General features: G+C 40.4%; 25 protein-coding genes and 1 long non-coding RNA gene across 51 annotated transcripts in view; 12 read left to right on the top strand and 14 right to left on the bottom strand.

Moving 5' to 3' along the window:
- The first annotated feature begins 3,026 nt into the window (after positions 1-3,026).
- tbx21 (T-box transcription factor 21) lies at positions 3,027-17,481 on the top strand. Its single transcript, XM_044013520.1, has 6 exons — positions 3,027-3,871; positions 12,320-12,474; positions 13,400-13,521; positions 14,016-14,174; positions 14,842-14,903; positions 15,264-17,481. Exons 1-6 carry the CDS (start codon positions 3,324-3,326, stop codon positions 16,072-16,074), a joined length of 1,857 nt encoding a protein of 618 aa, XP_043869455.1. The 5' UTR covers positions 3,027-3,323; the 3' UTR covers positions 16,075-17,481.
- A 997-nt stretch (positions 17,482-18,478) lies between these two features.
- On the bottom strand, positions 18,479-30,906 carry osbpl7 (oxysterol binding protein-like 7). Its single transcript, XM_044013519.1, has 22 exons — positions 30,045-30,906; positions 27,091-27,306; positions 26,713-26,856; positions 26,582-26,635; positions 26,382-26,495; positions 26,150-26,302; positions 25,933-26,056; positions 25,614-25,732; positions 25,418-25,507; positions 25,123-25,273; positions 24,702-24,808; positions 24,423-24,591; positions 24,153-24,299; positions 23,918-24,054; positions 22,853-22,990; positions 22,527-22,590; positions 22,348-22,426; positions 21,519-21,663; positions 21,278-21,428; positions 20,952-21,078; positions 20,471-20,593; positions 18,479-20,161 (listed from the first exon to the last, which is right to left on the bottom strand). The coding sequence occupies exons 2-22, from the start codon at positions 27,220-27,222 to the stop codon at positions 20,053-20,055; spliced, it is 2,577 nt and encodes an 858-aa protein (XP_043869454.1). The 5' UTR covers positions 27,223-27,306; positions 30,045-30,906; the 3' UTR covers positions 18,479-20,052.
- Positions 30,907-30,977: 71 nt separating this feature from the next.
- mrpl10 (mitochondrial ribosomal protein L10) lies at positions 30,978-33,788 on the bottom strand. 2 transcript variants are annotated; one of them, XM_044013522.1, is made up of 5 exons: positions 33,727-33,788; positions 33,335-33,504; positions 32,599-32,763; positions 32,063-32,207; positions 30,978-31,520 (listed from the first exon to the last, which is right to left on the bottom strand). In XM_044013522.1, exons 1-5 carry the CDS (start codon positions 33,764-33,766, stop codon positions 31,282-31,284), a joined length of 759 nt encoding a protein of 252 aa, XP_043869457.1. In that variant the 5' UTR covers positions 33,767-33,788; the 3' UTR covers positions 30,978-31,281. The 2 variants fall into 2 exon arrangements, with proteins under 2 accessions (XP_043869457.1, XP_043869456.1); XM_044013521.1 differs by having other exon boundaries at positions 32,599-32,766.
- Positions 33,789-34,269: 481 nt separating this feature from the next.
- Positions 34,270-38,691, top strand: pnpo (pyridoxamine 5'-phosphate oxidase). The gene is made up of 7 exons (XM_044014331.1): positions 34,270-34,614; positions 35,091-35,215; positions 35,305-35,404; positions 36,444-36,497; positions 36,586-36,714; positions 36,806-36,876; positions 37,393-38,691. Exons 1-7 carry the CDS (start codon positions 34,321-34,323, stop codon positions 37,556-37,558), a joined length of 939 nt encoding a protein of 312 aa, XP_043870266.1. The 5' UTR covers positions 34,270-34,320; the 3' UTR covers positions 37,559-38,691.
- A 422-nt stretch (positions 38,692-39,113) lies between these two features.
- prr15lb (proline rich 15 like b) lies at positions 39,114-43,893 on the bottom strand. The gene is made up of 2 exons (XM_044014332.1): positions 43,712-43,893; positions 39,114-40,137 (listed from the first exon to the last, which is right to left on the bottom strand). Exon 2 carries the CDS (start codon positions 40,120-40,122, stop codon positions 39,787-39,789), a length of 336 nt encoding a protein of 111 aa, XP_043870267.1. The 5' UTR covers positions 40,123-40,137; positions 43,712-43,893; the 3' UTR covers positions 39,114-39,786.
- A 966-nt stretch (positions 43,894-44,859) lies between these two features.
- On the top strand, positions 44,860-51,169 carry cdk5rap3 (CDK5 regulatory subunit associated protein 3). Its single transcript, XM_044013083.1, has 14 exons — positions 44,860-45,025; positions 45,277-45,322; positions 45,775-45,906; positions 46,576-46,676; positions 46,843-46,891; positions 47,119-47,297; positions 47,735-47,871; positions 48,126-48,270; positions 48,708-48,809; positions 49,359-49,440; positions 49,540-49,628; positions 50,253-50,458; positions 50,645-50,816; positions 51,029-51,169. The coding sequence occupies exons 1-14, from the start codon at positions 45,020-45,022 to the stop codon at positions 51,092-51,094; spliced, it is 1,512 nt and encodes a 503-aa protein (XP_043869018.1). The 5' UTR covers positions 44,860-45,019; the 3' UTR covers positions 51,095-51,169.
- Positions 51,170-51,845: 676 nt separating this feature from the next.
- nfe2l1b (nuclear factor, erythroid 2-like 1b) lies at positions 51,846-61,665 on the top strand. 3 transcript variants are annotated; one of them, XM_044013644.1, is made up of 6 exons: positions 51,846-52,047; positions 53,031-53,851; positions 54,767-54,988; positions 57,711-57,800; positions 57,933-58,091; positions 58,276-61,665. In XM_044013644.1, exons 2-6 carry the CDS (start codon positions 53,294-53,296, stop codon positions 59,656-59,658), a joined length of 2,412 nt encoding a protein of 803 aa, XP_043869579.1. In that variant the 5' UTR covers positions 51,846-52,047; positions 53,031-53,293; the 3' UTR covers positions 59,659-61,665. The 3 variants fall into 3 exon arrangements, with proteins under 3 accessions (XP_043869579.1, XP_043869581.1, XP_043869580.1); XM_044013645.1 differs by lacking the exon at positions 51,846-52,047 and adding an exon at positions 52,416-52,928; XM_044013646.1 differs by lacking the exon at positions 57,711-57,800.
- A 259-nt stretch (positions 61,666-61,924) lies between these two features.
- cbx1b (chromobox homolog 1b (HP1 beta homolog Drosophila)) lies at positions 61,925-66,915 on the bottom strand. 5 transcript variants are annotated; one of them, XM_044013648.1, is made up of 6 exons: positions 66,727-66,859; positions 65,501-65,582; positions 65,051-65,207; positions 64,702-64,855; positions 63,292-63,386; positions 61,925-62,595 (listed from the first exon to the last, which is right to left on the bottom strand). In XM_044013648.1, exons 2-6 carry the CDS (start codon positions 65,553-65,555, stop codon positions 62,454-62,456), a joined length of 603 nt encoding a protein of 200 aa, XP_043869583.1. In that variant the 5' UTR covers positions 65,556-65,582; positions 66,727-66,859; the 3' UTR covers positions 61,925-62,453. The 5 variants fall into 5 exon arrangements, with proteins under 5 accessions (XP_043869583.1, XP_043869584.1, XP_043869586.1 ...); XM_044013649.1 differs by having other exon boundaries at positions 66,742-66,805; XM_044013651.1 differs by lacking the exon at positions 65,501-65,582 and having other exon boundaries at positions 66,727-66,915.
- Positions 66,916-67,909: 994 nt separating this feature from the next.
- Positions 67,910-76,850, top strand: snx11 (sorting nexin 11). Its single transcript, XM_044014119.1, has 7 exons — positions 67,910-68,078; positions 69,289-69,325; positions 69,568-69,654; positions 71,884-71,984; positions 72,097-72,192; positions 72,288-72,518; positions 73,475-76,850. The coding sequence occupies exons 2-7, from the start codon at positions 69,305-69,307 to the stop codon at positions 74,607-74,609; spliced, it is 1,671 nt and encodes a 556-aa protein (XP_043870054.1). The 5' UTR covers positions 67,910-68,078; positions 69,289-69,304; the 3' UTR covers positions 74,610-76,850.
- On the bottom strand, positions 76,773-106,074 carry skap1 (src kinase associated phosphoprotein 1). The gene is made up of 13 exons (XM_044014120.1): positions 105,777-106,074; positions 105,112-105,217; positions 104,541-104,566; positions 104,213-104,329; positions 91,450-91,530; positions 91,206-91,289; positions 90,993-91,117; positions 90,106-90,169; positions 88,222-88,407; positions 85,985-86,038; positions 85,772-85,881; positions 77,793-77,895; positions 76,773-77,446 (listed from the first exon to the last, which is right to left on the bottom strand). Exons 1-12 carry the CDS (start codon positions 105,814-105,816, stop codon positions 77,803-77,805), a joined length of 1,086 nt encoding a protein of 361 aa, XP_043870055.1. The 5' UTR covers positions 105,817-106,074; the 3' UTR covers positions 76,773-77,446; positions 77,793-77,802.
- An 8,914-nt stretch (positions 106,075-114,988) lies between these two features.
- On the bottom strand, positions 114,989-116,640 carry hoxb1b (homeobox B1b). Its single transcript, XM_044014574.1, has 2 exons — positions 116,066-116,640; positions 114,989-115,773 (listed from the first exon to the last, which is right to left on the bottom strand). The coding sequence occupies exons 1-2, from the start codon at positions 116,622-116,624 to the stop codon at positions 115,463-115,465; spliced, it is 870 nt and encodes a 289-aa protein (XP_043870509.1). The 5' UTR covers positions 116,625-116,640; the 3' UTR covers positions 114,989-115,462.
- A 1,353-nt stretch (positions 116,641-117,993) lies between these two features.
- LOC122759623 (homeobox protein Hox-A3-like) lies at positions 117,994-124,520 on the bottom strand. Its single transcript, XM_044014575.1, has 3 exons — positions 124,404-124,520; positions 119,281-119,659; positions 117,994-118,550 (listed from the first exon to the last, which is right to left on the bottom strand). Exons 2-3 carry the CDS (start codon positions 119,531-119,533, stop codon positions 117,994-117,996), a joined length of 810 nt encoding a protein of 269 aa, XP_043870510.1. The 5' UTR covers positions 119,534-119,659; positions 124,404-124,520.
- A 2,059-nt stretch (positions 124,521-126,579) lies between these two features.
- On the top strand, positions 126,580-138,988 carry LOC122759626. 2 transcript variants are annotated; one of them, XR_006358281.1, is made up of 5 exons: positions 126,580-126,643; positions 127,151-127,298; positions 128,317-128,389; positions 134,549-134,694; positions 138,924-138,988. It is a non-coding gene; the product is annotated as an uncharacterized LOC122759626 (long non-coding RNA). The 2 variants fall into 2 exon arrangements; XR_006358282.1 differs by lacking the exon at positions 138,924-138,988 and adding an exon at positions 135,883-136,160.
- On the bottom strand, positions 128,615-131,138 carry hoxb5b (homeobox B5b). The gene is made up of 2 exons (XM_044014573.1): positions 130,237-131,138; positions 128,615-129,644 (listed from the first exon to the last, which is right to left on the bottom strand). The coding sequence occupies exons 1-2, from the start codon at positions 130,856-130,858 to the stop codon at positions 129,397-129,399; spliced, it is 870 nt and encodes a 289-aa protein (XP_043870508.1). The 5' UTR covers positions 130,859-131,138; the 3' UTR covers positions 128,615-129,396.
- hoxb6b (homeobox B6b) lies at positions 131,508-136,920 on the bottom strand. Of its 3 annotated transcripts, XM_044014576.1 has the most exons (4): positions 136,173-136,920; positions 133,325-133,721; positions 132,410-132,442; positions 131,508-132,319 (listed from the first exon to the last, which is right to left on the bottom strand). In XM_044014576.1, exons 1-4 carry the CDS (start codon positions 136,275-136,277, stop codon positions 132,063-132,065), a joined length of 792 nt encoding a protein of 263 aa, XP_043870511.1. In that variant the 5' UTR covers positions 136,278-136,920; the 3' UTR covers positions 131,508-132,062. The 3 variants fall into 3 exon arrangements, with proteins under 3 accessions (XP_043870511.1, XP_043870512.1, XP_043870514.1); XM_044014577.1 differs by lacking the exon at positions 132,410-132,442; XM_044014579.1 differs by lacking the exons at positions 132,410-132,442; positions 136,173-136,920 and having other exon boundaries at positions 133,325-134,550.
- ttll6 (tubulin tyrosine ligase-like family, member 6) lies at positions 138,583-155,694 on the bottom strand. 2 transcript variants are annotated; one of them, XM_044014569.1, is made up of 18 exons: positions 155,556-155,694; positions 154,110-154,339; positions 152,170-152,298; positions 149,524-149,679; positions 149,236-149,273; positions 146,833-146,951; positions 146,265-146,395; positions 146,019-146,175; positions 145,780-145,923; positions 145,150-145,235; positions 144,832-145,057; positions 142,703-142,881; positions 142,432-142,620; positions 141,341-141,503; positions 140,740-141,018; positions 140,530-140,640; positions 139,776-139,896; positions 138,583-139,164 (listed from the first exon to the last, which is right to left on the bottom strand). In XM_044014569.1, exons 4-18 carry the CDS (start codon positions 149,676-149,678, stop codon positions 138,920-138,922), a joined length of 2,343 nt encoding a protein of 780 aa, XP_043870504.1. In that variant the 5' UTR covers position 149,679; positions 152,170-152,298; positions 154,110-154,339; positions 155,556-155,694; the 3' UTR covers positions 138,583-138,919. The 2 variants fall into 2 exon arrangements, with proteins under 2 accessions (XP_043870504.1, XP_043870506.1); XM_044014571.1 differs by lacking the exons at positions 152,170-152,298; positions 154,110-154,339; positions 155,556-155,694 and having other exon boundaries at positions 149,236-149,276; positions 149,524-149,591.
- Positions 155,086-163,187, top strand: calcoco2 (calcium binding and coiled-coil domain 2). Its single transcript, XM_044014572.1, has 15 exons — positions 155,086-155,165; positions 155,620-155,796; positions 156,894-156,996; positions 157,677-157,837; positions 158,467-158,592; positions 158,699-158,824; positions 158,913-159,017; positions 159,108-159,217; positions 159,310-159,379; positions 159,747-159,914; positions 160,002-160,190; positions 160,789-160,905; positions 160,976-161,159; positions 161,556-161,581; positions 162,031-163,187. The coding sequence occupies exons 2-15, from the start codon at positions 155,626-155,628 to the stop codon at positions 162,190-162,192; spliced, it is 1,818 nt and encodes a 605-aa protein (XP_043870507.1). The 5' UTR covers positions 155,086-155,165; positions 155,620-155,625; the 3' UTR covers positions 162,193-163,187.
- An 88-nt stretch (positions 163,188-163,275) lies between these two features.
- Positions 163,276-165,800, bottom strand: snf8 (SNF8 subunit of ESCRT-II). Of its 2 annotated transcripts, XM_044014581.1 has the most exons (9): positions 165,543-165,800; positions 165,422-165,473; positions 165,292-165,342; positions 164,844-164,982; positions 164,649-164,753; positions 164,481-164,553; positions 164,194-164,335; positions 163,845-163,919; positions 163,276-163,717 (listed from the first exon to the last, which is right to left on the bottom strand). In XM_044014581.1, the coding sequence occupies exons 2-9, from the start codon at positions 165,470-165,472 to the stop codon at positions 163,580-163,582; spliced, it is 774 nt and encodes a 257-aa protein (XP_043870516.1). In that variant the 5' UTR covers position 165,473; positions 165,543-165,800; the 3' UTR covers positions 163,276-163,579. The 2 variants fall into 2 exon arrangements, with proteins under 2 accessions (XP_043870516.1, XP_043870515.1); XM_044014580.1 differs by having other exon boundaries at positions 165,422-165,800.
- A 1,122-nt stretch (positions 165,801-166,922) lies between these two features.
- msl1b (MSL complex subunit 1b) lies at positions 166,923-170,635 on the top strand. 4 transcript variants are annotated; one of them, XM_044014062.1, is made up of 9 exons: positions 166,923-167,007; positions 167,511-168,223; positions 168,324-168,523; positions 168,600-168,961; positions 169,061-169,125; positions 169,238-169,305; positions 169,549-169,673; positions 169,791-169,863; positions 170,429-170,635. In XM_044014062.1, exons 2-9 carry the CDS (start codon positions 167,603-167,605, stop codon positions 170,517-170,519), a joined length of 1,605 nt encoding a protein of 534 aa, XP_043869997.1. In that variant the 5' UTR covers positions 166,923-167,007; positions 167,511-167,602; the 3' UTR covers positions 170,520-170,635. The 4 variants fall into 4 exon arrangements, with proteins under 4 accessions (XP_043869997.1, XP_043870000.1, XP_043869999.1 ...); XM_044014065.1 differs by having other exon boundaries at positions 168,600-168,919; XM_044014064.1 differs by having other exon boundaries at positions 166,943-166,986.
- Positions 170,636-172,646: 2,011 nt separating this feature from the next.
- On the bottom strand, positions 172,647-176,697 carry chmp2a (charged multivesicular body protein 2A). Its single transcript, XM_044014066.1, has 6 exons — positions 176,568-176,697; positions 175,408-175,575; positions 175,142-175,321; positions 174,913-175,043; positions 174,206-174,267; positions 172,647-174,067 (listed from the first exon to the last, which is right to left on the bottom strand). The coding sequence occupies exons 2-6, from the start codon at positions 175,573-175,575 to the stop codon at positions 173,946-173,948; spliced, it is 663 nt and encodes a 220-aa protein (XP_043870001.1). The 5' UTR covers positions 176,568-176,697; the 3' UTR covers positions 172,647-173,945.
- Positions 176,698-177,590: 893 nt separating this feature from the next.
- Positions 177,591-179,343, top strand: mrm1 (mitochondrial rRNA methyltransferase 1 homolog (S. cerevisiae)). Its single transcript, XM_044014140.1, has one exon. The coding sequence runs from the start codon at positions 177,786-177,788 to the stop codon at positions 178,926-178,928; it is 1,143 nt and encodes a 380-aa protein (XP_043870075.1). The 5' UTR covers positions 177,591-177,785; the 3' UTR covers positions 178,929-179,343.
- Positions 179,344-180,545: 1,202 nt separating this feature from the next.
- On the top strand, positions 180,546-194,816 carry fbrs (fibrosin). 4 transcript variants are annotated; one of them, XM_044013842.1, is made up of 18 exons: positions 180,546-182,283; positions 183,361-183,492; positions 183,814-183,840; positions 183,968-183,997; positions 184,266-184,314; positions 185,274-185,625; positions 185,753-185,985; positions 186,471-186,715; positions 186,831-186,875; positions 187,006-187,104; positions 187,348-187,431; positions 187,643-187,681; positions 188,049-188,120; positions 188,244-188,397; positions 188,685-188,765; positions 188,925-189,008; positions 191,123-191,327; positions 191,805-194,816. In XM_044013842.1, the coding sequence occupies exons 1-18, from the start codon at positions 181,981-181,983 to the stop codon at positions 193,402-193,404; spliced, it is 3,834 nt and encodes a 1,277-aa protein (XP_043869777.1). In that variant the 5' UTR covers positions 180,546-181,980; the 3' UTR covers positions 193,405-194,816. The 4 variants fall into 4 exon arrangements, with proteins under 4 accessions (XP_043869777.1, XP_043869778.1, XP_043869779.1 ...); XM_044013843.1 differs by having other exon boundaries at positions 187,363-187,431; XM_044013844.1 differs by lacking the exon at positions 187,643-187,681.
- A 1,261-nt stretch (positions 194,817-196,077) lies between these two features.
- On the top strand, positions 196,078-223,408 carry LOC122758915 (Snf2-related CREBBP activator protein). Of its 2 annotated transcripts, none has more exons than XM_044013311.1 (33): positions 196,078-196,309; positions 198,345-198,421; positions 198,736-201,887; positions 202,896-203,150; positions 204,242-204,427; positions 204,606-204,746; positions 204,842-205,034; positions 205,757-205,926; positions 206,243-206,330; positions 206,469-206,558; positions 206,981-207,154; positions 207,281-207,516; positions 207,725-207,902; positions 208,003-208,139; positions 208,248-208,417; positions 208,847-209,176; positions 209,327-209,513; positions 209,637-209,806; positions 210,369-210,520; positions 210,701-210,913; positions 211,009-211,173; positions 211,276-211,422; positions 211,833-212,162; positions 213,061-213,224; positions 213,337-213,650; positions 213,758-213,960; positions 214,089-214,258; positions 214,431-214,627; positions 214,861-214,975; positions 215,414-215,539; positions 215,875-216,051; positions 216,773-216,856; positions 217,100-223,408. In XM_044013311.1, the coding sequence occupies exons 3-33, from the start codon at positions 198,975-198,977 to the stop codon at positions 221,942-221,944; spliced, it is 13,020 nt and encodes a 4,339-aa protein (XP_043869246.1). In that variant the 5' UTR covers positions 196,078-196,309; positions 198,345-198,421; positions 198,736-198,974; the 3' UTR covers positions 221,945-223,408. The 2 variants fall into 2 exon arrangements, with proteins under 2 accessions (XP_043869246.1, XP_043869247.1); XM_044013312.1 differs by having other exon boundaries at positions 211,833-211,892.
- A 1,025-nt stretch (positions 223,409-224,433) lies between these two features.
- LOC122759530 (syntaxin-4-like) lies at positions 224,434-228,360 on the bottom strand. The gene is made up of 10 exons (XM_044014456.1): positions 228,331-228,360; positions 227,190-227,312; positions 226,888-226,987; positions 226,385-226,459; positions 226,226-226,296; positions 225,910-226,018; positions 225,324-225,388; positions 225,002-225,139; positions 224,807-224,917; positions 224,434-224,514 (listed from the first exon to the last, which is right to left on the bottom strand). Exons 1-10 carry the CDS (start codon positions 228,358-228,360, stop codon positions 224,434-224,436), a joined length of 903 nt encoding a protein of 300 aa, XP_043870391.1.
- Positions 228,361-230,497: 2,137 nt separating this feature from the next.
- LOC122759631 (syntaxin-4-like) lies at positions 230,498-235,558 on the bottom strand. The gene is made up of 10 exons (XM_044014589.1): positions 235,344-235,558; positions 234,041-234,145; positions 233,336-233,435; positions 233,025-233,099; positions 232,878-232,948; positions 232,632-232,740; positions 232,216-232,289; positions 231,702-231,839; positions 231,501-231,611; positions 230,498-230,709 (listed from the first exon to the last, which is right to left on the bottom strand). The coding sequence occupies exons 1-10, from the start codon at positions 235,371-235,373 to the stop codon at positions 230,629-230,631; spliced, it is 894 nt and encodes a 297-aa protein (XP_043870524.1). The 5' UTR covers positions 235,374-235,558; the 3' UTR covers positions 230,498-230,628.
- Positions 235,559-237,188: 1,630 nt separating this feature from the next.
- Positions 237,189-279,887, top strand: part of LOC122759200 (rho GTPase-activating protein 44-like) — a 57,340-nt gene continuing 14,641 nt past the window's right edge. For all 7 annotated transcript variants that reach the window (XM_044013860.1, XM_044013861.1, XM_044013863.1 and 4 more), the window contains exons 1-13: positions 237,189-237,471; positions 269,087-269,126; positions 269,597-269,716; positions 270,964-271,040; positions 271,648-271,759; positions 272,247-272,323; positions 273,275-273,392; positions 274,191-274,259; positions 274,349-274,430; positions 275,238-275,365; positions 275,835-275,946; positions 278,073-278,154; positions 278,304-278,384. In XM_044013860.1, the coding sequence (XP_043869795.1) occupies positions 237,419-237,471; positions 269,087-269,126; positions 269,597-269,716; positions 270,964-271,040; positions 271,648-271,759; positions 272,247-272,323; positions 273,275-273,392; positions 274,191-274,259; positions 274,349-274,430; positions 275,238-275,365; positions 275,835-275,946; positions 278,073-278,154; positions 278,304-278,384 (1,151 nt within the window). In that variant the 5' untranslated portion in view covers positions 237,189-237,418. The remainder of the gene's footprint in view (positions 237,472-269,086; positions 269,127-269,596; positions 269,717-270,963; positions 271,041-271,647; positions 271,760-272,246; positions 272,324-273,274; positions 273,393-274,190; positions 274,260-274,348; positions 274,431-275,237; positions 275,366-275,834; positions 275,947-278,072; positions 278,155-278,303; positions 278,385-279,887) is intronic.

Raw genomic sequence — 279,887 nt, forward strand, 5'->3', positions numbered from 1 at the left:
GGGACCCAACACAAAACACACTGCTGTAAAAAAATGGCTGTCAGGTAAATATACAGTATAAGGATGTCCCCAAAGGAAAATGAGAATCTTTGCAATAACAAGTCTAATTCTCACTAATTTTTCTACCTCTGCATGTGTGGCCTCTACCAACTCTTGAGGGAAACATCTGGCCCTGCTTTCCTGTGTTCCCCAGCTGCTCTTAAGCTACCGTGTTTCTGTTTGATGCTGAGTGCATTGTGACGGTGATAGGTTCATTACTACATTATGCCTCTCACATTGTCACATTATCTGAAAGGTGCTGCTGGAGCAGGTTTCTGACACTATTCAATCATCTGACAAACACTCTTAAGCATACTGAGGCCTTCAGTGACAGCCAGGAATGCGGAGCGACATTAATTACTCGCTGAATCAAACTGGGCTCATTTTCAGATCTCGGTTATTTGTAGTTTACAATATCTGGCGTCACCCCTTTGCAGCAAATATCATGTCATTTAATTGAGTGGTCTGGTGACACCGTTAATGAAGACATGTGAAGACTGCTGATGTGTCCGTCTACCACGTCTAAATCTGTCAGCCGCACACAAGCCAACCACACTTGTTTTATTACATTCTTTTATAACCATAAAGGTTTTTACATCAGTGTCCAGTTGCAGAGCTGGGATCTCTCCTCACCGCTCATGTTTACAAGTGGGAGAGATAAAATTATTTAGCCCACTATTTATAATCCCCACTCACCCAGATTGACATAAACAGGCAACAGACAGCGTTTTTAATGTTTCACATGCCTTTTTTGTTCAGAATAACTGCAAAATTTGGCTTCATGCCTGTGCACACGAGCGCTAAATGATTTAAGAGAGAACATGAACGCTGATTGTGCTTCTCATCCTTTATCTATAGGGGAAAGGGCTGGCTCTTCAAAATTACACAAGACTTTACAGAATTTAAAATCAGAAATAAAATTGAATGATATAAATTAATTTAAAGGGCCACTTTTTTTTTCTTTCTTTTTTTTTACTAATTTCCAGAGATAAATGTGTCACATGATCATCAGACAGTAGATCTGAGATACATGTCTCATTCCCAAAACAACAGAGGAAGTTGGGATTGAAAAAAGTAAATAAAATTGACAAGAAAATTGACGTCCAACTCACTTCCTTCTAAGAAAATGAAAGCCCCACACTGCTCTTCACTGTGTTTCTGTCCATTATAACAAAAAACAGGTCAAATTTATTCCAACTGTGTAATAGAATGTGAATTAAACAAACACAGCTGCATCTTAATGTGGGAAAAAATGGGTGAAACGGCCCATTTAAGAACATTTATTCGGTTTTGTATTTTACTGCCAATTGTTCTATATTATAGAAGCAATTTTTCCAGTGTCAGTGCTTGTGTGTCTGTAGATCTGTGGGTTGCTTTTCAAATTAATTACATACAAGTGCTGGGTTTTTTTCTGCTACTATGTTCCTGTAAAATGTGTGGCATTTGTGTCCAGCAACTGTCACCAGTTATAAATCTAGTAGCTTACATGGGAATGCATGTAAATGATGTCGCCATACATGAAAAGGTTGATTGAACAATTTGTTTTCTAGATTTTACAACGTTCACAACCTGAGGCTCAAACCACAAGCCCGGAGATGGGGGTCAGAGGTGAGGTGGGATGAGGTGAATATGCCTGACTGGCCATCGTGTCCATGGTGTCGTTCACGCTGTGGCCCTCTCGCCTCACTGTGTCAACACTGATGACTTCAGAGTGTGCCCTTGTGAGCTCACCTTGCTAGAAGAGACACAGGAAGTGTGGTTAGAGCAGTGACAGTGTCGGGGGGGTAACTGTGTCATACCTGCACTCGGGGTGGGGAAGGACTGTGTGTCGTATGAATGTGTGTGTATTCACATGCACATGCAGCTGCTAATACCGCAGGGTTTATCTCTTTCATCTGTGTTTATGAAGCAGATCCTCTGTCCGGGGCTGGAATCAACTGTTCTTAACCACTCTGTTTTTCAGACTTATTTGGGCCAATTGATTAGGGATTGGTTATAACAATAACTACTAACTAAACTTAAAACATTTCTTCTGACTAGGACTGAAACTTAGCCACGCATCTACTTCTTCAAAAAACAAGCAGGTCGGAAATGTAATTCACTCCACAACTTTAAACCTGATGCCTTATAGGAAAAATGTCTTATGTGAGACTTTGTCCACTCCAGTGTTTAGAGCTTGGGGGAAAAGAACTTTAACAAATTTAGATAAAGATAGTATTTACTGCCGTGGAGGTTCAAAACATTTATAAATGGCACCCTTTGGATTTGCTTGATATACACAAACTGTGTTTACATGTTTAACAAACAACAGTAATTCACCCAAATTCAACTTGTGAAATGGTTTGTTTCAAATCTCACTCTCTATGACAGAGACTCAGAAATGTTTCATTTGTTTGGGACAAATTATAATGAATCAAGTTTAAACATTTTAAGCTCCCCAAAGTATTACACGGTCAGCCACGAGGAGAGGGGGAATAACAGTCAGTTACTCATATCAATCTTCACTTCAATTTCACTATCAATTTAAATATCAAAACAAAAAACTGCACTTCTACAGCAAATTAATTTATGGTGTTTGGATGAAATGACACAGGGCTGTAGCTCAGTTTTCTACAAATTATTTTAATCCTCATCTATATCGTTTTATGATATTAAAAAAAACTAACTCACAATAAAAGGTTATATTTCATTTACAGATTAATGAAAGTGCACAACATCTATCAACTTTGTGATGGGGTAAAATTCCCTTTAATTATGTATTAATTTATTTTAAAATAGACTTTCCTTTCTTTTAAATGCATGTCTTTCAAAGGACAGTGTGTGTGTGTGTGTGTATGTGTGTGTGTTTGTGTGTGTGCGCGCGCGTGTGCGTGTTACAGTGGGAGGCTCTTTCCTATCTGGAGCCTATCACGTATCGCCTCTGCATCAGACACACCTCCATAATGTGAACACTTACTAAATGTATATAGCATAGGTTAGAAAAGGGAGTCTGTGTCAATGTTAGTGACTCAACTCGTCAAAACAGACAGAACCGTCATTTTCTCGGGTAATAAAAAAAAAAGTTTGAAGATGAATAGTCGTATTTTTGAAACATGGCTCTGAACGACCAAGACAACACAGTTTAAAGTTTGAGGTATGACAGAGAGCTGTGCGTCCTGAGAGAGCAGAACACTCCAGGCTGCGTTGTTTTTAGTTCTTTTTTTTTTACTGTGTATGTTTTATTATTAATACACGCAAGACAGAAGACTTATGACATTGCGCACAGACCGGGAGCGGGGTTGCAAATGGGCGGCATAGGTGGCAACCTCTACCTCAGCATGTTGAATGGGGCTGAAACGCAAACTTTCGGAAAGAGCACCGACATCAGCAGTCACCTCCACCGCGGCAGCAAGGATCTAGCCGAGTTTAAAATGGGGATTCAGGACGCCAGATTTTACTACCCGGACTCTGTTCAAAGCGGGCAGGACGCTCTGGCTCTGCAGTATCACTCGGAGCAGGCGGTGGGAGGGTACGCAGCGCAGCCCGCCAGGTTTTACGCACAGACCATCAGCAGCTGCCCGTATGGCATGGTGCGCTCACCGCCGAGAAGCGGTGCCGGGCAGGGTTACATCCCGACGGCGGGGGAAGGATTTCCTGCGGCCAGTAAAGACGTGTATTCTCCGTCCCCGGAGAATTACACTGCGACCTTTCAGCACAGTTACCAGCGGCCGCCTCTCTACCCGTTACCTGGGCTACAGGTGAGCGGGAAGACCCAGGCTCTGCTCAATAACTACCCGCTGTGGGCCAAGTTCCACAAGCTGCAAACTGAGATGATTATCACCAAACAGGGGAGGTAAGTTCTGACAGACAACTCCTGGATGTCTCACTCGTTTGTTTACACTGCACTTTGTTCACTCTTGACGTCACTTTTGTTTATTTCAAAGACAGAAAAACATCTGGATTTTCTCACACTAATTTACTCACTGTCAATTACAAAGTTATTTCTAAACGAATTTTCGTCATGTTGCACTGAGGTGAGCGCGGTCAGGTCAGAAAACTCGTTAAAAGTCCGTACTTTGCGCAAAGTTGTTTAGTCATGATTATAATGCATTTGGAAATTTACGAGGAACTCAATTAACTACATTGTTCCGTAATTGCAATTGTATGTCTCAACAGAAGCGTATTCATATAAGTTATTAATGATACCACCAATAATTCATTTAAATCGTTCCGTAAAAAAAATAATAATATTATAACAAATGTGTTAAATAAATTAGAGAAAATTGACATCTGAAAGGTACTGATCCCCTGGATTTAACACAACTGGTATTAACCCGCAAAAGGGACGATAATCAATTAGATTACAGTGTTTTTATTTTTCCCCCCTCAGAGATGAATGACCTTTAGGACCAGAAGGTCCTTCGTTAAATCAGCTGTTAAATGCGCAGTTCTCCAGCCACTTACATATTTTTAGAAACAAAATAAGGAAACTAAATGAAATATAACAAGAAAAAATGTGTCCCATGATTTATCTTTAAAAAGTTTTGTTTTGTTTTTTTTTTAAAGAAGGGGTGATAAAGTGAGGAAAACAACTTTAAAATATAACTAAATAAATAACTGTGTCTTGCGCATATTCTTGATGTGGCAACTTTATTTTATTGTTTTTGCTTTATTATGCTCATAATGATGAGCATAATTAAAACATTAATATGTAAGTGTCACCATATAATACAGACAGTATATGAGCGCAGCGCGCGCAGCTCCTGACCCGAGACACCGCTGCGGGCCGGGTCCCTCTCCTCCTCCTCCTCCGGTGGGTCAGCGAGCATTTGGACGCGGCCGTCATGTCGATGAGGATTAATCCACTAATAGGCGAGGCTTGTGTCTGACAGAAGGTTTCAGGCCTTGTGTTTCTCATGGAACGGAAACAAGTGCACAGTCACATCAGAGGACACTGATATATGTCCAATGATTTGGCACCAAGTGCAATTTCAAAGTTAAAGTTGATGGAGAATTTTTGGGGTTTTTTGGGGGGTTTTGTTTTTTTTTATTAAACATGTACATGTCCTTTTAAAAGCTGGAAATAATCAGTTTTATTCTCAATTTCTTATTATCACATTTGAAATTTCCAGCATTGTTTCTTCATGGTTGACTTTCACTACATACCTGTCAGTACTGTTGTGTGTGTGTGTGTGTGTGTGTGGCCTGTACCTGTTAAATACTTGTATTTATAATTTCCATTAACACATTAACACGCACATGCTTGACTTTTCTGCACACTCTCTTTAAGACAAACTCACAGTAATAACAGGAACGGTGAGATGGTTGCAGAGGTGTTATCCTTTCACATGCAACAAAAAAGCTAATTTTTTTTTGTTGCACGAAAACCACAAACCTCACATATCACAAACATTTCAAATCATTCCGATGAAAGAGTTCTCTCTTTCTTCCTTTTTTAATCCATAGATCCCTCTCTGACAAGCACAACTGAAAGTATCATAAATAATAAATAAATAAATAATGTTGAAGGTGCCCTAAGACTTTTTGCAATGCAGAAAAAAAAAAATCCTGCAAGATTTTTGGAGTAGTTCAGAAAAGGAAGAGTACAGAAGAAAAGAAAAAGATGGTTTTCAATATCAGAGGCGATAGTCTTCTTAAATTTTCATCTTGGTTTCAGGCAGCCACAGTAATTTTGCAGTGTTTTTTTGCAGAGGAGTCTTTGGATGTGCAATGTTAATCAAAACTTTGGTTTCTGTACAGGTGAGAGAAAGTGTAGAGTGAAGTAGAGAGAGAAGGGTCAAACACCACTGAGCCTTTAGATGGCCACGCTGAGAAGGTGAGGCATCTTTGAAGTTCAGGAAGTAAGAGACTAGATTCTCTCTTCCTCTGCTTTCTTCAGCCTGACACTGGGTGTGCAGCCTGACAGATCTCTCAGAAGTTTTGCTCTTGTACCACAACTGGGCTTTGAAATCTGGAGACATTTTCATGGTCTACAGCAAAGGGGGTCGAATTCATCTGCACTTTTCTTGAGCTAAATTCAGATCACCACACCCTTGCGTTTTCTTCGAAACACACCGTTCTGGGATTTTCTGATGTAATAAAAATTTACGTGACTAAAAGTGAAAAAGACAAAGTGAAACTTTATTTCCTCATTAATTTGTTTGACCATTGAGCTGATCCTACACCTGGGGCTTTGACTTTAGAAATGAGTCAAGGGCACAGACTTTTCCCTGCAGTGGTATTTTCCCTAAAAGCAGGGGGCTTTCTTCTTTTGGCAATATTTGTTGAATATTAATTTGTTTAAAAAAAAAAAAAGGATTATTAGATAATCAGCCTGACATGTTGCCTGTAGTCGAGCAGCATTTTTAAAACTTTTTGAGAGATTCAAAAAAATAAATGATCATGTCAATACGCGTGTATTTGACTGTAGAGGAGGTGCTCGAGTGACAGTCATCACACGACCAGCGTTCAGGGAAACAATGCAGAGTTTAAACTTCAGAGTCAGAGGAATCATGCTCATCTGCTCTCTCTGCTCCACTGAGTCCAAACTGTGATTGGACTCTCGTGTCTGCTTGTTTTTCAGAGAGGGAAGAATCCCTTGATTTATTTTAGGCTGAAGGACACATTTCATTATTGCATCACAAAATGAGGGCTGCTAACATATATTCTTTCTCATGTAACCAAAATGAAATGTGTTCAATTTCAATGGACTGCAGCTGCCAATGTATCTGCACATACAATTACTGAATAATCAAGTCTCTTTCCAAAGTAGGCATACTTTTGAAATCACTTTACACCACCAAGGAAATTAGAGTGGGTGTCCTGTCTGTGAAGAATGGCTGCAGACATTTCAGCACACTGTTGTCAAACTCATTAGTAATCATCATCATCATCATCATTGTCGTCACTCGCACTGTTTACATTGTTTTCAGGGATGTGTGGAGCCAGCGTGCTCGACTTATCTTTCTTTCTCCTTCTGAAAGCAGAAGTGGGACTATTTCAAGGTTTTGACAGACTGGCTTTTCACTTCCTGTTCAGCTGTTTATGTGTGCATGTGCGACTCTTTTCACAGAAAGGCATCGAGTGCCAATATTTTCTGATCGCAACACAATTATTGTTTCCTCTCACCACATTAAAACCCCCGAGTGGTAAAAGGCGTATTCCTAATGCGCATTGTTGTTTTTCACTGGCGGTTTTTCGAAAGGGTTGATAAAATCTCGAGGTTGAGTTTAATGCAAAGCCATGTTTTCTTACAACAAAAAACAAGGCAACAAATCTCATGAAAAAAACACCAAAACTAAACTCACAATGATCTCATTAACAAGTATTTTGTGTGTGTGATGTATCTTATTGCTCAGAAATCTTCTCCTGGTCCCTAAAGTCACATCAAATTTTGATGAATCCAGATTAGAAAATAGTCTCTACTCTATTTTGAATACTTTTTAAATGAATACATGTAGTTGAGAACCATTTAAAATATTAATATTTGAAACAGACACGCTCTTGAGGAGAAACAGTTGAGCTGTTTTAAAGCTCCAGTGTGTAACTTCTGTCGCCTCGTGTCAGTTCCCATCCAGACTTATGCTTCCAACTTCCCTCATCACATGTGATGTCCAACACGTCACTCTGTGTCACCACAGACACAAAACCGAATCACCGCTATACTGAGAAACACGGCGAGAGCCGTGTGGAGCCGATGAGCTTCGTCAGCATTACGGGAACTCATTTGACAACGTTTTGAATGACACAGACATTTGTTTATGTGGAAAAATGTACACCCTATAGCTCGGAGCATGAAATCAGCAGTACATAAATTATATTTCAGCAGCTAACGTTGCTGAAAACCCCTCTGAAAAAAGCCAATGCTGAAGCGAGAGTGTCTAAGTGTTAAGGGGAGCTCGTTCGTGTCCAGCAGCAGCTGTAGACTGGCATGTTTTCATCATAGATGATGAAGCGTACACGCGGGTGACAAAGACTGGACCTGAACTGCTGTCTGGATGAATCAGCCGGTGCGCTCATGTAGAAAAGTCCACTCCATGGTGAACGTGCAGCTTCTGTCCTCCTCTCAAGCCTTGCATCCCCAGGACAAACCACTCACCTCTTCCTTCACTCTACCCTCTGCTCTTTCCGTCTACCTTCTTCTAACCTCAACCTCCCCCTTGCCCATCTTTCTCTCCCCAACATCCACACAGTTAATTTTGATTTGTTTTAAATGTCACCACCACTGGAACGTCTCGGTATTACTGGCCGGTTCACCACACTCGTGGTATTTTGTCTGAAGATATACCCCCGTTATGAGTATTTGTGCATGTACACCTGGTGACGGGGGCACCAGCCGTTTGTCATCATTGTCAGGTTTCCAGTGAATCAGAGTGGCACAGTGGCAGGTTGGTTAGGGAGCCTGTCTGCACGCTGCAACACAAGCGGTTTGATTCCCACCAGTGTTCGTGTATCTGCTTTTAAAACAAGCTGCAACAAACAACAGCACGACATGCAACAGACAGAGCTGTCCTCTTTGATGTTGTCATGAAAAATAAAATAAATACGTGTCGCGCTGTTGTCAGGAAGCAGTAAAGCTACTGTACCGCGCTGCCTCGACCACACTGACAATACCTGCACGCTGTTCTGTGTTTTTCAGCTTCTCTCTATGAACTTTGTACATGAAGCCTAAACACGCCCACACATGCAAATAACCCCTGTGTTGTGTTTTCTATGGTTTCCCTCAAATTGTCAACTACTGATTTCCTATAAAGGGCTCCAGTATAAGTGAAGTAACAATGTCAGTAAAGCAAAAAAAAAGAACTACTCGTCTACTTTCCAGATCCCTCTCACGCTGTGTAGGATTAAGCCATTGCTGAGCAGCCGAGTTTCTGTTTTCACTCGTATTCAACGGTGCAGTGGAAGAAGAGCCCCGTCACCTGTTCTCTGCGAGCCACTAAAGAGCTGCAGCCACGATTGTGTTTCACAGGGAATTATGATTGATTGTTAAACTGGACTCACCATGTAGCCAGAAAGACCCAACTGGGACCGTTCAGTGGAGGGTTTTGTCTTACCACTGAGGGGTAAAGGAGGATGAGAGAGAGAGTAGGCCTGTGTGCGTGTGTGTGTGTGTGTGTGTGTGCTCAGCTCACAAGCATAAAGAGCCATTATTCAAAGACACAAACCACAACGTACAGTATTTGTGAATGTGACTGTGTTTTCATACAAGTTAGTGGAAATTCTGACTCGAAGATGACGCTCAAGAATATTCAAATCAATGACACAAATAGCACCGCGTTAAGTCTGATATTGTGATGTCAAAGATCCACAATGGTTTTTAATTCATGTGTTTTAACAGCTGCCAGTATATCATTATAATATACAGTGAATGTCTCATGATTAAAAGGCAGTTGAGTACTAGGGCCAGTATTTCAATAAATATATAGATCAAAATGTACATTTTCTTAGGGGTCATAGGGCAGAGTAGTTGGCCTGCAGCAAAGAGACCCAGATTTGCGACCCGGTCCGAATGAGGGCCTTTCTGCGTGGTGCTTGCATGTTCTCCGGGTTCTCCGGTTTCCTCCCACAGTGCAGAGGTTAATTGGACACTCGTAGGTGTGATGAACTGGCGAACTTGGCGACCCTGTATCGGCTGGGATTAGCTCCAGCTCCCTCCGACTCTCAGGTGGAGATAAAGCGGTAGACAGTGACATACTTTTATTCTATATTAATGTCACAAAGGTTTAGCATACATGTATATGCATTGTTCAAACACACTTTGAGATGTAACGCACACTTTCCATGCATGTTTTGCCTCAGATTCATGATATGTTTGTCACGTCATGGCCATTAAGAAGTTTAACTCAATCTTTAATTGACAATTAATTGTGATAACTATTGATATTGACTTTTCATTGTGATCATGTTTTTGGCCATTTTGCCCAGTCCTACTAAGCAGTTAAAAAGAAAAAGAGTATAAGTGATAAAATGCACTGTAGTTTCCACAGGTCTCTCTTACAGAGGGGGAAAGAACGCATTAGGGAACAATTACAAGCTGCAGTTTAATGCACATTTGGTGCTGCAAGACACTGGTTATAGACAATAAATCGCATTTCTTGAATGACAACAAGACAGATACAGAAAATGACCTTAAATTTGAATTGGTCTTTAAAAAGGTCACAGTAACTTTTCAATTAAATCACGAGTTATGTGATGAAAACCTATGTTTAGTTTTTAATACCAACATTACAGACACATGCAGTACCAAAAAGCTTTAATTCTACACTGACAGAAATGAAGTCTTTATTGTCATTATACAAAACGTACAACAACATTTATACACAGTCCCATTGAGTGCAAACAGAGCAGTCTAACTATCTTACCAAAACATAATAAAACGAACTACTAAACCTTAAAAATATTTAAAAAGTGTATATACATTAGGAGAGTATGTGAAAAAGGATTCATGTCCAAATGTAGCTACAGAAACTCACACATGTAGAGTGAGGCAGCGTGCACATGATAACACACACACACACACACACACTCTTCTCCTCTTGAACGAGGACAGGCTCTGCTGCAGATGACCCACCAGTCTGCTGACAGAAGCCTGGCACACACGCGTGTTTTTGCACCACTAAATGACCACACTGCCTCAGGGAGAACACCCTGAATTAAAATTAGACGAGTTTCCATCCGACATAACAATGTTTGCAGTTTCTCTAAACCTAGCGCCACTAACATACGTTTTCTGAAAATGCTTTATCAGATCATTATGTGTTTTAAAGTTAGAACTGCATGTTTTTTTGTATTCACAGGTGCGATCTTATCGAATTGGTTCAAAAACAGTTTCAGGGTTAGGGTTAATTACCTAGATGTGATGGTTAAGATAAGGGAGAAATGGTGAGGGTATGCATTATGTCTATAAGTGTCCTCACTAAGAATGCTATGCAGTAATGTATGTGTGTGTGTGTGTGTGTTTTGCTCCATAGCCTCGGGTGCTGTTAGCCAGTGTAAAGCAGCTGGGTCTCATGTTGAACACATTGCCCTGATTTATCAGACACAATGCTTTATTATGATTCAAAGAAATAAACAGACATGTGCAATTCTATTATTCATTTTCCTGCAGAGCGTTTTTAGATGAGTCCGTTGACATAGAGAAGAAACTGCAGTCAGCAACCGCTTAGCTTTGCATAGAGAAAGGAAGCAACGGGGGGGGAAAAACCATGTACCTCAATCTTTCGCACATAAACTCTCAACAACAGAATAGTAAAAGATGTTTATCAGTGAGCGTGTTATTTCAATACTTTGATGCAGATGTTTTTGAGTTATTGTGGTCTGATCTTCTGACTTTTAATCAGCTATTTTTCTTTTATTTGTCATTAGCTGAGATGATCGCAAGCAGATAAATAAAGTGAAAAAGTGACTGACTTGCCCAAAAAAACATACAAATATTAATTTGGTGGTTTACTGTTCATTACATGGGAACTGAGGTAGTACTACACATGCTACTGGATATCTAAATTCATAAATATACCACTATATCATATCAGAAGTGTCTTTTTGTCAAAGTATTGTAGTGATTTTGTTGTTTCTCTTGGTTTAAGCCATCCTTTCCTGCTCCTTCACTGGGTTGCGGTGTCCAGGGAAAACCCTGACCTCCTGGTTACCCCCCTCTAACTGAAGCCTGCCGTGATCAAAAGACATTCAACATGTAAAGCTCCTATAATCAGGAGCAGCTTCTGGGGCATCATTTATTAACAGCAGCATTAAATATTTACCTATACCCTCCCCTGGCACCAGCATGCATTACCCTGATTCTTCAAGTAATGAGGTCTGACCATGGAGCCACGTCCCTGTCTTACAACACATGTCATTGTCCCTTAAATATCACTTATTATATCTTCAATCACAGCAGAGTCATTAATTGCACAAATGAGGACGACCTACGCAAAGGGAATTAAATGATTTAGAGCTTTGTGTCACTGTCTCTGCTTTGCCTTCAATTGGCAGTGTTTGTCAAATGTGGATTTCAGTCATTTTTCCAAGGTTCAAAGCAGCAAAAAATGTACGTGTTCATGAATAATATTTTATATGCAGCTCGTCCAAGTCCTTAATTTCTTTAATTTCTATACACAAGCATTCAATTCCAAAGAGAAGTGATGTCAAACCTAGTCATGTTAATTACTGTCAACCTTATATTTTTGTCGGTAACATAATTACCTAAATGGTAAATTTATAATACATGTATTAAAATGTATAAATAAATATCCAAAATCAGGAATCAAATGTTGTTGTTTTTTCCCTTTGTGTGTTTATTCAGGAGGATGTTCCCCTTTCTGAGCTTCAACATCAGCGCTTTGGAGCCCTCTGCCCACTATAACGTCTATGTGGATGTGGTTCTGGCCGATCAGCACCACTGGAGGTACCAGGGTGGCAAGTGGGTCCAGTGTGGGAAAGCAGAGGGAAACATGCCAGGTACCTTTTTACCTTTTGCCTTTTCTTCACAATATTTCATTACAATAATCAATTAATCAAAGCTTCAAAACTCCTTGTCTGTTGTGTCTGGAAGTGTCTTTTTTTTTAAAAAGCGACGTAATTAGCCACATAATTCTTCTTCCCAGCATTGTTTAGTTGCATTAATACAAACAGTTGACATATATTGGATTTGACCGATTTTACTCCACACCTACAGTTCCGTATGAAATGTGGTTCTCTTTCTAGCCACGTCTCATACTAGCTTCCTCCCGTCATTCGTTCATCGTGTCTTCTTCACACCTCAGATAAAAACGTAAACAAACTGCAGCAAGTCAACCAAGACAAGATTGTTGTGTGCGACCCGTGATAGACGAAACCACAAATATATCAATGAGAGATACTGCAAGGTGTTGTCACACATGCTACAGGTGTTAGGGAAAGGTAACCTCTGATGTGCAACAGCTGGGGAAACTGTGGTGAAACAGCTTCAGTCAATTAGATTTAATTGTGCACTTGTGTGGTGTGATCATCAAGGGTTAGCGGGTCACTGTGGTAATGCTGTGAGATAGAGCTGCAATTGTATTGAGATAGTGCAGAGATTGTGTAAAAAGGAGACAACACTCATAATGTATAATAAATAATATTTGATATGACAATAATATATGACAAACTACTTACATAGCCAGTATGATATATAATTGCAGTTAGATAGCTCAAACAACAAGTTTTATTTCTCATATAAAAGATTGCTAATTAATGATATACAGTATATCTGCTTGATGAAGTAAGATAAAGTAAAACAATAATGATGCTTCTTTTTTTTTTAGATGTAAAGGAATGTTGTACAAATAAGTAGTGAGTACACAATGAAGGAGTGATAGTTGTAAGTGTAAGTGGGGCTCATGGTTTACTTTTGTCCCTGCAGGGAACAGGATGTACATGCATCCCGACTCTCCCAATACCGGAGCCCACTGGATGAGGCAAGAGGTGTCGTTTAGCAAACTGAAGCTCACCAACAACAAGGGCAGCACCAACAATGTGGCACAGGTACAGTCATTTGCCCTGTTCTATGTCCCTTTAGTCTCTTTTCTTTTCTTGTCTTTAACCTTTATTTAACCTGGTAAAAAAATTGGAAAACATTGGAACACTCTTCCAAGGGTGATCTGGCCCAAGAGGTCAGCAGCATGTCACAATAAATATCAGATTAGATACAGGAGATAATAATACAAACAATCATTTCTAATGTCTCCATCAGGATGTGAGTTTGCTGATTTTAGCAAATGAAACCAGTTTGTTCTTGTTCTTTTTTTAGTATGTACTTAGTTCCAGAATTATAGAAAAGACAAGACGTGTTTATTTTCTTCATCATGCTTTTACTGAGTCAGTTAAATGTGAAAATAAATGCTCTGAGATGTCGATAGTATATTTACAGCCTCCTTTACAATTCCACTCTGTCGTGCTATTGTCCTCGATAAAGAAACAACCGTAAACCCAACTGTCCGTTCTCCTGGTCTTTGTGTCCATCTCTCCATCCCCTCCAGATGATCGTGCTCCAGTCACTCCACAAGTACCAGCCGCGCCTCCACATTGTGGAGGTGAAGGAGGACGGCTCTGAGGATCCTTTTCTCTCAGCCAAAGCTCAGACCTTCGTCTTCCCAGAGACTCAGTTCATCGCCGTCACTGCCTATCAGAACGCAGACGTAAGTCACCTCTATCACACGGACGAAGGGGAGAGAACAAACGTTTAAAGTTATATCACTGCATTTCATTTATTTTGCTGCATCAATTACTTCATTCATTCATTGCAAGAACCACCAATTTTTTGGCACACCATAACACCATGACGACACCTTTCACGCTCCTTATAAAAGCATCTTAATAAGGTTTAGAGTTGAATGATTTATGTCAAAGGCCATGTTTCAGATGGTTTATGCATGCATGCATGCATGTATCAAAAATGCATGCATGTTCATTACCATTCCCACAACTGCACTGGGTTACTGTAGAGTGGCTAAGTTTATCTGAGAGTCACCTCACCCCAGCTGACCTGAGTACTGTAGCTCACCCCACCCCCCCCCACACACACACACACGCATACACACACAGAGTAACAGCTGTTCTAATACATTGTGTAAGAGTCTGCATTAGCCAAGGAAGGACACACACACTGGTTTGTATTATGTTTCTATCATCACAACATGCTTATATGTGCAGTATGCCCACTCTGTTCTAGCAAAAACAGGAGAAAACCTCCACATGAACAATAAGCCAGTGGCCTCCTCTCTTTCTGCACTTGTTTCACACTAACTCCTTCTCTTTTTCCTGTGTCTCCTTTCTTTCATTGCCCTCCTCCTATTCCCTGCACAGATCACTCAGCTGAAAATAGACCATAACCCTTTCGCTAAAGGTTTCCGTGACAATTATGACACGTGAGTACTCGCTTTTTTTTTTCTTTCTTTCTTTTTTTAAAGATGTTTGCAAAGAGAAAACGATGCTTACAGTGAATTATCTCCTTTCTGAAAGTGTAAAGAACATGCAACCCTTTGCATTCATTCACCATTTATAGAGAGACTGGATCGCTGCATGCTGGTGATTAAATGTCCTGAGTGCTCATCACCCTTTTAATACTGGTATAGCTGCAATAATTGCTCTGCTCAAGCATGCTGCAATGAAAGGGTGTGAGATGTTTGATAGATAGTTTGAGGTTTGGACAGGAAATAACACCTTTTTTTTTTTTTACTCTTCTTCTCACACACTCTTCGTGTCCCCTCCTCCTTCCTCCTACCTAGGCTGTACGCTCCTCCTGACTCTGATCGCCTCACCCCCTCTCCAACAGAGAGCCAGCAGCTGCTGTCAGGGAGCTGCTTCCCCCAAGGCTACCTCTCTGAGCAGTACATGCCCCAGAGCCGCTTCTTCAGTCGTGAGCCTATTAGCGTGGGCCAGCAGCACAAAGACCCGTCTTCCAGCCCCAGTCCCCACAGCCGCTGGTACCTGCCGCCTCAGCAGGGTGTGGCACCCAACCGGCTTGACTTCAGTTCCTCATACGAAGGGGACTTCTCTGGAAACAGTTTCTACAAGCCTTTCCCCTTGCAGGCGTCTGCTCACCATGCCCTCAGCTACTACCCTGACCATCCTTTTGCATCTCCCAGCGTGTCCGTATCAGGAACCACCTCAGCAGGCTGGAGCACCAGTCGGCCTGCCCCTCAGTACCTCAATCACCCAAGTAAGCCTGGCCCCAGTCTGGGCTGGTTTAGGCCCATATCATCTTCCTCATCCTCCTCATCTTCCTCCATGTCGCCTGGCAATCCCAGGCTGAACCCTCCCTCGCTCCTCGAACCCCTGCAGCTGCCCGTGTTGCAGGACAAACCCAAAGACACTGTGGGAGTAGTCGTGGAGGAGCCGTGGCTCGACGCTCCCTCTGCGAAATCAGCAGACTCTACAGACTCGGGCCTGTTTGAGGGCGTTGTAGGGGACAACAAGAAGAGAAGAGTGTCGCCCTATACATCCAGCACTGAAAACTCCCCTCCGCCACACAGTGCAGATGTCAGTGAGAAGGACAGCAACAGCAATGCAGACTACTATGGCTATTACACCCACTGAAGACCTCACAAAGCACAACGTTCGCTGCAGTCTCTCCCAGCGTCTTCCTACACCGCCGTCACGGCTCTGAATCGGTCTGTACTGTCAAGTCCAGGTGCTGCAGACAAATACCAAAGCCACATAACACAACATCGACTGTCACATCACTGGAGGTCACACAGCGTGGCCAGCCTCTCTGTAAAGTCTCCTTTCAAAGTGTCAAATGAGGGCTGCAAGTGATAAGGAGGAACTTTTCGAGGTTACACTCTCAAACTTAGTGTGGAACAGGAGTGGATGTGACTGGCACTCTGCCCTTAAGTCACATAAATACCAAACAGACACACAGTGCAGACCTTTGACTTAAACCTTTGAAACATCTAGAGATTTATTTAAAAAAGAAAAAAAAAAAAGGATCTGCATATCTGGTTGCTGACAGTTGCCTGCGGGGATTGTCTGTTCTTCCTGCATCAAATACTCTCTCTGTCTCCTTTGCGCTGTCTTGTCTCAGTCTGTCTTTTCCCTCCTCACCCACAGCGATTCACACATACTTCAGATACGCTCACGTTCACTGTGTGGGCAGAAATTACCTTTATCCCACAGGCCTCACTCTTCTGATTCCACCCATGTCGTTTACTGCAGCTCCCACTAGTGGCGACAGTGGAGTGTTGCAGGCTGACAGTGTCTGAGTGAGCTAATGTGAGCGGGTTAAGAGAGATTAGAAGTAAGGCTGCTAATCTGTCACAGCCCTTGTGAGGACAATCTTGTGTGTGTGTGTGCTGCTGTTCAGTCAATCGGGAAACACAGCAGAGATAGCAAGTCAAGCACAATCCTTAATATGAGGTTTTCTAACCAGAGGTGAGAGTTTACATTAACAGCAGACACACTGCCCACCTGGGATTTTTTATGGTAAAAAAAAAAAATGAAATGATGGTTATTGCAAATGCACTTACATCCTAGCACTGTATATCTACAACACAGAGACAGGTAACATTGAAGTGAAGGTCGATGTCTCTGTTGCTGATGATCCTGATGATCACTGGGTCGAGCTCACTAGCAGATGTTTACAGAGGGGCACGGGGGAATTGTGATGATTATAATTATTGTATAACACTGGCTGTGTGATACTTCATGGACAAACTTATTCAGAATATGATTATTGTTAAGAAAAGAGACAATAGGGTGACTGGAGTGTGAAACTTGGGAAGCAAAGTTAACCCATCTTTGTTCAAAGGTTCCTGACTATCTTTAGATTCAGGCACAGCAAATTTCATTGTATTTTATGTACAATGGTAATAAAAGTTATTCTATTATAAAAAAAAATTTCCTTTCCTCCACTGTCAAAGCACTGTTAGTGAAAACTTCACAGACTGGTTGGTATTTTTATTATCAGTATCTCACTGTTTTTCTTTATTTATTATATATAGTTTGTATTATTTATTTTTGCAGCCCATGCAAGTTTAAATCCCAGGTAAAAAAAAAGAAATATATAAAGAAAGCTCAGGAAGCGCAATGGCAAAGGTCTGACAGTGATGTTAAATAAACCCTGTTTTGGTTGAATTGAATGAGAAAATAACTACAGTAGTTCAACAAATGTTTTCGCCATTACAGAGGGGATGTTATCAAGTTCATTGGGGTTGGAATCATCAAAAATAAAAAATAAAAAAATGTAGCTTTAGTCTCATGCAAAAACAAAAGAGTAGGACAGATGTGAGTGTGTGTTGCTGCATCTTCACCACAGAGAGCTTGCACACAGAATGAGCAGACAAGTCTTGAAAGTGGGTTATTCAGAGCAGCCACAAAAACCTGCAAGTAAACAGACAAGACGCTGTCACCTTCAGACCAACACAAGCAGGAAGCACAAAGTGACCAGACAGGCACTGAATCTCCCTCCCCTAGTCTGCCGGTCTTTCATGTGGTGACACTGGTTGACAGAGGCCCAGCTTTCGCTCCCTGTGACAGAAATGAAGAGTGAGGCTGCAGTCGGCGCTGATCACAGATCTGCTCCTCGCTCCTCTCAAAGAGCGCTAATGACCTGAGACAACACTGTAGGTGACAGAGTCACTCAAAGAAGACAGAGCGGAGTTACTCAAGGTGTGTATGCTCCAGAGGAGATTACAGTGGCGTAGCTTGACATTTTTTGGCAAGGAAAGACCAGCTTAGCTTTGCGTAAGTCATGGAAACAGGGAGACAACCTGAGTCCACCAGACTGGCTGAAAGATTCTGGCAGGAGGACATTTATAAAAGCACAAATAGTCATTTTTGCACTGTATGAAACAAAATAGACGTGATGTGTCAATCAGTAAATTTGTAGAGGTGCTGGCAGACCATTTTTTTGAAAACATTCAGAGTCAGGCTAGACTTTAAGGACCAGGGTAAACTTTGTTGATTTTTAAACATTGTGACTATTTTACAGAAATACAGGGTCTTCAGACACAACATATTTAATCAACAAATGAAAGTATACTTACATACAAACCAGCAATTACACTTACGTTATGACAATAGTTCACAAAATATGTATCGGGCACCTTTACAGATTTTGCTTTTAGTATGTAGTAGATATTTTCAGACGGGTGTGGGGTTGTTTTATAGTGATTATTTCTGTAAATTTAAAAAAAAGAAAGAAAGAAAGAAAGATTCTGGCTACTGTTTGCCTTATTTCTTGTGTTATTTAAACTGCTCCTTTCTCAGCAAAGCTAATTTTATACGAGTGTATAAAGACTGAGATTTGCATCAGTCTTGCTGGAAGTTAAAGACAATCAAAAAGATGCACTTGGTCTTAAAGAGTGATGTTGATGCACACAGGACTGTCATTTAATTAATTAAATTAAAATTTGAATTGTACGCTGGAAACAGAACAGACATATTATTATGATCAAGTGATGGAAAAAAAACGTGTTTTCTGTATAATTTTGTACTATTTAATGTTTATATTGAGAACAAGGTGATGATTCCACTCTTGTTTCAAGTGCAATTAATAGAAAACAACATGTTTGATCATTGCCTTCAAAAACAACGAACACGGGCCAGTGGATGATTTCAATTACTTGTTCTGTAGTTTGCTGCATGCTCGTCTCCTCAGTGACCCTGCACCTGCACGAGTGCATGAAATCATACATAAAACAGCAGCAGAAGAAAAAAGAAATAAAGCTTTGACACACCTCAGGAACGACCTGGGACTGATTATGAGCCAGTGGGCCCCTGGGCACAGATGAGAAAAGGGCCCCGAGCCCTTCAGCCTGGTAGGCCTGTTCACTAATCCATCCTTGAGAACGACCCCTGCTGGATAACTCAGCTAGTGCAATTAACTCCAGCAAAACCACAAATCCGTTATTAAACATTTGATACCTCCATTTCCCTTCCCATCTGTGTTTCCCTAAACACACATTTCCATGAGAGAGAAGCTAAGACTGTGTGTGTGTGGAAGCTGTGTTTCCAGAGATTTTACTGTATAATATAGAAATAGAGGCGTGAAGAAGGGTCAAGAAACAAGCATGTTATTTGTGTGTGTGTGTGTTCCATGTGCACTGTTTCTGTCAAGGGAGCAATTATCCTCCTTTGACTCTTTCGATGAGAGCTTATAAATAGCAATGCAGAAATAAATAATGGATGAAGGTTTTTGAAGGGGGAACTGTTATTTATTAAAGGTGGCTTAATTGTGTCATGTACTGTTGTTTTTTTTTTTTTATTCATGAAATTAAAGCTTACACATGACAAAACGCAACATTTTGGTGCCTCATTTTCCCAAAGTAGGAAGAGTCATTGTTGCATTGTAAGCTGGAGGACGTGTTTTTATTTTAATGTTTACTTACAACATGCTAATTGTTATGTTTCAGAAAAAAAATGTATTCATTTCAACATAAGTATATGAATGCTGAGTGAATTTGTCTAAAAAAAAAAAACAGCACAATCTCCACTCAGAGCAGTTCATATATGCTGTTCAAATATCCTCCACAGATATTCTTTAGTGTCTGCTGTCACTTTGCACTCCAACCATCATCACCACAGAGTAATGTTGTCCATATTAACAAAGCCTGGATCCTCTCGGAGCTTCCAGTAAGAGCCGTTTGTCAACCACACGTCCCGTCCACACAAATCTTTGGCTTTCCTGAAAGAGAATTAAGAAAAACTATTATTACACAATTTTCTGTGATTCACTGTTTGCACAGGAACAGAAAGAGGATAATCTACCACCTAAGAAATGTAAGTATTTTGAGGAATATGTATAATAATTACCATTATTATTGTTATTATTATCATTATGAAGACACTGTAAAGTTGTGTTTTTATGGCCTTTGTTGTTAATAAGAACCTTTATTTGGCATTTGTTGTGACAAAACACTTTCAATGGGTATTTTATGACATAATTATAAAATCCATCTTTCATGTAATCTATCAACAGGAACTGGAAACTTACTTGAAAAAGTGTGGAACATGTTCTTCGCCCCTTTTAGCGAGCGCTTTTCTACGATCCCTCTGTATGTCTTCTATCTCGTCTTTCTTTCTGTCCGCTTCATTCACTTGACCCTCCTCCAACAGTCTGCAGAAACCCCGTGAAACAAAGAATTTAATCAAAGGAAAAGGCAAGGACAGGTATTTATTTTATATATAATTCCATAACAATTTGCTAAAAGGAAAAATCACTTCAAAATCACTTTGAACAGAAGCATTTTCAATCTAGATCTAAAAACTGCAGTGGGCAGTGTCTATTATGTGACCATAAAGTAGCTTGTTCAAGCAATGTACTGCATAATAACTTACTCCTGCTTCTCCTTCTTTAGATATTACATTTGTTATAACAAGCAGACCACTCTACGTCGGTCTCAGAGGTGTTGGAGGGCTGTACTGCATAATAAATTAGAACATTATTTTGCACTGGCATCTTCAGCTCTGCTCACCTTTGGTCTGGGCGCAGACGGCTGTCTGTAGGGGGCAGTAGAGGCTCCAGGTCAGGGGTGAGTTCGTTCAGCTCCATTGCTAAGGTGGAGAAGCCATAATACAGCAGGTGATCCTTTGGCTGGGGATCTGTGGGGTGACAAAGGCTTTTCAAGTGAGCTGCTGCACACACGTGTCTGGATTTATATAGATTAGCAGTTTTGGCAAAAAGGAGTCTGTCAGCCTAAGCGTATCCACAATAAAGAGTCGGAACAAGAAGTTGTATAAACAAAAAAGGGATAAGAATGTAAACAATTATCTGGTCTCATTAAAGTCAACCCTCACTCACTGGGCTTCCAGACACATTTTGGAGTCGGCAGAGTGTCACAGAAGATGCCTTCATGCCACAGACCGCCAAATCGGTGAATGACACTCCCACTCTGATCCAGCACCATGCCCTGCACCTCGTTCTTGTTTGTGTCCGAGCCCCAATAACGGGACTAGAATAAAACAAAGCTTTGTTAGGAAAAACTCTAGATGCTACTAGATGCTATTTAAATGTTACAGAAATGTGCAAAAGTTGAATTCACCTTGACAAAGGTGATCTTGCACGTGCACACGCTACTGTTAAGATTTTTGATGGTGACCTCTCCGTAATGCTCCAGATAGCGCTGCTGACTGAGGACATTATGGATGCAGGTCACCACTTTGTTCCACTCATAGTGGTCACCATACCTGAGGAAACCAGTTTAGTTTTAGAAAGTGCAGAGATAAAGTCTTCAGGGAAGCAGATTTCGGGCAAACATTCTCTGATTCCAGCCTCCGAGAGGAGAGAGTCTGTGTTTTACATTATCGAAAAATTGTTGGTCAGCCAAAAAAGTCACTGAAAGATTTGGATTTTGTGAAATCAAAAAAAAAACATTTTACAACATTTGAACCCTGTAAACAACAAGTCTCAACAAACAAATGATTAGCGTCAGTCAGCAGTTATGCTATTGTTTGACATAAATGGAAAATAATCATTAAGATGTTACCTTGAATCTGTAATTCCATTATTTACATGGATTTTTCAGGACGAACATGGAAACAGCTTCATTGTACATTAGTTTGTATATCACATCATTACAAACACCAGGGCAAGTACAGCGGCAGAAGCAACATATGGACAGATGGTTGAAAGTTTGTCTTGTCTCTGCTTTGTGCGGCTGACTGATGGTGATAACGATCACATTTATAGAACTTGTGTCAGGTCTCATTGCTCCCAACAGATTTCTAATGAAAGGACACGCCATTATTTCACAAAAAATATGACTCTCAGTTACACATAATGGTTAGCGCCTCGCCTCATCTACCACAGACACTGCAATCAATTTGCAAACACAGCCCTAAGCCTGGTGAGAATAAATTAAAATTGTTTACCTTGGAAGAGTCACGTTCACCATTCCGGTTGGCAGAATCTCCAATGACTTCCCCCAGAATTTATTTTTCCATCTCTGGTCTGTTGACAAATGTAAACAAGTGGGCGATGGCAATATTTAATACATACATGTTCAGTGGCAGCTTTTAAAAAAACGGATTTTTGGTTTTATGATTCTCACCTTGCCAGAAAGAGAAGTTCTCTGATTCTGCATGGCATGCAGAGATGGGCGGATGGTGGCAGACCTGGTGCGGAGGACAAGTTCAATCTACTTTCGATCAAGTTCTCATGCTGGATAAGATACTTCATTATTATAATGAAATAATTATATAATAATTACATTGCAGCTTAATGTCTGTCGTTTGTTTTAATAACATGATCAGAGATTTGACGGATCATCTTAATTTACTGAGCCGAGCTTCTGCCAGCTAATTGGCCATCTCATTTTCCCAGTTTGAATAGATCTGTTCTGTTGTTAAAGGTTTAAAGGTTTCTTTCTTTGGATACCTGCTCGCTGATGAAGCGGAACCCTCGATCTTCTCTGATACACTCGTAGGTTTCCCCGAGCACCGGGTTAAAGGGCTTATAGCGGTTTCTGAACGTTGCAGTGGAATATCCAGAGATGGCAAAGGCAGCAATGTAAACCTGCAATAGATAGAAACAATTATTTGCATGCTATTCATTATCTGTAAGTAGCCATCCACTAATTTAATATCTCCCATTGAAAGCATCAAAAAACAGAAACCAAAACCTGCGCACTGTTGAGATGACTGAAGTTGCTGGACTTACACTTAATGAATGCAATAAACTAAGAAAAAAATCAAAACAAAGACAAAATGTTCCAGTGTCACTTTTCCTACCCCCACCAAAGAAAACAAAATTGCCTTGTCTCGGTGCACCCCATACTTCACCAACTGATTAAGGAGTGATGCTTTGACAATGGAGGAGTTTATTTAAAAAACAAGTTTCACCTAATACTATGACAAGTATCAAACGATGCACTGAAAGGTCTTTTCATCAAGAGTGATTTCTCAGAATAATGGAGACACAAACCAACAGAAGCAAAACAAACAGGCGCATTGGACAATGTCATTTGTGAACGCATCTGACGTGGGTGTCCAGTGAAAATTATTTTTTTGTGCACACGTTTAAAAATGCTGCTCACTTGTACCAATTAATGATGACATATAGAAGGAGAAGAACTTTATTGTCATTGCGGTACAATTAATTTTGTTCAGTAGTTTACTGAGACCAGCAATAAACAATAAGAACAAAAAGGACTCAAATGCAATAAGATACAATACAATGCTACAAAATAGAGCATAGATGGAGAACAATAAACAGTGCGATGTAAACATTCTGACATTGGTTGTTGCACAAACATCAAGTTTAACAGTCCTGAGTGTAAAGTGATTCTGTGCATTTGCAGCAGCTGGGGGAAGGGCTGTGGACGAAGATGGTAGGGGCGTGGGCTTACTATATTGTTTTATCACACAACAGCAAATGTGACTCTGTTGTCACTGTTTGTTTCCCATCTATCCTACAAAGCAGCGTGTGTTTGGGCAGGCTCACCATCCTCTGATAGGGGTCTGGTGTGTTGCTGGCAGTGTCCAGCAGCTCGCTGTACTCCAGCTCCTCACACAGTCTCTGCAGCAGGTTCACAGGCTCGTTGAGAGCAGCAGGCATGGACACTCGAGCCAAGTCTTTACCTGAGGACGAAAAAGAAATACAAATACGTATATATGTATACTGTCATCATTTCTGTGTGAAAGCACAGAAGGGTGATCTAATCTGTCGAGGTGCTTGCCTATGTTATTGTAGAGGATAGCCATGAGGCCCACGTGGCTGTTGTCGGGACAGTGAGCAGGTAATGTGGTTCGACGCCCAGTGCTCTTGGGAACGACACTGTTTGGGGTCTTGGAAATGCTGGCGCGGTACTTGCGAGTGGCTGATGCTGTAATGTTAGTGAAAGGAATCAACTATTAATCATTTATAATTGTCAAAGTGCAGTGGCCCCTAAACACTGTTGACCACATCTATTTTCATATGTGTCGTCAAGTTAACTACATGTTCCCACCATGTCCCTCCTCTGGCTCCGAGTTGGTTGTGCTTCCATCGCTGAGTCCCGATTCTTCAGACACCTCAGAGGAGCTACCACAGACGACGTCGTCGCTGGCATCAAAGTACTCTGCACCCGAGTCGGCCACCGAAGGAGGCCTGAGGGATGAATGCTGCTCTGCTGAAGGCTAATGAGTGTGGAAAAGAAAGAAGAATGAAACGCAGAAAACAAGCGTTTAAAAACCACACAGGGACAGGTACGAGAGGATCTGGATGAACGCTGTGACATGAATCTCACCTCAGTTAACGTGTTGGACTGGTGGATGGTGTTAGATTCCCAGACTTCTTGTATTTTCTGCCTCTCCTGGGACAGAGTCTCGTGAACTGATTTCAGGGATGCAAGCACTGAAGGGTCACACAGAGAAGAGTTGGTGTGAATACATTCGCAGCAGAAAACATCCTTTACCACAGGATGTGTATGATCATTTTTTTATTTTTTTATCAGTCTTAGGAGTCCAGGGTGCCTGAAGCTGTAATGTTAGTGAAAACAAAATACTTTGTACATGTATATTTAAAGACACAGGTGTGTAGGACAGTGGCGAGAGGATTTAAACAGCAGACAGGTTTGGATATCCTTATCTTTAGTCCCACATTTCTCCATTGGCTTTCACCCTGATCACATGGTAATACTGCGTACGCTGCATGGATTTTTCTCTGACCTCGTAACGATGTGGAACAGATGTCCTGCTGGATTTTCTTGCACTCGGGTGATGTGACGGTGGGAGGGGACAACTGAGAGTAGACGTAGTCCGGGATGGAGGGCACTGATGCGCCGAGGTGAGATGAACTGCTCAGGTGACTGGAGGACAGCTGTGATATGAAAAGAGGATTATTTTACTCAATTTTCTCTAGATAAGAATCATTTCATTGTTATACTGTGTTCTGGTGGACTGATATCTAAATAAATACAATGCAATGCAAATAGTGATTAAGGAAGTTACAGCTCATTCTTACAATTCCCAAGGCCTCTACTGTAGACAGTGTGCGAGAGTGGCCCCACAACTTCCCTGACTTTGCCTTCTTTGGCTTCTCAAGTGAAAGATTCTGTAATAAAAATAGAGGATATATTAAAGCAATATATGTATATAATGATACACATATTTACATTACATTACATTTACAAAGGGAGCCATGTCCCTCCACTGTCTACCTGCATGCTGATGATCCGCTGCAGGTCTCCATTTGTGAAAGCCTGGCCCACCTCCAGCGCCTGCAGCCTCTGAATTAAGCGGTTTAGCTCAGACAAGTCCAAATGGCATCGGTTCAATTCTGCAAGAAACATTCAGAGGCATCGCTAGATTTCATTTGATTTCAGGAACTAAGGGGTCAGACAACATTTATGTGGACATGCTCACATTTTGGAGAGAAAAGATTAAGGAGGTCTGGCAATCTCACTCCTCTCTATATAATATAATACCATTTAATACTAAATAATAGTTGGTTATGACATATAAACATATTAGAACTACCATGAACACAGTTGTCTGGGTCGTGACTCTGCTGCAGCCAGGCAGAAACTTTTCTGTTGACAGCCGTGTTAGCCGAGGGCAGCGCTCCTGACGCCTGGGCCAAATCAATCACACCTGTGGAGCTCTGATGACGTCATACATACAGGGACACAGGAGTTAATGCATCACTGACTTTAGATTCACTTGTACAACTGCTTGTTGTTGATGTGACATTCACCAGATCTCCATTTCTCTGAGCTGGTCCAACGGCAGCGCTGTGAGACAAAGTCTGGATGAAGCCGCTGTGAACTTGCGCTGCCTCGTTCTTCTTGAACAGGCGGTGGGCTTGTAGTTTGGTCATCCAGATGTAGAAGAGCTCATGACTCTTTGCCTTGGTGAGAGAAACAAGTCATGGTGTACAGAGTATGTTTGACTTCATCCTCTGAAACGTGTTTGAGAACTACATTTACCTTCATATGATAGAGAATGTCCCCCGCATCCAGGTCAATGCGGTTTGATTTTTTATTTACTGACATTACCGCAAGACTAACATCAAGGGAGCCCTGGACCCGCCCCCTGGAGACCTTAGGAATAAGATAAAAAGATTAGTTTTATCCTTACAAAATCTATATGGCGAAAACTCATGTTATTAAATGTAATGTTGACTCACGTCCTGTTGGTTTTTGGAGTAACGCAAAATCCCAGCTTCCAAGACAAAGTATCTCTGAGGAAGAGATCATTAAAGGCTGTTCAATTTTCTTTATTTTCATGTCAAGGTGAAAGCCTGAATGGATTTCTCACCTTGTGCCAACCTTTCAGTGGCCACTTCCTCCTCTTGAGAAGATATCCTTCACAGACACCCGGGGTGGTCATATCCTGAGGATGGTCACCTCCCATGTGCATTTCTACAGGAAGGTCATCAATGACTTCCCAATCTTTGATCATCTACAGCATGAACAGGAAAGAATACCTGAGGTTACTTAATAACATTACATTTTAACACTTTTTGGGAATCAATCAATAGAAAATAATCAGCAAAAGTTATATTTGTTGTATTTTTTAAGCTGCACATAGTTACTTTCTCTATTCCCAGATTATTGTCACAGTAATACAGACTGCATTACAGTAACATAGAAATTCAAAAATACTATACTCGTCAAACATGTGGACAAACGTCACCTGTCTGGAGTGGCGAGATGACACTGTGCTGCTGCTCCGAGAGTGGGACGCTTTGTTCCACGTCGGCGACGACTTCTCCAGGCCACTCGCCAGCGACAGGCTGCGGTTGAGTTGAGAAGCGTATGAATCCATCTCCAGGAGCAGATCTCACACTTCTGTCCCTGTAGAGCCTGGCTGGTTGTCGAGAGAGATCCACTCTAATCCACCGAGACACCACTGTGAGGTCAGGATTAGTTAATTACTGAAGCCGAGAGTAGAATATAAATCGAAACACACATCGACCATAGCGGTGTAGAGCTGCACTGATTACCTGATCAGTCAACTGTCCTGATAATAACTTTATTTGGATAATACGAGGCATTTAAAGAAATCACCCATGTCTATGATGAAATATAACAAGCATTCCAACTATTTTCTGGTGTTTTACTGGCAAACTCTTATTTTATAAATCAAGAAGAGGAACATAACTGGCAGATTAACCACTATAAAATTGTTAGCTGGAGCCATTACTGCAGTGCAGAAAAATGTGAGGATGTCAAAGGCAGGGCAGCGATTATAATGTTATTTCACATTTCACAGGGATTTTCATTCCCAAATAAATATGACCATAATTCAATATCATAATTATTGCCTCTTGATCTTAGATTAGCAAATTAATCACTCAAAACTCACTGGACAACATCCCCACATTCAATCTCAAATGTCATATACAAAGTGAAATATACAACTACAATGTGTCCTTGCATGAACTATTATGCATATTTTTAATGACCCTGAAAGTGATGAAGAGAATCAAGAGAGCAGGGGAAGAAGAGACAGGACTCTTTCTAATCCAGTAATCCAGAGCTGAGCTCTCTGTTCAAGAGTGTGTTGCCATGAATGCTTCATGTATACACGTGGATACTCTAGATCATTCTGAATCTTAAATTCCCAGTTTTTTCCACATTACTGTACATGGGTGAATCACATCTTAGAGTGCACATTACCTGTGTAACAAAGGTAAACACAAGAGAAAAGATGTGACCTTTAACCCTTTAGAAGATGAGTGAGACACAGTATTACTCTTTCGCGGCATGCTCCAGTCACACAAATACTGTCATTGTGTGAATTTAGCTGATATATCAGCTAAATTCTTTACCTGACCTCTAAAATGAAATGAATATTATGTGTGAGTCAATATCAGCTATTTCTGAAAAGTATTACTTATCTGTATATAAATAAATATCATAAATAAATAAAAATTACTCACTCGAAATGATAATAGCTAATTGGATCCATATTTAATCACACTGGTGGAAATCAATGTTGTTGCAGATGAAATAGATTAATAACTGAATAGAAATATATTAAGAATTAGTGCAACGACTTCTACAAAGTGTCATAATATTTGGGCAAATTCCAAACTCTACTTTGAACTTACCGCTACATTAACTATCAGGGGGAAGATGCTATTATCATGAGTATCTTCATCACTTAGGACACTATGAGTTGGGCACATGAAGGTATAATGTCTATGTGACACCACGGCCAAGCAGAGGATTACTAACCTCAGCTTAATTGGTTTTTCAAGGGATGCTTTTAGCACCTTGTCACTCGGATAAAGAGGCAATGCAGGCAGAGAGAAGAACTGACTCATACATAAAAAGTTAACAGTAGGCAATTGAAAATGTTGTTTCTATGATGTGATACTGTCAACACTTTACTTTTTACTTGCAAAATAAAAAAGTAAAAAAAAAAATCTCACAAGGTTTGATAGCGGTAACAATATAATTATGACAATATTACAATCTTGAAAAACATAACAATAAAGCTTTGGATCAAATTCATCTTTAACTTGTGTTTATTGTGGCTTTTGTTTCATTGTGGCAATTATACTCAAAATACTCACCCTGTAATCGCACCAGATTATTAACACAATATCTACAAAACAGCAAATATCTACTTTTTCAAAGCATGACAGATGTGAAAAATCACATTTGAATGGCAGAAATCATTATTTCGTGAGCAATAACGTCAGTTATTAATTATTGGTTTTCAAAATAGTTGCATATTAGTTTATATTGACTAACAAAAGTAATTATTGCACCAATTCTGAGGTTTCTTTTCTTTCCTTTGTTAATTTTTTTCTTTGCTGAATGAACATGCTATGCAGTTGAGACCACATCATTCAGCAGAAACAAATGTAGTTCATCTCACAGGATGCTGAATCAGTGGCACATTTGATCTAAACTGATATGTGTATAAAGCTGGACAGAAACAGTCAGGCTTGCCATTATGTAAGATCAGGGAAACTGACCTCAGTGATGAGAGCATGTGGTGGAAACAGGATGAAGGGATTTGCAGGTTTCTGATCTTGTGTGTACCCTTGGATGAAAATAAATAATATTCTGCATGTAAATTGTTTTTTTGTGTGCGTGTGTGTGTACGTAATCCCACTGAGTGCGATTAAAGTTCCCTTTCCATAAGGCTTTATGTTTTTCAGAGTTAAAGCCTCTGAAATACTAGATGCAAACAAGATGTTTTGGGGTTCTTTTGTTATTTTAATGGTATAAAAATAACTGTTCCATTGAAACTAAAACATAGTCCTGATGATTAATCAGAAAGCAGATATTCCTCATACCTGACACAGAACAAGTGACATCACAAGCTCATTATACTCATAGATGCCAACAAATCAAGTCAGTTGACCCGGATGTACAACAGTTAATAATAATAATCTTTCTTTTATGTTTTACTGCAGCCAGTAAGATCTGATACATTTCTATGAATGAGTGTGGAACATTTCTAGCTCTACTTTTACAACAAATAATTTAATCAAGTGACTCTGTTTGTGTGCAGAGAAGTGTCGATAAATTCACCAAAACTGTTTTTTATTTGAACAATATTGCGTTCAAACAAAAAAAACCCGATTTACTTAACTAATCTAATGCGTAAAAATCATAAAGAACTCTTACCTGAAATCCACCCGCGTCTTTCATTATCTGGCGCAGTCCTGCGAGTCTGTTGGATCTATAAAAAGTCCAGTTAGATGGTCGAAATGCCATGGAAAGTCACCACGTCCACAAACAAAACGTTTTCCCATCGATAATAGATATCTAAAAAAAACTGCAATCAAATTGGAAGACGGTCTACATGTTTCATTCGATACTAAATCGCGTTGACTACAATCTCATCGCGGGCCCTTCCCTCTCTGAACTCTAAATCTAAGAACTGACTGTGCGTCGCAGGCAGCGCGCGTCGTGCGCAATATGTGCTGGGCATTATCCGCATTAGGTGGAATTACAGCGAGTGTCTAGCAGAGAGATGTGGTGGAGGAAGGTAAACCTAACCGACCTACACTCACTGTCACTGCGCTTGTTAAGTCATGTTGGAATCAATTCTTATTTATCCATCATATTCCAATATAACGCCAGTATTTGGCCCTTCATTCGTTCAAAAATTATAGCATTTCCAGCCTTTTATTAAGACAACATTAGTCACATTTCCTTAGAGTTTAGAATAAAAACATGTTTTAAGAGTGTTTAAAATCCCTTAATTTGGAGAGCAGTGTGGTGATGAGAGGAATGCCTGAGTGATGTGTGCTTCACTCAGTAAAGCAAGCCCTAATAAACTAACTGACCCAGATTAACATGCTGTAATCTGCAGATTAACTATCAAGCTCTTGACCACTTGTGTTTATTTTGGTAGGAGTGGTTTTCATAATGCTACTTAAACCTTACACCTGTGGCAGCTGGCACTGTATACTGTGTTCTTGTATTGTAGGTAATATTTAATGTTTGACAATTTAAAAAAAGACATTTAAATGCTGACCCAGTTATCCAAGTGGAAATATTTTCCCAGCAAACCGGCAGTAGTTAATATGAAAATTGAAAACAATTCAGTCCAAATGAATTTAACATTATTTATTTATATCCCCTTAAATAAAGTCAGAGTGAGATGTTTGCGGTATGGTCCAATCAAGACGTCATCAGGAAGTTTAATTCCACTGAAACCTGCCATGTCCAAAGAATCTTCATTGCTCATAGAGCAGATGCACACAAGAAGATTTACAAATGTTTGCAATATTGTGCAGACTTTTTTCCCAGTCCCAAAAACTGCCCGGAACTTTGCTATCAAATTAAAATAAATGTTAAGGTGTTCATCCGAGTCTACAGTTCCTCACTGTTCTGAGGAAAGGAAAAGTCCCAAGCTCTATGTGGCCTTCTCCGCTGCAGGACCTGCCTCCATGCTGCTGTCGGGGCTCTGCTGCTTGATGTGCTGCTGTAGCAGAGCCGACAAGTGTGCTGGGTGATGCTGCAGCATGGAGGAAGTGTGGGATGTCAGCATCATTAGCCCACTGAGCAGCTGACCCTGGACAACAGTCATTGTTGGCAGTTTGGAGTAGTTCACAATCCCCTCTACACTTAGTAATGTGTTGTCTATACAGGCTCCTGTTGAGACAGAAGTGCCGCAGTTACATTATGTTGATGATAAAAGATTATGTATTTTGAAAGAGAAGAGAAAATAAAATGGAAGAACACAAGTCTGCTCATAACATTACAAACACTCTGCACTGAGAACCAGGTGTAAGGGATGTTGGATGAATGTATTCAACTGTTTTAATTAATATGAAACCTTACATACTAGGTTAGATTTTGAATTACTTTTTGAGATGTATTATAATATATTAAATACTGGATTTGCCAGTGGGATAACTGAAACTTTTTAACTTGCTGTTATGTTACTCATATCAGTCTGCAAACATACATAGAGCACATGGAATTGAATCAAACCTTTATATTGGTTTTGTTGCCATCAAAAAAATCACTTTGGATTGTTTCTTAACATATAGGTAAATCTCCCTTTCGTACGTTCTTGTGGTGATCAAGCATGTGCAAATGTATCTGAGCATGTATGTATGATTACATAAGAGACATTTGAATTATTCTATTTTACAATTTCTCGACACCTGCAGACAAATAAGATAACATACCCAGTAACGTCATCTGTGGGCTGGACCTCAGAGTCTTCAGCATCTCGCTGACCTTTGGCTCTTTACTAACAAACAGCACTGTTGGACCAATGAACAGAGGTGCCATGTTGCTGTAAATACTGCCTTTGAGGAAAGAAAGTGTCACCTGGAAAAGACCATGAATAAAGATCAGTTTCAGCTTTTAATTATCTTGACAGTGAACTTAGAAAACATTTTTTTATTACTATCAATATATTTATCAAAGATGATGCCTTGTTTTTAGATGTACAAGTTACTTGTGGAGACAGAATTAGTTGGACTATGGTGTCTATGGGGTACCTTAGGGTTCATAGTTAAAGAATTAAGCAAGCAAATTTCCTGCAGCTCTCTACTGTATTTATCTGATTAAGTAATTGAACAAGCAAAAAACAGACATAACTTCACAGTGAAGTACAAAAAAGGAAGGAAGAGATGCTGTTTGCATGGAGAGCTCACATCACAGTCAACACGTCTAGTGTTCTTAGGTAAAAACACAATTACAACAATTGCAGCAGTACCTGGTTGGGGAAGAATTTGACATTGATGCCATGTTTGTAAAGCCTGTTCTTGAGAATCATCATATCTTCAGCAGTGCTGGCGTTGTTCTGGGCCACAGCAATCATCTTAGACTCCTGAAACAAGTTCTTCAGATTCTTCTTCAAAAGTAACGTGAACGCAGTATCCTGCTGAAATAAATAAAAAAGATAATTAGTTTGTCATTTGATCTGTTGGGCATTCTGAGATTTTTTTAAGTAGTGTTTTTATTATTCATTATTCAGTTAATGTTGCTTTTCTATCATTTCTATCATGCAATATATATTTAAAATAACATCCATCCGCTCTGCTGTACAATGTACTGTATGCACTATCATATACTGCATATTTCCCTTACTGGCTCCCACTGTAAATACTTTGAATACTTTTTTACATATTCTTCTAACTTTTATCGAAGGTATTGGTGCACTGTTTTGTTGTTTCTTCTTCTATTCTTTTATCTCTTCGCTTGCACTACTAGAGCTGTCCTTTAATTTCCTTGTACACTGTATAATGACAATAAAAGTGATTCTGATTCTGATTTCAAACCAGTCTGGCTTTTCTTCTCTGACTTCTGACATCAACAAGGCATTTTCACGTATGAAAATACCAGCAGATCAGCAGTGGGATTGCTGGGTTAAGTCCAGAAAGGGCTGGGATGCCTCCTGTGCAAGATATAAAACACAAATTGCTCCCTTGGTGTGAGTGTGTGAATGTTACCTCCTGGGCTTGTTTGGTTTGGGACTCGTAGGCGCCTGGAGGGATGACCCTCACTGGAGGAATATACTCTGTAACAGCCATGAGCTTCTGTCTGAGTATGTGCATTGGTTTTCTGTGGCGAGTCACGGCCTTGGAGCCGTGGCGGACATGCTGAGCCAGGGGAAGCCATCCTGGAAGAAACCAAATCTGTTGAAACACCTGAACAGCTCTATACAAACAGCTCCTGATGACAGCCGCTAACATCGGCTAACTGAACCACACATAACACTTTTAACCATAGCATAGCTGAAAACAGGTCGTTCGGACAAAACGGACACAAAACAGTAACCTTTGTCCACTCCCCTGGACAAAAAGTGGACACAGTAATGAATGAAATATTGACGCTACACTACCCTGTTTCGGTAGTAATTTTAAACACAAGGTCGCCGCCATCTTGAACGGGAAACTGTTCTGATTCCGGAAATGACGGAAAGGGAAATTACGTTGAAACAAACGATGCGTTCAGGTTCACTTCGGGTGAAAGAAAATCAACTCAAAACAAACGTAGACGCTGATCCCATAATATAATAATTCGTGTTTCTTCTCGTGTGTTCGTACATTCGCTTGAGTTGAGTCACCAAGCAACTATATATGTAGATTAACCTACAATACAAACGTTTGGAAACACGTTTGTTGACGTTTTCTTCATGTTTATCTATATTGTAGGTCAATGCTTGAGAAACAACTTAAAACCATGAAATTTCACATTAATCTATTTACCACGTGTTTTATTGCATTACATTTGTTTATTTATTTATATAGTTTTAATTGTATGTATTTTTTTTATGTCTCCCATTCTGGATGTCGTAATAACCGAGGGGAACTGAACATAGCATGGCTCATTGAATTGAGACTTATCTATTCCGCTCACACTCTTGCTTTTACCCAAACACAAAGTCTAAACTTGAGGGGAATAAACATATTATTATATTATTATTAAAAAATCTATGCGAATATACTTGCTTAATTCTATATTTAGTTTGGTTACGAAACCAAACATTTGGTTTACGCAAGTGAACGTGCAGTGTTACGTCACGTTCTGGCTGACAAGTATGAGGCGCATACTCAATACGTATGTGGTCAGATATATCAATTTATTTCGGAGAGATCCTGCTGCTTGTATCTCCCGGACTATTGCTCAACGCTGCGTTTTAGCTCCGCGTTTCTGCAGGAGGTCTACGAGTGACAGCACAACAATGGACCTGAGTGACATGAGGAAGGGGTACAAGGGGCGCGAGGAGGTGAGAACATACTGTACAGTGTTTAAATCCAGTGACCTGTGCGTTTAACTGTAAGGTCATGATGATTTTGACCCGATGCTGTAAGGTTTATTTGTGTAACAATCTGACCAGACTATGAACTACAATTGCAGAAACAGCTGGTTGCATGTATTAGTATTGTTGTCATGATTCAGTGAATAAGGCACATTTTGTAATACTCACCCAGGTTGGGAAGCTATATGGTTTAAATTTGACAACATTGCAACAGCATTTTGGTGGTGGTCTGGAAACAGAAACCGGAAACAACAGACTTTAGATCTGTATCTTTTTTTAAAAAAATAAACTAAAAACAAATGCATTCATAAACATGGACACTAGTCTTGTTTCTCCTCAACATAGTTTTGGGCACCTTCCTATATCCACAGAAGAGCTGTTTGAAATGGGTAAACATTATTGGGGAATCAATAATGGCAATTATTGATTCTTTCTGTTCACAGTGCTTTGAAGAGGGTCATCTTGTGTCTTTGGACCCAATCGAGCAGTTTGGAAACTGGTTTGATAAAGCCACAAAGTGTCCTGAAATCGGAGAGGCCAATGCCATGTGTATCGCCACTGCCACAAAGTAACCAATGCCACAACCCAAGATGAGAAGTGCTGGATTTTCTTTCACAGTATTTCAATCTAATAAATGTCCAATTTCCACCTGTTCAGGGATGGACGTCCGTCTGCGCGCATGGTGCTCCTGAAAGGTTACAGCAGCGAAGGGTTCCGCTTCTTTACAAATTACAAGAGCAGAAAAGGCTCTGAACTGGTTTGTAACTTGAGGTTTTCTTTGACCTTGTTCAGACCTGGTATTAAACATCTGTACTGAGTGATTCGGTCACTGTGGACAACTCTTACCTTTTGGTCCTTGAATGCATCCTCACATCTGATCACAAAAACACATTCAGAGGTGGTTTGTGGATGCACATGTGGTCACAGGCGATGTATCTAGGACGCGCGATAATGCCAGTGGTGAACAGTCATATTTAATGATGTCCATATGTGATTGAATCTCCAAGGAAAGATGTTAATATCAGATCTGTGCAGGGCTTTTTTCTCTCTGACCATCTTATAATTACCTCTGCCACTCTCAGTGACCTAATGTCACCATAAAAGTTATTCTTGAGTCAGTTGTAAATATACTTAGTATGTTAGAAATCGGTATTTTAAACACGTTGACATGAAAAGGGCTTTTCTCAAACATGGTTTTGCATTATATTATTGTAATTAGTGTATTTTGGCACTGGAAATTTGGGAAAATGCATTTTTGTTTGAAAAGCACAAAAGTCCCCCTAATATTCATAGTGTATGTTGCAAGTGTTTCCTGCTTCCTCAGACTAAGTTACATTATGTCTGGATTGGAGCTGCAGTGACTAATTATGAGTTCTGCTTGTTGGCTTAGCATTGTTCAGACATCTTCTGGACCAAGTTGTTAATCAAGTAACAAAGAAAATAGGAGGTTAAACAATAATAATTAAAATAATTGTAACAGCTCTGTGTGGTTAGTCAACAGGGGGCTGGTTGTTAAAATGATCAGTGTTCCCTACTTCTGCTTCTCTTGTTCAAACAGTGGACTTTAAATTGTCTTCTCATTCTACACATTCACTTTCACACAATGAATAAAGTTTCACTGCCACATGTGCGAGTTATTGCATTGTGTGGAGCTTGGTATCATGTTGCGTAAGTTTAGTAACTGAGAAAAGGTCAACGACCATATCTTTTTTTGTTTATGCTGACGGGCTGCTGAAGCTGAGCTGATTTTAATTTTTCACTCTGACTTTTTTACTCAGCTGTACTTTTGTTCACAGGACAGTAATCCTTACGCTTCACTGGTCTTCTACTGGGAACCCCTAAACTTACAGGTACAGTAACTTCCTTGTTCCCATCAATTACTCAATACTTATTTGTTTGTTTGTTTTTCAAAGTAAAAGTGTTCATGTTGGTTTTCAGATTCGCATTGAGGGCAATGTGGAGCGGTTTCCCTTTCAAAGCTCTTGCGAATACTTCCATTCCCGACCAAAGAGCAGCCAGATTGGGGCTGTTGTAAGTCAACAAAGCACAACTATTCCAAACAGACAGGTAAGCAGCGCCACTATGTCCGGTTCTGTTACATATGTAATGCATACATACATTTTGATGGCTGGCTGATTCACTGGGCCTTCTCTCTTAGTATCTGCTGCAGAAAAATGCAGATTTGGAAGAGAAATACAAGGACGCAGAAGTGCCTATGCCTGACTATTGGTGAGCATCTCCTGTTCTGCCCAGACCAAGAATAGAAGGTTGCATGTTGGGATTATATTTGATATACTTAAAATATTAGAGCCGATTTGACATATTAATTCTCTGATATCAAGTGTTAATTATGAGAATCAGAGCTGCTGATGTGCAGAGCCACTACTATGCATACACACTTCGATGGTTGTATTTGTACTTTTTATTTCATGATGGTTCTCACACATAAGAAACAAGAGTTTGACCAAAGTTATAGTTAAGTTGAGTTCAGTAAAAAGGAGCCAACTGAAGTGAAATTGAAGTGCGAGACACATGTAGTAAAACGTAGTTATCGGTCTTGTAAATAAAATCAAGTACAACAGTGTAAAAGTAGCAGAAATCATTAAATCCATAATCATTGAGCAGCTATGAAGACATTTACCTACAGATAAAGGTCCAAACAAGGCATTAAATGAAGAAACACTGTCTCAACAACTTACATCAAATAACATATCTATCGGTCCTGTGCCATGCTTACTGAAACAGGGGCGGTTACGTTGTCAAGCCTTTCTCAATCGAGTTTTGGCAGGGCCAGACCAACAGACTTCACGACCGCATCCTGTTCACCAAACGGAAGGAGGGTGAGACTGAGCTGGGAGAGTTTCAGCACGCTGCCGCGGCTGACTGGGTGTATCAGCGACTGGCTCCATGAGAAGCAGCTCTGTCACACACACACACAGGGAAGCACAGAGACACACATCTATAATATGAATATGATCTGCTGTCTTTGTGTGAAAAATCACCATCTTTACCTCACATGACGTAAGTACTAATTTTTAGAGGATGTACCACCCACCTAACATTCAGTGTCGGTGGGTTCTGCTGTGTGTAGGATATGTTAGATGACTTTACGTTTACCATGTGACATTAAATGAAAAATATTGGACTTACACTAAATGCACTGGGTGACACATGAGAGCAAACTCCACATGCTTTAGTTAAATAATGATTGACAATATGTTGGTTATTTATTTAACATTATTGTTGTTGTTTTTGACCTTTTGGACCAGGAAACTGTCTATTTCTTCTGAAATCGCAGTCTGTCGCACCGGCACTCGGCAAACACTCGCGCAACTTTATCGTGTCCAGTTTTCAGTGTTGAGACCTTTTTGTAGGATTGTAATTTCCTAATAATCATCAAGACATTCAAGTGGAAGGAAATACAATCAGTTTTTCTCAAATTTAAAGTCAAACAAATACATGTTGTAGCCACTTTATTAGGTACAGTCGTGCAATCTAATGCAACGTTTTCTGCAGTAGTATTTTCTTAGCATTGAGATCACAGCGATGCACCGTGCTATACTTTTATGTCATGATTCTGACCCACTCTTAAACCTCTTAATATAATGTAAATCTGCTTCAATTACAACTTGAGTTTTGAGTAAAAGTTGCATTCATGTATTTTTAACACCTATAGAAATGAAACAGTATAAACTGTGTAGAGTTGGAATTCACGGCAAAGCGGTTTTATTGCAGTGCAATAGATTTGAGACGTGAAACTAATGATCAGCCAAACACTGTCTTAATTACTATTGCACAGTAAATTTCCTTCCAGACATTTTCTTATGACCATAATATAATTTCTAGGAAATGATGTGTCCAAATAAGTCATGTAGGCCTCACATATGACTACGATTGTATCTGTTTGTGACAATTGATCTAATTGCCTTTATATAATTAGATTAAAAGAGCTGTGATGTAAACTGAGCTAAATGTCAAGTGTACTATGTGTTGTGTACTTAATGAGAATGAGCTTGTTGTTTACCCATTAAAAACTTGAATTAATCCAGTTCTCTTTGGAACTCATTTTGTGGCCAGCAGATGTCAGCAGCACACTGGAACACTTGCGAAATATGAACATATCAAGGACAAACATAGTAGGACAGTTTCGAGTCTAAAGAAGAGATCAGCGGGCTGCCGCAGCCAGAGGACGACTAAAGCGTATTTGTGGTTACTGTGGACAAACAGAAGTTATACAAAATGTAGAAGCACGCCATATGGTATCAAGTGTCAGAGTCTGTTTACAATCACCATGTCAACAAAACCAGCCAGCACAGACTGTAACCTAAAAGACTGATGTCACCGAGAGTAAGACACTGTTACAATTTAAATGATTGATTTGCTATATGTGAAAAACACACTAGCTTCTCTTGAACACATTTAATAAAAACACAAACACATTTTCTTCTTAAGGATTCCAGAAAGGATCATATGAACAGTTTTTTATTTATTGATTTTAATTTAGAAGATCTAAAGTATTAACAATGTCTTTGAGGCAGCCATTACAATCAAGTTTCTATTTGCATTGTTCACAAAAAAATATAATAAAAATGTATTGTGCTTTGGTTGCACAACACACAGACATCTTCATTTGTGCACTGATTGAATACGAGATACAAAGGAAATGTCATTCAAAAGCTCCACATCCATAATATTTAAAAAATAATAATTAATTTACATTAGTGTTGCTTTTCAATCATGAAATATACTTGAGGTTAGACAGACTCTCTGTCCTTCAGTTAAGTTACATTATTTATAGATATAACGTTATTGCTTAGTGTTTAAAAAAACCAAAAAAACAACCTTTGATAAGTCAAATGTCCCTTTTACTTTGTTTAGGCTTCTCTCTTTTTTGGTGACTGTTTAATGCTTGTCTGCTGATATCAGTTGTTTGTATAGGTGTGATTCCATTGGTTACAGTGTTGACTTGGGCGTGGCGCTTGGTTACAAGTGTTTCTCCACCTTGCACATGCTCTGCAGCATGGTTGTGATTGCATGTGTTTCATCCTTCATCAAAGCTCTTTAGAAACGTGACACTGACGTATAACACGGTTGCGATGAGCATGTGCATGTAGGTGTGTATCTTTGGGAGCATGTGCACTATTTATCAGTCTTGTTTTTATGGTTCTCGTCACCGAGGGTATGCTCTCCAAACAGATTTGGGTTCTCAGCCAGCGTGGCGCGGACCTTCTTCTTCTCTTTGAAGCGACCAGAGTGAGAGACCTTGACGTGGCGTCCTTTGGTGGCCGATTTGTCCACAATCTTCTCCAGCCTGACATTGAACTGGCTGTCTATGTGGTCGGGAGGGGAATTATTGCTCGAGTGTTCTTTCTTCCCAGTGTTACTGCCATACTCAGCTGGGATCTCATACAAAACCTTAGGTTCAGACTTCTTCTTGCGTGAGAAGGTCAACTTCCACCAGCTTGGGTCAGCCATCGCACCAACAGAGACCTAACAGACACAGAGCACATGGACATATACTGTTATACAGTATATACATATATATATATATATATATATATATACATATATATATATATATATACCTAGCATGAATATTTCAGGGAACACAAAATACATGATAAATTCTGGCACAACAGTTGTGTTGAATCTTTTTTTAATTCGGGAGAGGAATCGCAGAAACAATAAAATTTACACTTGTACACAATTGCCTGTACATTGCCTTGCATATAGACACATACATGTACCGTATATATACAGCATTGAAAACCAGTATCTGGTCGCGATGCTGCTGCTGCCAACAGAGAAAGAAATGAAAAAAATTGAAATGAACATGAAATATTTGGCAGAGTTCTGAATTGGGATCCCAGACAAAGAAAACAATTGTTTGTGTTAATTGTGTTAAATATGTTCTATACGGTATGCGATATCAGGTTATTCAGCCACATGGACACTTTTTGTGTAATTTTGTTAAAATATTTGTCTGCAACAGCTGTTTAAGAAGTTTCCCTCTCAACTTGTAACTATATTATTCCATTTCATTTCAAATGCTGTGTCTTTGCAACATGCTGGGACAATAACGCAGGTTAAAGGGATGAAGCAGCCAATCTGAACAGCTGTGTAGGGGACTGGGAAACTCTATACATAATATGTCAGGCATGAGGGAACAATTGAAAATGCTCTTTAAATTTAGCTTTAAAACATTCATGATGTGTGCAGCATATCGTAGTGAAATTGGTCTTTTATTGTGGCATCATTCACTCATTGCTGATCAGCAGGTTGCCCTCATTCAAACAAACAAAAGGACACTGTGTGCACCAATCCCTGGAAAGCTGACTGCCACCATGCTAAAGGTGGCTTCTTGTCATGCATGGCACATCTCAATGATTGGGGGGGTGTAACCTAATGGGAGAGGACACCTGACACTCTCAGCTGATAAATTAATGAGCATCTGAACAGTATCGTCTGACTCTCCCATGTGATCTGATATGAAGTCAGACAAAAAGAGACCCTGACCGACGATGAAGAAGCACACTGTTGTCTTAACACTGCCCTTAAAGCTCAGAATCCAGTTGCATAATAATTGAGCAGAGTGAACGGATCTTTGAACTTTTATATGATTTCATCTGAAGCAATTCTCATCTGTTACTGCAAACTGCAATTACAGTTTATTACACCCAGCTGTTCTAATCTCAGTCATACTGCTAAAAATAAATTCCTCTCCAATTAATGATTGACTTTAATGATGGTGAATCATCAGACTTAGATAATTACATATATAAATAAATTTATATATTATATTTTTTGAGTTAAAAGGTCAATGTTAAAGCCTGAGTACTTTGCTCAAAACTATTTCTAAGCATCACGTTTTCCTATTTTGTCTGCAGTTTCCAAGCAGACCCAGACACGAATGATAGATAAGATTAGATAATAAACATCTCGGTTGCAATCATTTTTATGCAAAGATTTGATTGATCCTGATCCCCAGAAGTGTTTTTCTTATACAAAACATTCAATATTTTGATGTTTAGATTGTTGGTTGGCCTCACTGTGTATAAACTTAGTAAAAGCAGAAGAATCATTTAAAAAAGAATTACAGCACAGGCACAAACCATGTTACCTTAAAGCACTTCTGAATTAAGTTGTGAACCTTTGTTGTCCATCTTTGTACATCTATTCTCAAAGCCAAAAATATTTAACGAAACCCATTTTCAAATTATAATTAACAACATTGTCTGTAAATAAGTGACAGTGTGAAAGTTGAAAGTGTGGGGATTTAATCCACAGGTTGTTGTAGATTCTGCATGTGGTGGAAATAATACAGCAGCCACTTCCTGAATTACCTCTACTTTACTTCAGTTGTTCCATCTATTGCTACTTTGCTCCCCCACAGAATGAAATGTTTATTTTTTTACTCTTCATCATTTATTTAACAACTTTGCCTCCAGGTTTGACTTCAGTGTTTGGATAACTGCAGCTGATAAACCTAGTTTAACAAGTTTCACTGAGCCTCTGATTCCGGTTTAATGGGCGCTGACTCATTTTTATCATGAATCACCGACACATAAATAAAGAGTCCATGCCCTTTGCAAAAAAAAAAACAACAACTCGTCTTACTCTTATCTGCACCATGTGATGTTTGGCACCTCGCAAGTGCAACGGTGAGGAGAGAGACAGCGTAGGAGACAATTACCAAGATTTTTGACTGAATGCAAGAACAGGATTGGACCGGTAATGTTCAAAGTGTAATTTGAGAACAAGACGAGCTTTTGTTACATAAGAACCCTTTGGCTTTTTTCTTTCTGTCTTAATGTTACTTCTTGGCTGAGTAATTCACAGGTAACCCAGTCATCACACGCCACAGTGTTTATACCTGAATGATTTCCAGTCAAACTCAAAGTCAAATGTGTCACTCCATAATAAACATTTCCCAGCATTTGCATAGTATTGTGGACATTCCATCAAACTGCAGAATGAAGTATTACTGAGAAAACGTGAGCACCACTTTCACACAATGTAATGTGAAAGAAAAACACATGCCGCACAATATGATCGCATATTTCTTTTAGTGCGCCATGTTTGACTTAGATGTGACCTTTGATACAAAAAGCACTGTTGACACAAAGGAGGCCCTCCATAGATATCTTTAATAAGTTACCATGTATTATGTGATGTGTGGGTGAGCCGCTCCACAGAGTCTCAGAGATCACAGCAAGAAGGGAACACTGTGGCCACAATCGGAAATCACTAACCAGCTGCAGAGACCTTTCAGTGGTACAATGTTTGACCAGGAGAGGACAGGGTGGAGGAGGAGAGGGGGGGAGGGACTCCAAGGGCACCCTACACTGCCTTTATAATTGAGCTGAAGGTTCAGTACACTCTCAGGTTTCATCCTTTGTGCCAGCTTCGCCATTGGCCCATGATGGCAAAGTTGAATGAGTAACCAAAAATAACAACAGAATTATATTTTATAACAATGCTAATTCACATTGCTCCAAGCATAAGTGCTTCTTTTCTTTTTCTTTTTACAAAACCAGACAAACCTGTGACTCACAACCTTAATATTTTACAACTTCATTCATTATTCTAACTTATTCTCACCAGTCAAGCAATGACACCTGTTCATCATGTTGTAGCATATCCACAGCATTTCAGTTCACGGGATTCAGTTTCTGTGTGTTTTAGTTTCTGTGTATCAAAACACGTCAGTTTGCCTCCAAAATAAACAATGGAATATTTTGTAATTCAACTGACTAAACACTCAATGGTAAATCATTGAACAAAAACATTTAATTGCTTCTTGAAATACTTATTAATCATTTAGCAGATATTGTCACAGTTGTCATATCGTGTTACTGTGCGGGGACAGAAATATGTCCTGGTTTCATATGTAAAAAATTTTTGGAAAACACACATTGTGTTGAAATTACAATATCCCAAACAAATACTCTAAAAGATGCCAAAAGATGCTGGATCTATTTTGAAACCAATGTGGCATCTGTCACTGAGTTCATAAAACAAGAGACATAAAATAGCTGTTAAGTGGACAAAGTTGTTTGTCTACCTTGTTGACAGAGAGCTGGCCAAAGGAGTTTCTTTCAGATGTGATCCTACACCGTCATTCTTGCAAGTTCTACACTCCTCAGTCTCTTCTTTCCTCCTCAGGTGTTCATGAACAGGTGTAGCATCTCTTCCTCTATGCCTCTGCTCCCTGAACTTGTCGTTGCATACAGCATTCTAGTAGCACACACCCTTCTCCACACACTCACACACCTAAAGACCGCCCAGCTGATATGTTGCAACCACGTGATTTCAGAGAGACCTTTCTTCAGAATCAGCTTCATACAGGCCAGGTTCCTGGCAGTAATTTGAATTTGGAGGTTGAGCAGCTGAAAAAAAAAACAACTAAATAAATTGTCTTTGCCAATCTCACTTTGAAACCCAGCCTTCTTTTAATAGTCATTTTAGATTCATGTTATCTTTGAGCTTCCAGCCCCAAGTCTGTGTAATCACTTTTTGCTGGACAATGATGTCAGAGGGAGACAGCTGTAGACTTTGTAAGAACATCACAATTACATGAGAGTCCACAGCGTTTTGCATGAGTTCTGCAAAATCACAGACGCTTACTTTGCAAGTTTAGCATCCATTCAAATGATCTGGGATCCCTTGAGAGGCACTGCATCTGCTTCTGTTGGGGTTTATTGGCTGTGTTGAGCCACTTAACTATTGTTTATTTGGGGACGTAACAGATCTGAACATCTTTTCCAAAACCTACTGCCAGTATAGTGGACTGTAACAAAGTGAAAGTACACATTGCACTTGAACTTCACTTGAGTCGTTTCATTCTATGTTAGTTTGTAATATCCATGTATCAATCGATCTATTTCAATTCAATTTCAATTTAAAATTACTTTATTGGCATTGCCAAAATTGTGTAGTGACAAAAGATAAAGTGTGCAAAAAAATACAATTATAAATAAATATGTATATTTAGAGAACAATAAAATAATATCTATTTATCTATCTATCTATCTATCTATCTATTTGTTTGTCTGTCTGTCATGGGCTAAGCTTTAAAGAAACAACATCGCCCTCTCTCGACGAATTCTGTAATTGCATCACCCATATTGACCAATCAGCTTCGGCCTTTAGTAATCTGACTCACGATTGGTCACTGGCATTGACTACGTAACACTGCCTCCGTTTACTGGTTCCGCTTCTTGTAACGTGTCGTAAACACAGGAATCACTACGTCAAAATTAATGTCCGTATGTTGTTGGATATGCACTTTTTTAATGAATCTCGTTCAACATGAAATCATAAACTAAAAGAAGCACCTTTTTTCGTTTTTGCGTCACACGGTGAAGCGATAATGGAGGTAAGCTGGCTGATTGCGGTTTATTATCAACCTGTTAGCCAACGTTAGCTTGCTGTCACACGGTGAGGAGCCAAGTTAAATGAAAAATAAGTAGCACTTGTTCATGTGCGAAGTTAAATTATGTTTTCTGTCAAGCTCGTATGATGTAACAAGTTGTACAAGGATATAACGTTTATTTTAATGCACTTACTAGAGAACAAGGAATACATTGTAAGTCACTCATGATTTGTAATATGTTTTCTCTTCAACAGAACATTCAAAACCTTCCCATTGACATTCAGACCAGCAAGCTTCTGGGTGAGGCAAAAGACACAATGATGAAACGGACTGTTTGTTTTTATTTGACATCCAAAATATCAATAAATGTCTCTGATGTTTGACGTTGCATTACACAGCTGCCACATGGCTGGCTAATAGGGCAGCTGTATGAAGGTGTCCAGGTGTTCCTAATAAAGTGGTTAAACAAACAGATACAAATTAAGTGCAGAATAGATGATACACACTTTATAAAACCTTTCTTTTGGATTTTCTACAACAACAAACGTTAGTCATTCTTTAAATAGCAAAGTATCTCGCCATTAGCTAGGAGTTGGCAAATGTGTATTTTGTGCACATATAACTTTTGATTGAATTTTTGTAATATGTGTAACCACTAACATCAAATGCTATTCAAAAATTATTTGTAAAAAAATTAAATAAAAAAAAAAGCAGCACAATAACTCATGATGTATAAACTCCTGTGTCCACAGACTGGCTGCTGGATCGACGTCATTGTAATGTCAAGTGGCAAAATGCAGTGAAAACAATCCGAGAGAAGATCAATGCTGCCATCCAGGACATGCCAGAGAATAAGGAGATTACACAGCTTCTGTCTGGTTCCTGTAAGTCCCTCATGTCCATACTGTCATTATTCATAACTAATAGTTTATTTTTATCAAACAGAAATGAGCAGTTTTGAAGATATTTCCAGAACAACTGAAAAACACACAAATAACAATTTGTTCTATATCTTAAATCTTACACTTTCTTTTTTTTTAACTTTTTATTACATTTCTCATGTCACATAAAATATAGATGCTGTCTTATGTTTGCCATTACACTTATGTATAAAGCAGACATGCATTTGTCCAGGTCAAACTACAATTTAGGGAACACCATGAAAATCTTTTGCAAGACAACAGATAGAAAGAATAATTTTAACATATTGGTGACTCTTTGAGGATTTGAAATCAAGCATTTTGTATCGTTAAATGATCTTGCAAAATGATTTTTGTTTAAATATCATCCGACAAACACAAGCTTAGTATTTGCTGAGGTATTATCTGGAGCCAGGTCACTTTGTACTTTGTCTTGTAACAAAATAAGCATTTTTTCCCCTATGTGACTCATAGAAGACTAATTACATTCTAGACCAAGATACCTTTACTGCTGTGTAAGCATTACCCCTCAACTGTATTCATTCAAGATATTTTAATTATATATAAAAAATAAATTGATTGTGTAAACATATGCAAGTAATAATCCAATATTTTGTTTTGCTTCATTGATAGACATTCACTACTTTCACTGCTTGAGGATAGTTGAGTTACTGAAGGGAACAGAGGCTTCCTCCAAGAACATCTTTGGCAGATATTCATCTCAAAGGATGAAGGTGAGAGGTGGCAAACAAGCTTTTGTTGTCTGCCACAGCATGTCACTCCTAATTAGTTTCTTAAACAAAGTGGTCTGAAGAAAAATGTCATTAATGTTCTTCTGTTTTTAAAACTAAGCAATCTTAAGATCTGGATTAGAATTGTTGTTTGTTTTTGACTGTACAGGACTGGCAGGAGATTGTGACCCTTTATGAGGCAGATAATATCTACTTGGGTAAGTCAATATAATGTGAAAATAAAGGAAACCCAAATATGCCAACTTGTAAATACACTTTCTTTCTATTCCGTAGATTAGAAAACTCACACCTCTACAGTTGTTGTAGAGATCTACGCATTCTTTTTGCATAATGGTATTCGTCTAGTTGAACAAAGTAATTGAATGTACAGAATTATTTAATAACTTCTTTTTTCTTTTTTTTTTATGAATGTCTGTGTACACAGCGGAGGTGGCCAGCTTGCTGATTCGCAATGTGAGCTATGAAGGACCGGCTCTGAGGAAGCAGCTAGCCAGAGCCCAGCAGCTGCAGCAGGAGCTGAGCAGGCGGGAAGTCGAGTGCCAAAGCTCAGCTGCAGATCTGAGGGAACGATACTACGTTGCCTGCAAACAGTATGGCATCAAAGTAAGTAGATAAGCAAACATATTTACACTATCATATAAATATGTGGAAATGCATACACTGCAATATCATACATTTTAGTAGCTGAAATACACTATATGAAGAGTATTCGGCCACACCAGTATTGATTGAAACTGATTGAAACACCAGGTGTTTCAATCAGGCTTTGGGCCAAATCCATTATCAAGCATGCCAAGACATTTTGAACAATGCTTCCAACTTTGTGGCAGTTTGAAGAAGGCCCTTTTTTAAGTAAGTACTAAAAAGGACATGGTGCTGTTTTAGTTGCAAAAGGGGGACTTGCTCCATATTAAAGTATTGTATTTGGAAATGTTTAATATGTCATTGCAGTCCCGTGGTCAGGTGTCTGAATACTTTTGTCCATGTAGTGTATACGAGTCGCATGCTGAGTGGTAAGACTTAACTTTTTCTTCTGCCAGGGAGAAAATGTGGCCCGTGAGCTTCAGGCTCTGGTTAAAGATTTGCCTTCAGTTCTTGAGGAAGTTGGGAAGGACGCAGCAAAATTAGAAGAGCAAATCCAACTTTATATTGCTTTCACAAACTTTGTATGTAACTGGTGAGTATACAATTAAAAAGCCATCACCGTTTCTGTCTCTCTACAATTCTGTTTCCTTTATTTTATCTGGCTTGCACTGAGAGGTTCAGTATCGCATGAAATAAATGCTATTTTATTTAACAACCATTGATTGCAAATGTAATTCTTAGTGTAAATACATAAAGAAAAGTGTGTACACTGTAAAACCATGGGAATGTTTTTTTTCATTTCCTTCTGGGTTATTCATGTATTTTCACCTCCCCTGTTACTCGCAGGTCTGATCCAGTCTTGCCCGCTCTGACATTTACACAGAAGAGAGGAAACGCAACATTTTATGAGTGGAGAACAGGGAGTGTGCCCACTGTGGTTGAGAGGCCAGTTGTGGAGGATGCTTCTCCTGAGACACTCAATGAGGATACGGTTAGTTTTACTGTATATTAAGCATTAATTTGGGTCATAATTACAATTACATACTCTGTTAGAGCCAAGGTCATGAAGTTGACATTTTTGGTATGTTATTGATCCCTGTAGGGAAATTCCTCTGCATTTAACCCATCATCTTCTATTAGAGGATGAATTAGGAGCAGTGGGCAGCCACTGAGCAGGGCCCGGGGAGCAGTGGGTGTTGGGTACTGCTCAGTGGCTGCCCACTGCTTTTACCTTTTGCCCAGCCTTTTGACCTGGGAGGGATTCGAACTGGCAACTGGTTACATGCCCAGTTCCCTTTCCACTTGTCTATGGGCTGCCAAATGTTTGTAACCTATAAACTTATTGTTTTCTTACTTTATAAATTCTTCAATTTTATTTTATATTCATATTACTTTCATGTTTTTTGTTCTTTTTAAAACCTGCTTTAGATTGACTGGGGCGACTTTGGCAAAGGAGCAGATGCTGTGGATTCTGCCATCACTGTTGAGGATGGTATAGACTGGGGTATCAGTCTGGAGCCAAATTCTGAGGTATGAGATGCCTCTCTTTTTTAATATTATATACATTGTCATTGTTGACCTTTTATATTATTCAAATATTTATATGTAAACATGATGATAAATGAATTACATTTATTTACATTAATTACAAAAGAAGAAAAAAATAAATGTACATGATCGCAGAAAGTACACATTATTGTACAAAGTGCAGAGAGTGGTATTGAGTCCTTTGTTGATTATGTGGGGGTGGGAGGGGCAGTGGTTTGTGGCTGTTAAGTAGTCTTATGGTGTGGGGGTTGAAACTATCTTTCAGCCTTGATGTCCTACAGTTCACTCTCTTGTATCATCTGCCCGACGTCAGGAGTGTGAAGGGGTGGTGCTGGGGGTGTGTGGGGTGGGTCTTTGATGGTATTGTGGCCCTTCTGAGGATGGAGGGTAGGGTCAATTTTGTGATCCACTGTGCTGTTTTAATAGCTATCTGTAAGCGTAATATATTACAAGTAATATGTTTGGGTCTTTGTATGTCTGAAAAAATGTTAACTACTACCCAAATATGTTAATATCTGTCCCCCCCAACAGGACACTGGTGCAGGCACCATCGATTGGGGTGACAGTGAAGCTGTTCCCATAGAAATCGAAATTGTAGATGTGGGTACAGGCTGTGAGTATTTAAAAATCTGATCATTATGCCTCCAGTTAAACTTGTTCATGTTCAGCTGTTGAATTTCTGTTTGCTAAAGATGAGTGCATCACCTTGTAGGTCCTGAGGGTGTGGCAAGAGGAGAGGATGCTTTAAGTTTGCTGGAAAACTCTCAGTCCCGCAGTCAGTTCATTGATGAGCTCATGGAGGTACAAATGTATTTATTATTTTCAAATTCTCCTCTGAAATTAAGGTCATAGGCCCTGTTCAGACCTGTTTTTACGTCCACCCTGCGTCATCAAATCACATGTGGACAGCTCTGAGTAGAAGGGTAAACTCACCCAGTATTAACTGAGCATCTCTATGCCACTTGCCCAGCACCAAACATTATGCTGGATTCACACCAGATGCATGTGACTCAATGTCTGCATTGATAAGCGCCTCCTTTTCATTGTCAACTAGTTGTGGTTTTGTACAGTGAGCTGCACCAGATTCACAGCTAAAATAGAAAGTGAAAATTATTTCTCACAGTTTCAAGCCTATGTTCCTTTCAAGCCGCACGTTCCTGTTTAAAAGTAAAAGTTTATTGCAAAAAATGTGCTCCGCTTCATGTAGAAGAGTTCTGGCATTTAGTTGAGCTGGTCTGCACTGCTACAGTCACGTACTGCACATGCATCCAGTTTTAACCTGGCGTTAGACAAAATGTTTGTGACCTCCCGGTCAGAGATGGAGCATTTTTATTGTATTTTATTCTTGTGCTAGTATTTGAGTGAAGTGACAGATTAGTATATCTATCCCCAAAAAAGTGACAGTGGTTTTATATGTTGGTGTAGCTGGAAGTGTTCCTAACCCAGCGCATCAGTGAGATGGGAGAAGAGGGAGACGTGGTGTCTATTAGCCAGTTCCAGCTGGCTCCTTCTATCATCCAAGGCCAGACCCATGAGCACATCCAGAAGATGCTGGCTGAAGTGCAGGACCTTCTGGGCAGGCTCACCTCTCTCCGCATGCAGCATCTGTTTATGATCCAGGCCTCGCCTCGGTACGCTGCAGTCACTGATGTTCATGGCATCAAGTTTTAAACATTTGTCATTGTGCATAACTTCTAAGTTACTAAGTTACTTTAACAATGCAGAAATACAACATGCACAATTAGGGGAAAATCATTGCTTAACTACTCATTGTGATGTACTTTTTGTCATTATTTATATAAAATGTGTATTCTTAGGTATGTTGAACGTGTGTCAGAGGTGCTGAGACAGAAGCTGAAGCAGGCAGACATTTTGGTTCTGAAAGGTGCTACAATGGCTGAGAAGAGGCAGGAAGCCCTAGAGGAGCAGTCGAGACTGGAGCCTCGTGTCGACCTGCTGGCAGGGTGCACCCGAGAACTCCAAAAACTGGTATTGGATTACTGTTTAAATTTATGTTCACAGGATGAATCTTGCAGAGTTTAGCAAATGTGAGGAGGTAGACTTAGATTCTGCAAATGTCAGCCACAGTTAATTACATTTTGGGTAATAAGAGTTGAGGATCAGATGGAATCAATTATAATTAACACTGTATATGTTACATCCTTGCTATTATAGCTAACTGTGAACTTTGTTTTTTACAGATTGAAGCAGACATTTCAAAGCGATACCACAACAGGCCTGTCAATCTGATGGGCGTTAATATATAGTGAGTTTCTCAGACTCTCACAAGAAATATTTTGTCATGAGCTACAAGGAGAAATAAAAGTGGAATTTAATGTTGAGCCTTTGTGTTCCGTACATTTTCTTTAAATAAAATAGCATTTGACATTTTACAAATCATATAAAGCTTTTAAACAGAATGACATGGACATGGAGACAGGAGCAGAAATTGATAAATATCTTAAAAGACAAAAGAACAAACCAAAGATAACAGGAGCTGATGCAAGAAGTATAACCCAAAAAAAACAGTGATGGTGATGAGTCAGTGACCTCATCACCAACCTCCAATTACTTATACTGAATAAAAGCAAATATCAAAAACCACACATTGACTACAATCAACATGTTTTAGCAATGCATTCATTTTTATACTTCCATTATTTCCTAATAATTTCCTCAAGATTGTTTTAAAGACCCATGTAGCTTTAAAGTCACAGGCAAAACAAGAGTAAATGTGTATTTGTCCTTATCCTGGATAAGGATGTTGTATTCTGACCCACATAGTGGAATATGTGCTAAAAAATATAGGCACATTTGATGTTGATCAATGTACAGTGGAGACGACTTTCATGTACTTTTACTTCTGTGCATTCAGTGAACTTCAACAGACTGCATGAATTAGTTCGATTAAAATATATACATTAGAAAGTAACAGTAAATGGCCTTTATTGTTGATTTTAAAGGTGTATCCTGTATGTTGAGAACAGCTGATGAAAGCTTGCCACTAGAATATTCTACGCATGCCCAGTGTGGAAGCGTGTTTTGGTGTCAAGCGGCGCAGCTAGGCTAGCCGGGCCAGCTAGCAAATCTGCAAGTCACGGTGGGCCATTTGCTGAGGAAAGGCTGAATGTGACAGCATTGTGGAAGTTTTCATGAAACGGGGCTTTAATACAGATCGTAGCGGATTGCGGATTTGGGGGCATGAAGAGACAATCCATACGTAAGTATCAAATAAAGAGCTTTACAATTAACTAATGCATTACAAAACGAAGCATGTCACAGCAGTGAGTACTGGCATTGGTCAGCGTTTGCAGACCCAAGGGTTTATGAACAGGGTTTGTGTGTGAATGAGTGGAAGCGTGTGTTGTTTTAACTTACTTTTCAAAGTAGCTTTAATTGTTACGGTAGTTAGCCACAAGCAAGCTAATGGGGCTAGCGCTGTATAAATGCCTCGAGTTCCAATAGTAATTCAGTTTTCCGTGAGGTCCCACCCATGCTGTATTTCTATTCGCTGGCGCTTGCTGGAGTCATGTGTCATCATCGCGTTTGATGTTTGTGAATGGCTAAATTGACTGTCAGTCATCTCTTTACAACTTGTTGCCAGGGAGATTGTTTGATGCTAGTAGAGGTACCTGTCACTTTTTAGATTAAAACGAGATGCAAGTTTATTTGCCAATATGGCGACACGTCTTATCATTGATGGCAAGCCTACGATACGTGTGAAATGTCTGCAACCGGGTTCTCAAACACATAAAAGCCCTGGAGCTCACGGCGTAACCGATGGAGAGGAGGGAGGGACCGTGCTCGCCACCTTACGTTGTCGTCGATGCGTGTGCAAGCCAGCCCAGCGAGCTTTCTCGACTCCCTCATTCACCTTCAACAGCGCCCACAAGAAGTAGCCGTCCTGTCAAGGGTGGGAGATGCCTGCTCAAGCTGTGTGGTCGTCATGTCTACTCTGCTGATTTGCCAGTAATGAAACGGCATTGCGCTGGTGCGAGCCGACATCACTTGTCTATACTTGGGAGGATGGAGTGGTTGCAGTTGGCTAGCTAGTCCTGATTCTTCCCTAATTTTATCTTCACGTGCTTGATGCAGTTTTAGGTAGGAAAGACTTCCTGTGTGTGTCTGAAAGCTGCGTGATTGTTGTGTAGAAATGTCGTTTGCAGTTGAGCAATAAAAACTGTAATTTCTCACTTTTGCTAGGAGTGGGAGGATGAAATCCTGATGAAGAACACAGCTGTGAGCACTGACTGGACTCAGGCAGAAGTGGAAACCAAGCCTTGGAATCTTATTTGCATTTTAAACGTACAAAACCCTGGTGAACACCCTGTCCCCTTACTACTTTAACCCACTTTTTATGTTCATGTATCCTTCTTCCTCGTTAAGTACAGAAGTATTGACCCAAGGAACTTGGCCCCATTTTTGTTTTTTGTTTTTCCTTTCACCTTTTGTTCCTTTGTAAAGAAATGCTTTACCTGAAAAAGTACTTCACAGAGGGCCTGATTCAGTTCACCATCCTTCTGAGTCTGATCGGGGTGCGAGTGGACGTTGACAGCTATTTAAGCAATCAGTTTCCCCCACTGAGAGAGATCATCCTGGGCCCTAGCTCAGCCTACACCCAGACACAGTTTCACAACCTGCGCAACACGCTGGACGGCTATGGCATCCATCCAAAGAGTGTGGACCTGGACCATTTCTTCACCACTAGACGACTATTAAACCAGGTGCGTCAGCTGGATCGCCTTTCTGTGCCCAGTACTGAGCTCAATACCTGGCTTGTGCATCGTGACTCTGAGACAGTGGTGTCCGCCAGCAGCCAGTCCAGCCCCAGCATCACCCTGGACAATGGGGCCGGCCTAGAGGACGTAAACAACCCTGACGCTACCCCGGCCATGAGGGGAGGAAGTGGAGCACCTGAATCTACATACAACCTGAACACAGCGGACAGCAGCCTGGGTGCTGTGGCTTTGGAGGGCAACCAGGAGCAGGGAAGCAGGGATGGCAACGACGACCTCACAAAAGAGGTACTGCACCTGGGGAACATCTACCTCAAGGAGGAGGCTAAAACCTCCCTTTTTACATTTGCTCAAAGTTAATGTTGTCAAAGGTCATTTTAATATGTATACGTGTTAAAATAGACCCAACACTTTAGAAATTAATTGTTACTTGATAGGTCAGTTTTAATGGCCTGAATTGTGACAACTACTCCTTTTGGATAAACATCTTATTCAGACACGTCCAGGGTTGGCATTTGGTGTTCATTGAAGATACATTAGGAGATTAATTGATCGATTTTATTGTTTTCAGCATGTGCTTTCATCACAATTTTGGCCAAATCAGCATAAAAGACAAATTATAAACCCAAATCACATGTTGATGTCTTCCCTGGTCCACACCCCTGGTATCTGTGACAGATATTTTTAGTCGAACCACTTGAGTCACATTTACTACAGCTGTGATTCTGCCACATTTAAAGTTGTCATCTGAGTGCGATGTTTAAATTTACAGCAAGGAGACATTTTCCTTTATGTGCACTCTCAGAGCAGCAAGTATAGCTATTCTATTTTTTTTTTTATCTGTGCAGTAGTTTATTATGGTTGGTGATGATTCTTTTTATTTTAATTTTTTCTAACTTCATGGAAAAGCTCTATCAATAGCTCAGGGGTCACACTGATATATCTTTCTGATCACATGATAACCACCATGCTTAAATGTTTATGTCATGGTTGCATCATCTGACCATATTTCTGTTACATGATCTGCCTCGTTCTCATTACAAAATCACCCCTCAGATCATCAGATTAGATAGACCAACTAGTTTGAATTTCATTTACCCATTGTCACAATATGATTTTACATTGTCTATAAAGAATCTGGTTATTAAAGTAACATTTCTCTGTACAGGGCCATTTTTCAATGGTTGCTATGTGTTTTTCTAGGACATTGACTTGATTGACATCCTATGGCGACAGGACATTGACCTTGGTGCGGGAAGAGAAGTGTTCAACTACAGCAACCGTCAGAAAGAGAGTGAGGAGGAGAAGCCCAGCATACAGGAGAACAAAGACAGGAATGAGGAACAAGAGAGCTGGAGGAATGGAGTCAACCTACAAGGGCCTCAGCCAGTAGATGGGGAGACTGGAGAGAGTATTCCAGAGCAGGTTTGTAGACTGTGATCTTTTTAAATATCTGTATTTTATTGTTTGTTGTTTTGTACAGCACTTGGTAACTGAGCTTTAAAAACTGTTATTTAAATAAAGCATTTCTTACTGAGTTAATAGAATCTCATGTCCAGTGTTGTGTCCAGTGGAAGGTGGATGTATGTGCCTTGATACTTGATTAATGGCAGCTGGGAGCTGATGGCTGGTTCCAGGTCGTCTTCCGACTTTGTGACCCCACAAGAATCAGTGTTACTAAATTGTAATGATTAAAAGGGTGGCTAAGTGTTTAAAATTGGGTTTCAAATCATGTAAAAATCAGCAACAGTCTCTGCTTTGAAAAGCTTGGGTGTGTCCACTGGAAGAGCCAAACACACACACACACACACACACACACACACACACATATGCTTTAGTAGTATGCTTCATGCTCCAGAAGTAAACGCAGCGCTGGTTTAGCTACAGTCCTCTCTCTGTCTGCGTCTGTTAATTGAAAGGAGCCTTTTCTTTTTGTTCTTGTTCTGCATTTATTTTATTTTTTACAAATAGCACTGTTGCCTTGCAACAAAAAGACTCAGGTTTGCGATCTGAAGTTTCCATGTGTGGGTTCTCTCCACTTGGACTTATACTTAAAATATTCGTTAACTGAAATAAAATATAAAAACGGCCAACTGACTGAAAGTGTATTGTGTGTTTACGAAACTAAAACAAACTAAAATTGTAGCGTCGTCTTTGTAAATTTATTTCATACACAAACCTGTGGGTTCATATGAAGTGTATTTATTTTTTTCTCTGCTGGCAATTTTGTTGTATTTTCATTCATAATAAAATGTTTTAAATTTGTTTTTGTTTACAATGTTGGATATAAGGCTATGCAAGTGAATCAAACCTCTATTCTATGGGTTTATTGTTTTGTTTTTTTAATTTTGCTCATGTTTTTCCTCAGATTGAGACTCCTGGCTCACAAGCAGTGGGATTTGTCTCATGAGTGTTATTTAATATTATTTACGTTATGTTCGTGTATCTTAGTTTGTTGACTATTTGATTTTTGCCTGGCAAACTAACTGCATCCAACCTCAGCAGTATGATGTACGTTTTGAACTTGAAGCTAATTTCTTGTAGACTGTTATATTACGTTATAAAACTAAACAAAATGTAAGCATTTACAAAAACTAAAAACTAGCAAACCCGCTCTTAAAACCAATTAACAAGAACCAATTAGAGCTGCAACTAACAACTATTTTCATTATTGATTAATCTTTAGGTTATTTTCACGATTATTCGAGTAATCGCTTGGTCCATAAAATGTCAGAAAAAATGTTGATCAGTGTTTGTCAAACTGGGGAATAATGAGGTTCTCAAGTGATTCATGTTTAATGAATGAGTCTTTGTTATATGGAGCAAAATAACAAAAAAAATATTCACATTTAAGAAGCTAAAACAGTCAGAAATCCTGTTCTCATCATGAAAGTGTCAACCCTATTAATCGATTATCAAAATAATTAACGATTAATTTTAGTAATTGATTAATAATCATTAAAATTTCAGTTCTATAGAACTCATTTGAAAAAAACAAAAAGTCAAAACTAATGAAAAATCCCAAACTATTATGACCCTGGACCACAGTCCAAAAGGTGAATTCGGACACTGTAAATTGACTGAATGGTTGTTCATCTCTGGGCTGTTGACATGTCCAGTGTGAACCCTGCCGTTCACATGGATGCCAGAGATCCTCTGCATGTTTTTGCATCCAGCAAAGACGTGTTTTTGAGACGGTGATATTTTAGTTGTAGCTAGCAACGCAAAGGTAGTAGTTTAAAAGCAGGTGCATTTACTCACAAGTGTATCGCTGTTAAAAGGGCACTGAGGTTTTTTATTGGGAGGATTTATGCTCAGTGGCTACAGTGTGTCTGAGCAGAATGTTGTCGTAATATGTGAAGAGGAGAATCTCTGCGTTTGCTGTATGTGAACTTTGACATCCTCCACATAAAAACACAGGAATCTCTCAGACACCGAGCGATCCACATGCCGTACACATTATTTGATGTTTGTTGTCAAAATGCATCCTGTGAGTTATAGCAAATGTTTGCCTGTTTTTTTGGGTTTTTTTTAATAATACATGCTTTTTTTCACAAAACATTTTTGATAAATTCTAATGGTGATGTTTTAATTAATGATTTAACCAGGATTGTTTAGTCCAGGCCTGAAAGTGGAAAGGACATTTACAGGAAATATAGAACAAGGGTTCCCCAAAATAGCTCCTCTGTCTTTATAAGTGTATTGATGTAGTATAGCCATACGTGTAACATTATACACCTGTGGTATATGTTGTAGCTGCTCCTATATAAAAAGTTAAAGTATAATGTAAGTGACCACACAACATCTGTCCTCCCATTATGTTATTCTGTAACATCCTCTTTTTTATCACTTTTAACATACAGTGCAATCTTATACATACAGTCTTTTGAGGATGCTTTTATGTCTATTATAAAAAAAAAATACAAGCATGACTTAACTAGTGTGTTTTCAGAGCTGATTTCATATTGCCTTCCGTATGTCTGCATTATTTTGTAGGTTGTATTTAAAAAGAATAAAATACTGTCAGCACATAATATGGCTGCAAGTCATTGTAAAAATTCAGAGTGAACACAGTTCAATCTAGAAACAGCTACACCTTAAAATAACTAGTATAATATTAATACACAACATTTGTGCTTTTATTTAGCTCCCAGGTCTTGGCTCACAGACTTCACTGTCTCTACAAGAATGTTTGAGGCTACTGGAGGCCACCTTCCCATTTGGAGAAGAATCTGAGGTTAGAACGTAAAATTAGCCGTTTTACATTAAATGCAGGTATTGTGAAGGGTGACATTACTATAGTATTTATTGTGGGGGAAAACAACAGTGAAGTTATTAGTGTGTTTATTCACGTGAAGTTCTTCTTCAGTTTCCAGCCCCGGCTGTCACCAGAGAAATAGCGGTTTCCAGTGAAGAAGTTCCTTCTACATCTCAGGGCCTTCCTCTGGCACCATCACTGCCTGCAGCAGTGCCACAGTTGGACCTTGAGCAGCAGTGGCAAGACATAATGGCGATCATGGAGCTGCAAGTATGTGCCTTCGTTTTGAATTAAAATCTTAAAACAAAACAGAAATTATACAAACATTACCTCTGTTAAAGTCAAATAATTTGACCTAAATTCATAATTTACCTGTTGGAAGAATGAAATATAAAGATCATAATAATTTTACAATATGTGTAGATTTCACTAATCTACATCTTCCTGTTTGAAGGCAATGGAAGTGAACAACAGTTCGCTCTCCACCAACTCCACTAGTGATAGTGGGACAAGTGGGACAACTGAGTCAAGCCCATCGGGAAACTTTGGAATTCCTACACGCTCAATGCCAATAAACCAGGATGTCAGCCTTCACCAGGCCTCCCTCCCCAGCTGCAGCCAAGACTTTACCCAGATTTTCACCCCCCAGTTGGACTCTGTCAGCATCACGCCAAGAACCACCATGGTCAGACTGTCCTCCACCAACTCCACCAACATCAACTCCACATTTGGATCCACTAACTTGACTGGGATCTTGTTCCCGCCACACACAAACAGTTCCAGTAACAACGTCACATCCACACCTATTCTGCCTGATCCGTTTAGCACCTTGTTGGAAGAGTCCATGCTTGATGAAATTAGCTTGTTGGACCTTGCCATGGAGGAGGGCTTCAGCCAGGCCCAAGCTTCCCAGTTGGAAGAAGAGCTTGATTCAGATTCTGGTCTTTCCCTCGACTCTAGCCACAGCCCAGCCTCACCAAGCAGCTCCGAGACATCCTGCTCCTCTGCGGCTTCATCCTCCTCAACATCTGCAACTTTCTCAGAGGAAGGAGCCGTGGGATACAGCACTGACTCGGAGGTAGCCACCGTGGAGACAGAAGAAGGTGCTGTTGGTGGTCACCAGCCTGGGTACAGTAAACTCTGTCGCATGAGCTATCAGGACCCTTCCCAGTTCCACAGCTTGCCTCAGCTCGACAGCATCAGCCACAATCATACTTACAACCTGCCGCTTTCCTCTGCTTTCACAGAGCACCCAGAGCTCGCCATATCAGCCGGGAAGAAAACGGTCCGCGACAAGCAGAGTTCAAAGCTTCAGCCTGCTCACGACTTTTTCGATAAGCACGCCAGCCGTGACGAACGCCGGGCCCGGTCCATGAAAATTCCCTTCTCCAATGAAAAGATAATCAACTTGCCTGTTGAAGAGTTCAATGAGCTTCTTGCCAAGCACCACCTGAGTGAACCTCAGCTTGCTCTCATCCGTGACATCCGCAGGCGTGGCAAGAACAAAATGGCAGCCCAGAACTGCCGCAAGCGCAAACTGGACGCCATCATAAACCTGGAGCAGGGTGTCCAAGACCTGAGGCGCGACAAGGCCCGTCTACTGAAAGAGAAGATGGAGTTCATTCGCTCCATCCGGCAGATGAAGCAGAAAATGCAAAGTCTTTACCAGGAGGTGTTCACTCAGCTACGAGATGAGGAGGGCCGGCCCTATTCTCCCACCGAGTACTCGCTCCAGTACAGCACTGATGGCAGCGTGCTAATCATGCCCCGCAGCCTGAGCGCGGCTGCTGAGCAGAACCGTAAGCCAGAGAAAAAACAGAAAGACAAAAAGAAGTGAGAGGGACAAACTGCTCTTTATTCTATCACTTTGCTAAATCAGTAAGAAAGATTTCTGCAGATGCAAGAGAGATGTCCTTTTTTTTCCCTTTCAGAAGATTATGGTGAGTAGAAGAATGGCATTGTTGACTTCTCTTCCTGCATTAGTTTCTCCCTTTTCATTCTGTTCCTCCATTTATTTTCCTGGAAAAACTTTGAAACAGAAGTAGCTCTTCGTTTGAGGGCATACGTTGTTTAGATGGGGGAGGGAGACGATAAGCGAGGAAGATGAGGATATAAAAGGACATAAAATGAGCTATTAGGAAAATTTTAGCTGCTCTTGATCCTTTTGCACCAAACCACTGAGGATGGAGAGTGTTTGTAGTTTAAAAGAAGAAAAGTGTAAGGAAAAGAACGGTCATCGTGGATGGTTGGAGGACCTATGCACTGAAGGTTTTAAAGGACGGACAGATTACATCCCACCCTGGAGACTTTTAGTGATTTTCATAGTCACTGAAGCTTTTAAGTTACAAATCTTCAGGCGAAGAACAGCATCGATGGTTGGAGTTAAGATACCAAAGGTTTTATGAGGCTTGATCTCGATACATCTTAAATGCTTACATGCTACACTCTAATGCTGAGGGTTTGCATCACAGAGTCCAGTGTTTGAGACAGATACAGAGTGGCATCCAAGTCCAGAGGCCCTAAAGAAGTTGGGTTTGATATGTGGGAGGTGGATGTTGAGACAAGAAAAGTCAGAGGCTGTGTTCTTGGGTCGGCCATTGCTTACAAAGAGGCCTCGAGGTGAAGTCCTACAAGAGGGGAGGCGAAGGATGTTTTAGAGAGGAGGCACACTGTGTTGCAAAAATGTATCAAGTTTCTTATAAATTATACATAGCACTGTAATTTGTCTTTAAAAGGCTTGGCTGTATGCATTTTGCCGTGTCTATTGCTAGTCCTTTGCCGCAGGTTTAAATATGAGAGCTGCGTTAAGGAAGGCTCTTGGTAACTGTTCATAATCTGTAGTATAAGCAAGGTTATAGGTCCAGCCACATCTGCTTCTACATAAATCTACATCCTCTAAGTTGATTTAAAAAGTTGACACACACACACACACACACACACCGCCTGTGGTCAACATAAAGAAAAGTTCAAGTTATTGTGATGAGCCAGGAATTCCAGAGAGTACTGTATGTTCACCACCAACTCTAGGCTGTTGGACACTAAAGCAATGGATTTGGTTTTTCATTGGATGCCCAATTTTGAGCATTAACTTGAAAACGGGCTCAGTTAATGCTGTGGTGTAGCGATATCCCTTTTAAGAAAACTTATTTGCCAATGACAGCCAACAGAAAGCCACGTGAGGCAATTTTTAACTGCTGTAAAGCAAGTCCTTTTGTGTTGATAACAAAGTGAGCCAAGTTGTTGTGTGAGATAAGTTATTTGAATGTGTGAAATGACAGTGAGTGTTGTGGCCACTTTGAGTTGAATGCCTTTATTTCACTATTTCATTATCTACACTTTAAAAGGTTTTTGAGAACTGAGGGGAAATGTTCTCAAAGTAGAAGTGCTATTACTTGTCTATTTGAATGACGTTTGTCAGTATATGTGTTACATTACCCTCTGTAAAAGAAAAAAAAGCAGGTCACTTGTTGCAATTGAGATAGGAATCGGGCTAGAATATTTGTAAGAGGCAGAACAGAACATACGATGTCCAAAAAATTGTTTTTGAAAGGAGAAATGTTTTCATTAAATGTGATTTTCAGGCATGAAACTCTGGTTAACATTCACTTCAGTGTAACCCAGTACAACACCAACTATTTAATAATGCTACTACTTAGTGCACTGTTTTTGTCTGTCTTGTTATGTAAATATTTTCATGTTTGTTTGTCACGATTTATGAAATATGTCAAATGTCTCCATTACAGTTTCACCCTCTGCTTTGAGTTTGGATGTAGTTCCTTGTTTTGAGATATTTGCTGGCAATCAAATATTGTTTTTATTGATTAATAAAGTGTCTTTATTTTCACCCGTGACTCTTGTGTTCCAGTTGTCATGACTGGTATTTTTCACTGGAAAACAGGTGCTCGGTCCAGAATATAACTATTTAATATCTCAAGCAGGAAGTGCAGGCTTCTTAAATGTAAAAATCTTACTTGAGTCACAGTGAATTTAATATTTGTGTACTTTTTTTGACCAAACATTGGCTGATCATCTTGAAAATTGATTGCAATAGTTGCAGCCCTGTGAGTAATAAGCTCCTCTTATTAACAGTGATGACAGCACAATAACAAAAAGTGGTTTATTTTCAGAAAGATACAAGCAAGACACAACGAAAAACACCACAAATATAACCAGTGAACAAATGAAATCACTGAAGAGACTTCAAAACCGTACACCAAACAAGTCTTAAGGAAACAGCTAAGTTGAGCACAGTTTGCCCTCAAATGCACTGATGAATTAAGAAAATGGCACATTAATGAAATAAAATCATCACCTCACTGATACAATATCTTAGCAAGATGACCGAGCACTGGAACATTGTTATGTTAAAATCATGTTGAAATAGGCGGTTGACTCCACAACTGCAATGGATACTGTAAAGTAATACTATCTTTTCATTCAAATGGAAAGAGTTGTCGAGAAAACCCGAAGCTTATATACATTTAGATAATATCCAGATAAAAGTAGAATCAAATGAGTGAAAGTACATCGAATGACTCCGATGGTGTCTTGCTTGTCTCCGCTGCACACTGCCCACCCCACAAAAATCCAGTTGAACGAACGATGAAACTCTGTTTGCCTTTTCACCCTGTGTTAGTTTTTGTCCTCCTTTTTCTCATCTTCAGTGGGATATGAGTGCCAAGTGAGTCTCTCTTCATAGAACGATATGACAACCTGCGGACATTTCACATTCGCCTCCTTCGCCGGCACCAGGTCGGCTTCATCAGAGTTTTTCCTGCACAAGCAAAAAAGAAACTAGAATTACAATTTTAGAATTTTTATTTGCACACACACCAACTAGAGATCGGCCACAATAACATTTCCGAGTATAGCAAACGTAGACCACACCCTGAAAGTGTATGTAAATGAAACGTTTGTAACTGAAGCGTACTTCCTGTTGCCAGCAGGTGGCACAATGACTGACTTTGCAGGCTATCATCATGAAACAGTTAACCCTAACTTTTTAGGGCTGCAAAGTCAGTCAGGGTGAAAGAACAGACGCAAGGCGGAAGCCTGTCGCTTGCTATTCCCGCAAACATTATTTTGGCCATGGTTGCCATAGTAACCCGCATATAGATCAAAGGAAGGTGAGAGGTGGCATCTGACTGGGCAGAAGCCGGCTGTGTGGCTAGTGGGAACACAAAATGTGTTTTCAACTATGATTTCTTTAAAATTCATCACATCGCCCTAAATTTCATCAGATTCCAATTTTCCCAGGTCCTGATGTGAACACCAAGTTGATTGAGTTTTGCATGGCAAACGTCCTCAAAGGTATGCTCAAAGATGGAAAAAGAATAATCAGAGCAGTTACACCAGCTGGCGCTCGGGCCATAAAAAGAGAATTAAAGTGATGTGCATCTGGTCTGGAGACATGGTTAATGGCACATTCAACATCCAAAACATTAATGTGTGCTATAAGATTCACACAAACCATTTCATGAGGAACATGAGTTCTCCCGTGGAATCGGTGGCACCAATAATCCTCTCTGGGTCCAAACCCCGAGCAAAGCCCCTTAGCTTCTCTGTCTGAGGATCAGAGAACAAAAGACAAACTTGATCAATTGCAAAACAACACGTTTGAATTCAAAGCATCTGCAGTTTCTTGGTTTCTATATTTCTACGGCTACGATTGGTTAGTATCTGAATTTGAATTAAATAGTACAGGGTTTCGTCTGTATTTTCTTGATAAATATTGTCTTTGTATGGCTGCCACATCCGTCGTTGTGATTGTGTGAGTGTAGTCTGTGGACATCTTAAATTGTTGAGTCCTGGACTATGCTGGATTTATTTACATCTTTTACGGACACAAGTCTGCCATTGCACGGAAATTTGGATTCAGTCAGGTAGTTTTGTTACTGTTTTTATTATTAGTGGGTGTGTGACGAGTGGGTGACGGAGGTGAGGGAGGGGAAACTGTCTGACTGATTCCAAAGTAAGTCATTTCTTTATGGTCTACAGATAATCTTGATAAGCTGTGACTTGAACCTGTCTTGTGGGAAGTGTTTAGTGGTTTTCCTAAACCAAAAGCTTCTTACCAGGATGAGGTTTAAGTGATACCTGAACTCCAATAACATCTGTCTATTTCAGTTCTTCTTATGATTGCTCTGTGTGTTGCTAGTGTTGGCTGCTCAGAAAAAAAGAAATACCATCTTGTTTTGTATCATGGGCTAATGGGGACCATAGTGAACAAAGGAAAATGTTTTATCAGACTTGGATTACGGAATAGACTCATGGGGCCCTGAAGCCCAAACCTGTGCGCTACATCCCAATATCTTCCCTAATCCCTACTATGTTATTCACCCCAATATTTCATCCAACCCTGATGTCTTGACGGGGCTCTCAGGTGTTTCCTGGCAAAAAGCAGTAGGAGGAGAATCTGTGACATTCCTTACATGACAATCTAAATATTTTTTAACTTAATTTGTTTTTCTTTTGTGCAACTGTCGATTTGTGTGTGAGTGCAGTGGTGGCGTGTGTGTGTCTGTGCCTTGGAGTCTACTGGCTCATAATCCATCCCAGCTAAAACTGATGGGTTTATTTAATTAGACAAAAAGTGTCAAACATAAGACTACACAGACTAGTCAGACGGTATGTTACAGGTGTAAAAGATATTTGTTAGTTTGTGGCACTGGTTTAAAATGATGATCTTTGTCAGTACTGGTTCTTTGAGGAGGCATATGGCTAAAATGCAAATTAGTAATGTAAATTAACTGATTTAAGACCAGTATAATAACACTTTCGATGACACCACCACCTTTCATAACCATTTGTTTTATGACATAATGTTCTTAGGTGTGAGAACCACATAAAAACATATGACAAATAAGATGTGGGAACTTACATCGTCTTTTTTTTTCTTTGATTTACTCTCATCTCCTTCCGCATCTCCAGCTGCCTTTCTTTTTCCTTCATGTGCTGATTTCTGGGACTGCAGAAATTCTGCAATCAAATCTGGACAGTCCAAGTTATCATCTGGCTCCCACGTGTTGTCTTCACTGCAGAGATCAGTACAAGAAAACGCAGTATTTACTTCATAATTTAGAAATCTGTTAAATAATCTGGTAGTTCATTCTATTCATTGTTATAAGTGACACACAATATCTGAGCGGAAAAAGTGACATAGCCACAATATGCCAGGACGAATAAAACATCTGTAAATACAATTATAATATCTCGCCAAATGTACTCACTCAGAGAAGCCTTTCCACTTGAGAAGGTACTCGACTCTCCCTTTCACCACTCGCCGATTCAGGACCTTTTCCACCACATACTCCTCCTCCTCCTCCTCTTCCTCAGCCACATCATCTGCCTTCTTGTCCTTCTTCTCGACCAAAGTCATTTTGCTCTCTGATGGGTAATAAATAGGAGTGATGAGCAGCTAGTTTCTGTTCCTGAGACCTTGAAACTGAAAACTCTTATTGCCCACTGATGCTTTGATTCATTGGCAAAGTAAATATGTTCACATCGGACGTGTTTCTCTGTATGCTTGACAAATGAATGGGAAAAAAATCATGAAACATTTATTGTGCCACTTTGATGACATAAAATATCTTCGATTTTTGACACACACACACCTTACCGCACATTGACAAGATATATATGACACAGAATAAATGTTAAAAAGTAATATTGTTTAAAACCTTCTGTAACAGTGGGACCATCGTTAGAGGGTTCTGTAGTCAGGCTCATGCTCATCAGGTAGACCTGGAGACCAGCAGGTTCCTGGTCAACGTCAAGATTGTTGCATGATGGAAGCACGTGGGAATCAATGTGGTAGAGAGGAGAAAACAGCATTGGAGAATGGGATTTGTTGTTGAAAAGATTCATGGGTGACAATGAGAGGCAATGCAGATTACCAGCAATCCATGTCTTATTTCATGTGTGTCTACTGTTTTAGCTGATGTATCTATGGTGTTATAAAACACCAAGCACTTCAGAAAAATATTACATTGCTGTCCTGTTCACTTTACAGTCCAAATACTTAAAAATTATTATGTTTGTAATAAGATATAAAGGCAGTTTTACCTTTGTTTGCTTGATTGCTGGTCAGCAGATTGATTCATCAAGATTCAATCAATACTCTAATTTTGTCTCAACTAACTTCTATTATAACAACAATGCCTAATCTGCATCGCCCATGACCCATGTATCTTATGACATGGTGTAAACTCATAGGATCTTTTATTTTCTTTAAGAGGGGAGTGGGGTGGGAGTGTTATTACACGTGTGTCTGCGCTGGGGTACACAACATGACACTGAGCAAATAAAGCTAAACTTAAACGCCAAGATATCTGCGGCAGGTGGATGAGGTGTTTTGTGTTGGTAATGCAGAGGTGGCTGTCTGTCTGTGAAGTGTTTATGGCCGTGCCTGGTGCTTCCAGCTCCAACAACCAAGAAGGTCTGCAACACCTGGAGGTGGGCGGTTTAACAGCGTGTGCAGTCTCACGTGGGGATGCAGTGATAATAATAATAAAGCTATATTTAACATTTAACTGTCGTGGTACAGAAATAAATCGAGGCATACTCAGTTTAGCGGCATTTTTGTTAGCTAGCTAAAGAAAACAGCACGACAAAAGCCTCGCAGAGACCCACAGTTTGCGGCTAGCTGCTCTTTCCTCCATATTGCCTCCTCGTTAGCAACTAATGCAACATATTCAGGGCTTTATGTCGAGAATAAATATTGTTAAAGCCCGCAATTTGTGTTAAAAACGTTTCCATTTATTCGGCACAAATATCATGTTAAGCCAGCCCCCCGCCCCTCCACGTGAAAATACCACAGGCTTGTTACCATTGAATTCATGCACAAATGAAACAACACGTTTGGAGGGAGGAGAAGGAGGAGGGGGAACATAAAATTTAAACTCACCTTTCAGTGACTTACAATTTAAATGGTGTTTAAAGGTTCCGGCCGACACTAAAATGTAAAAACAACACGAAATACTTCGTCTTGCACTGATACTGTAATTATGTCGCCTTATGTTTGTGTTGAAAATATGTCGTTTCCGCCCAGCGTCTGGAATGGTAGAAAAAAAGGAGTCCGCTACTCGGAGATCGTGCAAATTCGCAGATTACAAAACATATGGACTCACTCACCAGGCAATCCGGACTACATCAGAGACGCTACTACTGTGTGCTTATGATTTACAGATCTGTGAAAGCAGAGCGTGAGTAAATATTGGACTGGATCAATGGAACGGCGTCACTGCAGGATGGATAAATGACAATGAGTACAGCGATTTAAATTATAAACCTTCATTGGAAATAAATGTTGTTATGTATAAGAAAAAGATCACTAATGTTATCTTTGTTTTTTCCAATGAACTACCAAATTTAACATTCAGATATGACTTTAATTTTTAAGTCAGTAAAAACAAAGTCACAGGAGTTGTTGTTTGTTCTTCTTTGGGAGAAAAAAACGTGTAAACGTGATCACTCCTGATCATAATAATAATATATAAAAGAATAATAATAAAAACAGACTGACATCTCTTGTGTTTCTTATCCTAAGTCAACACTGCACATTAGGTGTTTTTTGTTTGTGTGGGTTTTTTTTTTTACAAAGAACACAGAGGTATTTTACCGCCATGGTTGCCATGGTAACCGGCAGACGGCGCCTGTCTCCATTCATTTTTCCATGTGTGACAGTGGCTCGTCTAGCGATAATTCGGTCGCATTTGTCGTTCAAACAACGCCATAAGATTTAATCTTTATATATTCTTGTCGTTTTTCGCTTATTCTTATTTTTTAGGTGAATCTGCTTTTTGATCATGTGCCTTTTTATTCTTATTTTCTTTTTTGAACGTGTTCTGAACATTCTGATTTTGCACCATACACTGGTCAAATAGCTCACAAGAAATGGGGTGCAGTTTAATTTTTTTGTTACCATATATGTGAAACGCACGAAAAGGAATAAGGACCACCTATTTTAGCCGTAAGCCACATTACAGTCAGCACAACAGACTATCTCCCTTTATTTTGGAATTTGAGGACACGCCCTCTGTCTTACGTCTGTGCGCACGCTCCCGGAAGTCATCACTCCGTGACGTCACAGTGTGCGTCGCTTGTGACTTGCGAAATGGAGCTAGGAGCAGGTTCGAGCGACGAGTCAATGTTTTTAAGGATTTTGCTCTCGCATAAAGAAGGAACGTCGACGGACAGAACAACATCGTAAACAGTCTATGTCATTCTACCACAACAGCCAAGTTTCGCCTCATGAAAGTAAGTAGTTGTTGTTAACTAAAATTAGCCTGTATCTCACGTTTCTTTTATCCATAATGTGTATGTATACTAACACACTCCCTTTTTTACATGGCAGCATACTTAAGTGTCTCTCAGTAGAAATTTGGAACACGTTAGGCTTTTCATTTGCTTAACACACAGAGGAGACTGGAAACTTTACATCATATATAAGCTGTTAAATCCTGCATTGGTATTCATGTTTAAAGAGCATCAGTAGTCTCCCATAATATCAAGAATATGTGTTGTGTTCTAATTGAGAAATAACGGAGAAGCATGAACGTGTTATATAACGAAGAGAGCCATGAGCACAATGAAGTTAACGCCCCCCCGCCACATTTCATGAACTCATAGCCTGTAAACCAGTCAGAAAGATGGTTGGGTGACAATAAATGTGCAGCCATGTCATCTGTGGACATTCCTGTCTTTTGACGGTCATAATTTGTCATTTAAGGCTGTTTGGTGTTTCTTTTTTTGTCATTGTTTTGTCTTCGTGGTCATTTGCATCATTCTGTGGCTGCCTTGATTCTCAATGTGGTTGTTTGTTGTCTTTTTGGAGTCAGTTTTTGTGATTTCCAAACAAACATTGGTGCAGGCGCTCAAGTCATGAAGGCCCATGTGGTGATCAATGAAGGTGGCTGGAGAGGGACACAATTAGTTTAAGTTCCAGTGAACTGTAGGCTACTGTACTTCTGTATTTACTAATGCTTTTTTATATCTACTGGAGGGGGAAGCATTCTATCTTTGTATTTTTACAGTAAAACTAATCAAAAACAGGTTACTGGATAACTTTTAGTGACAGCCAGTCCTTACTACTATGCCACTGCCAATTATTGGTAAACATTAACACAGTGGCATATCAATAGATAAGGCCGAAGATGTCATTGCTACAGATGTGTTTCACCAAGTTTAGAGTCAGTTCAACTGACATTAATTTAAATGATTGTAGTCCTTTACCTGTATAGGGTGTGCAGTATTTATAACAAACACACAGAGAGTGCTTGTTCATTGGAGAAGCTCTGAATACATTTTGTGTGTTGGTGATAAAGAGAAATACCGTTGAGAGAGACTGAGTAGGTTTAATCTGACTAACTACTCTTTTCTGCTATACGCCTCAACAACTCATGACAACATAGAAGAGGTACAATAATTGGAGTTTTTATCCAGTATTGAATTCTCTTTTTTTTTGCAGTGCTGCACTTGATAGGATGAACAGCAATCAGGACGATGTAAGTAACTTGCTGCCTTTTCTTTTTCTTTTGTAAATCACAGTAGTAATGTGATTTCTGCGAGTAAAACCTACAAATATATATTGTTCTGTAAGGAACCCCTGTACTTTTTATACTGTCACACTCAGTATATGATTAATACCTTTATTGATTACAAGCATTTTGGGAACTACAGCTCTGTGTAGAGAATGCTTATGATGTTATTATTTGGAAATATGACTTTATTTCTTTCTGTACTTAAGGAGTTTGTTGCAGTGCGGGTCCAAGATCCCCGCATTCAGAACGAAGGCTTATGGAATTCATATGTGGATTATAAAATCTTCCTACATGTGAGTATATCCAGAAAATTACAATAAATAAAACAGTTTCAGAAGTGAAACAATGGACCTGTCCGTAGAAACATCCCTGACTATCAACAATAATTGGATTGTTCTCTGTTTTGGCTTGAACTTGCTGTTATCAAGGAACCTTTTTGTTAAGCCCATATTACAATCCAGAAAAGGGTCAAATGTCATTGCAGCAGGAAATAACCTGCAGCTTCAGATGTCACTCACTCGATAACAACTACAGTACAGTATGTGACCCTTTTCAACCTAGCCTAACCTCTTTGGAAACCTCAGAGTCTGCAGCCACTTTTTTTGTGGACAGGAGTTGATACCATTGTCTAGGCAGTGGGTTGTGTTGAGAAATGCTGTGTCAGCAGAAAGGCACCATGCCCAGACGGATGTGTTGTATTGGCTTGTGAGACTGGCAAATACCATGTGACTGCATGTGATGATTACAATCAGTTTGTTTTGTTCTTAAACAAATTGATATTAACCCTATTGATATTTATTAACACTTTTCATTCTCTGAGTCAAACCTGTTTTCAGTGTATTCAGTGGTACAATATTAATAAGTCTTAAATTGGCTACTTGACTAGTGAATCCTTAACTAACTATTTACATAAAGCTTGTAATATACAATTCTCAAAGCTCCTCAATGGATATTTGCATAGATTATTCCATAGCTGACTCAATATACTCTATAAAATGTCTGCAACCAACAGTGGTTATCATTAGTGTAGAGATGTTTATTTGCCAATTTTATTTTATAAAGCAAAAACAACAGCAACAGTGCTGTACAGTAGTATTAATAAAGATAATAAATAAAATATAACAAAATAAAAAATAAAGACATAAGACATGTGAGTAGACACAACATCTCACCCATAAAATGCAGAACAGACTCACACTGTCTCAAATGCAAATGTATATAATAATGTTGGGGGGGGAGCAAAATCCTATATATTGCTGTATTTAACAGTCCATAATCAATAGATAATGAGTAATATGTATTCATGTATGACAGAGATTACATCAAATGCCCATATAGAAGATAGAATCAGGGGAAAAAATAATTGACTAATAATAATAGCAGCTCTAATAATGGGAATAATGGCATCTGGGCAGCGCAGTTATTTCATGTTCATTTATTTCTCTGCAAAGTCTTTTGAACTTGTTGTTCAAGTGGATTCAGACAGGAGAGAAGGCACAACAAAATAAGGCGATGCTCATGTGCTTAAATGACATGGAAATTGGACCTGCTCAGATTGTTTATGGCTAGTCAGAAGGTGACTTGTACAAACGTTGGTGGACTCTGTCACATGTCCATGGTACTCATGGCATGTGATAACAATTGAGCTCTGCTATAAGCACAGAAACAGCTGACACAGTTGAACCATGAGTCATTCAAGTCACATTAGTCACAAAATGATGTTAGACACATTTGTCATGTGCCCCACCCATCGGCTTTGGCGTGTAATTTGGTGGCATAAATAATTATTTCAAAAAGAACACTTTTCTTTGAGTGGATTTTATATGAAGCTGCCAAAATGGTTTAGAAGTGCTGTTCCATCAGTGTTTTCTGCAATCCAGAATTTTGAACATACATTTTTGTATTGTTAACTTGAAGGGTCACATTTGTGCTGTGTCCTGTTTTGAGAGGCTCACTTCATTTTGGCCTAGCATTCTATTTTCTTTTCTTATGGGACTTGCTCAGGGAACACTGAGTAGGCAATATGTGCAGTGGCCAGCAGATCACCACCAGTCCTGCTGTGTAGGGTTGGCCCCTGTTATTGTGGTCCAGTAGCCAAAGATCATAGTTTTCTCAGACAGTCATGCTTAACACAAAGTCTGTTCCACTTTAATCAATGGGAAAGTCTAATGTCCTGCTGTAGTCGTGTATAGCGTTTTTCCCCTGGAGAACCAGTTGGATTGTGTGTCTTATCAATGTCAAAGTTACTGTATCCTCATGTGAGGATGTAAATGACATTTTGCATACAGTGCGTAGTTTGTAGTTCATGATTGTAGATCATCCAGTTTTTATTTGTTTTCCCCATATCATGGGAAATAGGTTGCTAATGGATTCCTAGTATTGCACAGTTGTTCCCGCTGCATAAATAAATAAATAAATTGTGTCAGGCTTTAGGTAAGTACACCAAAAGAAATATGAATGATTATCCTTTTACAGGATTACAGTGACTCACTTTGGATGATTATTTATTTCTCCATTTCCAGACCAACAGTAAAGCCTTCACAGCCAAGACGTCCTGTGTGCGTCGACGCTACAGTGAGTTTGTCTGGCTCAAGAAGAAGATGCAGAAGAATGCTGGTTTGGTGTAAGTAGCTGTGAGGACTTCTGCATATCTGCCCCTTTCTAGAGAAGATGGTAGTAAGCGAATAATATATGAACTAAAACTGTTTGACTTTTACTTGCTGTTATTCTTTCAGGCCGGTCCCGAACCTTCCAGGAAAGTCCCTTTTCTCCTTTAGCAATGAGGACTTCTTGGAGAGCAGACGGAAAGGACTTCAGGCTTTTTTGGACAAGTTGGTTCTTCATTTAGTTTTTTTATGTGCAAAATAAATATCCTGCTGAAACTCTGTCTGCATAACAGTTGATTTTGTTGCCTTTGTCCCGACAGAGTTTTGCACATGACCGTATGTCTGTCAGACAGTCAACTCCACCTCTTCCTGCAAACTCAGCTGCCGGTCGGTCACATCCAGGACTGTGTTCAGGGTCACACCCCCTACTCTGTGACCGATGCCATTCTAACTTACGCCTCATCCAATTGGGGCTTAGCTCAAGCTCAGACTCCGGAGGACGATTCCCTCAAGGATCCAAGTCTGACCATTTCTTACGAGTCCATGGAGAGGTATGAAGGAGGGACATATGGCAGTGGTGTACTGTATAGCTACTTTGACGTTTGCATGAGCTTATAACTGTTTAAAATCAGAGTAAATCATTTGTGTGCGTGCTGTCCTACAGTGAGGAGCCTCTCCATAATGGTAGTATTTAATGTAATTACCATCACTGTCACATTAATCATCAATAATATAAAACCATTCATGTATTTTGAACACTTTTAATTGGATGTAAAAGTATATGTTTAATTTGTTGTACTGTTTGACTGTTGGGGAAATAAGTTTGTTTCCCTTTTTCTGAAAGTAAAATGAGATATCGCTTTTATAGCTGTGATTATGAAGCTGTTAGTTTAGTGCTGAGAATTCATCATTCAATGTAGTTAAACTCTGCATTCAATTATTATAATGTTTTATAGTTTATTTTATTGTTATTATTATTATTTTTGTAATAAGTTACATTACAATGCTGTAACAATGTGGTAATTATATGGCAATACCATCTTATTTCTAATGCACTTGGTAATAACAATGGTAATATTGTGGTAATAAGACAATAATTACAGTAATTTTACTGTAAAACTATAAAACCTTATTATTATTTATTGTTTTGTTTTTCCATTGTTATTACCAAGCTATTACTTGGTGATTACATAGTAAAAAAAAGGAATCATTCATGTCTCTCTCATCTATCCCAACTGACATGATCATGGCCTTGGAGGCACTTGTTCTTGTTCCTTGTTCTGTCACAGTTGGACAGAACAAGGTTACCCCTCTCCCTCTGTTTCCAGGCTTTATGTTCAGCTAAGCTGTTAGTATTCAGATATAAGACGGCTATCCATCTTCATCAATCTTGACAAGATAACAAGTGAAAATACAAAATCTTGCAACATGTTTCCTTATGGAATTTGTCCCGTGAAAATAATATTTGGAAGGTTTTAACATCGTTATTTTCTGTCCCACTGCACAGCCCGGCTCCTCATCTGCCATGCCTTCAAACTCAAGAGACTTTCAGCCCCAAGCTCCTCGCATGTGAAGACTCTGACCCTCTTGCAGATTTACTGGTGCTCTGTGATAAAGGTACGACACAGGTACAGCACAAGAAGAAATCCTCAGTAAAGATCTCCCAGAAGAGCCACCATATGGAGGCGGTCGTTGAGTGGGACAGTGGCTCCACAGAGGCTACCTTCTTTCTAGGTGACAGCCCGGTTGAGCACCAGAGCTGCGACCTTGCAGAACACACCCAGCAGAGGAATGGTCAGATACAGACGCCAGTAGAGGTCCATTCACCCATGGGGGCTGGCTTTGCAGAGGACTGTGTGTTGGGAAGTGAGGAGGAAGAGTGTACAGAAAGTAGAGTGGAGGAAATGGTTGTATCATGTGATACAGAAGATATGCAGGTAAATGCTGATCAGTCAGACAATCCTTTGCTGGCAAATATCAACGAGGTCACCAGTGAGCCAGAGACATGTGAGACTTCTGTTGTGACTTTAGATTTAAAATACAATGCCTCAGAGGAGGGGAGCTCTCAGGAGGAAGTTTTCAAAGGTGTCAGTTCAGATGAGCAGATTCTAGAAAACCACACAGTCTCTGAGGTCAACCACACTGATAACACTAAATGTCCTGCTGTAGATCTCAGCTGTGCAGAGGACGTAAGGAAATCAGACGGGCAAATAGAGCCAAGCAACAAAGACAGCTGTGAAGTGGATTTGATTGGGTCCAAACACGAGCGTGACGAGGACAGCCATTCACTGCCATCTTCCAATGAGAGCATAGTCCAAGTCAGCGATGAAGACAGCACTTGTGACGACACCGAGGAGTCGATTCAGGCTCTGAACGGCAATGTTTCTCATCACATTTTGGACCTACACGTGAATGGATGCCCTGTGGAAAAAGAGGACATTTCTGCACATGACGATGAAGACCTACAATATATGACATCTCTGAACCTTAACTCCACCGAAGCTGGTGAAAGCTTGAGCGAAAGTGGTGACATCAGCATCTTGGAGACCAACTGCATGCCTGGAGTCGCCGAGGAGGAGGAGGCTTGGTCCTCGCCGATGTTGGACACCTCAGAGGAGACTCGCGAGGTGCATATGTGTTAGTTCAACGGCTGCAGCGACATCAGCGGTCCAGGAGAACACACAGCCCTGTACGAAGGCTGCCGCAACCTCACCGGTCCAGATTCTTCTGCCAAAGACGCATTCAGTTACACAGACATCAACAAGGGTCATACTAGGAGTTGTCTTTCAGTTGCAAACACGATTTGGTCTGTTATTGTCCGACAAGGTCAGCAGCATATTCCACCCTGTTATGATGTTGTCATCATTTGTTTTTAAAAAAATAGGATTTATCAATTTTAAAATGTAGGATTTTATTTCCACGCAGATCCCAGTTTTCTCCTCGGCCTTGTGTTCTTTGGGAACAGCAGAGGATATCAGTGTTCACTTAAAGGTTCAGTGTGTAACGTAAAGGACGATTAGTTGAATAGATGTTGGCTGAAGCAGACGCTTACGATGCAAACGAAGAACAGAATACACAAAAAAAAACAAGAGGAAACAGCAGAGAGGGTAAGACCTGACTCATACTTTCCACAGACGAGGTCAGCTGTGGTCTGCGCAGTGTCACGGAACATATGGCGAGAGTTGCTCTTTACATCCTTTTGGCCACACTAAGGTCACTGTAGTTCCCCGACACACTTGGTGAAGGGAAGGTTGAGGATTTGTTGCAATCTGCAGTCTCGCCACTAGACGTACACTACACCTTACACACTGGACCTTTAAGAATTGTTAAAAGGAATGGTTTTATCATAGATGCTATATATATATTTATCTTTAGCTCTGACATTTCTCCGATAATGAAGCGGACATGAGCTAAAGATTTAGTTCCCATTTTTATGTTAACTCTCACGTGCCCATGTGTCATAACGATAAAGCAAGATGCTAACTATTTTGATGCTTCCAGTTTCTTAGATGTGACAATGTGATGCTTTCTTTCCATTGTGACATTAAACCTAATATCTCTGAGGATGTCTGTCACTGTTGCAGAGGAGGACATTACATAACAAAAGGCACATTTTACTCTTTCACAGTTTTACACCCAAAATGATGAATGGATTAATAGAGGAAAAATTTCAGTTCTCTGTCATTTTTCTTGTTGTACTTTGAACAGTCCAAGTAAAAAACATGGGGAATTAAACATTAATCTTAAGTTTTGAGGCTTTGAAAGTCAAAATAATTTTAGTCACAACCTTAAGTTGCAGATTTTTTGCAACAAAGATTGTCACCTCAGTGTGATAAAGCCTCACATTATAATGACGTAAACCAGAATATACTTCTTCACAGAACAAAGTCAGTAGATTTCCTCAGGGATCGCTTCACGGAAATCATAAATTTAACACTCATGCCGACACCTGACTCATGTTTTTAACAACAGACTTTAAAAATTGGAGACGAATTGTTTCTCTGAAATGTTTTAATATAGACAGTGGATCAAAGAACAAAAAGGAAGAAAAAAAAAACCATAGCCCCCATAAAGCACAAATAACTATTATGTGGTTATGTTTTCACGATTAAAATGTGTGTTTTTATTGTGGCTGAAATATTAGCAAATTTAATTTCAACCAGAAACTGTCAACTTAAAATAATTCAGAACAATAATAACCCACACTTGTATTTTCTCAGAACAACAGACATTAACGGCTTTTCAGTCTTGTGGTAATAATCTTAGTCTTATTGTGATCGTACAATTTCACCGTATAGTTTTTGATTCAGAAGAAATGTAGGAAGCGTGGTTTATTTATTTCACAACACTATGCTGACTCACTTCCAACTGGCTACAGCTGAATTATGACAAACATAATGTCTTAAATATAAAATTAAGCTGACACTGACAAGGGAAACATAAAAATCCCCCTTTCGTGAAAGTTACATAAACTTGCTGCAGTTTTTAACCTCGACATATTATAGTTCCGACACACTACTTCCGTCACTACCACTGATTCTAATTTATCGCATTTAAAAAGGGACTCTGTTTACTGCTCCTTGTCACACAGAACTTCGCCTTTACACATATTTCATATTTTTATGGTAAAAGCTGGAAAATATATTTTGTTTGCGTTTCCATTTAACAACTGACTGAATAATTTAAAGAATCCTCAACTTTTGTCTGTAAAGGATTTACAGTTTCTGAACAGTTCTGGTTTTTATTTTCTGTCTACACTATTGTGGAATACTTGATTTTTATTTTTTATTGTATTTTTTTTTTTGCCATTTTGAGTTGCTTCTTAAGAGACTCCAGCTGTATCCATGTAAATATACAAACTATAAATCTATGTCAAATTATGATTTGGTGTTGATCTTGTTATTTATTTGTCCTTGGAACTCAACATGCATCTCATGTTGGAGCAATCCTGACCCCTAGTGGATGAAACGGCAACAATTACACCGACTATGAACAGTCAATGCAGCTCAAGCAGTAAGATGTTGTTGTTCATCATCATCTGCAGATAGGTTTTAAGTCTGTGAAGGAAAACGTTGACAAATATTTCACAATTCTGTCCATATTTTGCTCATTTTAACCAGTGACTCAATGTTATCAGTCTGATCATGTGATCAATATGATCATTCAGTAAATTCAGACGCCTGCTAATGTTGGAACAATCTCTATTATTGTGTTGATCTTTTTTTATAAAATACAAGAACATGTTCATTAAAAATAAACCAGTCCACAGTCTCCATGAGAGGTTTTATATTATGAATGGAATATACTGTATATTCCATTCATAATACACAGGAATCAGTACAACTGCAGCAGATTTACAGAATGCAATTCACAGTCTTCTGTGGGAGAGAATTATTTAAAATTATAAGACATTATCTGACGATTGTTGGTGAAAATCATGGCTGTGTTTTGTCGGCAAACGGCAGCAGCAGCAGCAGCTCTATGTGGGAAAAAAAAGAAACGTACTATCAGACAAACATGCATCAATTATTCAGTGTTCATTTCAAGCTGTGCTTATCGAACTGTATTAGGGGAAAATTGTCTTAAATACGGCGTCTACGGTGCCGTGATTATGCTTTTGTTGCACATATTTATTCTCGCCCCACTGCAGCGTTCAGACTGCTTTATGTAGTACTTCTTCCAGCCAGCAGATGCCATAAATGGCAGGTCAACCACTGAATATACCTCTCAATGGCATTGTGGATGAGCACCAAGGGGACCGTTTGTGTGTGTCGGGCCACAGTAATGGTCCATAACGCTGATGATAAGAGAGAGTAGCTCTGTACCTGTTGGCGCTCAGAGGATGTAAGCAGGGTGCAGGAAGTCTTTGGGGACGATACCCACGGTGCCGTTCAGCTCGCCGACCCACCAGCCGTGAATGTTGTACTCCTGGACCCAAAATATGAACAAATAAAAACTGTTAAGAGCTGCAACAAGGAGCCGAGCGAACGGAAGCAGGATCGAGCACCAGTCTCACAGTTTTATTTGATTTTAATGCGAGATCCACCTCGTAACGTTAACGCGAGAACAGCCATTTAAATGATTTGAACTGAGGCCCCCCCCGTGTCCTTTCCAGTGGCTGCTACAAATAAATAAATTAATTAATTAATTAAAAACACTCTTCTACTGTTAAAAACTCAGGAAGAAACAAAGGAAGAAATTCACAAGAGTCGACATCCCAGCCACAAAACAGCAATGTGCAATAGTCTAATAACAGACACTGAGGTGCAGTTACCTGAGTGGGGGGAAATGGTAACCACGATAATTGAGACAATGAGAGGCTCAAATTAAACTGGCTTTTTTTTTTTTTGGTAACTGATTTAACTGCTGTTCCCAGACTCATTTCAGGAAAATCTAATTTTTGTTCTGTGGTTAAAAGAAACTGAGCCAGAATCTCAGTTTTGTCATTTGTGAATCAAAGCCAATTCACACCAGGAATTCTTTTTCTAATCTAACACAGCTTAGATCCTCAATTTAGGAAAAAACTAGGGTCAATTCATGTTAGATTACATGCAGGTGAACAAAACGTTAACTCTTTCATCTGTTCCATAACATCATGTATCAAAAATATATACAGTACTTTTAGGTTTTAGGTACAGAAGGTTTTTTTTAGGGTTTCTGATGAACCCATGAGACCAAATGGAAAACAAGCAAACACATGTATCAAGATTCAAATGATTTAAATAGATGATGCACATATAACTGAGGTGTTGTTGTTTGTTTTGTCTTTTGTTTTGTTTGTTTTGAAGTGAACGGCTGAAAACATTTAAGTACGTCCTAAAAGAGGATAAGGAAAACATCATTTTCAAAACACTAAGCTGTAAGTTTTAAATATTGTTTCCAATTAATACCAGTTGTTAAAAAGAGTGTGATTATTTTCTTTAGAATGCATTTAATCATCACTCAAATAATCAAAGTCATTCAATAATTATTTGGTTACTTATTTAATTATTTATACATTGACTCCACACACACACACACACACACACAGATTGTTTTTTCACGGATTTGTTGGAATTAAAACACGTACACATCCCTTTCAAATTAAGATTGAAAAAACAAAAATGCTCTCATTTGTTTTTTACATCTGCGCCGCAAACATTTTGGGAAGTTGATTCACATCCGCCGCCACATGATCCTGTGGTGGTCGAGAGTGATCATTCCCCACATCCACTCGTCTCTCCTCTGTTCTCCAGCAGATTGAAAATGGCTGTGTGACCAATTTTGTCTCTGCGCCGAGAAAGAAGATGGGCTACGCTCAGCTACGTTTACCACATCTGTGCACGCACATGTACGAAGATGCATAATAAACGCTTCACGTCAAAGTGGAGTCAAACTTCACTTCTCGCTCTAACGTGTTTTTAAAATCACACTCATACTGTGACAGGATGACGGCATTTTGTCAACAATTTTTGGCCTGCCAAAATTGAGGCCTGCAGCTAATGAGTGGTGTTTGGAGCTCGTCCATCCAGGCCTCTTGGTTTCAATGCTGCCTGGAAAGCGACAGTGTGCTTGGGTTGATGACAAACTCTGACTGACAATTCAGTGAGTGTTTGAACCCATCACACAGGGGTAAGTCCCATCCAAATTGGTCCTTTTATGGTCCATATGATGCCGAGGAGGGGAAAAGCCCGGTTGCGCAAAGCTGGCTCTGGTTCCCATTTGAGAGGACGGGAAAAGAGGAGAAGGAGAGGGGAGACAGACGGACGGGGGGAGGCATGGAGAGAGGGAGTGAAACAGTTTTTCTCTCCCTTGGGGGCGTCACAGCACTATTCCACCAACCGTAGTGACAGAGATTTTTATTTATCTCTGTGGCCCATCTGTGCAGTCGGTCTCAAATTCTCCCTGAGAAAGGTCTTTTGGATTATCAGCGCCGCCATTTTAATACCACTGCTACATCACAGAGTGGGTGCCAATGGCGGTGGAAGTCTGTCAGGCGTGCAGAGTCCATCCTCCTCATACTTGCAAAGGGTTCATCCAGAGTACACCTGCTGTAATGGGGACATTCCAAGAGGTGTGGGGAGTAAATTATCCAAATGATGCCAACTCATCAACGTCCACCTCCTTCTGTTTGTTTTCCTCTTTTTTGTCTTTCGGGTTGATTTGTTTCTGTGTGATTCTGCATCTGAAGTGTTGTGATGCTAAGGTTGGGGGCAAGGAGCAGGCACATTGCCGCTCAGTGTGGCACCGTGAAAGATTGAACAAGTTGTTAAGCGTTCACCTGAAATGGGAGATGTTTCCTCTGAGATGCTCTGTCGTGAGGTAAATCAAGTGTGTCTGGGCAGCGTCGTCCCGGGAAACGTCTGCTTTCGTCCCATTTATGAGACGTACGGGAGCACACTGTGTGAGTGTGAGAGGTGACACATATCAGAGCCTGTGTTTGCTGCAACCTGGATGCAGCTCAAATAAACTCTGTGGGAGCAAAGGGAGGACAAGTGGGGGGGGGCAAACAGCGCCGTGTTGTGGTGGCTGCGGCGCGTTGACTCGTTAACCTCCCGGTGACTCCTCCGTGGAGAGAGCAGGGGAATGAGTGTGGGCGGGGCTGGCACTGAGCGCAAGTTGCCATGACAACACCTGCAGTGTACCGGCACGATCGTTTATTTACCACTCAGGGGGCTGGCTAATGGTGGCATTCTGATAGGCCCATCACTCATGTTCCCGACCGGAGGACGGATTGACAACTAACCGAGCCTGAAGCGAAGGAGACGACGGTGAGTCGTGGTTGGTTGGATGCAGTGAGAGACAGCGGGTGAAGCAGGTGTCGCGTCACACCGTGCACCTATACACAACACACTTTCTATATCGCTCTCTCTCTCTGACCACAACATTACAAAACACACCTTTTATTTTTAAAAAACAAAATTCTGACCTTCCTTACTCTTTTCCTTCCCTGAACCACAGACCCATGCTCCCAGAAGAAATGCACACAAATATACACAATCCCAAATGCATACAAAGTAGGGGGAGCGCTAATAAGCCTGACACATGAGGCATCTTTCCTTGGCCACCAGCTGACTGAGGCAGGCCTTGGGCGTGATGGAGCGCAGGAAGTCTCTCATTGCCCTGCTGCTGAACCCGCCGCCTGGGTGTTACAATCTCTCCCTTCCTCCCTCCCTCCTATCCTCCCTTCCTATCTCCAGCCTCCTTACTCTTTCCCTCCTATTCCTCTCTTTCCATCTCTCCTGTATTAGCCTTCTGCTTGCATCCATTGTTGTTTTTTTTTCTCCTCCATGTGGACTCATCAGATTCACTGCAGCTTGCTGCAGTTCTTCCATCAGTGGTCACTAACAAAGAAACATGAACACCTTGTGCCTGACAGAAGCCAGTAATCTGTAATCCGCAATCAGGTTAGTGGGCCCTCGTCACTGCTCACGCTGGTGCACTTCACAAATGACCCGATAGTACCTGAAACTGTGGTGGAAATGCTTGTTGTGTGTTTGGGGGTTATTTTAAGGCTTCCGTGCCAAAAGAAATCCCCAAAATCCGTGCAGGAATATAAAAATATGACAGGTAATTGTGCACAACAGGATCAGAATGGCTATTTAGTGTCCATTTTTCCAAGTGGGCTTTTAATTAAATCAATGAATTGGCTTCATGGAAACATGACAGAGCATGAGAACATTTGAAAATATCTCAGGGATGATGAGATTTAATAAAAAGAAAACCTACTCGTTCCTTTCTAATGCACGCCCGGGATTACAGATAGCTCCTTAACTTAATAGCAATTTAAAGTGGATTTGTGTATGCCACTGAGTGTCTGTAATGATGGCTGTTTACGCCGCCCCTCATTTATAATAATTAAGCAGAATGGATTGGGGGTCGGTTGCTCGGACACGGTTCTGGGCTATTGGCTTGGGCTGAATAATGACCTACTGTAGTTGACCGGGGGATGACCGCTGCCTCCTGCATGACCCCAAACCCCAGACTCACCCCCTGCTACTCTGGGTGGTAAATAGGATGTCTTGCCTGTCTATAGCGTCTTGGTGTCTATGGCCACAAAAGCAGCTAGGGGTCTTTAAATGGGTGTGTGACAGAGAAACGGAGAACAGAGAGAGGGGGGACGGGAGTTCACACAAAAGAATAAAGGGATCCCTCCTCTTTGTCTCCCTTGCTTGACTTTTCCCATCTGATTGTTTGCCCACTTTTGCTTTTCTTCGGCTGCATTCAGTGAGTGTGACCTGTGGGCAGCAGACCAAACCAGCTTGTAAAACCGAGATATGACACGAATAAAAGGCCATGCGGGTAGCCTGGAATGAATACGAGTGTCCATTTAAGCACAAATTTCCTATTTTCAGCTTTTTTAACAGCAGTTGCTGGAAGATAAATATCGCAGCACGTGAATTTAAAAGACAGTAAATCAGCTTCTAGTGTTTGCATAAGTTGCCTCTTCATAAAGCCATCCCGTTATGAGACTGCTACAAACTGCCACAAGGTGTCAGTGGTGTCCATGTTCTCATTGTCTCTAACCAGCAGCTGCAGCTGAACACTTAGGTCTAAATGTGAATTGACGACTCTGCTTTGGGGAGACGCAGCGGATTGGCTGGCTCGTCTCCCTCTCTCTGTGTTTTGGTTGGACAACAGATGGAAGAAGAGAGGTGAGCAGGGCAATGGGCTGGAAGAGGGAGAGGTGGCAGCAGAGCTTGCCAGAGTTTTAAGGACCCTGGATGGGTTCGTGCCATAAATCTCTCCCCACTCCATCCCACCGTTCTCCATGAGTGCCTGTGAGAATACAGGAATGTGACAGCTGACCTGTAGAGCCCATGTCTTTTTATTGTGGATACATAAATTAGAGGGCAAGAATGCAGGACAGCCTTATGGCTTACTGTGAGACACAGCTGACAATGTACACAAGCGTTACACACGTCAGGGGAAAGTAAAACAATAGCTTTCAGCCGCTGTGATATATGAACGCCGTACTGTAGCCGCTACATTGTAAATCCTAACGTATCATTTTCCTTCGTCTGCTTAGGATAAGCAGCATCTCAACCATTTAAAAAAAAATCTGAGAGTGTGATACTGCAAAAAAGGAAGCTCGGCGATATTAGTCATCACACACTAAAATGTCATTGTAATGCCATAATGTGTACGAGAAAAATGCAAGCTCTCAGAAATGAAATGCCAGAGCGAAGGGGGGAAAAAAAAATCCCAAGATGGATTTCATAGTGTGTTTCTACCTCATGTATCAGCGCACTGAGCATCGACATCACGCTCTGCGGAAAGCAAGTTAGGCATCACTGAAACCAGCAGCGGAGGCGCACCATGAGATTAATTCTCTTGAACTAATGGGATTCATATGAGTTGTGAGGTTCCTAATTTATTTACTTTGTCAGTGACATGCAGATATGCACGAGCACACAGCAGCACACAAGGGGGAGAAAAAAAACACACAGATACAGTAAAAATGCCCCCACTTTACAGTAAGTGAGAGATCAATAATGATGGATGAGGGCCTTTTATATAATCGGCATGTTCTCCTCAGTTCACAGCCATATGACACTCCGCCTGTGGCTATGCCATTCTGCACTTCAGCAGTCAATCACATCCCAGCTTTAAAAATAACACTTTGTTAGCACCATTGATTTAGCACTTAGAGCGTGTCCTTATTACCTTGTAATTATGGTCAGTGTTGACATAACAGCACAGACAACTAGGCCTCCCACCCTCTAAGAGAATTTATGGGCCCTGGTTTTATTACGGCCATTTCATGTGTCTGGGTCCCCAGTTAAGTGACAGACTTGAGATCCAGCCAAGGGCCCGTATTTCACTCACGGAGGTCAGGGTTCTTAGGAATCCCCCCGTAAAACTCAACGCGCAAAGGGCCAACATGTTCACGCAGAAGACACAGGGAAGCCCTCCCCAAGGGCTCGTTAAAATAAATAGCCGATTACAGGCCATAATCCAAATAATTCTATTCATGAGGGGAATGTGTTGCTATTAGGATGCAAAATGGGACACAGGTGGAGTTGTAGCATCACACGAAACCAAAAAAGAATAAATTCGGGAGCCGTTTCAGACTTAGCCTTTACATAATTTACAGCCTCGCTGACACCCAGGCTCTAAACCCTGTGGAAGATAGTTAGCATATTCTCTCATAATCTCTCAGTGTGTTATGACTTCAGCGTACAGCTCGACAAAACAAGAGCGATCTGTGTCATTAAGACCGTGAGATACTACAGCCAAGTCTTGCTTCCAACCTGGAACTTGGTTTGCTTTTAAGATCTCCAGTGATGCTGTAATCTGATCCATCCAGTGAAAAGTGATACGGCAGGCAGGCTGAGGCGGTTTAAAGCAGATCTGTAGCTCAGAGCCAGGTCCCCTTTGTTTCCCCAAGTACACTGCCTCTGTCATCCTTACGTGAAAAATGGACATGGCTGTTTTGACATTTCGCCCTATCAAACAGCGCACAGAGACGGAGAAGGCTGGTTTCTCATTAATCTGGAACTGGCAAGAGAACCTCAATTAAGAACCTTGTGCAAAAGCATATTTTATGCTGCTATAAACAAAAGGCCAATATTCCCTAAACAAAAAACATAGTACTGTTTTATCTTTCTAAAACTTGCACTTTATGATCATACCAAGAAAAAACAGAGTGTTTCCCTGTATGTGAATTGCTCAAAAATATAAAAATAATAATTAAAATTTAGCTCCTCTAACTGCTGATCAAAGATGTCATGGGATTGAATACTCGATTTCTTCATCTCCGCCATAAAACTACTGACAGGAAAGCTGAGTGTGCTGTAATTTCTTCCTCCCACTGCTCTTCAGATAATTTACCTAAACACAGAGCATGATGATTCAATTTCAAACTGAACCAATAGCAACAGTCTGGGAACAAGACGCCGTACGCAGCAGAGTAAAAGTGCCCAAATTACAAGCCATTGATTTCCAGTAGGGTGGCTTTTCAATGGTAGATACTCTGCATGTAACTACAAGATGGCCATAAAACACAAGGAAATAGACTGAGAGAAAAGAGCTGAGATGCACCTGCAGTTTATGTCAAACAGAAAGGAAGAGCTTCGCATGGCTGCCTACTCAATTAACCCCTGTGATAGAGGCTCTATAATGAACAACAGCACCATTACACAGCACGAGAATGGTGCTTCACCCTAGTGGCCCGGGAATAGACAACGCCACTGTTGGCGCTTCTCTGCTGCATCGACATACAAGTGATGGCGGCGATATCAGCATGTTTTCGAAAAAGTAAATGAAGACACCACGATAACTGGAATTGACGTTGTTTTAACTCTTAATTAATTGCGTATTTTATACATCTGCGTCACATTTGACTCATTTTAAACATGAGTCACAAACGATTCCTGGTGGAGATGAGCTGCAGAACAGTCATCTCCCATTTGACTTAACTGGTGAACTTGAAACTTTGTCATATGAGGCTTGTTTTTTGGTGGGAAACTGATAACTGAATTGATTCTGACACATTAGTTTGTGTCCGGTTTGTTGGGTAAAATGTCACCATTACTGGCACGATCATATACAGTAAACCATTTTGTGTTGCCATGGTTACAATGAAGTTAATTATGGGCAGCAACCCTCTCCCTGAAGTAAGCCATGATTTGATCTGTTTTGAACATTTTCAAAGGCATCTATGTCGGAAAACTTTCACTGAACTACTGAATTCTGAATAGACTTCACATTTTTACTGAATTAAATTCATGAATGAAGAACAAAATACGGACTTTTTTTGTCATTTACCAGCTAATAACCCTAAAAGCACTTTTAAATAACGTCTCAGATTATCGCTGCTGACCTTGCTAATGATGTAGATGAGATCTCCTCTCTGGAAGGCCAGCTCATCTGGCTCGTCAGCCTGGCAATCCCATAAACCCTGGTAGTAGTTAGCGTAATCTGATGACCAAGCTGAGAGAAAATGCAGAGCACAAATTAAAATTTTGCCGTCGCCTTGAACTACTGAGTTGGAAATGTTCTCATTATTAGCACAAGACCGTAATGAGGTTCTGACCTGTTTTGCTCTTCATGTCACTGCTCTCATCCTTCTGATCCAGGAAATCCTCATCTACACAAACAAAATACAACAAAAAAAATTATTATTTGACCAACATTTTACCACTTGGGGTTGACTCCATTGAAAGCTGACTTAAAGACCATTTTTTTTGTTGTCTCGCAGGAAACAAATAACACACAGTCTCTCTGATTTTATCTCCACGTGACACAAGATTGAACTATTCAATGAGAATCAATTTCTTTAGATTTATCTGAGTGCCAGACAGGAGAAGCTGAAGAAAAAAAGAGGCTGCCTTAAAGGCACGTGGAGGCGGCCGTGTCATTGACCGCGGGGCGTGGCACCCGGTGGTCTGAGAGGTGACACAGTGATACGCCTGCCCTCTGTCTCCCACATCCATCCTTAACACTCGCTGGCTGACAGCAACGCCACAACCCAGCAACACTATCCAACTTCCAGCACAACCTGCGCCTCTGCTTCCAGGAAGAGCAGGAAGGATGACACACACACACACACACATACACACACACACAGATATATAGTGTATATTCAACACATGCATATTTGTGATCAAAGGAACACTTTGTGTTTTGATGCTGAACATTTCTTGTGTCTCTATGCAACGCAGTGACTGGCACATTTCGACAACAACATTACTCTTGTCTCCTTTAAAACGCAGACAAGATCACTTCAGCTTGCACACACATGAACCCTGAAAAAGAGACAAAAAGAGATTTCAAATGTATTTGCAAAAGGTCCACACATTTGTTCCAGCTCTCTTCAGTTGCAGTAGAGGAGAGCATCCTTCAGTTGAGAGGCCACGGCAATGGGCCAACGGTTTCTATATCAAAGTGATTTAATTTTCCAGTCAATAAAATCAGTCATCAACCCCAGAGCTGATGGCACCGACGCTGCATTCTGCCTGCAACTGAGCCATGTTCAGAAATTCGCTACGAAAAAAAATGATCGTCACCTAAAACACTTAAGTCCTTTTTTTTTTTTCCCCGTTTTGTATTATTTTTCCATTTATTATTCCTTACATTGGGAGTATAAACACTTCAAAGTACCATATAATAAATGAAGTAAAAGCCTAATAAATTAACAGAACGAAATACTTACTAAACAGTAATATTCATTTATTTGTTTTGCGAAATTAAATTTTCTTTAAATACAATAAAGTACGAGCTGTTTTCCAAATCAATGGCTATAAGCATAATTATCTAATAATTTAACAGTATCTAATCACTGTGTCGAAGCTGCAAGTGAGCAAAGGGCAGTGCAGAATGATTGATAAGTGAAGGGGTGAGAAAGTGAACGAAAGAGCCCGTCATTCGATATGCCATCTGTGGTCAGGGTCTGTACCTCTTCCCAGATGGCTTTGAACGCCGGTGTGACAGTTTGAAGACTGATTTCCCTCTCACCAGTGATTTTGGCAAAGGTAATGTACTCACTGAGTGAAACAGAATCTTGATGTATCTTATTTAATAGAAAGAGTGATGGACGACGGCCTTGAGAAGATCGGATCACCCCTTTTGTCCTTCTCGGGATCTTGTAGCCACCCTGACACGTGGGACCATCTCCCCCCTCAGTAGAGACTCACACTCACACTGTTCTTCGCGCAACACTCTCAATCAGAGTCTAATATCTATTAAAGATGTGACATTAAGACCTAAGAACTATTTTAAGCTCCGGGAGATGCCGTTTTTACTCCCTTTCAACTAAATTGCTGTTGCTAGGCAATTTTAGCCAAAACTCTGCTTAATGGATTGAATTGTAGGCTATTTGTTGCCTGGCAACATTAGCTAATTGGACGTTCTGTGACAGAGCATTGAGAACGACCCGACTCTCGCTGATTTCGACTACATACAGTCACAAACAGATAGCTCTCGGCAAGATAAGGACAGAGAACAGAGGAAGACTCTCCTTCTCCGTGTCCTGTTTGGCTCAGCTTGGTCAACCCTAATCCTGACAAGCTTTATGGTGTTGATTTAAAATGAGTGATCAGTCTGGGTGTCGTAGTGATTGGGAGGCACCTGGCAGCACACACTTTGCAGCCAGGGAAGCTCATCAAGAACACCGTCTTGCTGCTAAAATCCCAGAGGGCTGGAGTGTGTGTGAGGCAGAGCATCTGTGTCTATTTGTCTGACTGAGTATCACACGGGTTTGTGTGTGTAGCACCTTCCGGTCTTTTTATCTGTGTGTGGGCAGTCGCTGGTGTAGTAACCACGTCCTCATACCTGGCAGCACCTCATAGATATCGTCGTCGTCCTCATCCAACTCCCCCTTCTCCTGCCCTCCTGCCAGTCTGGCACTCCGAAAGGCCTGGGCAGCACCAGGCAAAGGAGGACCAGTCAGCCCCTCAATGTCATCATAGGTCTCCTCTTCCTCATCCTCTTCATGAGGGATGAGGGAGGAGCTGAGATCTGTGAGGAGAGACGACGTGATGGGCGGCGTTAGCGCTAAGATGAAGCACAGCGTGGCACAAAAGACACACACACATGTATTAAAAGGGGGGGAAATAAGAGAAATGTTGGAAGGCTCCTGCCAGTACAACAGGCTGAGACATCAATATGCTTCATTGTAGCAGTAAAAAATAAACACTAGAGGCTTAAACTCAGGCTTAAATTATTGTGTATTATCTTTCTTTAAATGTATTAATTACCTGTTGACACTGTAAGATGTGTATATATATTTTCTTGTCTTCAAATGGCTAGCGGTTCCATCCTAACATTAAGAGTCGATTTGCAACGGCACAATGACACAGAGAAAATGACTCAGCAAATGTACACTACTTTTGCTTTCAGTTAAATTTAAGTCTTTTTTTAATAAAATGATGTATTAGTGCATGTTTCATGAGAGCAGGGGTGAAAATAAGGCCTTGAATTAGAAACTACGTACTTGATTTTCTTTTTTAAATTTACAATACTTTATTAACTATACACATTTTTAATCACCTAAACAAATAGCAAAAACAGATAGATGAATGGATCAAAAACTATTATTATTATAATAGTTGTCTGACATTTTATGACTATTCCTCTGTCTGTTCTCTAACCTGTAATCTCCCTTTGTGTTTCTTTTCTTTTTAATTACTATTATTATTACTAAAAAATAAAAATGACTACTTATCAAGACTACATTTAACACGTTTTGTTGCCCGTCACCCCCCATGTCACTCATGTCAATTGCAAACAAAGGCAGAAAATAAATAAACTTAAGCAAAAGAATTTTAGAATTCTCCATGATGTCATCACAAAAATGAAAGTGCATGACGCAAAGGAAAACAGCTATACCCTACGGCGCGGAGGTACATTCTGGGTGTAAAGAGGTTAAAATCAGGCGGCGCACTGTAGTAAAACTGGACTGGAAGGAAGTAAGACAAACTGCAGAGTGTCTGTTACTTCCCGCAAATCAGTGGCCCAGCCCGAGCCCATTTTAGAGTAGACGAGGCAGGACTGCTCTCTCAGATGGAGGAGCCGTCTCATTGCAGGCGACTGGCCACTGCAACACAGGGTATCAGGTCCGCTGCCGTACACCAGCGGCCAAGCAGAAATCAATGTCACTGGAGGATAACCAGAACATCTACCAATCAATTTCCTGTAAGTTGGAATTTGGTAGGAGGGTTAGGGGGAGGAGTGGTTGGGGGGGAGAACTAGAGCTACATGATGGCGCACGTGACATGGTGGGTGACTTGTCGAATGAGGAGACTCAGGACGGCTGTGCAGCCTGTGATGGATCGGGTGTTTTTTATTTGAGCCACAGATGATGAAGCACTTTCCCTCACTTCTGACCTTTCTGCTGTGCAGAAACACAAGCAAACTTTGGTAGAAAAATGAGGGGAAAAAGAAGGTCGAAAGGTTTATAGTGCTCTTATTGTATTCTCCAATTAATCATTGTAACTTTTAAAAAGCCGACTCCAGTCAATTGTATTTATACACACCAGAATAAATTAGTTTTCAACATACAACGTCCTCCATTTCCCTGTCTTGCAATTCTTTACGTAAACAAGGACATCTAAAAAAGGGAATAGGCCTTGAGAGAAGCCAAAATGCAGAGCCCACTCTTCCGAAAAGCTGCATATGCAATAGGTATTCCAGAAAAAAACACACAAAAAAACCTACCTCTAAGTACAAAATCGATTTGGTCCACCCATTCTCGTGCCTCTTGAGGGCTGCTGGCAGTGAACTGAAGGGACAGAATGGCAATAATCCTGCAATTATCATCACATCTAAGAGTGCATTTATGCAGACATAAAAGTCCCGATTTGTCTTCTTGGAGGCACGGAGCAAATCGCTTGCGTGCTGCCACAGGAAAAGGCCAAATAGAAATCGTGTCTTTTAGGATAGGATTTAATGGGTTAAAATAATTTATTCTAAATGCACATTTCAAAAATTCACAGTGATTGAGAAAACATTATTATACACAGACAGTCAATCTGCCAGTGTACCATACACACGTGTATTAAAGGGTTTTTTTTGTTTTTCAAATGAATTTAGATTAGAGCTCAAAGGAAATAATTAGAGATAGTAAAATACTGATCACATGTATTTAACAAATAGTCACATATTAAGCAGCAGGAAATTATTGTTTCAGTTATTGAATAATGCAGCAATTATTTAATCAAAAATAAAAATTGAAAAGAGTGGAAAATGCAGATTATAGATTCCTAAACCTAAATACTATCTTGTCCAAATTTATATTATTGAGTTAATTATTACTTGATATAAATTTTACAATTACAGTAACTATGGTCATGTGAAAGGTCACTGAGCGTTAACCGTCCGATGAATTCCAAATTTGATACTTAATTAATGTGATTAGTAAGTAAGTGTTCTTGTTTCTATATATTCATTTATTTTTTCACAGACATTGTGACCAAAGTTGAATGAATTAGGTGATCTCTTGCACACATGGGTCATTTTAACACTCTCTTGTGTACGTCAATTCCCTGACATGTTCTTTTATTCACGTGAGTCTGTACAGGCTTTTATGTGGTGTTAATGCAGACCTGGAAAGCCCGTCGTCCTGGCGCGAAGAACTCGAAACAGGCATTTTTCTTGGAGTCTCTTCTCAGGTTGGTCACCAGCTGAACACTGTACTCGTTGATATGAAATGAACCCTTCTGCTGTTTATCTGCGGGGACGATTGCACAATGTGAGCCGTTATCTGATTCAATTAAAGTACCTGTGACACTACCAGCACATGGACATTTAACACAAACCTTTTTCACACCCGTAGTAGTAGAATATTAAGTTGTTGAGGACACACCATCTCTTTTGCCACTCGGAGCCAAAGAAGCTGTGATCTAATGTAGTAAAAACATATAGGTTTCAATACAAGTGCTAAATGTGAACAAATATCTTCAAATATTTTCTACATTCAGGATAATTGCAGTATTACACATTATGCTATTAACTATGCATAAATGTCACCCATCCAGGACTGGCACCTATAGGCTGCCATACCTTTCCGTCTTTTCTCCAGGTAGCCTTGCTTCAAAATGTTGTTAAGGTCCTGAGCTGCCACGGCTGGAATGTCACCAAAATCTGTGAATAAAAGCATTCAATTTGTTAATCTAAGAAATACAATGGGAAATGCCCAGAGAGAAATTCAGCTACAACTTCATAGTGACATATAAAAAGAGAAAAGCTAAAGAGATTTTCCTTTTTGATAAGTGATTAAAAACTATTATTAGCTAATTGTTCCAATCCCCAATAAGCTGCACTTAAAAGGCAACACAAACACACACCGTGCATATAAAATCTCCCACTCTGTGGATCAAATACATCCCAGCTATAGGCTTTAGCAAACCGGGATCAATACATGTACAGTGCTGCTGAGCACTGCACTCCATTCATCTGCTCACATTGCACTTTTAATGGGAGCAACCTTCCTGTGGGGACTCAAACAACTCTCATCAATTTGCAAAGTCAAATTTGAAAACATGAGAGGACAATGGCACACCCTTAAGAGCCTTAAGTTAATTAGTGCAGTTGTTAGAAAGCAATGCACCACGTATGTCAGAGAGTATTAATCCTACTGTGCCATTTGTGCAAGGGAGAAGTTTTAAGACGCCGCTGCTCAGCTTTTTCATCTTCGTGGGGGAGGTGCAATCTAACGCTGTGATTATATGAAGTGTGTTTAAACCTCCCATTCACCAGAACACCTGCAGAGAAGTGCTTTTAACCAGCTGTTCCATGTTTGACTTAGTTTTGAAGGTCTAACAAGAAATGTGCTTGTTTGACCTACTGTCTAGCCTTAAGTTATTAGAGGGCACCTTGTATAATTGACCCCTGTTTGGCCTTGAGGGCCATCTTCTGCCCCAGGACTACTTGGGTTTTTTTTCCATGTGTCAAAAACAAAGCTCAGCATCCTCCAAATTCATTAGTCTACAGGCATTAGAGTCTTAGCAGGAGAAAAAAGCCGAGGGCGAACAGGAACCGCCTTTTTAGTCTGAAACACAGGAACAATTTAAAGACCATTTACACTGGTCAGTGTGACACCTCACACAGTCCACTGATGACAAGGGGAATGCCTGGAGTCCATCCCTCTGTTTAACTGCTGGGAAAACCCAAACATGTCACACCAAACAAGGTCCTTTGACTTAAACAAAGAGCACCTCCTAACAATGGAAAAAGAGGAACCTCTTTCTCAATTTAAAAAAATCACCAACATGAGAAAAAGCAGCTTTATTCGAATATTCACTCCATCTGTGTCTTGTTCCCTCTCTCTCTCTCTTAGAGCGACTGCATTGAGTCTGCCCTCAGTGTGTGTCCTGTTAGAAAGACTCTGATCTAGAGAGTGAAGTTGATATCCTTAGCTTGGCTTACATTCCAGAGATTTAGCTTCACAACAGTGCAGCGTGTGATCCGACAACGCCGCTGCGCCTCAGCTCGTGGGCCTGACAGATGAGCGGGTCATTCTAGAGCAGAGCCCCAGACACCTCACCGCACTAACACACTCACATATCATCAGCCTGCCGTTGTGGATGGACTGACTGGTGACATAATAAATACAGAGGTGCTTGGGACTGTTTTGTCAAAGAGAACCTGATTCAGTACATCATAACAAACAGCGGTCATTATGCTCCCCCACCTCATCCATCCGCCAGCAGACCGTCCATTTTTTTCCCCGGGCCTGCTTCCCTGTTGCGGCCCACTTCCAATCCCCTCATCCGTCTGCTTCCCTCGCTCTTCATTTATCTCAAAGGTCGAGCACGGCTAATAGATGAGGAGGTACAAAATCAACATGGGATCGCTCTGATCTGCTTGAGTCAATAAACATTGCACATTTGTGCGTGTTTAACACTTTAACGCTGAGTGACCTCACTTGACTGTATGAATCCTCAAACAGGAATACACAGAGCGTAGCGCACACAGGCTTGAGTGCAAACTGAAGCACATGCACAATTATAATTCTACGTTCTTCCACAGGGTCGCAGCACAACCTAAAAACAGCGCACTGCTTCATGCTGCTTGCTCAAGTCCTTAATTCCACCCTAAACAAAAGCAGAGTCCTGATTGCTCCCGAGTTAAAAATGCCTCCTTTAATGAAAATTACACACTAACACCTCTTTGGGACCAATGCAATTTTAAGTGGATATTCAGGGGTAATGTTATTTGAAAACGTGTAATTTAGAGTGTTGGGGAAAAAAAACAGCAACCATCATGGTGTTTGAGTTTTGAGTTTGAGTAGAGGCACAGAGAGAGACACATTAATGCATCTAATTAAAGGCTCATCAAAATGGCAGACAGACGGCACTCTTTCATAAAAATCATAAATGGCCGTATCAATTATTCAGAGCAATGCCATGACTTCATTTTCATCCCTTTTGCGTTTTAATTAGCACCATCCACAGCTTTGGTATTGACATTAATTTGATGGCAATTTATTGATATTTCAGCGTAACCTATTTAGCTGAGTGCAATTACCAACAAAGAGAAGCAGATAGATGCGATGTGAGAGTCACATCCCGTGTTTCGTAAATCAAGGTGAGGAGTTGCTACGGGCCACGCTAACTGAATCTAACAGCTCTCAGTGGTAATCAGTGAGAGGAGATTTGAGCCACCCAATTTCCAAATGGAGGGAGATAATCTATAGAAACTGACCAGAAATATGTGTTAATTGATCCTGACAAAGAGGCATTTCCATACACGGGCTGACCTGTGTGCCGCTACGTTCTGTCACCTCCCTGAACTTGTTTTAAAGCCATGTTGGGGAAGGTGCTGGCAACAATGCATCTGAGTTGGCAGCAGTTTGCCACAGCCGCAATCTCTCATTTGGTTATTCACACTCTCTCAGCGTGGTGTTATGAGCTCAGCAGTTGATCCTGCAAGAAAGGTCTGATTTATGTTAGCATGACCAGAGGGAGTTAATGTATTCTCTCATTAAAATCCACTTTAGTTGGGATGAAAGTCAATCAAAGGCTGTATAGAGAGTGAATCAAAATGAAGGGAAATGGTTGGGTGGGAGGAATAATATGTTACATTAGATCTAACGGTGGTCATAATGCAACAAAGATGTTATGAAAACACCAAAATGCACTGAGGATGCAGAGGAGTGCAGATGACGGGAAGGGTGAGAGGCGAGTGAGAAGTCACTCTCTTCTATCACGGACAGCAGTGATAGAGCTGGCAAGGTTCAGTCCCAGCAGGGTACATGCACTTATGAGTCAGGGGTCTGGACCATTACTGTATCCCCAGGTACAGAAATCACACAGTTCCCGCAGCCGTTTACACGGAGAACACATAAGAGGAGCAGGGACGCGACCATCAGCGAGTGTTTCCTCGACTCTTCCTCTATTCTGCGTCTACAAAACAACATATGGCCAAAAACGTCATCACAATAAGACGATCCAATTCAGTCGGTATTAATAATTATTGCCATAAAATGTCAGATAGTTACAGATTCTAGTTACAGATTCAGTTTTACTCCTGAAGGAATACTGAAGAAACAGTGGTTTTAAACTTCTTACCGACCAAATCTGAGGAAAAACATTATGTGCTACATCTCAAAATGTGTTCGCACAATGCACGCATATGATATTTGAACATTTGTTATGTTGATATTGAAGAGAATAATATCACAACATATAATGTAATACCTAAAATTACGCAGAGAATAATTTGGATACATGTAGGTAAAATGTGCAAAGAGAAGAAAGAGGCAGTAATGCAACATTATGGATGCCAACTGCCGTAAAAATACACTCAAGAAGGATAAAAAAAAAAAAGAAGAGATTATGCTGATGTGTAGACGTGTAATATACTACATATGTCATGGTGGAAATGCCGTGCTGTATTTATTACGTTTGATATACGGACAGTATGGTCTGGTGGAATAGAAAAGACATGAAAATGAAAAATTATTTGATAATATTTGTGCCTGGATCTGTCCGTCAGTGTCTATCTGGTGTATTTAAAGTCAAATATTGGCTGTCTCTTGTGTCTAAACTATCTATTCTTTTATCGTGTGTGTGTGCGCGTCAGTCCAAATCTGCTGTACTCTGTGCTTGTAATCCTATTTAATGCTATGTTGTAAAATCTGTCGTCCTTTGTGATGTGACATTTATCTGATGTTGTGAAGTTATTTGATCATGTCGTCAGTATTTTTCCGCTCCGTCACAATTTAAACGGGACTCTTTTCATTCTTGATGCAACTACTACCACTACTACTATGTATTATTTTTATTTTAGTTTAGTATTTTAGTATTTAAATGTTGTGTTGAAGAAACAGTTAGTCAGATTAACTAGTCCAAAATCAAAAGAAATTAAATTCTACTATTATAAATAATGAAAACCTGTTCATGTTAACCTAAAACTTTCATATTTTTGCATTAAAGAACTTAGAAGTTTTGGCTAATTTTCTGAAAATGAATTATTGGCTGATCGCTTCCAGGTCCATGGTAAGAATTTGAAGCGATCAGCCAATCATTTTTTTTAATTTGTCTTTCTTCATGAGCTGAAGAGAGAAATTAAAAAATGTAGTTGTGATACTTGTGTCATTTACTTGTGTTGACGGCCAGGTAAAAAAAAAAGAAAAGAAAAGAGTTGAGAGCATTAATGGGATAAATAAATCTATTTAAGGGTGTGTAGGTTGGAATGAAAATTGGAAAGTAATCATATGTTTTCTTTCTCCTTTGCTTAGTCCTTGAGCACAGGGGCTTTCACAGTGCCTTTTCGATGCGAGAGGTACTGGAGTGAATGCAGCATCAGGGGGCAGGACCTGACCTCGGCGTGAACTCTTCTGATGAGGTGAAACAGAAGGCAGAAAGAGGCTCCCCGGCCCTGGGTATAGGTTGGGGGGGGGTGGAATGCTGCTGATTCTACAGACGAAGCCAGCGAGACCACAATCCTCTTCCATACTGTCCTTGATTAGGAAAAAGGATTCACTCAGTGCACCTTCACCCACCCAGCGCTCAATCTGCACGCAAGCCAAAGCTAAATTGATACATTTTTCCTCATTACAGAAGAAGGCCTTTGCTGCGCGTCCCTCCGGCTAGGCGGCCGTCAGAAAGGAGGAGAGAGACTGAGCGGCACTGAGGTTAAGGGCAGAATGTCTTTCCTGCCCTCCTCTCTTCCCCGTGATTTGATTAGGACTTCAGTCATCAATACATAAACCGTGTTTAGGACCTCCTAATGCATGTGTTTAAACCAAGGAAAACATGCAGTGCATTATATCGAGCTGCAACGATGCCTGGTTGTCTTCAGATAATGTTAAATGGCACCACAGATTTATGCAGGAGTGATTATGTGTGTGTTTTTTTCTGATCGGGGCTGTCAATCAGGTCAAACAGCAAGTCTCTCTTGACGTGAGATAAAAGCTTTTTGACTGAGTGACGCCTTAAACGGGGCTTGATAAAAGCTTCGACATACACAGGTTTGGTTTTCTTTAATGATTTGGAATCCAAAAACAAAAGAAAAAAAAATCGATAACATTCCAACTACATCCCATGCAGAGATATCGAGCGTTTGTTTCTTTTATTTTCCTTTATATGTGAAGCAATTTGGGACAAAAAATAAAAACGTATGTGGCTCTATGCAGGAGTAGACGTCAAATTATTCTCAGCTCCGTTTTGCTCTATTCCTGCATTTGAACATCACAGGCCAGCCACTGTAAAGACACTAAGGGGCTAAATTTACTATGTGACATTGCCTTCCCCCTGGGCAGCTATAAGCGGCGTCTACAGCGACCCTGAATTTCCCTTTTCTAGATTTACTACCACTATTCAAATGCTTAACTGCAGATACAATGATCCTCTAATCGCTGGGGATGGTTTTCAGCTGCTTCACTGACAAGAGACAAAGAAGAAAAAAAAACAAAAGAAAAAAAAAATACAAACAAAAGGGAGAAAGCATACTTGTACCGATATAAATACCAACAACGGAGGTGTTTGGGCCCACAAGAGAGCGTGCACATCTGTGATAAAAACGGTATATAACAGAGTCATCGACAGAGCCTGCAGGGAAAAACACTCAAGAGAAAATCAACACACTCACCCTGTGAATGTACAGTTATTGCAACTTTAAAACGCTCCCGTTATTTCCTCTAAAATGCTTCAAATTTCATTTCAGCAATAATGGTGAGTAAATATGTTCCGGAGAACTGTGTTCATGCACTGTGATTCCTGAGCAATATCTCACGCCTATTACCTTTATATATAATCACTCTCATATTATAGTCACTCGTGTTACATATTATACCATTAAACAATTCCATGATGCATTTATTCACATGAATCACCAGCAGGTTCGAGGGCAACAGGTGTTACAGGTGTAAATTATTCTGTCAACGCAAATGAAACCAAATGCTCAGCAAAATCAGTGTCTTTGTTCAGTGTATTATTCTTTTTTTTGGTATTTGGTCAAAATAAAAACATTTAATTCATTTATTTTTAGTTAATGTGATATGTTTTTTTTTTTATTTTGGAATTTAAAACAATATATTCTTCTTTAAAACAAAATCATTAAAAAAAAGGATTATTATTCATTCATATTATTTTTGAATGAATAGTTTTACCACTTTTTGTTTTTATTGCACATGATTTCTATTTATTCTATATTTTGGGGGGGTTTCATAAACAAATATGAGTGAGAACAGAACAATTATTTTGGATTGAACGGTCCACGTCCTTTCTTTTTTTCGTTTCCTCTTTTGCAACAGAAACTATGCCTCATTTCTAATATCTGCAATGACATCAGTCAAATCAAAAGTATTTTATTGACACATTTTCAATATTTATTGTATATTATATATAACCGATTAAGGTCTACAAGTAAAATATATTTTCTTTTTCAACTCAAAATTATTTTCAAACTAAGAAAAAAAGTTTTTCATTCATAAAATAACTAAATAACTAAAATAAACCACAAACTAATAGTAAAAAAAGGCCATTCAAAAGAAAATCACAAGTCAGCCTCTATAACACTAACTACCAAAGTTAGTTAGTTATTGAACTATACATATACAAATTAACATGTACAAAAAATATTGTTTTTTTAATTAATTTTGTGTTATTGTTTTACCATGTAGAAACCACAATTGCAATCACTGACAACACCAAATTAATCAAAACAACAATTATTAAAATATGTTCATTTAGGTCTGTTATTTAATAAAATGTCACTTGTGAGCAGCTGTAGGAAATCAGATTTTTTTTTAAGTTATTTCTCTAAATGCATAATTGTTCTTTTTTGTTTTCTTTTTTAATCAAACTAATTGTAAACTATACTGTGAAAACAAATGACGCTTTTAAACAATGAAATGTGGCACCCAATCCACTAACTTCTGCTCTATTTATCTGAGATATGATAACTTACAGCATCGGTACAGATCAATGGGTACGAAAAAAAAAACATTCCATTGAAGATATGTATCCTCAAAAAGCGTATAAGACCACGACAGCCCTGTCCTACATGGCACACATGGTGCTGACTTCCCACAGCCATGCATTGATCCCAGTATGAAGAGGGATGCATCTTCAACATCCCAGAATAACTCCATGAGGGTATGTTAATGACCTTAAAGTGCTACATTACAGCAACAATTAAACAGAGGGACCCCAGAGGCATTGGAAGCCGTCATGTCACTGTCTGTTTACAGGCCAACACATCTCTCCCATCTCCATTTATTTCCCTAAGAAATCAGCAGGGCCACCTGGGCTTGGCATTGAAACTTCATTCATCTCCAGAAATGGATTCCAGTGGAGGGCAAAATCAAATTCTCATTTGCAAGGCAGGGGGAGTAAGAGAGGGAGTGAATGCAGGAGGTACCTGGGAACGCTAACCTCTGGGTGAACCCGCTGCATCTGATAGTTTTGCTATTTGTCTATGACATTGACAGCTCTGGGGGAGATTAGGAGCCACCCTGCCCCAGCTTCCCACTTTGCATTCTGCCTATATGCCACTTTACAGATGGACTGCTGCACATTTACCTTCGCCTGTTGTCCCTGGGTTTCAACGGGGTGCTACACCGGTGGCAACGCTGGGATGTAATTATATGCTATGCAACAATAAAACAAAGCAAACGAGGAGAGAGCTGCATCTGCGCGCTGACAAACCAGGAGGATGCAAAAACTACACCGAGTGGCTTTTTGTGGGGGTGAAGCCAGAGAGGAGAGTGATGGATGCCCCTCGGTTAAATACGTCCAAATCCCCCCTTCAAGCCTCTCTCTTCTTGCCAGGGAGTGTGAGTGAGCATGTGAGAGAGAGTGTACAAGATTAATAGTGTAAACAGCAAGGGAGAGAGGGAGGGAAAGGCAGAGAGAGAGGAGAGAGAAAGAGAGAGAGGGAGAGAGAGAGAGAGAAGACTATCAGCATCTGCAGCAGCACAGTAGCCCTGGGGGAATAGTGTGAACTTTTGAACCCTGATGGCAAGCAGTTGCAGCGATGCACAGAAACTGCTCCTGGCTCATAATGTGAGTTTGTGTGTGTGTGTCTTTCTAGAATAGCACACAGGCAGCAAGAGAGGGAGGAGAGGAGAGAACAGCGAAGGAGAATGAGGAGGAGCGGGGATCATTAACATGTTCCTCGCTTCCTTGCAAACGAGCAGCCACTATGCAAATGTCATGAAATCCATACGCCGATGAATGCGGTGAAAAATTAATCTCCTGGCAGATATTCTGACTGAGTTAGAGCGGATGGTTATCAGTAAGTCCTAAGAAACTTTGTGACTGATGGGCATTCTGAGACAGGAAGGCCAATCACTCGCATAACTCTGGACTGAATGCAGACAGGTCACAGGTTGGCCAAGCACGAGGCCAAAGGTCAAAAGTTCAGTGCGTGTAGAGATTACACTCTCACAAAACAACAAATCTGCAGCGACAGGTCATTTGTGAATCTCAAAATACCGTCCAGGTGCTGCGTGTGTTTATTTCACATCTAAATTAGGGTTTATTTCACAAGAGATTTGCCTGCATCTCTCATTCATTTGGAATCATTTGTTTCCCAATGACGCACCCACTAACTTCCTCTTTCTCCACGACTTCATTCGACATCAAACAGAGACGAAGGCCAGTTGGCAGCCAAAAGATTGCTGATTAACCCCCTAATGGAACATCACTCTGTCAGCTGGCATTGTTTCTCCTGGTTCACCAGCCAAGACAGCCAGGCATGCACACTCAAAAAACACTTCACTTTATACAGCTTTTTCAAGCCACAGCCAAAATGATGAAATTCAAATTTAATATTCTATTTACCAGCGCCGTGTAATAATGTTGTTACTGTGCACACTGGCTCCTCATATTCAAATGAGGAATAGGCAACAGTAAGACATAACTTCAAATTGGTTATCCTACTAGTGTATTCTCTTGCCAGTAATTGGTTTAGGAAATTGGGGCCAGCACAGTAATCACTGACAGAAGTTGTGTTCCAGCATGAACACCTGCCTATAGAGCTGAAAATATTAGTATTATATCAAGCGAAAATGCAAACAGTTCCTTTGTTTCACCCTTTAAATGTCAAGGTTATATATGCAGCTTTTTGTATACTATGACAGCAAATTGGAAATATTTTATAATTACTTTTTGAAATAATGAAATAATTGCTGAAATAATCGATTGCTTGCCGAGAATAATCATGCAGATTTTTTATGTATCTAAGATATAAGACAATATCAACCAGTAAATAATCACACGTAATGTGAGCTTATCATTCAAATGGCTCGATAAACAAAAAAAAAAGATCCATATCCACACATGAACAAATACAGACTGTACAAAACAAAAGAGACACGACAATCACAAAGAGGGAGGAAGACGGAGACGTTTCAAACGTGCCATCTTTTTTTTTTTTGCACGCCTCCGGAAACAAAGCTGTCTGTGCAGCGCTCTGTCATCGCCGCAACCTCCCAACAAATATCCCCGAGCGCCCAGCGGTGCTCCCCAATCAAAGAAAAACAAACAGGCCATTTCCACTTCGTAAACTTGACCTGCAAGCAGCATGACAGGTCTGAAAATCCCACATCTCCGTCTGTCTCCTGGGGTCTACTTGTGTGTATGGTCTGTTTGTGTTTGTGTGTGTCTGTGTGTGTGAGACCATGGACGCCAGAGGGAGAAGTTTTTAGTGCATATATTTGTTTTTTAATGCAAAATTTGCTGGAATGGCAAATTGTGTGTGTGACGGAGGGAGAGAAAAATAAACATCCCCAAAATTCCTGTGTGAGGGCCCTGGAGAGAGAGGGAGAGAGAGTAAGACAGAGAGAGAGATAGGTGGAGGTTGTTAAAGGGGGCAGACGAGGCTGGGGTGAGGCTGCAGGCGCGCTCAGGTCATCAGTTCGGTCGGCGGGTGAAACTCAGTTCACATTACCATGCAGACACCCGGCCTAACAATGGAGGCTCCATCTGTTCCTGTCAGCCATTACAAATCTGGTGTCACCCAGTCCGCTGAAGACAACAGGCCACCGCATCTAATCAAACGGCACAGGCTCCTCCTGCGTGTAAAAGCAGCCATCGACTTCACACTCACTCACTCTCTGGTTAGGGAACAGAGAGCAGCAAAGGCAGGCAGTCGATTACCACGGATAATATATTCACCAAGTCACAGTCTCTATTGTATACAGTAGGGCTCAAATGAAACGGTACAATTAAACTCAAGAGGGGGAAGAAAAAAAAAAATCCCAATCTTCTCCATAAGATCAAACGTTATTCTCTAAATCACAAAATCATCATTTATTTTCACGACAAAAGTAACCAGTGCATTTCTGCAAATAAAAGGAACGCAATAAAGTTTAAGTCGTCACCGCAGAAGGGCCATCCTCCTAAAATGTCACTGATTTCATTAAGTGGCCACGCCATTATTTTCCACAAACACTCCCTCTTCCCTTGAAACAGACCGCCCAGTAGAAAAGTGTGAGCCATTTCTTTCAACTGGCAATGAACAGAGAATGAACTATGAACTCCACATGCCCTTTCACTGAGGACACAGGCCATTCACTACACTAACATGGCCGCCGTCCCCCAGCAATAAAACGACACAGCACTGTGAGGTGCACGTTTTTCTAACACAATCAAATGCTATTATTGATCCAACAAAAATATCTGTTTTTTTTTTTTTTTTAAGTGTAGTTGCTTAGTGTCAAGAGGCACCAGTTGGTGAAAATAAAAGCAAAATGCAAATGAAATGAGAAGATTGTCTCCGTGCTGTATAATTGGCTATTTCTCACATTTAACGCCAACAATGGTGAGACATGATGTTCATGTTTAAACAACTAGCACACTCAATTGTAACAGACGGCAGAGATTGTAGTTGGGTTACCATTATAGCCGAAAGGGGGATTTTTTTAAGCATTTTACAGTTTGATTTTTGTCTGTTTCCCAAAGGAAATCTCGCCATCATCATTTTCTTGTGGTCCACGTTACTACCATCTGCCGTGATTTGTTTTCTCTTGTTTTTCCATAGTTGCAGAGAAAGGTGGTGCTTCCTCTTCTGTGGGCGCAGGATGAAAGAGTTCATTAAGCCATCTCCGAATAAGGGGAACATTTTTGACTGCATCCTGCTGGCATTAACTACCGCTATCACAATTGCACAATGCAATGGGAAATTCCACATGATAGTTGCTTTACCTCAGGAGGGGAGCTTAAAAAAATTGTACAAGGTAGAGATTGGCACCTGAGGCAGCCAACTCAGTAATGCCCACCTGCAGCATGTCACGTCAAGGGCTATTAGCTGGCACGTAGAACTAGAAATACAAAATAGTCTGAACGGGAGGGAGGGCAAGTCAGAGAAAGGAAGATAGAAAGAAAGATTGATAAAGGGCGAGAGGGATGGAACCCACATGGCCCCTCAGGTACAGTGTTGTATTTCAAACCCGGTTGTGAAAGAATAGAGGGGCTCAGGGTCAATTAATCACTGCGTTAGCCTGCAGCTACAAAGCCACCTCTCTGTGTGGGCTGCCTCCATGCCTCCCTCAGTCCACACATACAGCTCAGGGATACAGACCGGGAGCAGAGGATCTGCCACTGGAGGGAGCTCTAGGTCACCAATCGGGCTTTAGTGAACCACCAGCCCCCTTTCTCCAGAGTCAGGACAGCCCACCTGCAAACTGGCTTGGAGGCAGAGGAGAGGGAGGAGGAGTCAATGATGTCACTGGAGTCTGGCAAAGAGGTAGGAGGCCGACAGGGAGGGGGAATTTTACAGATGTGGAGTAGTTCTTCAAATTAACATGTCTTGCGATGACATACAGCAAAAAGGTTCACCCTTGCTTCCTGCTGCGAGGTGTAGGTGTGTCGGTGAGGATGTGAAGGGTCATGTGTTAAAGCTGCACTGGTTAAGTTCACTTGTGGGAATACTGAATCATCTCCTGTGACACTGGCTCCTCCTTATTTTTTTTACCTTTTCCATTGCAGTGCTGAATTCCTTGCACACCGTTGCCATTCAGTGGAAACATGCCTTCATAAAGACGACAGACACAACATGTACATGTTGTTCTTAGGGTTCAAATTTCATCCCGTTGTCCTTAGTTAAACTAAATGGGATGCGCTAAAAGCTACATTTAATCTGAACCAATGTTTTCTGCCCCAATTCAATATCATTACTTTTTTTCACACAACTAATGTTGTGAAGAAAAAGCCATTAGTGATGCTTTGCCACACAGAAACGCCCACACTGAGAATTGGGTCTTTTTGAGCTGAGATCTCTGCACTGCGCAAAGAGCCAAAGTTCACACACACACACACACACACACACACACACACACACACACACACAGAGGAATTCAGAATTGTGGACTTACACTCTGGGCCGCCATCATCCTGGTAGTCAGAAGCTACTGAAGCATCGTCTGATGGGCCAGAGCGACCAAGACTGGAGCTGCGGTTATCGTCAGAACCATCTTCTTCCCTGAAGTCCGCTGAGTGTGTATTTGTGTGTGTGTGTTTAACAAAGAGAGATAAAGCAAATGTCATTGACTGGCGTAAAATAAGAGTTTCACATGACTGAGAGACATGATAAACCGGTCACTAATGTGAGCATTTAATAGTATGTAATGTGCACACATATTTTACATATACATGTATACACAAAATTAGAAACTAAATTAGAAACTGGGCCATTTAACTTACATGGGAAGGGAAATTCCTGAGGGTTCCTGTAAAATAAAATGAATCAAAACAAATCAATTGCTAAGTTTTCTGTACTTTCATTTTGCAGACAGTTCAATGCCAGTTTTGCTTTTAAAATGCAGTAATTGGTTCCTGCACAAGAGACCACAAAACCACAGGTTTTCTGTTGCCTGCCTCTCTTATCAAGCAGCGCAAGCTGGAGACGCTGTTTCCGGAGAAAACTACTGCACTTCATACAAGAGTTTCAGATTGTTCTTGGACTATGGAAATAAAAATCCCAGCACAAATTATTTTTATCAGAAAAGATTATTCTTTGAGATCAGAGCAATAAAAAAAGCAAGAATAAAGTCTTGAAGGTAACATCATTAGACTTAATGAGCCTCTTCAAATGTAATTTTGCAAACCATTTTTAAAGCAATTAAAGCAGCATTTCAGAGTCTTGTGTGACAGTAAAAGCAGAAGTTAGATAGTGGTGTCATGAAATTAAACTGTAAAAAACAATTTGACGTTCTGTGTCTCTGCAAAACAGTGATTAATGATTTAATGCTGCTTTTGGGACGTTCCATCCTACCTTATATGGACGACTCTGAAGTTGTTTAGTAAGACTTTTCGTGTCTCTTGGGCACTTTCACTGAGGTCCTCATCTTCAAGGATCTCCGATACAAAAAGCTCACAGTCTGAGGAAACAGAAAACAAAGTAAGTGTGGTATTTGACAGGTGTTTTTCAAAAAACTAACAGGGCTGTTCCTGACACACAAATGTGCAATCGAGTTTAGTTATTTACTTAGATATAATATAACAATTTGGTATTGCAGATCAAACAGGTCTTTGCCAGGTTTGGGAGCAAAATGGAGTAGAACCTTTAGTCTTTTCCCAATTTGTTGTCGTAAATATGTCGTCAGAGTAACATGACATAGTCGAGGTACTGTAGGCAAAACAGACAAGCATCAATGAAGCATCAGATTAATTTTCTTCATGTCCTCTACACAAATGTAGTGGTAAATGCAAATCTGCTTCCAGAGGCCATGAATGCCAGCCTGACAGTACAGGAAAATGTAGCAAGCTGTCATGGCACCACCATGTTTTTACGGTTGAGTGTTTTTGTTTTGTTTGCAACTTAAAATAACAAGAAATAACTCACTCTACACTTGTATGGCAACACTGTGTGATAACAAGATTTAAAGACAAATCTTCATTGTTCTAAAAAGTATTATTGCAATTAAAATAAGGCATTACCATCCAAAAGTCTCTTAATGTCATGCAGGATCGTCCCCATCACCTAAATTCCACCAGGTCAAATGTTTTACTCCACCTTTCACACTTCAATGCTCCTTTGGACTTTGCTTCTAAAAACACAAAGCAGCCTAAATATACTCAGCCTATGTCATACTGTTAACAACTCCAATTATAGAAACAAAACCCTGGCATAGACTGCTACAGCTTTAAGCCACCTAAGTCTGTTTGCTCTGAAAGCTAACTTCCGTGCATGCACCTCAATTTGCACAAAATGGGGTGGAGCAGGTGCAGAGCTGACTACTTCCTCTGCACACTGGTTTCTCAGATGAGGAAAAGATCTGACAGACACTGAGCATAACATAATCTGTCTGACATCAAAACAGTACCACAAAGCAAGCCTGATCATAATGAGCAACCTGAAACAATCGCATATAAGGATGTTCATCTTTTTTACAATCAGATAAAAGTAGATTAAATACACTTTTCTCAGTTAAACAAGGTTTTCAAAGTCAGATAATATAGAGTGCAGCAAACCCTGCTAAATTCCCCTTAATCATATCTTCAAACATTCAACCAAATGAGGCTGGCAGTCATCTTACATGACTTTCAGGACAGTGAATTCCAATCAATTCAAAATGTGTTCTTTTGCTGCGTGTCTGCAACCTGGCATCATAGTGGGTGGAGGAAACAGACAATGGTGCACAAATCAGTAAAATGGTATGGCTAAAGTCAACACCCACGACCACAAAAGCTGCTAGTGTAGGCAAGTAGCAGCCACGAGTTCCTGTCATACGTTGCCAGATATTTGAATATTGGAGAACTTATTTGGTTATTTTCAAATCAAACACATGAGTCACAATTTCCCAAATTAGTAATTAGGTGATTATCAGAATCAGTGAATACTATGAACAACATAATAATAAGTGTAATCCTTTTTTAAGCAGAAATCTTTGATTCATTCACATTTATTCAGCCATTTATTTTGACATTATGACACTAAACATATTTTTGATTTATAATGACTGCTGAACAATATGATTCCTTTCCAGGAAGCTTCTTAAATGATAGACTGGAATTTAGAGACGTTAAATAAAACCATGTAAGCAGTTCTTAAGTCTTTAAAACCAGTGGAAATTATTGTCTAATCTTGCGCAGTAAACTGGGGCAACTCAAACACTTTAAATTAACAAGTTAGTGGACTGGATGTACTATACCTAACATTAAATCATTCCCTAACACACTCTCAAATATTGCTATTCTAATAAATATTGCACGGTCAAAGATATTTATTGCTGAAATAGAGGCAGAGCAATTTTAACTCATGCTGATCGCAGACCAGATAACAAATATGTTTAATGGAAACCATGTGTTGTTGTTGTTTTTCTGTGATTGATCATTATATGGAGGTCAAAAATTGCCCATTTATTATCCCTTGGCCCTTTAAATAGCAGCCATTTTGACACACATTAGCAGGAAAAGCACAGGTGCTACTGATCACGTGAAAGATATCTTGCTGTGCTCAACTGTTCAGTTCACTTCAGTTCATGTAAAAGTCAGGACTGCGTGACAGTGAGCCAGCATGCACTCTAAAACTTGAGGACGCTAAACGCAAACCCGTCATTAATTTGACTATTCACACTTTGCATTGGTATTCTTATTGTCCCCTGTCAACATGGCTGCTGTGCTAACGTTCCATTTGCACCACCTCGCTCACCTGGTGGGTGAAGGTCCTTACCTTTTTAAGCTGGAGGTAACATGGCAGTCGGTGAAATAGCGTTAAATAACACAGAAATGTTAGCGTGTTGTCATTGTTCTCCTCCTACACTACTCTATATGCGACTCTGTGTCGCATATGGAGTCGTATTTGTGTGCGTGTTTTTGTTTCTGAAAGCACTTGACCTGGATCCACAACGTAGCATCAAGGCCCTGCTTAAGCTAGCTCGATAGCTTGCTATCCCTCAGATGGAGCCCGACGTTCATCTCTTACCAAAACTAATTCTGAGTAAGTCCATATATTTACCAAATAAAAGCTACTGAAAATGAGTGCGAAGTAACTTTAAAATGCGGGTTTACTTGATAACACGATACACGATAACCAAGATAAATACATTTTCCCCGTTCATCTCTATAGGCGTTGCGTTCAAGTCCTCACAAAGTTTGTAAAAACGTATATCTGAGTTCATGCTGTACATTCACTTTTAAAACTGTTGATGTTTTGTGTTATGTTTGTTCCAATATATAAAGACGAATGTTGTGTTATGTAGTATGTTGTGTATAGTATTATTTTTGCATGGTTATTTTATATGTTGCTTATATGTTATTTTATATGTTGATCACAGCGTGTATTCAGTCTTTCTTACAGTTAATGAAGATGTAAAATCGTAAACGTATACCTTCGTGAGTGGGTTTATGTAATTTTACTCCGGTAATGTTTTCCTACTATTTCAAAGAAGAGTGGTTAGTATTGTTTATTAAAAATGTGTTTTCGCTGGCTACACCTTCACTGGATTGTGTGCTGCATTCATGACTCGGTTAGTGGTAAATCAGAGTTGTCACATGGGTAGAATTTTGTTTTGAAAAATGTTTTAATATATATTCCTTACTTTTTTCTGTGTAGTGTGGGCACATTATGCTTGCCATTTGTAGTTGTAGTGCATTAAATGTTTCACTGCAAGTAACTTAATGGGACCTGTAATGCTGAAATCCAGTGGCAAGTGCTGCATTGTGCTTTAAGATAAGAAAAATACAATCAGCAGGGATGCAATTGATGTCTTAACATGGCTGTACAACAATAAATGACACAATGCTCAATTACTCAATCAGATTTTCAAATGGTTCAACATTATCTTCTCCCCAAATGGCACATCTTGTCAAGTTGGTATGAGAAATTCTGACTTTCACTCTTTAAATGACAGTCTCTGCCGTTTTGATTGGTCTTTGGTTGAAGCTGGAAAACAAATTGGGCTATTTCTGACAACACATGAATATAACATCTCTAGATTGGTCCCTCACTATATCTGACAGGGTATGGATGAATAGTTTATATTAGTGGGAGAGGCTGGGCAGCAGTGGAGTGGCCTGGACTGTGATCTCATATCCACAACTGACATGTAGTAGAGGAAGTAATACTAATAGAAGTAGTGGTGGGCCTTATTGATCCGGTATTACAGAATGACGACAAGAAAGGTCATCAAATAAGGAAAGTTCAATCAAACACTGCTCACATCGACCGAAAACACAGAATATCAATCGTGGTTGTGTTGAACTTAAATTATGTTTGTCTTACATTCTGGTGTGCAATGTGTGTTCAAGCTCACAAGATGATTAGTTCATATTCTCGGCAACAACACAGACATAAGCACAAAGCAACTACTAACAGACTGGAGTGTTTCAGCATAATGGTTTTAATGCGGCATTTTTATCTCATTTATATTTGTAAAAAAAAATGCGGTTTTGACTTGATAGTTTATATACCAAGTTTATATTTTTTTAATTAGCACAGGTTTTGTTCAGGTATACCACAGGTAAAACAAATGGGGATTTCATCATTATCTTATTTAAAGTTCAAAACACATTACCCTGCTGCAGGAAATTATTTTTATAATCGAGTAATCTGCCAGTTATTTTCCCCGTTAATTAATCAGTCCACCACCATTTCATAATGCAATTGTTGCAATTTTGCATTTTTATATAAAATTTTAACTTTTGCTTATAGCAGCTGAACACCAGTGCTGACAGCAGTCTCTAGTTTCAATAATTTTACTATTTTTCCCATTTTTCACAATGACTCTCATGATGGTCTCTTTTCCTGTCACGTCTCTACAGGAAGCCATGGGGTCAGGGTGAGTTGAATCTCATGTCAGAATTGTCCCCATGTTGACCTGCGCCTGACTGGCCTCCCAGCAAAAAGCCCCTGTGAAGGTAAGAGGAACTGGGGTCCCCTCCCCTGGAAAAGAGGGTCCCTCCCCTTGACAGCTCCACAGAGCCCCAGCCACCTGCCTGCTGAGCCAGCCCCATATGAAAAGGGAAGCCCTTTGTAATCCGACAGGGATTACACCACCTAACAATGCACCGCTGAAAGAGCGACAAAAGCCCTGTATCAAACGCTGCTGAGGGGGAGCAAGGCTATGATCTCCCACTACTACCAACACTGACTCCTCTGCCACCTCTCATCTCCCCAAGAGGCTCTACACCCCCTTTAGCATTCACTGCCCCTGTCCTCCTCCTGCCCTCTCATCTCTAGGATCTGGCCTTTTATCAGTGCATTCCTTTTCATTTGCATTGCGGTGTGGGGAGGGACAGCAGGTCTCTCTGATCTGCCAGGAGAGAGTCAGGAGGATCCTCGGGGCATGAAGGGTGTGTGTTTGAGTGTGTGTATCCTGCCCTGAAAACACACACACCACATTGCCACACTGCATTCTCAATAATAATATGCAGTCCAGAGGTGCAAATACCGTAGCACCCATGCCTGTCTTTCAGGCTCTGTTTTTCACCTTTTTCTTAACCTTTATTTTAGAAAAGGTTGTGTTGTGGTTTAGGCGCATGTTTTTTCTGATAATAATTTATTTTCCAAAATAATGCAATTTAAAAAAAAAAAAGTTGGAAACATCTACTTGGTGCTTGACATTAATCACGCTGTAAGAATAGGTGTCACCTTTCACAACAGCAAATATTTTAAGTCGGTCCTGACACATGGCCCTTATCTAAGCATGTCACGACATATTCAAAGCCTTCATAAATAAGGGAAAATAGGTGTTTGGCCTGATTCTTGAGGGTCTGTTGTAAATGTTTGTGTTGCTCAAGGAGATAAAAAAGAGGTAGTTTACTTTTCGGATTTCCTCAGAATCACTGTATTCTTAACCCACCCACTGCTCAAACATATATCAGTGTGGGGGGGCTTTGGTGGCAGTGAGGTATAAAGTGATGATAGATTGAGGACACAAAAGACAGAGGAGCAAATGTGTTGCGCTAAATCTACAACCTTCACTCTCACACTGGCTGACTGACTCAAGGGGGGGAGGTGTTAAATCGGCTTGTACTCAAATCAATGTTGGCCCTGAGAGCATTGAATAGAAAATCATTCAAATTGTATTATGTTAGGATATATGAGCCATTTTAAAATATTAATTCAGCATTATTTGAGGTGTCTGTTAAGGACAGCTGTTACAGCTCACAGTGCGTTGACGCTACTGAGTGATTGCATGCCTCTATTATATGTGATGTATGATCATGTATGAGAGGGAACTATTTTTCATTACCTAGACATTGTCCCTAGAGGCAGTAGTTAAAGAAGAATCTATGTATTATCCCCTTAAAACAACTGGCCCTTGTCAAAGGCCCGAAGAGAGAGGAGCAGAAAGGAGAAGTGAAAGGGATGCGCAGCACCTCGGATAGTAGTAGGATTGAGAGACTGGAAGGAAGCCAGGGGAATGTGTCTGCCTGAGCTTGTGATCTGCTCACTGCTGCCTCTCCCTCTGTCCAGTTAATTGGAATACAAAGCAGAGCAGGGTCGATGAGAGAGCGGTGGTGCTGGTGAGGAGGATGGTGGAGTAGGGTGGGGGGGGGGCTGTCTGTCTCCAGCAACACTCAACCTTCACTGCTCGCTTGGAATTGACTGGGGAGCCAGCAAGCGAGACCGACACACTGTCACTGGTAAAATGAACTGTCACCTTGCATTTCTCAACCTCCTGGCAGTGTCGAATTGGCCGCTTTGAACCATGTGACGTGACACTGATTGAGGTCTGGTTTTCCCCTCCTGGGCTACAAAGGAAGGAGCTGCTTTAATTTCAAGTGTACAGGCTCCACATGCAAAGTATCCCGGCAAGGGCTCATCATTGTCTCGGCAGCAAGCATCGCCTCAAACCTGTATTTTTACCACCAAACCTTTCATAGGTGCTCTATTTGTCCTCACCACCCCTCATTATTTCATTGTGCTGCTTCGTTACTCTGCCTTTCAGCTAGTCTTGTTTTTCTTACGGCGTATAGTCATGGCGGTCTGACAGGCACATGGAGGAGGAAAACTATTAGGGGTAGCCATTTGGATCCTGGAGGCAATCCCAGGGAGTATTAAGATGTTAACCCTGGCCAAGTCACTTGTCTCTCTCAGTTACAATGCTGATGGAGTGGGGAAAGGATGCAGTTGCAAGGGGACCCACGAGGCTTCAGGGGCTTCAGGTTGGCTGCTGCTTCCAGATCCGGTATAGAGCCAGACTAGGTTGGGGGATGGTTGTCAAGAATCGCTAAGGCTGAGCTAAAAAGAGCCTCAGTGCCATAACAAAGGCAGAGGAGCATGTGCCATTCAAAACTAGGCAGCAACTCTTATCAAGGCTTTGTTGAAACAGAAAAATTGTAGAAATTAAATTTGAGAATAGATTTGTAATTTTGTCTGTCTTTGAAAATGATAGTGAGGTAAGGTAGGAATTATGTGCAGCGAATCATTATGTGGGCACTAGTCGTTTGTCCTTATTTCCTTACAAACTTCACACTAGAGACGTAAGAAAAAACCTACAGCACCCGGTGTGAACTAAAACATGTATTATTCTGTTAACTGGAGTTAATTTCAGCAGTCATATTTAAATCAAATCACATTGAGATCTTCTAAGGTCTCTTTTATTTGAAAATGTACAGTATTATTATCTCTCCATCATAGATCTGTAAACACTGTCACAAAAAAAAAACTAGAACTGTTGTGCTATAAATACATTTATTCCTCAGACTGCTGAAGCGTCATATCATTAATTCATTTGAGATAACCTTACATGTTGGCAGTTTTATTGTCCTCACAGGCACTTGTCTCTTGTTTTGAAAGCAGATTTGAAAGTGTATGAATAAGTTGTTTTTCTGTTTTTAACACTTTGATACCCTCTTAAAACTCCAGTCTGTAACATTTAGAAGGAATGGTTTTGGAATATAATATTAAAGATGACATTGTCATTATTTAATGTCAATTAATAATAATTCTTTAAAATTAACCCTTTAATTTCACACTGTGAGAGTCCTTTTCCACAGTAACTACCATGTTGCCGTTTCATGTTTCTATAGTAGCCCAGAACTGACAAACCAGGAAATGCTGGCATGTTTCCATGTTACCTGAAGACCATCAAACTTTTTCTCACAAGCTTGGAAGGGAGGAGGACTTGCAAAATGCTACTTTACCTTTAATATAATAGTCATACATGTGTTCTTTAAAATGCATGTACAACATTTTTCTTTTTTGTATACATACGATTCTTTTGGTAACTAGTGAACAACTTATGTTACTGAATTTCAGGTTACCTGTACAACATCCTCTAACATCAGACCCCTGATTTGAATCAATGAAGGAAAAGCTGTCAACACAATGCAGTGTTCTCAAATATCTTGTGTCTATTGGGCCCAATCCCTCAGATATTCACTCTATTCTTATGTCAATGAAATCAAAATCACTGCTGTTAACTATCTGTTGACTCACTATTTACTTTTCTTCTCTGCAGCTCTGACTATTTTTCTTTTGAGCACAATAGTCTATATAATAGTCCAGATTCTACCTATTACAGGGAGATTACATGACGTTAATGTAAACAGCTGTTGTGTTTGATATCTGCCAATAAAAATGACTCCTGTGGTGTCTCTCAGATGACCAACCCCCGTTACCTAATGAATACCGTATCTAGATTTTCTTTGAAGCCCTGGGACCCTGCAGAGTGACATGTGACAGTGGAACTGGTAGAAAACCAAGGAAGTGAGCCTTGCAATAGACTTGTAAAAGAGCCTGCAACAACTGCAAACAGCATGGGGTACAAACAGCATTGGGTTGACCTCAAACAAAGTGTAGGGGGGGCAGGCTGGCTTAAGATGTGGAAGATATGTGAGGAGAATGCTGGTTGCTGTATCTATTAATAATCCCCATATTGGTGCAGTAGAGTTTTTGATTATTCTTGTGCCTGCAGTAGATCTTCTTTCTCGCCCCTTTGTGTTCATTTACCATTTTTTGCCCCTCTCCTTGCCCTACATTTTCCAGCAGAAGGAAGAGATTGCTACGCTGATCTGAAGGTGAAAAACACCCTCCTCCTCCTCTCCCCCACATGAACATCTGTCTCCGTGGCGTTGGCTGCACCACAGACTCTGACACCTCCAGATGGAGAGCCCGCTGGGAGTGCTGAGGTATTGCCTTTAGTGATGGCAGGGATCACACACCTTTGGAATGAAGTCCCACACTTGTTTTCTGCACCGTCCCCTTTTTTGTTGTTGAATCTGTCACTATTGGCCATAATGACTGTCGCCCCAGTCCTCAGCCTTGTGACTCATCTGAAGAGGAAACCTTTGGCGTGTGAAGAAATGTATGACAATGAACCGCTTAGCCCTTTTCTAATTTACAGTAATGGGTCGTCTGGTATTTCAACTGTAACTTCTATTCGTGGACCTGTATTAATTTTTAATATAGTTGTGAGAGACCTGCATACTTATGCAGATGTATTTCAAATGGTTGCTTATTTTCATTTTCCAGAAGCATGTTTTTAGAGGCTTGAATTTAAAAAGTTCACACAGAATGTGACATAGGCTAAATGGCCTATAACCTCGTTAGTCTGAATAGTAAAAGCAATACCTGCAAAGCGCTAAAGTAAGAGCGGCCTGGAGTCGACTCCTCCAAGCCACTCTGGTGTCTTGACAGATTGACTCTGCATTCATTTGTGCCTGAACTCTGCATGAACCTTAGCTTTAGGAAAAAGGACACCAACAGGCCAGTGCTGCCGGGGCAGAAACTTGTGTGTGTGTGCAAACTTAACACCCAGTGCAAATATTGAAACTGCTGCCCTTGTAGCATCAGATGAACCTAGGTGGCCAGGTCCGACAAACGTTTAGCTAAGGGCGAAACCCAGATGAGCACGGAGATGTTAAATTATCAACCCAGCCCCTCCTGTTTTTTAAAAAGAGAAGCATATGTGTCTTGTTTAACACAAATTAGAGTTTAACTTAAATTATGTATAGATTGAGTTCTATGGCGACCCATGTCACTCGTGTCCAAGCAGAATTTGGGTAACAAATCAAGGGTGAGACTTGGCTCCTGGAGTTTGTTGTCATGTTTAGAGCCCCTGGAGGTATTTTGAGGTGAAAAGGTCACTAGGAACCACCCCATGTGTTGTGAAAGATTCCTCTTGTCACATTATGCAAGAAGACTTTGGCAAGACTATTAATGGAAGTTAATATAGAAAAAAAAAAGGTTTAGTGTGCAATTTAAGATTCGGAACAATTTATTTAAGACCTATGAAATTCAACAATTAGAGGAAGAGACTGTCAGTGGGAGTAAATTCTGTATCAGCATTTCTTTTTTAACATACAAAGCAAACATTTTTTTCATTTTATTTTATACACTTTGATAAGCTAGATCATCTCATCATTTGTTGGAAAATACCCTGTAAATAAATAGTGCAAACATTGACACTGAGAATTTCAGTGCTCCAACACAAAAACACAATCATGATAGGAGGATTACAAAATACAAGAATGGATGAAAAGACATTTTAAACAAAAAATTCCCAGCATTCAATGTCAAAACAATGCCCTTTAAGCACACCAGCAGACACAGACATGGCATGTGTGTGTATTCAAGACACACAAGTCCATTTTCACAGTTTTGTTTTTCTGAAGCAAAACTGCTCAGGGCCTCACAGTCATTATATATATATAATATTTTCTATTAAGAGTCATTATGGTTCAGGGTCTTTGCCTTTTTCGTTTGGAGAGTTGTCAGGGCCGGAGAGTTTCTCCACAGGTGCGGGAGCGTTGACCAACGCGCAGCCGAGTTTCTCGCGTTTCTTTTGTTTCATCCTGCGGTTCTGAAACCAAATTTTGACCTGCGTCTCGTTGAGCTCCAGACTGGCGGCGATTTCCACCCGCCGTGCCCGCGTCAGGTATTTGTTGAAGTGGAACTCTTTCTCCAGCTCGGTCAGCTGCTTGGTGGTGAAGTTGGTGCGGATCACGTTGTGCTGGCCAGGAACACCGTACTCGGACAGAACGGCTGTGGAGAGAAATGGATGAATGTGTGATAATGGAAAAACATGGGAGTCACAGAGCTAACGCAGGGGAAATTATGTGAGAATGGAAAGCGTGAGAATGAATAGAAAAGTACAAAACGTTAGTTGCAAAATAATTTTCCAGAACTATTTCAAAAACTTGGACCTAATTATATGAACTAGATTGTGTTTTACGCACCGTTTACGCACTGTGAAGCCATTATTACCTTCAAATGTGTCATTAAATTTCTAAACTACAGTGCTGTAATTCTCAAATCAGTCTAAGGATGAACGAACCTGTTTTCGGAGGATTCCTCTTCACTTTCATCCAGTCGAATGTTTGAGACACTTCCTCCACATGCTCCAAATCCCTCTCCTTATTTTTGGGCGGTAGCCTTGTGTAAACACTCTCTGCATATTCTTGCTGCCTCTGGTCTCCGGTGCCAAAATGCAGATACTGGCTGCCCGTTGCGACTCCAGACCCACAACTGTCCCCGGTGTAAGGGGCCATATTTGTTCCAAGGGGTGAAACTTGCGCATGAATGAAGTTCCGGTCCTGCTCGGGAGCAAGGCCGTACTGGTGGTGCCCGTACTCCAGTGGTGACCCATACATGGAGTTCCCTGGTGTTGAAAACTGCAGGTCCAAGTTGACGTGTGTTTGATGGTGCAGAGGGAGGCTCGGTGTCTGGTGGGGCGCAGAAGTTGCTGCAACTAAGCGCCCGTCCGGTGCGTAACTATCACTTGTTGCGCACGAGTTGGACGACATGTATCCATGGTTTAAATTGTGATATCCGGCCTTGGCACTGAATATATTTGCCCCCCTGTTGCACACAGGATAATCTAAGTAGGAGTTCATCCTGGACCTCGGCCTTCTGTTTGTTCAGAAGTGATCAAGACTGAGCAGTCATTAATCGGTGCTCCCTTTGCCCTAACCTTCTAGGTAGTATGTCAAAGCTGTAAAACTGCCTTCCACCCTCATATCACCTTCCTGACACACCATGTGACCCGCTAAACGCCAATGGCAAAGGACCTACAGCACTCTGTCAAGTCTGCGGGCTCGTCCATCAAGCGGCTCGCATTTACATGACAAATGCTTCAATCAAACTCGCTCATCCATCTGATAAGAACACAAACATCAGGACAAATTTCCAGGCTGCAGTCTTGGAGGGATGCAGAATGACAAATTTGAGCGAGTAAAAATTAAACAAATGAACAGCGCTATAGTAATGGATGTATATGGCCTCCACGCAAGGTTGTGCACATATGTGGCATTATTGTCTTTTAAAATGATCAAATCAATATGAAGTAGTCGTTAGACTGAAATTATTCATTTGACCTAGTTTTTCTTTTTTCCATTTATGCGTGTTAACCCTCAAATGTATGGCCTGTGGTTTTTATTGCGGATTATTCATTTTCTCGTTTGTGCACCCGTTTACCTCAGATATCGACATATTCGTTCAATTTAAATATACATTTGATCAGAATGTGTAGCGGCTTATTACCAAAAATGTTCCTCAGCCAGAATGATGCTGCTGTCAGACTCTGAATCAGACTGCGTTATAGTGGAGAAAAAAAGCAGTGGAGTGAATCTAGTGATCCATCATGCGCTCTTTTAAAAGATTGACAGCTTGTGTGGCCCACTTTGCCCATAAAAGAACAAAGACACGTTTAAGAACCAAACAGGCACCTTTTCTGCATTCTATCTTTCTTATTTGAGTGTTAACGACACTCACTATAATGTAATATCTTCCAAAACCTATCATGTCCACAACCAACCGAGAGGACACTGTAATTAAACAAGAGGATTCAATGTGATGTTGGAGACCTCCAGTGCTAATTATGCTTTCACAAAAAACGGAGGATTTGGCTGTATAACCGTCATATTGTGCACACGCTCGAGAGTGAATATTTACTCTTGAGAGTCGTTTTTCTTTATATTGCCTAAACGACAACACATACGTTTTATTTAAGCCACACAGAGCTGGATTATAGCATTTCTGAACGAATGTTTAAAGGAGGCTCATGCGTTAAAGTTAACACAACAATACCCAAGAGGAACAATATACATAATAAATACAAATAAATATAGTTTGGGACTAATATTCAGATCAATAGTTAAATAAGCGTTAAAAAGTCATGCTTCTAAACACATCGGTACAGTTTTCTTCCATAAAATAAAGGGAAGGTGTTTTGTGGCGACAGGACGAATTAAAAATCAACGTCTGCTACAGATGAGTCAGTTTTGGAGCTTGCATGATTCTGTCCTGAGGTGTGCAGCTCTGAGGGAAATATGAACCTGTCACATCCAGATCCGAGTTTTTTGCGTGTGCGTTGTTGTGAGTGCTGTACTGTACATCGAATTGTGGGCCGTGCGTGAACCCAGGAGCCGGGTATTCTGCGTGGTATGTCGGCTGATGTGGCTGCTGGTGCTGGGACTCGAGCGGAGGAGAGGCCGGCTGGTAATCCCCGCCCAGATGGACATAACCCAGGCTCGACAGAGTGGGGCTGCCCGGGGCGGAGGGGGAGGACGGGGGTGAGGAGGTGGGGAGGCCCTGCTCTCTCTCGTCCTTCTTCTGCTTCATCCTCCGGTTCTGAAACCAGATCTTGATCTGCCTCTCGTGGAGATTGAGCAGATTGGCCATTTCCACCCGCCGTGGCCGGCACAGGTAGCGGCTGAAGTGGAACTCCTTCTCCAGCTCCACCAGTTGCGCGCTCGTGTACGCGGTGCGCGTCCGCTTGGAGGCCGGGGTCGCGCTTGGGCACTTCTCGTTGATGGTGCAGTCTGTGTAGACAAGTAGTTTGAAAAAAGACGGTTGGACAGGCAGTGTTTGTTGTTTATTTATTTTTACACTAATGTATTTTACATTTGCTGCTTTATTCCTCATGGTTGCCCATCTGGGCCTCATTCACTGTTCGGTTTCTCTTTACTCTTCTTTACTACTTCTTTATTTATCTGGACGTTGTGTAATAAAATAATGAGCTCTTGGTATTAATTTATTTAGAATAAATAATATTAAATGGATGTTGGGCAAAAGCAAAAAGGACGGAGTGACATTAGTAAGAGACACGCACAAACCTTCTGCGTACTACTTTTAAGTAACAACTAATTTTCCCTTTTCTAAATCGTTTTATATACGTTTGCCATGAAAAATATGCAAACAAAAAATACGCAACATACTTAAGTGTGTGTTGTGTGTATTTCTGCATTTTTGTTTGACACCTGAAATGAGAGCGTGGAAAAGTGCTGAACAAATAAATGTTCCATGTTTGCTCACTTTGAATGACCCTCTCAAACCAATGCGGGCCAAAACACTAAGCCAGTGTCTGTTTACACTTGTGTTCCATGCCTGGCTGAACTTAATTAATAGCTACCACGACCTTTTGAACCCCGAAAAAAAGAGGAAAATACAAGTTATATCCCTTCTCTTGTCTGTGTATGAGCTCATTAATGAGTCATAAATGAAAAGGCCTCATTTGGAGACAATGGTTGTGTCTCTCTGCCACAAACGAACCTGATGTTCTCCTGCCGTGTTTCTGCTGTGACTGTCTGGACTCCTTCATCCAGGGGAAAATGGTTTTGCTCATGGTGAAGTTGGGCTTTTGCTGCTTTGACCTGCAGACAGACGTGCGCGCAAATGTTTCCTCTTGCGTCATTTGCTGACAAACAACCGCGCTGACATCAGGCAGGGACTGGCTAAAGAAGTCGTAGTGGTGGTGGTGGTGGAGGACGTTAATGTGCGCAGCTTTGGTTGTCTGCATTTCCATGAAATGTGCACCGTGGACCCCCTCACACACACACACTCTCTCTCCACTTTGACCTTCTGATAGAGCGTTGGCAGCCAAATGTCACATGGCAGGTTTCCAGAAAGCCTGAGCTGCTGGCCTGAGAGGCTGCAGGGAAAAAAGACAGAGACAGAATCAGGGAGGAGACGACATAATCCATCTTATCAGTTCAATTGTATGCTGACATGAATAGCAAGCCTCTCTTGACCAGAGAGGCAACGGAAAATTAAGAGTGAGCTCAAAATAGACCCTCTAAAAAAACACCAGCTTAGGAATAAACCTGTAAAATGTGTAGAATGTGATGTTTTATTGTGAATCCTTTACAACTGACCCACAACGTGGATAATTTTGTGTATTAGTACAATAAATATAGACTAATTCTGGTATTAAAATGTAATTATTTTCCTTTTTCTAAATGTTTACATGAATGACAACAATAACAAAGAATATTAATTACATTGCACACGTGCATCTTAAATGTAAAGAAGCCACCAAAAATGAAAATGCATTAAATATCAATATGCTGCAGTAAATAGGCTGAATTATTTATACTCTATTTTCAGAAGTGGGTTTCTTGAAATCACATTAGGCCCCGTGACTGTTAAAATAAATGAAGGCTTTATGCAGTAAATGGATTGTCCTGTCTGTAACATTTTTTAAGGGGAAAATTAAATGTTTTATCACAAGGAATTGAAAAGCTCATCCATCAAACAAAAATAATACACAAGTCCATTGTGCGCTGCAGCTGTTTTCTTAGGCCCCGGATTAAAACAAAATACGATAAAAAGAAATTACATCCCCTCAACCAATGTCCTAATTAGGGCAAATTAAATCCAGAATTAAAGATAAAAAAGATAGAGCAGCGGTTTGTATGGGGGAGAGAGGATCAGAGAGAAAGAGAGAGAGAATAAGTCTGGAGGCATGCAGCTCTATGAACTCTGGTTGAACCGCGGCTGGAGTCAGGCTCGTAAATCATAAAGACACATAACCCAGTCCTCGGCACAACAGCAGCCTTACCTTCCCCACGCACATCCACATTCACTCCGCACCCGATCACAATCCTCGCGGAAAACAAACGCACCGGCGCCTCTCACCTTCGCAGATTATAGAGCTATCCCCCCAGAGGCAGCGGCTCTCCCGCGTCACGCGATGTGGATGTGGTGGTGGTGGTGGTGATGATGATGTGGCTTTAGGGTGATGCGGAGTGGACAGTGTTTCTGCAGCTCACGCTGCTCTTGCATAGCATTTCTGCACACCATGTCAGCGTATCTAGGTGTGTGTGTGCGCGCATGTGGTGTGTGTGCCTAAAAAGGAAAAGTCCTCTCTGCTGATTCTGCAAGAGACCAGTGTCATAAACGGTATTAACGCGTGCGATAAAGATAAGAAAATGTGGGTTTTATGTCTTTTACGTGTGGCAGTTCTGACTCATGACTGAACTGGAGCTGAATGGAAACAAAAGCTCCGAGGAGGTGACTTAACAGACACCCCCCCACCCCCACTTTTGGCACTGAGATATGTTTAAATAGGAAAATTCTTTGTTTAAGAAGTCTCATATGTGCCATTCTGGTGCTATTTTTACATTTTAACCGTGAAGCTTTTAAGTTGTGCACAGTTTTCATGAATCATTTCTCTGGGAAAGTGTCCAACACTTGGACAATAAATTCAAACATCTCGTTTAGGAGCTGTGCCAGGGATTCCCATATAAATTCATTACACAGGGGGGATTTGTTTTTTGTTTTTACACATCAGGTTTGGTGAATGTAATGGGATTTTTTTACCCCCCACTAATTTAAATTACTGATCAGATAAAGTCATTTTAAAGCACTGAAGGGGAGACAGACAGAGGTCAGCAGCAGTATCCATTAGAAACTCTCTGTGCAGAAGGCGAGAGTGTAATAATGAGGCCTGTGCAGGGTTTGGTTTCCATGCTGCAGTGGGTCGATTGGCGCTGCTTTGATCTCTCATCTTCACGTCTTGCTCCAACGCTTTGATTGGCTCTTAAAGGTAATATTTAACTAAGGTGGCGTTAATTAATGCAAATGAGGTTATCTTTGATCTCTGAGCCATACACAATTTGTCGAAGTTGGACTTTAAAAAAAAATCCCAAATCTGATTTGTTGTTTCCATATTCCAATAAAAAAAATTCATTATCATCTTATTTTCAAAGATTCCTAATTTTTGCAGTATAATTTTCACTATAATTAAAAAAAAAACTTTCTTCAAACTGTGTGCATGTACTCTGTTACCAAATTATTAGGTACACTTTGCAACAATAAATGCAGCAGACCCATATGGTGCCGAGCACATCTTAAACTTTTATAAAGACAAGTTCATTTAACTTTTTACTTTGATTTTAATCCGTATTTATAGGGTTTAACATAAGTGCAACTTATTGGTGTGGTGGTGTGGGCTTTAAGTATTTCCATTCCCTCATACTGTTATTTTAAATAATTTACATACATCACATAAAGAACCTTTATACATAAAACCACTCCACAATATAAAACAGACAGATAATCTGCACCTCAACCAAAGCAGCATCTTAAAATCGCAACAGTAGTATATAACTCTCTTTTTATTGCACTGCATATGTACATTTACTTTTTAGTTGAATGTACGTTATCATATTGGTCCCTGCGTATCACAATAAAACAGTAGAAGAGCCTGGATCTTTCAATCAAAAGAAGGAAAACACAACATTTCAGGATAGTGTACCTGCTCTAGTGTAGGTCAGTTATAGTAATTGATGCTTTAATGTGCAACAACAATCACTTCAGTTGGATTTCCTCTCAGTGCTCATTTCAAATAAGACAGCAGGATATATTTCTGGTTTATTTTGTTTTAATCTAAAAGTTGTGATTTTGCATAGATGGTGTTGTTCATTTAACTGGAAGTATTTACATATGTCCCCAGTAAGTGTTTAAGACAATTTTCCCTACAGGTCACAATACAATAAAGTACTTAAAGTAAAAGTAACTTAAGTTATTGAGTAAGGGGGAAAACAAGTACAGTTTCCCTCTGACAAAGCTGATGTATGAAGTAGTGGAAAATGGAAACACTTGAGTAAAGCACAAGTACCTCAGTTGTACTTCAGTGCAGTACTTAAGGGATGCTCAGGTGTACTTAATAAACTGGCTACTTAGTGTGTGTGTGTGCCATAAATCTCACTGATGGCCTATAAAGTGCAAAAAAACGTGACATGTAAATACATAAAAAAATGAGCATTACGTTCACTGATTTAGACAAGAAACTGGACTTATAATATACACTATATATATCTAATTTACTACACTGATGCTGTGTGCATATATGGTCTGTGGCTGTCATTCAGATGCGACGCCATCTTTGAGTTGCACTTAACACATCCCATCACTCCACACTGCTCGTCTGATCTGTGAGGGACACGCACACACACTCACTCACGCACACACTCCACCATCCCTGCTGAAAAATGCAGCTCACTGCAGCCTCTCTTGTCTATTAGCTGCAGAAACCACGTGTCTGCAGAGGAGGGGATTTATTGCTCTCAATCAATATATGGAGACAGTTGAATCAACAATGGCAGCAACTTCATTTCCCACAGAGATGCAAGTGAATTAATGTGGCCGTGTATTTATATAATCAAATGCATACTAGAATTAGGTTTATTGTTCAAATAACTGGCAAAAAAAAATATTAGAAAATGAATATTGTTAGATTCAGATTAACTTCGGATCTATTAACAGCATAGACCTTCATGAGGTTTAGAGCACAGTAAGCAAATGGAAGTGAATCACATCCTGTGGGCGCATAATGAACAAAAACACATTTTACAAGACATTGGGAAACGTTTAAAATACCCTTATAGCTGCTTATAACTATCAGTGTGTTATAAACATTTAATCTAAGTATAAGTCTGCGCTATTAACAGCACATAGACCTTTTTTGGGTGAAATAATGGGCTTAAAAGAGTTAGTTTAGGGTTAAATTGAGATTAAAATCTAAAACAGCAATATAGATATATTTATAAAATAGTTTTCCAGTTTAATTAAGATTAAAGTCAGCACTATAAACCTACATAAACCTTAATAGGTTTATAACAATTACAATTAGATCCAATCCAAGCAGATATAGGTGGATCACATCATGTGGGAAGTTAATTAATGAAAACACATATTACAGGACATTAAGGAACATTTACAAATGTCCTAACTGTTGGCGTGTTGTAAACCAGTTATTAAACGTATAAGTTCATATTTAAGTCATCACCATAAACATTTAACTATTTTAAATAGAACATAGGCTTTTGTTTTGCCAAATAACTGGCAAAAAAAGTTAGATTATAGTCAATTCAAGATTAAAGTGAGCTCTATAAACTCCATGTAGACCTTTTGCAAGCAGTTTATTAATGTATTTCTCATCATGTAGGCAGATAATGAATGGAAACAAGTTCTTATAGCTGCTTACAACTATCAGTGTGTTACCTTTACAGAACAAATGACATAAATGTGGATTTCCAGTTAAATCAAGATTAATGTTGGCGCTATAAACAGCACACATTTACAAGTTTTATAACACAACATAGTCTGAGCAGATGCAAGTGGTTTATTAATGTATTTGTCACCAAGTCACGTCATGTAGGCAGATATAATGAATCAAAACTAATGTGTTCATAAGAAAACATGACATTATGAAACACTTTAAATGTCCTAATAGCTGCGTACAACTATCAGTGTTATAAACCATTCATTAAGTCTAAGTGTCCCATCTATTCTGCGATTATTCCCTGATATTAAAGCCAACCTCACACGTTGACCTCGCCTCTCTGCTCCTCTCTTGTCAGCACAGTAAAATACATCTTCAGCAAACTTACTGTGTGTGTTTTTTTTCTCTCTCCTTCTTTGCCAGCTCATCCCCTCACGGTGACACATTCTGTCCGTCCAGTGTGTTGGAGCAGTTTGCAGAGGTCCTCCTCACGTTTCCCCGCAAACTCTTGAAACTCCTCCTCGACTTCAGACAGTGGCAGTGAAACGGAGACATGATAAACGACGTGTTGAACAAAGGCCACATTGAAAGGCCTGTCCTGCAACTTTCACAGATGCCATATCCTCCTAACAATATGCAGCTACAAAAAAAGGGGGGGAGAAAAAAAGCAGTTAAGATGTCAGAGCTCTGTGTGCATGAAAACCATACTTTCAGAAGTCCTTTCTCAAAAATGTAACTCTAAGCACACTGTATCCCTGCAGAATAACAAACACAGCAAACTTTCATCCCAAAGCAACAACATATAGACAAAAAAAAATCAAATTTTCTGGCCATTTAAATGAATATTTTCTTCCTTTTTGAGATGAAGTGTCATCACCTACATACTCCCCAAGATTCGAATTTGCGGTTGCTGCTACATTTACACAAATTCGGATCTACAGGGTATATATAGATGACAGCCTCTGCAGTGGACAGTGGAGTATACATAATAAACAACACAAGAAATAAACAAAAACAATATATTCACAAGGTTTTTGTGAACCATGACATTGGACCTTTCTAATTAAAAACAACACATGATACCATTTGTTTCAAGTATGCTCTTATAAGGTGTTTTCGTTAATAATTATTAATAGTTATATATGTAATACGACATTAAAAAGTGGTTATTAATTGGCCTTAATAGTGTCGTCAGTAGGTGTAAATGGTGCAAAATCAATAATTCATAGAAGTAACCCCTCATTATCAGTCAGAGAGACTTTACACTTATACCTGGCAGCCCAAAAGTTTCTTAATGGCTTACAAGGGATCTATAAAGTTATGATTTATTTATCATTAATAAAGCCATTAGTTGAGAGCAGCAGCAAAAAACACTTCCATCCAATATGCCTGCATAGGTTGCAAATATATTTTACGTCCACATGACCTCATATTATGGCTCCGTTATGGGTTTGTTTTCTGTTTTAGGTAATGTATGAAATCATAAACATGTTAATTGCACTTTACACTCTCTGTTTAGTGCATATAATGAGCACTTATTGGAGTGATTCAACTATCACAAGATGGAGTACAGTCAATATGCCAAGTATGAGGTTTGTTCTTGCGCACGGCAGTGTTTTACTGATTTAGAATTCTAAAAGTCGCTTATATAACCTGAGTTTCACCTCAGCTCAGCTGCAGAAATACTCACCTCACGACACGTAAGTGTAAAAATACTCCGTACAAGTTCACAGTGATGGATACTTTATTTTATTTAAGGCATCAATAGATATTTAATGGTGCCCTACCCTTTTTTTTCTTTTTTTTTAAGTTTAGCAGCATTTTAATATGAATTGCTGGAGCTGAAATGGTGGCCAGATAAATCTGAGGGGCAGAGGGGTGATTAACACAGAAGAAAAGAACGGGGGCAGATCATTTAAGTTCCTTTCTTTCTTTTCCCTTTTAAATTATTTTTATTCATTCATGTGAAATACTGGTTAATTTCACCCCACATTTAGAGAAATGTGTCATTGAAACTGATAACTGTAGTGGAGAGTGTTTAAAATTTTTAGATAAAAGTCTAAATCAGACAAGTGGCTGCAAGATGGGTGAAGGTGAAGGTTATTTCCCCCTCATAAATCCTATTCCACTTTTACTTAAAGGGAAATTAAAGGGGAATGCTCAAGTAAAAACAGCTTAAAAATGCTTTTAAAGTACAAAAAAATCTGACAGTGAGAGTCTGACTTGTTCAAGAATTAAACCAAACTGGGGGGGTTTTAAATGAAAAGGCCACAACCGACACACTGAGGTCTAAGTATCAGCAATTACTTTAACCTGTGCACAAACGTGAGCAGAGATAATGCAGCCATAAACATGATACCCACATGTTCACAGTGACACCTTGTTTCTCTGTGTCTCTGCTTTGCAGCTTTTAGGCTTCATGTCCTCTGATGAGAGCTGGAGAGAGAAGAAAGGGGAAAAAAACCCATCCATCATCAGGCTGACCGGTCTGAGGCGCCCTCTGCTGGCAGAGGCGCTGCGCTGCAGAACACTGCAATGGCGTGAAGTCACAACAACAACACCACCACCACCACCACCACAGGCTTCCAGATGTTGAGCGATAACGTGAAACCTCCAAAAGCGTTCAAGGTGACATTTGTTCCGTGTATTTTATCGTTTGGTTATAGTAATAACTATAATAATAATAATCACTGTATTGAATCTAATGGGCGGGGAGGTGGCGTTTAAGTTGTTATTGACATAAAGCTTTACTTTACTAATTTAACCATGACATAAAAAACCCATTTATTTTACAATAAATATACTACTAATAATGATTATATAGCTATTATTTATTATATCAAATTAAGCTCGATTTAGGGTCTTTAAATTCTTATAATTGAACACACGTGGTTAAAATGGAGGATGCTTCAGGATGAATCTTTTTTTAAATCTTAACTTTGCTGTAATATTTGCTCCAGTTTCTCCAAAAACAAACTTGTTAGAAGTTCTGCTATTTTGCTAAATAATCGTAATTATTATCATTAGTATTGTTCTTATTTATCTTATTTATGTTCTTATTATATCTTATTTTGACTAATTGTATTATATTCTGTTTTTAAAACAAAGTGTGTGCTTTGGGGGTTGTTTTTTTAGACTTGAGTGTGGATGGTGACGGTGCAAAGTCTGACAGCAGCAGCAGCAGCAGTGCGTTTCCTCCTGACGCATCTGCGGCTGCAAAAGTCTACATCGTCTCCTGACCCAGCGATGATCCCCGCCGCCATGAATTATGCATGAGATCCGGGTACAGATTACCCCTATCAATATGCAATACTCATTACGCTGCTTAAATTGCCACTTAATAGTTATGAATATGTGGGAAATGTCTGGGACCCATATAACCTACCATTGGTTTAAACTTTCTTTTTTTTTTCTTTTTCTTTTTTAACTTTTTTAATTTTAAACCTGAGATGAGTTTGGAGAGACTTTGGAAAATATTACACAACAAGACAATATTGCTGTGCTTTTTTTTTTTTTTACTAGTGGCCGCTAAACGTCCACTAAATTCCCAGAGTTTTCTTTGCGTAGAAACTGTGTCCACGTCTGACTTGTCCGAGACTTCACCTTTGACCGCCGCGTGACTTGACAGAGAAAGATAAATCACTGCAGAACCTCGCTCAAGTTCGTATCATGGCAGCTTCATAAAGGCGCTTAAATAGATGTGAAGATAAGGGATGTGGAGCTTTTATTCCAAATATAATATAAATATATATCGTTTTTTTGTCAATATCAATATAATAATTGCTACAGAGACTATAAAAGTTAAAACACTAAAAAAAAAACCCTCATAATTCCAGATTTTCTGCAGATAAACACGTGCAATATATGTGGCTTTTGTCAAATATTTTTCTTTTTTTCTCAAAAAATATTTTATCTCGCAATGAAATAAATAAATAAAATTAAAATTAAATTGATATTATATATAATAAATAAATAAATGTAGAATTAGTGTATTTTAAAAAAAGAAAGTTTTCCAGCTGCTAAAACGAACTAAATATGAGTGGACACCACTTCCTTCCCCAGTCCAGCCTTTTCCAGTCCCATCCACGCAGTTAAGCCGTCACTTTCATTCAAGGTTGTGAATTATATAGTACATTGTCTACTCCCCAAAACCATAAAACCAACTTTATGGACCTCACGTGACTTTTCACAGTCTGTAAGTAATATAGGCCTATACAATCTTTGGTAAGGAGGGATTTTTTACCAACTTCAGCCCTGACTATATACCTGTAAGCCAAAGCCACTCTTTTTTTTTTTTTTAGGTGGGGATTTCATCACCAGCTTAAACTTCTGACATGCCAAACACGCAATTTTCCTGCAAATAGGTGAGAGGAGGTAAGTTTTCTTTTTCACTATCTCTCTGTTAGAAATGCTTCAAAAACAAGTCTCAAAAAATGTTGTTGTTCATCTGACATTTGAACTATTTCTCCAGGTTAATTATTTACAAGTCTTAAATCGGTCAGAACTTCTTCTCCTTCTTCTTCTCGCTGTTAGAAGAAAGGCATAAATCTTTCAATCTGTATTTATTCTACGTGATAACACAGTGGAGACACGTCCAAAGAAATTGAGAGAAACTTTATTTTCAAGCGCTATGAGTTCACTTACAAATACAAAAAGCTTATTGGCGAAAACAAAAAAGTAAACGCTTACATCACTGCCTATCCACAGAATAACCCTTTGCACTAAAAAAAATATCACATTGACAGGTTGAATACATTTGCATTGCTCATAATTAGCTCTAAACAATAATAATAACAGATGCACAAAATGTCCTAGAGCTACACATTGGCTTGTTGATGAAAGTTTATGAGATCTGGCCACAAGATAACCATCAAAAATAGCAGTAAAAGTTACACTAAAGCGCTTTGAATGGCCACCGGAATACATTACATTCAATGAAGAGCAGCATATGGTTTGGAAACTTGTTTTTTTTTCATGTTTTGGTTGTTTTTTTTTAACTGTACAATGGATTTACTCCTGTTAGACCGTCAAGAAGTTACAATAAAGAGCTCAAGTTTTTTTAACACCTTCGAGAGAGAGAGACAAAAAAAGCATTTAACACAATGAATACCCCGAATAATATTTACATCTTATTTTTCAAATTGGACATCTAAGCTATCATAGTACAACAACAGTAAACTAAAAAATGGCATTTTAATACCACCGAATACTTATTTTTCTATCACAATAGCATGCTGGAAGGTGCTGCGCTTTCAATAGCTTTACAGTACTCATGGATTTCTTTCTTTTTTCTGTTTTTCCCCCACCTTTAATTATCATTATTATGATTATTATTATGATGATGATGATGATTATTACTCTTATTCCCCCAAAAAAGTTATTCAGTTGTGGAAGGCGCTCCCTCCTGTTACGAGGCTCATGCTTTTCAGTTTATTGTCCTTCTTCCACTTCATCCTGCGGTTCTGAAACCAGATTTTGATCTGTCTTTCGGAAAGACACAGGGCGTGGGCTATCTCTATCCTCCGCCGTCTGGTTAGGTACCTATTGAAGTGAAACTCTTTCTCCAGCTCTAGCGTCTGGTAGCGGGTGTACGCAGTTCGGGCCCTTTTCCCGTCAGGTCCAGTCATATCTACAATTTCACAGAAAACCCAGAGAATTAGCAGCTGCACTGCACAACAACAACAACAACAACAACAACATCAACAACAACAACAACAGCAGCAGCAACAGAGTGGATTTCGCCACTGGACTTAAAATCACCATCACTATAATCATTAAAGTCATTTTTGGCTTCACCATATAGACAGAGAGGTCACGACATGGAATGAGCGGATGCAGGTGGACAAGCATGCAACACCATACACACAACAGACACCACCGCTATCATTATTATGATGATGAAGATTATTTCTTATCTTATCTCAGTCTCCAACAGCCACATGTTTGGTCACGTTTAAAAAACAAAAAAAGAAAGAAAAAGCCCAGATCCACATTTAACCAGACCTCCAGTGTGAAGCTGCAGCGGCTGCAGTTACACAGAGACAACACAGTCACAGCCACAAACACTTCACTGAATAAAAAACACTCACGCTTTTCCCACTCATCCACGCCAAAAACCTGCCCCCCCCTCATGCGCACTCAGACAGATTTATGTCACGCCGTCAGCGTGGCATGCTTCAAAAGTAAACATTATTAGATAAAGTATATATATGTATATATACCATGGCTTATGTGCAGTTTCCGCATCCAGGGGAATATTTGTGGTGTTTGGCAATCATTTGATGTTGGAGTAGAGGAGGTGGCGTTGGGTTCCTGGTGCTGCTGCTGCGGTTGCTGCTGCTGTTGCTGCGCCCGCGGTGCCGCGCTGGAGCCGCCGCCGCTGCTGTGTGCCCCGTCCTCGGTCTCGGAGGCGACGGTGGAGTCCTCAATCTCTGTGAAATGAGCGCTGTTGCTTTTGTTGAGCTGGCTGTTGCCGGCCGAGGTCGCGCTCCGGTCACACGGGGGAGAGGGGCTTTTTAGTTCCAGCGGCTCTCGGCTGGCAGTGGCGCACGACGGCGGCACCGGGTCTGGCGAGGAGAGCGAGCAGTTGGGTGTCTGTCTGTAGCGGGCGTCCGGCCCGAATCCCCGGGCATCCTCTCTCACCGCCCCGAAGTGGCTGCCGGTGTTGGTGCGGTTCACGGTTAGGTCCATGCCATTGTAGTTGTAGCCGAAAGACCCGGAGTGCATGGTGCCAGGGTCTCTGAAGGAACCGCTCACAGCGCCGTTAGTCCCATAATTTAGTAACTGATAGTCGGAGCCATTTGGGTAGCGCCCTGAGAACGAGTTTACAAAGTAAGAGCTCATTTGCTTGGATTTTTAAAGCCTCGATTTGTAGATCTTTGTCGCTATAATCCTGTGTGCTTGCACGATTTATGGACGCAATCATGAATTATAAGCAATGAAGCCCTACTGTACTTTGCCAGGTATGCGGCCAAATATGGGAGAGCGTTCGGGAATCACGTGCCTTTGTTGACCAGTCGTAAATCCTCACTGATGACTTCAAGAGGTAATTCATGCTCCATGGTTACAAATGATGACGAAATAATGGTCGTTAGGCTCCAGTCAATGGTGCCTCCCCGCTGCGCCCCGAGAGCCGTGCGGGCAGAGGGCGCCATCTTCTGGACAGAAGTGGTAGTGCTCCGGCAGGGACGCGCTGTCAGGCCCCGGAGTCATCCATCATTTATGTAACGCACTGATAGAACAGGCCACAAACAGGCTCAGGTAACACATAACAGAGACTTATCAGCAGCAGTGTTGGCAGTTTAACGTGCTGTGTGTCAAAGTAAAATAAAATTTAATCTTTACGCTGCTTTTATGCGAACATATGAGCTCATTGTGATTCCAGACGCAGCCCCAGTATAATCTGATATTAGCAAATAATGATAATATAACAAATTATTATTTCATTTTTCATTTCTTTCCCGAGCATGAATGACACCACAAGAATTTCCCATTATACATCAAAAAGCGTTTATTTTTTATGTACAATTTTTCTAAACAAAAATATTGCACACAATATCCAGATGTGCACTGAACACAAGTGAACAACAATAAATAACATGGAACATCTGTACAAATTTTTAAGTGTCGATGGCACAGCTGAAGACAAGTCTATAGACTATTATAGAACAACTACACCACAGAATGTACAGTGAAGGGCGAAGCCTCCTTTCTTTTTAATGGCATGAGGGGAATAACAATAAGAAAACTCAGTAGGCCTATGGTCATGAGGTAACAACATTGTCCAAACTAAAACAAACACTAAAAATTATTTACATTTTGGCGGATGTTTGCATAGTCCCCTAAATAAAGAACACGAGCACAAGGACAAACAGAGGAGGACCTGATTTTAAATCTAATGCAGACATTATTACCGTGCAGATACTTGAAGTTCTATCACTCTACACGTCTCTAACATGGGGTGGTTTTGCAGCACTTTATCTACAAAGAAATAATACATTTATTCATTGATTTATTTATTTATTGAGCATACAATATGTGTCCTTTTTTAGCTCTTTTTCTCCGCCTGCTCCTCCTCCTCGGGTGTCTTTGAGGGGTTGAGGAGTTTGTTCTCCTTTTTCCACTTCATCCTGCGGTTCTGAAACCAGATTTTGATCTGTCTCTCCGTCAGACACAGCGCGTGGGAGATCTCTATCCGGCGCCTCCTGGTCAGGTAGCGGTTGAAGTGGAACTCCTTCTCCAGCTCCAGAGTCTGGTAGCGGGTGTAGGTCTGCCGGCCCCTGCGGCCACTGCTGCCGAATGGGCCTGGAACAAGAAAAAAAATGAATTAAACCATTTGATATTTAAAGTCTTGAAGCTCGAGTGAATTTTCCAAAGTGTGGGAGAGAAATCTACCTGAAACTGCACTCAAAATCTGTAGTGGTGTATCTGAAAAAATACAGTAAAGTGGCACTTTAGTGTAATGCAACTCTAAATCACATATTCGACATGTATAATATAATATGTAGGTGTATAGAAAGTGATAGATAATTATATATATATAGCTTTATGCTTTTGGATGTATTTCTCTCTTCTCTCTTTTACCACAACTTATATTATTTTTCAAACGTATACATGACCTAATTCTCCAAACATGTTTCTTTATGGTGTCTTCCATGACGCCTTATAATATAAATAGTCACTCTGCATATTTAATTTAAAAACAACTGCAAATAATGGAATACAATTGTAGCCTATATGAATTGTGTGGTGCGTAAAAGGACATACTCTTCTTTCTAATAACAGTATATAGTTCTTTAACATCAGGCATGTGGAGTCAGAGTTAGATAGCGCAATGTCTTCTTTATTTATTATTAAATATATTTACAGTGAGTTCATTATTGTTGTTGTTTTTTTACACTATTGGAAGTGTTTGTGTGTGATATTTCTGGGAAAAAAGGCCCAGCCTGAAGAAGATCCTATGTGACTGTCAAAGTTTGTAAGCTCGGATGATGTAGGCCCAGTCTCTATGTGGCTGCGTGTGTGCGTGCACGTGTGGCCGTGCATGTAGCCTATGTGTGATGGTGATGTGGTCGTCAAAAAAAGCCCTGAAGGCACACGAAGACGCGCGCACTGTCAATACAATCACAAATTCCCATTTTGAAAACCACCTCATCTGCACTCCCTGTACTTTTTATTCTCCGGGTAAAATGTTGAGCTGCTTAAACGCGCGTGTGAATGGGGAGAGTGACAGGAAACTGTCACTTCATGCGCTCCTTTTTAGCTCCAGGGCTGCCTAACCCTAACAGCAGAGTTAAAGCGTGTACTCACCGGCGGAGCAGGCGTTCATCCTCTGCATCCACGGGTAGATGAGTGTGGAGGACTTGTCGTCGATGCTGCTGCTCATACTGACAGCCTGCTCCGGACATTCAGATTTGCGCTGCTGGTGCTCCTGCGTGACGAACAGCGGCTGGTCGTCGCGGCTCGAGAAAGCGCACGAGCCCTCCGCGTCCTTGTAGAAAGTCCCGACCGGATTGTAGTCGCAGGTGGCTCCGCCGCTGGCCCGGCCGTAGATGGCCGCGGCCGCTGCGCCCGTCTGTTGGTAGTAGGACGCCGGGTAAACCTTCTCCTGCATGTTGGCTGCTCCATATGTGGTCGCGTTGGAGTAGTGTCTTAACGGATCAGTGTATCCCGAGGAATATAGCGGTATCTGGCCCAGGAGAGAGTCCTGTCCTCCCGGTAGAGACACGGGAAAAGTTGAGTTAACAAAATAGGAACTCATTGGGTGGACAACGGGGTGTATATACTCCGGAGGAATATGATTTGTTGTCTTTTATAGTCCAAGTGGTTTTGCCATTACTTTATCGGAGATTTGGTTTTTGCTGAGAGGGGGGGTTGTGAGGTGCCACTGAATACAGAGGGGAAGTGTACCATCTGATCAACCGCTGGCCAATCACCGCCGCCTGCGCTTACACTATTGCACCCATGGGGGGCTCTTGTTGCGCGCAGGAGTCCCCCGGTGTGTCCAAATGAAGCGCTCGAGTCTGTCTGTCTTTACGCACGCTCGCTTACGCACTCACAGAGATGCTGCGACTCGAAGACATATATACATACACTTAAACACACACACACACAACATATATGAAATAACATGTATATAAGCAGCTCAGGAAAACAAGGCTCCACACCCGTGCACAAACTATCCCTACACCCCCCACCCCCCCGCTCTCTCACTCTTTCTTTCTCTCGCTCTCTCTCTTACACAAACACACACGCAGACACTGCATGAAGAAAATCATGCCAAACATTTTGCGCATTCTTTCCATTTACGCGCAAATCATCACCCCGTGTGTCTCCTCCTTTGCCTCACTCCCATCATCTTCCTCCTAAACCAGCTGCTGTGTCAATAATAACTAACAAAACGCACCAATAAAACGCCACGTCAGTGAACACAGTTGCCACAAACCTGTTCATCAGTTTACGTCTATAATTAGTGCAAGTGCAGAGGCTCCTGCGTCAATAATGTTGATCCTTTGTACTCTTTTGAAATAAAAGGTGCGAGCTGCTCGTCCTGCATGGCTCCTGATTCAGCACCAAGGAGAAGACATGCGAGAGGCACACACACACACTCCATCATCATCATCGTTACCATCCTCACCTGCAGTGTGATTAAGTAGACACTAGTTTCAGAAAAAACATGTGTAAGTATAAATGTCTGTATTTAGTTTTGATAAAAAATCTGATAATTGATTATTATAATTGATTATTGACGTCAAAATGACGTTTATTAAGCAATATTAATGACTCCCAAGTGTAGCGCAAGTAAAGTCCCACTTTATTTCGGGTTATTCAGTTATTCTTGTTTATTTTAGTGCAAAAAACTTTGGAAGCTTAGTAAAGAACCCGGTTTGATTTATATTTAACATATTTAGAATTCTGTTTACTTTTTATAAACGGAAAATAGCTTTCCTCTTTGGAAAAGTTTCCCTATTAAATTAAATGGTGAATTTAAGAACGAAATAATGCACAAAGCAATCTGATTCTTAAACGTATGATGTTGCTTTGAATTAAAAAAGAAAGGCTCATACAGAAATTAATAAACCTGATTTCATCTTTGTATTTTCTTTAAATGTAATGCATTTTTTTTAAAATATCTATTTCGAAAATATCACTAAGTATTATTTTAAAATCATATGCTTTTTTGCTCGTTCGTTTTGTGGCTTTGATGGAAAAAAACCGCCGCAAAACCACAACCACCAGGCCGCAGCCTTTGCAGCGTCACCACAGCTGCTTTTACACGAAGAAATTATATATGAACTGATCAAACTACTGTTTAGTTTCATTATTAATCAAATTATTATTCTATAATTATATTAAACTAGTGTTGTATGTGCCACTCGCACGCGACTATGAACCTGAATCAACAGACAAAACAAAATAGGAGCCAGAAATGCAACAAATGTGTTATGTGGGAATCAATTGTTCCTCTTATTTATATAGAAAGCAACTATAATAGAGCAAACATGAAATAAAACACAATAATATTAATAAAAACGGAAAATCTGCATGTGCACACAGCGCCGCGCGCAACAACCTACATGATCCTTTCACATTTCTTTCAGAATAAAACAAATCAAAATAGGAATAATGTAAAATCAACCTTTAAGACAGAGTAAAACAACTGTCATTAATGTAAAATACCATGTGTATCCGATCAAACGCGTCTGAGCGGCTGCAGCTCAGGCCTTTGTATGACCATCATCACCATCATCAAAGCGGAGCATGTGTGGCCTGCAGCCCAAAAGCAGTCACCGTCAAAACACGCAGTTATTTTCACATTTACAGGCCGCAGACTCACTGTGAACGTGTCTGTTCTCTCTCAACCACAGGTCAAGCACTGCGGTTTTGTCGCAGACGCTTAAAAGGCGCTGCAGCTTCTACGGGGTTAAACAGAGGCAGAGCAGCTGCTTGGAACAGCTCCCACAACACATGAGAGGAAGAAGGGAAAAAAACAAAAGGATGGTTTGGACTGGATCATTAGCATTTTTTTAGACTAATCATCTCATTCCCTCTTGTGTAAACATCAGGCCTACAGTGACAGTTCAGGCACAACAGAGCTGCAGCGGCGCACTTGTGCGCTCAGTTAATCGCTGGTCGACTGGAAACATGGTGCCCTTACCTTTGTTGATAATCCATCATGTTCCAGTGTGGCTGCCACTCCGCGCAAACTCCTTCTCAGCCGCTTTCTCCCACACATTTCCCCACTTTGCTCAAGTGATTTCATGAAAGTAATCCCAATGCTGCATCATCCAGGAGCAGGAGGGAGCTGATGCGCCCCCTTCTCCAATTTTCACCGACATATATACCAACACAAGTGCGGGCACACATGGACATGGCGGACAAACACGGTGAGGCGTCGCGCAATAATCAGGCTCCATCGCCCACTTTTTCTTTTTTGGAGAATCACGTGTATACATACGCACAGTGGATCCGCATCCACAACCACAACACCGACACACGCGTGTTGCATTTACAAAGAGCCCAAGGAAGGGGAAAAAGGCTTGTGTTACGAGTGTTAAGTGAATGAGCAGTGGAAAACAGCAGCTGCAATATAACCTCATGGGAAATAAGTTCCCATTCCTGCTGTCCACATGACCGCCAGCGACCAATCCTGGAGCCGGGCGAGTCGTAAACTTCCATGGCAAAGTTGTAAATTTTCATAAAGAGCAGCCGTTTTTGTGCTTAAGACATTCTTTCTCATCGCCATCTTTTATTTGTCCTCCAGCGTTTGAGATGTTTATGTGCGACGCTGCGTGTGAGAGGATTTTTGTGATTATTGTGCTGCTGGATGATGACGATGGTGATGGTGATGATGACGCGCACTTGGTCGTGATCCATGCAGACTCTGGTTTTAGGTGATTGTTAAAGGTCTGTACACCTGATTGTTCTCTGATTTAACTGATATGGAAACAGATTTTCTTTTAAATATTTCAAGCCTAAACTCGTTTTTCCCCCCACATTTGCTCACATTCAAAAATAATCTCCAAACATTTAGAGAAAGATTTGGTTTGTTTTGGTGCAGAAATAATGTGTTTTCAGGATAAAAGATTCTTCACAATCTTCTGGCAAAACCTGAGGGGTAGTTTAAGGTCACAAGCAACTTTTCTACTGGACAAAATTAAAACTTTAAAGAGTCTTAAAGCGAAGCGTAATCAATTGTTCGTTCACACTCAAAACTTTCTTTAAACCTTTTCCTCCACGAAACAAATTCTTTAGGCGCGTTTCCGTTTTGTCTTTGTTTAAAAAAAGGTCCCTTTCACTTCGTCATTTCCACCAGCGACATTTACAGACGCAATAAAACCATAAATTCCTGAAATGCAACACATGCCTCATCAGGAGCTTTGCTTTTAAGTGACACAAACTCATACCATTATTGCCTTGTGTATATTTTAGATTTTTGTTAAAGTAAAAAAAGAAAAAGAAAACATTATTCCTCCTCCAATATTTTAAAACTGATATAATCGAATGATCAGTGAAGGCTTGAAGCATACACTGTCCATCTGCACCAGAGGCCTTCAGTTAATACAGTTTAGATAATTGAAGTTATTTCTATTAATATCAGTGGATGAACTTGAATTCTACTCCAGTCTGGAAGCTTCATTCGAAAGTGAAATTTACAGATTTTAACATGTGGTTCCTGATTTGTCTGACTAATAATAATAATAATAATCATATTTTCTCAATTTTTACAATTTTAGATTCTAATTATTATTCTGGGATTCTAAAAAATAATATTTTCTGAATGTGTATAGTTTCTGTTATATATATATACATATATACAACCTTATTGTTGGGGATGTTGGAAAGGGAATGTCCCGTCAGATGGTTTATAGTTTCAAAGTTGTTTTTCTCCTTGGTTTCTTTTTGTTTTCAGTCTGCGATGCAAACAAAGAAACCGGACACTGTAAAACTTTATGGCTTTTTTTTTTAAATCTAACTAAAAGTCTCAGGATGAAACGGGAGCATGACTATTTTGAAACATAAATGTACTACTTACGAAATATCAGATATAAAGTTTTTTTTTAGTTTTTAAAAAAAAAACATTTTAATTTTAAATAATATATGAATTTAAAATGAAATATACTGCAATTGTGTTTACAGATTGAAAAGAGCAATTTTTCTTGATCATATAAGGGTAAAATAAGGGTTATTTTTTAATACTTAACAGCACAAAAATAAATAAAAGTCTCAATGTTAATTGGTGACACTATGAATTAAAGGATGAGTGAGTAAAATTTAGCAGAATGTGTTGTGAAGTTGCAGCTGAATATCCCTCACCTCACCCTTTCCTTCTGTGGGAAAAACATTCAGTTAACTTCAAAAACTCAATGTTAAGTTTGTCCATTGTAGGCTATTGTAAAAAAAAATTGTGGTCCAAAATGGCGGCCTCATTCAGGGGTAATGAAAAACAAAATGTGATACAATCAAGTGATTAAAAATAAGCCAAAGCCAAATAAAAAATAACTTCACCTTACCTTACATTACCTTTAAAATATAATTTAGGCCAGCGACAAAAAAAACAGTAAGCATTGAGATTTAGATTTTATTTTTCAGATCTGGATTACACATTGTTAAATGAGGCCTGTCTGCTTTTTATTTTTGGCACTGCATGTGACATTTTCTTTGCGTTCATTCACCCTGAGAGCAGAAATCTTAGGCTGCAGGTATCTCAGCTGGTAGAAAATGGAAAAAATAGAGGAGGGGAAAAAAAAGAAGGGCATCTGCTGTGTTGCAGGCTATATTCTGTACAGTGGTGAGCAGCTTAAACTGCAGGTGTCCACATATAAAAGATAAACATCGTATACACACACGAGAGTTCCTTCACAGTGTATTTCTGTGTATGACTGCAGTCCTGGTTTGTGCTCCTCAGTGTCCTTTACCGTGCTGCGAGCCTCTGCGGGAGGAGTTTCTGACGCTGTGAGAGAAACCAGGCCTCCTGGCCAGTGGGATTGGAGTGGAGACGACGAGCAGGCTCTGTAGGGCAGAGGGGTCGTGGGACACGTGGGTGTAGCGCCGGCCCCTGTTAGCGACGTGGATTTGGACGCCGGGACGGCACTGTTTTTTGGAGTAGCTGCTCCGGCTGTCCTGCCTCGCGGTCAGGGAGCTGCTGACTGTGAGGTGAAGAGAGAGGGAGAACAGTCTGATTGAAAGCTCACTGTTAAAGTAAGAGTCAAACGTGTGCTGCTGTGCAAAGGCTCATTTTGTTTTCCATCTTTTAATTATGTGTTTTAATAAGGTGGCTCTCTGGAAACTCTCCAGGGCTCCGTGGTATTCAATATTAAACTAATTTCTCACAACTCTTTTATTAGTGTTGCTCAGGTTTTCCTCTCGGTTAATAATCAAGGAGTTGTGAGAATGCCCAAATTAAAAGTGCTAACTAATTATGGAGGATGAATTATGTTCATATTTAGTCATGGGAGTGTGATGGAAGGAGTTTAATATTTAAATTTAAGTCAGTGCCGTTTCATCACAACTTTAAATTACCAAAATTTAGATTAAAAAGATTTTTAATGTCATTTTAAAACAGTTTTTTTGTTTGTTTTATTAAATATTTACAAAACATACGTACAAAGATTTAAATATTTTTTCCACAAAGACCTTACACAATTCCCAAAAATGCTTTTGAAAATCTGATTAAGCCCAAGAACAAACGAAAGGAATAAAAAAAGGTAATTCTGAGGACATTTCTATGAAATCACAAGCGTGAATGAGTGCTGTTTACCTGGCCAGTACAGTCTCTGAGCACTGATGGTCGCTGCGTTGTTGCTCACAGTCTCGTCCAGGCTCCTCTGGTCCATCGAGGGCCTGAGCAAACGCTGCTGAGTCATGCGGGAGCGGATGTGCTGCAATATAATAGTGATTTTATGACAACATACATGATAAATTCCATTTCATCAATATTATTTTACTGCAAATGATCACTGATATGCTCAAAAAACACTGACAGTGTTTAAACTTCATTCATATCTGGAAAAGTGCTACATTTACAACGATGCATCTGAATTTATGTTTGAATATAATTTTTTTAACACACATTTTCAAACTTGAAACCAAGTTTTAAGTTTAAAAATCCACACTAGTATGCACTGCTCCAGTTGAATTTGTTTGAAAATATTATTAATGCAATAATCTAATCAAAAACTATAACATGAGAGCTTTGATGAGTAGGTAACAACTTAATCATTCAAAAGAAATTCATCTGCAACAAATTTGATACATTTCCTCAAGCAAAAATACAGAATATTCTATAAGTAGCTGTATTTCATTTACCCACACTGTTAGTGACATGAAAATTAAAGAGTACATTTAAATGTGGAAAGAAAAATGTAAAAAAAGAAAAGAAATTGACAAATATTAAAAAACACTTTACACACTGTGTTAAGTGTGAAAGTGAAGTCGATCAATAAATTAGCAGATTATTTCAAAGAAACACAGTGAGTAAAAATATGAGTTTGTTTCATTGGATGGTTTTGTACCTTTTTATGAATCTGTTGTGAAATGTGAGTGTAGGGTTGCTGATGCTGCTGCTGAAGCTGAAGCTGATGCTGAAGCTGCTGCTGAAGCTGCTTCTGCGTCTGATGGGAAAACTGTGTCAAAGGGTCCAAATGCAACACATGAAAAACCTTTTTCTATTAATGTAAAGTCTCTGTATTACTTCCCTGATATCACCTGTCACCAGGTCTTACTTTGGTGTGCTGTCGTCTCTGCTGGTGGCTGTGGGCATCCTGGGCTCCCTGCAGGACTCTCCTTCCCTCTGTCTGGCCCTGTAACAGCTGCTGGATCTGGTCCACCACCCCCAGGTCCCGTAGTAGTTTCTTCCTCTGGAGAAGCAGATGAACTCGCTCCTGCTCCTGCTCCTCCTCCTCCTCCTCCTCCCCCTCCTCCTCTTCCTCCTCCTCCTCCTCCTTCTCTTCTTGGACTTGTGCAGCTTCAGGATCGACCCACATACTGGACAGACGGAGCTGCTGAGAAGAAAAAAAACAAACAGAATGGCACTTGATTCAATTTGTGTTTATGGCTTTACTGTATATCCTTCTGCGAGTATGCATTTCCCACATATTAGCAATTACTGTCACCGAATAACACTGTTTGTTTTTTCAGCCTCGACAATAAAGCATCATCTGAAGGGAATATTATTCTGGCTAATGTAAAATGGGTAAATATATACGTAGACTACGACTCTAAAGGGGTCAGACAGACTATGAACCATTCATCACAGGGCAGAAGCTGTTTGACTCCCTCTTGTGGCTTCGTGTGGACACTACATCTCTAATGACAACACCTCACCAGCTGAGGGTCACAGCCAGAGTCTGGGATGGGGGTTTGTTTTGTTGCTCGTCTGGGTTTGGCTCGCTCCCCCGCCGTCTCCCCCTGCAAGTCTCTCCTGTGACTCGCCTTCAGGTCTTTCTCCTTCTGCTCCTGCTTCAGGAGCAGCTCCTGCAGCTGAAGCCTAAACACAGAAATACACAAAATGTATTTAGATAATTCACAACTCATTTTTTTTTTGTTAAATCACACTCCCTTATAATATAAAATATTTAAAAAGTAAGTCACATTTTTATTTACAACATTTAACACATGATTTCGACATAATGGGATATAAAAATAAGTTTAATTAAAACGTTGACATTTCTTACAATACTATCTTTAACTATCTGTTCTTACAGCAGATTTAACGCATGGGTGTTAATGAGACACATGAATAAATTCTTATATTGTCTTAAACCTATTATTATCATTACATGCCTTTTTTTAAACTGCACATAAATGCTAAATACTCAATGCCTTTATACATAGATGTGTAGTAGATTATAGGATTATTTAATGAGATCATTTACAAGAAACGTTAAACCTTTGCAGTATTAAAATCTCTATGTTTAGTCCCAGTCCCATAAAAACCTTTGCTGAATGTGATTATGGAAAAAAGTAGTACAAAAGTGAGAAAATACTGTCATTTTTAAATGAAAAAAACCCACCCCCAGAAGAATAAAAAATCTCATTTATAATAGAATAATTGACTGTTTTTAAATCAAAATTGCAATTAGCAAATCTGAAAGTTATATGTTCAATTCCAATAAAACAGTAAAAATCCTTATTCTTAAGTTCACATAATTTCATGACAGTATAAGTTAATATTTTAATAACAATTAATAACAATAATGTTTTAAATCAATAAGACAATAAATATTCAACTGAGGCTTGACTTAAAAAATGATATCTCAAATCTCTATTTAAATCATTGCAATCAGATATTTCCACAATCATTCAGCCGTAATTTACAACAAATAGTATATGATATAATAAATGATGTGCATCACTGACACTCTCATATCCTCTCTTCTATACATTGAAGTGTAAAGAAAGCGTGCTGCTGTTACCTGACACACTCCTCTCTGGCCTTGGATGCCGCAGTCTCCTGGAAGAGCGACCTGCTGTGTGTGAAGTACTTGTCGTATTTCTCTCCTCCCTCCCTGGGATAAATCCTCGTGAAGCCTCCCAGGTGTTCGGCCTGGTATCTCTCCATCTGTTCCACAGAGGCGGCCTGGCACTGTCGCAGCTCCTCCGACCTGGCGGACACAGTCAGTGAATGAGTAGATGAGTGCATGAATGACCTTGGTGAAAAAACCTTTGCTCCTGACAGCAGCACACCTGGCCTGCCTGGTGTGGTTTAGTTGCAGCCTCTCCTTCACCCTCCGTCTCTCCTCTTTGTTGATTTTGCGGCGGTCGCAGGCGCCCAGGTTGATGAGATTCAGGGTGTCGTACAGCAGGGCGTCCTTCACCTCACGGTCCAGCTGTGAGTCTGTGGTAAAACTAGGCGAGTGGTTCACCTGGACACACATTGAAAACATCGGAATAGTTGTGTCTTATTAAACGTGAAACCTTAGTGCAGGGGCGTCAAACTCGTTTTAGATCAGCAGCACAATTTGATCTCAAGTGGGCCGGACCTATTTCAACAATAGTATGCCTGAATTTACAATTTATCTGTATCTGTAACTGAAAAATATATATTTCACAAATTTATCCTGGGGGCCGCATGTTTGACACCCCCGCCTTAGTGCTTAGTACAGATCAGTGCCGCAAGTGCACCCTTGGTAAATTGCTGCCGTAATAATACACTCCTTATATGGACATCCTGGGGAAGTGTTTATGGGTCCATCTTCAGGCTTCACAAAATGCATTTTTTGGTCTTCTTATCTGTTGTTGAGTCAAAGTTATGATTCATTTTAAATCGCATATTTAAAAAATTAACAGGGATAATTGTGCAAAAGTGACAAAATAGAATGTTTAACAATAATAAACAAATGTTGATTAGATTCGCACCAGTGTTGGATGAGTTCACACGATCTCTGTATTTCACAGTGTAGTGGTGGTGTTTAGATCTGGTGTGTAGGCCTGTGCTGCACAGGAAGTGATTTGGGAAGCAACGGCAACACTGAGCGAGTAAAGCAAAATACAACAACACTACTACTACTCCTCCTCCTCTACTGCTCAGAAAAACCCTGTCGATAAACTTTTTCTTGACTCCGCCCGTCCCTGTGCTGCCGCTGTATACACACAAATGCTCCCTCACTCAGGTCTGATAGTATTGCTTGGCAGAGCCTGGTTTCAGATGGAGAACGCAGCATATAAACGGCGTTATGCGTCATCTCTGCACATGAAGACCAAACGGAGGCAGAGCAGTAACATAAACAACAACAAAAAAGTTACATGCTGCAGCTTTATGCTTTTCGAAGACACCAAAAGATTTCATTTAGAGGAAAGACGAGTGTAAAATAATGTATAAGGTAGCGATACCGTTTCCATTTGATGGGATAATGCAGCCATAAAAACATCTGAGGTCTGCTCCTTAATATTTAACTCAGTGTAAACATCATAAAGCTTCCATAAAGAGCTGGAACGAGCCGAGCAAAACGAGGAGTGTGAAACGAGCAGGTTATGAGGGGGAAAATGTTAGTACTTGATAAATTTTACACTCATACTTTTCTGTCATTTTTATACGTGAAGGTCCAGATTATCAAAATTGTGTAGATTTTATTGGAAAGAGATTGACTGCACTACATATAAGTGTGTAATGGCTTTAAAATTTAAAAAAAATGCTTGGTTTTCTTTGCTTATAATATACACAGTATCAATAAAATGGACATAGTTTTCCAGTTTGAGAGGTGGAGCAAAGGAAAAAGGATGGAAGTAGGTAGTTAGCCACCAGGGGGCGACTCCTCGGCTGGTTGCAAAAAGAACTCCATTTGAATGAAAGAATATGGGAAAATTTACCTACTTCTCACTTGATTTATAACGTCAGAATAAAAACTTTCCTATGACAATAATTGTCTCAATCTCTCGTTTCAGGTCTTCTGCAGTGGAGCATGATGTCAATTCTGTAAATGATGTTCCCATTTAGAGGAAAACAGAAGAAAATAGAACACTTGGTATCAATATCAAACAGGAGTGTGGCTGCAGGTGACGCCAGTGAACTTCCGGTTTGGAAATCTCTATTTTACAACTGAAAGACTACGTCCATTTTTGTATATAGTCTGTTGTATATGACTGAGCCGTAGCCTTTTATATGCACTAAAACTATGGTTCTCAAACTCTGGTACGTGCACCACCAGTGGAACACGAGCTTCCTCTGGTGGTACTTGGAGGAAAATGGAGCCGAGGAAGTTTGAGTCACATACAAACCAGCTTACCAGAGTGTGTGTTTTACATTTTGAAGGATACAGTGCAAAAAAAGAACCATCATAGTTCCCTCTCTGGTTTGTTTAAAGATGTTCTCTCACCTCCAGCACCCAGGGTCTGAGGCGGTGATCCAGCAGCATGTCGAAGCCCAGGATCTCGAAGCAGGCACTGCCAGTGGTGTGGTTGGGAAAGCATGTGTGGTAATTATGCTTAAGGATGGGATGAGCGGAGATCAGAGTCTTGATGATCATGTCTTCAATGTCGCCCCACATCTTCTTTGTGTTGCACCTGATGGAGTCCAGGTACTTGTTAAGGGTGGACAGTTTTCTACAGGAGAGAACAAGGAGTCACTTGATGACAAAATGTGATATTTTAGGAGTTTAGAGATGTAAAAGAATTTGGTTATAGGATATTTTTACCGCTTGCTGCCAGTATCCTTGTCACGGACAAAGTTTTCACTGTGCTTGTTGATGGAGTAGTTGGTGAGATGCATGCACACGTCGTCCTAAAATTAGAAACGCAAGGAGAGACAGTGTCACAGCAAAGACATGTATGGTTTACACACTGTAAATGTCAGGATTTTAAACTGCATTAGCCTTTTGAATTTTAATTTAAAAAAAAAAACAAAACCATATGAGCTGCTACAATTATCTGGCAAATTCATGTATCAATTAAAAGAAAATTTAAAAGAAGGTCTATTACTAAAGCCTCTTTGTTCAATTACCTGCATGTTAAAACGGTGTATTAACAATTTAAAATGAAGAAAATGTTATTGTAGTTTTACATAAACACCAGACTTTGCGTGTTAAATTTGAAAATGTTAAAAATGGAAAATATGTTTTTCCAACTCTCTCCTCTCTGGTGATAAAGTTGCTGATTCTCCGGCTTCCTGCAAAAGTGCGAGTGAAATCACCGTAATAACCACGCGTTGACTTTGACTTGCAACTTCTCAGCTTTTAGAAACCAATTGCGATAGCACAAACCGTCACATAATTACGGTAATGCAAAGTGCGCTTGCGCAAACGTGTCTAAATTGTGACATGTCTCACCACATTGCCGTGTGTCGGTTCGTTGTACTGTGTGGTGCAGAAGCGAGCCAGTCCCTCCTTGTACACGAAGATGCTGAATGGGTCACACGACGTCACCAGCACGTAAATACGCAAGTCAAACTTGTACCCGTCGATTAAAAAAGGCTGGAGAAACAAAACAAAACAACACACATTTTAAACATCAAGCTTGGCGTGTTTTTTTTGAGCAACCGCGTGCTGTTCGACAGACCCTGCCTCACCTTGGAGAGGTAAACCTGGCAGATCATATGTTCTCCGGGGGGAATGTCTCTATTGGATTTGGTGATGAAGATTCCTTTGCCTTGGCAACCCGTGTCCGGCTTACAGATGTACGTCTTGTTCTTTTTGGCCCTGGTGTAAGCTTGGAAATCATTGTAACTGCAAAGTACAACGGGGATAAGGAGTAAGTGATAGTGAGACGTGCTGAGAAAAGGTAGCAAGAGTGAGACAACAGGCGCAAGACTGACTCTGCAGGGAGGCACCACGTTCTCGGGAAGATAGTGTAGTCTCTGGGGAAGAGCTTGCGCATGCGGTTCATGTTTCTTGCCAGGGAATCTTTGCGGCAGATCTCGCTCATGCCAGGAAAATGGTTTATTTTCTGCAACAAAAAAAACCAAAAACAAAATGTAGATGGCAGCGGTAACGTTCACATATGAAGACCGCTCCATATTTTTATGAGTGGGACTGTGTGCAGCATAAAAGGGGATATTGTACACCAGAGTAAAATGGGTTTTAACTTGCTGAATAGTAACTGAATGACCCACTTAGACTGCAAAAATATTTTACAAATCAAAATACTGTGCCCTTAAAAGCATTAAATCTCTACAAAAATCAGGGTGAGGGTGATATTGATGATCATTAGAAGACATCACGGGGTGAAAGAGGAGAGTGGCCAGTCTTCCGTGATCCACCTCCAGGTGCAGCAATTGAATTACAAGACAATTATTTGACAGTGTTGAGTCCAAGTCCAATTAGCTCTTTATGATGATGACCGTAATGTGGCTGCGGGAAGTCGGAGTGAATTCAATCAAATACCTGGTAACGCTTCATGTCTTTAACGCGCTCCAGGGACACCGAGAAGTCGGTCCAAAACAGCGTCCACTCCTCACCGTCCGCCGCCTCTCTGAGGCCGTATCGACGAGCAGCTCGACGCACTGAGGCAAAGCAGACATAAGACATTTTCTCTTTGTGTGTAGCTTCATCCCATTCGCTGTGGTTGTTATGAATAAAAGTAGGGAAGCATGTGTGCACAAGCTTTCTTTTAACTTTTAAAGCTCAGTTTAGTTCACTATTTATACCCTAAAGTAGACATTGTTATATATATTTTTACTTATTTTATATACTATTTGATATTTGTAATGTTGTCTATGTTGTGTTATTGCCACTGCCAAAGGCAAATTTCCATTTTATGTGAATTTAATATAATAGAGTAGTCTATTTTTATCCAGTTTTTTCTTTTAGTAATTTTTCTTGGTATTATTGGTATTATCAATGCTTTAGTATTGTTAGAAAATACTAATGGTTGTATTGCCTTGTACGTTTTTGCTTGTGTACGAGTGCGGTTGCAAAATGTTGCTGCTGTCGGGGCCGATCGAAGAGATATTGATTCACGATAAATCATACCATGAATAAATGATATAGATTTACTGTACACGACATGGGCAGAGATATGTGGACACACAGGTCTGACTCCTCTGATTTCAGACACTCCAAAAAAAGGCTTTGGACGCACACAGCGCAGGGATTTACTCCCTCTCAGCCGCGAGAACATTAGTGAGCTGGTGTTGAGTGATAAGTTGGGGCTGACGCTCCGTGTTTCACTTGATCTCAAATGTATTAGGTGAGGTTCGGGTCACTGCTCTGTTTCTGCCACGTCAAAACTAACAGTTTGCACAACCCTAACATAACAGAGAAGACAATTCAATACACGTGTTCCAATAGCAACACATTTATTTGCCTCAGTCTTTCTCTTTAACAGCATGTTCACTTAGAGCTGCAGAATCAATGGAAAATAGCTGAAACACTGAAATAAATTCCTATCTCTAACACCGCTTATCGTAATAGGGAATTGAAGGTGTGGGGACGCCAATATTAAAGTTTCTCAAAATAAATGCAGCCACCATTACTGCAAACGTGCAATAATAAGGATACTAATTCACAGAACACTGAGAAGACGAGAGAAAACTCAATGTAACGTTGCGCTTATTCACATAAAATCGTCATATTTGTGAACAAAATGAGTTGTGCGTGATTAAGTGGGATATTGAAGATAAGGAAAACAACTAAGTAGGATGTGTGGAAAAAAAATAGCAGTCAAATAACCTTATTCTAAAATACTTGCCAGTTAGTTATCTGGAAATGTAGGTTAACTGGATGAAATATAGCAGGTTTTAAACTCTGTCTGTGTCTTGTGCTCTTCATCAAATGACTTCAAAGTTGTTCACCTGAAGCTCTCTTTTAAATGGCGTGTATTAGTTTTGGGACAGTATACCATATTATTGTTCATCATGATAAAAAGTACTTACAGTAAGTTCATCGGTGAATGGTGAGTCTATTATCGTGATAATTGTGAATGAAGAAAAACATTAATATTTCATTGTGATTATTTTTTAATATGCCACAATGGGGAGCTGCCTCTTTCCTCATCACTTATAAATCTATTTTATAAATATTAAGGCTGCAACTAACGATTATTTTTAATATAATACATTTTTCGATTACTCTCTAGATTAATCAAGTAATCGTTTGATCCATATAATGTTGAAAAATGTGGATCAGTGTTTTTCAAACCTAAAAAAAATGACAAGGTTCTCAAACGTTGTTTGATGAATTTTTCATGATTTCATTGTTTTATGGAGCAAAGAAACCAGATTTTAGAATGGCATTTAAGAATTCGTAATCAATTAGAAAATCGAGTATCCTATCTGCGATGTTTCTGATCAACGTAAGTGGACATGGAAGGATACACCTTTTTAAGTTTAAGAATCTAAATCTAAATCAACGCAATAGTAGCGTTAATCGCAATAATTTTGGTCCGGATAATCGTGGTGGGAAATCGTTTATAAAGAACAGCAGTACTAGAACAGCCCTCTCACTTTATTTGTTATGAAATTATTAATCAAAGCAGAACATATCTTGCTTACTGTACCTTTAATATGCCATATTTTTATATATTCTTTTTATCCATCTTCCTGTTGCACAATTTGGAACTTCTGTTTTGAAAAGTGTTGGCTTGGTTAGTCGTTTTATTTGACTGTTGTAAATGGGAATATTGCCATGGTGATAAAGTAAGGCTATACCTAAAGTGGTGTTTATCCATAGACTTTTGGCCACATGGTGTACACTTACTACTTGAGCTTATCCTACATGTTTACAGATGTCTGTCAAATGCAAAGGCCTAAATCAGTGGAAATGATCATAGAAGCGTCTCAAACGTACCACTTTCATATTTGCAGTTGGTCATGTTGATCCACAGTCATCTGGAAGAGAAGAGAGACGAGGAGAGGGACAGACATCTGCTTTGCTGTGAGGTCTCACAGATGCCTCATTACACTCATCTTCCCTTTTTTTCCCCCCCAAAAGATGAGGACAAAATGTGAAAACTAAAAACTTAAGAACCTCAAGGACAAGTTATAAAAATCATGGCTGTCAGGGCGTCCAGCTGTTAAAATACCTGCGATGGGAAAACGACTGTGGGAAGAATAAATGAAGGAGATGCTTAAATACCTCTTTTTGCATTTTCTCCTCCTCTTCTTGATGGCGGGTGGCGGGATGCGGCGGGCATGTTCTTCCATTTGATTTTCATCCACATCGTCCTCTCCCCGCTGCTCACATTTAAGTACATCACTGTTTCTGTCATGGCTGTCCACAGGTACACCCATCCTGGAGAAACACAAGCATATATGCACAGTGTATTATACCTATGTGACTGCAAACAAGTAAACAAAAATCATGCTGGGCAATTGTTACACACACACTCATAGTTTGGTGTTTTTTTAATGGGACTCGCTGCACGGCGTCATAATGAAATTCAATCAAACCGAACAAAGTACATGGTGTAAGTGCGGGCATGGAATCATGTTTCCGTTTCCATTGCTCTCATCAGGTGAGTGCTCTGTCTGTCAGCACGTTGTTCACTCACTGGCATTCAAGGGTTATCGTGGCAGGACGGATACAGACTGCAACAATAGCCCGGGAAATTAATCCTCACACTGATGCACAAGAACAAGTGAATGCCTTTTACTTACTTCCAACTGCTTCTCATAAAAAAAACAATACCAAAAGCAGAGGCAGTGAGGTAAACAATCTACTGATGGGACAAACAAATATCAGCTGGAAAGGTTCTGCCAAATAATGTGAAAATGTCGTCACCGCCACCTACAGTTTATTCTTTACAGCTCATCCTCATTTCCTTTTGTCGATTGTGCACACTCAAACTCAGCCAGGCTGCATTCTGCGTGGCAGGTGTTCCATGTCCACAATACGCTCACACTTAAACATGAGGTGAAATCTTTGCGTGAATGCTGAGTAATTACGCCGTCGCCTTTGATCTTTGAGTGTGCCACCCATTACCACTGGAAACGCTGCCTATGATCTGCACGCTCTAATGTACATTTGCTCACTCAGCATTCCCAAGTAATTAATATTAAATTGGTCTGAAGTGACATTTCACAAACTTCCCCACACAGTACGTAAAGCTGCACTGCGTAACTTTTGGTGATTTTGTGATCGCAAAATCTGCCTCCATTTGTTTTTTTGTGAACAGAAACGTCAAAAAACGTGAAGCAATACTATCAGACCTGACTGAGGGAGCATTTTTGTGTACAGTTTGTGTTACAGTAATGTGGATGCAGTCTTCAATCAGCAGACAAATGTGTGTGAGACGTACTCGTACTCTATAATATTATTTATTGTGCATCATTTCAATTTTAAGAATTACTGCTTCTCCTTCGTTGAGCCTAACATATGCAATGGTTATTTTACAGACATTTACTCCCCAAACCTGTCTGTACATGACAACAGCAGTGTTTTTATTTGTATTTTTCAAACCAAACATTTAGTTAAGGTTTATTGTCAATTCTAGACATAGAATCTATTTGAATAAGTTCATAATTTTTTCAGAATAAAACTTGTGAACTCATTTGAAAGTGGTTTGAATGGAACAGACATTTTCTATTTAAGTACATTTTGAAGTTTGAATGTTGTCAAACACAAAGAAAAATCAAGCACAGTAATAAAGGTTAAGGGTTTCACCCAGCTTATTATAATTATTATTATCTATTGGGAACATGAATTGTGAATATCGCCACAAACATTCACAAGAAACTATGGTTGAGATATTTCATCCAAACAGAACAACCCACATGGCCACTGAGCTACAGCAAAATGTTACAGAGACAAACTTAAGTGAGTTTAATTTTCACTTATGTTTTTCCTCATGTGCAAATGTCCGTCTGCACTCTAACCCGAGCACAGTGGCCAACGATCCTCACACCAGCGTCTCAGCTGTTCACCTCTGCCCCCTATCTGGTGTCTTGTAGGGTGAAGGTGAGGTCAAGTTAATTGTAGGTAATGATCCTGACAGAATACTGGGGCACTTTAAGGAGGGATATCCCAGGTACACTGTGGGAGGTTACGGTGCTAGGTAACTGTATTTTGATCCAGTGATCTGGATAATCCTGACCCTGGACCGTGAGCTTCACACTGGGTTGAGACGCTCCTCTGACCTCAGCGCGTATACTGTTACAGCACTGCCAAGGATTTCTCCAAGCTTCTTCATAAGAGTCAACAACAATAACAGCAGTATGTGGTTAACGACTCCTCAGATAACAATGGTTTAATCCAGTTCAACTGTTAAATGATATTTCCTTACCTGTAAAGACATAACTACAGCACTAAACACTTCTGTAAGTTGTCTGTTTCGAGGGGATTTTTCTCTATTGAATGAACTGTTTTTAAGTGTCTGTAAGAAATTATACCAAATACCAAATGTATTCAAACGACACCCTTGTTTTTACAAGTAAGATGCACCTTTTAAAAGGCAGCCATGAAATCCACAGGCATTTCCAGTAATCTGCGGTGGTATGAGACAGAATTGATATGAAATGTTTGACTTGTTCTCCTTGATAAGTGTTTATTAAAATCACAATCGGCTGATTTTCAGTTCTGGTTACTCAAAAGATGCCATAAACAACTTTGGGAGCTAAAACTACAGCAGTAGATTAAAAAAGTACAATGCAAACACATTTTCAGTATAATCCAGCACAAAATAAAACCCACAAAATCTCTGAAACATCCAGATTCATGACGGCATGGTCATCTTTAAGTCTGTGTACCTAAAGAATTAGTTTACGTCAAGTGACCTTTACTCACCTGCATCCTTACCCCTACATTTGTGAGGATTAGTGGAGAGCGGATCAGGGCTTTGTTGTCCAGGAATCTTTATTGAAGAGCCTTTTAAGACGTCCTCACGAACCAAAGAGCCACATCTGCCTCGAAGGTCTTTGAAGAACACACACACACAGTGGATTAGTATCAGCACAAGGAAGACTTACACACTCAAGCACTGGGCCTGCTGGTTGACCAGGATCTGGTGACCAATTAGAAACTGTGCAGACAAACACCCGATCCCTCGGGACATGTTGAGCAGAAAATGAGCAGAAGACCTCAGCAGGGAGCGAGCACTGAGGGATAATCCCTGATATTTGTTCACTGAAATCGGAGCAGTGCCTTTCAGTGCCTCCGAGTTGTTGAATTTAAATCTGTGCTGAAAAGTGTGGCGACAGTTTGTGTGTGTGTGTGTGTGTGTGTGTGGGGGGTGTAAGTGAGCAGGCAGGACGTCATGAAATGGAGCAGCTTTAGCTTTGGACAGGAAAATTGAGAATGAAGAACACAAGAGTGGACAAAAGAGAACAGCGTACATCAGATGCCATGTCAGACAAACATGTTATCAGTCAGATATCTGATAATGGAGTGGAAGGGTTGCACAACAGCGGCTGCTTGATTAATGAACGAATCAACATTAATTAACCATAGGCCGTCATCCTACACTCGTCAACCTTTAGCTGTCATTGTGGCGCTTTAAAGATCACCTGCTAAGATTTCTCCACCGATGTCAATTATGTCATGTGCTTTCGCTGGTATTTAATTGATGAGTGTGTGTGAGACACGTGTGTGACGTGGGCGACGTGAGCCTTCATACAATTACAGTGACAGGAAATTATAATTTAATGTACTGGAGCAGTGGTGTGTGTTTTTTTATATGGAGAGGTATTAAATAAAGGCAGGAGAAGATGTTTGCCTTAAAAAAGATTTCCCCTTGTGTGTAAATTGTTATTCCTGGTGGTTTGAGAAATATTCTGCTCTCCAAGATCAGGAATTGCCAGATTGTCTGATCGTTGTCATATTGCTGGAGTATAAATAATGACGCATTAAAGCGTCGATCACGCTGTACTTAAGGGCTGTACTTTTAAGTCAAGCTTTTGTTTTCATTATTGATTATTTTGTTGTGTTTTACTGAGTTGCTTGATCCACAAAATGTCAGAAATTTGGGAAAAATGTCCATCATTGTTTTCCAATTGTCCTCAAACTAACCAAAGCTAAAAAAACAAAAAACAAAAAAAACCCGGAATATAATCATATTTAAGAAGTTTAAATTACAGAAAAACTCAAATGGATTCACCCATGATTAAAATAGGTGGTGATTAATTTTGTAATTGTTACATAACTGATTTATTGTTGCAGCCCTACTATTATACAATGTGTGATAGGTTTAAAACATAATGCAGACAATGTATCAATATAATGTGTATGCATTGCTCAAACACACTTTGACATATAACATATAAAATGATTTGGAATGTTTTACCTCAGATTTGTGAACATTATTCTCTTATATTTGTTCACTTTAAAACCACAATTATCCATAATCAATAATCTTCTTCTATAAAACATTTGTCATGATAAGCAAAGTTCTGTGAGCAAAAGAACAAAGAATAAATAAAATCACCACAAACAATTAGTTCATGAAATCACTCAAACCAATTAACAATTGTGTTTAATTTAGAAGTCGATTAATAATAAACTAATTGTACTAATTAATTGTTGCAGCCATAGCCAATAAAATGGTGGTCCAACGACATCTCTATGCCCCCAGTTCTACAAATGAAGCAAACATTAAGCTAAAACTACTAGCACAGGCCTATAGGCGCCATGCTGTTGCCATGGTAACGAGATGCCTACTTCCCCCTTTAACCACAAGTGCTAAGGCTTCACAGTCAACTTTTAAACATGTAAAAAGGTCGTGACTTTACCGTTCACAAAAAGCGAATCTTCTTGTTCGTGGTGAGAAACAACAGTACGCGGTCACGTCACTCTGTCCCAGACGCTGTTGTTGTTCGCCGGTCGATCGTGACGTTAAAGTGTGTTGAAGTCTCGCTTTGGGGCAAATGGGAGTAACTCATGTCAACACCCGGGATCCGGTCGTCCTTAGCCAATCATAAGCCGCAGCCTTTAAGGGTTCTCACACCTGATTGGTTGTTAGCTCACCGATGTGAAAAGACATACATGGATGAATCACAGGTGCACATAAGGATAATGCGTTCCATTGTAACTCGTAAAGAGAGGAAAACTGTGAATAATACAAAAAGTTATTTTAACAAAGTTTTACATATGTGTTGATTTTTTTTTATTTCTATTATATATATATACATATATACTTACATGCTTACAAAATGCAATTATAGAGAGGGTCAGCAAACGTTTTAAACCTCATATTGGGAACTGCGTCCTACACACGAAGTCAATATATATATACTGTTTCCTACCGACAAGATTTCCTTTTGTTTAAGATTATTTTCATCACAAACCTATACATTTTATCCACAATATGGAGTTTAATTTACTAAAGTCCAGCTGATAATCATCATTTACTTCAGTAGATTAAAACGTGGCCACAAATTTGCAATGTCACAACTGGATCAGTAACAAGAAGAGAAGAGTCTGGCTCCCTCTTGTGTTCTTTAAGGGGTGAGTAACACTTACTTTTAAACTCGAATACAATTCCCACAATGCACCATACACTGATGCCTTCATATACAATCGGAAAGAAGGGTTTGGCGTCTAGACCTCATTGGACCAGATCTAGGCCAAAAAAACGTCTTGTCTGTGAAGGTTCTCACTTTATTGTCTTGAAAAATATGGACTAGATGTGAACTGTTAGTGGAGAATTAAAAGTTGCATCTGTCGTAAAACTTTTAATTTCGATTTACAAATCTCCGAGGAGCACCTGAAGGCAGCACTCCTTAGGCCACAGACATCGAGCGCTTCAGGAGTTGTTGAAGCTCGGTACTGCGACAGCAGTGTGTCCTGTAAGTAAACATGTCTCTACCTCAATACTATAGCATCATGACGTAATTATTTATTTGACGTGTTGTTATATAACATTTGTTTTCAGCTAAATCTGGTCTGTGCCGTCGTTTATAGTCTATTCTACTTCTACTTTCGTTTGTGTATGACAGTGTTTTTTTTCACAAAGTACTTTTCAAAAGTAGATAAAATGTCATTTCTAGGTAAAGGGAACAGTTTTAAGAACGCCAATGTGTAAACAGTGAAAAGTGTCAGTTTTTAGTGAAGTAACAAGCAGTGGTTTGTGTTTTTAAAATGTTAAAGCACCAACAACAGGAAGAGGGGAAACTATGTTGTGGGTTAAACAGTGCAGTTTTCTATCATATTAACCCAGGCAATAGTGTGACACCTACTGTCTTCACTCACACGCACTGTGAAGTGTTATTTCATCATCACTCTTTATACGTTTGTTGGTAGGAGAGTATGGAGAGTCCAGCAGACGCAGCAGCAGCAGCAGCAGCAGAAAATCCCTTCTCCCAGGTGGTCTTCAACGACATCCCTCAGTCCTATCCACCTTCAACCCCCATCACCTGTCGCTTTACCCTCAATGCAGCCTTCCAGCCCCAATCTAGAGACTGGGTGGGCATTTTTAAGGTGAGGGAAATCTAGAAGAGTCGCACATATGCAAGTCATTCCTGCAAGAATCAGTAAAACATTGATCATTAACAGCCACTGTAAGGACTGTTTTACGGTCCCATTCAACCAAATTGTTCATGTGAAAAAAGAAAACGGCACATTTTATGCACTTATCATAACCACTAACCTTTTGATCCACCAAGTTTACTCGTGTTAGATTAAAATAGCAACCAACTTACCTTCCTTTGTGGGATTTGAAGCATCAAATAAAATTTCAGGTAGTGGTGTTGGTGTCGCTCGGTTGCCAGGTTTGTACACAATAGTAATGTAATGTTAACCCCTCAGTATTTGAATAATTGTAAATTTTCCACAAGTCAAGTCATTTTCGCCAGTTTACTCCACCTCTGGAATCTAGGAAAAAAACAATGTGATACTTGGTATCGATATCGGTCAAATGCTGGTTAAAAACACTCGTTCGCATATTGAAACAAGAAAAACATTAAAAAAAAGTACCTAATGTTCTTGTTACATGTTCATATATCCTGTTCATGTTTGTATCTGTGGAAGTGATTTACAGTATAAATCATTAGTATTTTGCACATACCAACAATGTTGCAACATCTATGGAAAATGTTTTTACCGTGTTATGTGTATAACTGATTTACTGTGTAACAAATAAGACAGAAATGGTAAACATAGCAGTGTTTGTTTGGTGGAAGCCATCTTGGCATCCTAAGTTGGGGTAGGTGAGGTTGCTCTGAGTTTCCGAGTTGGAAATCTGAGGGCATCTGAGGGCAAGATCTGCAATGCACTCTCACCATAAAATTTCACTAATTCTTACATGCAGGACTTAAAAAGTAGATAAAAAGCAGCAACAGCATGGTTATTGTTAATGCATGTTCATTTCTTCCTTATGGGAACAGAATAATTGTCACATAGCTGAAGCATAAGGTTTAGGAAATGGCTGTTGAATGCAGTTTAAAAGATGTAAAACAAATTGGTATCTGACCAGTATATCAGTATTGGTATATACACAAGAATAAAATATTTTTATTGGACTCTAAACATGTGGTAGGGGAAACCGGGTTAAAATTGGAATAATGTTTCCTTTACAGGTGGGATGGAGCACAGCAAAGGATTATCATACGTTTGTGTGGGTGGAGTCAAATCAGAATATGGAAGGACAAGAGGCAGTGACGAGGCAAGCTGTTTTTAAGGGTAAGGAAAAGTATTGCCTTGATAACATATTGGGTCCTGTTTGAAATGTACACTGCAATTGTGCCAACGAGGTTAAATATAAATCTTAATCTGTGGACACAAACATGCAGTTAAACGTTTTGTTTTCATTTTAGGAGATCTTTCACAGGTAAAAACAAAGAGTTTGCAGCAGCAAGAACACAGATGTGATTAATAACAAAAGCTGGCATTAAAAATGTAAAGACAACACTGCATCTGGGGCCTATGTGTTTGTTTTTAATCGAGCAAGAGAGGCAGATGAATTCCTTTGCTCTTTCGCTTGTTTGCTTGTTTGCTTGTTTTAGGACCATAAACCACACAAAACGACAACAACCTAGACTTGACATTCCATTTCTTTTGCCTGCATAAGACACATGCCCATGTTGCAATAGTGATCTTTTTGATAAAATTTGGTTTGAGTTAGATTTTTTTTTTCTACAAACAACCACCATAAAAATGAACATGACAAAGCCTGGCTTCTCCATTGTAGGGATTTAGTGCTTTTCTTTTCTTTCTTTTCTTTTTTACCTTACTGTAAACCTGACTATCTAATTTGTTGACTTTCTTTGCCAGATGATTTGTCATTGCTGAATAAATTATATTCTTCTAAGTTGTGACCCTGCATCACTGTGGTTCTGCCTCTACTTATCTTGTCCAATCAGAATATTACCTGCCAAAGGATGAGATGGAGTTCTACCAGTTCTGCTACACTGACAGCAAGGGCCAAGTGCGAGGGGCCAGCACTCCTTTCTGTTTCAAAACTCCAGAGGGGCAAAGCATGGACAGCAGCCAAGATGATGACCTCATGGTTATTACAACACAGGTACCAACTGCAAAGGGTTGACATTACCGGAAACTGCTGAAACAGATGTCTAAAATATCAAGAATTCTATTCAGAGATTGGCAATAACAGTTCCAGTTTGGGATGCAGGAGATGGGATCATGAGAAATATACACAGTTTTGAGTAGAGATTCACGATATGACTACGACTACAACAGTAGCTGCTACCTCCTTGACTACAAGAGTATGAAAAATACATTGTAAATCTTACTACAGAAGAGACTGATAGACCTCTGCAGTTGGGGAAAAAAAAGGTATCGGCTATCGGCCTTAGCACTCCTGATATATTGACATATTGGATATTGGCATAAAGTCCAATATCATGCATCTATAGTTTAATTTTAAGTACTCAACTCATTGCAACTTCAATACAAAAAGAGATAATGATCACATGATGAGAGGAGACAACAAGGCCACAATAACGGACCGTAAAAAACATTATATACAGTAGGGTAGGTTGGTTTGCTCCCTAACATCTACCAACATCTTGAGACTCGTCCTAGTGCGACATGTAGTGACAGTGAATATTTTAATGTTTTAATATAGGAGATTAAAACAGGTCTCTGTCTCTCAGAAGCTTATATTTCCTGCATGTGTTTTACTGAATACAGGAGCAGGTGGAACAGAGCATGCATGAGAAAGCTGAGCTGCAGAATGAGTTGGATCAAAAAAGAGAGGAAAATGCAGCCTTAAAAACTGACTTACAGAAGAAAGAGCAAGAGGCTGACATCTTAAAAGTACGTATGTCTAATTTACAGCACAGCACTTTGCTCATTGTGCAACAGAGAAAACAGACAAACAAGAGACTGAACTTTGATGTTTGGTCCTCTTTCATTTGCACAGGGTCAGAGTGAACAGAAAGAGAAAGAAAACAGTTGCCTGGTCAAAGAGCTAGATGAAATCAAGGAGCTAAACAGAAACCTACAGAGCACTTTAGAGCAACAACTCCAGGAAATGGAAAGCGTCAAGGTTTGTTTTTTTTAGTGCATGTATCAAATCTGAACTCCACCACACTGTCAGTATGGAAAACCTAACCGCAATAAAATGTCTGCACCAGGAGGAGCTGCTGGTCCAGACCAAGCAGGCAGAGATTCAGGAGCAAAATGCTGCAGAGCAGAATAAGCTGATCTCAAGCTATGATGAAGCATCAAGGAGAAGTCAGGTAAAGCCAATTGTATTATTTTATTAAAGGCTCTGACAAGATTTTCTGTTGGTCCCCTCCTGTAACATTTCTTCTTCATTCTTCTTAAAGAAACACACTCAGGAGAAATACGATCAAGCTGTGCTAAAGATCAACCAGCTGAAAGACGAGCGCCAGGAGTTGCGGGACAAGATTGATGTTCAAAGTGAGGAGATGAGCCAGTGAGTCAAGTCTGCACCTTTTTTTCTTCTTTTTTTTAAATAAATACATACATACAATAGAATTTGTTGCAAAACATTTCTGTGCATTTTAGGCTCAGGAGCAAATTCAGAGAAAGAGAACGAGAACTGCTCAAAGCAAAAGACAGCAACCAGCTCCTACAGGTAAATCTGTTGTGTAAACGATAAGACTGAGTTTATTCAGATTAGCTAATCCCATGACAAAAAACATGAATGCTGCTCTTCAATGCCTCTAAACTATTTTGTTAATATTAAAGAAGAAGTCACAAATACAAAGAGAAGTTACTTAATAATTTCCTAACACTGTGCTATTGTTGGGGACTGAGTTCTGCAGTGAGTAGTGACAGCAGTGAGACAATAATAATGTCTCGTTTGAAAGTCGTCAAGCTCACTTAAACACAAAAAAAACAGAAATCCCAAAGGTTAAAAAAAACAGCCTACAAATCCAGCATGTTCCTTTGAAAATGATTAATTGTGATCACATTAAAGTCTGTGGTTTACCTTCTGACAGGTGGATCTTCGGAGTAGTGAGAGAGACAATGAGAGGCTCACTGCAGAGCTGCAGAGGCTTCAGGGCATTGCACACAACATAGAAGACATGAAGAGGGCGAACCAGGAGTTGAGCAGGGAGCTGGTGCAGCTGGGGACACGGCAGGATTCTCCACAGGATGATCTAAGAGTGAGAACAAATAATAATAAAAAAAATAGCAACTGTAAATTCATCAGTCTCATGAGGCAGGACAGCTTAATGATTTGTGCTCTTTAGGTGCAGTGTCAGACTCTTGTCAACCAGCTACACGACACTCAAGAGAAACTGGCGGCTGAGAAGGGAGAGACCAGAAAAGCCAAGGCACGAATGGAGTGTCTGGAGCAAGAGCTGATGCAAGCCAGGAAGCAGCTGGATACTGTGTTGATGACATGTGATCAGGAACAACGGAAAAGTAGCAAACTTGAGGTAAACCCAAGCATCATTAGAGACAAACTTAAGTATATTTCAGTATTTGGGAATATTGCAATTCCAACTTTTCTTGACAAACATACTTCTTTCTATTTCTCAGTTTCTCACTTAATATTGCACTTTTCAAAGCAATGGTTACAACATATATATTATTGTGTGCCGTACATTATAATGTATAATATTCAAATTGAGCAGAATTAAGTATGTAACCCACAAAATTGAAGGATTGACATAAATAAGATAAAGACAAAAAAGTGGGGGGGTTTAAGTGCAGGGTTGTCCAAGAGCTGGGAGAACAATAACAGGACCACACGGCTATTCAAGTGAAACCACATCTCATCACCCAACCTCAGGGTGTGTGAATGGGAGTGAATCTCTGCAGCAATGATTCAAAATCCGGTGAAAAGTTAGGAACCAAATGGATGGAGGCTGTGTCGGGAGCAAATAAATGCCGATGACTTTGGAATCACATTTTCAACAATAAATCAGTGTTTTCATGTTCACATTCCTTTGGCTATTTAGTGTACAAGTCAGATGGGCCCCCCCCATGTGTGTTGAAATATAATTCATGCATATTTCTTTTTACTTTGTATAGCTGCAGCTCAGAGATGCACTTGAAGCGATTACGGATAAAGATGGCCTCATAGAAGAGAAGGAACACCTGATGAGGCTCGTGAAACATGAGAATGAAGAGCTCATCATTGAAAACCAGGTAAACTCTCACACACTCACCGTTCACCGTCGCCTTGTATTTGTCACTCAACTGTTATTTATTCCATCAGAATCTGAGAAGCGATATCGAAGGCCTGCGCAGTGTTTACTCTGATCTGCATGCAGCACAGGCTGCCGACTCACTACAAGTGCAGCCGGACACCAACCCACCTGGTAGAGACACTTCAGCCAGCCATGAGCAGCAGCAGCAGCAGGAGACACCTGACCAGCTTGACAGCCTGTATGAAAACATAGGTGAGGAACAGCCTCTGATATTGATGTTTGGCTGTTTTCACACCAGAGAAAGTCAATACATTAAGATTATTATTACAATTTAAAGGGTCGCTTCACTCATTGGCGCCCTTAGGGTATTCTTTAGTGAGGTTTTGAGATATCAGACACTATCAGACAGTGTCTTTCATGGAAACCTCTGCCTCATTCATTTGAAAAAAACAGAAATTCCAATGATGGATATTATGACTACTTCTACAGAAACAGCTATGACTAATATCTGTTGGTAAATCAGATCATTAAGGGCAAATCTGTAAATATTTTAAATATGGATTACATGATCAGTGATCTTGATTTGTTGGTTATTTGTTTTAAGTAATTCCTGACCATAAGGTAATCAGTTACCTGTCTCCCTTTCAGAGAACCTTGCAGAAGCAGCAGAAGAGGTGAGTCAAATAATATGAATGTGGTCCAGTTAGCTGAGCCATCTTTCACATGACTCCTTACCAAAGCATGTTTTCATTGAGCAATAACTAGGTCAACTATTATGTCAGATAAAGGTCTGTTTCTAAATCGTAGTTATTGTTTCTCAGCAGTATCTTTCGACCTAATGTTCTGATAGATTTGGATAAATATGTCTTAAATATGTTTAATGTATTAACAAGAATCTGCACCAGTTGTTTGATTTGTGATGAACATAAAATAGTTTCCAGCACTGTGTTCATGCACTGGAGAATTAGGGCTCAGTATTCTAAAGGTCAACAACGATGTGGTCCCTGCATTTTCACACACGGCTGTTGTTTACTGTTTATTTTTGACATGGACTTTAAAACATAATCTGCTCCATATTTTGTTACCACTTGCTAAGTGTTGTCTCTATTTCTGTCCCCGGCAGACGTTGGTGTGTTGTCACTGCAGGGAGCGATTCCCTGGCATAACCCAAGACGAACTGGAGCAGCACGAGCAGAGTCACAGAGTGTGTCCCTTCTGCACCATGATCTGTGACAACATGGAGCAGTCTGTGTTTGAAGATCATGTTTACAGCCACGAGCTGTGAGATCTGCACCTGGGCCACACATGTGGTCCAACAAATATGATGTTTTGACTAGTTGGGTGATCATATGTTCCAACAGTTTTACACATTAGTCTAATCGTCAAGGGGAGAAAATCCTGGGAAACAGTTATTCATTTGTTTTGATGCTCTGGAGCAGTTTTATTGAAGTGCATCTGGAAGATGACAGATTCAGTCCAGAATGTGTGGCTTACACATGGAGGTGTGACGTTCGATGAAGGCCTATACAATAAGATTATGGTGTACTGATTTTAAATTAACCTGTGTCAGTAACTTATGTGGGAATTTTCAAGATCTGTGCCTTCATTTTCAGCATTTTTTTTTTCTTTTTAAATCTTAAGTGCCATACAATGTTCAGTTTCCCAAAGGATACTACTCTACCTGCCAGTTATGTCGTCCATAAGTGTGCATTACATTCAGTAACCAGTGGTTAATTATCACACTGCACCTTACCCTCTATAGAGTTGTTACCAAACAAGGTAATGTTGCTCAACATGAGGAGACTAATTATTGACTTATTGGCAATTGTTGACTAATTGTCTTTTAAAATTTTTCTAATTACATAAACCTCTGGAAAGAAATCCACTGTATATATCTTAAACCGGTGGTATATTTTTAGTATTGCACTAGTAAAAGGCTGCTTGGGAGGAAGAAAAGCTTAATACCTAAAAATAAACCGTAAAGAATAATCATGAGGTGATTCAATGATCAGAATAGTTAAAAAAGGGTCTTTATATTTAAAATAAAGCATAGCACATGATATATTAACCACAATTATTAATTTACAGCAAAGCTTTGCACTTGAGATCTCTCAGCGGTAATTATTATCCACTGATTAGATCTATTATTCTATCTCTGTCCATTTGTATGTGATCGGATGAGTTGTTATTGTTGTCGTGGAAGACACCGAGTTGTCTAACAAGTGGACTTTTGTCAGTAATCATAACAATGGTTGGTATAATAAAAATAAGTTCAACTAATAGAATGCTGCTGATTCTGTCTTTGTTTATGAATGCAGAATTCAACCTTCTTATTATTTGTGCATTGACAATGATCAGAAACTACCCATGACTTACAATGAATTTAATATGCTGTGTGAAGGAAATCTCTTTGGAAATTGTCTTTGAAAGTACTTGCTGCATAGAAGTGCACTTGCTGCATAGAAGTTGCCATTGAGAGCCCAAAGAGTAAAGTTTGTTTCTTGTTGCCACAAAAACATCTCAGTGGAAGGTCAACCAGCCTGCCACCTCCAGTAAGCAAGCCAACCCCTGTACATGTGCCTCCACGCCAGGCACATTTTGTTTACCAATATCTCTCTCAATCTGTCAGCAGCTCGTGGTCCAGGTCATTCCATCTTTACTCTTTTTTTTTTTTAAGGTGTCATCTGATTGGCCTCCTCTGGTGTGACATCGCGGGATGTGAGCTCAGAGAAGAGAGCAGGGAGCCAGTACTGTGCTTCTCCAGCTGCCTGAGAGTCCAACCAGGCCAAGCCTTCTTTCAGCAGGTGATCCTGGAAACATAAGGGCAGGGTTCATAATAATGTTGCACAACTGCATTTTTGAAACAACCAGCAAACCTAATTACATCACATGAAAGACTATTGAAAAGGATAACAAATGTAATGTGCAGTAGCTTACCAGGACATGACAAGCTCGTTCCTTCTCCCATTTCAGGCTGCCCTTGATCTCACTCACTGTGACATATCCCTTTTTCTACAAACAAACACCAATGATAAATCCTTCAGACAGGTTAGTGACTGACTTTTTCCAAGCCCTATTCAGAAGTTTTAACATCTGTGAAACAACAACTAAATAGTACATTTATTACAGTGCTTAAAGCAGGCAATACAAGATGCAATTTCCAAGCTTCTCACTGTATTTTTTTGTTCTACTGCTGTAGCCTAGGGATTTACATCAGACTTGAGCAGTGATTCATTGGAGACGTATTCCAACAACTATGTACACAAATAGAATTCAAAGACTTTACCTCAGCCAACTGCAGAACCACTGTATGGTCCATGTTGAGCTCTGCTGGGACAGATTGCACCAAGTAAGAACCACCCACAGGAATCATCCCAAAGCCATTTCCCATCACCTTCAGTTTCTTAATGGCTCTCACCAAATCATCTCTGGGAATCATAGATATGATGGTTAAATTAATATGGAAAGACACAATTTACACGGTAGGTAATAATAAGGCATGTTAGTTGAACCTAGATAGACAGATAAAACTAAACCAACAGACACATGCAATATTTGTTTCATGGTACTCACTGGCTCACTTCCTGAGCGTATTTACCTCTCCCTTTCAGTACTCTCTGATGGAGTTCATCCAAAGTAATAAGTCCTGAAAGAAAATACACATCCTGAGGCTGTTTTTGTGTCTTTGCTTGCAGCAAAATACAATGATAATCACTTAGTTTTCATTGTCAAATTACAGACCTCCATTTCTGTGTTTCAGGGCCAGACACACTTCAATAATCTGTACACCAAGCTCATAATAGAAGTCTCCAACTCCAAGCATCTCAGACCAAAAACCTTTGCCAGCTGTGGGGGGTAAAAAGAGGAATATATATATTCAACCTGTAAACATGAAACATTATTTAAACACACCTTTTAAATAAATACAATTCTCACAGGCAAGTGGGTCAACTCCGATGGTGGCACACATTTCCTGGAACTGAACCCTGAAGTGTGGGCTTTTTCTGATCTCTTGTTTGTGTTTGCTGGCAAATTCCTCCAGGTTCGATTTAAAGGTTTCTAGCTGCTTGGACATCTGTCATAAAAACAACAAAGTATAGCAGGGACATAGAAGTCTCACTTGTAAACAAGATTTTACATAATATGTAAACTCTTATCATAACCAAACCATTTTCTGTCACCACCTGGGTACAGATGCTATGTTTACTTTTGTTGCTGTGCATTGCAAATGAGCAATTTGTTATGTTTCTTGTATTTTAGTAGGACTGACACTGTATCCAATTTTCTAATATAATCTTTCATAAACCGAATTAATATCATAGTAAATACTAAATTATTAACATACCGACTATATTTTTTGTATAAAACATAATGGTTGTTTTACCTGTACAATTTGATCCTCAGCAAGAACATTTCCTCTTTCCTTGTATTTTGCCTGTGTAAGTACAGAATATGAAAGTTGAGCAGTGGAATTTGTTTATTTTTATACAAACCATTTTCGCATTTTACTTTACCTCTGCCAGTTTCTTTTTGGCAATAGCTCCAGCTCCAACTCCTCTCCGCATTTTGACTGATGTCCGGCGAAAACCTAAATTACGTAAGTGATTATCGGGGATAATGAAAACAATTGCACTAGTTTCAGGCAGTTAGCCTTTGGTTAGCTACGAGGCTATCTGTTATTTTAGTGGCTTCTCTGCTGACATGTACACGCTTCTCCCGAACACATACTTCTAGCAGAGCACTATAACATACAACGCACCATTCCACGCATTTTAACCTAAAACACACAGACATAAACACAATCACTATAAATGTTCCGGGGTAGTTAAGGCTTTTGCAGTAATGGAGTTTACATTTTCATTAACCGGAAATGAACGACTTCCTCCCATTTGGTGAGTTCAATAGTTTATTGTATGTCGCCACCTAGTGTCACGGAGAATATAGCAGCATTTTTATTTTATTCAAATAATTCAAACGCAGACCTGTATGAATCAATTCAGAGACTACTTACACGCTGCACGCTACTTATTTCTGCTGCAGTCTGTGACCTACTTGCTGGTTTTCTCATTTTGTTTGAGCAAAAACACACCATTGAAATCATGATTTTGATGATTTCACTGGCAACACTGTCTCTGCGTATCTCTTTCCCACATTGTGTTCATCTTCATTGAGATTTGACAAAGACATAGAATCACAAGCTCACAGACCATCATTTTTACTGTTCCTTTTTGTCACAGTAAAGTAATACATGAACATATGTCCATCATCGTTCAGAAAAGGCCACGTTTTCATATTTTCTTCAACAGTCAAAAATCAGTTTGTCTTTTTAATTTATAGAAATAATCCCACAATGCAGCATAATCAGCTCTCTGCTGTCTGTTTTGAAATACATACCCGAAATGGCAACTGGACAGAAAAAAGTGTGTTACTTTCCTAATGCAAATTGTTGATAAAGTGTGGAGCTAGAGGTTTGACTGGAGGTATTCTGAGGGAAAAGACATTTCCTTCAAATCTTTTTTTTTTTTCAATAAAATGTCACAACAGCTTGATGTCTTGATATCTAAATTAAGAAAATGCATTGTTTCTCAAGCACTGGCTTTGTACTGGAGAAAATTGATGCAGTGACCTAAAAGATACCCTTGCAACTTCGTTTCCTATGGCTGCCCTTCCAAGGGTGCTGTTATGAAGGTCTCTACTGCCTCTAAGGGGTGTCCTTACTAGAGGAAATTATATTCAGTCCTGTACAGAAAATGCCGATCTCTGTGATAAAAAGTAATTCAACAATAACGTGTAGAGGTCCACATGAAATTCAGCCAGCCTGACATGCACCATAGGCACTCTTGTAATTTTTGTTTGCCATTGTCCGTCATGAGAAACCCCATACACATAAAAGGGGAATAGTGACGTCAGTAGAACAGTGAAGTTGTGGAAATTTGAAACGTTCAATCGACCTCTGCAGCTCTTCCTCTGATCTAAAACCTCCGAAACACCAGAAGAAATGGCCAGCCAGCACATTACGCATGCGCAGTCAACGGCGCTTTAAAACAATCTTGAGGAGGGAACATGAAGATACCCGCAGGTGGGCTAGATTTTAGACGAGGTGAGTTCAAAACACGCAAATTCGTGTCGATGAAAACGAGCGTGGGCGGTGGGCGTGTGTTACGTTGCCTTCGTTTTAGTCGCGTTTCTCCGAGGCGCATTTTTATTGGCGAAGCTAACCGGCTGGCGTTAGCCAACTAGCTAGCTGTTATTGTTTTTCGCGAGAACCAAAATGGAGGAGCAGGCTGTTCCCTGTGTCCTATACAGCCACTCCCGAGTCCTCATGTGGCGTCTCCTCTCCGGTCCTTGCTAATGTGAGTTATTTGTGTAATCGACAGCGTCTGTATGTTTGTGCCGCAGTGCTAGTGTCGCTTAGCTTGAATTTATTACTCGGTGGAGTATTTCTGGCTAAAGGATGCACCAGATCTCTGTCGGTGCTGCTGTTTCCCTCGGATTTTCCCTAGTATTATCAACGCTGATACTGTGCTATTACTCCATGCTAAAAATCGGTAAAGCCATAGTAATATTACAACGCTTAGCCTTTATTTGTCTTCAATCTTACAGGTTAACAGTTGCTGGGTGCACATGGGAACCACATAGCTGTGGTTTAATTGCATCGCCGAGGCGTTGCATGATGAAATGTCCCTGGGTTCGCCATGACTCTGAGGTCCACGTTGTTTCCAAAGACGGGATCTAAGCAGAGCACTGAAGCCGTCCACTTGGAGCAGTCACACGCTGGGACCGCCACCGCGAGTCCTGTTTGCGTGAAGAGGGAGTCCTGTGACTTTGTTCTAAATGTTCAAAACGTGCAGGGAGGCCAGATCCCGAGCAAATCACAGGTCTTAGACCAGAACTACATGACAAGCAAAGTTGCTCTCGCTCCCTCAGTTTCAGAATTGGTTCAAGGAGACAATATAAGCTTGGGGATATTGTCCCCTGTCAGACCGATGGGGGGTGAGGGAACCCCGGTGAAAGGTAAACCCCTCTCTGTTGACAACATGGATAACCCTCAGATGGCGGTGAACAATAACCCTAAGGATGCTGGTGCTGACGATAGTGCAAAGGGGGTTGTCCCTGGAGTCGTTGGCACTGCATCCATTGAACTCTCTTCTGAGGGCAAATGGAGGAACATCAGGAAGACCCCTGCCAATCCCCACACACAGGCCAACTGCCTCAGACAGATTCTCCTGCTGCAGCTGGATCTTATTGAACAGCAGCAACAGCAGCTGCAATCCAAGGACAAGGAGATAGATGAGCTCAAAGCTGATAAGGAAACGGTAGGTTAAATTTATTCTTCATTTCAATTTGGTGGGAAACACACTGTTGATATTGCCTTTGAAGTTACAGGCGTTGTCATTGTCTCTCGCTCCTCTGCAGCTGCTTGCACGTATTGAGCGTATGGAACGTCGCCTGCAACTCACAAGGAAGGACCCACCACGTGACAAGCGCCTTTTCCAACCCCTGGAGCCATGGACTCCTGACAAAGAGGATATGTGGGATCTGGATGTAGAGGAGACTCCACAGTCCAACCAGGCCACATCACTCCCCTTTAGTAGGGGTGGTAAAGGTCAAAAAAGGTAAATTGTAAAGTGGTAGCCAGCACTTGGTTCTGCTAATGTGCCATCTGGCTAATCATTTGCTTTCCACAAACAGGAAGTCTTGCTTTGGGGATGCAAAAAACCAGAAATCTCGGGGCAAAAGTGCTAAGCTTAGCCCCCATAAATCTGAAATTCCGCCTGGCTCTCCAAATCAAAGAGAGCTGCGCAGTAAGGAAACCCCAGAGAAGATGGTTCCCACAAGGTCTGGGGCAGAAAGGGACATTTCACTTCCATTTAAAGAGGAGTCTGAGCTAAGCTGCCAGATGGAAGATCTGCCCTTTATGTCAACCACAGAGATGTATCTCTGTTGCTGGAACCAACCTCCACTGTCCCCTCTGCGTGAGACTTCCCCTAAAAAGGAGGAAGAGGTGGCCAGTGAGTGGACTCCTCATGTAGTTCATGATATGCTGATTGTTTGTAAGCCTAACCTATATCCCATCTTTAATCTCTTTATCCTTTAAATGTACTGAATACGATGATTAACTTTTTCTCTGACTGTCTTTTGCCACTCGTTAGTTCCATCCTGGAGAGAAAATTACATTGAACCTTTGGAAGACGATGACGACATCACCTCTACTGAGGTGAGAGACACTTGATTGGGAAATGTCAATAGTCCTCAGAAGTCTGAAAAGTTAAATGACATATGAAGTATTCAACACATGATTAACGTGTAATTTATTTCTTCCTGTCAAGCCGCTGGATGATGGTGTGTTTTTGAAACGCCATGCGAAGCTGGAGTTGGATGAAAAGAGGAGGAAAAGGTACCAAAAACAGCACTGCTGCTCATAATCATAATAACTTGTACTGCACTATATTGAACATAAATAAGCTGTTTTTGAGGTGCAAGTCTGCAAGTTAAAATATGCTCACTGAAGACAAATTGCAAAGAATTGTGTTGTGGTACTTTGTTACAGGAAGGTGTTTCCCCCGGTATCAACAGTTTTGATGGTTATTCATTAATTGTCCTGCTATTACACAATAAAAATATAAATCTTGTGTTTCAGATGGGACATTCAGCGAATCAGAGAGCAGCGCATGTTTCAGCGCTTGCAGCAGCGCATGAACCGGAAGAAAGTGGTCCAGGAGACTGAGCCAGAGCTTTCATCCTTCTATCCTGACACTGAAGATGGTATGTTTTGGAGGTTTTTAAAATCCAAAACCTGAATTAAACTGTGAAGTGTAATACTGCTGGATGTTTTTAAGTGGATTCCAGAGATTTTAACTTTGTTCTTTTAATATCTTCCAGTTGAGGCTATAGTGATCACTCCTTTCTTGCCTGTGGTTGCTTTTGGTCGGCCGTTGCCCAAACTCTCTCAACAGTACGTTCTTTGATTATGATTTTATAGGGTTGTTTTCATAAACATTTTCAAACGAGCTGTTAAACTTATCACTGAACTGAAAAAGGTTGGCAAACTGACATCTGATAAAAGCAGGTGTAAATGGACAATCTATCATGTGCACATACAGTATATGCTCTAATACATACCCATAACATAAAAGGTTTCTGATTCATTAAAACAACAAACTAGTGATCGAGTCTCTTGTTTATGTTTAATCTGACTTACCTTATATTGTTTTATATTGATAGTCAAAGATGACTAATTGGTAAGTTCAGTTATGAGTGAGCTAAGTACACAAAATAGAGTAGTCCATTTCCTCTTACTATGAAAGATGAGAAGAAAGTGCTTAGTCATATGAGAAGCTGGTTTCTAAGAACATGCTTTTTTTGTTGATCAGCCAGTGTATGGTTTTTGCAGTTTGATTTTTTACATTTGACCACAAAAAGGAGAAAATAGTTGCCCATTTTCTTTTATACTTGTATACAAAATAATAGTTCTGTATAGTTTTATTTTAATGAAAAAATGTCTTTTCCTTTTCTACCAGGAACTTTGAGCTGCCCTGGCTGGATGACCGGAGCCGATGTCGCATTGAGGTTCCCAAAAAACACACGCCTCACCGGACCTGTCGGAAGTGAAACCCCCCTCCCGACATTAACAGCAGAGCGCCACAGCTCACTCACAGATTATAAAATACACATAGTGTTGTTTGTGGTTGGCACACAAATCATCAGTCATGAGATATATATATATATATATATATATATAAATAATGTATGTGTGTATACACACATACACATATATGCGCTGTTGCTGTTGCTTTCAGTCTGTGAAAGAACGACTCTCCAGCCTCACCCTGTCACCACAGACTGGCTTATCTCCTGCAGAGTATTAAAGACAGGATAGGAGATAGCTGTGCCATTCGATGTTCTTGATATTTCCAGTTTCATTTACACCTTTGAGTGGAAGGAAGTCTCTGCTTCCTTACTTGATGCTCAAAGATCGCAGTACCCCTGTCAACAGCTGGTGGAGATTACACATAAGTCCTAGAAAATATAACAGTTATATGCATGTTCTGCAACATGGTTGAGATACATTTGTCCAGAGCTGTGTCATCCAAAAAACAGACATTTTGTCTCCAAGAAAAGTGGAGATTCTGTCAGTTTTTAATTCATAGTGTGCTGACAGGAACAACGAGGGACTCTTGGGGGGGCAGGGGAAATATTTGTTGTCATTTAGGCTGAAAAAAATGGATCTCAAACTGATCTTAAGCAACGCAGCCATAACGTTCTGCTCTGGGCAGCTGTATCACACCCATTCTTCCTGCCTAAGTGGAAAAAATATGTCAACATTTGACTGTGTCGTGCCGTGTATTGCCTATATTGTTCACACACAACTTCAAATAAGATTATATCAATGTTTAATGTGATATCTGGAGTTTTGAGCCACACTCAGCATGTTATATTTAAAAAAAAAAAAGGAAAAAAGAAGCAGCTATTGAATCAATTCATTGTAGGGAAACAATTCTAAAAGCAACCATGTGATTGTTGTGATATTTGAGGGTTTTGCTTCATGAAAACCAAGGCACAATATTAGATTGGTGGTGAACTTGAAATGAAACCCACTGACCTGTTATGTTTTGTTTCTTATACTTTGGTTTTTTTTTTCCTCCCTCTTTCTTTGTTATGTGAATTGCATGGCTGTGTCAGAAAGGTGGTAGCATGGCTTAACCCCAGAATGGAGAGTAATTGCTGCTCAGTGGGCTGCAAAAGCTACAAAAATATAGTTGGAAGCATGATTCCTCCCTGGCTGCTCTGTTCTGATGGTGGGGCCAGTTCATCACCACCATGAGGCATCTGATGATATGATAACAAGTTCAGTTTACATCTTAATTTTTTTGTGTGTTCCAATCTTCACTGTGCGCTTTTACATCCAGGAAATATTCAACGAGTTATGTGAATGCATTGATCTCTTTTAAGGATGTGGTTAGCTGACATCCAAACCGAACCAGATTAGATGATTAATAAGCTTTGATAGCTGTAGTTCTAGTAACGTTCACCAGTATGCTCTTTAACATGCTGCCAGTTAATCGCTCCCTCTCTCAACTTTAACCTCAGTCACAATCGCAGTGTTTGATTTCTGCCTGCGTTTCCTTTCTCGCTGCGTTCTGTTCGCCCTCATTAACATATGCAACAGCTTTATGCAGCTTGTGTACATCGGCTGCCAGGTGTGTGTACATGTCGGCAGGCTGGAAATACAAAGTTGATCTTTCTTTCCTGTACATAGCTTTCGGAAAACAAATGTACATAAAACATGGCTGTTATTTTTTTATTATTTAATGTCAGAAGTGTTGAAGCATTTAATATTGTTCTATGATTGTGTGTTGACAAATTGACAGTTTTGAAAGTTGCATTTTCTTTTGGAATAAAATTACTTCTCTATGACAGGTGGATTTGGCGTCTTAAGCTGTTTTAAGATGAAGACAATTTGGAGCATTGTGGCAAATATAAATATGTAATAGTTTAAATTTATAAGTTTTACAGGTGAAAAAAAGAATCAGTATTTGCTGTAATGTACCTTAGGTGAAGTACTGTGCTGTTAAACCATTTCAAGCTAATATGTGCTCCTTATTCAGAGAACAATATGGTACCCTTTACTACATTAATTTGATAAATATAGTTTCTAGCTATTTGATGGTCCACTAAAAACTTTGAATGCCCAGATTGATAGTGAGATGTAACATTTTTCTAATAAGACAATCACAATCTTGGAAAAAAAATGTTTACTGAATAAAGGCAGAAGAAAATCAGGACAGTTTATCAAGAAAACAAAAAAACACCCAACTCATTAGTACTTTGGTGAAAATCCAGCTTAAGTAAAGAAAAAAAGGGCATTTTCAGACATGAATTCTAATTTGACGTTCACACGATGAACACAACAGTTGTAAGAATTTCCACAGGATCCAGGTGAGGGGGTAGCATCTGGCCTGCAGGAGGCAGCATTCCCCTGCTGCGTTCTCACATGAACTTGGGACATTATACAGATATTAAAATGGGGAGCTCACATGAGAATTTGCAGAGAATGTCTCGAGCAACTTCTGCGGTTATTTGATTTCACATGTACAGCTCAGTGCATGACTGAAAGCAGCTAAAGAGTAACCATGTAGATGAGGAGTCGGCTCAAAATACTTCTTTCAGTCTTTTTTCATCCATACATTTTTGTAAAATAAACCTTCCTAATGGTAAATTTACACAGAAAGGTTGAGATAATAGTGAGACAATGCACCATCTGAATCTGTTCTTCAGCCAGACCCTAACCTGCCGTCTCACACACACAAAACCAATGGAAAGCTTCTCTCTCTGACCTAAACTGTATATTTTATTTATATTTCATGTGGACCTACCGATACAGATATCAGTCCGATACAGTTTTTCTTGTATCCCTTTAAAACAAAACCACTAAGATTTTAAAAATTCTCCAATTGTGGACCAAATATTGTACCCCAATAAAAGAAGAAACAGATATTCCACAAATCCTGCTACTTATTTTTATTGAAAATGTCCACAAACAAAATTCCACTCGGCTTAGGCTTTTTTTTAGCATAAAGAAAGCCTTCACAGCTGAAAGCTGACTGCAGTGGCAGTGTGGCAGACATGCAGCCCTTTCTCAGGTGCTGGTCACATGACGGCAGTTTTATTCAGGGTTTATGGAAAATATCGAATCCAGTCATTTTGGACTGATACAGACTGAGTATCGTATTGGCCTAATCTCTGATGACAATGATGATGCTAAAAAGCATGACTGATATACAAAAAAATGCTCTACATAAAAATGACTAGTTCTGTAATATAACCTTATATTTGGGCTGTTTTTTTGTCATTAGTGTCTATTTAGATTGGGAAACTGACATGTCTGGTATAATTAGTATTTACACAGAATGGAAAATAAAAAACACCAAAACAAAAAGTGTCCCGCCCTCTATACACTCTGGACACAGACACACACAGGAGTGTGTTTGTATCTTTGTTGACAAACCCCCATCTGTCAGATACTGTGTGTCCTGTTCAGTCTCTCCGTAGGTTGTTAAGTCGCTCCTCCAGGTCAGCGTCCGCATCAGCCAGTGCGGCCTGAGGCTCTGCCTTCTTTCCTCCAGCCACCGACAGGCTTCCCCCAGGCGCCGGAAGACCTGAAGGTGAACACGACGAATAAATGTTAAATACCAAAAATGTAGGATTGTTTGGTTCAAATAATGGTTTGTCAGTACCAAAGCTAGGCATATAGACTTTTCAGATTAATGACTTAAGTGCTAAAGGGTTTTTCTTACTCGACAGTTCGTCAGACAGATTCAGACCCAGCTCGTCCAGCACTTGGGACACGATGGCATCACTGCACATTGGAGACAAACACAAATATGTCAAGGTAAATGCCAAATATTTGTTGTATTACATTAATAAGCATAAAAGAAAGTAAAAAAAAAAAATCAAGGCTATAGTCTGGTGGTAATAATAACCCAAAAGTATAAAAATTATAACGCACAGGAGGAAAATTATTGATATATTATTCAATTTGTTTCTCTCTCTACAACCTGAGTTAATACCGTAGACCATACAGTGTTAGAATCTCTAACAAGTCTTCTCAAGAATGTATCTACTGGCATTTTATTTACTTATTATTCTCTTTCATATATAATGGATTATGTCTTTTGTCATCTTTTACAGTTCAGGTGGGCCATAACAGATGTAGATGTGGCACTTTTATTCCACTTCTTTGATAAGTAATAGTTGAAATTAAAATGTGCCAAAATAAAAATAAGATATATCACAAACTCGAGTATCTACTGATACCGATATTAGTCCGATATGAACTATGAAGCTGTTAACGTTACATTTGTGCTGAGTAATTTTAAAGACATAATTCTCCAACTGTATAACAAATATTATTCTCTGAAAAAGAAGAAATGAACAGCCCAAACATGACTGTTATGAATTGGCCCTATACATATAATTTAATTGAAAAATAACAGGCCCTTACCTCTCCTCTTCATCATCCTCATCCCCCATGGCATCATCGATGGCATCATTCATCATATCCTCCTTCATTTCCATGATTTCACTCTGACGCTCAAAGTCCATCATGATCTTCTGAATCTGAGGCAGTTTGAGCTGAAAAAAATAAAAAAGGAATCAATACGTTTGGAGGAGCACTTACGGTTGTCGTCATTATAACCAACACTGAGCATTTCAATGAATATCTGACAGACCTGTCTGTTCATGGTAGCCATGGCTTTGGTGACACCTTTCATAGCCTGTGCCATACTGTTGTTGGACTTGAGCGTCTGTATCTTGAGACTAACAGCCTGGATGTTCGCTCTCATCATGATGAACTTCTTGACGTAGCGTCTCGTGCGAACCAAATCCTTGGCCATGATCTTGACAGCGTCCTGTGAGTAATGTTGCGTGATTAGAATAATCTTTTTACAAATTAGTCTGTCCTCATGAAGCACAAATTATTTCCTCTTCATCTCACCATCTGTCCCTGTTTGGCCATTTTCTTTATGTCAGCGATGATCTTCTTCTCCTGTTGTTCAAGTTTCGATCGTTCCCGGTCAAGGTCTCTAATAGCGCGATTGAGTGCCCTCTGATTCTGCTTCAGTATCTCCTCAGGAGTCTTTCTCTTACCAAAAATGAATTCCATCTGTTTAAAGGTAAAAGTAAAGAAAAGGAGAAGGAGCAGTTGATTAACCAATGAGATCAACTAAAAATCTATCATATAATTTAAAAAAACAAAAACAAATGTTAACTGTTCTTTGCTCTTTAATTGTGAGATCTTGCTGCTTAGAGGGAAAAAAAATCTTTGAATTTTGGACTATAGCACAACCAATGTGGGTTTTTCTATGACTGATGCTGATCCATAGAAATCAGAGCATTTTTTATTTTTATTTTGGAGGGGCACATGTGCCTACCAGTTGAAGATATATCTAATTCCAGCTTCAGTTTCTACCATTATGACCGTCATATTTCAAGTTCGAGGTATCTGCAACTTCATTCTGAATATCTGAACTTGAATTATGACTAGTCATAGTGGCGTTGTAGATATCTGAAACTTAAGATATCTATAATAATAAACCCCATACAGATGAATGGCAAAAGTGACGTCATTTTGACTCGTAAGAACTGAAAGGCAGATAACTAGTTTTGACTCTTGACGTTGCAGATATCGGTAGTGAATATCCAGTCTGTCGATTACATTTTTAAATAATAATAATAATCGTTTGCCATAGTCTCGGACGACTAATCGATTACGTAAAGACGTGTGAAGGCATCACTTTGTCATGTGGGAAACGATGAGTTGTCAGTGACTCACTATACACTATATAAATAACACTATAATGTCTCGGTCTAACCGAACAAAGTGCTGTGACGTAACGCGTTGTACAAATAAAACGGGTTTGTTTAAAAGTACTGTGTCCGTTTTACACGTTCGATCTGGTTTAACTCCCTTATTTCCTGGACTACATTGGTCAGCTGTTGCTGTAGCTCTTATGTCACAGAAAGGAGGCCCAATCCTCCTGTGGTGTTGAATTTCGACTCTGTCAACCTGTTTTTCCCATCTTTCCACATGAGCTCCACCAGCACAGACCCAACATTACTGTTATAAATACACAACCCCGACAGTGCGTTACTCACCGTGTACAAGGTTTGTCGTTGACGAGGCTTTTATCACGGGAGTTTAAGGTTCTTCTGGGCGTCTTCACCGACAACAATATGAAACGATTATTTGTTTTCGTTGTTTCTCTTCCGTATTGAGAGTGTTTCACATCCGGGAAATGACGTCACCTCGTACGTGCTTTTACAGTTGCGTCACACGCAAGGACGTTAATCAAGTTCACGATGACGAAGAAAGGAAGCAAACATTTACTTTCAAGATAAGGGTCAAACTATTTCTTTCTTTGACCGTAAATGTTTTATGTGCGCGGCCGTAGAGAGTATGGAGGACGATATATGACACAATAATAAATAAGATAAAGAAAGAATGTTCATTTATTTCTGTATTTATTCATTTATTTCTTTTTATTCATTCTCTTTCTTTTATTTATTAGTATGCTGTCATCTATCGTCCTCCATAAACAGATGCCACCACACTTGTTATGTCAGCTAAAGCAGAGGTAGACCACACCCTGAAAGCTTCATGTACATCAAACAATCTTTATCACTTTCACTGTAAATTTCTGCATGTCCTGATGTGCACACACACAGAATAAATGGTGATAAAGAATAATCACAGTCACAATAGGGCCAATCGCTTCACACCATTCTGTGCTTGGGCCCTAATTACTCAATTTAGCAAATTTCGTAATGTATATGTTCCCAGTATCTTCCAACGTCAGTCAGTCCTCTCACTGTGATACTTCAGTTTCTTTGTTACCACACAATTCTTCTAAGCGTAATATTTTCCGGCAGTGTGCTGAACTTCTATCTTTTATGAGTTCCTGCTAAGATCGAAGATTGATTTAGTGTTATATATTTGTTTATTTCAAAAAGTTTAAACATTTTCAATGTATTTAATTACATTTATATTTTGACAATAAATTAAATCAAATAAATAAGTGTTTTTTTGTAGTGAATCAGTAATTCTTCGACTTTTATTTTGTAGGTAAGAGCGCTCCTTATCCGGTCATATTCTCGGTCATTGCCACAGCTTGACTTCACATGTGCCCACTCAGGAGGAAGACAACTGTCGTTGATGTTTGAACGAAGAGTAGTTCACTATAACGAGCTGCTCAGTGAAATATATGTTTACAGTTGTTATCTACGGATTAGTGGACCACTTCTCTGGAACAGTCATGTGTCTTGTGGCGCGTGGACTGGACACATTTGCAGCTATTTTAAAATATAGGAATCCACATGAGCTCTAAAATGCTGCTGGTCTGGTGCAGGACATTGCACAGGTTGCCAGTGTCGCTCTCAAGAGTGGTCTTCTCTCCGATTGCCTCGTACAATGTCACAGCTCCACTCCTCTACCCTGGGGACAAAAGCTCCAGCCACGTGGTGAGTAGACAACACAGACACAAGCCAGGACCTGATGGACGGAGAGACCATGAGAGGTCAGTCAAGGGTAAAGTGTGGAAGAATGAAATGCCAGTGATGCAAGATGCCAGTCTCTGGAAGGGAGGTGATCAAAGAGTATCATCCGAGCTCAGGAAACTGTGTCTGGAGGATTCTTCTGCAGAGAGGGAGAGGCCAGTGAAGCAGAGGTCATTGCTGGACTCCAGAGCCGAGAGCTATGAGGTTGTTTTCGGCATTGCCCCCTGTCTCTTGGCTCTAACTCAGGGCAGGAGGAAGGCCAGGAAGCTGTTTGTAAAAGATGGCGAGACCTCTCAAAGGGACTCTGTGGTAAAGGTGTGTGAGGAGGCTTTTCAGCGAGGAGTACAAGTCCAGAGGGTCAGCAAGAACGAGCTGGACAGGATGTCTTCTGGGCGAGTACATCAAGGAGTCTGTTTGCATGCCAGTCCTCTTGACTTTCTCACCGAACACACAGACGTAAAATCAAACGGGAAACGTAACCCCCTGTATCTCGTCCTGGAGAGAATTCAGGATCCTATGAATCTTGGTGCCATTCTGCGCTCTGCTTATTTTCTAGGTGTGGACAGAGTCATAAGCAGTCTTCACAACAGCTGTCCACTGTCTCCAGTGGTCAGCAAGGCCAGCTCAGGAGTCCTGGAAGTTCTTGGGGTGTATGGATGTGAAAACCTCAAAGATATGGTAAAGTTGAAGGTGAAACGGGGCTGGCAGGTGGTCGGCACAGTAGCAGCTGATGCAGACGGATCTGTGATTCCTGTCACCCAGTGTTCTGACTTTCACATGACCAAGCCCACGTTGTTGTTGATGGGCGGTGAGGGGGAAGGATTGTCTCAGGAGCTGCTCTCTCTGTGCCAAACGCTGCTCACCATCCCGGCCGGCAGAGATCTGTGTGCTGGTGTGGAGTCTCTGAATGTGTCTGTGGCTACAGGCATTCTGCTGCACTCTCTGCTCTCCTCCAACAGATGATCAACAACACTGAGAAATAGACTAATTATGTGAACTATTTGGTTTCTGGTTTCTTTGTGTAATAATGTAAGGTCTTGAGAAAATCTATGTTGTGATTCGGCACTAAACAAATAAAATTTTAATGCACACAGTAGTGACAGTTATGTTGGTAAGTGAACATAATTTTGGGCACGTTGGATTTGACTAAATTCCCATCTTTCTTGAACTATATTACATTATTAAGATGTTATGTTGAGTAAAAAATAAATCAAGTACCTAAAACCTTTGTGTCCTCTAACAAAAATATGCAAAAACACTGAGACTTAATAGTTGTATGCTGGTTTCAAATTTCCTGATTCTGTCTTCAGAAAAACAATATCGCTGATTCATTATTTTTCTAATTGTCAATAAATTTTATGAAAAGACTAAGATAAAACAATGAACTAATTCTGTCAGGATATGTAGTGTGCTTTTCTATTCTTCAGGAACACTGAGCTCCATCTTGTCTTTTTTTACCATAAACACTGGTTTTTATGCAGCTATCATTTTAAGGACTCTCATTGACTTCTAATCATTCAATCTCAGTAAAACCTGGTTTTGGTCTTCAAGAGGATTACTGGTCCTGACAAGGTCCCAAAAAGTACACACACACTGCAGTTTATTTTGATTTTATTCGTCAAATACTCCAGCAAAAGAAAACAGCCGTCTCAATTTGTTTTGTGTTAAAATGTTTGACACACAGCCAGTGGCATTAATGTAGTATCCAAAACACCATGTGTTTGGTCAAATAATTTTATAAGAAAACAGTAAGTCCGCAGCCATTAAATTATTTTATTACATCTTTAATACATTGATTAATTTTGGTGTTACTGACACAAAAAGTAGGTCATTGTAAGTGTACTGATGCCCAGGCAGGAAGCCACAAATGTATGTTTATTAGACATTAGGCCAACAGTAACTGTATTTTTATTTCATGACTGGCGTTTATACTAAAAATCATATTTGGACAGTTTAAGAAAAACAAATATGGTCACAAAAATACAAGGAAAAATCAATAACAATAAATATAACAGGATAAAATAAGAAACTGGTGACTGCATAGCTGTTATGTTATTGAGACACTTTTTGTCAGATACACCAAAATGAATCAATGTCAGTCAGTCAGTCATCTAACCGCTTTATCCTCCACCAGAGGGTCGCGGGGGGTGCTGTGCCAATCTCAGCTACATCGGGCGATAGGCGGGGTACACCCTGGACAGTTCGCCAGTCCATCGCAGGGCCACACACAACTAGAGACAAACAACCATTCACTCTCACACTCACTCCTATGGTCAATTTAGAGTGTCCAATTTACCTAATCCCCACATTGCATGTTTTTGGACTGTGGGAGGAAGCCGGAGAGAACCCACGCACACACGGGGAGAACATGCAAACTCCATGCAGAAAGGCCCTTGGTCCAACCGGGGCTCGAACCCGGGTCTTCTCGCTGCAAGGCGAGAGTGCTAACCACTATACCACCGTGTGACCCATGAATCAACGTAATCAATCAAAAGTGATAAATGCATCTGAGCCGTAAAAGCTTTTTCCACATGGGGGCAGTGTGCTCAAGCAGGGCTGCCAGCAGGCCTGTTTGATGGGCGAGGAAGAAGAACGGCGCACACAATGCACTGCACGGCTGACAAGGGTTGTGTCTTCCCGATTTTCACGATAAATTTCCAATTCAGTGGAAACTTGTAAAGGGGTAGCGGCGGAGTCGTGCGCTTCCTCTCTGTGAGTATATTTACTCTGGATTTTGTCAGAAAGAGGAATCGTTGTGTGGAAACCTCAGCAAGTGCTTGAACTTCTCCTAAACATTGGATGTACACAGTAAAGGCTGCATGAAGGAGCTGCCCGGCCCGACGGGGGCTTGGCCGACACCCTCGTTTATGGAAATCGACACCGAGGCTTATGATTATTGGGCCTTCAATTTTTTTCTTTATGGTGGAAGGGGAAGGCAGAAGAGTTGCGTGTGAAGAAGCGAAATATCATCACCATATGCCCGATTACTTGCTAAGAAAATTCCCGTATCCATCCCGTTTTCTCACAAAAATGTTATTTTAGCCGGCTACCGTTGGCTAGCTGTAGTGCTAACGTTACGTCTTTCTTTTGATGTGATGCGAATTCAACCATTACTCACGGCCATTAACGTTTCGACAGTAAGACATTTTATTCTTGTGGCTGGCGAATAAAACGTAACTTCACACCGAGGCGCCCGTTTTTTCAAATATACAAGACACGTTGTAAGAATATAATTTTATTCTTGTGTTGCGGGCTGCATAAATCGTTATGTATCGAGTTAGCCGTGTGTGCAAAAGCTAATCAGGCTGGGATCAACACTGCGTTAGCTAGCAGTAGCATTCACTACATAAACTCCACCGATTTGACTTAGTTGCTATTTATTTAGGAAAAGAAAACACGGCGCATTAATGCGATATCATGTCACGACAGTCGCATTAATGTGGAATGTGTGTGTTATTGATCTCGTTACTGTTAGCTGAACGTATCAATTTGCTAATAAATTTGTCAGCGTGTGCAGAAAATAGGAACCCATACGGCTGTGTTTAGCAATTCCGTCGTCGGTGTGGATTTCTTTGTGAAATATATCCAGGGAAGGTTCGATCTCTTCTGTCAGCACAACACCGAGACGTGTCTTTTTTTGTTTACATGTTTGTAACTTATGTGGTTATCGGTTGAATTTTTTGCTTGCTAGCTAACGTTAGCATTGTCCGAGGCACAATTAGCTATGTCCTGACATTTGTGTATGTCTTGGATGATTAAAATTTCCATGAGGATCCAATTTTCAGTGAAATGACACTCAAATTTCGCCGAAAGGAAGGCACTGATGCCAATGGACTGTTGTCAAAGGACGGTAAATAATAGCCACTGGTTTCATTAACGCCATTTTAACAGAGGTTCCCTGAAAGGGCCTGTGTGGTGGTGTGTTTTTTTGCGGTTCGGTGCCTTCCACCGGACCGGGACTTGAACAAAGTGCCTTTGGCCTCACTGGAGTTGCAGAGGGAGACGCCGTCTGAATATGGAGGGCCCGAGCCGAAGCACTGGATTTAGGCAGAGTCGACGGTCCCGTTCCCAGCGCGACAGGGAGCGGCGGAGGCGGAGGGTGGACTTGGCGGCGGAGAGGGCCACATCCCTGTCCTCAGGCTCCGACAGGGAGGCTGCTGGGACGAACAGTGTACTGGGACCCGGTGGGAGAGAATGTCGGCCCGGTTTTGGGAGACACAGGCCTCCACGTCGGAGGAAAAGGGAGTCGGTATCCTGCGAGGAAGACATCATCGATGGCTTTGCTATTTCGAGCTTCATTAGCTTGGAGGCACTGGAGGTAAATGTCAAGATTGTACACGCAGTCATCAGCTGTCATCCGTCAAACTGTATTTATTCCTCGCATTAGTATAAACAAAGATGGATGACAACGGAATTATACTGGCAAGCATTTTACACAGCCCTTTGGTGTAGTCTGTGTGATTAAAATACATACTTATTTACTTTTCTTCAAAAACTATTTAACCTTCCCCACATGGCTGTTAAAAGCTTTGAACTAAATTCAATTCTGACCCAGGGATGAGTGATTTGGGGCAAAATATGTTATTGCAATGATTTGTGACTTTGGTTCAGTATTCACGTTTAACGGATGTTGAATATTACTGAGCCTTACCACGAGATGCCATCAAGATATCTATGTAATATAGTGCAAGGATTATTGAAACCATTAACACCAAGGTCCAAACCCTGGGTCGGATATGCTGCACAACATAGAGTGAATTTAAGCATTTGCCATTTGCTAATTGCGTTGTTTCAAATTGCAATTTTAATGCGAAAACTATTATTTGTTCAGCCTTACATGGAGCAGTCCTTGCTTGGAGAAAGCACTCCATTTAGGCCATACCCAAACCCCAAGGCATCCCTCTGATGGATTCTGGAGAGGCCTCAATTATTCATGTTCTAATTCTGTGAGGTGTTGATGAGCTGCCAAATGGCTTCTCAGGAAAATACTGGAACAAATATGACCTTAATTGTATATTAATTACCACAAACCCATTCAAGTACATGGGCTCCTCACCTCAGACTTGTCATTCCTAGTTTGCTCAGGTCAGTTGTCTATATGTTCAAAACACACTATACGCCGTCTATGCGCATTTTAAAATGGGTTTACCCAACCCAAAAAAGGAGATTATACTTGCGTTGTCCTTTTTCCTTAAAGTTTGTATTGGATTGCACTAATTTTATGCTTGACATACTTATAATTAGATTAAGTGTGAATACTAAATCAGATGGATAGAAATCTCTCTGAAGAAACCTGTTGTCCACATGTAGTCAGCATATGGTCTTTCTCTTGAAACACACAGTTCTTCGTTTTAAGTAGATTTCTAAATAATGCATTTTTTTCATCTTTTATCAGCGGACTGATATGTTGGGAAGGAGGAACAAGGGGAAGAGAGGGCCAGAGGAGAACGGAGGAGGGCCACTTTCGGAGCCAGAGGAGGGAGCCCCACACACCCACCCAGCTAGAAATAAGAGAAGAAAGATAGAGGTGAACTAGTGTATTCATGTCTCTAAGGTTGCTGATCATGCTAAGGTTGAGCTGCTTCTAATAGTTGTGTTTACATTTCTGCAGCGCTGCTTATCTGTATATCCTGCTATTGAACATGGTCTAGTTAAACTGGTTTGCTCACAGGCTTTTGCACAAATTCCAACAGCACCACTCAAGGTGTTCCTTTTATTAATGAAGCAGTGGAGAGTGAATCCATGCATTCAGAAAATATAATTCTATGTTGACACATTTCGATTTTTTTTCAAATCAATTAAACCTAATTTAAAAGCGAATTAAAAAAATAATATTCATGTTTTTTAGGGACACCCTTTGGAGACTGGCTACATTGTAAGTTCCTTTTCAAATGCCTTTTGTTCTCACGTGTCAATGCTGTGAATTATTTCAGCAAATGTCTTGAAGACTGCACATTACCTTCAGTGTTCTAAAAGATGCAACTCTGATTTTTTTTTTTCAGTGTGACACAGAGAGTGATACTGGAGATAAGGTATGTACTACTTATTATATACTGCAATATTTCACTGTTACATATGTATGACCCTAAAAAGAGTTTGCCACATATTGTACACCCGTTTTCTGTCATAAAACTTTGTTCCTCTCAATAATTGAGAAAACAACAATCAATATTAATATTTGGAGTTGCAATTATTTAAATAATTTGGACGTCTTACAACAGTCTGTCATGATTTTTGACTTTCACTGGGTATAGATGGGGAATAATTCTAAAGGACTCTTTGTGTTTTGTCTATTGCCAGGCTTCTGACAACGACATGGATCCAGTATTCACAGTCAGCACTAGAAAAGGTATGAGAAGTTGTGCACTTTTTCTATTGCTCCTTTACATTCATGACATTACTGATCTGTGTGATGTGTCAGTTAGTGTGTCCCAGCAAGACTGTGAGAAAAGTCTCCAACCATTGATTTGATTCAAAGGGTCTGTGTGGCTCCGATTTTAGCCATTATTCTGATAACTACCAAGACATTCAGTGATGTATAATGACATAATATGAAAAGAGATGATGACATGGTATTTCACAGTATGGATGTAGTTTATTATTATTTGAGTTTTGGTTGTGGCTTGGTGTATGTCCACAATGTGATTTCTTCACTTTTACAAGGAAAAGTCTGCTAGGGTCTCCTTGATTACCAGTGATTAAGATCCAGATCTGTGACCTGACTTGTTTCAGCTCCATGTTATATTCAGTGTAATCAGGCATGTGTCCTTGTCTGTGTGTCCCTAGGGGCAATACAAATGTTTATCCAATCAAGACTGATTGTGTAGTGTGTCCTAGTCACATGGGGTTGCTGATCATCAGTTGGTAGCACATCCTGATGGTGCCAGTGTTGTTTTTTTTCTGTTGAGGACAGCTGCACTTCTGCTTTGGATTATGATACTGGAGCTTAGGGATTCTGTAGATACAGATAATATAAATAAAACAATGCCTCACTACTTGGAACACACTGGGATGTTTTCTTTTTGGAAAATTGACATGAGACTAGATATTGCAGTGGTTGGTTGCACTAACATTGAGTTGGCAGCTACCCAAATGTTGTAATGTTTTGAACCAGGCCTGATTGTCTTCAGGTTAGATTATTCATATCTTTCCTTTTTCTAAGTATTTTGTAATCATTCAATATATATTTATCATTCAAATATACAAAATTGTGGACCGACGCTGATATTGCATTTTGTGCTTGATGCAGATCTCTGTTCACGTTGCCTTTCTTAAAGGGCAAAATAATGACTGACTTTTTCTTCTCAGTTGCAGAACCTGCACCCTCAAACATGGGCACATCCATGGGCAAAAGCTGCCCATCTCTACCGGCTCGTTGTGGTGGCATCTCACGGTTGATGGTGACCCCGCGAGTATCGGGCCTGGAGCGAAGTCAGGAGAAAAGCCTGGAGCAGCATTTCCCTGAGCCTGTTTCTTCTTCTACCTCTTCTGCCTCCTTCCGTCTGCCTTCCCATTCTCCTGTCACAGCTTCAGGCACGGTGCCCCGTCACAGCTCAATCAATGGTAATGGAAGCCGCCACAACTGCAGCCCCCCACTCTCCAAACCCAAGCCCTTTCTCACTTTGCCTGGACGATCGCACTCCATCTACAATATCAACAGGTATGTTATTTGCAAGTACTTACATCATATTTTTGATGAGAAATTTTCATTAGTTTTGAGTCTAACCTATAGAATTCATTTTCTGCACATGATTCAGTTTTTTTATACTTAAACTTTATTCTTTCAGGAGCAACACCCCAGTCAAACCTCCATCATCTGCTTCATCAGTTGCATCTTCTTCATCCTCCATGCGCCCACCAACTCCCTCCACCAGTGTGTCTCTGCCCTACATCAGGGGCTCTGCATCCTCGGGTCCCCTTCGACCCCCATCCCGAGCTAGCTCTGGGGCTTTGTACACATCCTCCCCCGGACTTCCTCCCCCTCCACCTCTGCGACAAGGTCCTACCCATTCAGCAGCAGGTAAAGCCAATCAACGGAGTGCTCTGCATTTTTCTGTCATTAGTGTCTTATGGTTGTACAGCTTTTTCTTGGGAACACGGTGACTAATGTGTTACGAAAATAGACCAAACTCAGACTTCCTCTGGTGGTTGTCTGGGAGGTTGAGGAAATTATGTATTAATGAACTGAGATCTGATTACTGACTGAACACAGCTGAGTATTGATATTTTTAAAACCCAGACTGCCTTTTGGTAGTCATTATACAGCATTTATACAGTCTGGCCTTTAGTGCATTTGGAGACTGGATATAAAGCACCTTTTTAAAAAATCACGAATGTGTCATTCTTGTATCTATCAGTTTAACTCTAGCATGCATGAACACTAATTCATCACCTGTCCATTTGAGAGCCGATGTGTGGTTTGGATTTATCAGTATTTGGCACCCTCTTATATAAACCAGCAATTGCTGTTTCAGAATATTAACTCCCGTTTCTTGAATTCACCAGAGCGTGAGGGCAGACGCAGTGTCCCAGGGGCTGAAAATAATGCAGCAGCAACAGGCCGCTCCACTCCTGGTGGTCCATCATCATCGGGCTCTGCACCGGGCTCATCCGGCCGGGCATCTCAGAACCAGCCGAGCATCCCTCCCATGGCCTTCCAGTTCCATCAGCACAACCACCAGCACCAACACACGCACACACACCAACACTTCACACCCTTCCTGCACCCTACAGCTACTGCACCCCCTCTGGTGAGATTCTATTTGTCATTGTGATCAACATCTGAGTCAAATGGGAAATTCCAGTTTGGCTAGAATAGTCGTATTCATTTTTTTTTTAAACTTGTGCACTGGTTTTGTCTTTTAGTTTGATAAGTATGCAGGCAAGATGGAGGGGCTGTACCGACACCCTGTAAGTTGTCATGATTCACAGATCAATCAATAAACGCTGAGAATGTCTTCTGGGCATGTGTATTTTGATGAACCTATTTAGTTTAGTTAAATGCTCTTCCAAGTAATATGTGTTTTCTCTGTTATGGCAGTTCTTCCCACAATACCCGCCGCCCTCAGTGCCGAGTATCCAGCCTGTGATTCCTCCCACTGGGCCTTTCAGCTCTTTGCAAGGAGCATTTCAGCCAAAGGTGAGCGTAATTCTCTAATGCCATCAAATATTTGATTGCTCCAATTAATGATGAAAACACATGTTATATAATAGGAGGTGTTTGGTAACAGTTGGGATGTCCATGGTGATTTAATCGCAATGCAGGGGTGTTGCAAGTGAAAAGTAGCTTTGAAAAAGAAAATGTTTATCCAATATTTATTTTATCAGATGTTGGCTTTAAGATGAGTAGACTGTGGCTGATGTGTTGTGCTGTGTGTGACAGCCTCTTGTCCCTCAGGGAACGAGTCACGATATATCTGCACGACTTGGGGTTGTGCCTCACCACCTGCAGCCCAAAGACCCCAGGGTAAGAGCAGTACTTACTTACAACCCGTTTGCATCATTCCTCCAGTGATGTCCTTCTGTTAAAAATATACTAATGATGAAATCCAGTTTAGGCTAGGACGCCCTGTGACATGGGCCTAGTCAGTGCAGTATAAAGTGCAAAACTATTTCTGATAAGGAGTGAGACATGTCACACTGATTAAAAGTGGTTTTACACTTCTGTTCTCTTGTAGCTAACTGATCCATTTGGGACATCGTTGAAAGTCAGTAATGTAAGCAAAAACAGATGTTTTTGAATATCTTGGCTCCTTAAAACCTTCCGCCTGTTTTACTTTCTCGCTGCTTCACTCACTCTTTGCACTACTCTTACTTGTAATCTTGACTGCCACCACTCTTTTTTTTCTGCCCTTGCACACCCAGTTAGATATTTCAGATTCTGCACATACCCCAGTGATCATTTGTGGATAGTTTTTATATTCCCATACTCCAGTAACCTTCTGTCCAGCTAGAAAATTCAATCATTACTGAGCCTAGAGATATTTCTGAAAAAGCGGAGACATCTGACTCTGTGTGCAAAGGCTTTCAAGTTGTACTTGCAAGATTGATGAATTAAACTGCTGTGATTTTTGTGCTGTGCAGAAACCAGGAAAATGGTGCGCTATGCATGTGTATGTGGCCTGGATGATTCTAAGCCATCAGAAAAAAGTCAAGGTATGTGTTTCTAATTGTTAACCTAAGGTTTTAACTTTCCTAAAGGATCAGAGATAGGGTTCAAATGGAAAATAAAGTGGCCCCTTAAAATGCTGTGTTAACTTCTCTGCTCTCCTCTTTCAGATGATGCAGGTTGATCCGCATAAGTTGGACTTCCGCAGTGACCTGATGGCCCGTCTTCCTGGACCTGGGGGCCTCGGCCCTCTGGGCCCCATGGGTGGAGCCCTTCCTCCTTCTCATGACCTGACCAGACCTCCCAATCTGTTTTCAGCTGCAGGTAAAAAAATTAATTTCTGGAGAACAGCTCACAGAATGTGAATTTGTTGAAGAATGTTTGATGACAGAAAAAAGATACAAGCTGTTAAGGTTATTTTTCCTCAGCTTTGAGTTTTAATATCTTTCTCTTCCACACATCATTTTAACCGTGACTCTGGCTCCCGGTCATCTTTTTCATTCGCTTATCCCTGAGGTTGAGAAAGTTCCTGTAGTTTTACTAAATGAGCCACAGCATGAAGTGTGAAGATTTGATTACTCATCTTTTGGTTTGCTACTCGTTTCCCTCAGGTGCAGTCAATCCATCCCCTGCTCCATTTATCTCTCCATCAACGGCCCATTCCTCATTCCTCCCACCAACTGCACACTTGGGTAAGAACCATTTAAAAAGGCACATTACTCAAGTCAGTGATTGATAAATTGTTAAATTTAATTTTGTCGTTATAAATATAATTTCAGGACAGTTTGTAACAACACAGTATTTCATATTTTCACCTTTTGATTTTGATTTTTTTTTTTTTTTAATTTAAGATCCGTATGGTCGTTCCCCACCTTTTACACCGCTGGGAGCTCTGGGTTCTGGTGCCTTTGGAGGTCTTGGCAGCCCAACATTGGGTCAGTTTCACAATTTCTCTGCTACTAAAACACAAGGCCTTAAGTCTGTCTTAATATATTGCCCTTATGTGGGTCATGTATCTGACAATGTTGCTGAACAGTTGGACTACACATTCGCACAACAATGGAAAAATGAACAGCAGAAACATGCTGTTGACTTTTGCAAACTTTTTGTTGCCCAACCATTCATTAAATTTTTTTCAGTCATTTGGGTAAGGGCACTACATTTTTTCACTCAGGTTTGAGGTCAGCCTTATTGCTTGGTCTCATCTCTGTACTGACTTTAAACTGTTTTCGTCTGAAAGAAACTTCACTTAAAGTCTAGACTTAAAATTCAACTGAACAGGTAGTGAGGTAGTGAAATTGTTCACGTATCTTCCTCCTGGCCAGGTTATGATTTTATAGATCCAGCTACAGGGACGTATCTGCTGCAGTTAAATGAGGGAATGTAAAAGCACGTATATGGAAATAAAACCAAAAAGGCTGTAACTTAGGATGTGACATGTTTAGGCTGGTACAGTCAAATTTTTATTTTAAATAGGTCATCTTTTACAGTGTAGTTGGAGGTCATATTAAAAAAAAACTCTCAGTGTGGCTACATTTTGTCAAGATGGATGGCCAAAAAGCCAGGTGCAATAGTTGCTTCAATTAATGATTACACAACAAATTCCATCTTTGTAAACATCCCAACTTAGGATCATAAAAGTCAATGAGTAAACAAAGTTACTAGGTTATATTTCTGTACAGATAAAGATAATTGGTAAACTGAGGCTACCTCTCTCAAACAGTAAGCATCCAAGTTGATGTGGATGATGATGTGTCTGTGTGTGTTGTAAAGCTGTGAAAATGAAAGAGGTGGTTGCTTCTGAAGGAAATGATAGTGATACTCCCCAGTTTTCCAATGACATTCAGTCGTTGGAAAATTATACTGAACAACTGTTCACATTTTAGTCTGAAACTGGTCTTGTTCTAATTAAAAACCCACAGTCGTTTTGAAGTGTCTAATATGTCCCTTTTTCTGCTGTTACTATTACCTGTGTAGCTTTTATCTAGTCCTGGGAATTGTCTGTGAAGATATTTAATCATTCAGGTCATGATCCTCCGAGAACTGATGAATCGAGAGCAAATGGTCCGACCATGCCAACTATGTGTTTCAGCTTTTCATGGACAGCCCTGAGTAATCACATGTGGCTATGAGTATTAAAATAAATCTTGATCTCATTATATGTATATTGGTACTTTAAAGCTGCATTTGGCATTATTGCTGGAAATAGTTGACTGTTGATTTTCATCTGCATGTTGTTAAAGTACTCATGTTTTGGGATTGCTGCTCTCTGTCCTGAGCTCCTCATCAGATGAGTACTGACAGACATACTTTTTTAATATGAAGCAAATGACCAGAGATGTCCACACATTTTTTTTTGCCTTACCAGAGGTTTGGATCTGTATGCAGAGCAGGTTTGGTGGAACAACGCGTAGGAGTGCCTGCTGTCTGTCTCTCTGAACTGCTTTGTGATCTGATTGGCCCAAAGCTGCCTATGAAGGGTCAGACTTGGTTGTGAGGCTATAAACGGAGCCCAGAAGTTTCATTCTCTCTCAGATCACTTGATTTATATTATGCTTAAATCTTACTATGGAATTATTAATTAATATTGCTCCAAAAAATCACTGTCTCTGACTATATTTGACGGTTAAATTAATACGTTTAATGTTTTTCTCAAAAAAGGTTCATGAGTACATTAAAACATTAGCACATCTTTTTCTCTTCTATCTCATATCACTCTTACAGCTTAGCTCTCACTATCAGAGACCTGCTTTGAATGGCTGTGCTAAGCTTTGTCTTTGATAAAACAAGTACAAGGTTGAGAACTTAAGTGTGAGTCACCATGAAGACTGAGAGCAGTCCAAATAAAAATAAAAAAACACCATAAAGCCTTGGTTGAATTGGGGGCTTGTCCTGTTATTGAGCTGTTAAAAATGGAAACAAAAAACAAATACCTTGTACTAGCTTAACTTGATAACAACACCCAAACAAATTAAAAAAACATTTTCACTTCCACAAGATAGCAATATATAATTAAAGCTTTGCTGTAAAAATGTTTTTTCTTCTACAGCGGGCTCCATGTTTGCCCCTAAAGACTCACCAGCCAGCTTGTCAAGCCCCAACCACCCTGACGCATGGAATCGTCTGCATGGCGGCCCATCTGGGTTTCCTGTTGGCCCTGGTTGGGCTAAAGCAGTGGACAAGAGGGATGAGAGAGATCGTGTGAAGGACGGAGAGAGGAGAGATATCCCCCACATCAAGGATGAAAAGGACAGGTATGTATGGCGTCCAGCTGAATTTTAAATTGGGCTTCAATTTAAAATGAAAAGCTTTGATTTGAACACAAGATGGTTTTAGTTGGCAATCACTAGCCACATTCCTCACCAGCAGTATTGTTATTGCAGACAGGACTGCAAAAACAGCAACAGGAACAAAATATATTTAAAGCATTTAGTATCTCATCTCTATCTTAGGTCGGATTCTGTGCATTTTATGATCAGTGTGTCTTCATATTGTACTAAATGCTGTAATTATTTTTTTTTAATGATTTGAATGTTGACTCCATAAAATAATCAGAATATGAGGATGTTATAGCTGTATAATGTAGTTATTGAAAAATATTTTGTAGCATAGTTTATCATATATTCTGTTCTGTTAATCCATTCTAAACCAATCCTTGATGCAGCTGACACATTTATAACTGAACTGCTTGAAATGTGTTGTTTTGATACACATTTTTTTTGTTTTTGCAGAGACAATATGCTGTATGGCAGACAACCTGTGAGAATGTCCCCAGTTGCCCCCTCCTTCAAACCCCGCAGTAGCACCCCAGTCTCCCACATTAATGGTCACAGCAGTGTCCTAGGGAGGGGCAGTGGACCTATTGAGGACTTGACACGCAGCTTAATGAGAGACAGAGACCGCGAGCGAGACAGAGATGGGGACAAGAGGCAACTGCCAACAGTGTCCTCACGAGGGCCTCCTCTTGCATCTTCATCTTTAGTAGCAGACCGGGATAGACCGCGGTCTTCCTCCTCATCTGTGCTCACTACCCCCCCACCTTCAAATCGCTCAGCCCCATCTCCTTTGGACCTTTACCACCGCTCCTTGGTCCAAACAGCACATAGCCAACACAGTGAATCCTTCCACTCCCAAAGAGACGGTAACATCCCTGCTTCCTCAGCAGCTTCTGCTTCTGTCACTTCTTTGTCTCAGGCTAGGAAGCCTGACCGGACCACAACACCTGTCTCCAAACCTCCCATGCTTCTTCCGCCAGTAAAAGTCAAAGAGGAGCGTAAAGAAGAGCCGGAGCACATCCCCATCACCCTGCCTACCCCAATGCCTAACCACAGCTTTGACCGCCCGAGTAGTCATCCCCACCACCATAGTTCTGGTACCCCTTCCTCCTCCTCTTTATCAGTGACTCCCACACCGGGTGTACCCCTTCCACCCCCCACTCCAAACGCTCCTTCCCACCAGCACCTTTCCCTGCTGGATCGCCCAAGAACCATTGAAGCATATCTGGGGAGCACAGCAGGACCTCCAGGTTTGGTAATGGGTCCAGGAGAACGTTTCTCTCATGGTCCAGCCCATGGACCGCCACAGGGCCCTCATAGCTTCACCTGGGACCCCTGGAGGGAGCTGGCAGCTCAGCAGCAACATCAGCATCGTAGAGAGGCTATGGCACTTAGGTCAGACCCACATCTGGCCCTGCGATCTGATCCACATTTGGCCCGACTGTTGCAGCATCAGCGCCTTCTGGAGGCAGAGAGGGTCGTGTGTGTAGCAGCTGCAGCTGCTGCAGCAGCATCCCCTCACCTCCCTCCGACTTCTACCTCTTCTGCATCCACTTCTGCTGTTCGCCAAGAGTTTGGCCTAATGGCTCATCATTTCGACCGCCCTCATCATCTTGGGCCCCCAGGAGGAGGACTAATTGATGAGGAGCAGCGTGCCCAAATCCTGAGGGAAGACTTTGAGCGGGCTCGCTACTTTGGGATGCACCCACACATCCCTCCTGGCGCTCATCTCACAGGTCCCTCTCATGCTGCTACTGCCGCTCACCTGGAGCAGCTCCACCAAGGCCTTCTTTCCCACTCGCTTCCCCCTGGAGCCTCTGCTGCTTCACAGCACCATGCAGGACTCTACACCCGTCTAGGCCCACTAAACCCACACCATCTGCCCAATGGTATTCTGCCTAAAAGCCCTCCAGGCTTGGTGGGGGCTCTGGCAGTGGGGGCACCACCTCCACTCATTCCGTCCATCACTAGCCGGTCATCCACACCTCCTCGCAGACTTGGAGGGCCAGGTGAACTGGCACTGTACAGCACCCACAAAGATGGAGAGTCTAGATAGTACAGGGACAACACTGGAGGAGATTCAGGGATGTGTCAGGATCACTGTGCTGCTCTCAACCTGCCCCCTTTTCCTCTTGAAGACTACTAAACCCTTCCCTCCCAGTTACACAACCAAACCAGCTCCAGTCTCCCACAGACAAGGGTAACATGACTTGGCTGGAGGTAATGGTAGGGAGGAAATGCAAGAATCATCAGTGTGACTTGGAATATGTCCAATGGTTCTATCAGTGCAATTTAAAGGTACATGGTTTCTGTGCATCCTTTTATGTATTTTTATTTTATTCTGGCAGATGGTTATTACAGTACTCACTTTCAAAAGCTGTAAGAAGAGGCAGAGGACAGGTTTTTGTTTTTTTTTCGTTTGTCAGGTGAATTATGAACCATACGTTTAATCAGCCTATTCCAGATGGATTGGAAAAAACTTCCAGAGGGATTTACACTTTGAGAACATGTCATGGGTTCATTCTCAGCTTGGTTATCTCATGGGATATTATAAACCCCTCTTCTACATAAATCAAGCCTGATTAGGTATTGTGGTTGAGGGTTTTTAGAAATACAGTGGTAAAGTGGTGCTTTCTGTTCTGTCTTTGTGTCTTTTTGTCAGTGTGAAAAGACAGATTATTGATTACACCATTTGATGAGTATCAGTAAGCATTGTACCTCAGTTTCCCGCATTACCCAAAAATGTAACCCCAAACCTTCAGTTTCACTGATAAAATTCAACCTTTTGGCTTGTTTTTGTTTTCAAAGGATGGATGGTGAAATGAACTGTGTGAATAAACACAGTATTTTAGAGCTTCCTGTAACTGTTTTCCAGTCTCCTTTTGACTATACAAGCAGGACCAGATTATAGTAGTCTAGAGATATTGCCTTTGTAATTATTATTCTTAACATTAATTATCTTCTATAATAATAAATATATTCATTGTTATGTTATTTGTCATTGTTTCAGGTATCAACCAGTACTCTCTCCCCAGGTAGTAATGTTTCAAATCATGCAAAAGACGAAGCAGAAGGCTTTCTTCACAGAAAACTTTTTAATGCTTGTGAACATTAAGCCTTATTGATTGCAACCTCTGGCCTCTTCAAGGATCTCATCTATGTCTTTGTTATGCGAGAGAGGTTTACCTGTTTGCCACTGGTTGTGTGCCGTATCCATTTGGGACTATGGCAGCCCTGTACATTGAACTGTCAAGTTGTTCAACAAAAATAAATTATATACACGGATAAGTGGGACATCTGCTGATGAATTGAAAAACAAATATAAGGACGTGTGTCAAGAGACAACCAGACAGTGGGTATCCTGAGAGGAAAAAGACTGGGTCGATTATTTTAATATGACCATTTTATACCTTTCAAACCCCTTCCCTAGAGACCACAAAGATTAATTATTAAATGAATTGTTGTTTACTCTGTTGTGTGCTTCTTTTGTTCTAAACCCAATTATTATCAGTGCAATTAAGTCAAGGCAAGTTTATTTATATAGCACTATTCATACACGGGGCAACTCAAAGTGCTTCTAACTATTACTACTGTTTTTTTTTTTTGTCTTAATCCACATTGACATTTACAATACACAGACCAAATACAGCAAAAAGACTGGGGGGAAGCTTAGGAATTTTATATTTCATTTTTTATTAGATTAGTATTTCATACTAAATATCACAGCAGCCTTATGTGCAGATTATTGTCACCATTTGAATCTCCCTTGGGATTAATATGTTAAATATATTCTACCAAAAGTGAAATACTGTCAATTTATTATGAAAATAGCTACATTTCACTGTGGTGTCAAATTCAGTTTGACCAACTGTCCAAAACACTATTTACTATTATGACTAAAAAGGTGAAATTCTCACAGTCTCACATAGTTTGTTCATTTTCTTAAAATGGCTATGGTGATGCATCCATCATTATGGTAAATAATGTTAAAATTATCATTCTGTCTGTCAAATTATCAGTTAACTGGTCGTAGTTTTAATTTAATGAGGAATTAACAGGAAAATAAAAACTACTGATAATATGAAAGTCTTCAAAGGGTCTACATCTAGTGCTGTGGTCAATTCACAATTTTATCCAAGATTTGGAAGAAATCAGGATGATGTATCTTCAATAATTATTTGTCACTGCATTCAAACTAAATTATTACAAAATATATTGATGTGACATTTGTGTCTTTAAGAAATCTATAGAGCCCCACATCTGAGAGCCTGTGATCATTTTTAACAAAAAGTTGACCAGCAAACATATTTTTACATTATTTAACAGTTAATTTATGAATTGACAAATTGTCTCAGTTTTGCATAACATTTTCAAGCCCAAATTCCATATTAAAAAGGAAAACGATTTACTTAATTGTCACATTACATCAACAATGTCCACATAATCATGGAAAACAAAAACATTCTTATCATAAAAGTAAAACACATGTATAAAACTTAACACATATTATTAAAAATTATTCTTTAGAAAACTCGAAAATAAGCGGATTGCATTGCAATTAAACATTACATGGAGCTATGTCAGATTAGTAAATGTACTTTTATTCTCGTTTTAACAATCACAAACGTGCAAATAACGTACAGACGTCCACAAATGTCAACATTTTAAGTGGCGCGCTTGCCCATATCTCGCGAGATCTTCCGGTGCTCAGTACTTTGTCAGCAGCAGCGCTCCTCCACCATTTCGCTGCGTAAAGTCTCCTCCCCGCGACCGCTACATTCTGCGCCGAAACCCAGTCTCTCCCGGTCCGTATTTTAACTTCTTCCCACAGACCTAGTGGTACCTCGTTGGGTACCGGGAGACAGTTTGGATTACTGGCAATACGGATTGAGTGTGATTTTACGTGGATGACGACTCCTTCAACGAGAATTTAGTAAAAGAAAATTGGTCGGAAATTTCAGGTAGGTGGGAACTTAAGATGGCGGCCTAGAGAGGGAGGGGGGCAAGGAGGAAGTAAGAGGGGGATTTGAGGGGGGCCTCCGATAAACGATAGGACACAATCGCACTCCCTTTCGCCTGGTGTTGCAGTTTAAACGGTCTGTGTTGAAATTTGGTAACAGTGAACTAAATCGAGACGGTAGTCATACGAAACGGATATCCGCAACGTTAATCCAAAGTGTATGTACTTTATGTATTATGAATGCACCATCATTTTCTCATTGTCGCTTTCAAGGAGCCATTGTTTGTGGGACAGTGCGGGTCCCCTTAAATACCCCGTGTAATCATTGCAAAATTTCTATGAAAGTTAATAATATTGTTTTTGCTTTTTGTATGTTTGGATCGAATCTTATTGTTTTTAGGGCTTGAAAGTGAATATTTTATAAAAACAATTAATTTTGCTAAGAGATTTGACCCCACGCAATGACGTCACGAGTGATTGTCCCCCTCCAATGCATGCAGAAGTGGGTTTTAATGCGACTTTTCGTTTTTTTGTTCTTTCCCCCGTGAACTAACATGTCGTGTGTATCAGCATAAATGAACGGGCTCCTTTACATGCTGGAGCATTACATAACCGATGGTGGGATGTGGCGCTTGCGCATAAAATGAACGCACCCTACTAACTCTTCTAGCTTGCTAGTTAGCAGCAGCAGTGCCACCCAAGCAGTGTTATTGTGCGTGCGCTAACGTGAGCTAGCTAACCACACTAGCTAAACCGGTGTTTTATTTAAATCTACCCCCCATTGAGTAGCGCCTTCCTTGTATTATAAACCTAAACTACGATATATTGCTGTATTTAGATAGTGGATCAGTGCATTGCTTGGTACTAACAAAATTGTATCCTAATACATAGACAGTTACCTGTCCCGCTCCTTACCATAATCAAAACTAAAACCTTACACCAACCTTACAGGATAATAGTCCAGGGGGAAAGTACGCAGGAGGGAAACGTTAGCCGTATACCACATATCTGTTGTTGTTATTATTATTATTATTATTATTGTTACAAGGAAAAACGATTCAGTCGCCACTAAGATGGGAATGAAAAGTCGATTCAAATTTCATCCACTCAGTGACAGTATACAACCATTGAAGAAAGGTGTTTTTTGTTAACATAAACAACTGTCTACAAGTTCACGAGGGCTTTATGTAGCAACCATGGACAGAATTTACATGAATGAGAGCATTAAATGAAAGACCAGGGTCCCGCGCGTCTGGTCACCGGCTTTTAGCTCAAAGAGCGCATGTTGCAGAATTCACACCACCTTCCAGTGGGCGACTGCAGCAAATGCAACTTGGAGCTGGCTACCGATTAATGCAGCTTAATTTAGTATTTTTTTTATTACAGCTGCAAGATAACCCACTTAAATTGGGCCAGAATCAGCTGCTGTAGTCCTAGCACAAGTTGACTAGCATGGCTCTGTGAGTGGTGGCTAATATAAAGCTCAAAGTCTCATGTATTGCGATATTTTGTTTACAAATTACACATCTTATGAAATGCATTGTAGTTGTAGTTAATTGATTGCAAACGTACAACGTTGGATCAAGAGTTCTAAGTGTGATACATGTATGAAATTATCACTAAAAGTAATTATTGTGTATTCAAGTCCCTGGAATACTACTATATTAAGATTATAACTGAAGTTTTCAAAGCAGAGTTTTACTGTGTTCATTTGGGAGTTCAGGACTGCAACCAATGATTATTCTGATCATGGATAAACAAATGTCTGTGAATTTCACCAGTGTGGATTTAATGAAATCGAATCTTGATTGTTTCCTGAATGATTTCCTTAATTTGGAAAAAAGACATTGGCGATGAAAGTTGTGAAAGTTGTTCATCATAATCGTACTGATGTAAAAGGCTATTTTAAATATTTGACCCTTTTACATGAAAGATCCAGTGATCGAAAATGTTGTCACTTAGGTTTTTTAATTGTTGTGTGGTTAAAGCTGACAGTATTTCCATCTCTAAGCTGTCTATTTTTTTTGCTCCTGTAGAATATGTGGAGGGGACCTTAATTTCAGCATCCTGGAAGTAGAAAGCACAGAAGATCTGTGTCTCACACCACAGACAGGTGAGAAGTTGTTGCTTTCATGTAGTCATTTCGGAATATAACGTGTCATTGCTTATGGCTTTTCTTTCTTTAATAACTTTGATAATCTCTCATTATTTTGACTGAGAAAATTGTTTGTGTTTGGTCTTTCGCCTTTAGTAAAATAGGGAGTTGCTTGGCTGGTGGGCAGCAAGTTGAATACAACATCCTGTTTTTGTAGTAAAGTTGCAGCACACAGCAACACCCTCATGACTGTCTTTCTTAACTTAAAAAGTGTTCATTTATTTGTTATATATTTTTTGTTTAGACACTTTGTTGTTGATCTTCATCACCAGGTGCAGTGTGTAGCAGGGGAAGCACAGAGGAAGGACGCTCTGGGGAGGAGGCGGTGCGGCAGCAAGCCTCTCCGGCTGTGGATTTGCTGGGTGGCAACCCCCAGGCTGCACAGAATGTGGCTGGGGAGTCGCCTCAGCATGCCCCGCAGCCGGTCGGAGCTGCCCCCCACCCAGACCCTCTGTTCCCCAATCCATCCACTGTGCCATTGCCAGAGAGCAACAACTCCGCATTCTTCGGCATGGAGAACATCCTTCCATCGCCAATGCCCAAGATTGTCCCCATCAGCAGTGGTACTAAGGACAGTGTCTCAAAAGAAGTCCCAGCTGAGGAAAGCATTTCTGGAGTTGTTGGAGTTGCAAGATCTTTTCCGTCAGCCCTTACAGAGGATTGTAGCTCCTCTGCAGAGTTGCAAAGGCTTCCAGCTCCCCTTTGTCCTCTTCTTGCCACAGCCACACAGATCGACAGCACAGTGCAAGAGTTGCATTCTGGGTCAAAAACTGAAAAAGAGAAAAGCCACTCATGTAGTGACACAAACCAGATTCAGCCACATAAAGAAGGTGCTGGGCTTGTGGCTAATGCAAGGACAAAGGAGAAAGAGTCTGCCAGTTTGGAATATAAACCAGAGACTGGGACAAACATGGAACTTGTTGGAAAAGAGGAGGAAACGGGTGGAAATATTGTCCCAAAACCATCATCTCAAATCTGTTTTACTGCCTCCTCATCTTCTGTCCCACAATCGGGTGTTAGAATTAACACAGAACATGAGGCTGTGGAGCAGTCTGACAGGAATTCACTGGCCCATGCAAATCAGGACGGCCACTTATCTCCATCTGGTGCTGCGTGGCAAGCTGATAGTCAAAAAGACTCAAAACCATCTCCACTCCCTTTACCCTCTTTTGACAGGTGTGAGATTAAGCAAACAGACCAGTCAAAAACGCAACCTGATATCACCAAGAAGCTCTCCGATGACGCCAGAGAAATACAGAGAGCCAACTCTGTGGAATCAGTTGATACAGTGGAGCATGTTAAAGGACCTCTTGAAACTTCTCACAAAGAAACACAACTTCCATCAACTGAAATACTTGAGACCTCAAATGAAAGAGAAATGCTTGATGGATTATACACAAAAACAAGCTCAGTCTCCAGCAACACATCTAACGGAGGGGACGGCAATGTCGATAAGGGCTGTGATCCCATTGTAGGAGAGCAGGTGGATAGAAGCACAAGGGAAGAAGAAACTGACATGGCAATCTCATCTGACTTCACAATGCTGCCCAAATGTTCTTCCACACTGGATAGTTCCTCAAAGCTCTCTGCTTCCCCTTCCCTGTTTGACACAGGCATAGTTGTCTCTCTGCAGGAAGGGCAGGTTGTTGACGCAGAAACATCTCACCCCTCTGATCAAATCCCCACAACAGAGACACCCCTGGTTGCTGAACTCCCTGAAGCCCAACAAATTGTGGTTGTCCAAGAGGGAGGGCATATCAGTGAGGACTGGTCTGAAATGCACCTGAATCAGAGTTACCTCTTACAACAAGAGGATGGCAGTCTGTGTGAAGCTGCCATTGTTAACGAACTAACTTCTGAACCAAAGCTGTATGAAGAGAGGGTTCAGGCACATGTGGAGTTGGACTCACAGCCGGTGGAAGTGTATGAGTTTTGCAGCCTGGTGGAAGAGGTTGCTGAGGAAACGGTGTGTGCCAGTAACACCACACAGATACCTCACTCTCCAGGATATGAAGTGAACCTATTCAATGCGTTACTAGAAAACTCTGAGTATACGGTGAAACAGGACTTGGAGGTGCACCTTGGACCATCTATTCACACAATCAGTGATAGTGACACTGTCATAATTACCCAGCAGCATTTGCCTTCATCAAATGATGCAAATCAAATAGATAATTCCCATACTTTGTCCATACAAAACATGAGAGCGGCTGCTGTCAGACAGCATTTACTATTAGATGCTAACCAAGCTGTTCAAGTGGCAAACTCAAGTGAGGTTTGTTTAGTTGAAATAGCTGCTGTTACATCTGACTCGTTCACTGTTGAACAGACAGACACCAGTGGGCAAATTGAGACAACTTGCTCACAGGTCAATGCTGCAGTGTCAGACCAAACAGAGTTGAGTGATTCTGCTGAAATTCACACAGCTCCCCCAAAACAGGAAGTAGAAGCAACAGCTGGTTCATTAACTCTCATATCCCCAGTAGTAACTGGGGAGGTCACAGGGACACAATCATCTGTTGCTGTTTCAGTACATGTTCCTCATTTTGAAAATCCACCTACTTGTGTACAGACCCCAGGAATAAATATTGTAAGTGCCACAAAGCTTGAGGCATTTGTCTCTTCACATGAAAGGACCAAAGAAACCCTTGCTTTGACAGAGACTCCATCACAGAATGACCAGAATGTTGCCATGTCCACAGGAACCAAACCAGCGGCTCACTGCAGCACTCCTGTCTCTATTATAAAAAATTCTAATCCGCTCCTTCTCAAACTGGGTGGAAGTCCTATCTTGAAAACTCCACCCTCCCTTTTGGCACAGGTGTCCAAGCAACAAAATGTGGCCAGTAAGCTGGCCAATGCTTCTTGCTCTGGCACAGTATCTGAGAAGTGCCTTCCCCAAATTGTCTCAGCAGCAGACTCTTTGTGTTCGTCAGGCATTTTTAGCAGCCAGCAAGATCAGACACAGTGCTCCGTCAGTAAGGCCTCTGTGCTGGAAGAAGCTGTGGATGTGCAGCAGGTCATTCTGAGCAGTAATGTCATATTTCAGCCTGACCAGACCATGATAACTACATCTGACAAAGAGGCTTTAATTGTCACTGAAACTTCAACAAGTGAAGCTGGGTCCCAAGATTGTGTCACACCTACTAAAGACACCCCACCTAGAATCCTCCACACCCATGACATCCTCAAAACATCAATGGAGAGGGAAGATTCAACGTCCACCAGTCCTCATGACCCAATCAGCCAAACTGACTCCCTCTATGCGGAAGATGAGAGTGAGGACATGGACCAGGACGACGCAATGGGAGAAACTGAGGCTCAGGAGGTTGCTTCTGGACAGATAAGCAGTCCAGAGGAAGGCAGTGAAGAAGACCCTGATGAAGACAAAGCAGAAATTGCTTCTCCCAGCTCTCAACACAAGGTATTTTCATGAGGAATGGGATGTTGTATTAAACTGATTTAAATCATAGAGTAAGGGAGGTACAGAGTGGTTATAATGGGGAAAATAATCTTGTAGTATTTTTGTCAGGTCTAGAGGTGGGAAACATTAGATGTATATGTAAAAATATATACAATACAATGTGGTAGAATGAAGCATCAAGCCTTGTACATTTCCCCCCAAACTTCCCTAAACAAAAGCATCAATGAAGCAAAAACAGTGTTTACAAATACAAAATCATTATCTGGGGATTTTATTAGCTTTATCATTCTAAAAGCTATTCCTTAATGTAGCTCCTCTAACCCTTCAAGAAAGCTGATGTTACATGGTTACACAGTTTTTTGATTAACACAATTTCTTATTTTTCTAATTTTGTAGTTGTGCTTGTGTTGTAGTTTTAGTATATAATTTTTATGATAACGTTTCGAAAAACAGCAGTAGACTTGAAATCTGCATTTGCTGAGGACAAAATTGCATTATTTGCTATTATGTCATTATACCATCATGTCATTGTTTTTCAGTGATTCACATGAGTTATGCTGGCATGTTTTACTTGTTTAAATATGTCATCACTCTGGTATTATACCTATCCCTCTGCATGTAGTCCATATTATTTTATGAAAATCGTGTGAACAGTGTTCTTCAGTGAGTTTATTTGGCCGCATGCTAAGCCATGTGTGTTTTCCAGCATGGACAGAGCAGGACAGACAAGAAGGCATTGTTCCTTAAGGTAAGTGGTGGTTGTGAGACACCCAGGGAAGTTCCCTTAAACAAGACATTCACAAGCACCTCCTAGTCAGGCACCATCACAGTTAGTGCCATATTGTGACTAAATAATCTGTCTTTGACCTCAGCTATTTTCACATTTCATAATTCTGCATTAAAAGCAGACTGCATGTGGTTTCTGTTACATTTAAGAGCAGCATGTAAACCTCAGCCAGTTTCTGTTATTGACCTATTTCCTTTTCATACTTGTCCCCTGGCCTTTAGGTACAGCAATGGATTGCAGACAGGGTTACCTTGAATTCTTCTCCTGTCTCACCCTCCACCTCCTCTTCCTACCCTGGGCCCTTACCCAGCGGTGACTGGACCACACGGCGGGAGAAGTCTTCACCTCTCCGGGATCCTCACGGCAAATTTGTTTCTCCTTCCGCTCTTGGTGGCTACAGCTCGCCCTCTGATCAGACCACTCCTCAGCGACCCCGTGGGGAGCGTCACACAGACATGGCAGAGCTGGCTAAACACGTGAGTGAGCCTTGAAATACAGTTTGTACAACTTATTTTTTGCCAGTAATGGGAAAGCAAGGTGGCTGCTTGAGTTTAAAAGAACAGTGTTTAAATAATGAATCCATATGACGTTTTTGTTCTTCAGTTGATCTGAGGTGGCACAAAAGACTTTCAGTCACACTTTGTTTGCCTCATGCCTTGATTGGGTTGCTGTAGGAGACTGAACTTTAAATCATATAAAACATATCTCTGACAACATTTGCTTGCCACAGGGAGATTAAACTTCTTGGTTTCTGATTAATGCTGTCACAATTGGTTTGGGATTGATTTTTCAATACAAAAATAATTCTTGATTCAGTAAAGTGATAGCGAGGCACTATTTTTAGTTCACTGTGCTAAGCCATTCACGTATGCCTGTAGGATTACTGTCTTCAGTAAAATGACCGCAGCCAATTTTCAAATGTTAGCCATTTTGTACTTTTTGTTGTAAAATTATTGAAACAAATAATTGTCAAAAGAATTGCCAGTTCGATTTCCTTTGACAATTGTATTACATTACATGTAATTTAGCGCTTTTATCCAAAGCGACTTACAATGGAATTGAGTACAATCAGCCAGGGGTGAAGTCGACTTGTGACCATTGCAACCATGATGTCATTCTGGAGAATATGCTGCTTTTTTAAAAGAAAATGTAACTTAATGCACTCAGAAGCATGTCAAGTAGAATCATCACATCACAAGGGCAGCTTAATATTAATATCATTAATATTATAATTATTATTCTCTAGCAATGGAGAGCAGGATGTCTGCTGCAGCACAGGGGAAAATGGAAAAGGGACACAGGTGCATGTATTATAAAATGAAATAAACTGTGGATACAAGTTCTAAGTTGTTATGCAAAACTTTCCCTTGCAAAGCTGTACACCATCGGAGTTCTGTGCTATACCCCAATGTATAGACATGATTATTAATTCAATTCAACACAATGTTGAGCATTTAAAAGCTGTGGTCTTGAATGAAGTAATTTCTATTTCTAGATCACAAGTGAAATAATGTGGGAGCAGGATTTACTGAGTGATTTCTTTTTTTTTTCCATTTGTGTCCTGCAGGAAGCCGACATTGAGCATCGGACCCAGGCACTCAAGCGAGAAGGGTTCTGGTCAATGAAGCGTCTCACACGTTTGACAGAACCTGTGCGGCCAAAGGTTCACTGGGATTACTTGTGTGAGGAGATGCAGTGGCTCTCTGCAGATTTTGCCCAAGAGAGGCGGTGGAAGAGAGGGGTGGCCAGGAAGGTGAGTGCTTCCCTTCACTTGTCACATAAGCTTAAGTAGCATGCATCTAAATCTAATTACTTTAACACCACTTTTTTAAATAGGTAGCTTTCCTGAAAAGATGAATGTGTTCTATGTATTTCATTTTTTGTTCTATACAGTCTATGTTCTAGATTGGATCTGTTATTGTGTTTTTTAGGTAGTACGAATGGTGATGCGACACCACGAGGAGCTGAGGCAAAAAGAAGAGAAAGCCAAGAGAGACGAGCACGCTAAAATTAGAAAAGTTGCCTCTTCTATTGCAAAGGAAGTGCGGGCGTTCTGGAGCAGTGTTGAAAAGGTAAAGAACCACAAAAATTTGACTAAAAAACACCCTGGTCATTTTTTTTAGAGGAGCATGAAGTGTTAAGAGTGGTGTTGTCTTTGACCATAAAGGTAGTGCAATACAAGCAGCAATCCAGATTGGAAGAAAAGAGGAAGAAGGCATTGGACCTGCAGCTGGACTTCATTGTTGGCCAGACGGAGAAATACTCGGACCTTCTCAGCAAATCCTTAGCAACCACAAGGCCTACTGAAACTGTCCCAGTGGCTCCCCAAAAATCTCTGCCGCCTCCTGCTGATGAGGATGGTAAGGAGACTTTGCTTTTTTATAAAATTAGCTCAACGTGTCGGTCCTGAAAATCCATTCAGAGCTGGTTCATTGGTTCATACTGCGACGTTGTCATAGCTACAGCACCAATGACTGAATCTTCTTTGACTGCCACAGAGGTATTATGAAGACAAAGGGCTCTTTTTCACTGTCAAGGTTGTTGTATCTTTTGAAAGAATCGACCATAATCTCACACGTCTGAAAATCTCACCTGCTTACCGTAGCTCAAATGCACTCTGGCTTGACTGATACGATGTTAAATCAGATCTGTCATTGCAGTTCACCTGAAGACTACTTTAGGTTTTCTCAACAACCGACAGTTGAGAAACTTGTCAAACTTGTCACACTCGTCTGTTGCCATTGTCAGCAATGGAAGATGATTCCTAAAGAATGGATGTGTGCAGTCATTTCAGGTTAAGGCCTTGTTCAGGCAGAGGAAGGACATGGGTCATTTTTGTGTCCATAGTTGAGCCTTCATCTTCATTATGTGACGGTTATGTGGTGGTGAATTGCAAACTGAATCTCCATGGCCATCAAGAATCTCTGACACTAGAACGGTGTCTCCTGAAATGTTGTGAATATGTGGCTTAAAACCTTACAGTTTTTGTGTGGTACGTTATGAGCCCAATCGGTGGAGATGTGAGACATATTTTAGATGTGAAGTGTAAGTGCACAGCACAAACAACTCCTTTTTAATGCAGACAGAGACTTTGAGCCACCATGTGAGGAGGAAGATGATGAGGAGACGATAGAGGTAGAGGAGCAGCAGGAGGGCAATGATGCTGAAAGCCACCGGAGAGAGATTGAACTGCTGAAGGAGGAGAGCATGCTGCCCCTGGACCAGTTACTCAGCACCCTCAACCTGCCACAGGTACCTCCACAAACCTGCCAGCACTGGGAAATTGTTATTTGTTACTGATTCATCAGTATTGCTATCCCACTGTTTAGCCACAAGTAAAATGTATATACTGGCACATCTCTTAAGTCTGTATTATATATTGTACCTATTATATACGTTCTAATTAACACATAGATAATGTCTGTTTTTTTGTTATAAAATACAGTATATTTCAGATTGAACTGGGGTTGAACATAAGCAATGAGTATATACACATCTAATAAACAATTAGTTGTGCTGTTAAATATATGTTTGCATTTCATGCAATTACTCTCGTTGCACTACATAGGACTTGGGCTCAGAGGAAGAAGGCTCTGATGAAACATCTTCATTAGTGGAAGAGGAAGACGGTGAATTTGCTGCCAATGAAGAGGATGGTAAGATTACTCCTATCACTGAATAGAAGAGCATAAATTATAGTTAATTTTCCCATCTGGGAAATGAATCACCGCAAGACCACCAGTATTTGCCTTGAAATGTTTTGAAGTACATTTACAATTTCTTCTCTTTTACAGCTGAGGATGAAGAGGACACAATAGCAGCCCAAGAGAAGGTAGAGGGAACTGTAGATCATGCAGAAGAACTAGATGACCTAGCTAAAGAAGGTTGGTGATTTTTTTGGGGGGGATTTTTTTATTGGTGCACACTGTAAAATAAAATATGCTTTTGTATTGGGTGGCCTTTTGTTCATTTGTGCAATGCTTGGAAGTGTGTTGTCCTTCAAAAGAATTTTGCCCAATAGTGATTTAAATGAGTATGAAGAGTCTGCATGGGCTTAGAAGTAGACATAAAGTCTACTTCTAATGTAGAGTAATGTATATGTATTTTGACACATTAAAAAGCTCACAGACAGTGAAACAACTTAACTTTTACAATCATATGTTCAGATCTTCAATGGCAACACCATTAATTGCTAATTAATAATTCCATAGTCTTTTCCATGTCAAGTTTATTAAAAATATTTTTTAAATACAGAACTGTTTTATTACTTCTCTTCTACCCTGACATGTCTCCAATCTCCACGTAGGTGACATGAGTATTGAAGAGCTGTTGGAGAAATACAAAGGAGCTTATGCCTCAGACGTTGAGGCAACATCAGCTTCTGCCTCTAAGGCGAGCTCTGACTCTGAGGCATCTGGGGATGACGAGGTGGAGACTGAGGAAGATGAAAGTGATGTGGAAAGCAACACTTCCTCCTCAGGTATTAAAATTTGATAATCCAGAGTTGTGGCGTCTTTTCATTGGGAAATATCTAATTTTGCATGGTTTTGACATTGGACATTTTCATTAGTAAAATAACTAATAATTTCAAATGTGTTGCTCTTAGTTTCACCTGGAGACAGTGCAGAGGAGGATGAGAGTGAGAAAGAAGAGAGTAAGGAAGATGATGAAGAGGAGGAGGAGGATGATGATGACGACTGTGGAGATGAAGGGATGGAGCTCTTGCTAAAGGAAGGAGACAACAGCCCACCCTCTAGCTCACGACCAAAGAAAGAAATCAGCCATATTGCTGCCACTGCGGAGAGCCTGCAGCCTAAAGGCTACACTCTGGCTACTACAAAGGTCAGTTATGAATCTTTGTGATAATTGAGGCTAAATAGATGCAAATCTCTTGAGTGTAGTGCAGATGTAACAGATCCTTATTGTCGTGGCAGGGAAACCCCTCCAAATCGGTAGTTTATAAAGCAGGACTGTTTTGTGTGTTCAAGTTCACAAACACAATCCTGTGTAGTTCTGGACCATAGATTTCTCATCTTCTGCCCAATAAAAGGTCAAGACCCCCATCCCATTCCTGCTGCACGGCACGTTACGAGAATACCAGCACATTGGACTCGACTGGTTGGTCACCATGTATGAGAAAAAGCTAAATGGCATCTTGGCTGATGAGATGGGTTTGGGAAAGACCATCCAGACTATCGCTCTGCTTGCTCACCTCGCCTGTGAAAAAGGTAACATACATACTCCCAAATACAGCACTTTAATTGTTCTTTTTCCTTACTTTCTCTCCTTTCATTTACTTACATTTTTACTTTGGTTGTTACTGTTTAGGTAATTGGGGCCCTCATCTGATCATCGTCCCCACCAGTGTGATGTTGAACTGGGAGATGGAGCTGAAGCGCTGGTGTCCCGGGTTCAAAATCCTCACTTACTTTGGTAGCCAAAAGGAGAGGAAGCTAAAGAGACAGGTAATTTTTCCAATGGCTCTACAGCAGAGGGTTTTCTCTGCAGTTTGCATGTTTCCAGTATGGGAACTACAATAACGTAATTATAACCATACTATTCTCTTTTCTCAGGGCTGGACAAAGCCTAATGCTTTCCACGTGTGCATCACTTCGTACAAGCTGGTGCTGCAGGATCATCAGGCCTTCCGACGCAAGTCTTGGCGTTACCTCATCCTAGATGAGGCCCAAAACATCAAAAACTTTAAGTCGCAGCGCTGGCAGAGCCTGCTGAACTTCAACAGGTCAGTGAAGCTGGGTATTTTGTATTCTCAGAAGTGTGCACAATTATTTTCCTACTACTTGTGAGTCAACATCCATCATTAAGGAACACATTTTGTTACAGCATTTTTGATGGGAACAGTTTTATTTATTTTTGGGGGTTAGGCCTGTTTGTTTTTCTTTTTATTACTTGAATTACATGAGAAAATGTGAGCATCCTGAAAAGTTGACAAATTATGCAAGTTTCATGGCTCTGCGAACAGACACATTTTCATGTTTACAGGTTGTTGTGTTCAGGTTGGCAGCAAGTCAGTCAGCTCAGGTTTAATTATTTTTTTTAATTAGAAATCTATTTCATTGAAAAAGTCCTGATTGGATTACAGTTCTCCTTTGTCATCTTAAGTCCTGAGGATAAAAAGTAAAACCTTTCCTCTGACATCTCCCAATTTCAGCCACCGGCGACTGTTGCTGACTGGAACCCCTCTGCAGAACAGCTTGATGGAGCTGTGGTCTCTGATGCACTTCCTCATGCCCCATGTCTTCCAGTCCCACCGTGAGTTTAAAGAGTGGTTTTCCAACCCACTTACAGGAATGATTGAGGGCAGTCAGGAGTACAACGAGGGCCTGGTCAAAAGGCTTCACAAGGTGCTGAGGCCTTTTCTGCTCAGGAGGATCAAAATTGATGTCGAGAAGCAGATGCCCAAAAAATATGAGCATGTTGTGCGCTGTCGCCTCTCCAAGAGACAACGATTCCTCTACGATGACTTCATGGCACAGGCCTCGTAAGTAACGTTGTGTTCAAGAAGAGAATTTAGCAAAGATCTGTTCAAAATGAGTTTCTTTTTTTGTTTGACATAATAAGCATATCATAACTTCTGTTATTGTTGATACTATCATCAAGGTCTCTTCATCCCCTTGTGTGTAATTCACAGGACGCGGGAAACACTGGCTAGCGGTCACTTCATGTCTGTGATCAATATCCTCATGCAACTCCGCAAAGTGTGCAACCACCCCAACCTGTTTGACCCTCGACCCATCCAGTCTCCCTTCATCACGAAGCCCATTGTTTTCCGTACAGCCTCTCTGGTGCACGAAGCCCTGGAGGTCTCTCCTTTAAAGGTGAGCATTTAAGGGAGACCACAAAAGCTTTGATTTGGTTAAAAATATTGAGAGAAAAAATTATTTCAACCTGAGCACTATTGAATTAATGCAAAATAAAAACACTACAATTTTTCTCCACAGCGCTGCGACCTGTCAACATTTGACCTTGTTGGTTTAGAGAGCCGTGTGTCCCGGTACCAGGCAGATGTCTTCCTGCCACGGCACGTGGTCACACGCCAATTAATCCAGGAGATCATGGATTCTCCTGGACCCCCTCCGAGACCCAAACCAGTACGCATGAAGGTCAACAGGTACAGATTCAAATTAATACTTCTAAATTTTGCAGTTTTGCAGTCAAGTTCTGATAAAACGTAACCAGAAGGTGTAACTTTCTCCATTATTTGGTCTGACTGTCATAGAGGTTTCCAGGGAGCACATCTCTGCTAACCAATCAGAGAAGTTTAAATCAGGTGTCTTAACACAGAGCTGACAGTCAATCAAAACACACCTATGGTTTGCTATTTCCGTCTCATGTGCACTTCAGTCTTCTATTATCCTCACTTACATCAGTTATTGCTGGGTTGGGTGTATGTTATTATTACATGTCATTTAGCAGACGCTTTTATCCAAAGCGACTTACAAAAGTGCATTTAAACATTTGGGTACAAATAAGAGCTAGAAGTAAGTAAGAGCTTCAAGTAGAACAAACTATGAAACTATTTTTTTTTTTTTTTGTCGTCTTAGTCGAGGTAGAGTCGTATGTGTTGGTTTACTTTTGATTCTCAAGCTAGTGAGATTTCCAGAACTTCTATATGTATGCAATCTTAAATTCATATTGTTGTTGATCTTTGACATATTGTCTGTCTGTTTCAGGATGTTCCAGCCGCCGCCCAAGGGTGATAACAGACAGTTCCTGCTGATGAACAAACCTACCTGCTCTGTGCCCCCTGCAGCTCAGACTCCCAGACCACTTCCAATCACTGAAGTTTCCTCAAGTCCTGCAACTGCTCCTGTAGTTCAACAAGGCAAGCAGTAGATACAACTAAACAAAAGATGCAGTTTACGCTGTTGTCTTATGGGTATTGCTGTAGTTTTGAGATTTCCAGCCATAATTCTATTAGCGCCATTAGACCTCATTGGTGATTATGTTCCCAAACCACTTTTCTCTTACTAATGTTTACTCATGATTTCTTTTGTTTTTGTAGTGGTGTGTACTGTTGCATCCGCCCCCCCTCCCCGCACATCCATGCATCCTGCAGCTCAAACTGCTGTGAGGTCCAGCGTGCCCAAGCCAGTACTAACTGTACGGCCTCCCAATACACCCTGCACAGCCAGCATTCCTGTCCATCCAAGTCCTAACCCCACCAGCATGCCCCAAAGGGTTTTGCTTAGTCCAGATATGCAAGCCAGGTTACCTTGTGAGTATATCATTTTAATTCCCCCCCCTCCCCATGTATTACTTGCTGACTTCTTAAAAATGGTTCTTATCTTTTTCTTGTTTTTCCTTTTTAAGCTGGTGAGGTAGTGAGCATAGCTCAGCTTGCCTCCTTGGCAGGGCGACCGGTGTCGTCATGTCAGGGCAGTAAACCCGTCACCTTTCAACTTCAGGGCAACAAGCTGACTCTGTCTGGAGCTCAGATCCACCAAGTCCCTGCAGCTACTCCACGTCCTATTCAAGGTGAGTGTAAATCTGATCTCTTGTAAAGGATTGTTTGAAATGACTGTAAATGACAGGTTACAAACTGAAATTGTTCCTGTGGTCTGACTCGCTCTCCTTTAGGAAATGTAATGCACCTGATGTCCACCGGGGTGCAGCATCACATTATCAGTCAACCTGCTCAGGTGGCTGTCCAGAGCCCCACCACTGCCAACACCTCCTCCACTGCTCCCCCTGTGAATCGCCTACCTCATAATGACCCTGCGCAAGGTTTTCAATGCTTTCTCTTCTTTACATTGCTTTTCCACATTATGTCAGTAAACATCGGCCATTACATGTTCATGCCTTTAACTGAGGTATGTCCTTTTAGTTTTTAAGAAGCTAAACTTAATGTAAGAACTGCCAATACAATGTTTAAGAAATTATGTTTTTCCCTGAAGGCAGAAATAAAATGTCTGGAGATTTTCAGTCAACCAGGTTATAGTTTTTCTGTTCTTACATCTTTGAAGAACTGAAGAAGCCTCATGATTCAGCTCTTGTAATTATTACATATGGTATGATGTCCTGTGTCAGAAAAACAATTTAAATCTCATCATTCAATGTGATTACTGTTTTATTAGTTCTAAACCATTTCAGTTATGTTTACTATTCAAAGCTGACATGGTTTTAAATTTTTTCAGTGCCCCCATCCATGGTGAGCAGCCCCGGCGTAGTGAAGATCGTTGTGCGCCATTCAGCAGGCAAGGAGGGTGGGCCTGTGCCCACCCTGGCAGTGGCTCCTTCCCCCCGTGTTGTTCCTCAGGCACTCCCCACATTGCATGCCCACGTCCACACAACCCCCGTCAGAAACAGCGCTCCTCTGCAAATAGCCCAGCGCACCCCTGGTCCTGCTACTGCCCACTACACCATAGCTCCTCCCAGAAACACTAGTTCAACCCTGAACCAGCCACAACCCCCTCGCCCTGTTCTCAAAGTAGTGCAGGCCCCTTCATCGAGCACAGAGAGGCCAGGTGAGAGAATATTTTATTCTCTCTTCAGCCAATTTATAAGGCTGCATGCATGCATGATGGGCAGAACTGGGTCAGACGTTTATTGCAACTGATTTTTGCTATTTTTTTGTTACCTGCCTTTCCACTTCACTTTTTGTAATCTGCTTTTAGAGTATGCACTGTGTCAAGTCAGAGGAAACATGCTGGGACTGTAGATAGTGGCAGTTTAATTTCTGGCATGTTTGAAAATATACATTCCTCTTTGGTGTCCCATATGGTTAACTTCCTTCAATCATCTTTCTCTTGTAATTTAATTTATTTAATGATGTGTGATCAGGAAAGCAGGGTAGGGGATTAGAGGAATGCTGTCCCTTGGTAGATTTAAAGGATACCTCTGCTATTTTACAAATGTGTAAGGCAAGACATCAACCTGTGAGGGAAGGATCTGACACATTGGCCCCCTTTACACTGTTTTCTGTGAACTGATAGCAGTTGGAGAGCACCTGACCACTTGTCACATCAAGAATTAATTATTGTCCTATCTGCCAAACTACTTCGGGAGGTGGTCCACATTGAACAGAAGTGTAAATATAATGAGTCTCCAACGCGTCTGTGCGAAGATGCATTTACCAGGTGTAAATGCATCTGGTGAAGTGCTATCAGATCACAGAAAATGCATTCTAATGCCAGGTGTAAAGGGGGCCATAGACTCTCAACATCACCCTGTCTATTACTTTAATTTTTCCTTTAATTTACTTGTGCTGGAGGCAAAGTACAGAAAAAGTCAGTCGGTCAATTTGTCGGTAAAAAAATCTAAAACTACATTCTATTTATAGATTAGCCAATAAAAAATGTAGAAAATGTTTCTATGTATTTACCAACAGGAATGTTTACTTTGCTTTCTCCTCTCTCCCCTCAGCTCTGGCAACCCCCTCATCCTCTGCATCAAAGTCTTTAACACCACGTGACAGTAGTGGCAGTCAAAAACCTGTTGTCATGAAGTCGAGGGCCAGCGCAGGGGAAAAAACCTTCCCACCACCCAGAAAAGTACCCCGTCCACCTCCTCGCTCCCCTTTTTACATGGTAAGCAAGTTGCACCTCTTTTTGTCTTTATGAAAACCAAACATCAATTAAAAACATCATCATTGCTGTTTTAACCACTTCTTTACCTGCCCTGTACCTTCTATCTCAACAGCCGTGGCTGTCAGAGACCTATAAACAGCAGCATGACAGTCAGCTGGACTTTATCTTTAGAGTCAATGAGCAGCACTGTGGAGCCAAGCCTGTGTATGGCCAAGAGGTTTTGGACTTTCTGACTTTCCTCCCAGGCCCTCGTCCCTCTCCAGCTGCCCCATCTACTCGGGCAGAATGGGGCCGGTCAGGTCACAGAAGCTGTCTTGTCACACAGTTCCAAAACAAATATGACTTCTGGTCACAGAGTCGTGCTGTGAAAAAAGCCATCCACAGCATTGAGGCGAGGCTGGAGCTACTTTCTGATATTATAGACAGGTAATCACTTGAGTTTTTTTTTTACATGATGTCAACTGAGGATACAAGAGCTGTAACTAAGGGGAAAGATTTGTGATTAACTTGTAATTCTTCTTGATTTATTTTAGGTTCACATTTGTGATTCCCCCTGTAGAGGCTCCTTCAATCTCCATGCACTGCTGCCATCCTCCTCCCTCTTTGAGCCACAAACAGTCAGTCTTCTCCTCCATGCTATCAAGTCAGGTTGCTCCACTCACGCGCAATCTCCATCGTATCCAAAGTAGCATGAGGACTCAGTTTCCAGATCTGAGGCTCATTCAGTATGACTGTGGTAAGTTGCCGAGATGCCTAAATCTATTAACTATTGTGGTCAAGACAGATTTGCTGCTTTTCATATCTGTTGTCAGTCATATTCATGTGACGTTTTCCTGAGATGTGTGTGTACTCTCCCATGTGCAGGCAAGCTTCAGACTCTCCATACTTTGCTGCGAAAGTTGAAGACAGGAGGCCACAGGGTGCTGATCTTCACTCAGATGACACGAATGTTAGATGTGCTCGAGCAGTTTCTTAACTACCACGGACACATCTACCTCCGCCTTGATGGTAGCACCCGTGTGGAGCAGAGACAGGTGTGTAGGGACAGTATTTTACATTATCATATTTAAAAATGGGATGATATTTGCATTTTATACTTTTGGACCAATTGCTTTCATATGGTGGGGAAAAAAACAATACTAGCAAAATGAAATTGAGGACATTCCTCCCTGTTGCTTATTCGCTATACACCAACTTCTCCTCCAGGCCCTGATGGAGCGCTTCAACGCAGATCGACGCATCTTCTGCTTCATTTTGTCAACTCGCAGTGGAGGTGTAGGGGTGAACCTGACAGGAGCCGACACTGTGGTTTTCTATGACAGTGATTGGAACCCTACCATGGATGCCCAGGCACAGGACAGATGTCATCGTATTGGGCAGACGCGTGATGTCCACATCTATAGGTGAGGGTGCCACAAAAAAGTATATTTACTGAAAGGGTAGTGACAAGCTTAGTTGTGCCGGGATGCCACAATTTACTTAAAGACTTAACAAGATCTTGTATATTTAATTTAAAGAAACCTCCTGACTGGGAATTCTTAAGGAACATTTTCCCATGGTCCAATATTTTGATGATAGTGTAAAGAAAATGTGTAAATTGTGGTAATAATATGTTTTAATTAATGTTCCTCTTTAGGCTGATCAGTGAGCGCACAGTGGAGGAAAACATTTTAAAGAAAGCCAACCAGAAGAGGATGCTTGGAGATATGGCTATTGAAGGAGGAAACTTCACTACTGCCTTCTTCAAACAGGTAAGGATTTAAGAACTTACAGCAGTAGATAGCTACAGTTTACTGTTCATTCTAATAGCTGCCCACCATGTGAGATAATTATGTAATCAAGCATGTTCATTTCTCTGAAGGCTTCTTTTTATTTGTCTTTTTAAGATTTAATTTGTGGCTGTCTTAAATAACTGGTCTATTTATCATGTGACAATGAATCCATAAAGCAGAAGCCATTTCAAGTGAAAAAGTACGGCTCCTACATTCACCATATGTGCGTGACAAGGCTACCTATTAAATTAAATGCACTGAATAAGTGACACCATTGGTAGAATAGGTTGTTTTGAGAATGTTGTGATATCAGGACATGATGAAGATGAAGTCTCTATTATATTTTTGTTTTGTTTCAAGTACACTGAGCCATTTTCCCATGCAAAATGTGTCACATTTACATTTTGGTCCTTTTAGCAAACCATTCGAGAGCTGTTTGATATGAATGAAGGAGAGAAACGAGAGATGGCAGTGGAGCTATCGGTGCCCCAAGCTGAGGAAGAGGAAGCTGCAAACAAACAAAACACCACCATTCTGGAACAGGTGAGATACATCACTGTGACATAGACCTAGATCTGTTGATAATTTGCTTTTTGCAGCACATTTTAGATATACTGTATATACCCACATGATTAATATATATTTGGGTGGTCTCAAGTGAGAGAAAGAACTGTAATGAATATACTTGTGTGCCAGGCTCAACTGCAGATGAAACTTAGAGCACACTATCATCATAGTGCAAGTAAGCACAAGGCAAATTGCACTACACTACTTATATTTGGTTATTATGACACAGGCAGGCCAACTGGATTAACAGTCTTGAATGAGTTTCTGCTATGGCACAATACAAACCAATAATGTTGATGTGATTTTTCTAGGCCCTGTGTCGTGCTGAGGATGAGGAGGACATTGTAGCAGCCTCTCAGGCTAAAGCTGAGCAGGTGGCAGAACTGGCAGAGTTCAATGAGAACATACCACTAGATGATGGAGGGGAACAAGAGGAGGTGGAGGAGCTCTCGAAGGCTGAGCAGGAGATCGCAGCTCTGGTCGAGCAGGTGAGTAATAGTGAAGGTCTAGAATAGCCGGATTTTTTTTTATTTTTTTTTAATTTTTTTTAAGGGGACATATTGTGCAAAATCAACTTTTTAATCATTTTAATACTTATATTTGGGACTCTGGAGGCCCCACCATAATTAAAAATATTTGTTCAGTATGTCCTCCATGACCGGAGCACAGACTGCAGCTCGCCACTCGCCGGTGGCGATCAGCAGTGGCGATCAGCAGTGATGTCTCTTTTTAACTGATTTACAGTTTGGCACTGTTCTGCTAGATCCTTGTGTCAGATGTCTCTTCCTATGACGGCACTCTCGCTGTTTTCTGGGCATGCTGCCATGTTGATATTGTCAGAGAACTAGTGGAGGGAGGGGGACAGGAATGGAGCGGAGGGAACAGGAGCTGAGCGAGAAATCAGAAACCCCCTGGAAGAAGTGGGTGTGTGTTTGCCTGTGTCTCATTTGCATGTAAAGGGACCATACACAAAACCGAGCGTTCTGAAAGGGGCGGGTTTAGCAGGGTTATTGAACTGCTATGGTGCTTCATCCTTATGGTATTTTGACCAAAGCATGTCACAGACATGTTCATTAGGGCACCAGGGAACTATTTTCACTTGGAGAAATAGGGTATAATATGTCTCATTTTAAAGGTTCTGATGTAAATCTGAATTTTATGTTTCTGTTTTTGTTCTTTTGACATACCATATTCTCTGCCTTCCTCTAGCTCACTCCCATTGAACGATATGCCATGAACTTTCTGGAAGCCTCTTTAGAAGATGTTTGCAAGGAAGAATTGAAGCAAGCTGAGGTACTGCCACATTTTCACCTTTTTATTGTCTGATGTGCTCAAGTGTTTGATTTAGGGTATGCTGCCTTATTAAATAAAAAACACTGCTACATCCATACAATATGAATAAAGCCCTCTGATAAAATGCAGTTTACCTATCTCACATGTATTCAAGGGTGTGATTAATAGGATGTAAAAATAATATTCTCATGGATATGACATTGGACAGCCTGCTCAAGTATAAATATTTGTTTTGTGTTACAGGAGCAAGTGGAGGCTGCCAGGAAGGGCCTGGACCAAGCCAAGGAGGAGGGCCTCAAGCTTCACGCTTCATCTGATGATGACGATGATGAGTTTTTATCACCACCGGCTTCTGTGGAGCCTGCACAGCCAGCTCCAGCTCGCCGGGGGCGTAAACCCAAGGACAAAGACAAGATTGTCTCCTCTACAAGGACCAGTGGTCGGCTTCGTGGGGCCTCACCTGAAACTGAGCCTGAGCCTACCACTCCTAAAGAAGTGCCTGAAAGACTCCGCCTTGGTCTGAGAGGACGAGGACCTGCCAAAGACACTGGTATTGTGTCTACCACCCCGTCTCGCACAGAACATTTAAAACCCTCCATAACAACTAAACACCAGGACTTTGTCAAATCTTCAAAAGCTTCATCACCTGCCAGAGATAACCAGACCACCAAAACCAGGACTCCAAACCGTTCCCATCCCAGTCCTGTACATGTCCCCCCAGCAGTCTCTCCTCCTGGAGGGAAACAACTGTGTATTGTCGAGACTGATGTTAAGAGCTCCAAAGCAGGCATGGAGGAAAAGGAGGGGGAGGAGGAGAGGAGGGTGTCAGAGTCGTCCCCAGAATCCAGCTGTGATGTGGACCATCAGAAAAAAGATAATGACAACAAAGACCACAATGCCATGTCTCCCCCCTCCACTAGCTCCAGATCGCCTCGCAAGCGTCAGTCAGCAGATGATGAGGTCCTGCGAGGTCTCATTGAAGACTCCCCATCAGCCAAAGTCCTGCGGAAGCTTCCAGGGAGGCTTGTTACTGTGGTAGAGGAGAAGGAACCAAAAAGGAGAAGGCGGCGTGGAAGTGGAACTGGAGCTGGAGGTTCAGAAGAGGCAACAGTGGAGGAGCCTACTGTTGGATTTGTTGATGAACCAAACAAGGACAGTACATCACCAAATCCAGACGTCAAAACTAAAGGGACTGTTACTATATCCCCTCAGGACCAAGACCCCACCCCAAATCCATCTGTGCACCCACCGCCTGTCAGAGGTTATCCTCCATATTCCCCACCTCATCTTTCTCCTGACATGCCTGTGCTGAGAAATCTTCCTGTGCGGCGCAGGTTGGAAACGGAATATCGCATGGCTGCTCAGTTGGGAGAGCAGCAGCATTTGGGTAGAGGACGGGGAGGAAACCAGTCCAAGAAAACGGACACGCTTCCCAGAAAAGATTCCTCCTCGACCGAGTCCACCGCAAATTCTCTTGTGGCACCTTTTAAAAGAAAGAGGGGCCGGCCCCCTAAGGCAACCCTTGTGTTATCTGACTTTGATAACACAGCGACCTCCTCCCCACAGCCCAACTCGCCAAGTGAGGAAGTGAACCCTTCTCTCTCCCCAAAACGTAAGAGGGGTCGTCCCCGAAAAGACTCCACAACCATGTTAGATACTGTTGGTGAAGGAAAGAACTCCAAAAATGAGATTACCACAACTGATGTATCTGGTTTATCAAAAACAGATGGTAGCAAAGAGCCAATAGCACCATCTACACATAATTCAGATACCCGTACATCTGCTCTTGTCAGCACTGGTCAGGCTTCCCAGTCTACCATAGCTGAAGAAATAGACACTAAGCTTCAGGTTACACCACCAGTGACGGCCACTGTTCCAAGTGCAGCACAAGCCTCCACAACAAAAATTCAAGACGACACACAGGTGTCAGCTTCAGCACCACCTGCAACTACACCTCAGGTGAGCCCACCTCTCCCGGTTACTACCTCCACTTCAGGCTCAAACCAAGCCCTCAATCTAGCTACAGTTCCAAAATCAGATTCAACATCTGCTCAAGTTTCCTCTTCATTATCTGCCACTGTTTCCACATCCATTACTATCCCAGCCACTGCTACCCAGACTACCACAAGTTCACTGCCACCCGACAACACTGGCATATTATCTGTACCAGTTGAGAAACCAACATCTGCAACTTCAACACCTGCTGTAGAGCCAAAACCCGCAGCTTCTACAGCTGTGACAATGGGACCAGACACTGCCAAAACAACCACCGTTTCCACACCAGATGCTACCATACCACCCATTGTACCACCCGTAACAGCTGTGAAAGCAGTTCCAACTGCTGCTACTGCTACTACCATAGTTCCTAAAACAATACAAGAAAGTGTTACACCAGCAGTCGTTACTGTGGCAAAAGCCTTGCAAGTCACTGCTCTGCCATCCACAATACCTGGTCCAACATCTGCACCAGCTATCAGTGTATCAAGTCCAGCTGCAGATTCATCAAAGCCACCCACGTCTGCCCCACTCACAGCAACATCTATAACTACAATGACAACAGTCCAAGCTTGTCCAGTAAGAACGGGACCAGCAAGTCCATCAAACCCAACAACAGTTAGCACAACAACTCAAATAGATCCAGTGCAAACAAGTCCACTTAACTCAATAATTGCTTCTGCAGTTTCAACTTCATGTCAAGACAATTTTGGCAATACTTCTCCACCACCACCACCACTCCCTGAAGTTGACCTGTCCTCAGCAAGTACAGCGTCGTCTTCTCCAGGCCAACAAAGGGCAACTACAAAACCACTTCAAGCAGTGCAAGGAGAGACGCAGCCAGAACTAACCCCAGTGGCTGTCACATCCTCTGCACTATCTCCTGCTGCAAATTGTCCAATTTTGACTCCTCCTCCTGCAACTTCCATCAGTGATGTTGGCACCACAGAAGCAAAAATTGTTGCCGTAACTTCATCAACTTCAACAGATCATGTAAACGTAACAATGCCTGCAGAAACAATCTCTTGCAAAGAATCTACTTCTGCTACAACCGGTACACCTCCAGAAAATACCTTTGACATCCCACTCTCCGTAACAACTACCACAGATACTACACAAGTTCCACAGTCTGTTACCACAACTGCATCTCCGGAAATGTCAGTTACTATTGCTTTCACAAACACTGTTACCACTGCCCTAATATCCACAACCACAGCTGCTGCTGTGTTAGTATCAGCAACCACAGACGCTTCAACCATAACTACTCCATCTGTGTCCACCTTCCAAACCTCTGCAGCTATTTCCCCCCAGGTCATAAACTTTGAATCCAAGGACGTTTCCCTTGAGGTGTTCACATCAACCACGTGCGAGGCCCTGCCCGAGGCACCTGCATCTGCCCCTCCTAGTGTTTCATCTGAAAAGCAGTTTGAAGAGTCAAATCAGAAAGTGTTGACATCTAAACATGACTCCGATATGGCTGAAATGGAAGTAGATCCTGTGGAGGCAAAGGACGGGGCAAACAAGGAGGGGGAAAAACAGCAGATCAGTAGGTCTCAGCCAAAAAGGAGGAAGGTGGAGAGTTTCTCTGAGACTAAACATTTGGACTCAGCTAGTGAGGAAGTAGGGGAAGATAACGCCGCCTCCCAGAAAAAAGAAACTATACAACAGGCAGCAGAAGAAACTACTGAAGACCAGAAACCTACCAAACAGAAAAAGTCCCTTAGTCGCCAGAGTAGTCAAGATTCCACTTGTTCTTCATCACCATCTTCTGGGGCCTCTACATCAACCCTCACTCGCCATGCTCACCACAAGAGGACGTATGAAAACAGACATCCTGCCAAGAAGAGGCGTGTGGATGTCACCTCTGATGGAGGGAATGAAGAGACGGAGGAAAAAGGTGAGGAAAACAAAGAGGATGGCAGTGAACAGGAACCCAGTGCCACTACCTCTAAGGGAAGGCGTTCCAGGTCTTCGTCTTCTGACTCTGACTCTGACAATGCCAAGAGCAGGAAGGAGCATCGGTTAACACGCTCGGCCAAGCGCAGGTTACAAGATCAGGAGAAGGAAAGGGGAAACAGGTCAGGAAAGAGACCTTCATGCAGCTCAGACAGAACTGCACAGAACAATGCCAACACGTCCACAGGAGGAGAGTCTGGCAGTGATACATCTTCTGTTAGGATCACAAGAAAGTCTGCTGGATCTCACTCTTCACAAGATAGTAAACCTCAGTTAAACAGAGCCCCCCCCTCATTGCCTCCGGAGCCTGAAGTCCTGGGAAAGAGATGCTCAGCACTCAATGCAGCAGCCAAGCTTCTAGCAATGAAAGGCAGAGTGGACACCCCTGGCCACACCCCTCGGAAGGACTCTGTGGCTAAGGCTGCTGGGACGTCGCCTTCCTCTTCTGACAAGAACCAAAAGCCTAAAAATAACAGTGTACCAGCCTCCCCTCAGATTAACTCTGTAACGAATAATAAAGGCACTGGCAACAAACCTTTAACAACGCCCAGTCAGTCAAGTCGGGCGGCTTCCCGCTCCACCAGGCAGTGTCCCGGGTCTCTGGTTCCACCCCTGGAATTAGAGTACAAGAGGTCTAAGCCTGAGGAAAAGGAGAGGGGGAGTAGAAAGTTGTCGAGGGGAAAGGATGGTGAGGCTGAGACTCAGTCTTCATCCAGGGGCCACAGTGCCTGCAGCAGCATAAGCAGTGATGGTGAGGCTGATGGTGGCGGACGCAGCAGCAGAAGTCGCAGTAGCAGCAACAGCAGCCAACGTACCCATAGCATCAGCTCTCAAAACACAGAGCACAGAGGGTCCCACTCTCGAGCCGCTTCCTCTGGCAGCGAGCGCGAGAGGGACCGCAGCTCTGATCGGGCAAAACGTAGAGACAAAAAGGACAAGCAGGGTCATCAACGGGAGGGCCAAAGGGACAGTAGGAGGTCTCATAGGCTATCACAGGAGGTGACTAGCAGTTCGGGAACTGAGGGCACGCCGGACAGGGTGCTGCGCAGTGTTGCAGCACTTGCCGCCGTGCAGGCCAGGTCACCGGCCGCGAGCACTCGCTCCTCTTTTAGTCAACACCGTAACAACAAGACATGATCAGAGTGCCAAAGGGAAAATAAATCGCCGCTAGTGTTGTGGCAGAGCACGATACAAGAACATGTCATGGCCTTCAAGGTTGCTGCTTTGTCTGCACTCAAAAGAAACGCAAGGGATCTGAGTGCTGCACAAGCCAGGGACCTCCCTGCCTCTTCGGCCCTCTCCCTTTCCAATTGGAGCTGGTCTGCCTACCAGCTCAGCTATTGTCAGCTGGGGGAAGGCTCAGGGATGATGATAATGATGATGATGGACTGAGAGTAAAAATGTGGCACCATCATTGTGCGTTTGTAAATGGACGTTAAGTTGGTATAGTGGATGAATTCACCACAGGAAAGGGGCTGGAGATAATAAAGGCAAGTTGTTAGTTCACATTATGTACTGTAATCATTTAAGACTGGAACACTCAGATCTTGGTTGACATGGGACTATACAGCACCCTCTGGGGTATCAAATGAACTCCTGTGTGTGTCATTAAAAACATTTGAGTGACCAGTTGTATTGTAAGTTGGCGGTTTTAGAAAGTTTGGTTTTGAAAGTTTCGTCAGCTGTCCTGACTATTGTTTCTTTGTAGTCAGTTGATAAGTTATGCATATTTTATTATATCTTCCAGGGTATTAGGAAGAGAAACTGATCTGTCGATGTGATCGTTGCTGCACTATGCTGGAACTTGTCTTTGCTTGGGCCCTATTTCATGTCAACTTCTGTTCATTTGATTCTTTTTTTTTCTTTTTTTTTTAATCAGGCCTTGCATTTCTCATTTGCACATCGGGCCCTGGGCCTTTGGTTACATTGTGGTCTAGTTATTTGTTTTTACATCAATTTCAGTGAATTAAGTGGTTCCTGGTCTATCATAATGTATCTCTTCTAATTGAAGTTGCAAATTATCTTGAAGACTTGACACCTGGAGATAAAGTCCAAATCTTCCCAAAGGTGGTTATTGTCATGTATTTATAGTGTAAGGGCAAGAAAATGTTATTGAAATTAAAGAGTGCCTCTTTGGCCAAATGGGTTTGAACCTCAGATTGCCTTGTAAAGCACCTGAAGCAGAGGTGTTGAGCTTCTTTCTTTATTAAAAACAAAAAAGCCAAACAAAAAAAAATACAACCCCTGCAAACATTAAAAAGAGCACCCTGTGTATCAGTGCTATCAAATTGTTTTACTTTCACCTTAAATGTTTGTCTCATCACTTCATTTCTTTGTCCATGTAAAAAAAACAAAACAAAAAAAACGCTTGGACAGAATATGTGAATAAAATTACTGGTGCAGTTCCAGATGTAAATTGTTGATTTAATTTTTACAAAAGTTATATTTGGAGGGAGGGTAGTTCATGGTGATGGTCTTACTTTTGATTTGTCTCATTTAATTTGTTGCATTCCTTTTGATCCCTTGTAATTCCACATTATTTTACTTGAAAATTAATTAAGGCAATTACAGTTGAATAAAAAGACCAAAAATGTGTTGCAATTTTTCAGTGTGTTGAAAGTTTTTGGGGGTTTTTTCTACTGCAGGTGAAATGCGTCTGTTAGGTACTTTTATCTAAAAACTGCAAAAACAAACTATTTACCGACACCCCAGTCAGGTGCCCCACATATACAAAACAGTTTAACTTAATATTTTCTTCCTTTTTTTTTAAATAATTAAAACTCAAGAAATTAATCACCACCCATGCCTTAATAGCTTTAAGACATTTTAACAGTGATTGGTCAGAGTGAGTCATCTGCAGAGCAATGAAATGCCATATTTCCTAAAAACATTACTGCCATTCTCTGGAATTAGGCCATATTCTTTTCTTTCTTGTGTCTTCAGACCCTGGTTGACATCATCTGCAGCGCTAGAAGGTTCCCGGGCCGCTGAAGGGTGAACTCTGGCTCTTCCCGTGTCTCACCAGGTTGAACACCTGTGTATTGTGCTTGTTCCTGCTCTCACAGGGTGAATGAGATGCTTTTTGTTTTTTTGAACATTTAAAAATCAAAGACTTTTATTCATATTATTTTATCTAAGCAAGTTCCATGGTGAGATACTGGAACATGTCATGTAGGTCTCTGATGCTTTGCTCCAGCTGGGCCACAATCCCATCCAGAGCCTGTTTTGAAGTTAAAGCATCAATGGAGATCTGTACACAGCCTCAGAGCAAACATTTATTAGTTGTAATACATGCATCCATTTTCTACTGTTTTATCAGTCTCAGCTGACACATCCTGCACATATTGCCAGTCCATCACAGGGACACAGACACAAACAACCATCCACTTTCACACTCACACCTACAGTCAATTTAGAGTGCCTAATCCCCAAATCTGCATGTTTTTTGACTGTGGGAGGAAGCTGGAGAAAACCCATGCACACACAGGGAGAACATGCAGAAACATCCTTGTTTCCGACCAGGTTGCAAACTCAGGTCTTCTTGCTGTAGAGGAATGAGTGCTAACCACTACACCAACCATGTGGCCCAGTTGTAATACATTATACAATAAAATCTGCAAGTGAAGTTAGGTTGAAAGTAAGGTGGACAACAAGATGACCAACGTTACGACGACGATGGCCAGAAAGATGGCGATCCAGATCTTCTTCTGCAGTGGACGACAGAGAGAAAGGTTCATTAACACACATGCAAAACACCAACAAATAAAAAATGGACAATGACATTTTTATTTTCTACATGTGTATGTATGGTTATTTGTATATAGAACTGTATATTTCATAGAGGATGTTAGTTCAGGTCATCATTAGAAATGGACAACATGAATCTTTCAAGCTAGGACAACATTTGATAGTTTTCTAATCAAACAAACACAAGTGAATTAAGTTTAACTGTTGAATTGAAATGTCTTTGAGGTTTTTGTGTGTGAAACCACATTGTACCTTGCACGCTTTCTGCCGATACGTGACTGCTTGCCCTGTGTTGTCCTTTGCTTTCTCCACATTGACAGATGACTGGTCGATGTTGTTTTGAATCCGGTTGACCATCTCTCCCTGCAAGATGGGAAAAAGCAATCTGAATCAGACGCTTCTTCAAACTGTGATGAACCTCAGAGACTTTCACCAGCATTGTTTCACCTGGGCCACCACTTCAATGGTGAGGTACTGGAACATGTCATGCAGGGTTTCAATGCTTTGCTCCAGCTTCAGGATCTCGTCGTGTTGGGACTCGATCTCATCCAGATCCTGTTTTGTAGTTGCACAACTGCTGAAGATCTGTAGACAGCCACACAGCAGACATTTATTAGTTGTAATGCATGAGATGGATAAATATTCCTGTGGTCATGTGGTCTCAGGGTCTCATTTAAGATAAATCGGGGTATCAAAAACATCTGCATCATTCACACAAGCAGGAAGCCACATATGTGATGCCCACTGTTTTTTAATCTTGATACATCACCTGTACATCCATCTTGCCACTTTCGAGCATGGTGTCCAGCTCCTCGTCAGATACGTTGACCCCAGCTGCAGTAGAAAATGAATAAGAGCATATAATAGTTTTTGTTATTTTTAGTTATGCAATTTAAAATGAAAATGACATTCCATCCGAGCTGAACTTTTATTTTATAAATACGTTATATTTGTTTGCAGATATTATACAAAAATGCAAAATATTCTTCTTTTAACAGCAACATTTTAGCAGTGTTATAATGTAACAAAGTACAAATATTTTGTACATGTATCTGTACTTTGATATTTATATTTCTAGCAACTTTTACTCCACTGCTTTTCCTCTTTTTTTGCTACTCTTTACTACCATATCAAATCAGAAGAAGAATTGGTAATGGTCTGTATTTATATTTTATATAGAGCTTTTCTGGTCTTGAGCTGCTTTACACTACAGCTTTGTCATTCACCCATTCACGCGTTAAGTGTCTTGTTCAAGGACACATATAGACTAGCAGAGCTGCAGATTGAACCCACAACTCACCGTTGCTCAATCCTGACTCTAAAATGACTTTTGATACTTAAGTACATGTGCTCACTGATGTTTAGTTGCCTCTGTATTCTCTCCTTGTTGCAGTCTCTGTACCGGGACTGTACGGTGTAAAAGTAACCCACCAGCTCCAGAAACATCTTGGAGCAGATGCTGTGCTGGAAAATGAAAGAGTTACAGTCAGTGGAGAGTCAGGGTTTGATCATGGATGTAAAGATGAACTCATGTGTGAAAGTCCACCTACAAGCTTAAAGTGAAACTGCATAATTACATGTGACTGTAAGTAGAACACCTTTTTTTTTAACACTGCTACAAGTTATTATTTTTAGATTGTTGTGGTGTAAAAACAACAATTATGGCTCAACCTGTGTGCGTTGTATCCGAACATTTATGGGAATATATTTTCCCTCCTTGACTCCCTTCTTGGGTTCGATATCTGTGGAGAGATTGTGGAGTGATACATGGACCTCAACTGAACGCTGCATGGTGTATGTACGTCATAATTCATCCTATTCATCACTCACTCCTCAGCTTTCTCTGGATCTGGCTCGCCATTGTTTTTATCTCTTCTGCAAAAAACTGCAGCTCTTTCTTCCGACCTAGACGAGAGAAGATCAACATGTTCAGCACATAAATGCCCCCGTAAGAGACGATGTACATTCTATTTGTGGGGATTAACATTCAAAAAGAGAAACAAAAACTGGGCTGTACGGGGTAAAAAGAGAACAAGGGCCTTTCTAAGGCGTTTGCATGCTCTCCTTGTGTGTGTGGGGGTTTTCTCCGGGGTTCTTTGGTTTCCTCCAACAGTTCAAAAACATGCAGATTATGGGATTAGGCAAATTGGACACTCTAACTTGAGTGTGAGAGTGGATGGTTGTTCGTCTCTATGTGGCCCTGTGATGGACTGGCGACCTGCGTCAGCTGGGATTGGCACCAGCGACCCTCATGGTGAGGATAAAGTGGTAGACAATCTTCCTACTGCTGTGTGAGTAAGATTATAACCAAATCTTGACCAGTTACTACTTACCCTCCACAGGTAGAGCCATGCTGAGCACAGTTTTTTGTTTGTTCTCAAGGTCCAACACCATCTTCTTGAGACTCTGGATCTCCTCATGGATTTCATGTGCCTCCATAACAGAAAAAAGGGGTATCTGTTAAATCATCCATCAACAAACAGTAAAGGTTTGTATGTTGTTATTCATTCCACACTAGTCAGGTTACGGCCTCTCAAATGTGTGGTTCTCTCTCAACACTGATGAAGGTTAAAGAATAAATTGGTTTCAGAAACAGCTATACATAGAAATAATCATAGGCGATGTGTAATGTCACCTTTTTTAAAAAGACTTCACTCTCCTTCTCCTCTTTGGTTGATGAGTTTCTGGGTTTGGTGATCAAAGCTCTGGTCTCCTCCTCATCATCATCATCATCATCTTGATCTGAAGCCTCAATGTACTGCAGTCACAAAAACACACACATGCACAAACTTGGCTTTCAGTACTGAGGGACTGATTCTCTGTAGTTCAGATCATCTTTTTCTCGTTACCTCTGCCAAGGAGGCTTTGGTTTCAGTCACATTTGTTTGTCTGTGAGCTGCCTCACAGGTTATTGCCCAAGGAAGATATTTTTACATTTTGCTGGTGATACAGATCTCCTGTCAGTCAGTATGTGTTCTCTGAGATTATTATAATGATTATTATTATTATTCTTACAACCTCAGCAGGTTAACTTCAAAATGGGGGTGGGAATCGGAAGGTTATTCCTGATACGATACCAATATTATCACGATACAAGGATTCTGTGATCATCAATACATTGCAAGACAGTCATACATCACGATATCTGTCTAACTGAAGAAAACAAAATGTCCGTGAAAAGTTAAAAGTGCAGGATTTCTCTCATTTATTCACGACATAGAGAACAAAGTGCATAAAGTCTATGTGTTTCTCCGCCATGATCCCTAATATCCCTCTTCTTCTGCCAGGTGACTTCCACCCAAGTCTCCCTCATTCATTTGAGCAGTGCCACCTTGAGGAGGCATCAAGTAGCAACGCCCAGTAAGTGAAACTAACCTTCATTTATTAATAAGAACGTTGATATTTGTCCTAGATGATCGTATTGATGATCATATTGCACGAGGAAGGGCAACAATAAATCACCAAATCGATATTTTGATCCAGCCCTACTTTAAAGCCGACTTGCATAATAATATGCTTTATATTTATATTTCTCTGTTCTTGCGGAGTACGTACAGGCCTTTAATCACGATTATTTTATTTACTTTTTAAAAATGTGAGATATTAAACTATTTTGAATTTTGTGAGACTCATTAAAATTGAGGATCACTGGAGGAGAAACAATGACTTGTTAATGACTTGTTAACTGCATTAGTCAAAGATGTTACTCGACACAAAGAGTGAACCTGGCTTACTTGACAATCTCTGTTGCTAAAGTTGTCAACTTAAAAACTCACTTTTCTCAGCTCTTTAATCCGGTCCCGCATTTTTCAGGGTGAGGCAGAGAGATGTTAAGATGTTTGTCACATTATTTTTGCACACAGTTATTGTCCTGTGTGGATTGCAGACATGCAACCACCTGAAAATATTAGTTTCCTATGGCAAACTAATGTTTATTAGACTTTTTCACCATTAGACCCTCAGGTTAGGTAAACCCCAAAAAAAACTGGATGAACTTTAACTTCATGTGCTGGCTCTTTGGCATTTTTCCTACATTTTCTACCAGTATTTGCAAAATATATGACACAAATAACATGTCCTTTGATAATTTAAAAGATCAATGCAAAAAAAAAGTATAGTGCCTTTGTTGTCAGTTTAAGAGATTCAAATTACAATTCAGAGAGTGAAGGACAACTTTGAGAAACTGAAAAGTCTCTTCTTTTTCTTAATCTAATTTAAAGTTAAACTTGTGATGAAGGTTAAAAGGTTAAAGCCATTCATTTTGTGTAAGAAAATAGCACCATCTTGTGGCTACAAGAAACACATTCGGGTGTCAAGCCTAATTAGTCAATGATTACTTATTTATGTCACGTTATTTGTTCTTAAAAACCTGTAAAATGCTGCTAATTACACTTTTATTAGAAGTTAAGCAATGTTGTGTATCATTAGTGGTGCTCTTTGTCTTCCCGTCATTGTCATTTCTGTCCTTCCAAACAAAGGATATCATTTTTGGTGTCTGAACACATTTTTTTAACCTTGCCCAAAATTCAGACCTCTGAAAAACATAACATTCAACTTTTGTTGTAGTTATAAATTTCTGAATAATTAAATTCTTCACCATTTAAAATTAATGGAGATCGACACCAGGGGCCTTCTCCCTTGCACAGATCAAAGGATGATAAAGTTCCCTACCCCAGTTGCCGTGGCAACTCACATCAAATGCAGAAGACTGCAATGAAAGCCCTTTTTCTCCCACATTGTGTGAAAATCTGCAAAAAGAACTCCTTTTTATCTGTTGTAATGTAGTTTTTCAAACACAATGAATATGTCCATACACAGAAAACAGATTATGACAATATTTTATTTTAAAAACAATCTATATTAAAACAAGAGTGATGCAAAATTCAACAGCCATAATATTACACAGTAGCAAATCACTGTTCTGCACCAATAGGTGACTTTCCTAGTTCCACAATTTGAGGTGGTTTATTTTAATTTGGTGAAAAGATTGGTCATATTGTGATACACAGCAGGTCCTATTCCTCTCATAAAGTCTTTTCCACTTTGAGTTAGAAATGACTAAGAATGTGAAAGAAACCAATAACAGTTTAAAATCTAAATCTATGTTTTATGTATGAGGTGAAGCCAAGGACTGGGCAGAAACGCTGCTGTGAATTCAAACATATATTAAAAGAATAGAATACTAACTCGCTCCATCCCTTCTTGACAAGTTTAGTGCTCAACATCACAGTATCTGCTTGACATAAAGAAGGCACAAGTTTGTGTCGCAGAGCTTTTCTTTCTTGTAGCAGCTCACATAATGTACAAATTCATAAATACAAACTGGTAAGTTAAGTAAAACTGGACTTCACCTCTGAGACACTTAGAAAATAAAAAAATAAGGGGCTGCGACTGTTTCATGACAAAAAAAAGTGTAATTTCGCTTGACACAAGTATGCAGTTTGAAATCAAATTTCAAGTTTTAAAAATGATCCTCATAAAACATTTCTTTAATCCTCAGCATCACATGTTATGTACAATTATATTCAATCTATGAACAAAAAAAATCCCTCAACTCTGTTCAATCTGTTTTATACGCCTCAAATTCACCCAGAAAAAAATGTAACAAGAATCTAAGCACATTTTCCTGAGTACAGTATGTCCAGCGCCAGTGCCAGGTCTCAATACTGCATTGTGCTGTGCTCAAGGTCACTTACTTCCTCTTTTATACGGAGGAGGGAAAGTGGCACTGACCCAACAGTTTGTGTGGTCGTAGTCCAGGGTCTGACAAATTGGGGGCCAGCAGCACTGCCTCATGTGCCCAGAGGCAGAATTGCAGGTGAGGCTGTTATTTGTCAGATAAAACAACAGAGAGCACATCTCTTCTTTACAAAAAAAACAACAACAAAAACAAATAGGAAGGTTAAAGGAAAACAAATTTTAAATGTGTGTGTGTGTGTGAGAGAGACAGAAATTCCAGTCCAAATTACCCCGTACAGCCCTGTGGGCTCATATATTTACATAAGAGGGATTTTTGAACCAGTATTGTGCTTCTGCCAAATGAAATTCTACTGCTCACATCAACCTTCCTGGTGTTAGGGGCTGAAGGAGGCGGCCAATGAGATGACTAGGATGAGGATGAGGATGGCCAAACAGATGGCGATCCAAACCTTTTTCTGCAGTGGATGACACACAGAAAAGTAAAATTTAAGTTTTTTAAAGACACGCACAAACAATTGACAGTTTTATTTTCAAGACAACATCATAGTTCATGTGTGTACATTTATAGTTTCTTTGTACCTGATTTAAATGGAAGGAAGATATATTTGTATTTTGTAGGTCAGGAGATGATCGGGAACGGACAACATAAAGTGTAAGTATTCATTCTAAAACCAGTGTCACACTTTTTTTTGGCAAAGCCCAAATCAGTTCGGAATACTTTATTATTTTTTTTTTACTGTTTTAGAGATGTTGACTGAATTGTTAAATACAAGCTAAATAACAAATAGCCCAATATCAAGAGGACTACAGTGTTTAAATGCCTTAACTAAATGCCTTAAATAAAAAAAAAAAAGACATTTAAACCATTGCGTACACACAATCCTGATTCAGCTCTATGTGACTTGTTGCTTTTCTCACTGCCGCAGTGTTTTGTTCTTGTGTTTTCGATTATGGAGCTGAATTCAACAGCTAAAAAAAGGGAATCTGTTAAGCAGTTTTTACTTGCATGTTTGTATTTTACTATTGTTTTTTAACTTCAATAATTTTGAATAACGTCCTTTTTATTCTGTTTATGGGATGACATGTCAAAATCTGTCCAGGGACTACAGATGAAAAATAGCCTTTTAGCCTTTCTGGCACATTTACAGTGATGTTTATTAATGTACATTGTTCCTGTCAACTAAACTGTTGTTAATGTGTCTATTTCACTGTGTCTTTTAGGCGTGTGTGTGAAGCCACATTGTACCTTGCGTGCTTTCTGCTGGTAAGTGACTGCTTTCTCTGTGTTGTCCTTCGCTTTCTCCACATAGTCAGAAGACTGGGTGATGTTGTTTTCAATCCGGTTGACCATCTCTCCCTGCAGGAGGGGAAAGAAAAAACCCAAAACTGAAGCAGATGCTTTTTCAAAACCTCAATGACACTGACTGTTTTGTCAACATTGTTTTACCTGAGCCTCCACTTCCATAGCGAGGTACTGGAACATGTCATGCAGGTCTCTGATGCTTCGCTCCAGCTTCAGGATCTCGTCGTGTCGCGACTCAATCTCATTCAGAGCCTGTTTTGTGGCTTTAGCGTCGCTCAAGATCTGCACAAAACAACAAATAGACATTTATTTGTTGTAATGCATGAGATAGAAAAATCTGCCAGGGGTCATGAGGGCTCTGGGTTTCTTCTATGACAAAGGGGGACATTAAAAGCGTCTGCATTATTCACACTATGAGCTGTTGTGACACTAAAGACAGGGCTGCACATGATTTTTCCTCTTCCATGCTTACCAAACTTGTCCGGTTTGAGCAAAGAGAGAGGCTACAACAGAGCAAACCATTTCATACATGCATGTCATTTCAGAACATTGCCGTCACAAATAATTATTGGCAACACAAAGCTCAATGCAAATGTGATGTTCTTACGTATTTGATACACCTACTTTTATCTTGACAGGTTTTATAACGTATACTCACATTCTGAGTGAAAACATCTGTCTGACCACTTTCGAGCATCGCATCCAGCTCCTCGTCTGATACGTTGGTCCCAGCTGCAGTGAGAAGTGATTGAGACTTTTACAAGAGGGCAACTGGAAAATGAAAACAACATTTCCACTCCTAACAACAACCACGGTGTCATAAAACATTCATATCTCTATAGTGACTATAAGTGCTACATAAGGGGAGTTTAGGTTACGTGTAATGTGACAGAGAAAGGAAAAAAGACGACATGCAAGTAATGTCTTAAGATGAAGTGAAAACTACAATGACAACACACAGCCAGGCGGCAGTGAGGGTGAATGGTCATTTTAAATGAAAACTGAAGTTAACACCACAGCTCACAAAATCAACGCACTGGCTAATGAAATCACAGCTGTGTTTCATGTGCTCACTGATTTTCAGTTGCCTCTGTATTCTCTCCACATTGCGGTCTCTGTACTGGGACTGGATGGTGTTACAGTAACCCATTAGCTCCACAAACTCTTTGGACAAGATGCCATGCTGGAAAGAGAAAGGAGAAAGTTTGAGTGTTTAACGCTGCTACTGCTACTAATGCTATGGTCATTGAAGAGTCATGTCAAAGTCATGGATTTAAAAGGAAGCTGTTGTGGTGTAAAGAGCAACAATTATGTCTCAACCTGTGTGCGTTGCATCCGAACGTTTATGGGAATATATTTTCCATCCTCCTCTCCCTTCTTTGTTTCAATACCTGTGGAGAGATGAGTGACAAGTGGATGTCAACTTAGCAAAACAAAAATAAATAATGTTTATCCAATAAGGCTTACTCTTCAGCTTTCTCTGGATTTGGCTTGCCAATGTTTTGATCTCTTCACGAAGAGTCTGCAGCTCTTTCTTCATACCTGAACAAGAGCAAATCAACATACTCAGCACACAAATGCCCCCATATGAGACAAAGCACTCTAAGTTCTGTCTGTGTGGAGTGGACACACATTCACTGAAACACTGTAAGTAAATACACTCGCTTTATACAAATCAATTGTTACCAACATCACTGTATTATCTCTTTGAAATCCTCTCGGTTATTCTTTGAATAGAACAGTTCCAAATCTTCAGCAGCCAAAATTAAATTACTTACTCTCCACCGGCAGTGCCTCGCCGAGCACTGTTTTCTGTTTGTTCTCAAGGTCCAACACCATCCTCTTGAGACTCTGCAGTCCCTCGTGGATTTCTTGTGCCTACATAGCGAGAAATAATCCAAATAAATTGTTAAATGTTCTACCAACAACTGGTTTGGGTTTTGCTACTTCACAATAATCAGGTTACAACTCCTCAAAAGGTGTGTTGGTGCTTTTTCCCCCCCTCTGTTTTAGGGTGTCTTAGTAGACTGTTAATTATTGGGTTTTTAACTGTTGGTTGAAACAATTAACAAGCAGGATACACATAACAGTATGTTTCTTTTCCAAAGAAGTAGCTTTAATAATTTCCTTAAACCCAAGTTGTAGTGTAAATGTTGCTTGTTTTGTTCAATCAATAAGTTGACAAACTTTGATGAGTGATATCAAGTGTATGTATTTTGGCACTGTAATTTAATCTGTAACAGGCCATAATACTGTATGGCCATAACGCTCGGGCTTTAAGAAGACCGGGAGACCGAAATGTTGACAAAACAGAATATTAAAAGCGGCTGCACTGCATGGTGTCCCTTTGACACATGATGCTTGGTTTTGATAATAATATCTACCCTTAAAATAGACTGGTTGAAGAATGACATGACATATTTGAAGACAATACACCTCATTAGAGTTGACTGATGCTAAATGAATAGAGTAAATGAATTCACCTTTTTGAAGAAGGCTTCACTCTCCTTCTCCTCTTTGGCCGAAGAGGTTCCAGGCTTGACCATCAGAGCTCTGCCCTCCTCATCATCATCTGAAGCCTCAGCATGCTGTAGTCACATTGACAAAAAAGAAAATACTGTCAGTGCTTTGTTATGATATTGTGGTTTGATTCCTATTTAATTAATTAATTAATTAATTAATGGGAAAACGTGGCTTTCATTTCTGAACCACTGATTCTCTGAGGTTCAGATCACTTATTGTTACCTATGCCAACAAAGTAATGTTTTTTTGTCTGTTAGCAGTATAACTTAAGTAAACTTCCTGGAGATGTGGGTTATGGCTAAAAGAAGAAACCTTTTAATTTTGGTGGTGATATGGATCATGTATTGACACTGTTGGAAAAGGATAATCCTTGGCAGAGGTCTGTGTTTTCTGAGGTTGTAGGACATCATTGTTAATACTTTAATAATTGTTAAAAATTTAATATCGGATATTGGCAAACATACCAAGATACACTGATATGACTGATATACACTAAAATAGCAGGCTGAAAAAGCTGCTACAACTTCTGTGCTAGTGAACAATAAACTATATTTTATATCCACATCTGCTGCAACTATGAAAAATATGTTCATTTCACAACAGAAGAGAATAAATGACCTCTGCAGTTGAGCAAAAGGAAAGACATATAAATCGTTTTCCATCCAGACAACAATCTATTTTCAAATGCCAAATTCAATTCAATTGGGAACACACAATTGCAAGACTTGTCAGTTCTGGACCACACTCCCTACGAAATGTTAATCTCAGACCCCAGATTTGAGAAACATCCTTATTGTAAAACAAAAACAACTGCAATCTCGCAGTGTTTCCCAATTCTCACCAACCACGAGACACGTTTATACATGACCAAAAACCTACTGTACCTATACTTTGAACATCATCGGGATTACACAATCGGTTTTAAAGTATTTCAAATTTCGGGAAATACATGAATAGGGACCCTGAAGTGAAGATCGCCGCTTTCTCTTCATCTCAATCACTGAAGAGTGGCGTGTGTTTAGTGCAGCCCTGCCCTTCCCCGGCCTGCCAGATCATTGGAGGAGAAACGGAAGCTGGAAATAACCTGCGGTTGAAGTTAACACTCTGACGCAGAATACGGTAACATGTCGTTATTATAATAACGTATTCGTCAAGGCTGCAGCGGTACGACAATTCACCAAATGACAGTTACGTGTAAACGGCGTTAACTTGGCGAAGTTAGCAATGCTGCTAGTGTTAACCGCTAGCTGCTTCCAAACTCACATTTCCCAGCTCTTTAGTTCGGTCACGCATTTTTCAGGCTGAAGCACACAGATGTCCAATGTCAGAGAGGCTGCGAATCCACGCCCGAGTGTGGAAAAATATTTCCCAAGAGATAATCAAACTGTAAAAAACTTTATTCTTTCCTCTACTGTAATTTAACAAGTAACCTCCAGAAGCAGCTCTTCTTCTGGTGCTCGTCAAAACATTGATCGTTTACTCACTGGCGCCACCCGTGGCAAAGATCTGTAAGTGCAATATTTTAATGAATTAATTATTTAAAATGATTTATGATTCATTCATTGTTTCTGTTTATATGCACATTACTGATTTTAAGATCATGACATTTTTCTTCAAATTGAAACAAAACAAAAAACATGATACAATGAAATACAGACCCTTTTTGGTAATAGTAAAAACATATAAAATATATATAAATTTGACACAAACCATGTTCCACTGCTTGCCTTTTTCCTTTTTTGTGAGTGACTCTTCCAGCTCTTATCAGTGCTGTTTCGATGCTGTGGATCTTATGATTCCAGGTATGTACATCAGGTATGTACCACTCCATTCAGAATTTTCTAAGTTTTACAGTTTTTAATAAAAAAAAGTTTAAATGTACATCCTTTAAATATTTCTATTTTAGTTACTTGTTGCTAATTATTATTTGTTACCTATTTATGTATTACACTAATGAAGATTATATTGGGCCAGATAATCTGTATGATGTGACTGTTAGCAAATGATGAAGAAAACACAGAGACTGAGATGTACTAGAAATTTAAAGTGATTCCAGAGACAGGAGTTCCAAAGGAGCTATAAAAAGGCTGAAAACAGACACAAAATGACCACAGAGACTGAAAAACACAGGGAAGGAAAAAAAACACTAAATCAAAATGACCATGAAAACATTTAAAATAATTGACCTTAATGAGAACAAATAGATGAATTTACAACAGATACACAAAAGGAACAAAAGCAGTTTTTCAGTGTTTTTCATTACAAGGCCTGACACCTGCAACTTAAAACAATAGCGACCCATAGTCTCTCACAGCCACAAGATGATGCTGTTTGCTCACACAAAGTGAATGGCTGAAGTTTTGGTGTATTTTAAAACTGTCATGAAGACTGAACCTGAGAATTCTCCCAAAAATGACCACAAACCACTATATTATCATTTACACTTGGATTATATGTACTGTATATTATTCGGAATAAATAGACATCATACAGTGTGTAATATAGGTATGGAATATTATGTTTCAATAAATAGAACTGTGTTACAGTGTTCTGTAACAGTGTGCTGTAGCTACTGTATATGTAACATTGATATCTTCTACGTGCCAGCTCTTAAAAATGTTATGTTACTGCTATTGTGTAACAGAATTGTAAAATGAATTTAAACATTTTAAATTGCTGTCCTCTTTTTTTTTTACTGCTATAGTTTGTAATGTTGATTTTCTTTCTTTTTTTCTTTCTTTTTTAGGGACAGGAGTTAGAAACCAGCAATATGTGAAAACCAATGTTCTCAGTACAACTCAGGAACACGTCTGGCTTTAAACACGACCATTTCCATTACCGTCCTGCATTAAAATGCTGCTCTTCATCCTTACATTTATGTAAAATCTAAATGGATATAGGTTTTTTACTCTGCTTTAATTCATCATTGTGGATAACATTACATTGAGTCATATAAAATAAAAATTAATGATGACATTCATGTAATCGCTGCATATGAAGTTTGTTTGTTTATGAAGATTTGGCCCTAAGGCCAATAACTACATGAAAACTACGTTTCCCATGGTGCACCACGGTGTGCGAGGCGTCGTGTCGCCAGCGAGCTGTCAGTGCTGGAGGGGAGAGAGGACTTGGTCCAGCATCTCTGGAACAACGGAGCGGAGCGAATGACAGAGAGACACACTCGCCGTCCTCATCAGCGAAATGAGGAGGAATTAGCTCACACAAATGCCCCGACTGGATTTTTATAGACTGACACTGCTCGTCTGATCTGACTTTGTTCCATCAATGAGATATGTGGAGAGGCTCTACCGCGCGGTGCTAACGCTGAAAAACACAAGATGAAGAAGCAGTTCAACCGAATGAGACAGCTCGCCAACCAAACAGTGGGCAGGTAAGAAAGTGGGCATAATATAAACATGTATTTTCACGACACAGAACCCGGAGCATTACCTTGCCACGACCCAGAGCACTAGTCGAAGCAGAACCGGGGGCGGGGATTTGTGTCGCGGTCACTCTGCTGCTGCTGCCTGCTTTACAACAGTCACTCATTCACTCTCACTCGATGGGCTTCAGCCGGTTTTATTCTGCACAAAGCAATAACTGTCAGTGTAGGTCACAGTTGCTGTGTGAACGCTGTGTGTGATTGATTGGGCTCAGCAGGCAGGAACATGTCCGCACTGAAATGAGGAGGAGGGAGCAGACGTGGTACCCGAGGAGTAGGGCTGCTGCCCGCTGACCAATGACAGGGATGGTGGCCCGCGGGCGTCCGGCTGGAGGTGGGGCCAGGACTCATTAACTGATTAAATTGAATACATAAATAAATTATATACATATATGAGGGTTGAAATAATTCCTCAATTAATCAATTACTAACTTAATTGTCAACGATTGATTGATAATCGGGTTGAGGTTTCTGATTTTTCAGCTCCTTAAAATATGAAAACATTGAAAAACAATTGGATATCTTTTGGACCAATGACAGATTATTCGATTATGATATATAACAGGGGAAGCTCATTCCAGGCCCAGTTATCGATACATAAATTCTGCAAACTAACAACTAGAACAAGGAAATGTACTAAATATGTTAAACGAAAAATGCTATACTAGTGTTTTTATTTACAGTGTATATGTACAAACTAAACGCCAGAGCAAATAACACACAACGACCAGTTATTTGTCTAAAGTCTATCCTTGCAAAATCTACACAGAACTGAGGCAAAAAAGGAGCTGGTGTCATATATGCTTTCTGCAACGCTGTCAATCAAAAACTGGTTCCAACTTTCAGACAGTTCCTCCAATCATTATGCAGAATCCCAGCGTTCATGCCCATACCCTGCTCCATTTACTCCCAGAGAAGCTGAGCTTCCGTGGAAGTGATGTTTTTGCTGCTCACCACAGTGAAACAAGACTATTATGTGCCGTACCAACAGTGGTTTTAATGCGGAGGCTGCTACGGGAATACGAAAACAAACTAGTGACACGTTTTCATCGTGTTCTAGCTCGTGTTTAGTATTGAAATGTGAATACAACATTTTAGAGGAAGCTGACCTTCCCTTGCTGTCTTGGTCTGTTTTAGTCAGAGAACTTTGCAGTGGTATGATGATCGGAGGATGAACTACAGTGCCTTTGGCTATAACTGCTACACATATAGACTGTGTTGTTGAGGTTTAGATGATTGCAAACCCCGGACATTTTGAAATAATTTAAATGCATGCTTTCCCAAATTTACTCACACACTGCCAGTGTTGTGTATGTAAAGCTTGTTAGAGATGTCAGTGAGCAGCTGGTTTCAATCCAATGACTCATGAAAATACATCTATTTAATTTTGTCCTCAAGTTACCCCAGACCTGGGTTTTTTAGGCCTTGATGAATCAGTTGTTGTTGTGCCATGACAAGCAGATATTATATACGTATATATGTATATTCATATACATATGTATATATATATATGTGTCTATATATGTATATATACATACACAGTGTTTTAGACCATGAACATACAGAAATGAGCTTTTCAGTGCTTCTAATATTCAGGAAAGGACATTTTACACAGTAAATGGTGTGGCTGAAGGAGAAAGACGTATGCACAATTTGGCCATTGGGATGTTTAATGTTGTCATGGCAACAGGCATCTCTAGGTACAATCAGTTTAAGTGAGTTTGGACACAACTGTTGGGAGGTTTCATACACAGGAGCAGTAATCTTCAGCCACACTCGTGGGGAAGGCCAATCATAAAACAGTTTTATATCTGGGAAATTTTAGGTTGGTTTTGGTTCCTTAAGAGCTACTTTTTCAGTCCTGGACATTAGAGTCCAAGTTTTGGTTAGTGCCTCACGTACTGTGCCAGTTAAACATGGTGACACATAGTATACAATTGTAAGGACACTTCAGATTAATGTGTTTAGGTTGGAGTGATTTATTTGTATCAATGCTTTCTTGTTTTTCCTGGGAGGCCTAATTCTACTGATAAATCCAAAGGACCTGAGGCTTGTTAAATTAAAGTAAAAAACCCAAAAACATTCCGGTGCCTGCAAGCAATTAAAGCGCAGTTTGATCTACATATCTCAATATTTTCTAGTTGAAGAGGCGTAGCTGTAACTTCACTCTCAATAAGTGTTGTCAGGTCTTTGTCTTCCCTTTTATTTGTCAACTCCACCCTTAGCATGTAACTAAAAGTTAATGTCATGTGTCAACACTGCACCATTGGCAAGTGTTGTTTAACCCTTTGGAACTATTGTCATGTCTCTCTCAGCTCAGTCAGATGGCAGCTGTGAAATCAGAAAACAGGTTGATCTGCTGCCTGGAGAACTTGCTTCATGTTTATTATAAAGTGAAGGTTACATTGCTCTAAGTGCACTATCACCTGTTTGTTTTGCTCTGCTGACGGCAGAAAGGACCTTGTGGTCAACCCATCTACTACCTTGCACACCTACGCTTACTGCAGGTAGAGCTGCTGATACAAATCAATGATAAAAGTATTACTGCAGCTAATGCCTTGCTAGAGTGGACTTGGCAAAGGTATCAAAAATTCCTGGAGGCCATTTAGCCTTTACAAAAAATTACTGGAATTGTGCCATACTGGTGCTCGAAGGTACAAAAGTGCTAATGCATCTGAATAGATAAAACCAGCCAATTATTCATGAATGTAGAAACATACGTGTGTGTGTGTGTGGAGGGCCAGGTGCTTATTTATTTCCTCTCATCTGCCTGAGAGCCAGAGCACCAGAGCCCAATGAGGCGGAACATCTTGGTAATGAGTTTTAACCTGTATCATAAGAAGCAGAACAGCCAGGGCAATTAGTCATATTTAGAGGTAGAGACTCCAACATGGAGCCTGACGGCTGGAGACACAGGTAATTGGTGATATTTCCTCCATGACCTTGGCATCACCTGGTCTGTGATATAGCTCAGAAAACTACTGTAATACTGTCCTCGCGTCCTGCAGATTTATAGGCCACGTGTTTTACGTTTTCTAATGTTTTATTTGTTTTGTTTTTTTGAATGGTCGATATCCATATGAAGATACTGCATATGTATGGCTTCAAATGGCAAAAATACCTTGACATAGCATTTTCTTTCTCAGGGAGTGTAGCCTAAAACTCACTGAACCTGATGCTTTGTTTCTGAAACAACTTGAAAAAGCCAGATAGAGTTCCCATAGGAGGATTTATAGGTTTTCTTATATACTCCCTCTGCATACAGGTCCTTTATGATGCTGTAGCACTTGTAAAAACTTCCTATGCTGCAAGGAAACCTAAAAAAAAAAGGGTCTGAAAGAGTTAAACTCGTCAAGACACAGTTCTATTTCTTCTCGACATTTCCATTAAAAAGAGCTGCGGAAGGGGAGTTTCCCTTTGCCTTATTGATTGGCATTTAGAGTAGCCAATAGTGCCACTGCAGCTACAACACAGCTTGACATCAACATCTGCAAGAATTGCAGTGATGGATAGATTGCCCCCAGTCATCTGTTGCATATATAATGATTGCGACTGTCCATCTTGCAAGAGAGGAGCTCAGGACAGAGAGCTATGAGTATTTTAATAAACTGTGGCTGAGAGTCAACAAAGACCTCTCACTCTTGCCTTTCTGCATGGAGTTTCCTCCCACAGTCCAAAAACATGCAGATTAGGCAAATTAAACACCCTAAATTGACTGTAGGTGTGAGAGTGAATGGTTGTTCGTCTCTATGTGGCCCTGTGATGGACTGTACACCCTGCCTTTCGCCCTATGTCAGCTGGGATTGGCACCAGCGACCCCGTGAGTGAGTGAAACTCAACAACGAGCAATTTTATTTTATTTTTTTTACTATTGAAGTAGCAATTAAGTCTTCAAAAATACCCATCTGTCCTTTGGCACAGAAAACATTCACATGAGCATCCTTAAACTAATGAGGCATTTCCCTTCAGGATGACATTGCTGCATTGCTCCAGTTAAGGATATAGGTCAAGCGCAGCTCAGACACAGTCAAATTTATCTCCAAAACAGTCAGCCTGCACCATAATCCTGTATAATGCTGCATAAACTGTGTAACTGAGTAAAAATGTGTAACTCTCTGTGAGCACAGAGAGGTTATAGCAGGAAGGGGGACTGGTATAATCCTCTTTTGCCTTTGTCACTTCTTTTGCAGTGTAATTTTTTTATCTCCTCTGCTTATTCACTTTTTTGTTGGCAATAATAATCATTTACTAGGTAATTATTCTCCTGGAGAACTGATAATAGGTGTTAGTCCAGGTTCAACAGAAGCGGCTGATGAACGCTGAGGCGAGATAAAGCTGAGAGATGTTAGAAAATAGATTTCTCCTTTCCATCAACGGGCGGGGAAATTATGTGTTACTGTCAGTGTGTTGCATTCAGGCTGCAGGCAACACACAATTCCAGAGAGAATTGTTTATCACGCTCCATTTTGGTCCTAAAACTGTTAGTCTGTTAGCTTTGGTGATTGAGTGAGTAAATTGCATGTTTATCATGTAAAAAGAAAAATCCTAATGGCTTCATTATTTTTTTCTCATCCTGCATCATTGTGTTCCCTGTCACATTATGGGCTGCACAAACACATTTCTGGTTGATGAATGAACCTGTGGCCAGTGACATAGTTTTCTGGGAACCTGCTGCTGATTGCTGGGCTTGGTTGGCACTTTACGTTTCCATTCAATACACCTTGAGGAACGAACCCGTGTAACCAGCCATGCTTGTTAGGCTGTATTTGTGTCTGTGACAGCAGGAAGGAGGAGGACAGGATGTGTTTCCCTGCAGTGCTTTTGACATGCTCAGAGACCTCTGCTCCTGCCACTGACGCGTTTTAATCTGTTTGAGTATGATGTTGAGATTCTCAGGGAAGAAACAGCCATTGCAGTTTTGCAACAACTGAGTTCAAACCCTTTGGCCATATACATAAAATGAATGACTTAATCATCACATTAAAGTAATGTATATGAGAACCTAGAGTTTAGACCTCATTCATGTTCATGCTGTAGATCAGCAGATTATTCTGAGAGTTAAACATCCATATTGGATAATCTAACATTGAGTGTCTAATTGCAAAGGTTTATTTGCCAACTTTATATTGCAAGGCTGAAAGCAAGAGCTTGCACAGAGATTATGTGAATTAATCTACAGTGTCAGTTTCAGTTTGCAGTTAATTTAAAAACATTTGCCATTTATCTAGGTTTACCTAGAGTGACATGTTTATCTGTGTCACTCCTCAAACTTTTGCCTGTCTAAAAACTTCCAACAAACTAATAATTGACGTCACTAAATCTATTTTTGTTCATAGCTCTTGTTTAAGGTCTCTGAAAGTCTTGACTGCATCAGCGCTCTTGTGTCCGTAGAGAAGTCCAGGTATTTGGATTTGGCCAACGTGTCTGTTCGTGGTTGTAGTTTTCCTCACTGTCATTAAATCCATTCTTGAATCTCAACTCCAATTTTATTTATAGAGCACGTTTCAAAACACCCGAGGTTGACCAAAGAGCTGCACAGAATGACGTCAATGAATATCAGTGCAATAGAAGACATAGAAAAACCATAAAAACAACATGAAATCTTAAAGAAGATTTAAAGATCTCATGAGTCTGGGCACGTCTGAAGCTGCCTCTGCAAAGGCTCGGTCATCTCTGGTCTTTAGTTTTGGGGACTTCCAGTAGCAGCTGGTTAGCTGACCTAAGCACTCTGATGGGAACGTGCATGTGCAGCAGTTCAGCCAGATACTGCGGTGCTAACCCATTTAATTTAAAAACAAACAGCATTTTAAAATCAATCCTAAAACGTACTGCTAGCCAGTGGAGCGAGGCCAATACTGGCGTGATATAAATCTATTGTTGATATGTTGATATTTGTGTTTCCCCAGTTGGAAGGCACGTCGCATCGCATCAATGACTGGTCAATACCAAAATACAATAAATTACAGTAATCCAGCTGTGAGATTATAAAAAACATAGATTACCCTTTTCAGATCTTTTAGGGGCATATAGTCTTTGATCTTTGCTGATAAAATCTTTTCTTCATCACAGAATTGATTTGTTTATCAAATTTAAAAGCACTCAGGGATCTTGTGTCCAATCCCCAAATGTCCCTCACCGCTTGTCTCTTGGACATTATTAGTGAGACAATATTAGTATCTTACATGTTATGTCTGATCATTACAAATAGCTCCATATAGGAGAACATTCATTTACCTAATGTTTTTTTAATAGCTGAAACATTTAGTTGACAGATAATAAACCAATTTGTCAGATGTAGCACTGTGTGTGTGTGTGTGTGACGTGTGCTAATTATAGCAGCGTCCTCAGGATTCAGTAATTGATTGCCCTTTATTTGGAATATAATCATTATTCACAGCAAGGCTGCTGTAATAGTGGGGAAAATGCTGTCCTGTGAGCAAAATAAAATAATGTAGTAAGTGGCCAGATCGGTGCTCAGCATCCATACGGTGCCCAGAGGTGAAATATCCAAGACAAAGCTGGATTAACAGGAGCTGACACAGACGGCACTATGTTTACAGCATCTCTCCAGGCTCCTCTGAAGTGTTGATTCACTCTGGGTGGCAGAGGTTTTATTATGAGAATCTTGAAATGTTTTGCCCATTTCCTCATTGCCCTACATGGACCCTAAATGGATGCAAACCTGGCTTCGTTGATTGTATCTGAACTTTATTCATTGTTTAATTTTATGTCATTTAGGTAATGTCTTTGGTGATAATTGTAAGAAATAGTAAACAAAGATCAGACTGAACTATTCATCTTTATTACAGTGATGTCATGAGTTGAAATAATTATCAGAAAGTTATAGGAGCCAAAGGCTTTGAATTTACCACATTTCTCACATTATTCAAATTTAAATGTTTTTTAAGGCATCAACGCTAATTCTGCTACTCTTTCAAGTTGATCAAGACATTTTTCCACAAGGGAGAAACATCACTCTGTGTCATTTTGAAAAGATGGAGCCAAAATGGTGGATAAAGAGCTGTGTAGCTGGGAGACTTTGCAATGACTCATGTGTTGCAGATAAATTTAGAGTTTCCCAGTTAAGCTTTATCAAATTGCAATCAGAGATTCTTTCATTGCCCCTCTGGAGATTCATAATCGACGGTTTCTATCACGTAGATATATGTCCCTTGTCTTCATCACCGATATCATTTGCATCCTCTTGATCCTCCTGTATACATTTTACTCTGTGAAAGTGCAGCAACGTCTGAAATCATGTTTTGACAGTTCTGCCCCGAAGGAGATTAGCATCAAAATAGGTGAAAAAATAACTTCCTTTGACACAAAGAGCGGAGATCACAGAACTGGATTTAATTATGAAGGTTTGTAATTCTGTGAATCAACAGTAGATTTGGAGAGAGGGGCAAAAGTGTCACAGTGAGGTTTGTCAATGTTCTTTGGGGGACGTCAGGTTTGTGGGTGAAGCTGGAGGAGTCACTCAGGGAGATGTCACTGTCAGTGGAGCGTTATTAAAGTTACTGGAGTGTGATGATGGAGAAGATGCCTTCGTTTGTTACTGAGCCACCAAGGAGCTGACAGACAGATGCCCAACCTCCTCCTCATCTCTGCAGCTTGGACTGGGAAATAGCATTTGTTTAAAATCGTTGTACAAAAAGCTGTTGTTCAAAGCAATGATGAGTTCCATCTGTTAAATATTTCACTTTTTAACCCTTGACCTAAGACCGTTGTTTTTTTTTTTTTTTGCTTTTCCAATTAGGATAGTGCTCGGTACCTGCTGCTTTTTTTTAGTACCTGCTCTTGTGAGGTTCCAAGCGAGCTGAGCCGACACCAAAGTGTGATGTCGACAGACTGCAGGCCCTGATTGGCAGAGAGTGTCGCCACTGGAAGAGTCATTAGCGCTACTTCCGACACAGGAATCAATCCGAACAATGCCAAACTGTAGATCAGTTAAAAAGACTTAAAAATCCTGAAAACATCCGTTAATCTCTGACATGAATGCCAGCGATCTTGAGCCGGAATGCAACCCGTTCAGCCGTATTTTAGTTCAGTGTCGGTATCAGATGGAGTCTGCTGCGGTCTGTTCATGCAGGATGGACTGAACTTATCTTCTTAATTAACTGATTCTAATGATTCAGTACACCATATAAAACAAGGTCAAGGCAGTTTCATGCATTCGTACTGTGACGGTCCCACCCACGTTGAGGAGGTGCTATAGTAATGGAAAACGACGTGCCTGATACCAAACTTAGTAGACTAGAGCCACGTAATGCTGGAACTGTATAATGGAAAAATGCCATTAGTGTGTGCAACCCACCCATGTTACTGGGGCAACCAGGGTCCCCCAGTTTTGCTGTGGCTGACATTACCAGTCCAGCTTCAACCACACTCCACCTATCCTGTGTGATGAATACTGGAAACATCAGCTCAGCTGCTACCAACTCCCACCTCAGGTAAAAACAGCCCACAGCCCCTGTGGACTATTATGGCGCTTCTCCATTATACAGTTCTATCACTGCTCGGCTCGACTCGACTCGGCTCAGCTTGCCATAAAACACCCTCAGCTGAAACCCAAGTGCTTCATCAACATGGGAGCAGAGCATGAACAGGACAGGAAATTACATCAAGGCTGGGGAGCTACCAAAGCTCTAGAACTGCTGTAATAGTGAATGTGTTATTGAATATAGTGTTTATTCCGCTCAGTCGACAGCATGCGATGCAGACGTGCTGATGTCTCAGTCAGAGCTGTCAGGGCGAGTGTTGCTGCGTCGCCAAGAGGAAACACATAGAGTCAACTTCCTGTCAGTCCCTGATGCAAACCAGTGTGCTCATGTTGAGGAGAGACAGTCCACGGTGGCCACGAGTAAACATCTGCAGACGTTGATGAAGTGCAGCTTGAGACGACGCAGCTGATCTGATTCACAGGTTTTTTTTCAAAAGGTGAGGTGGTGGGAGAGAAGTGAGGCAAAGACAGTGGGTGGAGGTGAGAGCGAAAAGAGGGTGCGTAGAATTATCGATTGTACGAATAAAGTTTAGATGATACTTTCGTTGTTGTAGATTTTAGTCAGGTTCTGTGGACCTTCTCATGTTGTGTCATCGAAAACACCATTGTGTAGATGTACAGTAGATATCAGGTGGAAACTATTATCTGGAGTGTCCACAAAAATTAAGAGACTAACAAATTGAAAGTCAGGGTCCAATACAGAAGTGGTTGGTGATGTTTGTCTATCACCATTGCACTGTGCAATCAGTTTTAACGCCATCATGACAAAATTAAGCCAAATATACTTCCTGCTTCTCGTCTGGATTTATTATGATTTTATGGCCATAGAATTGTCAAAAAATGTTCAATGAGTGAGTGCTTCTGCTCCTTTTTCCAAAATAATAATCAATATCTGGCAGTTATTCAACCATTGAGGAATTACAGTACTGAGAAGCTGACGTCACAAATGTGTGACACGCTTTTGTATCCATTTCTGTTCCGTCCATCTTCCGTCCATCTTCTACTGCGGTGCAGCTGACATTGGGCGAAAGGCAGGCTACACCCAGTCCATAGTTTTTAATTTTTTTTTTAGATATCACAAAACATGGTCACAGAAGGGTCAAGAAATATAAATGTAAAAAATAATGTTCAAATGAAATTGATCCAGCTGTCCGTCTGAAGATGTTAAAAGCCACACTCACATCAGGCAGTGAAACTCACCAGTGACCAATTATGTGGACGTGTGATGAGCAGGAGGATGATGAGTCGTCCTTGTTGTTTACACATTATCTTGTCCAGCCAGGCCCATTCTTTACCCACTCTAATGGGAACAGTTTTTTTTTTTTTTTTCCCACTCCTCTCTTGTTACGTTTCTTCAGCATGTCAGATTTCAAAAAGTTTTTTCACTCCCTGCAGTGAGAGGCTTTGGCCTGGAGCATCCACTCAGTGGAGTGTGATTGAGACAGGCTGTTTCAGACAGACACGGGGAAATAATGCGGCGCACATTACTTTGATTTTCTGTGTTTATTACTGCACAAAGCGTACAGAAAGCAATTCAACAGATGATTGAAAAGGCATTCACTCCGAATGTCACAGAAATGACGTCACATTCTTTGTAATTACTCATTTCTACAGCACTATACTTGTGTGTTGGCAGTGTGAGTTATTCGGCACAGCAGGTCGAAACAGTTGTGTGGCTATCGACACAGTTCATTTTCCTACCTGACATCGATTGCAAATGTATAATTCTTCCAGGTAAAAAAATATGAAATAACACATTTCACTGTCAGCACTACACTAATAGTCTTTTGGACCATTTGATGAAGTAGTGGCCAGAAAAAGCTGCCTCTCTACGTCCTCTTACTGTACCTGCTGTCTTGTTGCCACCACTCCTATCTATGGCGTTTAAACTTTAATGGGAAGTCAAACCCTCAGTGCTCGGGTGTCACCGCCTCACTTGACGTGGTGTGACACGGGGGACAAGGGGGAAGAGGACAGCCTTTCAACATATAGAACCTTTACACAACCAAAATAATCAGCAGATAAATTCTGCTGCATTTAAAAAACAGCTTGCCCCGCAACAGAGGCTGTTTTAGATCGATACATGGAAGCATAACACTCACAGTCCTAAATATACATTTATCTTATTTACAGAACAGTATTTAACTTGTGTAAAAGATCAGCTTACATCCTCCCTCCCTGCTCCCCAATAATATGTATGAAATATTACTGCACAACCTGCAGTTAATTTTATTTGTAACAATCAGAGGCTGTTCTCCTCCGCAGGGTCCCACAAATGTCCTCTGTCTGCACAGCTCATAAATAACAGCAAAGCTGCTAATGTGCTAACAGGGCTGAACACAGCAGCTGTCCAGAATAAAGTCTTGTTTTTTTTGGGGGGGGGGCTGATCATTTGTTCAACTTAATCTTATTCATCCATTTAATCAGTGTAACTAGATTGTGGCAAAGATGATCTATGTAGAATATGGTATATACTGTATAGGTCAGGACAATATTTCATCTAAAATGCACACACATTTTGGCTTTAAGAAATATTGCGCCTCCAGCGTTTGAAAATGACACTAGGCCGTATTGATTAATTGTTCAGCATTAGGTGTGAATGTAAGAGTGAATAGTTGATTGTCTCTGTGTCTTGGCCCTGCGATGGCCTGGTGACCTGCCTTACGCCCTATGTCGGCCGGAATTGGCTCCAGCTCCATCGTCTACTAATGCTGATATCAGCCACATGCAGTTATTTTACATAATTTAAACTACTAAGCTGTTATTAAGACAAGAATGTAGTGCTCTTACTGTATAACAATTATTCTGCTACCAAAGCATACCAAGAAGTTTTGTATAGTATCAAATTTTACATTTTACTTAACAGAGTATCGTATCAGCTCATACCTAAGATTAACCAACCATTTATTTGCTGTCATCACCGTCTTCATATAATGCTGTTCCTGAGCATAGGTTGTAGAATATTGCATATAATTGGATGCAAAAAAAAAAACAGTTATTGCAGAGTTCTTCGATAGATTATCTTGTCTTTTGAAAAGGTCGATTTCAGAACGTCTGTATTGAAAAAAGCAGGAGGATATGGTGGTTCTGTGGACTAGTACCCGTCTTATCAGATCAAATCACACCACTCTCCCTGACTGACATGCTTCTGGCTTGACAAATACATTTTTTGCACAAGGTAGACTCTCTCGAAAGAGTAATTTCTAGCACAAACAGAGACCGAAAAAGTCAGTATGTGCTCACTGGCAGTCTGAAACAGATTGTAGCTTCAAGAATGTAACTCAAATAGTCATTAATTTTTATTTTAATATTGCATTTAATGTGTTTTTTACAGACATTGTAACATTGCCAGTGCCCCTGCTTCTGAATGAACAAGCTCTGCAGGAAAAAAAAAAAAAATCAATGTGTGCAATGAATTTCACACTCTTTGCACCACCCTTCTTTGTATCATTGCAGCAAACACACAGACAAGGTTCCTGCTGTGAACCTCCAGGTCCAAAGAGTCAAGGAACATGCTTTGATAACAGACAGATGGACAAGTCAAGTGGGATCCAGTTATTTCATCACACTCCTCCACCCAGGATTGAGTTTTACTCAGACCGAGTTGTATGTGTTGACAAGATGTCTTCTGTATTCGCTCCATGGACTCAACTTTAAAACAAAAATAGGTTTTTATGTGAGAATATTGGGCAAAGCAGCTGTGGGATAGGTTGGTTTAGTGGCACATTGAGATGTCACTGCTGATAACATGATGTCTCTGTAACAAGCCCTCGCACTACAGGGGGGGCACTTAGCCACCATCCTTGTTCTTCTTGAGCCTTCAATTTTAATTTGACTCTAAGTCCTTGGAGAGGAGAGGAGCTTTCGCTTGGTGCTGCCCACTAATAATACCAAAGAAAGATTGTTACCATGGTAATGAAAGGGAGTAATGCTGGATCGTAATGGCAGAGATCACAGGATAATAAATGAAAGTGAAAGAGAATTTAGCTGCAGACATATCATGTGTTTTTTCAAGCCATGCACTGGGTAATAACTCAACAAATGTGAGTATTTGCTTTTTTTTGTTTCATACTAAATTAATTGGCAGACTTATCTGTAGGCGAAAAAACAGGGATTTACTTATTCATCCTCTTTCAATAATGAAGCTCTTCAAAGTGAGGAGGAAAACAATAAGCCTCTCACTTAAAACAATATATTAAAAACAGTTCACTTCTCAGTGATTAAGCAAAGTGTTTATGGTGTTTATTCAGACTCCGTGTTATAGCTGGCGTTTTGATGGAGTGATCAGAGATGTAATGAATTATGTTGTATCGATGTTTGCAACACTGTTGCCTGTAATTTTCCAGCATTGATTAGTAGCAGTGATGGATGTTAAAGATTTAATTTAAAACAATTAATTGTTCAGCCATTATTCCAGAGCTTGAGGTTTTTCTAAGTAGGAGGCGGGCCTCCCCAAGGGCTTTCACTTTCAAAGGAGTTTCAGTTATGTCAGTGACTAAAGAAGTTCACATAGAACAACCTCCTAGATGTGTGTGATTTGGTTTAAAACCTTTAAGGAAATTTGACAGCATTTCCCGTGTCTTAGCACAAACCTTTCCATGTATTACGTCAGAAAGCAATTAACAATCGACCGTCTCTGTTCAAATGTGTTGAGTGTCTATAACTCAAGTCTTTGTTTTCTACTTTGTAGATTTGCTTCAGAATTGAACTACGGTTGAGTTGCGGTTGTGGCAAAGAGGTCCTGCGTCTTCCTTTTCAGGAATGACGGCTCCGTCAGTGAAACTGTTGGTTAAAAGCTACCACTCATGCAAAGAGGGGACTCATGTCTTTTGTAACGGTGGCCGTGTCTGTTGAGCTGATTCACTGCTTCAGCGTGTCATCGTAAATTGGCTTCAAGGTCTCCCTGTGAACATGACAGCTGCTTCGCCGAGGCGTTCACTCATTATTGATGTAGGACGACCCAGAGGCTGGAGGTTGTGATGACTGAGTGGGACGTTAGCATTTATCAGATGGCTGTTCACTGACTGTTCACCAATGGATTCCAGTATGGAATTGATCTCAGAGGGAAATCGCTGTAGGAATGAATTCTATAAAATCCACACATAAGTTAGCGTTTTTAATCGGTGAATATACAATCAAGATTGTACATGTTGCTTTTGCTGCAAACACGTGGCTAAATGAGTACTACTAAATTGTCGGCCTCCAAACATTCTTCATCCCTGTATCAGCACCTTAAATCTAATAGCTGTTGACCAGAGCATGTTTTGTGGTGGTAAATGGTGATAATTATGTGCCACAAATACTGTCAATCACAATGAATCTCTCACTCTCTTTTCATAAACTTTATTTATTGTGGATTCATGTCTGTGCCTGTTAAAAATATCCCAGCAGCTCATACTTAACACAAGAGAGTTTCTCTATTTTTGATGTCCTGCTTTTCTCCCATTGAGTCAACCTCAAAAAAACAAGCAAACAGGCAAAAGAAAAAAAGACAATCTGCAAATAATACAATATTATAGATCATTCAGTCATCTTTTAGTGACTACTCTTAAGGACTAGTGTTTAGCGACATTAAATTGATGATGTGTCTCTTTAAATCTTTATACACCAATTATTTTTGTAATATGTATTGTCAGGTTATTCCTGCACTACATCTTTGAGTCTCTGGGTCAGTTTCCCCACAGTCTGTGTGCCAAGGTAAATGACACATGTGATGACTCACAGCCAAGCTTATCCCATCCTCGCCTGTCTCATCATCACTCGTGGTAAACATCACAGGATGATTCCTGCAGGGTGCCACGCTGCTGACTGAAGCTGTGATGAACACAGACAATGGTAAAATGCCATTTTGTGTGGCAGTGTAAAGGCCAATTAGTTCCATGACTGTGGACAGGAAAGGTTGCAATGGATTCGCATCAGCTTTCTCCCGCTTTGAAGCTAAAATTAGATCTGATATTAATGCGTCTCTCACACACATAGATCATTAAACTGACATTTACAGCGTGAAGGTAAACAAAATAAATGCATTGGAATGTTACAAACAAGTCCTTCTGGTTTCGTTGTTACGTGTTACTTGACACTGACAATGTTTTTGTATTTTTCTTTTTGTAACGTTCTCATTTTTGATCACTTCTTTTATTAGACGCCGAGGAGCCAGCACACCTAACCTTTTAAGAGATTGGAAGATGGCACTCAGATTTAAAATTGTACGTCACGCCAAAATCACACCCATGACTAATAAGTGCACCATGTGCCTGGCACAGTGACCATGTGTACACACCCTAAATGCACTGTCACACATAAAAATACCAAATAGTGTGGGTACATCCTGCAAAGCTCTTTTTAGAGAGCAATAACTGTGAAAAAGTTTTATTTGTGAACATTTGTTTCCTTAAAAAATATAGTTTTTCAAACTGTTATTTTTTGCAGTTGAAGGAATGGAGTAACTTACTTTGGACTGAGGCGGATCCTTCTGTCGGTGTAGCTCCCTCAATGATTTGTAGCCAAGAAGAGCGACATATGCTCTCTAATAACATAGCAGGTGCTCTTCCCCCTGCATGTGGAGAAGCAGACTTAACCTACTACGGTGTGTTAGTGTTCTAAGTCTCCCTCCCCGAACTGTAATGGTTTCTTTTATGCCTCCACCCATCGGCATTAGAGTTATTTTGCAGGACAGTCACAGTTCTTTGAAGCCTCACCTCTGCTTTTGTCTCATGTTGTTCCAGTGTTCAACAAAGCACATGGGTGTGTGTGTATGTGTTCTTTAGGACCTTTTCTGGCATAAACTGACCTTGCCAGGACCAGTAGCCCTCATGGAGACCAAAAACATGGTTCTAATGAAGCAGAACCTAATTTTTTGAGGAAGTGGTTAAGGATAGGGATAGCGCTTTGGTTTGGCTGTCCAAATGAATGGAAGTCAATGAGAGTCCTTAAAAGGATAGCTCTGCAAACCTGTGTGTGTGTGTGTGTGTTTGTAGACAGATGAGGGACCAGGGTGTGCTGTGTGTTGCCCGAGGGCCTGTTCTCTAAAGGCATCTGGTGCCTGGTAGGAGAGCCTTACGATGCCTGATGAAATCACAGCTGACATTTGGAAAAGACGGCGCACACCCAGCACAGCAGATGCAGTGTGGCCACTTAATGATTATTCGTTTTCCAGTGCCAAATACACTGAATTCTTCTCACCGTTTTCCCCTCTTTCTTTGCTTCCTTCTGTTCCCCATCCAACCCTCTTCAGCAACATTTCTGTCTAATGATTACAAGTGCAAATGATGGTGTTAAACATGGATGTTTAACCCAAATCATGCTGGAAACTGTGAGCATGGTGAAAGGAGAGTATAATTCAGAGCGATATCATTGTTTTTGGCTTTTATTAAAATATTCAGTGTTGCCTGGTGCAGCACTGCCAAACAGGCTTGCATCCCGATCAGCAGTGATAACAGCGATGAATATTTCACTGATGCAGAATGTGGAATGTGGGTCGCAACGAGGAAGTGAGGCCTTGCGGGGAGCACCATAAATATCTCTCACTCTGATTTTAATGGTTAAGCTTTATTTGGGCTTTGCATCTGTGCAGCTCACAGAAACAGGTCCAAAGAAACCCAGAGGAGCCTAGAAAAGCCCAATCTGAAGGTCTTTTTATTCCATTAGGCATTGGGGGGAGGCGGGGGTTCCTTGGAATGAAAAAAAAGAAGAGTGAGTGAAGATGAAATTGAAAAAGATAAAGTGAAAATTGACAAAAATGTGTTCTACTGAGAGATACAAAGAGAGTGAGAGATGAAAAACCAATGGCGTCCTTTGACAGAGCTGCATGCTGAGAGCACATTTTAGTGAACCCAGGTGAAACCCTCTGCCTTACATGTACTTGTGACGGGACAGTGACAAAGGGACGTACATAAAATACACTCTAATCTTTGCAGTTCATTGTCAGGAAGGACGCCCTGGTACTACCTGATAGTCTCAAGGCATGTGGGCACCATAATCTTTACAGTTACAGTAGCTTTGTGTGACATTAACTGGGATAAGAACCTAAATCCACAACATCTGGGACAGTTTATAACATAACCTCCTCGCCTAATGGTGGTGTCACAGTGTTACTTCTGTTCCACGGGTAAGAAAGTGAAATAAAAAACTGCTTATAAAATTCAGCCATTGATCAAAATATAATAGTGTGTAATGCATTTTTTTATTCTATATTTGACTTGCAAGAGATGGGATCGGCATTGCTGCAGAGGCTGCCATAACATTCTGTTGGTTTATCCCAATAAGCAATAAGACATTTTAGAGCCATTTCAAGATATTTATATCTATAGAATAATTATTCTCATTCAATGTCACTTAAAGTGAGCGAATATGAAAGCAATATTTGACCTTTTGGCCATGTAGGGCAGACGAACAACACATATGATATATTATCATCTAAGCAAACAGTTTCTTATGTGCACACCCCCAAGACACATAGCAACATTACTGTGTGTGTCCGTCAGATGAGTTTACATCCAATACTCGCTCTCACTTAGCTTCACTTTGATTTTTACTAGCTCCCGGGGGAAATGCCGTATCTGACGAACACTGTTATCTGTTGTTCTGTGCTGGGCAGGCAGTGATATTGCTTATGCCAGCTTTAAAGGTGAAGTCCTTCCTGTGTGTGAATCCAGTTTTTTCTTTAATTATACCCATTGTTTTAAGTGGCAATAGCCATTTAATGTTTTTTTTAAATTAAAAGCAACCACACCTTGAGAGGAGCAGTTTTCATTCTTGCCTTTGTCCTTTTTGTAAAAAAGAATTATTTTGGTATCTGCGTCACATCTGCCACGTGTGTGGGTGTTATTTCATCCCCAGGGCAGATGATAAGTATCAAACTGCATCAAGGATGTTGGCGTGCCACTCTGTAGGTTGCCTGTTAAAATGGGCTGTGATACAGTGAAACTCTGCAGTATAATAACCTCCAGAATGACAGAAAAAATATGATGAAAATGATGAATGGCCTCTAAGTCAGGCTTCTGTGAGCATCCCATAGCATTAGTCGAGCAATCTCATAGACTGAAATACTTGCATCACACAGCATTTCATTATAAATACATCACACGAGCAGCAGTGTGTGTGTGTGTGTTCCTATATGTACACAGCGCTAAATGTGTGCATAGCTGTAACAGACGACCTGGTTTAGTGCTATGGGAGAGCAGTGGATTTCCCAAGCTGGCCATTATCTGGATGCACACGTGGACACAGAGCTGTGTGTGTGCTGCACATGTCTTTGCCATCAGATAGGATGTATGTAGTGTGTGTGTGTGCCTGTGTGTAGTAGTAGTAGTGTGCACAAGTGTATTCTTACCTTGTGAAGCGTGTGTCTGCAGTAAGAAGAACATGCCTTCAGATCTATTTTTGTATGTCACTGTGCAGCAACGCCATCACAAAACGAGAGAAATAAGCAGGTTACATTGAAAAGTTTATGATAATCTATCATTTTCACCTCTGATTCCCTGAAACTCTGTGTTGATTTACATCCAGCAATCCTTCTTGTCTTTAAATTTTCATGTCTTAGGCAGAGAAGGAAACTCGATCCAAGAAGCATATATAATGACTGACATGTGGCTTGTATCCCATATACAGTAGCCCCACTTTGAGAGATGTATTAGCAACAGAGCTTACATTCTCCATATCATATTATGATGTTTAAAAAGTCATAATTTTCCCACTGTATGACCAAAATTTGTATGGATGGAATTCTTTGGTTTTGTTTAATCTGTCATTTTTCTCTTCACTCACAAAAATTGGATTTAATTTATGACTAAATGTGATCAAGACAATCATCACATCTTGATTTTTTTAGAATCTGGAATCAGGGCAGATTTCTTTGGCATCTTCTGTCTTTATTGGGTAATTTGTTAAGTTGTTTATCGCCAATACATGTAATAAATAACTGATTTGTGTTTAAATGCATCTGTTTTAAACTGTTTCACTGTTCTGTTGTTTGAGAGTTGGATATTTTAGCAGGGAAATCATAGTTGGCTCATGGTTTCCAAGTGACATGATCTGTCAAACATCTTTTTTGCCCTGCTTTATTAGCTGAGCTCATCTGGCTAATACGTTATGATGGGAATAAGTAACTTCCCGATTGTAAAATCTGCCCTGCAGCACTTTACAGCTGCCTTCACTAACATAACAAGAATTTTCCAGTAAAATACAAGAAATAATGAGCCTGAAAAGTTTGAAAGGACTGTTTCTCTGTTGTGAAATTTGTGGCTCGTTAAAATGTCTTTGCTTTGTCTCAGGTCACATTTTCTTAACAGCCTTAGCAGAGCTCTGTCTGTACTTCGGTGCTGTTCACAGGAGTCTGACAGTCTGAGACGCGACACTGGTGTTGGTTGTAATGCCTGAATTCACACCTTCTGTCTCCTCCCTGCTGGGAGACTGCCACATGTTTGTGTTTGTTTGTTTGTGAACTCATAATTCATATGTCCATATGCTGTGTGTATGTGTCATAAATGACAGTTAGGTGGTGCTGTTGCGAGGAAGTCCTGATGATGCTGGTGCTTTCATCACTTGTTTTTATACCTTGCTGAAACTCAACCTAATAGCTTAGCTCCTGCTGTTCCCTAAACATTTTGCGTTAATATAGATCTGAATTGTAAAGAGTGTTCATAATGTTGTTTAATCTTTCCAAAGGTACTCAACTTTGAAGATTAAAAAAAAAATTGTTTTCTATCACAAAGTGGTAGAACGTTGTTTTAGAGGCTTTACATAATGTTTAATACTGTGGCTTAAGCAGCGTTCTGGTTCAGAAAAGCAGTTTCTGATTGCAAAATCTGGCTGTGCCTTGTTCCACATATGACTCACCGATAAAATATCTAATAAAGACACCAGTGCCTGTGCAAGGGTCACAAGTTTAGAGTTAGTTTTGATCCATGAAATTTGTCAGCACCAGTGAGAGGAAATTATCTCATGGTGTGAACATTTGTAAGAATCGGTGCCAGGACTGTGATACATAATGCTCCCACATGTGTCGGGGCTGGATCTTCACAAGTTAATTTCCTTGTAAAATGTCACACTCCAACAAGTGTGACAATGCAAAGGCTGAGTCTGTCACGTGAGCGGTGAAGCTCTGGCACTATGATGGAGGAAGAACAAGGTCAGTGGTATCCATGGTGACGGCGCAACCTCGCGTTTCTGGAGGCAGTGTTGGAGCCGTAATGGAGAAGTCCTTAAGAGTGGAGAGGCAGGAGAGAAGTAGAGAAATGATCCTGTGTGACTCCATCAGTCTTGCACTCTCACAGATCACTGTTATTGTTAGCCTTCAATGGGCCACTACAAACCCTCATGTCAGTTTGACAATGCATTGTCTCATCCCGCCCATCACCTGCTTGACTTACTTCACAATTTCAATGCCAACATGAATATAAAGGTGTGTTTGTTTGCAAAGAAAATTCTCACCCTTGGCGCCTTTAGCTCTCTGGGCATTTGTCTGTCTCTCTTTCCACCTCAGTACCCTTCTCACAGTTATTAGTCATTCTGGGTAATTGTTGAGCGTGATGAGAACTTGGCAGGTGTGAAACCTGTCTGTCCCAGTACTCCTGCGACGATGAGTCCAATGATCTGTGCTTTCCCCGGCTGCCAGGTTGCTGTGTGTTCCCTCCGCTGCACTGTCTGAGACGTTTATAGAGATGTAAAGAGGGAGGAGGGGGATGAAACGACAGTGTGTGAGACCCTTGTAGACCACGCAGTACATTTACATGTTAGAAAATATTTACTTATTGTGCCAGTCCTACTAAAACCAAACTTCCCCACTGGTGCTTGTATACTGGGACAAGTCCAATTAAATGTTGAAGACACAGTGTTTAGATTGCTTTATTATCACAGCAAATCTGTGATAAGGAACAAAGCTGATGTTTCACTTGTCTTTCGAAAAGCTCTCTGTTAGCATGTACAACCATTTAACAGCCGACATTAATTACCCAATAGGGTTTTATGTGTGGAGGTTTACATAATGTCCCCCAGCTTTTAAGTTCAAGTCGTGTTGTTGATGAAAAAGCTGCAGAAAGCACAGCCACATGCTTGTCCTACATTTCAACACGTTTCGGTGTCTCTTGGGTCAAGAAGCACCACCAGTTCTAGTTCAGGCCAGCTGTGTAAAGACATGGAAATAAATCCACAACACAGAGGGAAGACACTCTCTCTCTCTTGTCTTGTTTGTCTGTATGTGTGTGTGTGTGTGTGAGAGCTCTCTCCACCTCTGCTGTGTGCTGGGAGACAGGCTGCTCAGACTGGGTGACCCCCAGTGACAACAAGGTCAATGCTGGTTACTGCAGTCTAACATGAGCGTCAAGTTCATGTCTTTTCAGTTGTGCACTTGTATTTGTTACCTCTTTTTGTTGGCTTAAACACTAACCTCTGTCAGCACCAGTAGTCCACATAGAGACCCAAAAACCTGGTCCTTTTAGGCAGAACCTCATTTCTGAGGAACTGGTTATAAGTTTAGGGGCTAACATTTGAATTGTAGTTAGGTTAAGGTTAGGGTGAGGCAATAACTGGTTGTGGTTAAGGTGAGAAATAGTACTTATGCCGTCCAAATGAATGGAAGCCAATGCAGTGTCTTAAGAAGAATAGCTGTGCAAACCTGTTTGTGTATGTGTGTGTGTGTGCTCCAGCTGAGGTGAGGACTACAGACTCAAAAGGGCATCACACATTGTTTAGTTGTACAGCTGCTACAAGACATGTTTGTTGGTGACCAGCTGCACTCAAAACACAGAGGAGATATTCACTTGTACTGTATATTCTGTAATATGACTTCAGAATTTTCAGAATCTTCACAGTTGTGATTCAAGCTGATTGAACTGGATTTTTCTGTTATTGGTAAACTCGACGTTGAAGGCGGTACTTTTTTTTCTTTTTCTTTTTTGCATGTTATAGATAAAACAGATCAGTGATTTGAGATGATGATATATTGCTTTCACCCTGCCTGAGGGTAATATATTTAGCTGTGCTGAAATATTGATAAAAACACAAGCATTTAGAGTTTTGTATGATATGATCAGGTTGTTTCTTTGCACCCGAGTCCAGAAAATGAACTGAACAAGCAGCACTGGATGATTTGTAGAATGCTTTGTTGTGTCTCATCCCTCTAGCTACATACATACCTTACCTTATTGCCAGCAATACCTTATTGCTGGAGTTTGTTGCAGATGAATGAGACCTGGATAGAATACCTTGTAGACATTGGAGCAGATACATTTGCTACCAATGTCATTTTTCACCTTAGGTATGATTTAATCTGTGTTTCTCTACAGTCATAATTCTTTTAAAATGACAGCATGAGTAAGATGTCAAAAGTGTATCAGATAAAGGAAGCAAACCCAATATTTTTTATTTTTGTTATGCTGTCATTATATTTTTCATCATATAATTTGCTTAGTTGACTCATTTAGTTTCACAGCCTCCCTGTGGAGGTGTATCGGGCATGTGCATCTGGGAGGAGACCCAGAACTCGCTGGAGAGATTACGTCTCTCGGCTGGCTTGCCAACGCCTTGGGATCCTTCCAGAGGAGCTGGTGGAAGTGGCTGGGCAGAGAAGTATCTCTCCTGACACTTCAGCCCCTGTGACCCAGTCCAGGACAAGCGGAAAATGATGATGATGATGTTGACTCACTGAATTTCATTTTTCTGCAACCTAGTCTGGTAGTTTCCACTCATCTCCTTTAGAAATTCCCTGTTATTAGTCATACTTTGTCAATAAAGCCGCTGGCTTTATATGGTGCTTTATGGCAGGGCTGGAGTGTCGACTAAGGCTGTAGCTGCTTTCCTCTTTGTCACAGTTTCTGTTTGATATTTGTCTCTAAAAGGTGGCCTGTCAATGTCCACATGCTAGAATCCACATGAGAAAAGACCTCAGTCGAATTCATCTTATCACATTTTACTCACAGCAATATGTTTCATGTTTTAAATTCTGAATTCTAACTTCACGCAGGACTTTTTTCCTGTGATGTCAGGCTTGTGGAGCTGTACACAAAATGGAGATTGCAGGTACTTCAGGGCTGAAAAAAAAACACTGTTCACATAAGAACATGTCATGGTTTTACTTATAGTGTTGCCCAAGAAAAAGATTGATAATGAAAATAATGCAGTCAAAGTAAAATGTTTGTAATGAACTCACAGGTAGAGACCCAAAAGCAGACAGGAGGTCAGATGGTCAAAGTATCACTTCTCTATAATGAAGTAAGATTATTTATTAGTGGTGGTATTGTATCAATAATAAAGTAATAATAATGTCCTGTAAAAAAAGGACATTATATTTGATATCTGAATCAATTTATGTATTTTACTCTTTCAGCTCACCTATCTCTCCTTCTGTGCTACATTTGGGCGACAGCATTTAGTCCCAGGAGATAAAAAGTGAATCTTCGGAGGCGTGTAAGAAGTGCACGACCACCTGCTGTTGATGTTTGATTTTGCAAGGCTTTGCTCTGGTTTGTGGCCTGAAGAGAGACAGCGGAGGTAGTCCGGGTGAATCTGAAATGAGTCAGGCCGATTCATTGTGTTGGGCTGAGAAAAGCTGCAGGGATTTTGTGCTCCTTGAGAGAAATCGCAAACTCTCTGGGGAGCTGGAGCTGGACGCTCGAAACTTTTGGCTGTGAGCAGCATTTTGATGTGCTGTGCTATTTGGAGGGGAATTAGCCCCGGGCTGTGTTTTGTTATCTTGTGCTGCTATGTGTTATGTGTTTACTATGCAGCACTTTCACCACAATTCAGGTGGTCTTTTGTAAATACTACGAGGCTGAACACTATCATTTTGTCAGTGGAATGGAAGATTTATATTTAAATTTTACATTTAATTACTTATCACTTAGGTGATTTAAGTACACACCAGTGTGTACTTAAATTAAAATGCAACTCTGCATGGAACAATGTTACAAACTTATTAAAAATGACTCTGTTCAACCCATCAGTCCAAAACCCACAGATTCTTAATTTACGGTCATATATGACAGTATCTCCCAAACATTTTGTAGAGGGAACAACCTTTTTATACCTGACAGTTAATCGGACCCAGTTATGACAAGAGCAAATTTATGCAGACTATAACATTTGTACTATTTTACTGCCATTTCTAAAAGGTACAGAAATGTTACAGACTGTTGGTGCCCCCATTTACTGGTTGCAAAAATTGTAGGCTAATATAATTAGCCACGCTTAATCTCATATAATGTAATTAAAGATGGCTAATCTGTGCTCTATAGCTGTACATATTTCCTGTTTTATTTCTTGCTTTTTCTTTGTTGTGCTTATCATTTGTCCATCCCCTGTCCTTCTTTTCTCCTGTAACAAGTGTAATTTCCCAGCATTGGATCAATGAAGGAAGTCGAATTCAATCTAATCTAATCTGTGCTAATCTATTCTTAATACTTTATATGAGGCAAGGAAGTAATGTACAGGACATAAGCACATATGTCACAGTACATTTACACTGTGCATGAGTCAATGTACATCAATTATATTCCATCTCTGAATGTGAATTGAAAAGGATCTTGTTTTTTTCTTACTCCTCTCTTACTTTCACAGTCATTGGAGGGGGTGACCTTGAAGCCAAATGAAGATGTGTGTGTGTGTGTGTGTGTGTGAGAGAGAGAGTGAGTGTGAAGATAAAGATCTACTCTGTTCTCTCCCGACAAACGAAAGCTCGGTCAGCGGCGCCACACCTCAGGCTGCTCTTGCAGCGATGACTCCACTTTACGCCATTGCTTCATTCATCTACTCTCTTACATGTGATCCGTCCATATGCTCTGTCGCTGCAATGCCTGCTGCCACAGCAACCCCTAGCCTTCCTCCCCCAGTACAAGTTGGAGAGAAGCATGCTGGGTAATATGACTTAACCTGCGACAATTCTCCTGGGGGATTTTTTTCTGTCCTTGAACCATTTTTTTCTCTCACATCATCACATACCGATTCCCCAGCCAAAGATGGAATTAATCTCAGCCATTCATTATTTGTATTCTCAATCATGTCAGTGTTTATGTTCAAATCGAAAGACAAATAGAAAAACACCAGCCATAATCAAGGGCACAATTGTTGAATTACCTATTCAAAAATGCAGTTAGTAACCTAATCCAAGTAAGTACCACAATATTAAAGTAATGTAACTTGGTTACATTTGGATTACCACAATTCAAATGCAAATAAAGACAAGAGAAAATAAATATCTATAGATCACTTTTACCTCAGTGCATACAACAGAACAATGTGACCTTAGAAAATGAAGTGGGGAAACAAAAGTGTGTCCCCTGTTCAGTGTATTTTTAACTTTTACTCCCCAAGCCTGCACTTAGTCATCAAAAAAAGATAGGAATTTATACATGTCGCATGTCTGCGTTGTGCATTCATTTTGGAAATAAAATTCATGGCTTATTGTTTCAAGAAATGTATGATTCAATTTTGGTTTAAGGCAGAGCAGCAGAGTAACTATGGGTGCTACTGAATCACAACACTGTACATGTATCGTGATCCAGTGCAATCGTGAAGAGAACACATTGTCCCAGCCTTAAAGTGTATAGGATCCAAAATATGGTACGACTTGATGGTGTGAGTCAATCGGTATCACATGTCCACCGCCTCCATTAAGGCCACGGCTGTGACAATGGTCCTAATCTCCTGTCCTGTGCACCGCTGATCCCCCGGGTCTCTGATGAGATTCTTCACTCACCTCTGGGATTTGTTGTTCTATTAAAACGCGACCAACAGCGGTGAAGCTGCTCAATTCTCTGGCCAAGATTCATTCACAGAAAAAAAAAACACATCAAGTTTTTTTAAGCCGCTTAAGGTGACCGGGGAGAACACTAGAGTCTGCAAACATTGTTGCTATGGCGTTAGTTCATGGAGAGAAGCAAATCCGCTGAAGAGATGTTGGGGATCTTGTTAGTGTGCAGGTGTTTGTATTCCCACCTGTGCTGTTTTGTTTGATTCAGAATTGTTATTGTTCTGAATCGTTTTTTTTTATCTGACCATGTTTTCCATATAATCACCTCATTATCTCATGGTCTGGCATCGATAACCCCCAAAGGAAAGCGGTCTTAATATTAAGCTGTAAAATGGTACAGCAAGGTAACATCACAGTATAAATACTTTAAAACCCCAGATAGGTTAATAGAGCAGACATTTACCAACCTGTGCTGAAACAGAATATGTGCTCTTGTTGTATTATGCAGTTATTAAAAAATAGCGTTCATTTTACAGTCATTATTGTTTCACACAGATATTCACACACGTGAATATACCTTTTCAGATTGTGACCCAGTAATAAAGTGATCTTCAGATGTGCACAATAGGCATGATGTAGCCTTTACCTTTGCAACATAGTTTTTTTAACAGCTGTGACATAAGTTTGCAGCAGCAGGGTGCAACAATGCTGAAATATTAGACCTGAAAAGGTGTATTGTAGCAATTCCCCTATAAAAACTCAACCACCAAACAAGTACTATCCCATCTTTTTCATCATTTTTATGCCTGCAGAACATATGTTTTGTCCACCACAGTTATTATGTGGGTTAAGTTTCTATATAATGCACTGAAATCATTTAATGATTTGTGTGTACGCTTGTATTTGATACCTCTTGAGGACAATTTACTTTTTGAGTTTAGGTTCAGATTAGGGATAACACTTAATTTAGGATGTCTAAATGAATACAAGTCAATGCAGTGTTCTAAGAAGAATAGCTTTGCAAACCTGTGTGCTTGTAGTTGTGTGTGTTTATGTTCTATATTTTATTATGTCTGTCCGCCTGCCCAAGGACTTCAAATGGAAATGAGCTTATAGTACAATCTGGTACAAAGCACATTTTCTCTTGCTGATATTAATGTGTTTTCTGCAGTGTCCTAGATACAAAACCAATGTGACAAATTAAACTAAACCAGTGCACAACATTAGTTTTCAGTTATCAGTTGAATATCAGCAAAATAGGACCGTCTGTAGTCCTCAGTGTTTGCTCCCTGTTGTCGTCTACTGTTGGTGCATCAGTTTCCGAGTATAAAAAATGGTGTCTTTTGAACCGTTTTGCCTCTTTAACAGTGGAGCACGAAGCAGGTTTATGATCTTCTACCCAAAGTCTCCAAGCAGAGAACAAGCAAAACAAAGAGTTTTGAGAGATTATACACAAGAACAATCAGTGCTTGCCCTGTCTCCCCTTTTGAAACATCTCTCACACAATTTATGAGTGTAAATCTCTGGCTTTACTCATCTATTACCTCCTACTGCTTTAGTGATTGCCATCGTCTCCACTCCCATCTCCCCACGCCTCGGTTCCTCTCTTTCTTTCCCTCTCTCTCTCTCTTCTCTGTGCCAGTGGGAATCCCGGGAGTGACGACACAAGCTGATGGCGCAGTAAAGTACTGACTGTGCTGCTGAGGCTTTGATTTTGGATGCTGTAATGCCCTTAATGTGTCAAACAATTAACAAAAAGCTGCAAGGAGAGGAGGGGAATTGGAAGAGGGGGGGAAGACAGAGTGAGTCAGGGGGTTTGGTCTGGGAAAAAAGAAAAATAGAAGGTGGTCATGTGCAATATTGCGTCATTACTTTTTGCACCCCGTGTGTCGATGTGTTTTTCTTCCACCAAAATATGAACCATGTGTTTTTCAGCCTCTCCCTTCCTCAGCTGCGACCCTCATGTCACACAGCGTCATGAGGACCGAATCCCTGGAGTGGAAATGTCAGCACAACGTTAACAGCTGACCTTTTCCTGTCCTCACATGAGTACATACACCGGGGGGGGGCAGCATGGAATATGACAAAATGTTAGCAGCAAACATATTTTTCCAAAAAAAATGTCAGGTTTTGTTGGAGGGGGTGAACATCAGTTGTGCATAAATATGGTTGAAGACACATTTATGGTATAAATCAGTCCCATGACCCAGGAGTGTTTAGTGACAGAATGTAGAAATGTGGCTTAACAATTTGATAACATAATAAGATTAATTTTAGATTTCATCTGTGACATCACACCTAGTAAATTATCTTAGTAAAAATATCTTGATTCACCAATGTAAATGTGACTCAAATGTATCTTCAATTTAAAAGAGGAGATACTTACGACGGAGTATTAGAGCCATGCATGGCCTTAATACTCCGTCATAGCTACAAGGGTTAAAATAACCCACACTGTTGGTGGGACATGGCTCTAATTTACTGCAAAGGAAAGAGTTTAGTTTTAAGGATTCCTGTGTACTTCAGTTTAATTGTGATTTATATTTTGATTATAATAATTAAACAAATAATAATTATATCTTATTTAGTGGCCACAGTGTTTTGTTCAGATGCTTTAACCAACAATACCATGTAGACTTGGCACCACAGGTACATTATGCTGCAGCTGTGACTTTAATATATGCTTAGTAGTACATTCATGACTCATCTGTTTCACTCAGGAAGACATGTGGTCAAAATATTATGGAATCTTGCCTCCTGCTGGTAATGGAGGACATGACAGTTCAGCTGAGTACCATGAGTACCATGTACTGGGCACACAGGTGTTATTATTATAATATTCTACTGTTGCACATTTCATACATACAGAAGCTGACAAGGTAGCATTGTCTGTGTGCCAACATTCAACTGACAGAAGTTTGTTTTTCCTGCCAGTCTTTGTATTAATCTCATCATGCCTGAAAAAGGTGTGTGCTGGTCTCCCTCTGTTGCTGTTGCTTATCACCTACAAGGTGTCACATAGATGGTCTTCTTCATACCATGAATGGTTAGGAATAGCATGAAGGGGTGGTTATTCTAGTTACTACTGCCTTTCTATCAATCAAAAGCCGTCGGGTCGTTATCCTCTGACCTCTGGTGTCAGTAAGGCATTGTTACTCACTGCGTATTGCCCTTTTTTTTGTACTTCTCTCTGTAAACCCACCTGGCGCATGCCACGTTTAAAGTCACTTCAATCGCCTTTGTGTGTAAAGGGCAGATGTCGACTTCCTCACCTCCTCATAATTGTGTGTGCTTATGTGTGTGTGTGTGACTTTGCCTGGGGACAATTATCCTGCAGATAAATTCAGTGATCTAGTAAATGCCGTTCCTTGTTGTCAGAGGGGGAAATGAATGGAGAGAGAAGTGGTACTGTTTGTGATTCACCCGTTGCTTAAGACCTGAGGAAAGGTCCCGGATTTGTACACATTGTGTGTCAAATAAATCATGTTAAGTCAATACACAGAGACGGAGACACTGAGATGACATTAATGGAAACAGTGTCACGCTGCTGAGGATATACCCACACCCACAGGGCTACACAGTGGATTCAGTCACAAAGCGATTGAGACATGATTTAACCTCCTCCTTCCACTGTTATGCACATGAGGACGCAAACATTTGTACTTGTGCTGCAAAAAGGATTTTCTCCCCTAGAATCATGATATTGCGGCGAGCCTGCAAACCAGGCTTTTGGAAGGACATTTTTCAGTTTCATTTGAAACATGTTAACCTGAGGGTTCAAATTATTTGCCGTTCCTGTTTTATGTGTCTCTGAGCACCAGCCACACAATAGACAAAGCTAAAAACACTCGTGCATGTCCTTGTATTTATTTTATTGGTTGCAGGAGCAGCAAGATATAGCAGTTACCTAGAAAAAACAACACTTTATGTTGTAATGCTAGATGGACTGACTGAAATATGATTTTGGTTTATGGAGTAGAAGAAAATTATTGTTAAGTAGAATTACAATGGTTCAGCATTGTGACACAAATAGCATCGGCACCCAAGCTTGTTCATGATATAATCGAATCATGACAAGGTCGGTGGTAAAACCATCATTTTCTTTGGTTACAGCCAAAAGAAAAGGACAATAGAACAAGTCATGGAGCTGTAGGTTGGGCTGAGGGCTGAGCGATATGTGCAACATTTTACCACCATGATCTATTTGTCTATTTATCAAAAATCTGTAGACATAAATAAATATAATGATAAAATGTCAAATAATCGATTGAAGTTTGCAGTGAATGTTGGAGAACCAGTTGATTCTCAGTTCTCTAATGCAGAAATATTGTTTGAAACTAAATTATGTGTCTCAAAATGTGTTTGCATAGTGCATAAACATTATACTGTACCTTTGTTATAATGATATTGAAGAAAATGATATTGACATATATATTGTTATTGAATGATTGCCCAGTCATATAGAACATAAAGCACAATAAAGGAGCTTTAACTTTATTTCTGCATTCAACTGTTTAACTTGAATCGGGTCAGCAGTGTGTGTGTGTGTCATAAACACACAACCCATCTGTTCTTCTGCAGACCAACCTGCAGTGGAGAGAAAATGAAAGATCAGTGGGTGATGGGAGAACGAGTGAAAGAACAAGACTGTCAGGTCTCATTCTTCGAGCTGCCCTCCTCCCTCTCCCTCACTCTCTCCCACCTCCTTTCCCTCCTTGCGTCCCCTCACCTTCTGGCTAGTGGTTGTCACTCTGTTGCAGCCTGAAAACAGGTGTCTTCCCTCCTGTTAGCAGGGGAGGGATGATGTGGAAGAAAAAGCTGCACATCAGCAGGACTAGAGCGTCACGCAGGAACAGCAAGGCTCTGTAAGTGCACACAGCCTCAGCGGCGCTGGGTGCTGTCAACTGTGTTTTTCATTTTGGACTAAATTGTAGCAAAGTGTTCAGGAGGCAATCACAGTGCATGCGTTGTCTGTGCAGTGCTGGACGTGAGGTAAGGCAGCCTTGATTTGGTGTTTGTTCTTGGTTGGAAACGACAGAGCTCTTGTGGTTTATGATTTAAATTGCTGAGTTATTGCTCACAGTGCACATTAACACCCTTTGTGCTGGCTAGTATTACAAACCCTGAAAAATACTGAAAAGTTCTTGTCAATTGTGGCATGGTTTAAGTGACTGAACATCAAATTCAAGGTGTTAACAAGACATTTATTTCTATGTATCCCTGGTAAATGCACAGTTGTAATATACAGAGAGTTTTTTTCCATACTGAATGTGCAGCTACTATGTTTTTATCTTGGATATTTATCCATCTTTATCCTCCACATGAGGGTTGTGGGGCCACTGGAGCCAATCTCAGCCAACATAGTGAAAAGGGAAGACTATACACGCTGGACAGGTTGCCAGTCCATCACATGGCAAACAAACATTCACTCACATTCACTACAGTCAATTTAGAGTGTCCAATTAAGCTATGCATGTTTTTTGACTGTGAGAGGAAACCAGAGTAACACATGGGAAGAACATACAAGCTCCATACAGAAAGACCCGAACCGTAATATCAGTAGTCGCTGATATTTCTTCCTCAGTCCGGGTCAGTTCCTGTGTCTTCAGCTGCGCATACATAAGCAAAGTTTCCTGCCATATTTTCACTCTGAAGATATTATTGCTATAAGAGAATCTTAATGCTGAGATGCTTTTAATGAAAGTGGTGTCCAGCCTGATGTATAATCAGTGTTAGTGAATAAGAGCAGACAGAAGGAATCATCCAGCAGTTCAGTGTGTTTGCATTAGAAAGTGAAATGTTTTGGTTTTATTCTCTTTTTACTTGATTCTATCAGTGATTCCTAACCTATTTCCAACTTTAGTGGGAACAGACCAACCCTCACTCTGCTTTTGATTGGGTTAGAATGTGACAAGAGGTGCAATGATTGTTTATTGTTGGAGAACTACTGAGTTTGATTCTCACCCACCCTTCAAGGTAGAGGCTCTGAACATATTGTAAACCAATAACCGCAGAACCGCTTCAAATGTGTATGTTGTGCGATGTCACTGATGTCATGTTGAATTCTTTTCTACCTGAAAAACATTTTGAGGTGACTTCAACCTCAGTTTTGTGTCAGATTCCTTATTTAAATATTTGTGCTTCAGCTCCTTCCACGAGCTGTATCAGCTTGAGCCCAGGGAAAAGATGAAAATCGCCATTTTATGATCAGCTCCAGGCCATAACAGCTCTATTATTCACCATGTGGCGAGCAATCCAGCCATTCTTTTGTAATTACATTGACTAACATCTTTGTGTGTATGCTGCCCAGTTTCCACAGTAATACGTTATGTTAATTAGCAGCTCCTCTCCTACATTTATGTTCTCTTCTCTTCCAGGGCTGAAAAGACAGAAGTATTAAGTGACGACCTGCTGCAGGTACGAATGAATCTTCGACTAAATTGTATGTTTTCTTCTGCATTGTGTTTTGTGCCACCCACGGGGGGAAAAAAATAATCATCGGTACAAAGTATTCAGTGTGCATAAAATGACTTTTTTAATGGCCTTCAGGCATTTAATGAGCACCGAAATTGAATCTCATTGCGAGACAAAAGATATAATGTCCCCACTGATGGACTCAGGCTGCAGCACTGTGATTGCTCTGAGTAATGATGTTCTCAGTTCAACTGAGTTGGTTTGATTATGAAATAAGACCCATTTGAATAATACAGTTCATAGTCTCTCATAAGCCTGAACAGCTAAGGATACTGATGTTATTTTAGAGACAAACCACTTTGACAGGCAGCTGCATCCCTCAACTTTTCAATCAAATGTCAACAGAGATGTCCCAAAAAATGTTTGACAGTGATGCAGAAACTGTACTATATATGTGTGTGTGTGTGTTCCAGGTGGAAAAACGTCTGGAGCTGGTCAAGCAGGTCTCCCACAGCACACACAAGAAGTTGACCGCTTGTCTGCAGGGCCAGCAGGGTGTGGATGTGGAGAAGAAGTCTGTCAGGTCGCCCTCGGTGAGAGCTAGCCAAGAGTCAAGGGGAAAAATACAGTATTTATATTATACAAGGCACACATACATTTTTTTTGCCACAAATACAAAATAAAAACAAAGTTTGAAGACCCATTTTGTGCAATGAAAGCACTTCGCCCCATATGGTTTCAATTTTAAATTGTGCTTGGTGCGTATTAATCTGTTGTCTGAAACTTGAACAGTACTAACCATTGTCGCAACGGCTATCAACACATGACGAGCCATATTAGTGCCTGCAGTGTCTGTCAACACTTGAGTCAGATTTGATGCAAATGTCTGAAAATGTGTGCAGTGTTGGTCACGCCAGCTGAGTAATTCGCTGCAATGTTGACCAGATGCCTTCAAAATTGCTGTTGCTGCTCGAAAACTGCAAGTACTGTGCTGTCGGAATATTTCCCCCCCGACAGCAGCGTCACACCAGGCTTCTGCAAAGACAGTGATATTTGTGTGTATTAGTTTTTCTGTGTGGGTTCTGTTGTAGATTTATGTCTTCCATCATCTCTGAGCCTCAGAGCAAGCGTGTAACTATGGCAGTTAATGGGAGATTTTGTGTCAGTGAAGCATTAGCCTTATTCATTATGCATCAGAGGCACATAATAACATTTTCTGGATAAGGGCAAGTGTAAAAAAAAAAAAAAAATCTTTATAAAGTTCCTTTTAAAGAATGTGTGGTTACAATGACGGTCTTGGTCTTAAATCAAGAGGTTATTACCCTGCATGGGTTATACCCCTGGAGCAGTGTATTGATTCCACAGAATAACTAATTTAGGCCAAACTAGGATTAATGGGATTGAAATTGTATGGTCAAGGTCAATAACAATATGGATTGAAAATATCTTAAACACATCATCTCCACAAGTTATGTAGTATATTATATGTTATATATAACATACTATGTTTCAGCCTCCAAGAGGCTTAAGCCATTTCTATTAGCGCTGCTCTGTTCTCCTATAGTAATTCTTGGAAATTAATGAAATATAAAAGTCTAACTTGCTAAATATGATTAGAAATACAGGTTTCTCCCTGATTACAATGAATGCAGGACAATACATATGGATTGTTGTCCCCTTGTCTTCTTGCATTGTACTTAAATGTTTAAGTACAGTGTGTTTAAGTGCCTGTTTCAGTTTCTGTGCGATTACGACAGTTGTTTGAATGTCAACTGCCCGGTTGAGTGGACACCGGCGGCTGATTCATCCATGATTTTCTTTGCATTGTATCTCCCTGCAGAAAAAGCTCCCCCTCACAACACTAGCACAATGTATGGTAGACGGCGCGGCGGTGCTTGGAGACGAGTCTCTACTAGGGTGAGAACACACTAATAATTATTAACCTTACACATCTTGAAGCTGATTTTCCCTTCATGTCCATGAATATAATCAGATAAAGAAAAACCTTAAACCTCATCTACTGCTGCAGAATATAGAAAGTGTACTAAAATGAAGTGTGACTTCACTGCCTTGACTCCTGAAACTCCTCTGTCATGAAGGGCTTCTGTAAAATCACTTTTCCCTGACAACGGGATGAGATGGAAAATTGTGAAAAAAAAGTGATGGATTTGTCCTTGGTCAGTGTCATATCCTCTGCCTGTTTGCTTCTTTATTTCATTGCCTTTGTTATTTAACACCTCAAAGAGGAAATAGCAGGAAATAAAAATGCACATGTTGATGTCATGCTGTATTTATGGCTGTGTTTACTGCCACCGCGACACTCAATAACCCTTTATTACGCCGCTCGACTGCATCATTACCTACGGCACATGAATAGGCCTTTTATCAAACATATTTTCGTTAAAAAGGTGTTTAAATATTTAGGATATATATGAAAAAGAAATGTGGCAGTGACAGCCGCAGGGACAAGCCGGTGATGATGAGTGTTCACTGATATTTCCATGCATCCGTTTGTCTGTTGCAGGAAGATGCTGAAACTCTGCGGCGATACGCAGGAAAGACTCGCTCAGGAGCTCATCGAGTTCGAGGTCACCATAGAAAGAGATGTCATCGAGCCCCTGTACGATCTGGCAGAGGTATGGAAAACAAGACAGTTGCAGTTAATTATAAAAAAAAAAATGTAAACCAATGTCAATTCCTGTTATTTGACATATTCAATTATACAAATCAGACTTTATTTCTGGTTTTAATTAGTGTTTTCAGTAGATTAAAAGTAACGTATATATGCATAAGTAGTAGCTATAATTGGCCACAACATACATTGTATTTTATTATGAGTAATGTAAGCAATGCAAATATAATGTAACTTAGTGCTGTATTAATAATAATATGTAATATACAAAGCAGTACAAAACACTTTGTTTGTTATATTTTAAGTATTTTTCTTTTGTTATTTTTTGTTTGTTGTTCTGGTTCTTACTTTTGAGGTTTGTGAGGTGAGGTTTGCTTCTACAGGTGCAAAAACCTCTGACAATGCTGAGTCTGTTTCCCATTCCACATACAACAGAACACTGAAATGATAATAATAATAAAAAAAACACTCTCTGTGCTCTGTCCGCTCAGGTGGAAATCCCAAACATCCAGAAACAAAGGAAACATTTAGCAAAACTGGTCTTGGACATGGACTCTGCACGCACACGGTGAGTCTCAGTGTGTGTGTGTGTGTGTGTGCGTGTGTGTGTGAGACGGGGCTGTGATCAAAGACATTTTATCCCCTGTGAATGAACTGCTCCTGCTGCTTCTCACAGAATATTATGGGATTTGATTGTACATAGACCTCATGCTGAGATTTCTCTCCATTATTGATTATTTTGGATTCTATTTAAGAGGATTTATTGTTATTTTCACTATTATTGTGTTATTATTTTATTGAATAATCATTTCAATTCATAAAATGATATCCTTATACATGTAAAGGTACATTTAACTCCCTCCACATTTCCTGCTCCGATTTGTGTTTTTATGTGTCTCCTCACTGGCCTTAACATTTTTGTTGTCATCATTTCTTTGAAGATTTTCAGTCTAATTCTCAGTGACTTGCTGTTATCTCACGGCCATTATGAGCAGTGACATGGAGAAATGTGATTTTCCACACTGCGGTCCAGTCTGTGAGAGAGCTTTTGCTTTTTTTTGTGTGACCCAAATCTGAGACAATTTCTCTCATGCTGTGTGCTGAGCTCCACATATTATCTCCTCTCAGACTGCTCAGACACACAATTCAAACAGAAAGTCTGGGCAGCTAGAGAGAGAAGGAGGGGGAAGAGGAAAGTCTGATAGTGAGAATTCGATAAGAGACAGGCTTTAGTTGAATAAATGAAGATATATGAGTAGTGAAGTGTTTTCACTTTGACAGATAATAAAGTAATAGAAAAAGTTTGTTTCTTTTGCCGTTGATCTTTTTGAGAAAGTTATTGATGATTATTTTTTCTCTCAGGAACAAAAGTCTCAAACAGCTGAAGGCAAATAAATCGAAAATGTGCTATGCTTTTCATGCTTCCTTGTTCATCTGTTAATTCCCAAATCTATAGAGAAAGCACTGAAAAAAGAATACTGGAAAAAAAACACAAAAACAATTCAATTTCTGTTTCCAGATTTTATCAATCCTCCAAGTCTTCAGGACTGTCCACCAACCTGCAGCCAACAGGAGCCAAGGCCGACCATCTCAGGGAGGAGATGGAGGAGGCAGCCAACCGCATGGAGATCTGTCGAGTCAGTCATCACTTTTACTCTCACTGCATCATCTTAGGCCTGGTTCATATTGGATGCATGACGCACTGCACCTTTAAGTTCTCATCCTTGCATTAGAATATAGTAGGGATGGGACCATACCACTTTTTTGTGTCCGATACCGATATCACAAACCGATATTAGTCCGATACAGTCATTTTTTAAAGACACAGTTCTCCAACTGTGTCACAAATAGTGTTCTCCCAAAAAGGAGAAATAAACAGATGACTGTTTATGACTCAGCTAAAATGCTTTTGCTGATTTTTATTTTCATTTTAACAGTCTGTGCATAGTGATTGTATTTTTGTCTGTACAATATCCCATCCAGTGATTTTGACCAGTATCGGACAGATATCGATACCCATCCCTAGGATTTAAAGTCAAGTATACTTTTTTGTTAGCATGTGGTAATACTTAATAACCTATTAAACAGTAAACAATGAGCTGAATCTATATTGTCAATCACATCCCCCAATGGTTATATCTGTCAGATACATTTATCAAGATAATTTTCCTACATGAATCAGCCTCAGTGTCTTCTTTGCATTTCATCATATAAGTTAATGTTATCTACATTGTTTGTGAAATTGTTAAGTGTCAATAGTCATATTCAGTATTTGCATCCATGTTTCTGTTACTTAGAAGTGTTGTTGATATAGCCACTAAAAACACAATGTCGTAACCACTGGATCCAGCACAACAGCCATTGTTTCAGTAATTCACTACAACTGTGTTTTTTTTTAGGTCTTAAGTTCCTCATGTATTCTCTTCCCCCTCCAGGATCAGTTATCGGCAGACATGTACAGTTTTGTGGCCAAAGAAATTGACTATGCAAGCTATTTCCAGACAGTAAGTACAGCATTGCACGAGGCTGCAGCATTGCAGTGGAAAAACTCAAATGTTCCGCTCTCACTCATTCTCTCTGTGTCCTCATCAAGCTGATAGAAGTCCAGGCGGAGTACCACAGGAAGTCATTAGAGCTGCTTCAGGCTGTTCTGCCCCAGATCAAAGCTCATCAGGGTGAGTTTGTGACCATACAACGTTCATGTAACTGATCTCACACTATCTAACAACACCATTTTCGCAGGAAACCTCAACTGGTTGGGGTAGGAGAGAGGAGAGAAAGGAGGGGGGGGGTTAGTGAAGGAGAGACCAGGGAAATGATCATCCTCCTTAAAGATCCCAAGAACTTTCTGGGATTTCATGGTGTTTCGTCTTTGTCCTCTCACTGGGTAAAGAAAGAGAGCACAGGGTTTATTTTCTTTAATTCAGGGTGATATAAAAAAGGCAATGCATCATCCTTTCATTCATCTCCCTGCAAAACTGTCATGGTGTTGGTCAAATCTTGAGGCTTCAAAACCCAGTTTGGTTTGCAACTGGAAGACTATGTCCATCTTTACATACAGTCTATGTTTTTATGTTTTGCACATTTAATTGCCTGATATTTTTATAAGAAAGTCCTTGTTGTAACGAGTAAGCTCAATACACATGGAAGTTGTACTTCTGAACTGATGAGTACTTGTACAAATTAAGTGACTGTTTATTAGATGCGTTCACATTCCCACACTGAAGTACCTCGAATCCATTGGTGTGTTGAACCAGTGGAATATTTGCTGAGCAGTGAGTGAACAAGGGAGTGATTTCTGACATTCTGACTGATTTATTCTGATCGGTTTCTATATTGTATCATGTAATTCTCATCTAGATCCCCCCATTTTCAAACAGATACTGTATATTCTCAGTTTGTTTAGTTCACTTTCTGTGCTGCATCACAGTATCTTATCATCTTTGTGCATGTGTAACTGTGTGTGTGTGTGTGTTCTACAGAGACCTGGGTGGAGAAACCATGCTATGGGAAACCATTAGAGGAGCACTTAGCACTCAGTGGGAGAGATATTGCCTTCCCCATCGAGGCCTGTGTCACGATGCTGCTGGAGTGCGGCATGCAGGAAGAGGTCAGACTCCACTACTACATACACAGACACTGACACATTAACTTACATTTTACTAGCAAGAGATGTCGCCATCAATGATGCACTTAAGAACTGAAGGAGCCCGGTATCTAAAAAGATCCACGCTGCTGAATTGTGACGAGCTGCTCACAGGATCCAGCATTGTTCACCATGTTATGAGAAATAATAAATGATAAGTAAAAGATATTGTTGTGAATTTGATTATGGTTTAAGTATTAAATATTGCACAATGGGGTGTAGTGAGGCTTGTTTAATATAATCTAAAGAGCAGTTAGTTTAATCCAGTTAATCCAGTTTGTGTGGCAGTTAAAAGTAATAGATTTCTGGTGGTGAAGGAAATGCAAGCGCACCCGTTTGGAATGAATGAACTGCTGATGATTCAAAGAGATTTCACAGTATGACACGATTGCTGTAGGTGTGCAACTGATGTTGCGGCTGTTTTGTGTTGCAGGGTTTATTCAGAATCGCTCCTTCAGCCTCCAAACTAAAGAAGCTGAAGGCGTCTTTAGACTGTGGAGTGTTAGATGTACAAGAGTACTCTGCGGACCCACACGCCATCGCGGGTGAGCTCCTCACAACCCACCTGTACCTCCCCTCTCATGCTTTCACCTAATCTTATTTTCATCTTCTAGAATGTGAAACCTGCGCCACGGGGGGAATTTGTTTCGTCATATCTGTACATTTCTGGCATGCTTCGCTATGTCCTCATGTTACTGAGACATCCGCCCCTAGTTGTGTGAATAAACTGAATAATTAAGCCGCTTAATGAGAAATCCCTAATATTATTAATCCATTTCATCGTTTGCTTTATTCCTCCTGCACACATTTAATAATTTAAGTCATCAGACTCGGCTGTGAAATTCCCACTAAAGGTTCAGTTGAAGGGCTTTATGTTTGATGTTTAAAGATTAGTTAAGGCTTGATTAAGATTCAGTTTACTTCCGCAGCTGCTGCAAGATACACACGAGCAAGAAAAGCCGCGTCGTTTTTGTTCATCACTGTATGTCAGACTGATTCCTAATTTTGTGCAGAGGCTTTAGCATAAAGCAAGACCGGTTTTCTTTGATCTGCTTTTAAATGACTCTTTTGAATGACATCAAAAGAAAGACAAGCTTTATGGATACTGTTATTGATCTTTTTTAAAAGGAGGGAGCTAATCTTTTTTTGTGGCTTTCGATCATTGAGCAGTTATTAAATTAATCACTTCATTATATCAATTAATGAAACTATTTTGATGATTAGTTCATCTGTTAATCAGTGGGTTTTTTTCAGTAATAAATATTTTTGGATTTTTCAGCCTCTTAAATGCGAATATTTTCTGGTTTCTTGCTCCATATAACAAAGAAATAATCAAAACTGAATCATTTGGTTTGTGGGCAAAACAGGACATCAGAGTTCATCATCATTTTAAGGTTTTCCGACATTTATTAGACCAAAAAGATTGATAGATTACTTAATATATAATATATATATATAGTATATAAGTCTGGACAGACCCCCAGATTTTATTTCTTTTACTTTTTTAAAACCTCCTCTGTGCAGAGCAGAGGGTAAGTTTCAGCTTGACATAAAAACCCCAAACCTGGAGCTACAATGTTTTGACCAATCAGTAACAATATGGGATGTCCCACTAGTATAATTACCTCACACAAGCATTTGGAGAAAGAGAAATAAAACATTATTGCAGCTATATCCCTCTCCAATAATCCCATGTTAAACTGAGTAAGCTCTAACTGGAAATCTAATTTGTGAGCCTGCTCCACTGGGGTTGTTGGTGTTTGTTGTGATAGTGGGGTTGGCGAGTGTTCTGGCACACAGGCGTTCGTCTTCCATTCAGCCTCAGTTGAAATACTTTGGCTCGTTTCTGTAAATATAGCAGAGCAGAGGAGCGTCCTGTGGTTTCACAACAAATACCAGCATTTAATGTGTTTATTTAGCACCAACTACACACAACACAGCACAACACAGACACACACGGATCCACATGAGACAGAATGACAGCAGTCTCCAAGCTGTCTCCCAGTGAGGGACGCCGTGACTTCCTTTGTTTGTCTTCCATCCCATGCGTCCCCGGGGGAAATGAATGCAGCAGACCAGACAAAGAGAAAGACGAGTCAGAGAGAAACCCACTCATCCATCACCTTTCTCGTCCACCCACCGGTTCTGCTCATATTTTGAAATAGTCTTTATTTCAGGTTGGGCATTTTGTAATCGAGTGGAAGGGCAAATGTAAAATGATACGCACATGCGCTCTCTATTAGGAAAAGTTTCATCTCAGTGACATCATTGTTAGTGTCAGATGGTTCGAGTCACAAACTGTAGTAACCTGTAGGTATTTCACTCTCACATATACAATTAGATGAAGGCCTTCCATAGGTTTCCATACATGGTTTGTTTGTTCCTCGGTTCACTGATGTGAAACGTCGTGACTCCGACATTGCTGTGCACTGCACGCACAGAATTTAACTGATTCTGAATTGAGTCGCTAAAGTGCTCATCGGGTCACAGCAGGTTTCTCTTTTATTTTCAGAAAGCATCTCTCACCTTCGACTGTGCAGTGCGTATACATGCTGCATTTATAATATATCACCTGCTGGCCATCATATAGACACTACACTCTCATGCTGACATCTGCATCTCATAAGTGCAACGCAAAGTGTTTATCATAGTCTTATCTTCTTCTCTCTAGGTGCATTAAAGTCCTACCTGCGGGAGCTCCCCGAGCCTTTAATGACATATGAACTTTACAACGACTGGATCCAGGCCTCCAAGTGTGTATCTGTTCAATATAATGTTATTTGGTCAGAAGAGATTTCCTTTTAACGTTTATATTACAGTCAAAAAAAACCAAAAAAAAAACATTCATATACGTGTGCGACTTCTGTCTGACAATGAACATTGTCTCGTCGTTGTCCTTCAGCGTTCAAGATCAAGACAAGAGACTTCAGGTTCTGCTCGGTGCCTGTGAGAAACTACCAAAAGCCAACAACGACAACTTTAAGTGAGTCACCGTTTCAGTGTTTCACATGTTGCTCAGTTTTTCCAGGCGAACCGCGATCACGTTTCAATCATACTGTAATGCAAAATAACTACTAGATAACAGCACTGTAAGCAATTAATTCAAATGTACTCAGATACAGTATGTATGGGCACCCGCTCGCTTCTGTCATTATTGCTTCTTTGTCTCCTTCTCTCTTTACTTCTTGCCATTCTTAAAACCTGTGATGATGTTTTGCCTTGGTTCTTTCGTCACTTGCTAGATTGAAAAATTGTTGCACAGCCCAATACTGACATACTGTATTTTTGCCTCTTTTGTTTCATGTTGAAGTTTTTCTTAAAACAGCTGATTAGAGCATTAGCAGAATCAGAATCAGAAATACTTATACTTAATATTAATCCCCCGTGGGAAATGGCGCCTGAGTCCATATTTACTTTGCTTTAGGCTCAGTTTTGTTCCCCACCACCTCTCCCACTGATAAATACTTTATTATGGACACCAGCTGCTCTCTAAATGTATCTGTCTGCTGTTTGTAGCTGAGGGTTTTTAGAGCTTTGTCACAAACAACAGCTGCCCGCTGTGGCTGGAAATATCATTTGTTGGTTGCAAGAGTGAACCAAAACAAAAGACTAATGAGTTGAAAGATGCCAAAATCCCTCTGTAACTGTGAAGGGAACTGCAGAGTTAGGAGAATCCCCAGACCATGGAAGATGGTTTATTTCTTATGAAAATGTAACACTCTTGAATAAATTTGCATTTGCATCCCATATATTAGACAAGTTCCATAATTGTCTAACTTTTTTCAGACATAATAAATAAATATCAGTCTTTTGTCAAATATTAATGCAAAGATTTAGTTCACAAAATAAAAAATAATATTTGTTTACTGCAGTGTACTGTTTACTGCAGTGGTTGAATTTACTTCTAAAATCACTTAAAAAAAAACACCTTTAACCTGTTGGCGTCTGACCTTGGTGCTGAGAAAAAAGCCTCAGACCTCAGTTGTGGCTCTATTTGCTGCTGGATTAAGGAAATGTGTAGCTATGTGGTCAAGGAGTTCTCTCATGATGGAACGATAGAAATGCAGAGAGGCTACTGTGCAGGAGAGGAGAGATACTGCTGCTGCACTTGTCAGAGTCATCATCAAATCACACAAATAGGGTGTGTTTTTGGAGAGTTCTCCTCTGAGGAGACCTGTCAGACCTGTCCACATCGCCACTGCTCGCTGGAATGAGCCACCTGGTGTTCATTCAACTGTAGTCTGACAGAGGATGAGTCATTCAGCTCGGCTGCTCTTAAAGAGCCACAGAAACCCACTTGCTCAAGTCTGTGCCTCAGAGCCTCTGTGAAGATCAGAATCCGAGGAGTTCTTTGCATTTAATGATGTGTTTGAGCTCAGTATGATTCATGCAGATTAGGTAGAGTGAAAGCATACAGTTCATGTTCACACTGCAGGCATAAAGCTGCACATAAATCTTTTAATGGAAGAGTAATCAACCGTATTTA

The sequence above is a fragment of the Solea senegalensis genome, linkage group LG18, assembly GCF_019176455.1.
Source record: "Solea senegalensis isolate Sse05_10M linkage group LG18, IFAPA_SoseM_1, whole genome shotgun sequence".
NCBI lineage: Eukaryota > Metazoa > Chordata > Actinopteri > Pleuronectiformes > Soleidae > Solea > Solea senegalensis.

What these genes read in the sequence shown, in the direction of transcription:
- hoxb1b (XM_044014574.1), bottom strand. Translation starts at nt 116,624, where the DNA reads ATGAACTCCTACTTAGATTATCCTGTGTGCAACAGGGGGGCAAATATA. An exon ending in GAGGAATCCTCCGAAAACAG is followed by an intron (nt 115,774 to 116,065) that starts GTTCGTTCATCC and finishes TTCTCTCCACAG; the next exon opens with CCGTTCTGTCCGAGTACGGT.
- LOC122759530 (XM_044014456.1), bottom strand. Translation starts at nt 228,360, where the DNA reads ATGCGGGACCGGATTAAAGAGCTGAGAAAA. An exon ending in GATCCAGAGAAAGCTGAGGA is followed by an intron (nt 226,297 to 226,384) that starts GTGAGTGATGAA and finishes ATCTCTCCACAG; the next exon opens with ATATCGAACCCAAGAAGGGA. An exon ending in GTGGCAAGATGGATGTACAG is followed by an intron (nt 225,140 to 225,323) that starts GTGATGTATCAA and finishes GGCTGTCTACAG; the next exon opens with ATCTTCAGCAGTTGTGCAAC.
- msl1b (XM_044014062.1), top strand. Translation starts at nt 167,603, where the DNA reads ATGACTCTGAGGTCCACGTTGTTTCCAAAGACGGGATCTAAGCAGAGC. An exon ending in TCATGATATGCTGATTGTTT is followed by an intron (nt 168,962 to 169,060) that starts GTAAGCCTAACC and finishes GCCACTCGTTAG; the next exon opens with TTCCATCCTGGAGAGAAAAT. An exon ending in TTGCCCAAACTCTCTCAACA is followed by an intron (nt 169,864 to 170,428) that starts GTACGTTCTTTG and finishes CTTTTCTACCAG; the next exon opens with GAACTTTGAGCTGCCCTGGC.
- cdk5rap3 (XM_044013083.1), top strand. An exon ending in AGACACTCAATGAGGATACG is followed by an intron (nt 48,271 to 48,707) that starts GTTAGTTTTACT and finishes AACCTGCTTTAG; the next exon opens with ATTGACTGGGGCGACTTTGG. An exon ending in GTCTGGAGCCAAATTCTGAG is followed by an intron (nt 48,810 to 49,358) that starts GTATGAGATGCC and finishes CCCCCCCAACAG; the next exon opens with GACACTGGTGCAGGCACCAT.
- LOC122759631 (XM_044014589.1), bottom strand. Translation starts at nt 235,373, where the DNA reads ATGCGTGACCGAACTAAAGAGCTGGGAAAT. An exon ending in AATCCAGAGAAAGCTGAAGA is followed by an intron (nt 232,949 to 233,024) that starts GTAAGCCTTATT and finishes ATCTCTCCACAG; the next exon opens with GTATTGAAACAAAGAAGGGA. An exon ending in ACCAGCAGAAAGCACGCAAG is followed by an intron (nt 230,710 to 231,500) that starts GTACAATGTGGC and finishes CATCCACTGCAG; the next exon opens with AAAAAGGTTTGGATCGCCAT.
- LOC122759623 (XM_044014575.1), bottom strand. Translation starts at nt 119,533, where the DNA reads ATGGAAATGCAGACAACCAAAGCTGCGCACATTAACGTCCTCCACCAC. An exon ending in ACACGGCAGGAGAACATCAG is followed by an intron (nt 118,551 to 119,280) that starts GTTCGTTTGTGG and finishes TTGTCTACACAG; the next exon opens with ACTGCACCATCAACGAGAAG.
- hoxb6b (XM_044014576.1), bottom strand. Translation starts at nt 136,277, where the DNA reads ATGAAATCACTTGAGCAAAGTGGGGAAATGTGTGGGAGAAAGCGGCTG. An exon ending in ATGATGGATTATCAACAAAG is followed by an intron (nt 133,722 to 136,172) that starts GTAAGGGCACCA and finishes CCGGGAGGACAG; the next exon opens with GACTCTCTCCTGGGCCAGAT. An exon ending in GATGAACGCCTGCTCCGCCG is followed by an intron (nt 132,443 to 133,324) that starts GTGAGTACACGC and finishes GTATTTTTTCAG; the next exon opens with ATACACCACTACAGATTTTG.
- hoxb5b (XM_044014573.1), bottom strand. Translation starts at nt 130,858, where the DNA reads ATGAGCTCTTACTTTGTAAACTCGTTCTCAGGGCGCTACCCAAATGGC. An exon ending in GAAACTGCACATAAGCCATG is followed by an intron (nt 129,645 to 130,236) that starts GTATATATACAT and finishes GTGAAATTGTAG; the next exon opens with ATATGACTGGACCTGACGGG.
- nfe2l1b (XM_044013644.1), top strand. Translation starts at nt 53,294, where the DNA reads ATGCTTTACCTGAAAAAGTACTTCACAGAGGGCCTGATTCAGTTCACC. An exon ending in GAGAGAGTATTCCAGAGCAG is followed by an intron (nt 54,989 to 57,710) that starts GTTTGTAGACTG and finishes GCTTTTATTTAG; the next exon opens with CTCCCAGGTCTTGGCTCACA. An exon ending in TGGCGATCATGGAGCTGCAA is followed by an intron (nt 58,092 to 58,275) that starts GTATGTGCCTTC and finishes TCCTGTTTGAAG; the next exon opens with GCAATGGAAGTGAACAACAG.
- ttll6 (XM_044014569.1), bottom strand. Translation starts at nt 149,678, where the DNA reads ATGGGTGTACCTGTGGACAGCCATGACAGAAACAGTGATGTACTTAAA. An exon ending in AGAGACGACAGCACACCAAA is followed by an intron (nt 140,641 to 140,739) that starts GTAAGACCTGGT and finishes CCTTTGACACAG; the next exon opens with TTTTCCCATCAGACGCAGAA. An exon ending in CACAACAGATTCATAAAAAG is followed by an intron (nt 139,897 to 140,529) that starts GTACAAAACCAT and finishes ATTATATTGCAG; the next exon opens with CACATCCGCTCCCGCATGAC.
- skap1 (XM_044014120.1), bottom strand. Translation starts at nt 105,816, where the DNA reads ATGGGGACGATCCTGCATGACATTAAGAGACTTTTGGATG. An exon ending in CTACTACGGGTGTGAAAAAG is followed by an intron (nt 91,118 to 91,205) that starts GTTTGTGTTAAA and finishes TCGTCCCCGCAG; the next exon opens with ATAAACAGCAGAAGGGTTCA. An exon ending in AATCGATTTTGTACTTAGAG is followed by an intron (nt 88,408 to 90,105) that starts GTAGGTTTTTTT and finishes CTCTCCTCACAG; the next exon opens with ATCTCAGCTCCTCCCTCATC.
- fbrs (XM_044013842.1), top strand. Translation starts at nt 181,981, where the DNA reads ATGGAGGGCCCGAGCCGAAGCACTGGATTTAGGCAGAGTCGACGGTCC. An exon ending in CACAGTCAGCACTAGAAAAG is followed by an intron (nt 184,315 to 185,273) that starts GTATGAGAAGTT and finishes TTTTCTTCTCAG; the next exon opens with TTGCAGAACCTGCACCCTCA. An exon ending in TCTTGGCAGCCCAACATTGG is followed by an intron (nt 189,009 to 191,122) that starts GTCAGTTTCACA and finishes TTTCTTCTACAG; the next exon opens with CGGGCTCCATGTTTGCCCCT.
- cbx1b (XM_044013647.1), bottom strand. Translation starts at nt 65,687, where the DNA reads ATGAATCTTTTCAACAACAAATCCCATTCTCCAATGCTGTTTTCTCCT. An exon ending in AAGTGGAAAGGCTTCTCTGA is followed by an intron (nt 64,856 to 65,050) that starts GTGAGTACATTT and finishes TGATCTCTGCAG; the next exon opens with TGAAGACAACACGTGGGAGC. An exon ending in CTCATGTTCCTCATGAAATG is followed by an intron (nt 62,596 to 63,291) that starts GTTTGTGTGAAT and finishes TTGCTTGTGCAG; the next exon opens with GAAAAACTCTGATGAAGCCG.
- snf8 (XM_044014581.1), bottom strand. Translation starts at nt 165,472, where the DNA reads ATGCGGAGAGGAGTTGGAGCTGGAGCTATTGCCAAAAAGAAACTGGCA. An exon ending in CCAAAAAGAAACTGGCAGAG is followed by an intron (nt 165,343 to 165,421) that starts GTAAAGTAAAAT and finishes GTACTTACACAG; the next exon opens with GCAAAATACAAGGAAAGAGG. An exon ending in TGGTTCTGCAGTTGGCTGAG is followed by an intron (nt 163,920 to 164,193) that starts GTAAAGTCTTTG and finishes GTTTGTTTGTAG; the next exon opens with AAAAAGGGATATGTCACAGT.
- LOC122758915 (XM_044013311.1), top strand. Translation starts at nt 198,975, where the DNA reads ATGGAGAACATCCTTCCATCGCCAATGCCCAAGATTGTCCCCATCAGC. An exon ending in TGCTGCCAATGAAGAGGATG is followed by an intron (nt 206,331 to 206,468) that starts GTAAGATTACTC and finishes TCTCTTTTACAG; the next exon opens with CTGAGGATGAAGAGGACACA. An exon ending in AAGAATTGAAGCAAGCTGAG is followed by an intron (nt 216,857 to 217,099) that starts GTACTGCCACAT and finishes TTTGTGTTACAG; the next exon opens with GAGCAAGTGGAGGCTGCCAG.
- tbx21 (XM_044013520.1), top strand. Translation starts at nt 3,324, where the DNA reads ATGGGCGGCATAGGTGGCAACCTCTACCTCAGCATGTTGAATGGGGCT. An exon ending in GCACCAACAATGTGGCACAG is followed by an intron (nt 13,522 to 14,015) that starts GTACAGTCATTT and finishes CATCCCCTCCAG; the next exon opens with ATGATCGTGCTCCAGTCACT. An exon ending in TTCCGTGACAATTATGACAC is followed by an intron (nt 14,904 to 15,263) that starts GTGAGTACTCGC and finishes CCTCCTACCTAG; the next exon opens with GCTGTACGCTCCTCCTGACT.
- prr15lb (XM_044014332.1), bottom strand. Translation starts at nt 40,122, where the DNA reads ATGGCTGACCCAAGCTGGTGGAAGTTGACCTTCTCACGCAAGAAGAAG.
- chmp2a (XM_044014066.1), bottom strand. Translation starts at nt 175,575, where the DNA reads ATGGAATTCATTTTTGGTAAGAGAAAGACTCCTGAGGAGATACTGAAG. An exon ending in TGGCTACCATGAACAGACAG is followed by an intron (nt 175,044 to 175,141) that starts GTCTGTCAGATA and finishes TATTTTTTTCAG; the next exon opens with CTCAAACTGCCTCAGATTCA. An exon ending in TCTGTCTGACGAACTGTCGA is followed by an intron (nt 174,068 to 174,205) that starts GTAAGAAAAACC and finishes GTTCACCTTCAG; the next exon opens with GTCTTCCGGCGCCTGGGGGA.
- pnpo (XM_044014331.1), top strand. Translation starts at nt 34,321, where the DNA reads ATGCGAATATACTTGCTTAATTCTATATTTAGTTTGGTTACGAAACCA. An exon ending in GGTACAAGGGGCGCGAGGAG is followed by an intron (nt 34,615 to 35,090) that starts GTGAGAACATAC and finishes TTCTGTTCACAG; the next exon opens with TGCTTTGAAGAGGGTCATCT. An exon ending in TGTATCGCCACTGCCACAAA is followed by an intron (nt 35,216 to 35,304) that starts GTAACCAATGCC and finishes CCACCTGTTCAG; the next exon opens with GGATGGACGTCCGTCTGCGC.
- mrpl10 (XM_044013521.1), bottom strand. Translation starts at nt 33,766, where the DNA reads ATGGCGGCGACCTTGTGTTTAAAATTACTACCGAAACAGG. An exon ending in AAAATTACTACCGAAACAGG is followed by an intron (nt 33,505 to 33,726) that starts GTAGTGTAGCGT and finishes GGTTTCTTCCAG; the next exon opens with GATGGCTTCCCCTGGCTCAG. An exon ending in TCAAATTCTTCCCCAACCAG is followed by an intron (nt 32,208 to 32,598) that starts GTACTGCTGCAA and finishes GGTCTTTTCCAG; the next exon opens with GTGACACTTTCTTTCCTCAA.
- osbpl7 (XM_044013519.1), bottom strand. Translation starts at nt 27,222, where the DNA reads ATGGATTCATACGCTTCTCAACTCAACCGCAGCCTGTCGCTGGCGAGT. An exon ending in CATCTCGCCACTCCAGACAG is followed by an intron (nt 26,857 to 27,090) that starts GTGACGTTTGTC and finishes TTCATGCTGTAG; the next exon opens with ATGATCAAAGATTGGGAAGT. An exon ending in CTCAGAGAAATGGAGATCTG is followed by an intron (nt 26,057 to 26,149) that starts GTGAATGTCACA and finishes TGACGTCATCAG; the next exon opens with AGCTCCACAGGTGTGATTGA.
- snx11 (XM_044014119.1), top strand. Translation starts at nt 69,305, where the DNA reads ATGAACAGCAATCAGGACGAT. An exon ending in CAGAAGAATGCTGGTTTGGT is followed by an intron (nt 71,985 to 72,096) that starts GTAAGTAGCTGT and finishes TTATTCTTTCAG; the next exon opens with GCCGGTCCCGAACCTTCCAG. An exon ending in CTTCAGGCTTTTTTGGACAA is followed by an intron (nt 72,193 to 72,287) that starts GTTGGTTCTTCA and finishes TTGTCCCGACAG; the next exon opens with AGTTTTGCACATGACCGTAT.
- calcoco2 (XM_044014572.1), top strand. Translation starts at nt 155,626, where the DNA reads ATGGAGAGTCCAGCAGACGCAGCAGCAGCAGCAGCAGCAGAAAATCCC. An exon ending in ACTGGGTGGGCATTTTTAAG is followed by an intron (nt 155,797 to 156,893) that starts GTGAGGGAAATC and finishes TTTCCTTTACAG; the next exon opens with GTGGGATGGAGCACAGCAAA. An exon ending in AAGCATCAAGGAGAAGTCAG is followed by an intron (nt 159,018 to 159,107) that starts GTAAAGCCAATT and finishes TTCTTCTTAAAG; the next exon opens with AAACACACTCAGGAGAAATA.
- mrm1 (XM_044014140.1), top strand. Translation starts at nt 177,786, where the DNA reads ATGAGCTCTAAAATGCTGCTGGTCTGGTGCAGGACATTGCACAGGTTG.